Source organism: Bombus bifarius, unplaced genomic scaffold, assembly GCF_011952205.1.
Source record: "Bombus bifarius isolate JDL3187 unplaced genomic scaffold, Bbif_JDL3187 scf7180000009201, whole genome shotgun sequence".
Lineage (NCBI taxonomy): Eukaryota > Metazoa > Arthropoda > Insecta > Hymenoptera > Apidae > Bombus > Bombus bifarius.
The window spans coordinates 1,235,152-1,475,715 of NW_022884966.1; the positions used below are offsets into that span (position 1 = coordinate 1,235,152).

General features: G+C 32.4%; 19 protein-coding genes and 3 long non-coding RNA genes across 42 annotated transcripts; 7 read left to right on the forward strand and 15 right to left on the reverse strand.

Annotated features, from left to right (window-relative positions):
- Positions 1-29,360: 29,360 nt before the first annotated feature.
- On the reverse strand, positions 29,361-30,243 carry LOC117214552. Its single transcript, XR_004488896.1, has 2 exons — positions 30,121-30,243; positions 29,361-29,416 (listed from the first exon to the last, which is right to left on the reverse strand). It is a non-coding gene; the product is annotated as an uncharacterized LOC117214552 (long non-coding RNA).
- A 6,091-nt stretch (positions 30,244-36,334) lies between these two features.
- On the reverse strand, positions 36,335-38,010 carry LOC117214574. Its single transcript, XR_004488898.1, has 4 exons — positions 37,990-38,010; positions 37,692-37,831; positions 37,281-37,406; positions 36,335-36,660 (listed from the first exon to the last, which is right to left on the reverse strand). It is a non-coding gene; the product is annotated as an uncharacterized LOC117214574 (long non-coding RNA).
- A 3,347-nt stretch (positions 38,011-41,357) lies between these two features.
- On the forward strand, positions 41,358-43,001 carry LOC117214551 (mitochondrial import inner membrane translocase subunit Tim29). Its single transcript, XM_033460737.1, has 3 exons — positions 41,358-41,521; positions 42,300-42,401; positions 42,579-43,001. The coding sequence occupies exons 1-3, from the start codon at positions 41,461-41,463 to the stop codon at positions 42,968-42,970; spliced, it is 555 nt and encodes a 184-aa protein (XP_033316628.1). The 5' UTR covers positions 41,358-41,460; the 3' UTR covers positions 42,971-43,001.
- A 163-nt stretch (positions 43,002-43,164) lies between these two features.
- LOC117214550 (1,4-alpha-glucan-branching enzyme) lies at positions 43,165-47,378 on the reverse strand. The gene is made up of 10 exons (XM_033460736.1): positions 47,108-47,378; positions 46,814-46,983; positions 45,781-46,022; positions 45,455-45,664; positions 45,048-45,355; positions 44,760-44,960; positions 44,304-44,656; positions 44,039-44,223; positions 43,684-43,972; positions 43,165-43,620 (listed from the first exon to the last, which is right to left on the reverse strand). Exons 1-10 carry the CDS (start codon positions 47,218-47,220, stop codon positions 43,613-43,615), a joined length of 2,079 nt encoding a protein of 692 aa, XP_033316627.1. The 5' UTR covers positions 47,221-47,378; the 3' UTR covers positions 43,165-43,612.
- A 1,347-nt stretch (positions 47,379-48,725) lies between these two features.
- LOC117214553 (ceramide synthase 6) lies at positions 48,726-52,616 on the reverse strand. Of its 4 annotated transcripts, XM_033460740.1 has the most exons (9): positions 52,451-52,616; positions 52,006-52,136; positions 51,735-51,938; positions 51,317-51,434; positions 50,015-50,127; positions 49,522-49,852; positions 49,316-49,434; positions 49,109-49,253; positions 48,765-49,022 (listed from the first exon to the last, which is right to left on the reverse strand). In XM_033460740.1, the coding sequence occupies exons 3-9, from the start codon at positions 51,911-51,913 to the stop codon at positions 48,900-48,902; spliced, it is 1,128 nt and encodes a 375-aa protein (XP_033316631.1). In that variant the 5' UTR covers positions 51,914-51,938; positions 52,006-52,136; positions 52,451-52,616; the 3' UTR covers positions 48,765-48,899. The 4 variants fall into 4 exon arrangements, with proteins under 4 accessions (XP_033316629.1, XP_033316631.1, XP_033316630.1 ...); XM_033460738.1 differs by lacking the exon at positions 52,451-52,616 and having other exon boundaries at positions 48,726-49,022; positions 51,735-51,924; positions 52,039-52,055; XM_033460739.1 differs by lacking the exon at positions 52,451-52,616 and having other exon boundaries at positions 52,006-52,243.
- Positions 52,617-53,084: 468 nt separating this feature from the next.
- On the reverse strand, positions 53,085-65,915 carry LOC117214527 (beta-1,4-glucuronyltransferase 1-like). Of its 2 annotated transcripts, none has more exons than XM_033460696.1 (5): positions 65,786-65,915; positions 55,960-56,668; positions 54,820-55,208; positions 54,246-54,447; positions 53,085-53,578 (listed from the first exon to the last, which is right to left on the reverse strand). In XM_033460696.1, exons 2-5 carry the CDS (start codon positions 56,503-56,505, stop codon positions 53,366-53,368), a joined length of 1,350 nt encoding a protein of 449 aa, XP_033316587.1. In that variant the 5' UTR covers positions 56,506-56,668; positions 65,786-65,915; the 3' UTR covers positions 53,085-53,365. The 2 variants fall into 2 exon arrangements, with proteins under 2 accessions (XP_033316587.1, XP_033316588.1); XM_033460697.1 differs by lacking the exon at positions 65,786-65,915 and adding an exon at positions 56,935-56,951 and having other exon boundaries at positions 54,246-54,423.
- Positions 57,558-68,391, forward strand: LOC117214526 (open rectifier potassium channel protein 1-like). Of its 3 annotated transcripts, none has more exons than XM_033460692.1 (6): positions 57,558-58,517; positions 60,375-61,291; positions 63,794-64,033; positions 65,767-66,099; positions 66,632-66,862; positions 67,960-68,391. In XM_033460692.1, exons 2-6 carry the CDS (start codon positions 60,979-60,981, stop codon positions 68,214-68,216), a joined length of 1,374 nt encoding a protein of 457 aa, XP_033316583.1. In that variant the 5' UTR covers positions 57,558-58,517; positions 60,375-60,978; the 3' UTR covers positions 68,217-68,391. The 3 variants fall into 3 exon arrangements, with proteins under 3 accessions (XP_033316583.1, XP_033316584.1, XP_033316586.1); XM_033460693.1 differs by having other exon boundaries at positions 61,001-61,291; XM_033460695.1 differs by having other exon boundaries at positions 57,564-58,517; positions 61,167-61,291.
- A 1,024-nt stretch (positions 68,392-69,415) lies between these two features.
- On the reverse strand, positions 69,416-74,797 carry LOC117214525 (protein tumorous imaginal discs, mitochondrial-like). Of its 4 annotated transcripts, none has more exons than XM_033460688.1 (6): positions 74,738-74,797; positions 74,039-74,276; positions 72,416-72,897; positions 71,169-71,432; positions 70,625-71,069; positions 69,416-69,938 (listed from the first exon to the last, which is right to left on the reverse strand). In XM_033460688.1, exons 2-6 carry the CDS (start codon positions 74,232-74,234, stop codon positions 69,736-69,738), a joined length of 1,590 nt encoding a protein of 529 aa, XP_033316579.1. In that variant the 5' UTR covers positions 74,235-74,276; positions 74,738-74,797; the 3' UTR covers positions 69,416-69,735. The 4 variants fall into 4 exon arrangements, with proteins under 4 accessions (XP_033316579.1, XP_033316580.1, XP_033316582.1 ...); XM_033460689.1 differs by having other exon boundaries at positions 74,734-74,784; XM_033460690.1 differs by lacking the exon at positions 69,416-69,938 and adding an exon at positions 70,083-70,191.
- A 4,464-nt stretch (positions 74,798-79,261) lies between these two features.
- LOC117214578 lies at positions 79,262-90,151 on the reverse strand. The gene is made up of 5 exons (XM_033460768.1): positions 89,713-90,151; positions 89,231-89,298; positions 88,125-89,132; positions 87,559-87,888; positions 79,262-86,536 (listed from the first exon to the last, which is right to left on the reverse strand). The coding sequence occupies exons 1-5, from the start codon at positions 90,122-90,124 to the stop codon at positions 84,092-84,094; spliced, it is 4,263 nt and encodes a 1,420-aa protein (XP_033316659.1). The 5' UTR covers positions 90,125-90,151; the 3' UTR covers positions 79,262-84,091.
- A 3,706-nt stretch (positions 90,152-93,857) lies between these two features.
- Positions 93,858-109,026, reverse strand: LOC117214579 (transcription initiation factor TFIID subunit 3). Of its 7 annotated transcripts, none has more exons than XM_033460775.1 (11): positions 108,896-109,026; positions 108,037-108,208; positions 107,647-107,889; positions 105,530-106,707; positions 104,806-105,378; positions 102,883-103,062; positions 102,675-102,775; positions 102,128-102,473; positions 97,852-97,946; positions 94,870-94,970; positions 93,858-94,247 (listed from the first exon to the last, which is right to left on the reverse strand). In XM_033460775.1, exons 2-11 carry the CDS (start codon positions 108,200-108,202, stop codon positions 94,183-94,185), a joined length of 3,048 nt encoding a protein of 1,015 aa, XP_033316666.1. In that variant the 5' UTR covers positions 108,203-108,208; positions 108,896-109,026; the 3' UTR covers positions 93,858-94,182. The 7 variants fall into 7 exon arrangements, with proteins under 7 accessions (XP_033316666.1, XP_033316661.1, XP_033316660.1 ...); XM_033460770.1 differs by lacking the exon at positions 108,896-109,026 and adding an exon at positions 108,805-108,889 and having other exon boundaries at positions 102,128-102,458; XM_033460769.1 differs by lacking the exon at positions 108,896-109,026 and adding an exon at positions 108,805-108,889.
- An 821-nt stretch (positions 109,027-109,847) lies between these two features.
- Positions 109,848-124,432, reverse strand: LOC117214555. Its single transcript, XR_004488897.1, has 2 exons — positions 124,265-124,432; positions 109,848-110,100 (listed from the first exon to the last, which is right to left on the reverse strand). It is a non-coding gene; the product is annotated as an uncharacterized LOC117214555 (long non-coding RNA).
- LOC117214554 (chromatin modification-related protein eaf-1-like) lies at positions 114,273-133,726 on the forward strand. Its single transcript, XM_033460742.1, has 3 exons — positions 114,273-114,504; positions 128,563-128,765; positions 130,912-133,726. The coding sequence occupies exons 1-3, from the start codon at positions 114,483-114,485 to the stop codon at positions 132,859-132,861; spliced, it is 2,175 nt and encodes a 724-aa protein (XP_033316633.1). The 5' UTR covers positions 114,273-114,482; the 3' UTR covers positions 132,862-133,726.
- A 1,293-nt stretch (positions 133,727-135,019) lies between these two features.
- LOC117214549 lies at positions 135,020-138,923 on the forward strand. The gene is made up of 4 exons (XM_033460734.1): positions 135,020-135,296; positions 136,049-136,303; positions 138,114-138,256; positions 138,831-138,923. Exons 1-4 carry the CDS (start codon positions 135,219-135,221, stop codon positions 138,919-138,921), a joined length of 567 nt encoding a protein of 188 aa, XP_033316625.1. The 5' UTR covers positions 135,020-135,218; the 3' UTR covers positions 138,922-138,923.
- Positions 138,900-151,502, reverse strand: LOC117214546. Of its 2 annotated transcripts, XM_033460730.1 has the most exons (7): positions 151,124-151,502; positions 150,934-151,052; positions 145,735-145,873; positions 145,211-145,408; positions 143,507-143,893; positions 140,835-141,116; positions 138,900-140,220 (listed from the first exon to the last, which is right to left on the reverse strand). In XM_033460730.1, the coding sequence occupies exons 3-7, from the start codon at positions 145,816-145,818 to the stop codon at positions 140,107-140,109; spliced, it is 1,065 nt and encodes a 354-aa protein (XP_033316621.1). In that variant the 5' UTR covers positions 145,819-145,873; positions 150,934-151,052; positions 151,124-151,502; the 3' UTR covers positions 138,900-140,106. The 2 variants fall into 2 exon arrangements, with proteins under 2 accessions (XP_033316621.1, XP_033316622.1); XM_033460731.1 differs by lacking the exons at positions 150,934-151,052; positions 151,124-151,502 and adding an exon at positions 147,899-147,943.
- LOC117214545 (antifreeze protein Maxi-like) lies at positions 145,191-171,601 on the forward strand. 2 transcript variants are annotated; one of them, XM_033460728.1, is made up of 2 exons: positions 145,191-145,287; positions 170,233-171,601. In XM_033460728.1, the coding sequence occupies exon 2, from the start codon at positions 170,271-170,273 to the stop codon at positions 171,402-171,404; it is 1,134 nt and encodes a 377-aa protein (XP_033316619.1). In that variant the 5' UTR covers positions 145,191-145,287; positions 170,233-170,270; the 3' UTR covers positions 171,405-171,601. The 2 variants fall into 2 exon arrangements, with proteins under 2 accessions (XP_033316619.1, XP_033316620.1); XM_033460729.1 differs by lacking the exon at positions 145,191-145,287 and adding an exon at positions 165,497-165,564.
- Positions 158,624-164,347, reverse strand: LOC117214548 (uncharacterized protein CG45076-like). Its single transcript, XM_033460733.1, has 6 exons — positions 164,320-164,347; positions 164,199-164,257; positions 163,626-163,799; positions 162,285-162,488; positions 161,361-161,647; positions 158,624-158,686 (listed from the first exon to the last, which is right to left on the reverse strand). Exons 1-6 carry the CDS (start codon positions 164,345-164,347, stop codon positions 158,659-158,661), a joined length of 780 nt encoding a protein of 259 aa, XP_033316624.1. The 3' UTR covers positions 158,624-158,658.
- Positions 171,602-171,675: 74 nt separating the features above from the next.
- On the reverse strand, positions 171,676-175,979 carry LOC117214544 (cytochrome P450 6a2-like). Its single transcript, XM_033460726.1, has 7 exons — positions 175,459-175,979; positions 174,986-175,182; positions 173,655-174,024; positions 173,194-173,531; positions 172,866-173,093; positions 172,354-172,605; positions 171,676-172,151 (listed from the first exon to the last, which is right to left on the reverse strand). Exons 2-7 carry the CDS (start codon positions 175,167-175,169, stop codon positions 171,985-171,987), a joined length of 1,539 nt encoding a protein of 512 aa, XP_033316617.1. The 5' UTR covers positions 175,170-175,182; positions 175,459-175,979; the 3' UTR covers positions 171,676-171,984.
- A 552-nt stretch (positions 175,980-176,531) lies between these two features.
- On the reverse strand, positions 176,532-179,668 carry LOC117214547. Its single transcript, XM_033460732.1, has 2 exons — positions 179,395-179,668; positions 176,532-177,473 (listed from the first exon to the last, which is right to left on the reverse strand). The coding sequence occupies exons 1-2, from the start codon at positions 179,543-179,545 to the stop codon at positions 176,866-176,868; spliced, it is 759 nt and encodes a 252-aa protein (XP_033316623.1). The 5' UTR covers positions 179,546-179,668; the 3' UTR covers positions 176,532-176,865.
- Positions 179,669-182,518: 2,850 nt separating this feature from the next.
- Positions 182,519-193,447, forward strand: LOC117214528 (EH domain-binding protein 1). 4 transcript variants are annotated; one of them, XM_033460698.1, is made up of 18 exons: positions 182,520-183,083; positions 183,629-183,836; positions 183,915-184,096; positions 184,167-184,378; positions 185,667-185,802; positions 185,886-186,119; positions 186,334-186,523; positions 187,272-187,438; positions 187,521-187,743; positions 187,892-188,062; positions 189,397-189,480; positions 189,573-189,686; positions 189,834-190,034; positions 191,690-191,839; positions 191,909-192,126; positions 192,221-192,409; positions 192,563-192,684; positions 192,789-193,447. In XM_033460698.1, exons 1-17 carry the CDS (start codon positions 182,980-182,982, stop codon positions 192,642-192,644), a joined length of 2,865 nt encoding a protein of 954 aa, XP_033316589.1. In that variant the 5' UTR covers positions 182,520-182,979; the 3' UTR covers positions 192,645-192,684; positions 192,789-193,447. The 4 variants fall into 4 exon arrangements, with proteins under 4 accessions (XP_033316591.1, XP_033316592.1, XP_033316589.1 ...); XM_033460700.1 differs by lacking the exon at positions 187,892-188,062 and having other exon boundaries at positions 182,519-183,083; XM_033460699.1 differs by lacking the exon at positions 189,573-189,686.
- Positions 193,448-198,643: 5,196 nt separating this feature from the next.
- On the reverse strand, positions 198,644-200,571 carry LOC117214539. Its single transcript, XM_033460720.1, has 2 exons — positions 200,197-200,571; positions 198,644-198,932 (listed from the first exon to the last, which is right to left on the reverse strand). The coding sequence occupies exons 1-2, from the start codon at positions 200,521-200,523 to the stop codon at positions 198,792-198,794; spliced, it is 468 nt and encodes a 155-aa protein (XP_033316611.1). The 5' UTR covers positions 200,524-200,571; the 3' UTR covers positions 198,644-198,791.
- Positions 200,572-205,032: 4,461 nt separating this feature from the next.
- On the forward strand, positions 205,033-240,513 carry LOC117214537 (unconventional myosin-Ie-like). The gene is given in 18 exon segments (XM_033460718.1): positions 205,033-205,356; positions 206,268-206,393; positions 206,849-206,938; positions 207,052-207,146; positions 208,597-208,774; positions 208,938-209,100; positions 210,555-210,662; positions 212,231-212,359; positions 213,479-213,675; positions 214,512-214,679; positions 237,177-237,347; positions 238,547-238,713; positions 238,867-239,080; positions 239,460-239,691; positions 239,902-239,939; positions 239,941-240,186; positions 240,262-240,358; positions 240,361-240,513. Coding segments are annotated over 17 exon segments (2,496 nt in total). The 5' UTR covers positions 205,033-205,356; the 3' UTR covers positions 240,438-240,513.
- Positions 218,210-231,795, reverse strand: LOC117214538. The gene is made up of 3 exons (XM_033460719.1): positions 231,474-231,795; positions 222,462-222,686; positions 218,210-218,949 (listed from the first exon to the last, which is right to left on the reverse strand). The coding sequence occupies exons 2-3, from the start codon at positions 222,683-222,685 to the stop codon at positions 218,235-218,237; spliced, it is 939 nt and encodes a 312-aa protein (XP_033316610.1). The 5' UTR covers position 222,686; positions 231,474-231,795; the 3' UTR covers positions 218,210-218,234.
- Positions 240,514-240,564: the final 51 nt, after the last annotated feature.

Consider the following 240,564-nt stretch of genomic DNA (forward strand, 5'->3'; position numbering starts at 1 on the left):
AAGAGAGCGAAGATAGGCATAGAGGGATGGAGAAAAAGGGTCGAGTAGGATAACGTAGGATCCGTTGATTGTACAGCCATGTAGCGCAGTGTGTGTTGTAAGTTAAGGTATATTTTGTAGGATTAAATGTCGATCGTTTCTAACGTAAGTAATACGATAGCTTTGACAGGGGTGAGAATGAGCGCGCGCGTTATTATACGTGTTATACGCTAGTAGAGACAAAACGATCTCCAGTATTCCATGATGTGTGTAATTGTGATCGTTAATCACTCCCCGCCCCCCTCCCCCCTGACGATTTTTATTTTTATCAAACGAGACACGATAGAAGGAGGAGAGTCGAAAGGATTATCGAGCAACCGTTTGCCGGTATAATTAATCGCGCTGGTGTCGAACGTTATATAAGGGGTTTTAAAAAGTTTGTGATCGAGAAAGTAGGCTAGCGCGAACGTAGTAGAGATAAAGGTGGAGAGTAGAAGGAACATTGACAAAACTATACGTATTTACGATACATCCGCAGAGAACCGACTGTTGTTTCATTGGCCAATTTTTCTCGTGCCGCCCACCATCTTGTTATTTACTGTGTCGTAAGTCGCGAATGATAAACAATACGTCTTGTACGATTAAAATATCTAGTCATGGCCTCTCGATAATTTATTAGTTGACGTTGCATGCAATGGATATTATAGGTCGGACGAAATCGAAGCAGCTCGGTTTCGTCGGAACATCTAAGTCATCGAACGAAGACGTTCACAGGGAGACACGCAATAATACACGTACGAAATAAAAAAAGATTACGTACGACGTGGCAGATGGAGTAGAAGAAAAGAGAAAGACTGGCAGCAATTTCGTTGATGGTTAGGAGACTGTTTTGCTGTTTCGTGTGTCGTTGTGACGTCATCGCCCTCGCTAATTCCCACATTCTAATCGCTATTTATTTATTTATTTTTTTATTTATTTATACGTTATTGGACATTAACAAGGATCATTGTATCGCTTCTATCTATTCTCGTATTATTGTCGTTTTTCTCGATCAAATAATTTATTATTATTATCGATACTATTATCGCCAAAGTTCTATCGCTAGTATTGCTACTCTTATCGCTCTATACACTGTTGCTAACGATACCCTGGTATCCAGTATCGGCGATACTTTTCAGACGTCGTTTCATCATTGACATTTTATTACTCTACTTTTAACTTCTTTGTCTCAAACGTCTTTATTATTGCCATTATCGATATTGCTATTATTTTATTATTATCGCCGTGAATATTTATTTATTTGTGTTTACTTGGTATCGGTCCGCGATACCTCTTTTTATCGATATCTTTTTGTACTTATTACATATATATATATATACATAAATATATATGACGATGATTTACGCGTAACATTAACGATTCTTTCGACCATTATCGTCGTTATTAACGAAATCCATGTGGTCATTGTCATCATTATTGCCATTACTTTTCCTAGTCATCGCGGTCGACGTAATTGGATAACGATTATATACTAGCGTCTTCATTAAAATTTTCCATAAAGTCCTATTCATATCTATTTAACTAATGTCATACGAATGTCTAATGTACATATATATGTATATATATATTTATATATATAATACATAATATCGTATACATATATATATAAATATTATGTAAAATTATATATTTAATTAATATATATATATATATCAATATTATAGTATTGTATTACTATTATTACATTATTACTATTATTATTATTATTATTGCTACTATTATTGTCATTATCATTATCATTATTATTATTATTATCATTGATATTACCATTATTTTATTACTATTATTACTATTATTACGTCGCTATTATTATTATTATTATTATTATTATTATTATTATTATTATTACTATTATTATTATTATTATTATGACCATTGTCATTATCATCATCGTCGTCGTCGTCGTCGTCGTCGTCGTCGTCGTCGTCGTCGTCGTCGTCGTCGTCGTCGTCACCGACATTACGATTATCATTACGATTATCATGATTAATGTATAAATGATGGATGTAGCGGACGTTTATCGTGCAAGTTAAATTTGACTAGGGTGATGTGCACAGACGGGATGCGTTGTTTGATAAGTTACACAAAAAAGAGAAAAAAAAAGAAAATACGAAAAAATAAGGAGGGAGGAGCGAAGCGAAGTAAAAATAGTTAGGAGGCCGCGATCTGCGCGGTTATGGTTAACGCGGTTAACTCGGTTGAGGATATATATGTATTTTTTTAAATTTTAACGCTAATGAAAAAAAATAAAAAAAAAATAAAGAAAACAAAGTAGAAGATAAAAGAAACGAGAGCTGTGCGCAAATCGAGTGCGAGGTTGAAAGCACGGGGAGAAGGGGGGGTTGGGGGCGCGACGATTTATGAAATATTTAAAACCTGGGAACACACAACACACCGATGTCTATTCGTAAGTTGTACTTACTATTTATTACCATTAATCGACATCGTTATTTTTTGTACGATCGCCATTATCGTTCTTATCGTCATTACTAAACGAAACTTATTACGATACGTATCGATGACGTTGCGTACGAGGCAAAATACGATCCACGATACTTTTTACCCTTCGACGAGAACGCGGCCGTACATTTTGACGTCCTCCTGCCGCCTTCCGGATGTCCACCGATGATGCGTCGTCGCATGATTCTTTCCGCGGTTTAATAACCGACGGTCTGCATACGTTCGCCAAACGAATCGACCAAAGATACTTCTGTTACCAAATACGTATTTGCGAACATTTGCTCGATCGATTCCACGATCGATTTACATATAATATATTCTCTCTTCGTCTCGAGTGTACCAAAGCACCTATTACGCGCACACTACGGAGGATTCCGTCTCAAAAATCGTCTTTGTCCGGTCGCGAGCAAAGTTTTTGCTCGTGCCAGCTAAAAACTTTTTCTAATCTTCGAAACATCGATCATTCAGTGGATATTTCAGAGGAAACGCGCGAAACAGTGGAAAGCGTAGTTTCGTAAACGCGTAGCTTTCGTCCCATCGATCAATCCGTGCGAGATGCGACAATTTTTGGGCCGGTATTCCTTCCTTATTTTTCTGTAAAGTTAACGATAATAAAAGCATTTATTTTCGAAAAATTATCTCTGTTGACTGTTCTTATTGAAATGATATATATCGATACGAGTGCGAACGATCTAATCATCAGGTTCATTTTTCTTCGTTGACACGTTTCATCCGAAAAGCTTGAAATTAGCTGGAGAAAAATTATTAAGATGGACCAAAACAATTATATCGTAAGATTATTTGTTCTTTCGTTGCTATTACTATTACCGCTACTGTTACTACATACCACTACCACTACTATTGCTACTGTCCTGTCATTATCGCCATTATTATGATTTCTAGCGTAAAGTATCCATTACGATACGTGACGACGAGTTTTACAATTACGAAAGATTAGTCGCAGGAAACGAAGACTGTTAAAATATAAGTGACAAACAAATGGTACAAGAAATAACGAGAAAGGAAAATACTTGTCTTATCGCACACCCTTCGTTTTCTCTTTACGCTGGATAAGTTAACGTCGGTAGGTTACGGGTTTTGTTACGAAAGTTAGGAAAATCCGAGACAAGAAAGCAGCAGAAACTTCCAAAGAAGAAACGAATCGCTTAACGAGAAACAATTTTCTTTTACCAGAGCAATAACACCACGATAGCGTGTAATATACGTAGATGTAACAAATGGCAATGACAGCTCGTCGCAAACATTCCAAACAACACAACATTTGTATTGGATTGGCCAAAAAGTCTCCTCGTTTTTCTCTAAAGCAAATTCAAATTTTTATTCTATTCGTTTTCCAACTGAAACTGTATTATACGATTCGCCCCTATTTTCTACCAACCTCGTTTCATTTTCGAAAACTTGACAATTTTCAAATGTTCCCCTCTGCGAACTAAAATTGGCACCTGCAACTATTCCTGGCATCTTCACCGCACGCTGTATGTATCCGTGTTCATATTTGCACAGCGTATTTGCGCAATCTGCAGTCGGATCAACAGGATAGGAGCAAGATAAAATGCATTTTAACCCTTCGAAACTTGGTTCCGGAGTTTATTAACTTTAGTAATATTTTTCTTTCTCTCGCGTGTACATTTGCTAAAACAAAGAAAAGCGATTTCCGAGTTTGTTATCTCCCCTATCTTCGGATAAAGATACGAGCAAGAGGTGGCGTCTTTTAAGAGTTACCTTTCATATAGAAAATTCTTTTTCCTTTTTATCGTACAACAGCTTTAAGCCACGACGACACCTCGAAACTAATTGATAATGCTTAGTCTTATAAACCTAACGTACAGCCATAGTCGCAAACCTTAGAAAAGAAAACGTTCACGCCTAAAGAGACGTTAATGTCATCCACTGACGGAAACGAGAAAATTTTTTGGCCAAGCTAATAATCGACTAATACTGTTGGCAAGTGATTAGCAGACTGAATATTTCTGTTACGCGTTTGATTATTATCATTCGATCGTTATTCGAGTTGACTCTCCGATCTCGTCTATATTCAAGTTGTAAGACTGCGTTTAAAACTGAACACGCGTATTAACGTCCTGAATATCGTTGCTGTTAAATATATAATATATCATAGTGAACCTCTATTGCGCATGAAACACGCTAGATTCTGTTAACGATACTCGATCGAATTATTTGTAAAACGAACAATGGACACGATCGATCCTTGTGTTAACGAAATTTCGTACGGTTCACAAATGAAATTGTTCTTGTGCTAGTCAAGGGAAAGCGACGTCGGGGAGAAGCAAGCTGAGTACGTTATATTTCAGGGTGTAGAAATACGCTTATTAATGTACGATGGACTATACCATTTGCTCTAGAATTCGGTGAAAGTTTGTTATAGAATTGGAGTGTATGGGTTTGCGAAATGTACAAGGCAGTTACAGTTAATTGCTATCAGTGTACTTCTTGTAATCGACACTATTCTCTTTCTCATAAAATACTGATATTTTTATAATCGCTTTTATTATAGCCTAAGTGTGCAGAAATTAAATAAATATTGAAAATCAGGATTTTGTTTATTCATTTCTATTATATACGTTCATTCATCTCTTTCGTTTCATTTACGCGGCGGTCTTTGTCTTCTTACGTTCGAACGTACGATCTAGTTTCCGACGAACGTTCGCGAAATATCTAAACGACACGTGGCAAAAAGTTTCTCATAAGGCAGAGTACCGTGAAACTGGCTAAAAATATTTATTTCGTATACTATCGTTATTATACAGGGTGGTTGGTAACTGGTGGTACAGGCGGAAAGGGGGTGATTCTACGCGAAAGAAGAAGTCGAAAATATAGAATAACAATTTTTTTTTAATTTCTCCATCGAGACAACGATCTACAGTGAGATCCGTTATAACGAGACGCGATATAGTGCGCGCGTACCGAGCCAAAATTCAAAGCCGATTTTCTCGAAAACAAAGCCTCGAACAAAAAATGTTTATTCTATATTTTCGACTTCTTTTTTCGCGTAAAATCACCCCGTTTCCGCTTGTACCATCAGTTACCAACCACCCTGTATATGGTTGAAACTAATGGGATAATAGAAAAAAGAGAACTTGTATAAAGTAACAACGACGTGTCAGAAATTGTTATTCACGATCGGAAGGAAACGAGAGAACGACGAGCGTTACGTGGAAAAAGTATTTCGCTCGGTGTAAAAGTCTCGGGGAAAAACTGGTCGACCAAATTCGTTGATTTTAAATTTAGGAAGAAATAACGTTTTCTTAATACTCTGTCATGTTTTCTTGTGTGCGTACGATTGCTGTAATATGTTTTGTGACATTGAAGAAATCGTGGCTGATATTTCTTCGCACGAAAACCTTGTAGAGTTTCGCAGTTCGTGTAAACCAGCGCTTCCTAAACTTTTTTCCATTCGCGATTATCACGCGATCTTTACGGTAATATACGTAAAAGAAGTACATAAAATAAATGTACATACAAGTTGCACACAATTACATACGTACAAAGAAGTTTAATTCCAGACAATTCTTCGTTCTATTTATAATTTTTCTTACTCATTACCATTTACGAGGACAAACGAAAGCATAGCAATGGCTTTAAAGATGCCCAATGGTTTTTCGTAGTAAGATGGATCCGAGTTTTAACAACGTTTATCAACCTTCATTTAATTGGCCTAATCCCATATTGTCGTTTAGTCATCGCTCAGCCGTAGGGTGTAAAGCAAACTAAGCAAAATTTCTGCAAGTACGTGTTTCTCGCGTTAGCCTGGCGCGAGTTCGTACATGGTTCGTCGATATAATGTCAACCGTCACACGACAAAAATTGGTGCAACTTGGACGAAACGTTCTATCCCATCCACCATATTCTGCCGATCTTTCACGCTCAAACTGTCGCTTATTTCGCGCGTTAGAAAACTACCTCAACGATGAGAGCTTGCCTCGTTTGGAAGACTGGTGAAACGAATTCACACGTTTCTTTTGCAACAGAATGGCATGAAAACGCTAAAACGGTCATCGAACAGTCCCGATCTAAGTCCCATTGAGGATTTATCGACAGAATCGAAGAAACTGCTTCACGACCACGAAAGCGAGAAAGATATTTTTAGCCAATTTCGCATTAGTCTGATCGAAAGCTTTTTGCACTTCGATATTACCATGGATATTCCGTTACTACGAAAATGCCGGATCATTCCACTAGTCCATACTGCCGTACGAGTTAACGTTGCTGCCATGTCGGGTAGTTTCGATTTGGAGAAGCGAATCTGTTCGCGATTTATAAGAGAATTTGGTATTGCCGGGCGAACATAGCTGGATGTAGTTTTTGAAAGCTTATCGGTGGATGTTCAAGCGAGTAAATAGGAGGAGGGCATCAAATGTTCGAAAAGCTGTACGAAAACGCCAGAACTGATCAGACGATGAATCGTTAAGAGCACAATCGACGAAGCGAAGCTTCGTTCTTTTTTGAAGAGGATCGTTGTTAAAATTCGTTCTTCTCTTCTAATGCGAGATTTTTTTATATGTATCTCCTGTAAATCCAATTGTTATACGACCCCACCTCGGCTTCCTTCGTTTTCCTTTTTTCTTTGTTTCCTTTTCCAGCAAGTTCAATAAAGGGATGTCTTCGAAGCTTGTTACACGAAGAGAGGGAAAATGTAAAATATAAGTATCTTCATGTCAATTACTCTAGGGAACATCAAAGACGAGGGTCATACCAAAATACCCTTGCACTACTGAGAAAATCTTTTATTCCAGAAGTGTTTTTTCTACCACCTGACGTATTTTCTAATGTGCATCCACTTATAAAAATCATTCGTCCACTGCTTCTGCTTCTTCTTGACAGAGAGAAAGAGAGAGAGAGAGAGAGAGAGAGAGATCAAAGAAAAGAAGATTGAAAGAGTAAAGATAAAAGTATACGTGTATATTATACTTATACGCACGTATGTGTATAAAGAGAATGTGTGTGCGTATGTATGCGTATGTGTGTGCGCGCGCGTGTGTATGTGCGTCTGAGTATGCGTGTAAACGTATGTAACCGAGCGTGCGTGCGAATCGAAGAACGACGAAGGGATTCCTCAGTTTCAGGCATTGCTCACAATTTTTAGATTCACCTTTACAAAAAACCAATGTTTCGAACTTCAGTTCCCACTTGGCAAGATCGTAGAATGTTTAAGTTGGATTTGCATGAGTCCAGTCGCTGGATCGGTTTGACTGGATATCGGTCCATGTCATTATTCCAGTCTCTTTTGAATCATTGAAAATGGTCATGGCGATTACCCGTGACCCAGTGACTGTAATGACAATGGATACACTCTGTATTACACATCGGTGCTGAATATCGAACTGTCTAGATGATCGAGTAACGCCTTGAGCGTTGTATTCTCGATGATGGGATGAACACTGGGTTGAGAAAATAGACTTTCGATGCAGTCGTTTGGCTGCGTTATTTCCTGGAATGGCGGCATTGTACCCGAGTGTGAATGAAATGAAAAAACACCGTTCACGTTATTTCAGGTACAATTCAGTGTTGGATCGGATTCGATGCTACTGAACCAATGTAAATCCAGCTTTATAATTCAGTGATATCGCTAGACCTGCGGATTTTTATGCAATTATGGGATATTTCAAAGTGCAGCAACACACAGAGCGCACATTTAAAATATATCAAAAATATAGTAGCAACTCAAACATATTTCCGCTTGGTTTTCAGCTTTTCGGTTGCGATCACAGTAACTCGAACTTGCATAAATATTCGCAGTCTGGATATTACTGTCGTTTTCGTCACGAATACGCGTATTCAGACTACGTTTCGAAACGTACTTTGTTTTTCTAGTTGACGGTAGTGATGTGTGTGCGTTGTGAGATATAGCGTTTACGTCCCAACAATGTCATAAGAATATTTATGTGAACGTGGAAATTGATCATGGAATTATTAAACTATGCCTAGACAATGAAAAAGGAAACGGAAGTAATTAGAAGTCGTTTGAGTCAGATATAGTCTACAAATACCCGAACCGAAAGTATGTAACTGATTCTTTGACGAAAGGGTACAAACGTTGAGCGTAAAACGTTAAATATTCCTGTTAATGCATTCGAGACAAATTTTTACATACTTCCTGCTGCGGTTTTATAGTTTGTTTTTGCCTTCTTATCGACCTAACATCTGTTGAATATTCAACGTAAAAGATATAAATAGAGACGGAACTCTTAAGAAAACCTTCGTTTTCCTGTAAAACGTTATACGCATTCTTTACCATGCTGTCACCTTAATGTCATAAAAATGACTTTTTCTCAACCCAATAGTGGGCGTAAGCAAACAAGTAGTAACGAACAGAGAATGCAAATTTTAATTACAAAAGAGCGAATATCCTTCCTTCTGAGAATCAATTTTTTTTTTTTTTTTTTGAGGAAATTTACATAGATTCTAATCTATTAAAAATTGTTCTTCACGTAAACGAGTAAATGTACAAACATATTAATCCTTTTCTTAAAAGATTTTGTTTTTCATACTTGATGTTTTCATCTTGTGTGCAAATACACTTAACACACTTTTCAAACATATTAAACAAGTACTTTATAAAAAGAATACTAAACGAGAGTATATTCTTGATAGATTGCTAGAATTTGTATAAATATCAGGTATTCGAATTGTATAAATAAAACGTAGAAGTTCAACAATACGATTAGATTGCGGATATTTATGCCTTTTTTGGGAAACCGAAGATTCCACAAATCTATAGAATGCACAAAATATGCAAAAATATAGCAAACACGCAAAGTAGAGCGCCGTTATGATATCTTAGTAGATCAAACAAATTTTTGTTCAAGTTCCATTTCTTCAATTACGTTCGTAAAAATATAAAATTGTATAAACATCTGCAGTCTAAATACGACGTTTAAGTAAAGATACAGCGCCCACGACATGTGGTATTTATCTTATCTACCTAAAAATAAGATAAATCGTCGTTTCGAATGGTAAAACGAATATCATTGCCTTGAATCGTACGTGCTTTCTCCACTGATATCTTTTTTACGTTTTATTCGCCTTTCTCCATTTTTGTCTACGAAATGGGTCATATCGCTAAAACGAATGGAAATGCACGAAAAATTGGAAATTATTAGCCTTCTGTTTATTTTTCTATTTAATCACGGTTGCGATTTATATTCGTTGCATTTTACGTTATTGCTATTGCATTATTCTTTATTTATTCATCGAACTTGTAAACAAACTAATAAAACTTCTAATCGATGCAATTTCTGTCCGCGCGAGGATCAACTGAAGATTAATACGAGATACAAACGGAGTTTGATCAAAACATTCTGTTTCAAAGGAAAATCGATTAATAGATGGATTCGAAAGATCGATTAATAGAGTTCGAACAGAATGATCGATTAATATTTGCAATGTTGTGTTTGTTCTGTTGATATCACTTTACCTTTAAAAGAGCAATATTCATCGAGATGTGTCAACGTTCAAACTTTACTGCGCACTTTTTTATCAAAATTTCTTATTTGCCTCAAAGAATCCAGACCTTTCGAAAGTACATATCGTGTGAAAAATGTCAGTCTATTTCGCGATGATTAGTGAAGAAAATTAGTTTTCCAATTAGTAACAAACTGAATGAAATATAAAAATCCACCGAGATTCGAAACGATAGGAAAACCTATGGTATAGAGCGTTCAAATTATTGTATTATTATATAAAAAGACTAAATCACCTATCAAGTTATTTACTAATAATCAATTCACAATTTGTTAAAAATAATTATCCGGTCTTGGGTAATGGATATTTTTTTACTATATTGATTAACTTACTAATAACGTAGAAACTTTGTTCGTCTGTATAATTTCGATTAAAATATAAATAAATAAATAACGAAAGGCGCAGAGAGCTGAGGAAAGACTCTTTTTCTCTTTCCGAGAGAAGGATCTCTCAACTTTTAACTTTCTTATGCAATATAGATGTTACGCGATTAGGCTATTTTCACTTCCTATATAAACCTACATTCGTATCCGACATACGGTATATAATGTGCAAATAATGGTCATAATAACAACAGTATCAACAATAATAATAATAATGATAGCAGAAATGTATCGCGATATTAACGATAGCAACGTTAACAGCGAGCTATATTTAACTTTGCGTATAAATACAAGTACATACGAATATACGGCATGAATATCTGTTTTGTTAATTTCAACTAATTCACGCGTTATTTTATGCGGTATATATCTGTAAATAAAAAATTGTCCATGACTTACGCATCACTCATGATCGTTATGAATTAAATTAACAAATTAACAAAACAAATTAACATTTGTTAAGCTATCGATGTTTAAACTCGAACACTCGCGCATAAGAAGCATATATCGAACCACTATACTCGAACTCGTTCACCAAACTTCCACTTGTCCATTTGTTGCCAAGTTTTTCACTTCGGAGAACTAAGATTTTCTCCGAATTACTTGAAAATTATTTTCTTTGAGAAGAAAGTTTAACTTCTAAACCCTTTTCCCGATCGAATTTAGAATTTAAAAACTTTTGTCCTTTTGCTGTCGCGCGAAAGACGTCCCAGACGTAACGTTGAGACGAACGTTGGCATCGCAAAACTGCAATTTGAAATTTTCAACGTATATGTGTAACGTGTACCTTGCCCTTGAAAAATATTCATCAGATTCCACATACGATGTGACTACGATCGTCGAGAAATTCTCGTTATCGAATTTAGCTGCGACTGATGCCGTGCTCATCGTCGTTAACGAGGATTCACACTCTAACGTAATAGCATTACAGTGTAGTAGTATCGATGATATAAATGCATATCAATTGATTCGTCGTGCAACAATAAGGCAAAATTGGAAAATGTATGTCGTACGAAGGTTCGTTTGCGAGCTGATCATTTTCTATATTATCATATTTATTGTGTGATAAAAAAAATCATATAAAAACTCAACGTACAATTAATAGACCGCGAATATTCGTGCTACTTCATATTTTTACAAATATAATTTAGCAAATGGAGGACGTTATTTGGAGGACGTTTTTAGCTATTAACGAGTACTATATTTTCTGTACTTTAAATATCTTCGATATTTTATGTTACGTATTATGTTGAAGCTGCATTATACGCACTTTGTTGCTCCAAATGTTGCTCCAATCATGTATGAATAGTAAGAACAGCGAGTATTCGGGAAAGTTCAAGGTTTATGTTAAAAAAGTGAAACAATTTTTTTATTCGAGATAATCATCGTCGTTCTTTATATAAGTTTAAGCCATCTTTCGGGCAGTCGCTAAATTCCACTTCGCAAGAATTCCGTGTCTTTTGACGCGATCAAGTCGTCCAGTTATTTCTGTATTTTATCTAATCGAAAGTGCATATTCGACAAACGTGCTGCATCGACCGAAACAGGTGATAGACTAACGAAGCAATGTCAGGTAAATACGCCGAATGCTGTGTAGCTTATCATCCAAGACTCGTTACGATGTCTTTTGTATGAAAAGCGACGCGTTGCCTGGCGTTATCGCTTCGCAGCAATTTCACAGAACACCCATCTTTCTTCTTTCTGAATTTTTCCCATTCCGCGTAGACGTTCGAAATGCTTTGTCGTCTCTAACTGCCTCACAAGTTGCTCTTGCATTTGTACTGAATTCACAGCCAGCAGTTCCTCCGAATCATGTTGTCGCTTTTAAACTCTTCAAAACTAGTCGTTGTTGGAATTCATAAAGAATACAGTGACGAATATGCACTTTGTTTCTTAGGGTTATGTTGCAACTTGCGGTAAACAAAATGTTGCCGGTAGCAACAATACGTAAGAAAACACGAAAGGACGGCGAAAAATAGATTACATTGTTTCGATTGCATTTATAAAAATGTGAATTCGCGTAAGTGTCCGCACTCTATTAAAGAAATTGTATCAAAACGAGTTTCCAAAATTGATCGTATCAAACAATCGGAGTCTGCGATTTCAGTTTACATTTGTGAATCGACTCGTATACATTGCTACATCCTACACCTGTATATCCTGCACACTATGACTACATTTTATACTAAAAATATTACGTGTTTCTATGTACATTAAGTGTATAGCGTATTTTATTCGATATTAGACATGACGTTAGCATATAGCTAAATACACGATAAATTGAATTTAACGGTTAAGTAGTCTAGTTAGATCTAGTAGCGTTTATGGGACTAGTATCGGCCAGAATGAAAGTAGCAGAACACCGTGTTTACGATACGTGGATTTTCCCATTGATCGGATAGAAATTTTCCATGTTTGACAACATAAAATGTTACTAAAACACGAATGCTCGACGCGAGTCCAGTGTTTGTCATTTATCATAGTTTTTGACATCTCTTTCAACCAATTGTTGTCTCGGTACACTTCGATATCTAGCGAGCAAACGTTAAAAAACTTATTAAGAGTAAGGAATATGCCGTATTGATACGATAATAAGGTTAGCAATGTGTTTTAGCGTTAGTAGTAAGGGGCTGTTAATCCGTTAGTTTAATTGCACCTGATAGAAAAAAAAAATGTCAGATAGTCGAGAACGAACGAAAATAATTTAAACTGTAATTGAACACCAATATTGTAACGATACAAAGTCTTGTTGACTAAAATTGTAAGGCCATAGCTTTATCTCGCACAACTCGTAGACAAGTAAGACTCGATCGTTATGATCGCACGATGAGATAACTTGCACTGTTAATAACGCACGAACACCTGGTAATCGTGTCGTGAGAGTTGGGCGTTGTTCTCCTTTCTGAAACCTTTTTAACAAATAGCCGCTGACTAGTTAAAATACAGTTGCAACTAATCGATAATGGTAAATTAACGATGAATTCTAATTCTCAGGTGGTACATACGTGTGTACATTTATATTTCTAACAGACACGTTCGTTTCTCTACACGCTTTTTTATTCCCCGTTGCATCATGTTGCGTCTTCGCTGAATCGACAACGAGGAGCCTTCTTTTTCTTGTTGCTTATCGTTGCCGCGTGTTTCAAACAACGCGCGACAAATATCAATTTGTAGGAACATTTTGTCCACACCGAAGCAACGTAGATAGAGAAATATTTCAGCTTCGTTTCGATGTTAAAGCGACTCTTGTTCCTAGCAACAAGTATGCACTACGCTCGTTCTGTTCATTTACCATAACAACGACGTAACTCGAAAATCACGATTTTACTAGTTGTTTAGTAGTAGTAAACGCTGAACAACGACCAGCAACGCTTTCAAGAAGCACGGAAAATCAGCGGAGTCGTTTCCGTGTGGACGCAGCTTTATCGCACTTTGTCCTATTTTACGCAACACTACCACGCATTTACTTTCACGCTGAAATTAGTAAACCGTTAATCTAAATTATTTTCAACTTAGGCAGAGTCAGGACCAGTTGGCAAATACGGCAGAAACTGTTTCAGCACGCTAGAATGAGATATATTCGTATAAATATGTATATGAGCAATATGACCTCGTCTTCGAGCAACAGCTTGTCTCGTGTTGTAATAGTCGTCCGCCTACGTTCGGAGAAATTGCTCGAAGAGACCAGGTTCGATGGAAACGCGAATAGATCTCATCGTGCGTTGACCAACCTATTCGAACAACTCGCGCAGATTCGTCGGTAGCTTTGGTTGTCGCGTTAACGAAGAGTTTCAACATTGTCAACCGACGTTTTATAAACAAGATATTTTGAATGCTTCGTAACTAATAACAGAATGGATCCAGGTCCGAAGAACCAGTTGATCGAGAAATAAGACCAGCATCAGCTACGCATTTGCCAGAAAATGATCGATCTTAGTAATGTCTAGCATGACGAAGCAAGCTTTAACTCGAAAACAAAGTCATATCGAGCATACGTTTATTTTCTTATTATTTTAGTGTACCGAATCAGTCTCTGCCGTGCTTCTCACATGGTCTGGTTCAGCCTGATGCCAGAGCTAATTATCCCTTGCAAAATTTGTAATTTCCTCCCTTCTGGAGATACGACTGTATGCTTTCCTAATCGCGTTTAGAGCTCCTTGTTTACGATAGATTTCAATTCTAACTATACTATGATATAATTGACAATGCAAGTCTATTGTTCCATCAGTCAAAGACAAAGATCTAAGTGCAACGCGCAGCTTTCGGAAGATTTATATCTTCCATGTCTAGAGTGGCACTTGCCAGGCATCGACGATGTCTTGAAATTGTTTGTCTGCGTTGTCGATATTTCCGATTGTTATCGATTTGAAAGAAAACAGAAGGGTATCGACACGATAACGATATTTCACGACAGCCGTCACGTATGTTACATTACCGAATAAAATTGCACCCACGCTCCTGTTGAAAGAGGTTCGTGTTAATTTTTATATGCTCAGTGCGATTTTGACTTGCACATCAAAGGACTAAAAACGATTTTGTGTAACAACTGAAAAGTTTAATCGAACGTTGCCATTTGATATAATACGAGCCTCTCGGAAGACAACTCTACTTTTTACAAAATTAACATTTGTACGTTGTTCAAATTCATAATCAGCACTCAACAGTCTCAAGAGAGAAATCCTACTTTCACAAATCTATTTCTTATGATGTGATAGCAGTATACATAATTGTAAATTGCGAGGTGAATTTTGAAAGCAAAGTTTCTAATTGTCGTCCTTCTATGCATTTTAATTTGGGAAATTGATCGGTATGGCTTCTGAGCGACTCAACGTATGCGAACTCAAAGTCATTTTAGAAGATTAGACATTTTGTAATTCATATTGCGTCAACGAGAAATCGATAGAAACTTGTAAAGCATTCGATATGGTTTCCATTCGACGATCTAATATCGATGATAGTATTCGGGCGAGATTGATTTGAGATTAATCGACGCGTTTAACGGCAATGAAAGACAACGTTTTAAACAGTTTTCAGCCTTTTACCGAATCCAACAATAAATCTTATTACTTTGGTAATTTTCCTCTCGAGCCAGTTGAATCGTTATTAACGCGATTATTCGCAAGATTCTCTTTCGTAAATTATTCTAACAAATAAACGCAAACAATATTTCCACTCGATAATTTCAGTATCAGTGGTTATAATTCTATACGCGAGATAGCTGATATTACCATTAAATGATCTTGTACGAGAAATTGATGCAGCTTTCGCGTTGTAAATATCAATTCTTTTATATACCATGAACTAACACAAAGTGATACAAAAATGTTGAAACAAAATGTTTAACGTTGATTCATTCCAGACAACATTATTGAAAATAAAAGCGCAACGTTCAATGGAAAGTTGATGAAAGATGATATATTTGCTCTCATTTTAGTAAGCAAGGGGGATCTTTAACGTTTCAAGAAGATTTGACGAAAATTTAAACGAGCACTCGTGCACACCAATGAGAGCTTTCTCGTATCTTCTTGCAATTTGAAATATTCTTTAACAATAGAAAAATGCAAATAAATGAGTCTATATTGATGTTGAAAATGCAGCAAGATTGGCAATTTATTATTTATACAGGGTGGTTGGTAACTGGTGGTACAAGCGGAAAGAGGGTGCTTCTACGCGAAAAAAGAAGTCGAAAATATAGAATAAAAATTTTTCGTTCGAGGCTTTGTTCTCGAGAAAATCGATTTTGAATTTTGGCTCGGTACGCGTGCATTTTATCGCGTCTCGTTATAACCGATCTCACTGTAGATCGTCTCGATGGAAAAATTAAAAAAAAATTGTTATTCTATATTTTCGACTTCTTTTTTCACGTAGAATCACCCCCTTTTCGCCTGTACCAGCAGTTACCAACCACCCTGTATATCGTTTCTCTAAACGGTTAATTAAAAGCATTGGTGCATTTCAAAGGAAATGGCAACGAAATTGAAAAATTCATACTACGAAGAACCTCTTTTAAACGCGAGTCGTGTTTATTAAACGATCTTAATGAGCAAATCAAATAAACTGTAACCAGTTAGAAGTCCGAAAACTAATTAGATATTAGGTGGCTTCGTTCTTAGGACGACCACAGTCACGTGTGTAGATTAGCAATAGTGAATCGTAGAATTAGACTCTCGTATCGCAAATAATCTTCCCTTCGAGTTTAAAACGAATTCGTCGATTCCATTCATGCATATTTCAAACGAATTCGAATATGTTCGCAAAAAATTCGACTTGTGGACGAGAAGGATTAAAAAGGATCGGTGTATAAACTTGAAATACTATTTTGGATGCATTTAAACGTATAATATCGTCGATACTAGTAAACATATTTTCGAAAATTTAACGCGTCGATTTCGTTGTTGAATATATCGGCTGCCGTATTGTCGCCATTTACACAAATGAGGGAACGTAATTCCAGTAATTCGACGAAAGCTATAGGAGAAAATAAGCGAAGATGCGAAGAAAACGTCAGTAGACAGAATGATAATATTAGCGCAGTTGATGACTAGTGCGTTAATCAGTTCTAAACAGATATTCATTTAGAACACTGTTTCCTGTCATAACAAAAACCCATTATTCGCATATTCAGTAGTGGATAATAGTTTAACATTTCACCGTCTGGTCACGTGTCTTAGAATCGCACGGGGTTTGTCAAACCCTGTACGGAAAACGCCTACGATCTACATTGTTAATGCTAATTACAAATTATGATTAGTATGTACAAAGATCATATTCTCTAAATTAAAAACAAAACATTCATCGATCATCGATCAGTAGAGACATAAAAGATCGACATGTACAACTTATTTTCAGTGAACATACGCACCTGTTTACTAAAAACGATCGGTTCTCACAAGAATTTGGTGCACAACTCTGACAGCCCGCACACGATACAGAAACATTTTTGCACAACAACTCGCTGGAAGGAAACTGGGATTCGGTTACAAATAGCTAGAGTACACTGCATACATAGACTCATTGTCAGCTACACGAAAGTACAACATTCGCACGATTGAAGTAAGAACATTTGAAGTTGAGTCCAGTTAAAGCTTGAGACGATTACCTTTTTGATAAATTGTCGCGCTATATTCTAGTTACCAAATAACCAAGAGTTCCCAATAGTTGGCTATTGAGTTTCACCCTATCACATCCTATTTAATTTTACCAGAAAGTAACACTTTCTGCCAATCTTGTATTGTACGGTGCTTACACGCTTCTGTGAAAACAATCAAACAGCTTCTGATTTTTACGACTGAGTATAAATTGGCCTCTTCCGAGGCGAAAATCATGAAGACGTCATACAACGGTACTTGCGGTGACAGCGTTCGAGTCATTTGTAGCACAGGTTTTATTTTGAATATCGATTTCAATAGTCCAACAACGATTATTTTCGAATAAACAGTGGATGGTATATCTCTGCTAAAATTTTTCGAGGTCACTTTTTCGTTTGTAATAATAGCATCGGCTTTTTCTAAATTTAAGTTGTGCTCACAAGCTGTCTCACATTTTCCGATAATATTTGCTACTTTGACAAATATTTTCTCTCCTTGCGTATAATAATTTTTCTATCTTCTGTACGCACATTGCTGGCTTCGTTCGTGTCTTCGTTTAAATTTAGCGATTGTTGTTACAAATTTAATATGTTACATTGAATAGTCTTATTATCAAGTGTGGTTCAATTAATTTAAAGTCGCAAACCAATGTCACAACTGATACAGCATCGAAGGTTTCACACTCACCGTTCCAAGTATCGTTCGTGTTTCGTGTAATTGCGAAGACAACTACAAAAACTGTTAGTTATTTGGTATCAATGACGTAATACGATAAGCTGTCAACAAAATAGTCGTCTTACACTTTTGTCCGCTACTGTAATTACTAGACGTGCATTTTTATGCTATTTCATACATGAAGAGAACTGAAGAAAACGAAACTTACGCAGTAATTTGTTTCGCCTGCTAAACATTACGACGAGTACTTTGCTTCTTATACAGGGTGGTTGTTAACTGGTGGTACAAGCGGAAAAGGGATGATTCCAAAAAAAGAAGTCAAAAATATAGAATAAAAAAATTTTTTTTTTAATTTTTCCATCCAGACAACGATCTACAGTGAGATCCGTTATAACGAGGTGTGATGATAAAGTGCACGCGTACCGAGTCAAAATTCAAAGTCGATTTTCTCGAAAACAAAGCCTCGAACGAAAAATTGTTATTCTATATTTGCGACTTCTTTTTTCGCGTAGAATCACCCTCTTTCCGCTTGTACCACCAGTTACCAACCACCCTGTATATTCATATATTCAATCATATCTCATATATTTTTGTATATTATATGCAATCTGTGGCTTTCTGCACCTTTAAATTTGCCATAGATGCATAAAAATACCCGGTCTAGTAATTACACGTATCTAGTACATACACATACGTATACTTATCGTAGTTGTACTAGAAGAATTTCTGTACTTCAGCGCTTCTTTGCATCTCAGACCAATCGGGTATTTCATTTAAAGAGAATTTATAAAATCAAAATAATATTTCGATAGAAAAATTACACGACTCGAACGTACAATATCTGTACCGAGCACAAACATGTGAAAGCTGCGTTTCCGTCTTCCTCTTCGAATCTAACAGTCCTTTTTTTTTGACACACGCACACATATTCGTATTAACGTGAATGCACATTAATAAACGATACGGTAGAACTCCATTTATCCAAACTGATGTCATGGCAATGCCCAATTCGTGGAATATGTTCCTGGACTCTTTTATCAGACTCCAGACAACGTGACGTACTGACTATACGAATAAAGGTTTTTGCCTTGGCAGTTATAAATTCCAGCTTAGTAAAATCTAGTTACGTAAAAAGTCGTAAGTATTCTCTTACGCAAACAAATACAGGGTGGTTGGTAACTGGTGGTACAAGCGGAAAGGGGGTGATTCTACGCGAAAAAAGAAGTCGAAAATATAGAATAAAAATTTTTCGTTCGAGGCTTTGTTTTCGAGAAAATCGACTTTGAATTTTGGTTCGGTACGCGTGCACTTTATCGCGTCTCGTTATAACCGATCTCACTGTAGATCGTTGTCTCGATTGACGTTATTTTTTTAAATTTTAAAATTTTTATTCTATATTTTCGACTTCTTTTTTCGCGTAGAATCACCCCCTTTCCGCTTATACCACTAGTTACCAACCACCCTGTATTTTCCACTCTGCGTTATCGTATATCGATTGGAGGAAGTACATATAGTTCATAGTCGCAATTCCAAATCATAAATTTTTCAAAATTTCAATGTTCACGTTTATACAGGCTCTTTCAAAGATACGTGGCCAAACTTTAGGGGAAAGTTATATGAACGTGGATCCGAAAAACGCTTTCGATTATGTCAAATGAAAACATTCGGTTCGTAGTACGTACGAAACTCGTTCAATCTGATCATTCTCGAAGTACAGGTTTGTAGAACTTTTCTACAATGTTGTATTAACATTAGATTCACGTAACATTTTTAATTTTCATTCGAAACAATGAATTAATTACAATTTTGGTCTCGTTATCGGTTTTCGGATACAATTTATTTGTAGACTGCGGATTTTTCTCAACAGAATTCGACTTCTGCAGGGGTCTATTTCATCCGCTGAATATTACAACGAGTATTATACTTTAGACACGTTCAATACATCTTTGCGCTTTTAAATTTTACTGATTTGACAGATCAGAGTAACCACGCGAAACCATAAATACATCGTTTCGTAGTATTAGGTCATCCCATAAGTTCGTGCCGTTTTTCGAGCGGTTATATATGTTATTTTTTTTAAACACCTATGAATCGTTGTCTTAGGTATTTTCAGAACATTTGACATCTCTTGAACCGTCAAATTTCGTGATTTTTCAACAAGATCCCGAATTTTATCTTCGTCTGTCTGAGGAGGACGCCCGGAGCGTTCCTCGTCTTCTAAACAGAAATTCCCAGCTCTAAAACATTGGAACCACTTCCTACAGGTGCGAGATGAAAGCGCATTTTCTCCGTAAACAGCACATATGTTTTTCGTGGCAATTGTTACAGAACTTCCTTTCCGAAAATCATATAACACGAGATATCGAAAATGGATACGCATTTCACTCATGATTTTTTACTGTTAGAAGTCATTGTGTTCGCTATATTACGATCTTATACCCACGAAAATTTGCTCTAGCCTGTTCTCGATCAGCTAAGCTCAAGTGCATTGGTCCCTTATCGCCGTATGTTTATAAATCGACACATGAAATGTATACACAAAAGTCGGCACGAACTTATGGGATGACCTAATAGAAGAAGTACACCTATCTGTCCTACGTTTTCTGCCACTAACAGCTGATAGAATTCTCACAAGTCTCAAGTAGACTCGATCGACTGCTCTATAGCGAATATCTACAGTGACAGTTTGACGAAATGAAATTTTCGTCACCAAACGATATGGAAATCTTTGCGTAAAGATCAGACAACGGTAGTGTTAGAAGCTAAAGCCAAATATCCACGTTCCTCTAAACTGGAACAGTGTGAATTCGGCTTAAATCTCATTGACATTAACTTTGTACACCAAATAAATGGATAACTACCATCGTTACGCTAGTTTTGAAAAATACTACGACAAATTCGATATGGATTTATCTCTGAAAAATGTCGCCAAATTTTGTCCATTGCCTAATAGAGCAAATTTAACATTATATCAATGCTACTACCATGTATTTGTTTCAATTGTCTCTAATATTTTCGTTTCAGATATTCAGATATCTTGCGCATTGTTTCTGACTATTCTGAAATAGAACAAGACATCTATCTGGTTCATAAACGAAGTTGGATCTTCCTTCGTTTCCGTGAGAAGGATAAAGATACATAACTAACGTTTATGGATCAATTACAAGAAAACTATCGTGGTCTAAAACGCTACTCGCTGTGATTTTCTTTAAACTCATCCTCGGTGAAATTTCTCGTATTAATCCTCGCGTTGACGGAGTTTGCGACACGTCGCCATATAAAACAAAGGCAGAGATTATTTTTCGTAGAAAACAAGTCGACACAGTCTTTCGTTACCCTTATTTTCTTGCAGCTTTCAAACAAAACATTTGCTAAACGATTAAGCGATCGCTTTCATATCACGAGAACCTTGCAAATGTAAATCTACTTAATCGAAAATACGAAAGTAATTTGTCCAATATTGTCGCCAGGATCGCCGATTATTGTAACGAAAAATTTCGTTCATTAGTGAATGAAGTATTCCATAAATAATTATATTTGTTACATAAACAGGCTGAGACATAAATAATTATATTTGTGTACTATTTTTTTATGGTATTTAATTTTTTTAAACAACTGCATACTTGCGCACAAGAAAAGCAAATAACTCGTCCCATCTCTCGTATGAATTTTAGTAGATCGAAAAAATTTAATCAAATTGTATACGAAAACGTTGTTAACATTGAAGAAATAATAACACTCGTGTTTGAAAAATATATATTTTTTAACAAGTATTCTCTATTGAAAATCAATTCATTGTTTATACTTTATTCGCGCTTTATTAATACTACATAAAACGTAATTACGACCAAGCTTACACAAAGTATACATAAAACGAAAATATTTGATCAAGAAATTCATTTGCAAGAAAAGATTGCGTATTTCTATTTGATATGCAAAAGACAACCGGAACTATCGTTGTTCCGAATAACAAATTCAAATATTCACATTCGAAGACTTTGTTGAAAACTAGCCGGAAATAGTACGTAACGCGTAACGTAAGGGAAAAGACGATGATATGGAAAATGACGCTTAGAATGATCACAGAAATTTGAGCAACTTCAACGACTCTAAAGTGAAACACTTTATTCCGAGACATCTACGAGCCAAAACGGTTAACTCCATTTTTTGAAATTTTTGAAACTTTTGAAATTTTAGTGCCAAAGTAGTCGATCGATGCTTACCCTACATAATTTTACCAATTGTCTCTACTTTCTGTTTGCTGGTGTTAACCGACTTGGCAAATCAGCAGGTCAATTGTAAGTGAATTTTAGACTTTAAAACTAATCGATATGCTATCCAAGCCTTAGGTCCGCTGTTCGCGAAGCGTCGCTTCATAGAAGCGTAAAGGTGCTCTCGGATATTCAATGATATCGTCAATATTTGAAGCTTCTCAACGAAAATGCAGTTTGTCGATAAATATTGACAATATTGTATTGACAGTATATATTGATCCTTTCAGTTGAGAATCTCGAAATATTGACAATATAGGTTGATAATCTAAGGGCACCTCAGTCCAGTCTACGAAGCTCAATAAGATACATTTTGTCTGAGCGATGAGGAAAACGCTTCCATTCTATACCGCTATATTCGTTTATAACTACAGCGTATATCTTGCAATGTCAACGCCAGTCGTCGTGACGAAAACACGTGGCGACAAAAGCGGTTCGCTGCTGTTTCGTGGACATATGCACTTTACAGTGGCCACTGCACGGAAGCGTATTGTTATCGTCATTGCGCCTAAGGCGGAATTTACACTGCTACTGCAAAGTGAAACGGTATAAATTCGGCATGAGACCCATGCGAGCACTTGTCGTCCACGAAAAGGGCATCCGTCTGTACGGACATGTTCGCACTTGACGACGCGACTGCAGCGCGACTTTTTTCTTATTACAAGAAGAAGAGATTGAACTTTGATGGGCGCGAGCGAGGGCGGCAAACCTGTCCGGCGACGAATTGTCACTAGCGCGCGTACAACCGAAAGTTTAGTTTACGTTAGTTCAGTCGCTGAATCGACCGATTACATTCCAGTGGTTTCACTGGGAATCGCCGAATGTCTACGCAATCCCAGTCTTTTTAAACCGTTGAGAATGACAGGCTATAACGATCAGAGCTTCGGCCAGCACTGGATATCGAACCGCTTAACTCTGGAATGTTGCGTTCTCGATGGTGCTGGTAATCACTGCATTGAAAAAGCATACTTTCGATGCAGTCATTCGGCTGGGTTACTTGCTCGAATGACAACATCGAACTGGACCGAGAACACCGTTTACGTTATTTCAATCCCAATCGCACTGGACTGCTCTTGGACCAACGTAGACCCAGCTTAAAGCCCCCTGCGGACGAGCTAATTTCCCGCCACGTTTACGCGTCCAACTTTTAGCCCGGTGCAGTCGAGCGATTTGCGTTAATTCGCCGCCGCGTTTTGCGTTAATTTGCCGCCGTGTTTTGCATTCTCGTGTAAACTGCTTCGTATAAATCTATGCTATTCTCCGACGCAGCGGTTGTCGGTGACACTGCCCCGTACCGCTCGTCTGCACCAGACCTAATGCGCGCCTATGAACAGCATACGAGAGTACGCCTCGTGCACAGTGGACCTTACTCGCGAACGAAACCGTACTTCTCCCTCTCCCATGTATCATCTACTGTTTTAGCAGCAGTAAAATGGAAAAAGGAAGAAAGTCGTGTCAGATTGGATCGATCGACGTATTTTAGAATTGGGGAATGGCAAGGTCTGTTGTTTGTAACACGGAGGGGAAGAAAACCATCAGGAAATCATTCATGGACAGCGCTGATCTAAAATACAATGATATACGAGCAGATCATATGCAGCGGCTTACGGAGTATTCGAACACTGCTAGAAACTTGTTATGCGTGTGTTACACAAAACATTTTGAAGTTTCATTATCCTGACTATGAGACTGCGGACTTTTATGCAAATTCATATTTTTGAGAATATAACGTAACAAGTATGATAGACAGCGCTGTACTTTGGATATTTTATATATTTTTTTTATGCGCTTTGGGTATATTTGCATTTTCTAATTTTCCATAAACGCATAGAAATCCGTGGTCTAGAGATCATATTGGTAAAGTTTGAGACGTACCTGAAAGTGTACACGAAAGTTACGAGACATTTATTGGAAACATAACTTGATTCCAAAGATCAGCAAAATACTCGAACAGTCAATTATTCGCGATATTAATATATCATAATATTTAGTGAGACCAAATTCAGCGATAATTATACGTTTAAGACTGCTATTCATGCTGTGTACTAATTTTCCACTGTGTGCTTGCGATAAATGTCTCCCATCTATGTACACAATTTCGGATTGATTACAAATTTTATTATCGTAATGAACGAATCGACAGAACGATATTTAAAATAGTTTCGTATAATACGCACGATATGTTCATAAAAATTTTCCGCAAGTGTTCGAATAATTCCGTGAACCGTTGTAAGCAAACGAGAAACGGATAACTTTTAGTTACAAGAAATTTTGTATCCGTGTATATAGTACAAATATGTTCAATGAATACAGTATAAAGAAGAAACCATTGACACAGTACAAAAGCCGGCGTTCACTGTTGAAACAAAATCGATTTAACGTATTAACATTTTTCGTAAGTGTATATTAACACAATGAACAGCATCGCTTATTATATATTTTTATTATGCACGTGTCGCGTGAGAGCTTCAATAATTTTCGTTGTTATATTGCAATATCATCTTCCCTGTTTGTTGCTAAAATGGGAATGAGCAATATTGATATACGTATGAACAATCATGTTGAAATAATATTTGTCGCCTCGTAAAAATAACTGTTAATATTCATATCTGTTACTCTAGTAGTTAAAAAAAGAATCGCGCATTCGTAACGCGGTAAGGATATTATAGCCTGTTAAGCGGTTGAATTTCACAGCAAATTGAAGATTAATCTCCGTCGTTAAATTCGTGAAAATATAGAAAGTCGAGTGTATACTAAGTTTGAAATATTTCTTTCGCAATTGACAATGAGAATGACGTCGAAAAAGATTGGATAATTATACAGAAAAGGGCACGCCTCGCCAATTTCGACCACCTTCAAATTTGCTATAGGGAACGACATTCTGAGTAACTTTTATTATATTCCCTGTTACTATTACGTATTATAGTTTATTATATTATATTGGTAAAAAATAACATATTGGTAAAATACCGACGAAATAAAAATTCAGCAATGTAGCCGGCATAATTACGCTTTTTATTCATTCTGGAGTCGGTGGTCGCATTTTTAAATAGTCCAATCTAAACTCGATTCAATGACGAGGCAGGCGACCGGCCTTTCCAATATTGTGTAAATAGAAAAGAAAGATTTTAGTTTTCCAATTATACGTAAAAGTATGTGTCCATATGTGTTCTTTCCTTCCATATTTTATACGAAATTGTCCAAATTGTCCAGATCGGACTACGTAGTGTAAGAATGTGGCCACCTACATGTCAGAATGAAATGTGGTGGAAAGTAAATTTGATTGAAGTGTTTTACGAGTATCTCGGAAATTAGGGCCGAGCGGTGGTAAGAAGAAAAAGTTGTTCGGATTGTTGACCTTGGCAACATATTTCAAGGTCGTTGAAACCGACGAGGTACGTGTCCCTTTCCGTATACTTACCAAAAGTTACGAAAAACAGAGTGTATTCGTGCTTCGATTATTATCAGTTACAAACCGATCAATTTTCCAAATGACACTGTTAATTTTACACGCGATGTAACGTCGTAGATGGACAAGTTTACAATTTTTTTTTTTGTTTAATCCTCTGACACTAATTAGAAAAGTTAGCGTTCAAGCTGATTAGATTAGAAAATGCCCGTCATAGACCTAATAAGGTGAGAGAAGACACAAAGAAACTTGTCGAATGTTCGAGTAATATCAAAGTCAGTGAATTCCACAATCGTTCCACTTTCGACACGTATGTAAAATTTCTTTTCAAGACGAATAACGATTTGATTTTATCGTCGATCGTTCGCATTAAGATTGAATACTTGATCTTGCAAAATATGACGTGACACACGTTTAAAGGTTTTTGCGCCAACCTGACGAAACAAAAGAAGGACATGAGGTATAATAATTCCAGTTGCAACTTCCACCGTACAATGTACAATGATGGTAAAACGAAATTTTGGTTTTAAGATAAAGCATAGATAATATCACCGTTTCACTCGAAGAAAAGTTCAAATTCGACTCGATACACACCGTCGAGGCAACCGATGTCGACCGGAACAATGTTCGAGCAACACGATGAGAAGGTAACAAAGAAATTTTATCAACGCGTACCCTTTTAACTCTTCCGTACGTTAATTTTGATAGGCAAGTGGAATACAGTTCTGAAATGGATCAGAGGGCACATACATATATTTTTACGACATTTTAATACATACTGTTCCCTTCGGTGTGCAACTACACGTGAAAAACGATTTTTAATCGAGACGCGAAACTAAGAACCTTGAAATTCCATTGATCAATAAAATGAATAGCGACAAGTGAGATACCTTTCTAATCGTATTTTATCGTGGGCAACAAGAAGAAGATAAAGCTGTAGTGTGAAAAATAAGGGAAGAAAGAGAGAGAAAGGGAGAGAGAGAGAGAGAGAGAAAGAGAGAAAATGTGAAAACTGTGTTAGCGTGAGAGTTGGGAGACGCGTGAATGCCATAGATGTTACCATTTACGCATACTTATCAAATAGTTATGTAATTTTTTTAAAGCAAGACTTTGATGCTCCAGCGAATATGGGGGGAGGGAAGCAAATATTAACATTTAATCGATAACAAAAAAAAGAAAAAAAAAAGAAAAGAGAAAAAAAAGCCAATTGATTCTAACTCTATTCTATCTCTATATTCTTCTACCAATTATATTTTTCTAATTATATTTGTACGTTGAATTGTAAACTGCAATCGACCAAGCGCTCTTTCGTGCTTGTGAAAGACTAGAAAGAGACAAAGAAATAAAAAGACGAGGAAGGGCTTGCCGACAAGAAGACAGGCGAGGATGAGTGTATGGATTTTAAGATAAACGTGTATGCTTGAGACAAAAAAAAAAAAGAAGAATTACGTAACGCTGTAGGGAAAAACACGACAGAAAGCGACTCGTGTTATTTTTTTAACGTTGAAATTACGTTGCTCGTTTCTCCATGTGTATCTAGTCTATTTTTCTTATCGATCCTAATTTGTCGAGCGTTCGACGCGAACGCGTGTATTATTAAGAAGAAAAACGAAAAAGGAGAAAAAAAATGTAAAAAAAAAAAAGAAGATTGTGAAAAGTAAGCGAGTGGTAAAAATTAAAGATATCACGTTTGAATAAAATTAACTGTAACGTACGCGTATGATTAGAGCATAGGGTATTTAATGCCGAGTTATTAATTGATATCTCCGTACACGGCACGTATTAAATATCTTGTACTATGTTTGCACAAACTTCGATTAAAATCGAATTTATTCGGCTCGTATTAAAGTTTTTGGGCGTTGAGCTTTGTTTACGATGTCCGACGCGATTGACTTTATCCGATTTGTTTCTACATATCGTAACCAATCTTATTATAGTACTATGGTTCTCAGTGAATACATCGACGTCTTTTACGGTTTGGTGAAATCCTGTATGATTCTTTTTCCATCCGTAAGAGTGATACACGAAATTTAATTGAAAAGTAACTACTAAACTAAAACGCTAACGCTAACTTTTTAACAAATAACGTAATTCACAGTCTGTGAAAAGATATTTACACGAGTCAATGATACTTTCGAACGAATAAAAAGAATAAGATTTAAAGATGGCTGAAGACACGAGTCACAACTATCTTGTTTTATGCTTTTCACTTACAAGAATAAACTGTAAAACGCCTTTATGGAGCATTGATAATAAAACACCGTAAGAAGATAAACGTAAAAAATCTTGCACAATTAACACACCTAGGCCTACTAATATGATTCGTAAAACCCGTGAGCGTGCGTAATATCGTTACGATGAACTTTTTACGTTTATATACCATACACCGACAGAAGACCGTCTTATTTGTTAATATTAAACTTTGAGGTTTTTATTTTATCGACCCTAAAAACATATACATATTTAGAAACTTATCGAACAATATGTAGCAATAATAACATAAAACGAATAATAATATTGAAAAAAACTGAAAGGAATAATCAAACGTAATTATTTTGATGCCATTTGTTTTGTAAAAAGATTTTCTATTTTTCTATATGGATTCACTGTTCTCGCAAAAACGTTGTGCTTCGTAATCTGAAAAAAAAAAAATTACTGTTGATCGTTATCGAGAAGCTTATTGTTTTCTACTCGAAAAAGATGTTAAAAAGTAACTCTGAGAACCATCCTCTACGGGGTACCATTTTTTAATGGCACGTTAAAGCGAAATGAAGAAAAAAAATGGAGAAACAGGTTCTACGTCCATCCTCAAAATCTCAATCTCGCAGCTTTAGGCGGACCGCAGAATTGTTTTGAATAGTTTTCGAGAACTGCGATGCACTTGTTACGATTGACGTTGCACGAAGAAAGCCATTGCAAGTGAAACTTTGCCGATTAACGAACAGAAAGATGCACAGCTGTTGCTGGGCGCACTGAAACCAATTCATTATCAATCGAAAATAGTATACAACCGTATTAATTGGGACGAAGATATCCCGCGACATGGTAATCAACAGCACAGACAATTCTTTTTGTATCGTGTATATCTGACGTTGTTAAGTCTCTTAGCGTAAATTATCGGCCAAAAATGCACACACATCGCTACACGATCGCCATCAAGCGAATAAACCTATTTTGTATACACAGGAACAAGTAACCTAATTGCGAGCACACACGTACACACCAGGTACACGATACTTACACATACGTTATAAACATTTCTCGTGATCTCGTCGTTTCTTTGAGACTACCTAGTTTGTTAATCGATTATGAGCATTCCATGTATCGATCGAGTAACGGGAAATAATCAAAAACAAGCGAAACTTACAGTAGCGGACAGAAGAAAGTTGAAGTATGTTGCTGTATGCACGTATTAGGAGCCTTTGTGTTAGATATTTTCCACTACACTGTTTGCTGACAGTCGCGTCTTATATATTTATTCGTTTCTTTCGCCGAATCCAGTTCTCTTTTGTAAAATTATCCTATTTTTTTCTACCACTTGTATTTAAACTTGCTTTTGTCCGCTGTCGTACGCGGGAGCAGGTTACACTGAAAAATCATATATACAACATTAATACATACATGAAACTATATAAAGTATTTACACGATACTTATATACCTATATACATATGAAGAACACGCGCGTACACGCGTACATTTTCGTGCGTGCACACATATGCATATGTGTGTGTGCGTGCAGGTGTGCGTAGGTGTTTTTGTATATATATTACATTGTGCGCATACACACGCGTGCGCGTGCACATATATACACGTATACACGTACATGTAATACATATATGAAAATATATGTAACGTATATTCAATAGTATCAAAAACAAATGCAGGAGTAGAGTATAAGTTGATCGTGACTACTTCAAGGAATCAAATTTGAATTATGACTATAAACGGGAATAGGGGATTGAGACGGGTAAAGGGGATGAAGATAGAACACATAGAGAAAGGCGAAAACCAAGGCCCACTGTCCACGAAGCGTCGCTTCGTAGAAACCTAACCGTAGTTTATTAGACGCGACGATACGTCTACGCCTTGTTTAGTCTACGAAGCGAACAACAAGCAGGCAGATTACCCCTACTCCCATTGCCACTCTCGATACAATCGTAAAGGTTAGGTCGCGTATTGACCGAAAAATCACGTAAACAGTGACAGGTGGCAATGGCAGGTACGATTAAAAAAACCGTCTGGTAGCTCTGTCAGCAAGGTACATTTTCCATACACATGATAGCGTACTTACTGTTAAAGCGCCTGTATACGTTGAAACATGTTGCGATGCACGCATCCAGCGTTACCAGATTGAGAGAATTAAGGGAAAAGTTCCCGCTGTTAGTGGACTCGTGACGTTATGAGCCATACTATAGACAACGTCCCAGATGAAACTCATGTCATGTGGCACAAACGACGTACTGTAGAGTGGCAGTGGGAAGTAACGCGACGTCGTGTATTCCCTCAATTGAGGGAATCGTCTGGCATCGACGCTTAGGTTTCATGATATTAGGTTACAATGTATGTAGTTCGGTATCCCGTCTTAGTTGGTGAGCAAGGTCTGATGGGGAGGCAGGTTCCAACGCGTAGAGGATGGCACCGATACCGAATGTAGTTTACAGTAGAGTCTCCAATAGACGTTGAAAAGCAGAGCTGTCCGTAAGCAAATAATTTCTATAGTCGCTCGATTCATACGTTGCTAATGCTTTTAATAACGTGGACTCAGAATCTGTTTCTCTCGATTAACCATCTTTCTACCCATTTCTTTTTAGTCTTTAATTCTTTATCTTTTGCTGGCAAAACTGATGGAACAGTGATTAATCGAACTTGTACATCTGTAATCTTTGATCGCTTTATTTCTGTTGCGTTTCTTACAAGAATACTTTATTGGCTGACCGCTTAAAAGTAACTGTCTAACGAGTTCACTAGCGCGTAAGTGTACTGTTTATTGCTGGATGGCGTTATTGACTTTATCCCAACGTTTTTTATAATTAACATACCTCCTATTATCGATAATAATACCGGACGTTGAAAAACAATCAGGCATTTTGACTCGCTTGTTTCAACGTTACCATCACACCATAAATTCTGGAAAATCGGTAACGCGATGGTAAACTGAAACTGGTGCAAATTTCATGATACCTAGATGTCGCCAGTGTCGGTGCATGCGTCGCAACATGTTTCAACGTGTATAGAGGCCTTTAGCCTATGCAGCGACGTTTTGTGGACTGGAGGCCTAAGAAATCAGAGGAGGAAAAAGAGATAGATAGTGTAAGGTTGCGGAAACGCAAAGAGATGAGCAAGTTACGAGTAATATAATAATAACGACGATATTGTAAACGATTAAGAGAGAGTCAAAGTGGTATGGACGGATGCGCGATTTCAGCCGTTAAAACGAATCGACTTTTACAAAATTCTCAGAACAAACGAATAAGATTTGGGTAAATATGGGTAAGTGAAAAATACAAAACTTTTCTTCTACATCGTAGACGAGTGAAAATTTTCCAGTGATCTATGCACTTTACATTCGCGCATCCACGAAACGTTTACCCCTTTGAACGCAAATTCACGTTTGTTTGGTTTTTATTGTCAGAAGTTTCTATTTTTTCATACTATGGTAAGGAACGATAATATTTACTATTAAATATGTATGTACGTGTGAGTATGTGAGCAATATGCAGGAGCTGCACAAGAATGAGAAATGGCGAGAAAGAGTCGGAAAGGGGCAAGGATAAGAAAAGAAGGGAGATGGAAAGAGTGAATTAAGACGAAAAGGAGGAGGAAAAGTATTGGAGTTAATGATGAAGTTTAACGACTATTGAATGAATTGTTTGCTATCTTGTCCGCATGTTAAATGCTGTTGGTAATATCGATAGATATTAATTAATATTATCAATTAGTAGATTGCGGATTTTTATGCATTTGAAGATACAAAAGTACCCAGAATTCATATAAAACACAAATATTCAAAATATAGTATTCGTTATAATATTCAGTAGGTGAAATAGGTCTCTGTTTAGATTCCGTTCCTTTTATTTGTGTCTATAAAAATATGAATTTGCATAAAAATTCGCGGTCTGTTAATTAATAACACTCGATGGAACGAGGAAGAAACTCGAAGAAAGGGAGAACAGAATATGCACTAAATTGGCATTAAATTGCAAGCCTATAGAATGGGTTGCATATGTACGAAGGACAAACGAAATGTAAGAGGAAAGAATAGGAATGAATGGAAGAGTGAAAGAGAGAGAGAGAGAGAGAGAGAGAAGGAAAGGATGCAAGTGTGGAAAGAAAGAGGGAGAGAAAGAGAGAGAGAGAGAGAGCGAACGAAAGGGAAACAATTTTTTTCTTGTTATAAACTAAGTGTGCCTAGTCAATAGAATATATTCGGTCAATTTTAATATTATATATATTATATATATTATATATTATTACGATTATATTATTTAAACTTGATACCGTAATATAATGTGAAACCTATCGGACATGAAAAAATAATGATACGACAATGATTGTGCTGTGTTGTACTACGAAATGTTGGCCTGTGACTATATTTGTAGCTATTATACGTATGTACACGCATAAAAAAATAGATATCACGCGTACGTGCATATATATATATATAATATGTATATGTTTATATACATGTACGTAAGTTGTGCAACCTTTTTGTGCCGTCGCGAAATATTCCAATGAAAGACTGTCAAAAATCATGAAAACGCTAAACGTTTGTTTGAACTACAATTAACTTTGATATTGGGAAATTAATGAAATCAAAAGTTAAAATTACTATTCAGTAATTTTTTTAATTAAGAAATATATTTTCTTATTTCAGATTCCAGCTTACAGGTTATATTCTGTTTAACGACGATAAAATAACATAGGATAACTGTAAAAGTAAACGTTACAATTGAAATCTATTGGAAACAGATCAACGATTTGGCGATTTAATGATTTTCTGATTCCTGACCGGCAACTTCAGCTGCAACTATTTATATTTCACCGTGAATTCGCTTGTGAATAGAAATTTGGCATGACGAATTTTGGATACGAACGAGGAAACCAATTGTAAAGACTTCCTTTCGTTTCTACTGATACTTTTAAGGGTAATCGTTTAAAATCGGATCAAAAGTGGATTTTTACGCTTTTTGTTTCGATTATGGGAAATTCTAGTCTGTAATTTTGCTAATTTGTTTAGTTCGATAAGACTCGCAAATTCTTTATAATAATCTTGCTATCGGTAATAGTTTCTTTATGAAGAATAAAAAGGTTAAAAAAAAGATCACGTTGATAGGTTCATTTTTTATACTTACCATGATTCCAACGTTCTTATTCCAGTAACTTTCAATTCGTGGAATTGTTTTCGTCTCTTGTGCCAGAATCGTTAATAAAAATTGGAAAATAGCAAAATGTAAGAGCGAAACGTAAATAAAATGTTTCAACTTTCATTTTTGTTTTAAAGGGAAACTGGATATTTATGTAGAAAAGGGGATCTCAACTCCAATAACTTTGATCTTGAGATATACATACATTATGAAAGGGAAGATCCTGAGTGACGTGTATTTACTTCGTCCGAGGCGTGGGATGATCGTGGTTTAAAAGTTGTTTTGTAATGTTTTTAATTCCACCACAAAATTTCACGCGCATTTACATATATTTTGAGTATACTACATTCTTAAGGAAATGCGAAAACGTTCTTTGGACCCAGATTAAAATGAATACCCGTTTAATCTGCGCAGGAATCATACTGCAGCTTTGCGGACGACAGCAAGACGACACAATATCGAATAGAAGAGGCAATAAAAATTCGAAACGGTGCGTCACAAGAGAACGAATGGAAACGTGAATTTCGGGGAATAACCCTTGAAGACGAATCGTTTCATCAGACGTGTTCTCTTGAAAAATCTATTCGGTAATGCTTTCGTCCTACTTGCGAGAATAGCGACGGAACGAAAAACGCTACTGCGAATATTAAATAACAATATGAAAAAGGAATGTTGATAAAGAAAGTGATGGAAAGATAAAAGATAGCGAGCAAATAGAGAGCAAAGGAGAAGGAGAAAGAGAGAGAGAGAGAGAAGTTTTAAAAAAATAAAAACGGGAAGAAAAAAAGAGTACACGCTGAGCGAAAATTATTTTTTCTAATAAAAAGTCGTCTCACTCTCCCTCTACCCTGTTGCATGTGAAATTGATATTGTTAACAATTGGCTTTTAAACAATGTTACAGAAAGAAGAAAGATGGCAGATCAACAGAATGAAATGGGGATAAAAGCAGAAAGAACGGATGAACGAATGATGAATATGTATGCGTATGTGTGCAAGCATGTATAAGAATAGAAGAATGAAAGAATGCGAACGAAAGAAAGAAAGACTAATTGGGTCATATCAAGGTTGGTTATGGAGTAAGGAGGCTATTTATTTAAAATGTAACTAAATGGTCTGTTTTAATGTGTCACGGGCTACACGTACTGTACTATAATATCTAACAATAAAGTATTTTGTTTGCTTCAAAAACACCAACCTGTTCTTTTTCATTGGATCATTTCAAGCTTAGAATATCGTATCGTTTCATGCCTTGTTCCAGCGCCTCTTAAACATTTTCCATTCGTGAATCCATTTGGACAGCGAAAACATTATGCGGACCCAGTTATAATATTATACATTAAAAGGTACATTAAATAAATATACAAACAAAACATTAATTGGTAGTAAATCGAGGAGTTTTTATTTTAAACAATTTTTTATTATATTTATGATTTCGTTACTTATTACCATTTATTAGGAGAAACTCAAAACATATTGACGAGGTAAATGTGCTTGTTTATTTTTCCATAGAGAATTAAATCTCGACTAAATATTTAGTTATGTATAATATATAATAAGTGAAAGAATTATTGATAAAAAGTAAAGAAGGTGAGCATTTTAAAGATTTGACGCCCGTTATTATCTTTCTTTTTTAACAGCACTGCATTTATTTTGTTACATCTCTATTTTTTTAAACATAATTTTATATTTTTTTACACGATTTCTCTATTGCAGGTATTGTGACTATTGCAAAATACTGATTGTAAGTATGGTTGTATCAATAAGATACGTAACTCGTGCGATGTATTAGGAGTACATACATTTTCAATTTATGGAATTAAAATATAAAGAAGTCTAAGCAAATACATTGCGAGTATCAGGAAGACAAAATTATCCATAAAATTAAGTTTTTAATTAAATACTGAAACGAAAAATGAAAAAGTATTAGATATTAAAAGGAGAAAGAGACGAGAATAGAAGAGAAGGAATTAAATTAAAACGTAAGTATAGAATGAATTAATTCAATGAATATGTTATAATATTATGTACATTTTTAATGGGTTATTATAACATATACATATCCATACGTGTGCGTATTTGTGTTTTTGTTCTTTCATTTACGAATAATTTCAGTTTATGCATAATTTATCAATTTTTCATATAAAATTTTCCCAATATGCGGAAGATTATGACGATTAACGATCGAAGATTAATTATTGAAGACTATTGCAGATTCATAAAATTGAAGATTTGCTGAGGATTAAGCGACCAATTCTCTTCACAAATCAATATATAGTTTTATTGGGAAAGATATTTGTTAATCAGGATATATACAATCCATCGAATTAAGTACATTTTCACAACCATAAAATAGGATTTAATAGGTAAAAAAGCTTTAATATAAAATTTGTACATATTCATTCATATATCTAGAAAATGGTTAAAATGCACAAAGACACGATGGCAAAATATAAAAATAAATCTTTTTGGTTTCACATTTCATATAAGGAAAGAAATGCATAGGTCCAGTCAGTGTTGCTTTTGAATCTTATAGCGCATTTTTTTTTCTAAAGAACCTTTGTTCCCACAATTTAGTACAATATACAATAAGAAATTGTTTTTTTCTGCTACATGATATAATTTAATCTAGATCGGTGAAAAGAAAGTTCACAAGATTACGCGCAAATAATGGTATAGATAGACGATAAGAGATAACGCTTCCACAGCTTTCTTTAGCTTTTGAAGTATCTTCCCTTTCGTTTCGACGTTCGTATCATTATACACAAAATATTAACGTGTATAACAGTAGCTTTGTACTAAAGTAGTAGGAAAATAATATGTAAGTATAGAAAGGATAAAATATAATGGTAATGGGCGCACGCAAAAAGTTCGTATAGTAGAACATTTGGATAATAGATGTTGGAAGTGAATCTTGAAAGAAATGGTAATAATATTGTACGCGAAGTATATAATGACAAGTTAATCTCAATTAAATCGTACGTCAAGAAGTTAAGCTCGTATGAAAAGAGCGCTCGAGTTTGATTTTGATTTATGATTTGCTCTGAGAGATAATTGATAATAAAGCATCGATTTAATCTACTGTTATACACGTTCGGTTAGCTAGGCTTAAAACTTTTAATTAACGTATGATAATGCTTTAGGATCGGCATATTGAACCACTAAATTGTGAAAGATTTTGCGCGATTGTTTAATCGACCCTTTCATACCTCTGCAATTTGATAAACTCGTCATCTTCTCGCTTATACCACTACTAGTTTTATAATATCGATTATTATATAAATTAAATTTTTACTAAAAAAAAATGTGGTTAACGTGCAGATTATTTTCCTATCCTCAATTTCTATTACAGGTTCTTGCGATCTTAATTATATGTAGATATGGACTTGGGCTGCGTTACCTTCTACGTCGATGTTGTTCAAAATATTTCATACTTCTTACATCACGTGTGAAATTCTTCATTTTCGACCTGTGCAAAAATAATCTTGTACTATAATTTTCCGTATTTTTATTAGTATTCCGCTATTGTTTACTTTACTCGTGTTTCTCATATAATATGCGAGATTTTGTAAAATATACGAAACTACGATAACATTTCATTGCACAATAAAAGTATTTCAAACTCTACAATGTTTCCGCAAAATTATCGTTTAAAGTTTATCCACGAACAACTTTCTGTAGAAATATCTTTCAGTAGGAAAATGATTTCTCCTTTCTTTACGATTCAATTGTTATTGCTAGTTTATAAACTTGATAACAACTACTCTTAACTTTCTTTCTTTAAAAAAGGAAAATGAAAACTTTCTAAAGAGGTGATTTTTATTAATCTATACTTATACATACAACGAATAAAATGCCGCTGTACATGTTTACTTTTATATGAAATTATGCGTCTGTGTATGTTATATATCCAGTAAAGCATATTCCCTAATAAAAGTATCTACTAAAAATTCAAACAATCGATAACTCCTTTGTTGCTAACCAAAATCTATATCTGCGATCATATACAGGGTGTTTCATTTTTAGCCACTCACACAAATATCTCGCAATGTACACATTATTCGAAAAAGTGTTTCAAATAAAACTTACTTTTCTAATGTCACGAATCTTATCTTAGTTGACGTGCCTCTGAGATTTCAAGGTGAACTTCGTTTTCTTTTTTTAAATGGAACTATATATCTTTCCACACATCGTTCGATGCAATTTGTTAATTCTCTGCGAAAAAGTATTAACGTACTTGGTTCAAAATGTGATTAGTTAAAAAAAGATATTTTAACTTTGATTTTGTAAAACTCGATATGAGAAAGGAAAGTATAAAGAACGAGTAATCAGACACATTCGAGCTACTTAACTACTTCGTACATGGAAACAAGATGATTTTGAACAATTTGTGTAGACCAGTATGAATCAGTGTAGAAAATAATTTGAAATAAATGATTATCATCGAATAGCTTGAATGCATCTGATTACTTGTATTTCATACTACTTTCCCCTTTATACCTTGAAAAGGAAGACGAATCGACCCATGGAATATATAAGATCTTTTACTCAAAATGACCTCCCAAACATTTTGACAAGGTTCACCGGTTGAGATTTGGAACAGCCTGTACATGATACATCTGAACTCGAAAATATTGGTTCTGCAAATGCATATACATGTATTAGCATATATAACATGTAAAGTAAAGAGTTTGAAATTAATAAAAAATACATAACAAATAAATAAATATTTATATTCTTATTCTTATATTTCTTATATGTATTTCTGATAGATACAATTGTCCAATTAATTACATACGATCCATCGATGAAATACATATAAAATAACTTTTTAAATTCTCTCGTTTGATATTACAATTTCCTTCCTCCCACCATCTTACACTTCTTTCCTTTTTCAATCCTCTCATGGATATCTTATATCCTCGACCAGCGCTCATCCTCCTCTCTCATAGCTTTTATAATCTCTGGTTTCTCTCCCACCACATCGCTCTCTGTTACCCCCTATCTATTTTTTTCTATCTTGTCTCTCCCCTTCCCTACGCCTCTCCTTTCCGTTCTTTATGTCTACAACGCTCCGTTCCTTTTTACGTATAACCTGTCTTCGTCGCTCCTCATTTCCCCTATTTCACCATAAAATACACCCTCGAAGAGCCGACATTGCAGAGTTGAACGTCGACATAGGGGAGTCCCGGCTTCCCTACTGTTCCTCGTCTCTCGTCGTTTCTCCTCGTCTCCCCTTCCGCTCACCCTTTCTCCCTCTCTCCTGGCTGGCCTCTTCTCTCCTACTCTGATATTAATTTCTCTCTCGCTTCGACAATGTCTCTGGCCACGATTCCACCCCTCGCAAAGCGACGCGATCGATGGAGCGTCGCCCGCGGTGAGTAACCCGTCGACGGGTTCTCCTGCTTGCCGAGTAACACGCGCATGTATTCAGTCGAGGCAGACGTATACGTATACTATAACACAAGCAAAGGTATCAGGCTTCAAAGGGCGAGAAACGAGCGAAAGTAAAAAGAAAAAGAAGAAGGCGTTACCAATGGAATCACTTACCAATTTTATCAGTCAAATTGTGGAATATCGTAGTCGCGCGTTCGGCAATGTACAGTTACTCGCAGTAATGTTTGGACATAGTACTGTCGCTGTTATTTTGCGTAAGAAAACATGATTTGTATCGTGTTGTTTATTCTACGAGAATACGAACCATTTGTCGTAGCTTGAAAATATCCTAGATATGAAAATTTCTTCCTAAGGGTGCCCTCGGACAATCAATAATATCGCCAATATATCAAAGTTCTCAGTGAAAATAAGGTTTGTCAATAAATATTGACAATCCATATTGATCCTTTTAATTGAGAATCTTGAAATATTGACAATATACTTGGTGGTCTGGCGCTCTAAGGAGGGCACTGCAAGATCCACTGTCCACGAAGCTTCGTTCCATAAAAGCCTAAGCATAGTCTATTAGACATGACGATATTCAGTCTACGAAACGTACAGCAAGGTACATTTTACCTCGTTATTAGACTACGGATTTTTTATGCAATTGTGAGAAATTTGAAGATACAAAAATGCATGGGATGCACATAATACGTAAAAATATATAAGATATTCAATGTACAGTACTTCTTGTAGTACTTAATGGATAAAACAAATCTCTATCTAGATGCTGTATTTTATCGTATTCGTGAAAATGTGAATTTACATCAGAAATCCGTGGTCTGTTCGTTATTCGTTATTAAAACATCGAGCAACGAGTAAAACCTTTTTCACCCTGTATCGCTGCATTCGTTTATAGCTGTAACGTACGCCTCGCTACTGACAATGTTAGCGACAGCCATCGTGATGAAAACATGTAGCGACGAACACCGTTTGCTGCTGTTTCATGGACAGGTGCACATTACTTCACAATAAACACTGCATGGAAGCGTACTTAGTACTTGCTCTTAGCATCAACGCGTCTAGTACGTCTATGAAGCGACTCTTCGTGGACAGTGGGCCTAAAAATAACGTTTAAGTCGATTAAGGAATCTTTAAACATCGTGTTATTTATTCTACGACAATATATACCATTTATCGTGGCTCGAAAATACATAATTAGTTTCTTTACTAAACGATAATGGTTAATTATACAATAAATTCTTAACAAAAAGAAAAGTTGTCACCTTTGTTTCTTAAATTCGATGCAGTCTATTCCTTTATGCCTTCTAATAATATCTGCTGCATTTAATACTAATAATTGCGCAATTTCAGGATAACTTTTAATCTTTTCTCTATGATGAGATACAAGTTGTCTATTATCGACTAGTATGCATTCCTTTTCGTGATATGTTAAATCTCTTGATGTATTAAAAAAATATTGATGTTAGTTTCTTATGGCTTCGATTATACAAAAGAATTGCAGAAAATAAATCTGTTTCACGGTTCAAATGATTTCTAAGAATTTCTAGATTGCATAATGTAAACAGGTGTCAGAATATTAGCGTGACGTAAAAGTTAGATAAGTTTTTCGTTAAAAATCTACTGTACTGTTAAATGTCATTGTTAAGAAGAAATTGTTTACGTATTTTCAAGATACGATATTTAAGTCATCTTCTCTTATACAACGCAACAAATACATAGATAACACCGTACATATGTATATTGCAAGAAAATGATTCTCAAAATTTTGACGAGAAGAATTTATCTAACATTAGTTGCCTCACGTTTCATATTTGGCAGTTGTCTCATGTTTGTTTTAAAAATCTTTTGTCACGTTATATGTATATATAATCGTTACAGTTGAACTTTGTAACAGCTACATCAAACGAGACGTTGGATAAAAATTAGAATTACGTAAATCGTCGTAATTAATTGGTGCACGTAATTAGCATTACGTTTAATTATATTTATGAATTTAATGACATTACGTGGTAATGACAAAATCCGCAATCACTTAGTTGCCAGCCCAATAATACATTAAAATTTAGAAATATAAATGATTTAATAAATTTAAAACAATATTATCAATTATAAGATAATGACAAAGATCAATAAAGTTTCCTTAATTATTTCAAACCAATAGTTTCAATTTTATCCATCACTACCTTTATATTTACATAATGTTTAAAATTTACTTCATTTTATTTGAATGCATGAGAATGTTACTATTATTTTGAATGTAAATAATCGTATATAATGAATTCTTTGTACAAACACGGAATTTTCAAAAAATTGAAAGATAAGATATTAGTTCTCTAGATTTCTCAATTTCTATTTTAACCACGTGGATAACCCCAATTTTAATACAACATAAACATCGTACCTGGTTATAACTGAAAAAATATTATGAATGATTCTATATTCATTTCAACATTGATATTACAAGTTTAATAAATACGAATCATAATTATTTCATTCACTTAGGTATAAATTTCCTTTTTGGCGTAATCTTTGTATTAATTATTAATTCCGATTGGTTCAAACAAAATTTAATTCGTCACTTGATTTTAAAATAAACAAAATTTAATGTAAAGTCGTTCCAAAATGTTAAATACAACATTTTAAATCTTCTTCTTCATAATAAATCCTAATTATCAATTTTTCTTCATTTATAAAAGAAGTAACATTTCTTACTACAAAATCTAGAGAGATAATAAACAGATAACTTCAGGCGTAAAGTGACGTAAGTAACTAGAATAACTAGAATAGTATGTTACAAGCACAATAGTATGTTACAAGCATGCTACAAGTTTAAGACGAACAATTTATATTACCTGATATTACTAATGTAATGAGAAAGAAAATTTTCAAAATGTCAGCAACAATGAGAGCAGCGCTTCTCCAACGATGGAGTGAGTAGCTCTTTTATGCTACAATTACATTAATATTCGGATATTATCTCTTTATTTGTTACTTCGTATTAGAGAGGATGATCTAATGTTTTGTTGCTTATTCTACAAGAATATGTACCATTTATAGTAGCTTGAAAATACGTAAACCATTTCTTACTAAAAATAATATTGAATAGTACAGTAGGTCTTTAATGAAAAATTGTCTTACTTTCACATCATACTAACATTCTGACATTTATTTACATTCTGCAATCTGGTAATTCTTGGAAACAATTTGAATGCAAAATAGATTTATTTTGTATAATTGTTTTGTATAATGAACGCCAGGAAAAATTAATATCAATATTTTTTAATATATCAGAAGACTTAACATGTCATGAAAAGGAAAGAATAGTAAGTGATAAAAGATAACTTGTAACTTATTATAGAGAAATGAATAAAAGTTATGCAGAAGTTGCACAATTATTAGTATTAATTGCAGCAGATATTAGAAGACATAAAGACCAAGACTGCATTGAATTTAAGGAACAAAAAGGAGAACCTCTTTTTTGTCAAAAGTCTATTGTATAATTAAATGTTATTGTTTAGAAAGAATTGTGAATATATTTTGAAGATATAGTAACTGGTACATATTTTCATAGAATAAACAACATGATTTTTAAAAGAAACAAATGCTGAAATTAGTACTGTGTCTGAATATTACCACGAGTAATTGTTTATGAGAAAGAAATTTCAGGAAAACAAGATTGCTTTAATTGAAATAAACCTTTATTTGCAGAAAACTATTGGACGAGTATTTATATGGATTATAAAGAAACAGCATTGGATATTGCTAAAAGTTTAAAAGAACATCCTATTAAAGCATCTATTTATTTTTCTCGTGCGTACATTTATGTTTCATTAACGAACAATAATAATTTTAACAATATTGGCTAAGCACAAAAAGTTATTAGTGTATATTTTTGTTCTAGAGACTAGTAAAAGATTAAAGTATAAAATAAATATAAAGGATAAAAATTTTTAATATATGTTTATATTAAAAACTTTATTTAATTAGTTTTAGGATCCTATGTATATCTACGCAGGCATAATCCAGATGAGCGTTCCTTCAAAGAACATTTATTAGAAAATACTATAAAAGTAATGCAAGTGGGAGAAGCTATACGTAATCCAAAGTCTGAACAATATCTACAATGGTTAAGCCAATCTTACAATGAAGGAATTGTGCGGCGGCTGGATTTAGGTATAGTTAGTTTAATCTGGTTAGATAACTATGACAAAATGTGTTCCTTGTACAAAGTTGCTTGTCCTTATTTAAAAATACAATATCTAACCTTTTATCAAAGAGTGGTAGATATTGGATTTTTAGATAAATGGTGGATCTTAGAGAATAAAATGAAAGATTACGATGTAAATGAAGCACAATTTAGTGATGTAAAATATAAATAAACATAAAAATGAAAAAAAGTTATTTATTTTATGAAAAAATAAAAATACGAATTTACAATAACAAACAATCCAACAGTACAACAATATAGCATCTTACTATTATTTGTTTCTGCATTTAATAACATAAATTTAAGTAATTTATTTTTATCTTGCTCTCTTAAAACCAAAAAACAATTCTATATATTAATGATTAATACACAAATTGAAAAACACAATCCTTTATTAAAAATATTTATAAATACTAAAATTTGATATCAAAATATAAAACATCTTTTAACATATTGTACATAATTATTAGTGCAAACTTATTTAATTTGCGTTTTTTGACTACATTATTTTCAAATGTAAATATGCATACTTCAATGTGTATGTATATGTGTCAAATATATATGTAAACCTTTGTTTAATAAAATTATTCCTTTAAAAAATGGCATGAGTATTTTGGTTTGTACTTTTCTTTTTTTAATTGTTTTGTATTAATTGCACCTCCTGAACTCTTTGCAAAGCTTTAAATATATGTTATTTTGTTTTCTCTTACTTAACACTACATATTAATCTAAACTTTGGTAGGAAAAATAGTAACTTTTATTTATATATAACACTAAAATCAATTCTTCTTCTGGCTATGCCTCTGTAAAGCTCTTAAGTTTCTGAAATTAAGAAATTGATATATGTAAATTATCATTACTATAACTAATATTATAATGACTTACCTCGAACATAAATAATAGCTGTACGACAAGGAATGTAAATCATCATATTATTTGAATAATTAGAAAATGGTTCTGGTTTGGTAAAATGTTGTACATTAGTATCAACACGGTTTTCCCCACCAAAATCTTTATCATCACTACATAATAGAACCTTATAAGTTCCTGCATTTTTTACTCCAATAGTATAATCAGGAAATGATTTGATTGGATGAAAATTAAACACAAATACAAGTTCTGCTCGATCGAAAACAATTACTTTGTCCTCTTCATGTTTCCAACTTACATATGCCTATAAAAAGCATATAAGTTTTATCACTGGAGTTAATATACATAAATATTTTTATTTAAACCTTACAGGGTCTGCATGCAGCCATCCATATTTTTCTTCAAGAGTATTTATAGCACGATCCCAATTATTCATAAATTTGTATTTTAGTAACTCATCATCTACTAAATTCCACTGTCTCCTAGCATAATGGTAACTATCTGCATTACCAGCTCGTGGAAAATCCAACCATTCCGGATGTCCAAATTCATTACCTAACAGTTTATATATTAAGAAATATATAACTCTAAATTATTAGAAGTTACAATTACAAAAATATGTTTTTAAAACTAACCCATAAAATTTAAGTAACCTTCACCTCCCAATCCGTGTGTAATTAATGTGATAAGATTATGAAGAGCAATTCCACGACTTATGATTGGGTTAGGTGGACTCGTTATACTCATGTGCGTGTACATTTCTTTGTCCATAAGCCAAAATGCAATTGTTTTATCACCTACAAGAGCTTGATCATGAGATTCTGAATAAGCCACTGTTTTTTCCATCCATCTTCGATTACTTAGTGCCCAACAAATATCTCCAATACTCCAATCTTCATCTCTCACCTCTTTTAAAAGTTTGATCCATTTATCAGGAATCGCCATAGCTAATCTATAATCAAATCCTATGCCGCCTTCAGTAATTGGCCTTTAATATTTATAGAAAAAAGAAAAAATTAGTAATTAACTCACGAAAAATTTATGCTAAAAGAAAAACTTATTTAACATTGCAATCTTAAAACATTTTATACCTGCAAACCCCAGGCATTCCACTAACATCTTCAGCTATTGTAACAATTTCTGGATACAAACAATGCAGCATATGATTTGCAAGCATTAAATATACTACACCTTCAACATCAACATTAAGACCATAATATTCGTCATAGTGGCCACTAAAACCTTGTCCAAATCCTCTTGAATGATATAACATTGATGTAACTCCATCAAATCTATAAAATTTAATATTATAAGTATTTACAATGTAAATATTATATGATAAAATGACATTTTAGTGAATTTAAGGTATAAACAAATACCTAAATCCGTCAAAATTATATTCCTCAATGTACCAACGTAAGTTGGAAAGTAAAAATCGCAATACTTCGTATTCTCCATAATTAAAAAGTCTACTGTCCCAAAGCGGATGTTGACCACGATTACCAGCATGGAAGAAACAAGCGTCGGTGCCATCGAACATATTTAATCCATCTAATGTATTTTTTGATGCGTGTGACTGCACCATATCCAATAAAACATATAAACCATGTTGATGTGCTGTATCTATTAACTGCTTTAATTCTTCTGGTGTACCATAACGAGATGAAGCAGCATAAAATGAAGTCACCTTATTAAATTTAATTAAATATATTGTTATGAAATTTAACATTCACTTACATTAGTTTTATAAACAAACCTTTTAAGATTATCCATGATAGGTACACACCTGATATCCAAAACTTGCATAATAGGCATGCTCCATAATAGCCATCAGTTGAATAGCATTATAGCCTTGTTTTACAATGCGAGGAATTATTTTTTCAGCAAATTCTAAATATGTGCCAACTTTCAATTCTTCAGTGGCAATACCAACATGACATTCATATATTCTGAGACTTTCTGGCTTTTTTGGTTTGGAATATTTAAATTTATAAACCTGAATAAAAATATGTCACTTTGAGGTCTTAATATATACTATGAAATTAATTGAAAATAATGTAAACTTCTAGTTGTATAAAGTAATTATATACATATTTATGTACATATATATACATTTTCAGATGATGGGTGCCATATACGTTGTTTATATGTAACACTTTCTGCTCGATTTTGTGTAACATATGTAGCCCAAGGGCTTAATCGTTCCAATAATTCATTGTTATGATCTTTTACAATTATTTTGACTTCTGAAAGATGTTTTATAGGGCAACTACCATCAGCATTAGGAGGTAAATGTAATTCCCATTTACCATAATCCAATTTTTTGTATGAATTAGCTGTCTTATTCCAACCATCTGGAAATAAAAATATAAAAATATTATAATGTTTAAAATACTTTTATTTCATACATCTCTTATGCTATATATTATTACGTAAGAATTTATGTATTATATTGTGAATTGCCAAAGAAGACAAACTAATTCTCACATTATTTAATACCAAACAAAAATATTAGAACCTATAATAGATATAAACCATATCTGAAAATCTGTAAACAGAAAATTTGTAAACATATCTTAAGATTTTAAGACCAATGACCTCTAAATGAACCATACATTCAATTTTGAAATATGTATATATAATACATATAGTACAAAACTTTCTCTGATTTTTATAAAAATTAATATATTAACAAACATTTGCTTCCCAATCTCATTTTTTAATTAAAATTATGTTAGTATTATAAATAAATAAAAAATGCATTAATTCACTGGGTTATACATAAACAAATATATCATGCTATATCTTCTAAAATAAATACAATGACACAATTGAATACAGTGGTATTTAATAATTAACATGTTAAATGTTCAATTACTTTGACATGACTTTTCATCTAGGCTTCAGTATTATAATTGTATCATATATGATAATTATGCATCGATTGATTATATTCTAAAGCATTTCATAATCAAATTTCCTTTTATACAAAATAACTACAATCAGTGGACTGTTGGCGGCCTATACAATATTCAATGTGTTAATTATATTCTATATTGGACAATTGAATAAGCTGTTTCTGTTACATTTGTCTTTTTGCAATTTTATATTAGTTTTACATAATTTATAGTTTTAATCTACTTACTAAAATCTCCCATTAAAAATAATTCTTGTGCACCCGGTGCCCATTCTTTTGCAATAACACTATTGTCTTCTTTTATATGAATTCCAAAAGTTTTATAACCTTCTGAAAATTTATCCAAAGTGCCATCGCCGGTTTCCACTTTTTCTACATAGTCTTTAAATAAAGCATATCTGGTAAAAAAAATTATTGTACATATAAACACTTTTTGATGTCATTTAGATATTATTTTATCCTGAATTACCTTAATTGTATCTAAAACAGACATTTACATATGTTTAAAAATGTACATAATACCTTTTGCGAATCTCATTTTCATAAGGTTTTAGGTATGGATCTCTTTCCAATAAAGCATTTATTTCTGGAACTTCGACTTCAGAAGGATCCATACTTGACCATTTTCCTCCCATATTTATCTTTTTTAAATAAATTTATTAGAAAATAAATAGCGATCAACTTAAAGTATATCGAGACCTTATGCTTCACTCAAATTCAAGTAACACTTCAAGGTGACCCTCAGTACAATTCTATCGATCGAATCTCTACCGGCCAAAAAAAAATACGATTATACGAAAACACGATAAAGTATGTACTTGCAATGAAACGACTTTTAAGAGTGGAAGCTTTACTACTTAACGATGTCTATCAAATATGGCGAATAATTTACTATAATTGGCGCTAATTTCAAATTTTTATCATTCTTTATACAGTACATAATGTATGATATTAGAAATGATCCAAATCATTTCTTCTTACTTTAAATTTTCTAAGTATTTAATATAATTCGACTGCAAATTTGTATGTAAATTCATATTTTTGAGAATATAATTAAAACAGTAAAATCGCAGTGGAAAATTGTCTTATTTGCCAAGTGTTATAGGTTAATATACACCCCGCAAAGTAAATTAACGCTCCCGCCAAAAATTTAAATCTAAAATTGTTAACTTACTTTCCGAAGGGACTGTATGTAAGTACTATATACTTTGGATACTTTATACCTATATCTTTTTCATATTGTGTGCAGTCTATCCGCAGTCTATGTAATTATAATATTTATGAAGAATAACAACAAATAATAATACATAATTTATATATATGATAATTTTCATCATTATTGTAGTCATTATTATTGTATACTATTAACATTTACATCTATATTTGTAAATTAGATTATACAAATCACAATACTGATAAAGTAATTAAAACATGTAGAAACAAAACAGATTATACATTAAAGATGAATATTACAATCAATATTTATTTACAAATTTCTCCTCTTGCTTGTCATATATGTAAATAAATTAGTGCATATTATATATTTTCTAGATTTTTATTCATAGTGCTTTGATAACTTTTATAGTCTAGATATCAATGTACATTTTGGAGAGTAAAATGAACAATACATTTATTTTTATATAAGAAACACTAATATTACAATAATTAAATTAATTAAATATCCTCAGAGAACTATAATAAAGGAGGTTAATTAAAGAAAAAGTGGATTAAACTTATTTGATACATTATTATTAATTTCCTTAATTCAAAAATTTAGGACATCATTTGTAAAACATATAAGAATAAATAAGCGTTATTAAACATAATGAAGTACTAAACTTTAAGAAGATTTAGAAATTACAAATATTGAACGTTTTTAAACTTTGGTCCATCATTTGTTTGACTAAGTAATCAGAATTTACTTAAAAAGGAAGAAAAACACGATTTCTTAAATTATTAAATAAAATGTATATAAATAAATGGTATGAGTAATAATAAAAAGAATAATTCGTAGTTCTTAATATTCACTCTTTCACACGTAAAAACATTAAAATAATGAGTGATTGTTTCATGAAACAATTAAATGACTTCTTTGTAGTGCTAAATTATTTAAAAAAATAATAACTAAAGAAGGCGAATGTTTTAAAGGTCAATAACCTTTTTAATAACTTTATCGAAGTTAAGGTTTTTAATTATCATACTACGATAAATGCAAGGGTTTATTAAATTCGCTGAAATTAATTGGCGCCCGGCTAAATATTTGAAGTCTTGCCTTATTACTGTTGCAATAACCTTTTTTCTAAAAAGTTATTTGTTAGTGAACCTTCTGTCTGGAATTTTGCTTGGTAACATAATTTGTGGAATTATTTAGTGGTGCACTATCAATGGAGTTATCTGAAATATCTTCACTGCTGCTACTACGAATATCACCTTCCATCTGAAAAATTACAAGTATAAATTAAAATTCTGAAACATTTCACAATTATATTTAATTTATATAGTATCAAAAAGTGTAAAACTTACTTGGCCGGCATAGAAAGCGTTGTATGCGATTTTAAGAATTAAATATGTCCAGATCATGTGAAGGAATAACAATAAAATTAGCAAAGAATTGAAAATATAATATGCTGGGAACATAGGTACTATTTTAGGTGCCTTTATCGATGTGCTGCAACATTTAATGTAATATATTAATGAAATATATTAGAAATTAAAATTATCAGAACATACCTATAAATTATCCAAAATGGATAAACACCAATACGTGTGACAATCCATAGGACTGTAAAAATGACGAATATACAATCACATAATTTCTGGTAGTTAGCATATTTAGCCATTTTTGCAGCCTAAAAAAAATATATGTATTTTCCATGTACATATCAAATTTGTCATATCAATATTACATACCAGCAGTTCGAATAAGGCATACTTACTTCTAGAAAAATATCTGCACAATCATGCACTAATAACACCAATGAGCCAATTCTGGTTAGGTTTCCAACCCATGAAAAGCACATTAATACAATAGTAGCTATATGGTGAATGAACATTTGCCAAAAATCTTTTCTTTTTACATCAAAAAATTGAGAAAAACTTAGAGACCAGTAAAACGCCATTGATATCATATAGTACCACCATATATCATTTGAAACTGGATGATATGGATAATTATAATAACAGTGATTTATGTCCCACAACCATGGCTTGTCCCATAAAATAATTAGTCCGTAGAGAAATGAGTATATGTAATATAAGCAGCGCCAGCTGTAACAAAAGAATAGATTATACTAAATATTTAAAGATAAATATATATAGACATAGTATGAATTTCAATGCAAAATTTACTTTATCATATTATTAACTTTTATATAAACGAAAAATTGAGAAGTATATTTCGTTTTTTATATTTCACTCTAAAAATCTAACCTGTTTTCACAAAATTTTGTAAGTGTTGATGGCTTATCCTGAGTACGTCTTAATCGCAACCATCTTTCTACTTGTCGTTCAGACCAATCTAATTGTTTAGCCAGTGCCAGGATCTTAAAATATATCCACATATTACAAAAAACTCCATAACATTTAATTTCTCAGTTGCTTTGATTTAGATTACATGAATCTGTTTGAAGAAATTAATATTGAACACACAATTTAGAACTGAACAAATTTTTTATGCTCCCAATATAATTGTTGTTTAATATCATGGTGTATTGTAGTATTGAAGATCAACATTGATTTACTATAATTGCTATTTACCATAACTTTTTATTAAATATTTCTAAACTATTTTTCTCTTTATATATTAACTGAGTAAAATGGATAATAACAAAATATTCATTAATTATATTTTACTATTCAAATAGTTATCAATATTTCTATAATAAAATATGCAAATAAAATAGATTGAAATAACATGTTTACAATTAAATTTTTATTTGGATAAGAACCAGCACAAAAGATATTTGACACAGTAATAAAAGCAACATTATTACATAATGCATACTACATGACAAGAATAGAAACAGAAAGATTACACTTTGAATTAGGGGTAATGAAAAGTTGCTGGGACATGGTAGCACAGATGAACATAGATTTCAGAGAAAATGCTGTGAGAAACTGAAGATAATGGAGAAAGAGGTATCAGACAAAAAGGGGAAGCAGATCACCCAGTTATGGCGTAAACTATAGCAATTTGGACATGGAAATAACGACACATTATAGGAAACAGAGGAAAGCAACATACAACAAACAATAATAGAAAATACATCCAAAACACTATAGGAAGATGACGATGTATACAGAAATCAGACAAATCACGTTGAGAAGTAAGAATAATAAATAATAACAATGGGAACAAAAAAAGCAAATATGGGAATTAGCAAACTTCATAAAGAGAAGCACGAAGTTAGAAGGTTTCTGCTTAGATGAAGAGAAAGACCAAAGAAGAACAATCAAAACAAGAACAAAATATCAAAGACTGACACATAGAAGTTTTGTAGTAATCTGTACATTAAATTAAGATATAAATATATTTAAACAGATAGTGAATTAAGATTTCGCTTTAAGGAAAAAAACCAAGGTAAAAACAAACTGTATCAAGCATGCACATATATAGAAAGATTATAATAGGCATAAGCCTCAATACAATAAACAAATACAATACGATTCATTTTTATTTATTGAAATTTTATTAATGACATCAAGAAACCAGTTAATTTAATGCATGCTTACCTGTTTATGTTTAATTTTTCTGCTACGATAGGCTTTTTCTAGTATTTCATTTGGTGTAGCTTTTTTTGTTCTTGTATTTTTTATACCAAGGGACTTACCAATGGGTGCAAAACAGTACCTACAAAAAGATTAATAAAGCATGTAATTTCAATTAATTGAGTTGATGTAAGAGTTTAGAATGTCCTTGCATAGTATCATGTGATCTTTTTCTATGTAATACACATTATTATAACATGTCAAAGATTATGTGTGTACTATAATTTAGCTTACATTGAAAGTTTAATAAAATACTTAAAAAATGAAATTCCAATAATAAAGAATTTCAAAAGATATAAAATATAAATATTTACTTAAATACGCTATAACCTTAGTTCAATTACAAATTTGATATATTATTACAAAAGAATAGAGTGATTACCTTTCTAGGGCGTATCTAATTATCAAAAGAACAAATGCCATAGGCAGAGGATAAATTAAATGTTGATAGTCTGCATATTTATTATCTGAATTTGGTTTGATATCTTCCCACGTTATATTAGGCGGTAACCAAACATCAGTTGACCAAAAAGCCGACGATACATTCCTTAATATATCCATTATTAGAATTCCTGCAATTGATGATCTATATTTTAATTCCAATAAATATTCACTAAATGTTATAAAACCGAAATAATTAAAGGAATACATACTTAATCTGCTTTAATAAAGCAAACTTCAACTACCTTCCTGTGCTTGTACGCCACCGCTCGAAGATTGAGCCTGTAGCTTCAATCTCCAATACACGCGTAACTTAGTTTTCCTTTTGACTCATATTTCTGTTCTTATTTTCAAATAAACAGATAACTTATCATTATCTTTTTTCCACAAAATTCTTACTCAAAATCGATTATTCGAATTAATATCTATTTTCATTGCACAAATATCATTTATGAATACTAAATGTACATTAAACGTGTGTGTAATCATTCTGATAACAAACATTTTATGGATAACCTCGTTTTTAATCCCAGCAGAAAAGTAGTAGTAATGAATATAAGATTTTAATTTCTCTTAAGAAATATCAAAGTTTGTCACAAAAAATAAAAAAATTACTAAGATTATAATATATATTTTTATGAATTGTTTATGCCTTACCTTGTTATGGTCTTACATATATACATATGTACATATCACGATTGGCATACGAAGTATTGTTTACGAAATTTTATAATCTATTTGTATCGAATTATGTATTTTAATACTTAAAACAAACATTAAAAATTAATCTGTACTCATTGTTAGTTTCGCATTATCACAGTGCCGTATTGAGGAAAACTAATACCTTAAACTTAAACTTACAATTACCTAAGTTCTTGTATTAAATATACATTATTATATATTAATTGTCGTTTCAATAAAATTATGCATAAATTATTTATAATTGCAAAAAATTGAAAAATATTGTTTAAACTAACATGGTTACTTAATTTCGTAGATAAGTATAATATTTAAAGTAAATACTTACATTTAAGAAAAAATTCCGTTCGATAATTTAAAATTTTGAAACGTACGAAACATGCGTAGGTAAATACATTTTTTTATACAAAACCTTAACTTTTATATTTGTTTTATCAAACAAATGCAGTAACGCTTTAGCTGGGAGAATATATTTATATTCTTTACACGTATCTTTATATTTTTTATGTATAATAACAAAGTTCCTCAATGTCCAGTTGAACAAAAAAATGAAAATAATAATATATTATACTATTACTAAGTAATAATAAACTATTGTGATATATTCATTATTCAGGGAGTTACTGCTACGAGACTTTTTATGTTTTGTATTTTAAATAGGCACATATTTTCAGTTAATTTCTACTGGTTTATAAATATAAAAACACTCTTTTATAATGGATGGTAGTATAGATACAACGTATCATTTATATAGATAACACTATTAGAAAACAAACAGCATTTATATAGCTACTTCGTGTATCTTTCAAAGTTTATTTTATTCCTACAGTAAAAGCGATTACTCTGAATACTGATTTCCTTTATCGAAAAATATTATTGTGCGCATTTGCGATTAACAGGATATTGTTTCAATAAACGTCTAATTATACGTTGATAGATACGAGCGTTCTTTCTTTCGTGAGGCTTTAAAAATTCTCGTTTTGCTTTGTCAATCTTTATTGTTTTTCGTTTAATACCTGGTGTATGGACTAAAAAGGCACCATCAAGTATAATTAGTCGATAGTGTAAAAGACACATCTCGAACATCTATAAGAAAATGTTAAAAATTAATATAACACGTTTCTTACACAATTTATTATTATTTACAAAATTTATTATTCATATGATATTCTGTTTTAAAAATCTACCATTATGAAATTACTCATAATAACAATAATAGTAGTAATAATAATAACAACAACAACAACAATAACAACAATAACAATTTATTTGCACTTAAGGCCAACAGACTATTACAAGCAGGTTGTTGCATTCTTACTCCTAGTTTCTTACACTACATTGTATCCTTACATTGTGTTATATTGCTCATCTTTTTCTTAATAATTAGTATCTATCCTAGTATGTACAGTACAGTTAACGAGATTAATTGAAATTTAAAACGATTTTTTTTATGATTAATCGTTAATCTGTAGTTACTATGTATATTTTTATTATAAATAACCTGTAAATACTAAAATTTATATGCATGTAAAATTGTTATAAATTTATATAAATTAATTATAAATTCATTATAAATTTAATTAATTAAATTTAATAAATTTAATTTTAATATATCCTTCCATTATGGTAGATCTTCTAAAATAGAATGTTATACTAATTTTTATTAATACATATGTGCATAAAATTTTATAGAACAAGTATAATTCTATTAGTATTTTATTTCTGTTGTAAATCTGTCGAATATGCGCAATACCTGACTCATTTTATCTTGTCTGCCTTCCCAAGACATTTCTTCAGCATAAAAGGGATCATTTTGCGTTCCTATGAATACAGGCTCCCATCTATGATGTGGATATTCCCTTTTCGTAATAATAAGAGGTTTCACTTTACCCGGATCAGGTCTAATTAACCATCTACTAAGTCCAGGGAACCTTTGACAATGTGAACAGAGAAATCTATAAACCAGGAATTCTCTGTAAAATCTTTTGTATTTTCTCATTTATGGTTATACGCTGGCTGAAAGAAATATTCGTACACACTTTTATATTCTAATGAAACGTTCTTTTATTAAATTCTACGTTTCATTTACATAATATCAAACTTTGATGACAATCATATGAAAATATATATCATTAAGTGATACAAAATTTATTATAATTGGACCTAGTTAACTATAACAAACGCAGTAGTGTACAAATACTTTTTTCTTTTTTTCTTGTTGCCAGTGTATATAACGTAACACATGTTAATACATATAAAGTTAAAACAACCCTCCGATATGAATTTTGTAAAATCATTTTCGCACAGTTGGAATTATTTTTACAAACCTGTGAAAATAAACGGCTAGACCAGCCTTCGTTGCTGAAAGCAATTCCTTTTTTGTCAATGGTGGCACTTCATTTGATTCTATCTCAAATACTGGTACCACGAACACGATTCTGCCTTTTGGTGTTTTTTCCCGGACAATTTCCATAAAACCGGATGCTAATCTTTGGCTAGGTAATAATTCGATATCAGTTACTAGAACACGAGTCGTGTTTGCTTGAATTCTGGCTACATTTCTGGCTACGTTAATAGGATAAATCATGCTTCTTCGTTTCCTTTCTGTCCCTCTATCTCCTCTTTGAAGATCGGATGCCGCACAGTCACCATGAATTCGAGTAATCTGTCCTAAAGCTGGTGGGCGACTCGCCGGAAATACCAAATGAACAGAAACCTGTGAAAGGGCATATGTTAAAACTGTAGTTAGTACTTCCGTCTACTTACGTGTGTATTCATCTCTATATTTAACCCATATAATCTTATATAGATACGATGCGATGTATTTTAGTAATTAAAAAAACTACTTAAATGTACTTATGTTTACTCACGTGTTTTATAGAGATTATTTAGAAACAATGTAATTTACTTTATTCTTTTCATACAATTTTTAAGGTAGAGGAAATTTAAAATCTTGCATTTCACTTTAAAGAGTATAATTTTTATAAAACATGATTAGCAGTATTTCTGAGACCGTGACAGTAGAAAATTATAGCGTGCTGTTAATTACGTAGAGTAGGGGACAGAAATAAATGGACAGGCAGTGTAGATAGGTATCAATGAATTTTCCTTAAAGACAGTTTGTTTACACAAAAGTGTAAATGTTAATTTCAAATTAACTAAACTAACTAAATAATCCATATACCATAAGGATTTGTTATAACAAATAAAATCTAAGTAATACTGGCACTAGTTCGATGATACCTACTTTCTTTATCTATTCACGTATCTTTGTCCCAGATTGCATTTTTTAAGATACGGTTGCTTTCGTATCGCAAGCAAAGTAGTTGACGATGACCAAATTAAAATTGAACGAAAATTGAGATAGTCGCGATGGAGAATAGATTTAGACATGCGGTATGCATATAATGCCTGAAGTTTAATCATACTACTAGCGACCCGTTTTGAGAGCGAGTGCATAGGGAAACCTTGTACATTTCAGGTTCGCATCGACAGGCCCGATCGAGGAGAGCAACGGCGATACCAGCGTCGAGGCCAGGCGTGAAAACGGCCAGGCTTAATGGACCCTCCCATCTCCGAGCTAATTCCACGATTCCATAGACTTGATCTGCAGTGGCGTGCGTGCAGAGGGTCACCTGAGGCAGCTTGTTCCTCTCCTCGGTTCCGCGCAATACAAACGGTAGAATTCTGTAGGGGCTCTTCTCACCGATTTCGGGACTCCAGGTGACTTTGGATGCCGGATACGAGAGCATATTCGGCAGGCCATGATACCATCTGCAGAAACTTCTGTTCCTAGGTTGCAGACCTGCCATGTACATGCCGGCTACGAAAGCAAGTGCTCCAGTCTGTACATCTTGCTGAAAACTTGAATAAGTCTTTGGTATTAAGATATCGCTAGTACCGATCACCAGTATCGGTAAATCGAATCCACGATCGATCAAGAGACGACCAATCAGGAGAAAGAAGAACATTAAACTCAACCAAATTAGGAACTTTCGACCAGAGCAACGCATTGTTGTTAAAGAGACGATTTTCCATGTTCTAAACGCGGTAAATTCATTGAACTGAGATGTACTTGGGCACTGCTGTTGCCGTTCAGGCAAGACGAGGCCGTCAATTTTGGATCGATACAGCGCAGGCGTGCCTACCTTCGATACAATTCGCCAGAATTTAAACCTACGAAAACAAAAACTTCAGCTTAAATTCATAGAAAAACTCGGCTCAAATTTTTAGTAACCACTATAAAATAAATGACAGCTAAAACGACGACTGGACTGTACCATTTCATTCTTTATGGGTATTGCATTATATGTATTTGTATGGGTATAGGTATTGCAATAAAATTATTATATTAATTTATATACACACGTGTGATGTTGTACAATAGAAAAAACGTTTGTGTACATGCACGTATACATACGTATATTATGAGATGTACCTACCTATGTATTTATATTGTACTTCGTAATATCGTAGAATATAGCTAATAGGATTATATGTAAGCTATTTAAAGTTATTATTGCGTTTGTGCTATGGTATTATCGCGATGAAACATCTTTTTGCGGCTCATTAAAAATGGTCAACTTTCCAGTAAAACTCTATGTAGACGACCATGCCGTTGACTATAGACTTACCCACAAATATAGATTTAACAATTTATCCTGAATTAAATATCTGATATTTCATTGTGCACAAATTGAAACCTTATCTAGGTGGAAATTCCTTTTAAAGTATGATATAGATGGTTGGCTAGGTGATAATCGTTCACGTTTACCTTTGGAATTATCGTATTAGGAATGTAGTTTACTTTACGTTGCCACTAACGATCCAATGAGAAAATAAAACACAGTTTTACCAGCCTCGTACATAAACAAAAATATTCACTCGCTGCATGCCGTTGATCGCCAATAAGACGTGGGAAACCGATTTTAATATACGGGGTGTATCATTAATATACGGGGTAATATATGGGACATACTTCAAAAGTGAATAGGAATCACAAAAAACAATGGAAAAAATTCGTTCAATATGTGTCCTATCTGACCTTGTGTCAAAGTTAGTAGCCATTTTAGTAATCCACAACTGTTTGCCTTCATATTACAAAATGTTCTGTTTCAGAAGCATACTTTATGAATTTTCATTTTTCACACAGGTACTTTTGTGTTTTTGAATGACTGTAGTCGTTGAAATCGCCTTGAGAGTGGTTACAATGGCAGGTGTTCAAAAATATGTAGTTGCACTTAAACATATGACGGCGAACTTCAAATATTCTAAGCGCATTCACCGGATAAAACGTTTTGACAGCCATATGATGGCCCTCTTGGAACCAAACAATTTTTGTTTCAGACATTTTTCTTTATCTCAAAAATTAAAACAAGTATTCATGTGACTCACCCTGTAGAACTATTAAAGCGACAGTTCTGTCGCTAGTGACTCGTGGCCTAAATCTGTCTAAATGTCTCCGCTAAATTTTATCGTTTCAAATACCGCTCCAAATTTTATCAATATAATCACGATAGTTGTGTTTTATGGGAGTGCTAATGAAATATTAAAATGTTTTGTATAACGTACACATCAAAATTTTGTACAAGCGTTATGAATCGCTGTATCTACTGTAAATTATTCATATATCATTAGGTCAACATCCGACAATGACCTACCGTGATGTATCTTACTGGAGAAAACGAGAAGTGCGATGAAATTTGGCTAATATCTTCGTGATTTATTCCAAGGTTGTGTTCTAATTTTAGTGTATCGATAGGGAACCATTTACGTTACTACATCCTTCACCGTAGCATGCAATGCGCCAAATCTACGAAATGCTATTCGAAGCCAGTAGTCTGTAAATTGTTCGGAGGAGTATACGGATCGTCTCGTCTTGATTCCTAAACATCGTAATTTTCAAGTTCAACTTTATATTCCTTCCATTCCCTTTCATTTATGATGTACCAACCGCGTTTGTTATGTGTGGTCGTGCCTACATATTGATGCGTGGACTTTCATTCAATGGTCGTACGTGTATATAGTAAGTACATGAGTAAATTTAAAGAAGACATAATCACCGGTATGATAAATACGCACACATATATTATATGACCTTTAAGTGCAGCTTTATCAGCTTTGTTTTCCTGTTATCACACGGCTCCTCTTTTTAAACATTTACTTTGAGATTACATTTACATCACAAACGCGAAGGAAAAGGAGCATGCATTCGATATCTAGGAAAATAGAAACATAAGTATTGTTTATAATTTTTAAGCATCGAGCATCGTAGATATACTACGACTGACCTATAGTAGATTCGAGTGGTTTGGACTTAGTATTCTTTAAACAGAGATTAAACAAATAATTCTATACATTCGTTAACAATTCTATACATTATGTGAGAGTTAAAAAGTAAAAGAACATATAAATAATATAACTCTTATTTTTGTAAATTTGTTTCACATGATTACTCAACGATATATGTATGTGAAAAAATAATATCAACAATTACAGATAGAAAATATGCTGACATAAATCGTTTGTAACGGATAGTTAAATATCGAAAATTAATTTAATAAATCCTAAACTTTTCATTATATTATACTTACTATTAATACCTTATATAAGCTTTTATTACGATCATACAGGGTGACACAGAAATTAGGTTTTATTATCTTGCTCTTCCGAATGGTGAAAAAAGATTATAGTATAAATATCAATAAACTTGGCCAAGTTGCCGAATAGTTACCTCCTTACTGATTTTGATGCCCTTGAAATATGTTGTCAAGATTATACATATATAGGGTGGTTGGTTCTAGTTTCCGTACTATGCACAAAAGTATGTCATAGTGACATATTAGGAATGGAAAGAGTAACAAATATTTCAACCACTGAATTGAAGATGAAAGAGGGAGGCTAGTGGTAGTACAGGGTAGTAAAGAAGTAGGCTATCGAAGTAGTGGAGAGATTTTTTCATTCGACAACGGAAAATTCGCAACCTGCAAATTCTAAAAATTAAGAAACTTTGGGGATATGAGGAGAAAACACAGAAATGTATTAAGCAAATTTGATCTCCTGTTCAAATTCACTTTAAGGGGGTGAAATTGACCTCTGAAAATCCGGTAATTTTATAAATGACAACCCTATTCTCCTATCTCTTCCTCTCTTAGTACGCTGGAAACTTAGCAATATTTTAACAATTGTTATAGCACTATCTATAGTGCCTATCTTTAACCTACATAAAATACATTTTCTCTTTTCCTCTCCTGACCAGTAACGATTTGCCAGTCTACAGGCCTCTGGCTGCCTCCTTTTCCTTCATTCTCCAGATATTTCGCTTTGCCCACTACTTTTATGTACATATTTGTACCTACTATTACATTTGGCATTCCAAATTCTATTATATTGCATCTTGACCTTGCAACTCTTCGTCCCTTTCTGTCAGAACCTTAATTATATCAATCTTCTGTTGTCTTAGATTTTCTACACCTAGCTGGCTGCAATCACTTCTCTAAAACCATTCTTCTCTTGCTCTGATACTTTTTGTTCTTCTAACTTCCCTTTCTTTTTCTTTTACGCATTCTTTACCTAATAATCCACCTACACCTCTTCTTATACTCTCTTCATACCTCAAAGCTCTTGCCCCTGCTCTAACCCCAACCTTCTCTTTCTCTCTGAGCTTTGCCTGGTATTATATACTTAGGTGTGCAGTAATCTAGACCTAGCACCGCCTCAAGTAACTTTATCTAGCATGATTAAATAATTAAATTTTCGTAAGTGATCGACTAGAGGAGATAAATAGAATATATAGATAAAATATATAAAGAAAATAAGTAGAATCAAAATGGTTACTATTCATATTTTGAACTAACGCAGAAATTTGTTTTCATTATTTCAGATGTTGTTGCAATTGTAAATCATAAATGAATTAAACAATTTTCTAATATTACATGCATTAATAAGATGTTAAGAACAAATAATAATAATATTATATGAAATAAAAACATAAAATAAGCTATAACTTTTACGTAAATTTTACAAAGGCAATACATATAACGATGGCCATGAAATGGAACAAACATTCCTATCATTATCTCTTTTAAATACAACTAGAAATAAATAAAAAATAAAACTTGAAAATATAAAAAGTATCAAAAGATGCTCGAATTTAAATCCATTAAATATAAAATGCTACTACCAAACAGTTTCCTCTTGTACAAACATTTCTTACGAACCAGTTTCAACCCAAAACTTCTTTGTTCCTCGGTAAATATTCTTTATAAATTAAATTTGTGCATACTGAAAGGTCATGGATAAATAGTTATGAAATGGAAACGATTGCATCACCAGTGCACTAGTTATATGTGTAAAGAAAAAAGTTACACATGCCTCCGTTACCTTGATACATTGATGTAGAACCAACAAAGGACTAGGTTAAAGAAAGAAATCGCTATCGATGATAGCATTGCACTTCATAAGCAAAGGAACCTTGACCTTTGTCAATGGACGTGCCCCTTTTCCCAGCACCGCCAATCCTTGGGGGTGTTGCGACGCCCGTTAGTGATGTTATAGACGTTGCGAAGTTGACACCTGTTTCGCTGTCTGCTGTTACATGCGCTCGTAAACAACATGCCGGGAAGAAAATGCACAGGGCGATCAAGATCCACAAAATACGACATTCTGCCCATAGGAACGTAATACATCCGAAATCGAAGGACGAGATCGGACGTCGCGTTACCGAGTTTCACATAACGATGACCGAACAGCAGAGGCACAACCAGAATGAAGACGACAACGATGTAGTGTTTGCAATAGGTATGGCTAATTTTTGTCAAGTGTTTTGACATCGTATGATAACGTATTAAAGATATTTACATTTCTGTATCATCGATTAAATTTTAACAGTGTTTGTCAAGATTATTTGATCATACGAGCATATCGTGTACAGGGGTTGGACAAAATAATGGAAACACCTCTTACACGTCATATTGATATTATGCATGCATATATACATATATTTTATTTTCTCCAACTCCTGCATATTCAAGTAAACGTTATTGGAACTATACTATTTTCAAAATGAATTCTTCAGAATGTTTAGACGTAGAGACGTGTATCTTGTATAAATTATATAACAGTTTAACTCTTCACGGTCCTGTGATCTTCACATTTTTTTATGTTTTCTTCTTAGTTTCAATTTTAAATACACCTCATATAATAACTTATACAAGTCGATATATTAACTTAATTTGACAAAGATACGTCAATGTAAGTATGTTAAAACACAAAAAGATATTTAAATTACGAACCAGTTACAATATATGTGCGTATATGAAACGAGAAATAGTGATCATTCTACGTGTAAATCTAGTTCTAATCACATAGTTTTATATTATGTTGTGAAATATTCATTTGTTCTTTTGATATGTGTACGTTTAGGTTTACTACTATTACTACCTCTACACTTGGTTACTCGTTAATTGATTATTTAATAATAGATGGAAGCTAATTATACTTATATTTAATAGTGTCATTTATTAGAGACAAACCGAATTTAAACGACGATAGATAATAATAATAATAATTCCTAAGGTATAATCATTCTTTATGATAGCTTAAAATTTTACATTTTTTTACATAAGACATATAAAAATGTTTATATGAATATATAAAACACACAAACCATAAATTTGCAACGATACTGAATAAAATAATAAAAGCAAGAGAAAGTAAAATTAAAATAAAACAATATTTTGGCGATGGTTTTAAAATATTTCTAAGCTTCTCTAATTATTTTGTGACAAAATCTTTATCTTTATCTCTCTGCCTTCAAGCTCGTTTATATGTATACATATTCATGTATACTATACAATACTCTTAAATAATACTATATAATTTGCAGAATTGTACAGGAGTATAAGTTTGATGACTGTATCACCGGTTGGATGTATATGCTATTTCTGGTTTCATTAATAATAACGCGTTAAGAAGAACTAAATCAATACGTAAGGAAAAACCGAATGTAGGACAGCGGAACGCACTATAGAGTTTAAAATTGGAAGTTAAGCCTAAGAAAATTTAGATGAGTCTCAAGATGCGTATATACTGTACTGTACTATATAATTGTAATTCAAATTAAAGAAATATATTGACAATATACACAATAAATTCAACGAAGTAATAACATTTCATGCATTGCAGGAACATATCTATGTACATATACAGGATCGAATCGAATAACATGTATGTATAGGCTATAGACAAGCGGGCATATGATAATTCCTTATAAAAAATAAGGAGAAAATATCGAATAACATTTTTTCGTTCGAAGCTTAATTTCTGAGAAAATCGAGTTTGAAAATTTATCTAAGACGCTTGATCGTGACTAATTAGCGACTGGGTAAGAGTAAATAGTCAACAGGAGATTATTATACGTGCAAAAATAAGTAAAAATACTTTCCATTTAAGGTTTCATTTCCAAGAAAATAAAGTTTGAGTGTCGCTGCTTGGCACAACATTGATAGTGGCACGACCCGAAAAATATATATTTTAGAGAAGAGTTTTTTTCAAATTTACAAAGAAATCTTCGCGAGTCGTTTCAACGATATTATAAGGCTGACTTGATACAAGCTATGCGACTATTCGCGAAAGCAGTATAACTTCTACTTGTCGCAAAACGACTGAAGATGAGCCAGTGTTGTAAAACTAAGGCCAGGTTGATAACAGAATAAGTAATAATTTTTCCTTATGACGCAAAACCGATGGAAAATATTTACTGTTTTACACGATAAAGATAGAAACATAGTGTAGTTTAAAATTTGTTGAGTTATGCCACTATCAATGCCAAGCAACGATATGCTTAGTTAAGAACAGGCCTGGTACACGCGCATGATATATTTTCAAATTTATTTTTCTCGGAAACAAAGAATCTTGTGAAAAATTGTTTCCACTTATCGACTTATTTTCGTGTATAGGATAATTTCCTGTTGATTATTTCCTCACACTCGGTGATCAGCCAAGTTCAACTATACGCTAGTCAAATTTTCTTCTTATTTTTTCATAAGAAATCACCTCACGCCCACCTGTACATGTTATTGTGCCAGACCTTGTATTCTTAAAGATTTGCGAGGCTCGTCGTTATTAGAGACAATGTTATATTTAACTATAATGATCTTGAATAATGAAAATATATTTCCTTCTTATCATCATTTTTGATCATCTACGTGATACATTATAAAGCAAGAAAATCACTTTTAAAGGTTGCATTAAAATTATATACTTTGGAAGTATAGTAATAATTTAGTCTATTATTCTTAGATACACCTACAACAGTTTCGGAAGACATCTCTCCGCGATACAAAACGACCGCAAATTCCGAAAAACCGACGAAATCAATTGCTATTCAAACAACAGTTGGACTACCATTGCGACTCAGGGTTTTACCATCCGTTAAAGATATCGTCGAAGAAGAAGATGTAGCTTCGTCAAATGTAAAAGGATTTTCGAAAATATGGAAACATATTAGATTCCTAGGAAGATTATCACTCTCGTTGTTTGGTAAAAATACATTGATATCTCTTCTTTCGCTCATAATTTATGATTGCTATTAAAAAATAGTGTATTAAAGATACTTTCCATAAAGTATACATATAGTGGCTCGTGAAAGTATTCGAACACTTACCACACAATATTTTTATGAATATTGTTTTTGTCCCCACAAAACTAAGCTTATAATACTAAAATTTGAAATCAATCCGAAAATGGATATAGAAGTTACAAGACATTTATCACCAAACATACATTTAGAGCGAAATTAGTATACAGCACGACTAGTAGTCTTAAACATTCAGTTACAGTAGAACTCTACTTACCTGAAATCCAACTATTGGAACGAAACTTTAGTTAAGTTAGTAATTTAGTCGATTAACTGAACTCTTACTGGTTGAATTCACTTGTCTGAAGAGCTTCTATTATGTGAACAAAGAATAACAAGTACTGGGGAAAAGTGGTGAACTTCTATTATAGAAAGAGCAATTATAGAGGAGTTTTCAAACAAGAGCAATTGCAGAAACTAAAAGTCGAAGTTCTACTCGTACAAATGCTAAAGATGTTCTCGCTACATACCGTATTCTATGAATACAACGCACAATTGACTGTTGAAATACTTTGTTGATCTTTGCGAAACGTATGCTTCCAATAAATATCTTGTAACCTCTATTACATTTTCAGATCCAATTTTCAGACTCGAGGTAGGAGTAATAATCGAGGTCGAGTCTCGCTACAGTGCTAATGAGATTTTCAAATATTTCACATAGTATACAGGGTGTACCAGAACGTGTGAGACTCGCTTGAGGAGTTGGTTGTAAATCTAAAAACAATGAGAGAAGTTCATATAAACGTATGCTCTATCTTTGTCTATGAGATATAAGGAATTTTGCAAACAGTGAAAACTCTATTGATGATGTTAATATATTAAGGTTCAGAATGGAACAATCTTTTCGGCAAATTCAGGAATCATTCAGAATGTAATCGGATGCATGACAAGACGTTTACAGGATTGCCTCTAAATACAACGTGGTCCTTTTCTGTGAAGGTAATTAGTAGGAGTGTACAGGTACCCGAGGCTTGAATCTGGTCTGCTTTTTTTTAATTTTACAATCGGATTTTCTATCTTTAGATTTAGAATGATTTCCACATTTGACCATAAGAAATAATACGAAATATCGGGAGTACGCAAACGTTACAAACTTTAGGGATCACGACACAATCTCGAGTAGAATTCTCGACCCCATCCGAACTCGAAATATCGAGTGTCCGTGCACCTCTAATAACTAGATAACACAAAATAAAAACAGAAAATTCGTTATATCGCATAAACTAATACAGATAGAAGATATATATATATATATATGGATTTTTTCCATTGTCCTTAGATGTATAATGAGCTCTCGAAGCGAAGCTTTTCAAATCAAAGCTTTTAGGAGTGTTTGAATATTTTCATATGCCACCGTCCAGAGTGTCCAGCAACAGATGTTTCATAGTTTAAGGGGTGATTCTTGACGCCGAAATAAAAAATTGCGTTTTCGGCTTTGTCTTTATTGATAATTAAAAATAGACCAAAATATCCCTGCACGCGAGTAAACCTCCTGATACGAACGAAAGGAGGTGAACCTAAGCAGCGGGGCGTACAGTGATTTATTGAAAAAAATGATTCTCATATCGGCAAACAATTTTAACGTGTAATTCGCTTTTACTATTTTTAGTTAACAAACGTGGTTTACGTATTATAGGATTGACGTGGTTACTTACCATTTGGGCAATTGCTGGTGCAGTGGCTTTTTGCGTCATTGAGGGCCCTCGGGAACGTGAGCAAGTTGTAAAATTGAAGGATATGCAGAAAGATTTAGCGGTTGGCTTAGCGACGGAATTGAGACAGTTGCGTACAGAAAAAGAAGAAGACGTAGAACCGCTTTGGAGTAACAAAGTGCACCAATATGTAGAAAAACACGAGAAGTTGCTATTGATGGCAGTTAGTTCTGGATATGGCGAAAGTGGAAATAGTGGACAACTTTGGACGTTTCCGGGTTGTATCTTATTTGCGCTTTCACTTCTCACCACTCTTGGTAATTAAAATGTTGTTTCTGTAGCAAATAAATGCTTCTTAATTATTGCGATAAATATAAAAAAGAAGAAATACAAACGGTATTAGTTTCAAGTGCAAGATTTTAATATGCACATTGTATCGTTTTTTTAAATAATTAGTGTAAAATGTAACATTAGCAAACTTAGGAAACATAATGAATAGACTGCGGATTTTTATGAAAATTTATATTTTTGAGAGTATAATTGATAAAATTAAACCTCGGTACAAAATTGTTTTACCTGACAAATATTATGGAAAGCATTATACATTGAATAGTTTACATGTCTTTCATGCTATGTATATTTTGTATAATTTTGCACGGTTCATAAAAATACGCAGTCTGATAACGAATCTTTCGAAAAATATGATTGGGCGCTTACTTTTATCTATTCTATACTGTTTTTAGATGCTTAAGCAACATAGTTACGTATAGGCACATATATTTTTTTACTTTTGCCAATAATATATGCTTTTATAATATGCTTTATATAATATGCTTTTATTTCCCTTAGGTTTTGGTGCCCCGGTTCCACGAACGACAGCTGGTCGAACAGTAACTGTTATTTTTGCAGCAATTGGTATACCTGCACATTTTCTTTTAGTTATGAATCTTGGTCTTCTGTTAGCAGTACGATTACAAAGATATGCTATATCGAGGATACTTGAAGGATACGAGCAAACAGAGCTAAGTTATACACCGCCAGTACCAAAATGGGTTAAGGTAGTGCCCTTCGTTTGTGTAGGTAATTATAAAATCATAATACCCGTGTATATACACTTATAATATTCATATAATTTTTCTATGAGATTGGTTAATATAACGTTATCACGATTAGTGATCTGAAAAAGTAAAAACCTGGAGTAAATTTATATGTCTGCTAACTTTACGCGATTAATTACAAACAGGACAGTTTTAGGGGATCCCATTGAAAGCATTGACACAGATTTCGTCGATGACTATTCACTGACACCAAATTTGACCGACTCCAGATTTCATAGACCACAGCTTTTGCTGACGACAGCTTCGATTGACTGGCAATATTAGCACAAAAGTAAAAGGGAATAAGAGAGGACTTTTACTTAGATAGATTTTATGCTATAGATGATTGATAGCCTGCCACCTTACGGTGTACGGATTAAGGAACTAATCCAAACCAAATATCGAACACAATCTGCTTAGCAATTAAATAAGTTTTCGTTTGTAAATTTCAATTAATTTACGATAAGTTTGAATGTAATTTCAATACAAATCAATATCAAGTGGTTTGTGTTAAGTTTGGGTTAGCATTTTTAACCCGGCCGCTGTAAGGCGATCGGTCACCGATTTTATCTGCAGCAATAAACTGGTATGGATAAATAAAAATCCGCTCTTATTTATCTGTGCTGATACTGACAGTCATACTGCCAAACATAATAATTAAGTTGAAGCTGTTGCTGATATAGTCTGGTGTTGGTCAACTGCGATGTTGGGCAAGTCTGATGCTGATAAAATTTAGTGTCAGTAAATATGTCATCGGTAATTTCAATGAGACTTGTTTTAGGGGTCTTTGGAGTCATAAAATCTGATTCAAGTATTATTTTTTTATTAGGATAAAAATATGCCCTTATAAAAGGCATGTTTCATGTTAAAAAAGCAAAACTTTGCCAATTGATTTAGAATATGACTTTAAGTAAATAATGTCATGTACAGGGTGAAATAAAATTAAGGTCGATAAAAATTACCACTCAGAATAACTCGTTATTATCGCAGAGATAGTACTGTGTTCGAATATTAATGTTAATTTAATTATTAATTTTATTTAATGTTAAATTAAAAACTATACATTATTTTCAATTACAGCCACTTACTATCTGCTGGGAGTCTTGTGTTTTGGAGTAGCTAGATCCAGGCCAATTGCAGCAAGTGTTCTATTTCCTTTAGATTTTACTGCTGCTGGTGGTCTTTCAACAATAGTTGGCTATGTGCGAGTATTATACGGTCTTTACTTGGAAGGTGCAGTCACTATTGCTGCTATTGCGGTTGCGGTTTTGGGTGTATCAACTACTCAGAACTTGACCAATATTGGTCTCAAATATGGTTTATTAATCGAAGCTTAGTATTTTCAAGAAACGTTTTATATTTCGAATATATAACTATCTTAAAGATAATTTGTCATAAAGCTGTTTCGTTGTAATGCATATTTATTTCACTGAATTGCATTAAACTATACATATCAGTAAAATGTAATTTCAAGATCGATAATTTTCAGAATAAAATTTTATAAGAAATTATAAATATATAAAACACAATAGAATTCTATGTTCCACATTTACACCATATGTTTTAATTATAAAGTATATATTATAAATAACAATATTCTTCAGCTATGACATCATAATTTATTAGCATTCGTAAGATAATACGAAACACGATATCGGCATAAAATGAATAAAATAATTGAATATATACATACATATATACAATACTACATACGTCATAAACTCCAAAATCGATAAAATTATTTTATGAATATTTTATATAATATTTATATAAATACTTTTAAATTATGTAAATATTTAATATCTCTAGTTAGGAATATTCAATAAATTAACGTTCTTCGTAGGCAGCAGGTGTAATAAAACACATTCTGCATCAATTAGTAAGAATCTTTAATTACTACGAGTATTAACACACTCTATTTTCACATGCATAAAGATATCATTGTACATACATAGTAAATATTAATCTATGACAAGAATAATGAAAATTTTGATATGAAAACATAAAATGTGTTAGAAACCATTTTATTAAAAATGATTAACAAGAATATCTATCTATCTTTTTCAATCAATAAATTTTCTTCCATTCTGTTGTACTTACATTCAAAAAATTCAATATTGATATTTACAAAATCATATTTATCGTGTAACTTTCTAATGTGACTATACTACATTTGTCAAATTAAAAGATCATGTATATGTATATATATCTGTATTACTTGAACCTTAAACATTTGATTACTGAAGAAATTATTTAAAGTAAAATACTGATTTAAAGTCATAATATGGACACTATCTATGATCTATTATTATATATTGTTTATATTTTACACATACTTCTGCATTTGTAATCAATGTAGTTAAACTAATAAATTAAATTTATACTTTATAGTTTTGTTTCATTTGCGCTAGATTAATTTATACCAAACGTAGTGAAATGAAATTCAAGATATTAAAATTAATAATAAAATGTTAAACATATAAATTTGTTTTGGATAGTATGGTATGGAATGAAGGATATAGCGATAAAACATAAGTAGAAATATGACAGTTTGCATAGTTTATTACACAAGTAATATAACTATAATTATCTATTAATTCTGATACTTCGGTAACTATTAATCTTTGTATGAATACATTTGCACAAGTACATTAACAAACTATGTTAATCAAATAAACAATGTTCCCAATATATAATTACGTTTGAAAAAGTGGATTACAGTCAATTTGTTTGTAATTTAAGTAATATTTATAACATCGATGCATCAGAATCTTTTACGTGATAATAACTTTTACTTTTATATCTCTTGTTTAATTGCTTCTAGTGATACTGCAAATAATTTTTTAGTCATTGAATTTAAGATACTTTTCGTCTTCTCATTGTGTCAACATCTTCGTTTACCGAGCTACTGCTTTTCACTCCATTATTATCTTTAGATTTATCTTCTCGACCTTTGCAGTTAGAAGACCCAGAGTTTCTATGAGAAATATCCTTGTCACCTAATGCTATTCGTATGGATTCCAACAAATCCAAAGGACCAGCATAACTTTGTTTAGTTCCTGTGGATAAAACAAATGTAATAAAGTAGAATTTCTCAGCATAATCTATATTAAAAGATCACGCTTTATTATGAACTTATTAATCATACAGATAAATTATACAGAAAAAAATAATTTTTGCGTTTCCTCCTAAAGATTCACTCACCCAAGTTTTACCCAAATATTGCTTTCTTGATTTTGTTAAGGAGACCATCATTTTCATCATTTGGTTCACTTTGTCTATTCTGTCTCGCTTGAGTTTTTACCTTTGGACCTGCCAAAAAAGTATGTATACTCTCAAGATAAAAGAACTTATAAAGTAAAGAAATTACGGAGATATATAAAACTTGTTTGACAATTACGTTATTTGTTATGCAGTCTGTTAACATTCTTTCTTCAAAAACATATTTTATTAATATGAAACGCTAATGAAACGCATATATAAATTTTTACATCATTTATTGAATTAGCAAGGCCAGGTACACATGAGGAAACTCAAGCGACACACAAATCTAATCTTATACTTGATTTTACAAGGAACAAAAATTATTGAAAAAATTCTATTCGGAATATTCATAACTTCAAAATTGTTACTAAGTTTAATTTATTATATCAAGAAGAAAAAAGAAGACAAAAGTTTTGTTAACTTTTCTCTACTTTTGTAATGTACTGTTCTCAGTATCATGATTCATCATGTTTATCCTTACCATCTGTTTTATATGTTATGCTATATATAGTTCCAGGTGTATCATCTTCAAGTTCAGCATAAGCTTGGAGTAATGCCAATTGTTTATCAGTTAATTTTGTAGGTACAACAATTTTAATGTGTACATAATGGTCTCCATGTCCTGTGCCATTTACTTTTTTCATTCCTTTACTATTAAGTCGAATTTTAGTATGGGACGAAGTGCCAGGCCGAATTTGTATAGTATGATCTTCATAAACGCCTTCTATTCTTATTGTACCACCCAGTACTGCTTGTGATAACGAAATTTCAGCATCCGTATGTATGTCTGAACCATCTCTTCGAAAGTATTTCGATTTTTCCACACGGAATGTTATAAATATTTCTTTATTACCAACAGCCATCCGAATAGTTTGACCATCTTCAACACCAGCTGGTACAGGGACTGTTACTTTCTTGCGTTGCACCTATTACAATATTTTATTGTAAAACAATTATGACATACAGAAATATTTATTTAAAAAAAAATTTATTTAATTTTAATTAACACAAAAATGTATTTGTACCGTTTGTCCTTTTGCTTGACATTCCGTGCATGGATATTTAATGAACATTCTGCTACCATGACAATAACGACAAGTAGATCTCATTACAAAAGGGCCAGTACTAATCGTTTCCATTCCAGTTCCGTTACAATAGTGGCACTTAACTGCTTTCGTTCCTGGTTCACATCGTGACCCTGAACATTTTGGACACTTATCTACTATATTTAACTGAACCTCTTTATTCACTCCTCTGGCAGCTTGAGAAAATGTTAAATTCATAACAACCTAAAAATCAGAGAAATAAAACTTGCAAATAATTAATATACCAAAATGTATAACATAATAGTATCCCACAAAGAAACAACTTTATCAGGATATTTGACCACTCTGGTCATTCTGAATCAAAAAAGGTGATATATGCAATGAATCCGGTTCATTTGTTTTGAGATATTCATTGCTTATTTTACTTCAGCAACATTAAAAAATTAAACTTATAATTCTGAGACACTCTGTATATATGTACATATATACAGTAGAACACCCATAATCCGAATACCCCAATATCCAAATGTAATATTTTCCAGTAACGGATACCTCTTTTTGTTTCAAATATGTACATATTTTATTAGTCACTAGTTCATATATAATGAATTCTTTTTTTTATTCAGTCGAGTGAATTCTCATTACAAGAATTTAGTATGCAGCTAATAACATTCTAACTATCGAAACAAAATACGACATAATTAAATAACTCGAAAGTGGTGTAAGTGCAACAGATCTAGCAAAAATACATGTTGTTGGAAAAGCCACAGTCACAAACATTAAAAATAAAAAACATGATATTAAAAATTATTCAAAGAAAAATCTTAAATATACTAATGTAATGAAATGATTTCATCGCAATAAACACGATAATAATGACGATTTTACACAAATGATCACAGAAACAAAAGTGGTGATGAAGAGATGCCTTTTCATGCTGAAACATTTGTAATGTTTGGAAAGGGGCTTTAACGACTTGACATATAGGAAGAATGTAACTCTATGCAGTTATTTATGTTGAAAAAATTATGTGATTTAGCAGTCAGAAAGATATAGGATCTACAAATAGTTGAAGAAACTAAGAAATTAATCTCAGTCTGTATTTGAATAAATGAAATTTCATATTAGGAAAGTGATTGTTCTATTATCCAAAAATTTCATTATCTAAACGGTTTTGTGTCCCTATTAGTCCAAATAAGGTAGCTTTACTCTACATACAAAAGTACCTCTTGAGCTGCTCCAAAACCATACGTTGATTCTTGATAATCTTCAAAATCATTAAAGATATTACTTTGAAATCCACCTTCTCCAAATATCTTTCTAAATAATTCCTCCGGGTTGATGGATGATCTGAATTGCCAACCTTCAGTAAAATCTCCAGCATGGCCACCACCACCACCACCACCACCACGGCCCTGTCCCATCCCCATTTGTTCTGATGTGGCTCCCCACGTGTCATACTCTTTTCTTTTCTGATCATCGCTTAGTACTTCATATGCTTCTGAAACTTCTTGAAACTTTCTACTTGCATCTGGATCTCCTTTATTTGTATCAGGGTGATACTTTTTAGCAAGCTGATAGTAAGCCTTTTTAATATCCTTTGCAGCAGCGTTCTTAGATACACCCAATATTTCATAATAATTACGTTTTAATAGTTTGCTTGTTGTATGTATTCCTCTTTGAACTTTGGATAAATTTTCTATCATATCTGCAATTATATTTAATAAATAATATTTTATGTTAGAAAGAATTTTTCTAAATATAATAATAATAATAATAATAGTGAAAAAGATACACACACAAACATATTGTTAATGCATGTATACCTATTTTTCATTGAGATTATTTCTCTAAATAAAATATTAACGAACTAATTAAAAATTATAAAATATATTTTTAGTAAATTTATATAATTAATAAAATAAATCATATAATAAGCAAGTAATAGAATTGTCTTAGAATTCTATCAGTCTTAGAATCAAAGGTAGAAAGCTTAAAGAATGCAAAGGATTACAAATAGAATATGATTTATAATAAACAAGGTATATAAAAAAGTTGGGCAAAAAGTTTAGGAACGTGTAATGTACTCAAATTAATTAAAAAGATCTTAATAAAGATTGGTTCAAAATCCATTAGTGTTGGAATTATAAGATATTTAATGTATAGAAGTACAATATATAGTAAATCAGGTCCTGTATTAAATGAGTTGATACAATGAATCGTGAAATGTCAAATATCAAACTGTGCATGCTACTATGATAAAACATGCCATAGTGTGTGTTGAAATAAATGGAAGATATATTGAATATATGCTGTTGAGTTAATGTCTTATTGACAAAAACATTTTATAGCTCCAAAATTAATGGTTTTTGGACCAATAATTATTAAGATATTTTTGTTTGTTTTGACGAGTACTATATGCTTTTAAAGATTTACTCCAGCTTTTCTATACACCCTATATAAGATAATTTATTTACTTTAAAATTTTGTTAACATAGTTAATAATTTTGACACGTTAGCATAAAATTAACAGATATTTATATTAATATGTTAGAACAAAATTTAAAGAATAAAAGTCTATCTGAGATACTACTATAAACAATTGTTAGGAGTAAAAACGAAAAGCATGTGTTGTGAAGTTTCAGGTTATATTTTACTTTGAAAGTTTACTCATTAAAATTGTAAGTAAGAAGACAAGGCATTCATGATATTATATATAATTAAAAATAGAAAATTTTTTCAAAATACCAAGATATATCTAATATGTCAACAAATTCGAAATAAAATACGTATTATGAATAAAGTGTGATGTAATCTGCGTAATATTCGTGATCAGACGTATACATTACATTTTCCTGATTTTTTTGAGCTCCAACTACCGACACTCAATGCTATTGTTGTAACAGATCGGTGACACGTGCTACATCTTTGCACAATACCGCATGGAAATTTATTTAATTTACTGTTGCTGAATAAATTAATAGTTTTTGGTCGGAGAACGATTGCAAGTCCTTTGCCGGTCGCCATGTTGCATAAAAGACGCATGGCTGCATTATCACGTGACACATTGAGACTATAGCATGTTTTCTGGAAGTTATATTAATACTAAATTTAAGAAATTTAGCAACATGAGAGACCTGATAAATTATTTTTGGTTCCTTATTATTTGTTATTAAAATATTATATATTGACGAAATATTTGTTGTAAATTAATCCTTATTTATATCTTTTATCTTAAATTAAGTTTGCATTTTTAAAATTGCTGTATTTATTATAAATGAACAACAAGTAAGGATAATTCTATTAAAATCAACATCTAAAAAATCTAACACAAATTCGAGTTAGAAAGATTTTATTAGATCTAATGGCAAATCATAGGTCGCAAAAGTATCCGAACTATACGTTTAATATGAAATAATAGCAGCATTAATTGTAATATTAAAAGGTTCGGTACGAAGTTGAGGCTCCAGTGTAAATATTGAGCTAGAATAACACATTTTTAAAGCTGGGATCACACGAGTGTTGGTACGACGTCTGTTATTACCCACAACCAGACGAACACCGGTTCGTACACCAGCGCATGCACCAATCCGCACACGAACGTTGCGACTACACGAATGTCATTTCGTACAGCCTATGAAGCACAGTCGTATATATGTATTATTCACAGGTCTGATAACTTCTCCTGGGGGCGGGGGGGGGGGGGAAGGCTTAATAACCGAACGATATTGATCAATTTGTTTATAGTAAGCGCCTTGATCCACTTGTTAGGATTTGTAACGCAGCGCAATCTTGTGTCTACAACTTGCAATACTACTGTATTATGTCGATAAATCCATGTATACATATATGCTTAGTCGGTAAGCGGGCTGCAGCGTGGCTGTCTGGTAGAACTCTTCGCAATTGTGTATGTACATAAAACATTTTTAAAGATCTAAAACACATATCATATTTTTTTAAATTTAATTGCTTATACGTAACATTTTTACATAGAATGCATTTACCAATTAACGTTAAATTAAAGTTTACTGTAAAAATTAATTCAGACAAGTGTTCGCTCGCTTCCCGCTCGCATTCTCTCGTTTACATACGTTTCCACGCGTTTCAAATTGAAAATTGTCTTGCAATAATTTAGATTATTCGAATTTTTATTTTATTCGAGATTTTATTCGAATCTTTTCGTCAACTACGATCCTTAATATCTTGGATAAACTAAAGTACGCGACATTTAAACCAAATTGAAACCTATAGCTACCAGTCGATATCTTTTATTTTTCATTAAATTGCATGCGATCGAGGAGTACCTTGATTAACTGGTATAGGTGAATCTGTTAAATACTTTCAGCAGTCTTTATAGCGTCAAATGAATTTATTTTTAATTAATATTATCTAAAAATGATTATCGTATTCTTACATTTCGTTTTTTATACTGTAAGATAAATGAAATTAATATTTCTTTTGTGTGTTGCAAGTTTACTTTTGCTGTAATATCAGGAAACTACAACAGAAAGCACAGAACTTTTATCACGTCGATAAAAGTAGTTGTAGTTAATTCTAAATAGTTGTAATTAGTTATACTTCGTTACATTCCGTGTTTTGTAACTATATTTTGGATTTACAATTGTATTTATATTATAACAAGTGCTATAAATTATTAATTCCTGAAATATGACATGAAACGCAACTATTAATTTATAAGTATAAAGACATGCTTGCACAATAATTATATTGTAAAAATAAGTATAAATTATACGTGATTAAAACCAGAATTAAGCTGTATTTCTTAATATGTTCTACGTAATGCAGATAGTTAGGTACGTCAGTCACTATTGAATTAATAGTAATTGTCAAGATTATTGTATAATTTTTTAAATTCAATGAATAAACAGATTTTTTAAAGCGAATTCGAATGTCTTATCATTGATCCTTAACTTCGTTCATCCCGCTTCATTTTACTCTCTTATTATTTTCACAAGTAAAATAAGGGAAACGTCAAAAAATTAAAAAATTTCGAAAATGTAAATAAAAAAGCCAATGTATGTAAACACTCAAAAATTCTGAGAATTTGAGGACATTTCTTGAAATTTTGGCAGGTATAGCAATATGACGTCCTTTCTTGAAATTTTGGTGATACCTGGAATATGAGGTCATTTTCAAGAACCGCCGAAATTGTGCCACCTTTTGTGCTGATATGTTCTCCTGATACAAACTCGCAAAGTCGGTCGAAAAATATTTTGGACGGGCCAAGAATTTCACACTGAAATTGTGCCATCTCCTATGATATCATGTTTTCCTAACATAAAATCGTAGAAACTAAGAAAAAAAAGGTTAACTTCTTTTCATTAGTTCATTAATTGAAAGACAGAAATTATTATTATATTATTACTATACAGGGTGGTCGGCTACAAGTGTCAGGATATTTATGAGACGAAAATCAAGAATTAAAAATTGTGTTTTCAGTTTTATTTTTTAGTTATTAACAATTAAAAATCGTCCAAAATGGCCCTGCACACGAGCAAACCTCCTTACACGAGCAAGAGGAGGTCAACCTAAGCTGCGGGGCTTCTGTCTGGAACATTGTTTCGTATCATTCATATTTTTCGAGATATTTGAGCGTTTCCAGCTGAACAAGGCATACCGTATTTTTCAAATAATAAATCGCAGTATGGTTGACCAAAAGTAATTTATTTTTCTTCCTTAAAAACTCGATGTGAAATGAATTCTACATATATGATAAGTATAATATGTAAAACTACATACTACTATATTCATAATTTTGTACAGTTTTTACATGATTTACATAATATAATTATATTGTGTATAATAGCGTGTTTAGTTAACTATTGTGTATATCCCCTGTACCGATTTCTTTACAAGTGTGTATCTCTAACTCTTATATCGTTCTTTAACCATACATGCATTTATGTCACGTAAAAGTCATTAGATATTTACACATATACAGATTAATTCAATTCCGTATATTCTCAGACCTTTCGATCAATCCTTTCAGCTGCCATTATGTGCATCTTTATAATTTGTATAATAAGAGATATATGTATGTATGTGTGTTCGTTTCGCGAGAACGAGCCATCGTGTCTTAGTATATCTTTTAACAATTAAAGAATTTCCTAGTATATAATGTAGTAGAAATCATGCATCCAAGAAACTGAAACACGTTTATGAAAAGAAATGACTACAGATTTTAATATTCATTGATTTTAACGACCAATTGGTTTCCCGTAATAACTTACGGTTAAAAGGGAATTAATAATGCCTTTGTAACAGATAGGTAGATCAGACAAATGAAAATAGCAAATTTCAATTTCAAATGTACATTTTGGAAATTATAGGTAAATGAAATTGATCAAAAATAATGATACGATCCTAGATAATTATGTTTATACAATGTATATCGTACACGTATGTATTAAGAGGGCAATGAAATAGAACCTACATATTTACCTACATATACATACACTATACGCTGTATAATTACGTGTACATCATGAAATCTTTTGTTCCAGATAAATAGCGAATATAGATAATAGAGTATCAACTTATTCAATATTGTATTCAGAAGAGAAGTAATAACGTTAAAGAAGAAATATTTGAAAGAAGAATGATTAGAAACTTATAAATATTGAATTATAATTGAAATAACATTCGATTAAACTTTTTGACCATACTTGATAATCCCATAAGGGTGCCGTTAGTCTATCAATATGTATATGTCGGGTTTACATTAGAATTAGGGTTAGGGGCGTGAAACGAATCTTCGTTTGGGTTACACGTTGTCGTTATGCAATGGAGAAGACATTGACTAGTGCAAATACGATTATTATAGAACCGGACAAGTAACCGCGGTAGTTAGGTGCTCGAGAAACTAATGACAATGATCCTAGGTTCAATAACGAATCCGCGGTCGACGGGATGATAGATGAACGTACTCACAAAATCTAAGTCGGACGCGTAATATTCACTGGTTGTAAAGGGTTACTCCTTTCATCAATGAGATCGCGAGAAAGAATGTCTTTCCCGTCCCGATCATGCCACAGAGGAAAACTATAATGGGGTGTGTCTAAGGACACGAGATCATCGGATTCGTCGAGAAAAGCCTTCGTTCAGAAAGTAAGGGAAATTGGCGTTGCTGCTAATTGGTCAATCTCCATATCGGTGGTTAGAAAAGGATGTTAGCCGCCCTCGAGGGAAAGTTGCTAGTGGGAGACGCCGCTCGTTGAAAAATATGTCTCCCCTATCTTCCCGTAGTTGGGACAAAGACTGTTTGTCTGTTTGAAGGACTTTAGTTAACTAAACCTTAAGATTTATAACGGGCCCTCGGGCTAGCCGAACATGTACTGCGGAGACGCATCGACATCTGGCAATCATCTTACTCGAAGAATAGGGTTTGCGTGTGGCGAGCCACAGAACAGAAACCGTTGGAATGTTTACTGTCGCGTGTCGCCACGAATATTTCTTTTAAGGAGAGCTATAGAATTACTCCATACCTTTGTTAGACAAAGCGTTCATCCCGTGACCGCGGCTACGTTCGGCGACTGACTGTCGCCTCGAGCCCAAGCTCATTATCACAATTCTCGAATAATTACAATCGGGTTGAATAACTACAATTGTTTGATTACAGCTATAGTAGACTCTAGGTTACAATGTTGCGGGATTATCCAAAATTCCAAAGGCTCCGGTGTTCTTTTCATCTCCGACATATACGTATATGTATGTATACTGTCAATATTTCAAGGTTCTCGACTAAAAGGATCAGTATATATATATGTATATTGCCAATACAATATTGTCAATATTTATTAACAAACCGCATTTTCCTTGAGAACCTTCTAATGTTGACGATATTATTGATTGTCTGACGACACCCTAATAATCTCACAATCAGTACATTACATCTTAGATAAAATAAGAGATTGAACAATGTAGGCTATAATACCTCAGTGTATTCGATTTCTATTATTTTCTTCTTAAAAGAAATAACTAACATCCTATCGCATCTCAATTCAGTGTTTTATCGAACTAATTTTTAATAATATTTAAATATTAAAATAAACTATATTTCTCTCTGTTAAGTATCAACATTTATTTTACTTCGTACTTTTTCAACATTGTATCTGTATTATTGTAATGTAATACAAATTTATCGACAAATATACTATGGATAGCTTGATCTTACAAGCAACTCCTTCCGTATAAAACAAACTTGGATATCGTGTTTCTCTCTTACGTGTATTTACATCGATGATGATTGCTGTACATATATCGACATAAAGAGAATCATTTATACGTATGTATTTCCGGTTACCTTCTCCACCCACTCGTTCTCAAAATAAAGTCAATTCAGAAACAAAATTAAGTGCAATTAAATGGGATCAGAGCTGTGTATCCTATATTTATCCTCTACCTAGTGAAAATAATCGTAACGTCTATAAATTGATTAATCATAGTGATTTATGACGAATAGACTAAAGGCACCTCAAAGTCGACAATATTTTATGTTTAGCACCTGTGTCGTTTCATTTTATACGAAGCTTCTTCATTTGGACACAATCGTAAAAGTCTTCTCGCTTTTGCAAAACCAAATACATACATGTATATCGTTATTGTAAGTACATGCATCAATTCGACGCTATACGTATAAATCTTGTTATATATTTCACGAAACATGAAAATCTTTGCCCGAAACGAAATAAGACTTGATTATTAACGAGTGTTTATAAAATATAAACTAATAGGTATAAACTTTAAAGTGCTTTTTGTGAAAATAATTATTATTTATATATATGTATATCATATAGTAGTATATACATGATTATACATTATCTAAAACTATATATGAAAGTATTTAAATTTAACTGTTATTGATAAATCATGTTAATAATAATTCAATAATGAAATGTAACATACCTCTTAAACAAACATCGCATCTTCATCCTTTTGTAGTTACTCTGCACCAAAGTTTAAATTAATCTAAATTATAATTATCTCGACAATGTGCACTTTCTATATTTGTAAATATTTCGTTCTTATAAATGCAAAAATGTAGTCGTCGATACAATAAAGTACTTTCAGTGCAACGAAATCGCTATAATACATACAAGTGAGAAGACTTTTACAATTATTTACAAATATCTAATAATTTATGACAGAGTGAAGTAAATATTTTGTTGTTATTTCAATTTGGTCCAATTTGAAAGACGACTATAGATTAAGTACGCCTTTAACAAGTTTTCCTTTAGTACGTGTAATAACATAAAACATAGCAAAACGAACAATAATTTGTTTTCAGTTTCTTTTCGGTCCAATTATTATGTTGATAATATACAGAGTGGTACAGAACATGCAGGACCCACTTCAAGAACCGATTATACATGTAAAAACAATGAAAAACATTCATATATATGTATGCTCCGTCTGTCTTTGTTTATAAGATAGAACGAATTTTGTAACCAGAGTAAACTCTATTAAAAATGTTGAAATACTAGAGTTCAGCACTAAGCTTCTCAACAAATTGGAGAAAGCATCAGGAACCATTCAGAGTGCATCCAAATCCATGACAAGACGTCTACTGGCTTGCTTTGAAATGCAAGGTGCTGATTTTCAGCATCTTCTATAAAGGTAATTAGATAACACAAAATCAAAATAAAGTTCGTTCTAACTGATAAAGAAAGACAGATAGTTCGTATGTCCGCACGGGTTTCTTTTTCTTTTAGGTGTACGATCAGCTCCCAAAGTGGCTCCCACATGTTCTGTAATACCCTGTATAGAATACAGATTCTCAAAATTCTTCCATAAATTTTATTTATGGAAATTTAATTAGTGTGGGATCAATAGAATGTTTTGTAGTCATTCTTTTGATAATAATTACTATAAATTACTTTTTATATGCCTGTCAGTGGTATAGATACTTAGATACATTTACATAAATTAAAGCATGAAAAGAAATGAGAAGAAATATAATGTTAATCACAAGTTATTCTATATATCTGTAAATAAAATAATTTCATTTACGACTAATTGGAAAAGAACAAAATATTATAAAGTCGATGGAACTATTTACTTCTTCTGACTTGTGTCTTTTATGTTTGTTACGTCTTTCTTATCTATAATATTATTCTAATAAAATTATTTAAAGAAGTCATCAGTAAGTAGGGTTTGAAAAACATTATTGATGTATCTCTAAAGCATTAATAAAATACTGTTTGTAAAACGTAATATAAAAAACATGACTAAATGCTGCTGTAATTCAACACTAGAGAACTATTAGATGTTTTGTAACATCAAAATTTATTGTTATATATTATAATTGTGACTCGACATAGGTGCTTTGCAAAACAATAGAAATCGTTCAATATTAAACTTAAATAAGAATACAACAAAGAAATCACCACATGACACAAGCATGTAAAAAATATTTTTAATGTTAGAGTCTGAGGATCTTAAAATCTGAGATTTTTTGAAAACAAACTAGTACATTAATATTACGTGTATGAATTTAGCATATTATATAAATATATATATATATATATAACTTAATGTGATATTCTTAATAATAACCGATGTGTAAATGTTACTAATATTATTATTCATACTGCAATACATGTAAGATGATATCAAATAACTTAAAATTAAAGAAAATATTCGCAATATGTAGCTTTGAAATAATAACATAATCAGTACTGTACACACTGATATGTGAAAAATAAAAGAACGAGAAAGAATATAAAGGAATATTACAAAATAATATGTTTATCATAAACGGCAGACTCTTTATAGTGTAAAGTATCTTAAAGATAACATATACACAAACTACTCTAGATATTTCATAAAATATAATATATTTGAAATTTTAAGTTTTTACTCGATAGATTTTGTTTCATAAGTATTACAACCCAATTCCAGACAATGCATTTAAAATTATTTAAAGAAACACTGGTAAAATATATTGCATAATATTGTTCTTTTTTATGTTTTACTGGAAAATAAAGTTTGCAAATGAAAGTAGCGATCGAAAATTCTGCGAGTATTCAACGATTAAATAGAATATTTCTTTGAAACTTAGAGAAAATTCAAAATTAAATAAAACAAAAGGATGTGCAAACATGATCATTGAATGATGCAGATGTTATACTTGTAGCAATAATGATTGTAAAATTTGTTAAAGTAGAATGCTATTTTGTAGAAAATTTATTATTTTAATGAAAAGAATTTCTTTATCCGAGAACAATATACATATCATACGAACGTTCTTTTGTTTTCTACTGCTTTATCAGTACTAAGTGTAAACTGAAATTTTCCAAAAGTTAATATCTATATAAATAATTTTTAATTTTAGACATAAATAAAGTTAAATAGGCCAATTATAATTTTTGTAGAACAGAATATATTAACTTATACGAATATTGATTTCTTACAACAGTTTCTACTGTTAAATAATGTTCTGTATGCACAAATCTACACGGTCATTTACCGGCACTTTACCCAGAAAGGCAAGTTCTTTTTTGTATACATTTAACCGAATGCGGAAAGTATATTATGATTTGTTGTTGCAACAGTTCCCTGTATCAATTGTTAATCATTAAACTAAATATTATTTGTATGTATATGACACAGTAAGACTACTTTATACATACACATCGAGCATGTTATCCAAGCTCATCTTCGTCGAGTTTGTCGCATAAATAAAAATTCTTTAAATATAAAAAACTAGTTTCACAAACTAGTAGCACTTAACATAGTTTCGCCGGCAATATATTACGATAATTAGACTTATCGTGACAGAGACATAAAAATACGCGTGTAATTTTGTTAATGTACAGCTTTTGGTAGAACGTTATATTTTTTTCATTTAATAACCACTACATAAGATATAGTTTCTCTTTTTATCATTAAAATGAATTTTAAGTAATTTACAAGTTAGAACAATCCTTTCCTTAGACCGGTTATCAAGTTTCACTCTTTAGTATATCTGTTTAAACAAGGAAAGTAAAATTTTAAAGTAAATCAATATCTTCAACTTGTGGAGAATGTTCAATGTAACTATAAATAATTTACATTTCTATCTTCTTTTCCAACTATTCATATATATATATATATACACACGCACGTACGCGCCCGCACATATACATATACACGTATGCACGCATATAAGCGCATGCAACTGTACATGCAGTATGTGCATATAAACATGCACAAAATCATACACATACACACACCCACACACAAACATGCGCGTAGTCCTCACACGCGCATACGTACATACATTTATATGTACATATGTTTACAGTTCAGATAAGATTTGTTGCACAAATCTTCGAATAGAGCAATGTATTAATCTATGTACAATGTACGGCACTAACGTACCGATCGAATTTCTGATCACAAATTTGTACAAATTTCTTTTGTACATATATCATATTGGTCACCTATTCTATAAATATTTATTTAATCTTCTTTTCACTCTCAACAGTATATGAGACGCTCAAGGATTTTATAGTAAAATAATTTTTGCGATTCAATTTTGGAAAGTGCTTTTAGACGATAATACTACTTTTACAGTTTCAATTTTTTTGCTAGGGCTAAGGCGTGTAGAATTGCATGGAAATGATGACGTAGCAAATTTTCAATTAGTAATAGTTCTAACTGGTCTTTGCGTAAAATGTAGCAATTATTTCTACTTTGATGACGTCTGACATATTTTTATGATACTTCTTATTTTGGTAAGCGTCTCATATTTCTGTAAATCCGGTCGTACAATACAAATGTACTATACCCAAATCAGTTAGAATCCACACACATAATATTATCGGCATATGAGCTCGACCGTGCGGACTGTTATGTCTAGTAAGCAGATTGTACTATAGCTTAAGATAATTTTCACCTTTTCACGTCGATACGACGGTATTTGTCGTTGTTGTCTGAGCCACTGTTGTCACTGTTATCAGACTTAATGTTGTGCCTAGAGTACTGTCCTCTGTCGTTGCTGTTGTGACAACGTCTTTTTCTATACACGCTTTTTTTAGCTCCTTATGTTCTTCGGACGAACTCGACTTTCTTTTGTGATTTGAACTCGATGAATGAGAACGACTCGATGCTGCATCATCCTTCGATGAACGACTGCTGGATGATCTTTTCTGTCCATCCCTTCCATGACTGTGGTGCCCGTCCCTCCTTTTTTCCAGTTTCCTATCGTCGTCTTTACTATCCGTTCGGTCGGTACTTTTACTAGAAATGTTACAATCTTTGGGCAGTGAGATAATTTTCAATGAATCTTCTTTGCTAGTAGTTTCTGCTGCTTTATTCTCCGATTTATTACACGAAGGACTTCGATGATGATGTCTCTTGTGATCTCTGTCACGCCTATCTCGATCTCTTCTGTCTTTATGCCGCTGATTTCTAGAACTTTTATCATCTCTATGCTTTCTTCTAGATTCTGGGTATGCTGCATGCGCCTCGGGTGCTAATTTAGATGGATTTTCATCGCTGCTAACGTTCCTATTATTGTGCCTTTCGGTTTCTGTTAACGGAGACGTAGAGATTATTGAGGAAGAATTTGTTATTTTCGCCGTTGGTAATGAATTTTCTTCACACGTGTTACCACTAGTTAATATACAAACTTTTTCATTTTTTGATCTTTCCTTTGCTTCATCTTCAGCCGTTTCGATTAGCGCTTTTATTGCATTTTCAGTTGCACATTCCATTTTCGATGTGAATGCCAATGTAGTTTCCATCTCCAACAATTGACAATATAGTTCTATTTTTGTCTTATCATCTTTGTACTTCTGTTCAGCGATTTCAAAACTTTCCTTATGAATTTTTTCCAGAATTTCTTTGGAAGCTTCTGCAACACCAGTCCGTAAAGATTGACAGACTTCCTCTACGTCAGTCTTTGATTTATATATCGCAATTTCTAACGCTTTGTCAACAACTTCTGTTGCGTAAGTTGTCGCTATTAACTGTCGTTGCGTTAACACAGTTGGCTCGAGAATAACGGTGTTACAATCAGAATTTTCATGTTCCAAACAAACATCTGGCGGGCACAATCGTCTCTTACCTTCTTTCGACGAAGATCCCGAAATATTGAATTTATTCGCCGATTTAGATTCTGTGATATTTGAAATGCTTTCCTTATTCGATGTAGTATTAGTGCTGGATCGACTGTGATGACTTCGATTATGATCTAACTTATGACTACTACAATCATATTTTTTCTTCTCCCCACAATGACTACTGCTACTGCTGCTGCTACTGCTGCTACTGCCACTACTGTGTGAATGATGACTGGATTTTTCATTAGATCGACGACGATCTTCGTGTCTCCTTTCAGATCTCTTATCATCTCTCTTTCCATTGTTTTGTTTTTGTTCTACTGTACTAGTTTTTGCAGGCTTATTATTAAAAAGATTGGAACAATTATCATTATTCTCTATAGAATCTTTCCTCTTACTTGAAATGGAAGAATGTCTTGTATGGTCTCTGCTCTTACGATCTTCTTTACGTTTTCCATGATGATCTGATTTCTTTAAATTCCCTTGATATTCAGCAGCTCTTTCCTTTGCTTTTTTCTCTTCCAGCGAATCAACAGAATGTTTTTGTTCTACACGTTGACGATTTGTATTTTCTTTTTGTTCGTCTCCTATATTCACAGTTTCCAGTGGCTTCTTCTCCTTTATACGGTGCTCGTGTCCAACACGTCCATGCCTAACACTTGAATTGTGTTGTGATTCTTGATAATACTGTTTTAATCTAACGTGCCATGCTATACTTGAAACTGCGGAAACCGTTCTAAACTGATGAATTATATTACGCGGTAAAAAGTAAATATCATTATCATACAAATTTATTCTAGCATAACGAATACCCTGTCTACGTAATTGATTTAATTTGGCGTCTTCAACCCATTGTACACATTGTGATATTGGTGGTTCATGAAGATCTAATTGTAATTTTTCGACTAGTTCAGGAAAATCGCCAGCGTAGAAAGCTACAACATCTTTCGTAATTCTATTATATTCCGATGGTTGTCCACCATGAACAGCTTTCAATATACCAACTGCTGCTGTTGTCATCCTATCTAATCCATGACCAACATGATCAGCATGTGCCTTGGTGCGGTCTTCAAACATATATTCACGAGCTTCACTAAGGCGTGGCAAATACTGTAGATTTCGTAACTCATTAATGCCTGTTCTGCGCCGTTTATAAGGACTTTTATTTATATCGGCTGTTGGAACCAACTGTTCACCTGGTCTGATCCATAAAATTGGGCCATCATTTGATTCTTCAGGAGTATCCATCTTTACAATAGATAATGGACCCCAAGGCATAGTCTAAAATAAAAAGGTAAAGACTTAATAAGTTATGTATGTAAACATAAATTCATTTTTCGTGGAAATATGCATTTCTTGTCTTTTCTTTTCTAACAAAATATTCTTTTTTGGCTATTCTATAATTGAGTAATATCTATCAATGCTTCATTGAGAATTATTGTAAATAGTTCCTACTACATTTAATCTATAATGTAAGTTATTATATATTATAATTTTTCGGATTTCTAGCTTTTTTTAAATGAATATTTTATCTCTTGGCTTAATTGTATGTATATTTATATGATTTATTCTTTCTCCAATATAAGCTGAAATAAATAATTATTTTAATGTGTCCCTACAAATAAAGTATATTGGTACTCCATTATGTTGATACGTCAAAATTTTGAGGATATTTTTAAATTTATATTATAATGTACAATATAGAAAGAAACAAACTAATATTTCAGAATCAAATATCCCATGCTATGTATCTATAGCCTACATTTAATAAAAATATGTATCATTAAATCAATAAAAATTTGTGAGCATGTACTAATGTATATTGGGGATATTAGACACATTTAAAATTTTATACATTTATATTTTTACATACATCTAGTAAAGAATCAAAAATTGCTTTTTCTACTAGTTTATAAATTCACGGATAATGACCAATGCTTTTAAAGAAAAATTAAAATAATCAATAAATGTTTTCATCTTTGTATCATTGACTTATTTATAACTATCTATAACTATCTATAACAGATCACAGCTTCATACAGATCACAGATTACCAATATAATCATATATCAAAAATATATCAGTATACTCGTAATTGCTGTACAGATTATTGTAAAATAATTATAATATCAATGTTATACAACATAACTTTATATGGAATAACATAAGAATAAAGTTAGTAATTTTATATTTGAAACCATGTTTTCCAAAAACTACATATGTAAACAATAAAAAAATATATATTCTATTTCTTTAATAAATCTAATTATTTATTTCGTTTAAAATATGGAACCAATACTTACCAATTTTAAAAATGTATTCTCTTCTAATTTCTGTAGAAGATCTGGGAAATATCCGCCAACTTCTTCATGAACAGTTCCTACAAGACTTATTTGGTGGAGAGGTCCATATCTAACAGTACCATTACTATAAGCTTTACACACTTGTTCTTTGTACTGTACCATAGTTGTAGTTTCTATATCACTGCTTCTCCCTAATACACCATTTTTAACAGTCAATGTAGGATAATTATCTGCCATGTAATCCAAAAGATCAGGAAGATATGCTGCAGCATTGTGCACTATTCCCATAACATGATACGCATTACCATTTTCATCCTCTCCAAAAACTACCTATAATATTGAATTCTTTTATTTACATTTTGTTACATTATATAACGTACAACTTATATTAGTTCATATTCTCTGCATCATTTAAAATCAATTTTAATAGACCATATTAACCAATCATATGTTATTTTATTGAAGTAATATTAAAATGCAATTATTTTAGACAATTATATTAATTTATATTAGCAACTTTCAATTATTATTAATATAACTTTTTAACTTATATTTATATTACGTACTTTAAAATATTCTTGAGCTAATTCCTCTAGTTGTTCATGAGATAATGTATCAATTTCATCTTGATACATATGCACAACAGTTGCACCACCATTAGGATAAGTCTCTATGTGAATGAATTTCTTATACTTTAGGCCTTCTAATAACTCACTTTTAACTGGTGTATTGTGAAGCATTTTATAATTTTTTGTTTGCAAATTTAACCTGAGATTTTCATTTGTAGATTTTGAAAATGGATGAGACATTGGTTTACTGCTTAATGAAACTATACTACGATCTCGTTTACATTGTACCCCAATATTTGCTCGTTTTATTTTACTACGTTTATAACATCGTGAGCAATAACGTCGTTCACTATGTTCTTTACTTCGTTTCTCTCTTGAAGATGAGTATGATTTAGAATGGGAACTCGAAGAAGTAGTGCCAATACAATTTACTGATTTATCATGAGACAATGCAACATCTGTTCGACCAACTATTGTTGTAGCTATGCTATCACCAGTCCAATCTGATTTAATTATGCCTAATTGCTCTTGAGAATCTGTCAATTCTGTTTTTACTTCAATAAGCTCTAATTTTACATCCCTGTGAATTGTATCCATCTCATTATCTGTTTTCTCTTCTTTGATTGATTTTATTTGCGTAACAGGAACTTCTTCAACTTTCTCCAATTGTCCACAAAATGAGTAAGAAAGATTTTTACAAACTTTAGCAGTTAAATTACTTCTGTTCTCCGAGTCATACTTTGCTGTATCCATTACAACAGTCGAGGTCATAATTGGCGATGTCATACTACTAGGAAGTGTTGTATTTGGACTATTTGGGCTATCAGAAACTCTTGGAGGATAGTCTGGACTTCTTGGGCTACTGATCACTTCACCATTACTTTGAGGGCTTTCCCCTAACTGAGGTGTATTACCATGTTCAAAATTTACACATCCTTCTAATTTTGTTGACAATGTGTGTAGTCCACCAGATACTGTTGTATCTTTACTACATGCTAAGTCAACCTAATAAATAATTATAAATTCTGATTAATAACAACTCAAAAAGCTTTGTTATTTATTACTTCCGTACAAATTTCATAAATATAAACAAATACACATACATGAATAGCATGCTGAACTGGTTCAATTAAAGTTTTCACTAATTCATTGTTGCAATGATCTGGATTCCCTATAATACACACATACGCATAATATTTATTTTATAATATAAACTTAGTCTTCTAATTTGATTAACAATTTAATACATTTATGTTTATCTTTCATGTAGAAAAATAAACGTTTTGTTTTCATAAAGTATAATAAAAATATATTTTATGTCATACGACAAAAATGTATCTTTAGTATCTAATACTTATTAATAAATATTATTAAATCAATTACAGTTATATATAAATATTTACTCTTTTTTTTATACTGTCGTAATAACCTATTAAAATAACTATAAACAATAGTTTCACTGATATAAATATCAACACGATTTTTACATCACACGACCCTTTTTAGTATATCAATTTTTTAAATAAAATCAATATATCAGTTCATGTATTTGTATAACATCAAATAAAGTTAAATATGATATTACCGTCTGGTTGTTCAGAAATACAGGTAACAGTATCCAGATCATTCCTTTGATTGGACATGCTGTGCGATTCCAAGGAAGGCGTACGTAATTCAGTATTAATGGGAATTTTAAAACTAATACGTTCCTCCACATCACCAGAAGAGCTCATGAAATTCACGTTTCTTCGTAATTCGTTCCCTTCCGTGTTTGTATTAAACGATGACGCTGTAGAGAAAATCGTGGGCGTCCTAATTGAATGTAGAGCGAAATCGTCCGAAAATTCGTTTGTCTCTTTGATAACACTATTCCACGTTGTTCTTGACACTTTCACACTGTTTGTTTCCGCTTGTAATGGGTCAAATACTTGCTGAATCGTATTATTTACATCACATCGTTCGTTTGACACGATACTTGCACCAGTTTCGGATGCCATCTTGGTTCTGTGAGCGACGTCCTGAACATAACGATACTACGCAACATTTGATTGGATACTTCTTAGCCGCCTTTTGAATAGACCTTATTCTATTCGTCTGAAATCGGATAAAGAGTAGGGGTAAGACCAGTAGATATAGAGGTACTATGAACATTTTTATTCATTGGAATCTTCGATCCCCAATCTTATTTTCTCTGTAATTTTTTGATTATAAAGAACTATATATTGCCCATAATTCTCACTTACATTGTATAATAATCAGCATCTGAATATAAAATACTGCCTGCATTTTGAAATAATTCACGTTTGTTATGAATATATGGTCTTACCGGCAAATTAAAAATCATTTTTATATTTAAATAATTTGAATTTTATCAAGTTATAATTTTGTTGTTTTTAATCTAAACCGATAATTATTTCCTCTAAAGATTGGTATAAATTTTGAAATAAGACGTAGGAATGTCGATAATATGTTGTATTATATGATATAGAAGTTTAAATTAAAAAAAAGAAGAAAAACTATAATAAAATATAATTACACAACGAATTGTACAATATTTTCTTTTGAAATAAAAAATATTGGGAAGAAATAACTTGGAATAAGAAATATTCTCTTCTAAACTTTTTTGTCGCAAAAGATTATAAATATTATATACATTTATATTTCAGTAAAATAAACGTTCATCAAAATAATTAATTAATTACTATTAAACATTTCACTCCTCTAAATGTGAATAAAGAAAAAGATGTGTACATATCTTGCCATTTCTACTTCAGACTAAAATTTAAAATTAAACTAGTTGCCACTAGTAATAAGTACATCTGGTAAGTATATATTTAGGTAAGTCACCATTTTCCTGTTAATCGACAGCTATCCTTAGAATTACATGTTCGATGGCGATGCTGATATGTTTTATATATCCTCTCTAGTTTTATAAGTTAGTGAATATTGATTTAATATAATCATAAATAGCAATATAGCTGCTAAAAATATAATTAATTATCAATATCTAATGATATTCTCTTTATCTTTGTATATGGTTGTATGCTTAATCTAATTAAGGATATAGCAATTACTAATTGTTTTTAATTAAACTAAAATTTATATAAGTTACTCTATTTAGATTTAATTATTTTAACAAAAAAACATTCAATCCGTAACGTTAAGAAACATAATTTTAAATGTAAACATAATTTTATTTTATAATGTATGTAAAAGATAACAAACAACTTAATAGTAAAACATATATATATAAAAATATATAGAATATTTGTAAGATTGCAAAAATTATATATGTATGTATAACACAGAGGATTTTAATACAAGTAAACTAATTATGAATAAATCAAAACTAATTTGGTAATTTTTCAACTTTGTATTTACTGTTCTTACCTACTTGTTTACAGTAACAAGATTAATATAGAGGACTGTCAAATTTAAATCTTGGTTAATATTCATTCTATAGACTTTTAAGTATATAACATACTTTATTCAATTTTTGATAAGCATTGCTTCTATAATACAGTAAAAATGATTTGCATGAATTATATAATTATCATGTACAAAAATTTATATACATTGATTTTTTGCAAGATGAATTTTAATTTTTTGTAACTTTAAAAAATGTTTTAATACAGTATAATTTTATGTTTTTCTCAATTACAGTTCATTTACTTGGAAATCTGTTCATTGTATTACAAATACATTATTATTATTATTACATCATTACTCGTTTCTTAATTAAATATTAATATAAAACTATAAAGTACAATATATTATGTAATTACTTTTGTAATTGATCCTAATCTTGACTTCAAAGTCCATTTCTATCATATCTATAATGTTCAATCTAATAACAAAAGAAAAAATATATTTGAATTATGAATAACAATGTTCAATATATTATTTTTTATATTTTTTTTCATATGATATTAAAATTAACCCTAACAACTTCTAAAGTTTTCTGTTACTCACCTATAAAAACTTCTGAATTTATCATTTAATATTTGAATAAAAAGAGAATTAGATAGCAATGAGATAGAATTTAACTTAGTCATATACGTTTGGAACAATAAATAATGAATATAATACTTAAATCGTAATATTTTATTTGACTAAGTTTTTGTTCTTATCACATTGAGACCCAACCATGCAATTATATTTTGTAATACCATCTTTATGTATAATTAAATTCTAATGCAAATAATTGTTATAGGTGATAGAAATTAAATTGTATGATACATATATATTTATCAATATTTTTATTGTCAACTGAACAGATAGATTTACTCACTTTAATGATTTTTATCAGTCTATAAAATGAGTAAATCTATCCATGTAGGTATCAATGTGGTAAGCAATGCCATTTATTTCTATAAAAAATATATTTTATATTGTACATCATGCATCATAAGTTGTACAATTATTTAGAAACAATAAACACATAAAATTTCTTATTTACAAAGCAAAAGACAAGTTGTAAAAATAGTCAGAGTTGTAAGGGTTAATATTATAAGTGCAAAACAATTAGCAAATTCTTTTACAATTACAGTTATTGTGGTTCATAGTTATGGGATGATCTGAATTCAGTAAATATGTATAGATGAAAAAATGTACACAATATATTATGCAGACTTTTCTGCTTTAATAAAAGAGAATAGAATCTTCGTGACTGATTTTTAAATGTTACATTATCAGTTTTAACACGTTGATTGCTATACATAAAATATATTATCTATTATTTGTATTTTTGTAATATGTTATTTGTATTTTTACTGTTTTCATATTAATTTTTCATGCTATTAAGTTTATAATTTTAGTGCTTGAGAAGAAACATATTCTTTTTTCTAAATTTTCAGGAAATTTGTAAACATGATATAAATATATAAATAATTCTTGTAAAGAGCTATAATTAAGCATCTTATTGATATAATATGATTTAATTAACTCATTCTGCACATAACGATTTTTTATATTGTACATAAAAATATACGAAATTCAAAAAGTGGAAACGTCATTTATCTAATTATCTAAATAACAGATGGACTACTATGAAAACCATAATCAATATCAAACTATATAAGATCAAAGATATCTTTATGAATATTTTTGCTAAAAATTATGAATGAATATATGAAGAAAAAGAAAATGTAAAATGAAATCCGTGTAACATATTTTGCTTAGACATTTATTAAGTTCAGTTGTTTTTTTTTAATAATTAATTAAATTAATATAAATATAAATGAATTATAATAAATATTTGTAATAATATCTAAATTTTGTATCCTTTCCTAAAATAAAAAGATCAAAAAAAATCTGAACAAACTTGGACATATTGATCGCAAGAAAATATATTTAACATAATTTCAATTGTTTATATGAAACGTATTGAAAATATCACTTATTAATTATTTTAGAATACAACAGATAGGTTCAGAAATAAATTGAATGAAAATTTATTTTACTACAAGTTTCAACTTGTTCAAAAATTGAATTATTATTCTATAATTTGTATCGTTTTGAAATTGTATCAAATTAATTGTAGCTGTACATGTATTACATTGTATATTCCACTAGTGTAATATACATATTGTATATTTCTTTCATCATAAAAAGAATATAATTGTTGCAAACAATTAATATTATACGATCTTGTCACTTTTTCAATTAGCTATCAACGTGTTAAGATTAAACCATAAATTTATATTGATGATCACAAAAGATAACATTTTCTAAGTCAACTGGATTGCACTATCTTTCATCTTTTTGCTCTGTTTCTTTACAGTCTTAACCTTCATAATAGTCTTCCCAGACTTTCCCTTGATTGGTAGAGATTTTTCTTTTAATGATTTCATTTGTAACTTCACTTCTGCTTTTGATAATTTTTTGCTTTTTATACTCTTTACACCAAGCTTGCTGTCTTTTTTAACTTTGGTAGTAGTTTGAATCCCTATACCGGATCTTATACAAGACCCGGGTAGCTTGTACTAGGCAGCAACTTTCACTTTTTTCTTCCTCTTTTTCTTCTTTTTATCATGATGAAGTTCTTGTTTTTTGGCTATACAGGTGCGACAGTACCAATCCTCATTGTCAGCTGGTGGTACTTGCATACCAACACACACCCTATATGATTGAGAATATGTAAATTAAACATACACACAGAAAACATAAATCAACTAAATCTCGAGGCAAAAAAGAATTCTTAAGTTTTAATTATGTCATTTCATCATCGTCTATATTGTAAAGGTAATTGTACTTTGTTATGTTTTTTAAAAAGCAAAGGATAAAGAAAGAAAATAACAAAGTATTAACAAGATAAAATGTGAGGAAAAAAGCGGAATTTATTGGAGGAACAAAAGGTAAAAAAAGTAATAAAAAAAAGAAGTTAAAATAATATAGTGTAAATATAGTGATATTAAAAACTCATATTTAAGTTGTAGTTAAGAAAATAATTTAATAATTAAAATTTTTTATTTCTAGTGGATATGTAATTTTTCTATTTTTAATATGTTCTCTAAAAAAGTAATCTGCTATGGTTTTTTGTATTTCAATTTACATAACATTTTTATAATATAAGAAGAAGTGTTAAAAGATACATAATATTAGAATTGTTTATATTTTTAAGTGTTTTAGTCAATTTGTAAAAAGAAAGGTAAAGATATGTTCATTTATATTAGAAAACAGCCTTTCTTAAAAATTTATGGTATAGCTCCAAATAATTATTGTTTTATCAACATTTACTTACCAATGATACCATGCATCACAATCATCACAACCAACCATAGGTGATCCATCATCTTGGTTACCACATGCAGGACAGAACCAAACTTTATGACCACCTTGATCCTGAAAAACTCATATGACGATAAAAATACAACATACTTCTCTTTTATGATATGTTTGGATAAACCAACCCATCTTTTGTATTTTGTTAACATGTTAACAATATGTTACTAAAAAGATATGTAATGTACATTAAACTCTTAACATATTTAAGAATTGTATCTTATTGTTTATACTGTAATTAGAAAATTGAAGAACTGATAAAAAATATGTGACCAAAGGTACTCAGTAGATGATAAAATTGTTATAGTCCAAAATTAATGAACACTTTTTATATAATTTATATATATATATAAAATAAAAAATATAATATAACAATTGTATATAATACTTATTATAATCTGAATAACAATATTGATGTTATGTATGTATACATATATACGCATTTATATATAATTTTATAATGTTATATATGTAAATACATAATATCTTTAGTAAGCTGAGATATAAATGAAAAGAGATCAAAGTTGAATGAAACTGAAATATTTCTGAATTAAAGTAGATACATAATTATGATTATTAACATTAAACATTATTATCATTAAACTAATGAAATATCTGTTACAAAAATTAATTAAAATTTTTCATAACAAAACCAATACCTTGAAAATAATACAGAATTTATGTAATTACCATACCACATACATATATTTATATCTATCATTAAATGCAACTTATGATTTAAAAGAATAATGTATGCTGATGAATTATGATGAATTATGAATAATGTATGCATGTAATGAACATGAATATAAGTAGGGAAGGAATAACACATTTACACAAAAGTTAAGGTGCTGGTCTGCGGTAATTAAACAAATTTTCACTTGGCCCACAAATATGTTTTATAATAAATGCTCATTTGCAATTTATATTTCAATTATCCAAGAACCAAGTTATCATTAATTTAGAAAAAAATTATTTAATATTTCAGGTGTATATATTTTATTAGAATTAGATATTTATCATATTTAGTACTGAAAGTTTAATTATATTCAAAATGCTTATTGTCAGATACAATATTTGCATGTCTACCCTTATTTGAATCTAATCTATTTAATAATAATTTTTTGTTTCTATATTTAAAAGTAGTACCTATAATAGACAATAAATAAGAAGTCAAATATGAACAATGCACATACAAAGTGAATCACCTAACTTCAGGACCAAAAATTTCTCTATTGTCTTTAATGATATGAAAATATTTAAGTAAGGAAATATTTGTTACAGAAGACTAAATATTATGATAGAAATTTTTTTTAAAGCTATGGTTTTTAAGATTTTAAAGCCACTAACAATGTTTTAAATGATATGATATATTTTTGTTTCTACAACATTGAAGTTGATAGAAAGAAAAATTCATTCATATATAATTTTTAATTTTTATAAAAGATAATTTATAATGTAGAAACATAATGTATGTTTCTTCTAAGATAATTTTCATATCTTAAAAATTGGACTTACTGAAATAGATGAATAAATATTAAACATAGAACACCATAAAATTGTATGAGCTAAATATGATTTTCAATAATATTTCAGTTATTAATATGAAAAATTTCTTAATATCTACACACACTGTTTCTACTTTAGATTGTATTTTTTAAAAATTATTCTCTAATAACCCAAACATTCCCCATAACCCATTCTCTAAATGACCCAAACATCGACATTATGATTTTTTATGATAATATTTGTTTTTTCATAACAAACTCTTCTATCTGAAACATTTTCTTTCTAACACTAAAAATATAGGAGAAATTTTAAATTTTTATGTTAGATAACTCATCTTGTATAAGACGATGCAATGTATAAACATCAAGATATATGTTGTATGTTATAATTATTTAACCTTATTAGCATATAATATAATTATATATAAAAATAATATTTTCATGTTTATTATATGTTATTAATATATTGGTTGCATCAGACTCTTATTACATAAATTAATCTAAGTAAAAGATAATGAAGACTCATTTAAAATATTCTAAACTGATAATTTTAATAAGTAAAGTTACTGTATATATTGGTTTCCATACAAATAGAAATCTTGTGTGTATTATTGTTTTATATAATTTAATTTGTAATAGTTACATATTTCTATCTTCCTTCATATAGTTTTACGTAAAGTTATCTAAATGTATAAATATCCATATATATTAATATCAGCTGTAATATTTATTTGTTTATAAATATTAAAAAGCTTTCTTTTATAGAGGCACAGATAAATATATAAATAAATAGATAGATATAGAGAGAGAATGAGAAAAGAAGAAAAACAATATTTTATTATTATATAAGTTTGATTAGCATATATAATCCGTAATGTAAGAGAAAAATTATTCTATTTTCAATATAAAATAATTTTACATAAAATAATTTTTAATAAACTTTCATTTATCCAGTTAAAGCTTTATTTATCAAGTTTTTAAATTTAATTCAAATGCTTTTTTCACACTCAATTGTCATTATATTTAAACATGAAAATTATAAATTAAATATGTGTATATAAATAAAATTATGAATTATATATATATATTAATATGTTTAAATCACATATATTATTGTTATAAAATATATACGAAGTTTTTTATATTATAAATATATGTTCTTTTTATGTTCATTTATCTATGTATATAGTTACATAAGTTGTAATTGTTATTAAAGGCAGTTTCAAGAAATTTTATAATAGGAATTTAAGAACAGTAAATGTTTTCACATTAAAAGTTGAAAACTTTTCTAATATCATAACCATGATAGATTCAGGCAGAAGCTAAAGACAACGCACAAACCCATATTTCGATAAAATTGACACAGATAGAAAATAGATGATACTTTACAAGGAGTATCTAATGACTTTTGTTTAGAATGGGAATGTACTCACCACAGTAGTGGTTGGTGTTGGGGGCAGCGCAATCCTGCCATTTTCTTTGTCTTCCTTAGCATCATCCTTTTTAAGAGCTGCATCTGCTTTCGTCTCTGTGCCGTTAAAACCGTTCGTTATATTCCTAATTGTTCTGCATGCTATGCTTAATAACGACATGCAAGTTGCATGCAATCAACCAATCCTTTGCTATTTTGTAAACTATTTCATATTTCCCCCTTTCTGTATTATAATAGTTATTCATTCAGTTTTAAGAAACTATAAAGTATATTGTTTATTAGTGTACTTATTCCCTTCTAAAATTAAATTTCTTATAATAGAAACTTTTTATTATCTATTTAAAGATTGTTATCTTTAAGTAAATGCTTCAATTAAATTTGTTCATAAAAAGGTATTTATATATTTTTTAAAATTTTAGCAAATTAAATTAAAATCATGAGTATATTATCTATTTTTTAAAAATTCTAGAGTTATATATAGTTAAGTTATACATTATTATTTCTCTAATGAAAGAAAAGGAATAAATAAGAATAAAAAATAACAGTAAATATATTAAATACTGGGCTTTTTGTAATTTTAAATTACATTTTACTTTTGTGCAAATAATAAATTCATTTATAATTTACTGGCCCCTGTATTTCTTTAAAAATAGGGGATTAATATAATATTGTCAATTATTTACTCATTTTATTCATTATTATATATTGCATCAAGTGTATTGTCTCCATATCACTTATTTTATCGACTTTTATGCAAGGAAGTATAATACTACTTTTACATCTTTAGATGTTTTAACATTGCATGTCATATAAAAACTGTAACTGAATTATATTACAATATTTCTGTTAATTTAGTGTATTTTAAATGTTCTAATGTAGGATAACATATATTATAATATAATGCATACATAGATATGAACTACCAAAAAATTAAATTAAAAGTATTTTTTTTCTTTTTTGCCTGTAATTATTTAAAGAAAACAAAAAAAGAAAAGAAAAGAATAAATTTGGCCAATTGTATCTAATATCAATTCTTTCAAATGCAATATAAAATATCTACTTTATATTGAAAGAGCAAAAGAATTACTGAATTAAAAATGTTTAGTTATATATAATATATGTCGGAGTCAGGTTGGCATTTTGGAGCGTTCTATGAACCTTTACTTATTTTACCGTCGCGAATGTAGCTAATATTTATCAGTACGAATGTGGGCACCACAAGAGGCTATGAGTAATGGCAATAGGATGTTCGAGATGATGGTGACAACGAATTCAGGTTCGATAACGAATCCACGGTCCACGGGGAAATCCTGCTGTCCTTCCATCTCCGACATATATAACATATTATATATATTAATATATATATCAATGCGTGTGTGTGTGTGTGTGTGTGTGTATTGATTTAATATTTTATAATAATCTTTTTTTTTAAATTGATTATATTTTTAATGCCCTGTATATAAATTTATAAAAAATTTCAAAAAAATTCATAAGCACCTATGTTAACTTTCTTCAGTAATCAATATCTTAAAATTATCCCTGTACATTATGTATATAAATAAGATATTAAAATTTAAAAAGTAAAGCATAATGTATTTTATTATTACTGGTCATATATAGAATGCTCCTAGACACTCACCTTAAAAAAACCTAGAATACTATGTTTAATATTTTCTTTTTCTTATAGAAAATGCTGAGCAAAAAGATTACTGGAAATATATATTTGTAAATATATTAAATCTTCCATCTTAAAAGATTAAGAAGGAAGGTTGAAAAACTTTGTATATTATACTTTTTGAATGTTACACATAAGGTCTGAAATTATTATATTTGATAACATGTAATAACATATAAATTTAATAAAACATAATAAATCAACTTCTTATGGAAAATATTGTATAAAGCTTTTAAACAATTATGTTTCACTAAATATAAAATAACTAATATTTTATTCAAATTTACTTTTTATAAAAATAAGCTATGTGCTTATTTATAAAATATTCATAAAAAGTAATAACATTTTATCAATAAAAATTTTTACGTTATTTACAAATTACTTTTAGCAAAAAACTTTTTTGAAAAAAGTTAAAAGACAGGTATCTATATGCTTATTATTAATATGATATAATTGTTCAATAAAATTACTTGTACCAATAAAAATGCCATGCACTTATTTTTTGGTAGTTTATGGAAAATATTAATACACTTACTCAAAAAAGCTTTTAGAATCTGTACTATCCTAAAAAAAGATACATTTGCAATATATTTTATATTTTATTTTCCCTAATATATCACCCAATATTTGTTAAAATAATTTCTCAAACTCTTAATTGTAAATAAAGTTTAATAGAATGTTCAAACCTAATCTATAGATTATTGCATTTGAAACAAAATTGAATATTCCATTTAGAACAATCTAACGATTTTTTTAAAATTTAATTTTCCATGTTTTTAGATAGAAACTTTTGAATCCATCTTTATGAAGTTATACAAGAATATTCCTTTCTCCATTAAGATCAATCTATTTAAGCTACATGAAATATACCATATGTGCATTTGCATTACAGAAGAAAATACTAAAAGAAAAAAAAAAAGAAAGTTTAAAAATCCATTTCAATAGCAGTGTAAGATCAGAAAGGTCTTAGAACTTAGTTTTCTTTAAATTAGTCATTTATAAAATTTGTGGCTATTTAATAATACTTATTATTAAAATATTTTATCATTGAAAAAATGAAAATGGATATTCTCAAAATATCTAATGGAATTAAGTTCTGAGACTTCTTTCAATACAAAAGATTCCACCTAATTGAATGTGATAGAAGTGCTAAAATTTGAAATAATCAAGTATATTGGTAATCACAACATGAAATACGTAACAATTCTAATTTAGGCTATAAAGTTGTTCTACATACACACTTTAGAGACAAATGAATCTATACAACAAAGCAGGCCAAATGAAAATTATACCGTCACCGCAAGTCATGAATGCATAGAAAGTAAAAAATGAAATATTGGGAAGCAGGGTTGTTGGATGGAGTGAAAATGGTATCAATGAATTGAGTTAATCTTTGCATAAAAAATAATCAGCTATATACGTAAAAAATGATTGAGACATTTTATATCTACATGAAATGTTTGATTGAAATTTAAATAAATTATCTGATATATTCTCATTTGAAGTATGTATAAAAACGCAAGAATGTTTAAATATTATAGCAATATTAATCTAAACAAAACTATGAATGATTATAATTAATAAATAATCAATTTAATGAAGGAGGGCTGTCATCTCAGCTTACTATACGAGATTTATTATAAAATAAAATTTTTTTCTCATCTGTGCCACTGTTTATCATTAATTCAAATCGTTTTTCTGTGTATGTACATATACTATTTTATAGTATGCTACATCCTTATGTAACACATATATTTTATATTTTAATATATGCCATAACAAATATCTTAACCCCTTGCGGACTACCACTGCATATGTGCGTTCTGCGTAAACCATCAATTTGGACGAGTAACTCATGTATGCGTTTGACGAAAACAACTGATAGAGCCGAACGACTCATATATATGTCCCGCGTAAACGCGTTCGGCGAAAACAATTGATAGAACTAAAAGACTCATATGTGTGTCATTTTATTTATCCTGTGGAGAATTTGTATATGTACATATGTCTAGAATTTGACATTTATGAACGAAAAGCGTGTCTAAGCAGAAATGAGCACTGACAATTTTAAATGACTATCGCGGCAGCAGCTCGGCCCCACGGTACGGTTGACTTCGAACCGTACCGTCCGCAAAGGATTAATTTGTATGTATATAAGAAGCAATGAATTTAATAAAAAATATAACTATTTTTATTGACACATTTAATAAAATTATATTATATTATTTAATAAATTATATTATATTATTTAATATATATATATATAAAATTATATTATTTAATAAAATTTATATTAATAAAAAGGAGGAAAACACGACTTATATCTCAACTATTTCAACTATAAACGAGAAAAGATATGTTAAAATCGATCATAAAAATTTAAGAAAATAATGATTAAAAATGATTATAATATTATTTCTTTTGAATGTGTAAGTTATGACAGCCCTATTATGATTCAATTGTAATTTTATAAAAAGGTATCTGATTCTTAACATATTTGAAATATTCTGAAATATTTGAAAACCTAATTAAATGTTATACTTAAAAATATAACATTTTTATATATTTGAAGTATATGATTATCATATAAAAATGTACTTACAAAATAATACGGTGGTGGTTGTTGTTGCGTCAGAGGAGGTGGGAGCTTAGGAGCAGGATCAAATTGAGATGGAGGAGTCTCTCTTTGAGGTAAGGCTTTGAAGAGAGATTTCTTTGCTCGAGGAACTGTTGCAAGTGGCACACTAGTAAGATTGGCAGAGAAAGTATCTGTAGGAAGAGCAGGGCTTCCATCTAATGTTCCCTCCTCTGTTTTCTTACTTGCCGACTTTTGCTTTGGCGGCCGCGTTACTAATGCTGATATTTTCGCCAACTCGGGACTTGGTTCTCGTTTCGTCTCATCCTCGGGCTTCTTCAGCAATGTCTTTATAGTTCTATAACACATTTCCCTAATAATAATGTATGCGTTATTAAATACAATGCGTGTGTTTAACATTAACGCATAATACGATTCTTCATACAACAAGAAAACAAACACAACGGAAATCCTTATAATAGCACAATAAGAAAACAAAACACATGAATTGAAATCATCACAAAAAAACTTATTGAAACTAAAAGAAGAAAATTAAAATTATCTGTGAACTTACATTTTCTTCATCGGAGCAGCATCAGGCGTTGGAGGTCTTGGAGAAGCTGTACCTAATTTTAGTGTTATTTTTGGTACAGCTTCTGAAATTTTATCTTCTTTCTATAATAAAAAGAAATTAAAACATTAGTCTCTTAATTTCAAATAATCTCACAAAAAATAATAGAAAAGAAGGCAGTAGAAATATTTATAAAAAGTGACTCTTCTACCTCTTTCTCTTTTCGCTTATCTTTCTTTTCTTTCTTTTCTTTAATTTTATCCACCTTTTCCTTTTTATCCATTTTATCCTTTTTTTCTTTTATTTTCTCCCCTTTCTCTTTGTGCTTTTCTTTCTTATCTTTCTTCTTTTTTAATTTATCTTTCTTTTCTTTCTTATGTTCCTTTGATTTCTGAAAATAAAATTTATATGTAATAATTATTTAATAATAAAACTGATATACATATACTTTTTTATAAATTATTTGGGGAAAATGTTATTTTAAGTTTTAATATTTCACATTATCAGTTTACTTCCAATAAAATTTTGATTTTGATTATCTAAATAAGTCTGTTAAATCGATATTCAAAACTTTGTACTAAATTTTGATTTTTGGAATTTCCTGAATTTAACCGTTTGAAACCAAAAAAACAAAATTATCATTTCAAACATTAAATCGAACATCTTATTTCTATTCGAATTATTTTTAATAGAAATTATTATACAATAAAGTGTATAATTGGTGAAATTCCATCAATTGAAATGAATTCATACCTGATCATATTATATTTGAGTAATTTTAAAAATGTTCATTAGACCTCAAATGACTTCGAGTATCATTTATTTTAACTTATGTATTTGTTTTTTGAATCGAAAGTTCGACTATTCAATAATTAGAAGTTATTTTGAAAAATCTTTCCTTTAAATCTTAATCGCACATATCATTGTTCTTTATTCTATTCAGAGAGTTTGATTCTAAATATAATTTAGTTTTACCGCTATAAGAATTTATTTTTTTCATTCGAAAATTTCAAATAAATCTTGCAATTCTCTTCCTTTATCTTTAGTCTAGAGAAATTATTATATTCTTTGACATTTTTTTACAACATACATATTTTATGCATAAAGTTAATTTGGAAATTAACATCTCAATAAAGTATTAAAAATTTTTAACTCAAATAAAATAAGCAAGTTTATATCTTCATTCTGTAAACTCATTTACAAATATAACAATATGATATAAAAATTACTTAGTAGCTTTAAACTCTTCTGAATAAAATAAAAAAGAATTATCCATAAAATTAGTAAAATAGGAGATGGAATTGTATACAATACAAATACATCAAAATTAGTAAAAATTACAACTTTTATAAACAATATATCCTTAATTATTAAGTTTTGATAATAATTTATGTTTAAAATCATGCTTTAAATCGAGTATTAATTTTGCATGTGTCATAAACATAATGTGTTATAAAATAACTTATACTTTGTTCTTCCCCTTTCTTGGTTGAATCAATGATTTTAATATAACTCATAATTATACATACAGATATGTGATTCACATAACTAAAAACGGCTTAATATACTGAAATCTGTTTGATAAATTTGAATTATTCTTGTTTTAGCTCTTTGTAATCTGCGTATCTAGGCATATCTTTTATTTCTTTACTTGTTTTCTCGTACAATGTGAAGACTGAACTTCAAAAAAACACATATTTTTAGAAAATTTGGAATTTGTGTAATGTACTGCTATATAAATCACCTATAATCTCTTTGTGTCCTCTTAGAGCGGACATCTGAACTTGTTAAACTTACGATGTTCCTTCAAACGGGGACAGCCGAGTGGAAAGGGTCAAATATGTGTTAGATTTGATTTATTCCACTAGGAGTTAAACTGGTTGGAAAATATCTTGTTAACATCTTTTTTCCATGTAAATTTTTGAGCTAATGCATTAAAAAACCCCCGCGATTTATCAAATTTGAAATCAAAATGATTAAAAAATCAACCTCCTAATTTTCCAAATGTCATTTATATGAATATTTATATATATTACAAATGTATAAATAGTAAAGACATTAACTTTTATATGTTAACATTGCGATAATTGTTAAAGCTGAAAAAATTTAAGTAACTAGTAAAATAAAAAATTACCTTATCATTTTTATCCTGTTTTTCAATTTTGGGACTTTTTGAAGATAATAACGGCACAATAGGTACTGGTTTAGGGTACATATTTGGTGCTGCAAGTGCAGATGATAAAGGCGGTGCAACGGTACTCGTAGGAACTGGTGGAGGTATCTCTTTGTCCTGTTTAACCGCCTTTGATTTATCTCCTTTTTCTCTCTCCGTTTTTTCGTATTTTGTCATTGAAGGCGTTGCTTCAGTAGAGGAAGGTGTTGAAGGAAGCTTTTCCCGATCGAGAGATTTGGTTCTTTGTAAAGTGGAGAAATCTTCAGATTTTGGTGGTAAATTTAAAAAGCGAGGTGGTAATGGTAAATTTGACATTGCTGGATGAGCGCCACTACTACCTCTTCCTATAGGTAATGGAAATCTAGGAAACATTGGATGCGGTATTAAACCAGGTGCTGGAGGAAATGTGGGGAAAAAAGGAAATGGAAGTGTCGGTGGAAAACTTGGTTCTTTGGAAATCTGAGGTTCAGGTGCCTGTGGTGTTTTCGGTCGATCTAGTATATCCTGTTCTGGCGCATCGTTGATAATCTTTGTCTGAAAAACGGTAATCGCATATCGGCGATGTCTTTCAGCGTCTTCTTCAAGCAATTAATAGTGCTCGCATACACGTACACGCACGCGTGCACTTGTGTTAATGCTCACTTAATTGTCACATAATGCTATTTCTAAATAAAAGTCAACCTACCTTTTTTGGACTAACGCAATGTTTTGGGCTTCTTGATTTTAATTCCTTTTTTTTATTAATCTTTTCTTTTCTCTTCTTTTTATGATCTGTAGGTGTTGTGGGCATGTTCAATTCCGGAGTTCTTGGTGTACTGGGAGTTCCTGGTGGTGACATATCATCAAACATGTAAACATCTGATCCTGGACTTTGTAAACCAATTAATTCTCCTCCATCTGGTTGAAGGTGGACGTCTGGCGTATGTGGAGTCTTTTTTTCTTCTCGTTTCACATCACTATCATTACGCAATGCTTGTTTATCAATATTTTCATCAATAACTAAACCAGGTGAACTTTCTCTTGAATCAAGTTCTTTGTATTTATGTTGTATGTCTGATATGTCTTTTTCTTTATCCTCTCGTGGTTTTGAAATCTTTTTAAAAATGTTCAATTTTTGCTTATCTGGCTCTGATGGAAGTTTATCAATAGTGTCTTCTTTTTTTTCATTAGATGGTGGAGATCTACCAGTAACGTCGACTAATTTTTCTGGTTTTGTCTTTGGTTGTGTACTTTTTTGTAATTTTGGGCTAATAGCTGTTTTAGGTGATACTAATTTAGGAGTAGATGGTCTGCTTGATGAGCTTGGCATAGTACTTTGTAATTTCCCACCTACTGACTTTAAAGGTTTTAATTTAGCTAATTCTTTCATACCAGCCAACTTTTTAATTTTATTATCGTCTATCTTATCTGGTTTAAATAATTCCTTAGCACGATTCTTTTTCTTATTTTCTTTATCAAGTTTACAATCTTCTAATCCTTTCTTTACAATCTTTTTGGGTTTTTTATCATACTTTAGTTCGGGGGGTACCATAGGATAAGAACTAGGTTGTGACGAATCTGAACAAGTTTGATGGGGGGTTCTTGCTTCAGGTAGTTTTCCTTCTCGAGCAGGCGATAAAAAACCTGAAGTAGTCATCATGACACTATGAATTTCACGTAATGGTCTACCTTCTTCCAGTACTTTTACACGCTTTGTTATAGGGCTTTCAAATGAGACAGGATCTCCTGGTCGCTTAAATACTACTTGTGGTGACATCCTATGAGGAGATACATTTATAGAACTGTTACTTGATGTACCACTATTCAATGTTAAGTCGGATGTTCCATTTAATAAATTTTCTGTTTTCTCTGCTATATATTCTTCTGTAAAATAATGTGAACAATATGTAAATTAATAAAATTTCACTCTAATTGTATAATTTCCTGTTTATTAAAATTATTTGAGATCATTAATTAAATTGATATTTATTTTTCTACAAGAAGTTGAGATACTAAATATTCAATATTTTTATTAGCAATAGTTTGCATGTTAGGTGTAAGCATATCTTAATATACATACAAATTTGACAAAATCTCTTTTTACATGAACAATTACTTCATAGATTATTGATCACGACAATTGTTTATAGATATACTAACTTTTCTAATAAAGCAATGTAGACTAAAATAATATTTTATCCTTATATTTCCATTACATTATGATGATCTCAAATAAAAATAAAATTTTATGTAATAAGAAAAAAGTCTGTCATATTATATATATAAGAATCTAAATATTTCTTATATTGCTTAAGTTATTCATCATTGTAACAGCAAAATAAGATATATTTTATCAAGATAGATTGTACGAAGAATTACAATCTACATTTATGCAAAATTTGACAGTTTTGATGAAATTCTTTCCAATTTTCATATCTAAAAAGCAAAACATTTGAAACATTGGGTTGTAAATAGTATAGTAAATAATAGTAATAGTAATAAATAACATAAATAATTTTGATCAAATAAAGAAAAATATTGAGTTTAACCAAACTTACTTATGTTACAACCCAATATATAAGCAAAATAAATTTCTTTATGTTCATTTCAATGCTTTATCTTTACTTAAAAGCTTTCTTTGGTACAATCAATACATGTGGTTGAAATAACTTGTTGTGTTTTTAAAAGGTTATCCTGCATTTCAGAAATACTTTATTAGGAGCTTTATCTGGGGTTAAACAATGACATTAATATGAATATAAAATATTTTGTTATTCAGTTTTAAAACATTATATGTGTATTTATATGCGAGTAATAATTTACCTTCAGTATCAGGAAACATGGCTGGTAAATGTTCATGTACATGTACTGGCCTTGTTACAACTTCCCGGCTTCCAGGTTTCAAAAAATTTAGATGATTTTCTCGTTGAACCGGAAATTTTGGTACTGTTACAGGACATGGGACAGAATCTACATTTTTTATATATTCTGTTAACTCTTGTATATCAATATTCATATGTCGAAATGCTAAACCTAAATCATCAAGATTTGCTTCTGTTCTTCCCACTGAAAAAACATTTAATATTATATTTAAAATGAAACTACTATGATTTAACTTTTATATACTGCGTAATTATTTATAAAGCCAATAGAACTATCTTGATATTGTTTAAAACTTCAATTAAATCTCTGTAATATTTTAAAAATACTTACAGATTTCTGCATATTGATGAGCAAGTCTTGAAATTTGTAAAATATATTCTTGCATAAGATCAACCATAAATTCTAATGGTGTAGAATTGATTGAATGCCATCCAATCGTTTGACAAATTTGAGCAACCACCATTTTTAAAACACTCCTACTATATTCTATTGACATCTTCAACTGAAAAAAATAATACAAAATTATTAATTATAATGGAAAGTAGCAAAAATCGATAACTGAAAGAACATTACTAGAACTTTATAGTTTAATACAGATATGTGTCATCTTTTAGTAAAATAGTGAGATTCAATAAATTATTTTCATTAGATGTAAAAATGATTTAATATGAAATTTTGCTTTCACTCACCAATGTAAAAGAAATTATATAAGTTCTAATTCTTTCGTTTATTAATATAAAATATCTACATACATTTCTATTCTACTACTCAGCTTCATTTAGCACTTCGATGTTAAGTCATGCAATTCATTTTGATAATAATACACGTTTCATTTATAATGTACGTAACACAATGAATGTAGAACGAAATCCGTTTTTATTGCTTTCACATTTTTTAAATGTATTTTTGCTTCTTTATAACCATTGATGCACATTATACACCATATACGATAATGGCGGATAATTTCTTTAGTCATAGAAGTAAAAAAGATAGCGTCGTCTTAGTTGTATTTGACTCATTTCTGTTAAAGTATGAAATCTAGCCAGACTCGAGTATTAAAAATGTTCTATCATTATTATTACATTACTTGTTACATACATTTACATCGATTTTATTACACGAATATAATTTTATGTAACCACAAATTAATTCCATAACAAATTTGACAAAAAAAAGATATGATTTTTACTAAAAGTTATTTTCTTTATTACAAAAGAAATATCAAGATGTTATATTCCATATTTATTCACTTTTATTCAAATCACAAGATAATATCATCAATCACAATACATATGCATTACGATATTTATTAAATCCACAGACTAATAAATGGAGAGATGATTCTATTGTAAGTGTAACTAAGTACAGAGATAGGTATCTTACATACTCTAATATCACGACGAATAGATATATCTAGTACAGTTTCAGTCCTTTTTACAAAGTAATATATGTAAATGTAAACAAAATTTTTACTCGGTAATATAGCATAATATATTTATCTATATCTTTTGTATAATGGAAAAATAAAATTGAATCGTTAGTTCCGTCGTTTTATTAAACAATACATTTTTAGTAATAATTATTAGAAATATGAAAAAATTACTTGTTAAATAATAATTTGTGTAGCATTCAATAAATAGAAACGAATAATTGCTGCAATAATAATCTCAATCCAGAAAGAAAATTTTAAGGTAATACCTATATGTATGTAAGAAATATATATTACTTATGTAAGTAATATATGATTCCTAATATCAGATACCTAATATAAATATTACGCAAATAAAAGTTGCTCATATATCGAAAGTATAAAAGAAGCCGTCCGAAAATTGAGTCGCGAACAATCAACATGGAAGACAAGAAGTTCACATTCTGCGCATGCGTGATATGCTATGAATGTTTTAAACAGAGACAGGATTCTCTACCCACCTCTATCTGTCTCGCAAAAACGAGAATTTTGTTGTGTTTTCCCTAGCGAGTGTCACAACCCATTTATATGATGAACATAGGGATATCGTATGAACCGACCATAAACTTCACGGACAGTTGCGAAGTATGAAGCTACTTACGAGAGCGGAAAACAAGGTCATGTGGTACTTTGGGGCCGCATTGCTTATTGGTTCGAGCATAAACGCGCAAAATAACGTTCATGACAAAATTTTTTCATCAACTTTATTATTTATTACATGTACATCTATTGGTCCTTAAATAAGATTCGTTTATTAAATACAATTCGCATACTTGTTGATGAGATTATAAATTTCAATATGGCGGATTAATATTGTGTTTACATGTGGCGACACTGTATCGTTGAATATAATTCCTATGTCCGCCGCAACAAATTGCGGAAGGCGCAAGAAACACTAATTTTTTTCCAGATCGGTATGTCAGGACCTGAAACACAAAGCTGCATAAAGTCCCATCTAATGTCATGTCTACCCCGTCCTTATTCAATGAAAGTACATCCATGTTGCGATAATGCCAGGGAATGAATATTATATATAAGCACATATATTTATAAAAAGTAAAAATCCAAATATTGTCGGAAATCACAATAAAGGACTTATTTAGCGACAAATCAAAGTAAATCCGAAGAAAAATGTGGGAATTGGAAGGAAATTGATGTCAGAAAGTTATTTGCCCTCAGAAAGAAATTTCGAACGGAACAGTTTGCAAGACACTAAGAAAAGAAGAATATAATGGTAGAGTTGCACGAAAGAAATCGACCTTTAAGGTAAATGGACAGAAACGTATAGAATTTGCAAAAGCGTTTATAAATCGTGATCATAGTTTTTGGAAATGAATCTGCGATCATTTCCGATGAAACTGAAATTAACTTATTTGAACGAGATAGGAAGAAACAAGTTGTATGCCCAATAATCAACCACGGAGAAGGATCTTTTATGTTACGGGGATGCATTATATGGAGGAGGATCATTCGTTAACATATACGAATAAAGTATATATATCTGTTATTGAATATATATGTTTGTATTCAATTTCCCGCCAATTTTCATTACCAACATAGGTGTGCGCTCAGTTTTGTAAGTAACTGTAAACCATACGAAATTTTGTGTTTAAATAATTAACATCGTTGTTGTTTCATACGTTCAAAATAGCGATGAGAATTGAAAATCTCGCCGATAGTAGAGCGCGATCTATCATACGCTTTTTAAATACTGAAAACGTTCGTCAACCTTTCCAACATTTTAAATGGAAGGTATTGAAGGATCGTGCCTACACTTGGCTTATAACAGGTAGGTACACCCTAGACTTGGCTCCGAACGAATATCATATTTTTTTAAAAGATTTATTATTAGTTTTTAATACGTTGACGCTTCACAGGGAACGATCATTTAATCCTACTGCGTTCTTTGAATCATTTTAGATCCAACAACCTTCGTAACATAATATTCTGTGGATAGATGAATATGAGTTTTTAAACAATGGTGTAGACTAGCGATTTTTTGTGTGTCATATAGAAATTTCAGTATGACCTTGATATTTTATCGAAGGAAAAATTTTTTGGAAATTTTGTATATTGCAATTTGCAAGCACTGTGATGGGATATAATTATCGTGATAATAATAATAAAATTTGAAATCCGAAATGCACAAGTTGCAAGACACTTTTTGTAAACATACACTTAGTGGAACTTAGTATACAACACGAATAGCAGTCTTAAGCATAGAATTAGTTGTAAAAATGGTCTCATGGTAAATATTGCTTATTAATATAGTGAACAATTGACTGTTCATTTACTTTGATGATTCTTGTTATAGTGCTAGTTTAGTTTTGTTATAATGCTAATCAGATATCAAAATAGTTTGTACGATTTACGCGTAAAGGGTCTAAATGTGTTTGAATACTTTTTTGATCTATTGTTATATTCTAAATCATTAGAAGAATCGATCAAATCATCATTATAGGAAAATTTTAAGGTAAAGTTCTCACTGCTCGTTACAAAATTATTTAGATCGTATAACAGGACATTGAAAGCGAGTGCCGCCCTGTACACATGTATACGCCTAGTCTGCTTTTCTTCTGACCGATTACCTTTCCCACGGCGGCTTACAGGAACATAACCGCGTTTATATTACAGTCTGTCGTGCGCATTTAGTCACAGGCGAGCGTGCACATACACGGGCAAACTTTAACATACGGTTCACTATGAGAAATTCTCATTGCGAGGGCGATTGTCTGTTGCAATCATGAAACATCGCCACTGATCCAGTTTGAAAATCAAACCTGTAGAATCTCTATACACGATTAAATCGATGAAATAATGTTTATTAGGATGCGCGCACGCGTTTCTTTCCATTCGAATCAACGAGTTTCGTTTAATTTGTGCAGATCTATTTATGTAATTAAATATATTCACATATCTGCCAACTTAGCAATTCTGATAGCGAGTACATGCCTTTTCAATGTTTTACACACGTACCCTTGTAATATGATATATTGTGGGAACAAAAATGATACAAGTTCATTATTAGATTAGCTTTATAATGTACTTGAATTTGTGATATTGTACCTGATTACAATATTACCCTTGACTTTGATAACATTCACTGTTAGTCTTCGAATACTCGTAGAACCAATGACCACAATTGCCTATACATTTTTTAATGTTACTTAATAATATGCGTAACATAAAAGTACAATTGAAAATAATTGTCATGATCTGTTTTAATTTTATAAATCTATTTTTCTATTTACTATATGGATATAGATATATGCTGATATGATATATATATGGATATAAACATTGAAATGTGCGAAAATGTATAAAATATCTGTAATGTGCAAGAATATATGAAATATGCAAAGTAAGGTACTTTTTATAGCAGTTAGGGGATGAAGAGAATTTTTATTTAGGTCCCATTTCTTTAATGGCGTACACGAAAATTTAAATTTGCATAATATCCTCTAGGAAGTTATTTTATCTTCTTATGTAATTATTTGTAATAATAGTAACTAATAATAGCAAAGTAATATTAACTATTTTATTGGCAATATTTATTTATTGGGACATTTATACATTTTTAAATTCTCAAATGTGTCAGTCAGAATAATAGTAGCGGTGTATCTCCAATTTTATTAAAATCAAAATCATACCACATACATGTTCAAGACAATTAAAAAGTATCGGTATAACAATTAAGTATCTCCATATATATTATTTTTACCATATTAAACAAGATGATATACTTGTACATTAAATATATGCAACATTAGTGGGAGTTACACCGCCATTATTTTGGACCACTCAAATAATACTTACGATTATATTTACGTGGATATATATTAATGTAATAAGTGGGCTTATTAAAATCAAATTAAATACGTACGTACATCTAAATAGGGATATATAAAATAATCTAATATATCTTACATGTCTGGTCCAGTCGCTTCTGCGGTTAATCTTGGTTGTTTATTCACGTTTATTCAAGTTTACTTATATTTTTAAACAGTGTCCCAAGTTTAGTAGATTTTAGTACCCGGTGATTTGCTCTCGAATTTCTTACATTCACCGTATTGCGCTCACCTAAGCGTACGGAACGTCGTGCTTTCCTTTCGATCAACTTCTTTGCTATATACCATGTATCTTATATTACTAATTTATGTTTACATTAATTTTACAATCAATTTTCAAAAAGGATCCCCTTAGAGAACCACGATATAATTAATTGCAGTTGTAAAAATAATAATTCTATATTTCCAATCAATTGAACTGTTTGCTCATATAACTGTTGTTTGAGACAGTCACACAGATTAATTTTGTATTATATTTTACTATGATTTGATTTGTTAACTTTATCCTGTATTAAGAGCCTATTTGTTACTCGTAGTAAATAATTCAGATAAGAACTTATTTTGTTTGTTGGATGAAATGAACAAATCATTATCAGTCAGTACAACTAATTATTAGTGCGCAATGTCTTTCTGCATACTAATTTCTGGATATAACATTTTTGAATAAATCCATCTTGAAAGTGCTTAAAATTATTTATGCAGATGTAATTTCTATTTGTTTCTAATTATTATGGTAAATTCTTAAGAGCGTCTTATATAATCCATCATTGTCCTGTCGTATCGTGCAAACGATATTAAACTTACTCGATATGATTATGAATAGTAGAAATTATATGAAATTGTAGAGATATAAAGAGATGAATGGAAAAATAGAAAAGGAAAAACACGCTATAAAAGGATACAAATTAAATTGAAGTTTATAACGTCGGTTAAACAGCTGTTAATGATCTTGACTATTATAAGACTCATATATATATATACGCAAAGTAAGAAAGTAAAATACTTCTTATAATTTATAATACCCAGTAGCCGAACAAATTTCCATTTCTTTAGTGTCGATAAAAGTAAATATCCGTGGGCTATTTATACTGTGGAATATCGCACTGTTAAAATTCCTTTGAATTCTGATCTGTATTCAATAATTTTATCGCAGTTTCGTTTTCACACTGTAACTTTCAAATGCTATGAATGTGAAGTAGCTGCATCTGCAAGTCAGTATGCAGAATTCATTGTTAGCAGTAAAATAAGTAACAATGTCTATAAAATCGACGTGCATTAATGTCTTTGTTTCCTGAGGTTCGTGTACCGGCGATGTGCACCTAGAAACAGTTCGTCGCAGAAAAGTGGTAACAACCCCACCTGGTTTGCTCGGGTGCGGCCTTTCCCCTTCGTCTATAAAGCCACTAGGAATCTACTTCTGCCGAACATTCACTCGGCGCTTCGTCACTCATTTGTTCACCATGTGGCTGCTTATCCTCGCAGGTGAGTATGCTACGTCATGCATTTCATGGGACAAGGACGAGTATTTTGGTGCTCATTCTAACTTGTGACTATTAGTACGTTATTTGTGCAGACTATTTAAAAGATCGGTCGAAAGAAAAGAAACAAAAGTAAGGGAGAACAGTGCGTGCTACGAGATTGATATATTTAATCATGTGTGATTTTATGAATATTAAATTTCTTGGGTACATGTAAGTGCGTTTGACGTTTCAACGCGTGGTAAATACTTTTATTTCGAACACGTTCGACAAATTTGTTATCTTCGAAAATTACTTTCTCAATATTTTCATTGCACAAATTTTAAATCAAATCTTGCGATAAGATATCGATATAGAATATACAAGTAATTCTACACGAAAATTTAACAAGGCAGGTTTATTTATGAGGATTTTGTGACAGTGTCTCACTTTTCTCACTCTTTAGATCACATAGTTCTCGTTATGTACAAAATTTGATATCATTAATGAAGCATAGATGATCGTGATTCAAGTATATATTTCTCTTTAATGATGCCCTTTTTACTCGTATAATTTGTATCTTGAGCAAAAGTTGCATCAAGTTATATCAGTTGGGACTGTTCGTTAAAATTTGGAGCAGGCAGCAACACTTTCCTTGATTCTCCGGATAAACTGCGCACGTACGGTAGTGCATTCGTATTAGAAACTTGCTTCCCGAACAACTCGGTTACTTTCGCGTTTCAACTTATACAAATGTGTAGAATGTTGACCGCATAGAGAGATCAAAAATTTTATTTCCTGCATACTAGTCTTTGGACATAACGTTTCTAAATAAATTCATCTAGAAAATTAACAATTTGTTTTTAATGATTGTCGTAAATTCCTAACAGCGTCTTATAAAATCTAACATTGTATCATACGAATGATATTAAATTTATTTGATATGATCACGAATGGTTTATTATGGTTTATTACGGAAAAGCAAAAACATTATAATGTCGTTTAAACAACTGTTAATAGTCTTGGTTGTTATGAGACTAATATATAACCATTATTATAATTAATTTAATTAATTAATCAGAGATTTGTCGCAGGTCTAATTTTGAACCTTAATCCTCTTTTTCTACAAAAATCTTTTATTTCGTTATTATAATTGTGAATATTTTAAATGATATATATGTGTAACAATTGTATCATTTTGGTATGAAAATTTGATCGTGTATGAATATAGGTATTTGTATACTTTCTCTACGTGTGCATGCACGCGTTTACCGTGACATACCTACATAGTAATTATATTCGACACAGACCTGAACGAGATTCATTTGAAATATTTCTTTTAAAATAAATTATTTTTTTTACAATAAATACAAATTTTAAGCAATGCTACTCGATTGTTTCACGATTAATGTATTTTAATCAATGTCGCGTCTTTTTTGTTATGTGTCTTAATTAGAAGAATTAAAAATTAGTCGAACGTTTGTGACAGTAATAAATTAGGAAATTGTTTGGTTTCAAGAAATGGCATGATGTTGTTTCTTAACGGGAAATTAAAAAATTGTTTTCGAAATAACATTCGATACGATTTTTGGATAATAAGTCAAAATCGTTAAGTTGAGTGGAAAGCAATTAATTTAACACTAGACTACGAGCATTTGCGTAAATTTATATTCTTATGAATATAATAATAAAGAAAAAAGAAAATAGGAACTCGGCTAGATCTTATCCATTAAATATCCTAAAGAGTACTATACTTTGAGTGTTTCACGTACTTTTACATATTATGAGCTTTCTAGACATTTTTGTATTTTTAAATCTCCCATAAATGCATATAACTCCGCGGATTAATAATTACTATCCAACCGTAGTGAAACTTTTACCGTACGTATTTACCAAACTTTTGTTGTTCGAGACTTCCGGGTGTAAGCTGGATCTACTAGGTACTATATTACATCGGGGTTAAATGATACGATGTCGTTTGACTCTTCTAATCTTTAAATGCAAATTACTGGTACACTGTGTGCTGCGCAAAATGGTAATTTAAATAAGAAGCGAATGGCTCCGAGGAAGCCACAGTTTGGTGTAAGTACCTTTTCCGTACACGGACGCGTAGAGGTCATATGAACATAAAATACTTTCTTTTTAAATGGTATTATATATTTTTTAATGCAATAATCGATACAGCTCGTTGTTCTCCTTAGAAAAAGTACTCGGCCTATAATTAATCGCAAATATTTTAGCTTTGATTCGTCAAATTTAACGCTTGAATATTGCATCGTATTTTTCTTTCTCTTTCGTGCGTTAAATTTGACGAATTAAAGTTAAATTATATATCTTTTTATAGAGAGTACCGAGCTTTAAAGAAACGTATATCACCTCCATATAATTTCTACGTGTTCGTCTATAAAAAAGTTATTTACACTAGATTGTCACTTTGAAACCATTCACTACTTATCTGAACAATTTTTTTATACAACACATAGTGTACGAGTAATTTGCGTTTACAGATTAAGACCGGTCAACCTGTACATATGTGTAATTTCCAGTGAATGTGGACACAGTCTACATTCGAGTCTCGATCAGCGACGATTTGCCATTTATGCCATTCAATTTATCTTTATTTCACGTAGCTCTTTCATTACTTGCTATTAAATAAATTTGGAAAAAAAGAAAGTATTGGGAAACGATTATTTCGATCGAAACCAACTAATAAATAATTCATCCTATGAAGCGACGTTATGATTAATCGACCGATTGTTACGCGGTGCAAAATCCGACAGTCTACCAGTGATAATTGTGTTATACGTCTTAAAATAACAGTGTCAATTTTTATTCAAGAGGGTTGAAAAATATTTCACACCTATATCGCTATACTTTTATATTCTACTTCAAATAAATAAATGTAATTTTTGTACGCAACACTTCATAGCATACTTAAACTGTTTCCAAAAATAGATTATTTGTTACGTAACTGTAAAAAATAAGATATTACTTTCAATTTTCTGAAAATGTTCAGATCAGATTCGAAGTTAGTGAAATAACGTACGCCGTGGGAATAATTTAGGCAAGATGACATTATTGTTATGCGTGTGAATCTAATTAACGAGTTACGGCTCGTGTGAAAAGCTTTAAAACGTGCATACGCTTAATCCAAATTTTTAATTAATCCCTTATTCTTGTTAGTTAATATATAGAAATTCTGACTGATAAACTAATGGAAAACAGTTTTTATTTTTGTACAAACATAATAATCAGTTGCTTGATTTGTATTATACATAGAATTGGTGTACATTAATTGAACAATTAATGCAAAAGTAGAAATAATTTTTTGCTTTCCGTGATATATTTTTTAATAAAATCACTTAGTTGGAGAAGAGGTCATAGAAATATAAAAAAAACATATTTATTATACATACAAATTAGTGCGTCTGACATTATTTTGCGCAATTCTATTGAAAATTCCATTGGTCTTTTACTTTCACATTGAGATTCGAACTTAAGTCTTATGAAAACATATAATAAATATCTTTTAAATCGCATTCACTCGTAAATGTCCACCACCTTGCGTCTGAAGCAATCAATCATAATGACACTTTCTATTTCGATCATTTCGTGAGAAAACTAGTTGAAAATCTAATAAGGAATACAGCGAATTATCTTGGTATAAATAAAATAATGCAGCATATTAAATTATCCTATTTTATTCCGCGATATATCGCATTTCTTGTTACTAATTACCTTCTCTAAATTATTCTGATATAAATATTCAATATCAATGTACTATATGCTTTGTAACAAACAAATTTTAATTATAGTAATACAGTAAATTTAGTATAAATTGTCTAATAAATGCAGTATAGTGAATTTTAAATATAGTAACAATGTAATTAAAATTGGACACAAACATTCCACATTCTATATTTTACATTTTACATTCTATATTTGGACAAAAGTCGTAATTTTGTAGAATTTATCACCATCGATTCATATATCTCAGAACTAAGGCCAAATAAGTGTTTACTTCTGTGTTTGTGTGCGATACGATATGAAGTAATTATAGAACGGAAGGGTAAAAATATCTAATATTAAATTATTTAAAAGCATCGAGTGTGAAAGATTTGTTAATTTAAAAACTGATAACAGTCATTTTATGATTATTGTATTGGACAAGAAATATAGATTTCTCTATAAAGATGAATACGTGTTTATTCGTTATGAGATGATAGAACAAAAAATTACAGATTACTGTTAAAAATTAATTATAACACACATATTATGTACATTGTATTATTATAATATTAGAGTAAATTATAAACATTTAAAAAGCCACGAAGAGACAGATATGTTTTTGTAGAGTGAAAATTTAATTAAACAACATTATATGATCATTGGTATTTGTTTATCGTTCACAAAGAAGAAACTGCAATTAATATACATATAATTATAATAAAATATAGGATATTTGAAAACTATTTTTCGCAGAAAACAATCCGTAGAACATAATTTTGTCATTTCTTTTGCAGACGAAAGAACAAAAATATAAATGTCTTATTAGAAGAAATTATGGAAAGATTGTAATATTATATCTCGCAGTTTGCAATTTCATTTTGAGGTTTCTAAATGATGAATGAGTATAGAGTCAATTAGTCATCATAATGAGACGCAAGGATGTACGAACTATCTTGGATCGACAGGTTTCATTGACTTTCTAAGTCATCATTTGATTGCATTGACTTCCGGTAAAGGCTTTGCAAGATTTATGTAAGATTACTATGCTCCTTGGTTATTTTTATATCTATGTAAATTTAATTTCCAGCTTAAAGAGAATTTTTAAGGACGATGAATATCTGTTCATAATTAATCGAATACTATTATTATTATTTATTCTATTTAAGGTCAGGTCAATCATTTTTTATGGTCACTAGCTACCGCGATTAAGAAAATGCATAACAAGAATATACAAAAATAAGACGTGTAAAATACGATAAGGCAATACAAGTTGCAAACATTGTTAAATAATAGCATTCGTACATTTTGAACATATGTACGTATGTATCATATGCAGTATAATTACAATACGATACAGTATGGTTAACAGTAATATGATACAGTATATGTTAGAATTAAATCGATAGATTGACAACATGGTAATTGGCGATATAAATTAATATCTTTAAGAAAATAAATTTTGCAATACCCTTTACGATACAGACATATCTGAATTTCATTTGAAAGAGAGAATTTAATTTTCTGTTGGAGAACGTTACTACGATTAAGACGATGATCTACAGATAGAATAAAGTTATAGCGATTGCACATTTTTGGCTCATTTTTAGTTATAAGACGAAAACATGTCAGTTTATCGTGTCCAATTCTAAGTTTGCTGAGAATAACTTGCCCTTTTCTATTAAAAACAAGTGATCGTGTCATACGAAGCAAAGCAAATTACAGAGAAGAAAAAGTAAATAATCTTTTCATAAGTCCGCTTGTGTTTCTTCTTCACTGTATAGTACAAAAAATGTACACTTTTGAAAGTGACCACAACAGTTGCAAATGCTCCTTCTACGGAAAAACCGAGAGTTCCTTTCGTTTATCCAACGGTGCAAAAATCTTACAAGCAACTCTTTGTTCGAGCAAGGTCATGTCCCAGAAATATTTGAAATGTTTCTGATTTCGTTGAAGTTATCGCTCGCAGGGAGGACAGTATAGTGTCTTCTTCAATGATTTGTTTAAAGACGCGTAGATGCGGACAGTTCAATTTGTAAGGATGTTTCCTCAAAATATACAGGGTGTTTAAGAAAGGACTGCAAGACTTTAGACGTAAGATGGATTTTTATCATCTGTCAACAATTGTCGTCGTGAGCATGTTTCTTCATTGAACTTAAAGAAAGAAATCTTCATCAAGTCACTTCTTACAACATTTTTATTAGGCAGATTTACGTCAGTCATATATATGCTTGAAATTTCTTTACATCGGGTATATCTTGATACAGTTCGGATAATAGAATTTTCGGATAACAGAGCGATCACTTGCCTGACATAAAACTTCAGATTGAGGTTAAGTTTAGGTAGCTTTAAAGTAGAATTAAAAGTATTTATAACTATTCGCGACATCCTGTCGCAATAATTTGCTTATTTAAATGATCCTTTCCAATAGATCGAGTTTGTACTTAAACTTAGGCTGCTCGTACTTAAATATTGCATATTGAACGCAAACAGTCAGCGTGTTCGTTGAAATTTGCAGGGCTGTGGAAATACAAGGCGTTAATTAAATAAGATTTGTTAACCGGAGGTTGTTACTTAACTGTCTTTCAGTTGAAGACACTCGGCTCATTACTCAACGCGAACAAATTGCTCGCATCCGCGTAATTTCTTGCGTAATAACAAAAGAAAACAAGAGTCAATGCTCAGGTTTCCTTTTTCATTCTTAGTTACTTCAAACAAAGATTTTCCAGAGAGAAAAACGTTAAGATCGATCTCGGCTGTAGACAAACTATGGAAACAGTTTAGCAATCTTTTCCCAGCCTGGATGACTAGGTTCACAGTCCTCTATCTCTAACTATGTTCACAACTTTGTGCGAAATAATTAGCGAATAAGACAAAAGCAAGATTAGACTTTGTAGTTTAACTTTTTATTATCCATCCTTATATCAAAATGAAATTGTTGAGAATTGTGGATCTTTGAAGCCGAAATAATGTTATAGGAACGCTAAATTTATACTGAGGATTAATATTAAAATAGTAATATATTTATTTCATGGACGATTTCTTATATATTCATCGATACACTTTTGCACGCGTCTCGGCACTTTCTTCTATACTCGACTGTTAACCGACTGAATAGTTTACATTCATCTGTTTTCGAGACGCCGCACACACACATAGCTCCACACACTTTTACCCTGGTACCCACATACAAGTACCTGTACCAGTGCATTTAACCCAGTCCAGCACAGAAAATTATACATATCTCAACAGAAATAATGAAATTTATTTTTCCGAACGCCATTTTATCTACTGTAAAATGTATTCCCCTTTATTCCTTATTGTTCACGCTTTTCGACTTTACACGACTTCCTGTTGTCCATTACTTCTTACACTTGGACTTAACTTAACTTGAAACTTTCCTATTCTTCATAAAAACCAGTCTAAACCAAAGTCTTCTAAAAACCAGAGTAAAATCAGTCTTCAAGTGTTTCTAAAATAAAATGCATTTGTAGAGATAGTATTTTAATCAATAATTCTTTGTTTTGTTTTAAAAGCATTTTATTTTAGAAGAACACCACTCAATAGGAATCTCAAAGTTGATTTTACTATTAAACGATAATGAAAGCGCATTCTAACGTTACCATTCCATATGTCTGGTCAATCTTTTGATTTTGTCTATTATCGTAGATGCTTCCTACGTACGAACTATATTTACCAACAGGAATGAAATGTAATTTTCAACGCACGTGCCAGTTAATGATATTCGCTTCTGTTCTATACATGTATCGGTCAATTATATATGTATATATATATATGTACGATTAAGTGCAATAGTATACTTTCCAGTTTTAAATTCGTATCGTACATCGTCCTTGTGATTCGATACGCAGAGAAAGTTGATTGTAAAAACTGATATTTCTAGAAGTGAAAAGACGTGTATTACCCATTCTTTTGCGCTTTTTCGACTAAGAATTAATACGTGTGATTTAAAGAGGGAAATTATTTATTATTAAGTGAAAAGTTTAGATAAGGCGCATAGCGTTATTTGCGTAATAAAAATAATAAAAATTAGACTCTTACAATTAGCATAGTCGAACAGTTTCTAAAGCTTTGCGTTCTATGCGCACGAACTATGCAAAATAAAATTCTTAAGTCCATTATGGGACTAAATAGCAGGTATCCTACTCTCCTCCTTGGCACGCGGAGGATCGATAATTTTGCCAAGTCAACTATAGCAAATATAGCAGATACAGTAAAATAATATAGCAGTTCCAAATAACAAAAATTGTTTGATTAGAATACAGGACTTTATCACATTAATCGCGTTTCCTACAGAATTGAAGATCCTTTTCCTTTGAATGTCGGCTGAGGTATGTTCCCAAATATCTTATCTCTTACTCGTGTTATTTACTTATCATTTTTATCTAACGATTCTTTTATTTTTAATTATTCTCAATTTTCATGTTTAGCATAGTTAAACAGTTTCTAAACCTTTGCGTTTTACGCACACTGCCAATCTACCGATGGCGGTGATTTTACGATATTTAGAAATTTCTTGAAACTTTTGGAACTACAATTCCTGAGTATAGATCTTTTATCTTATCTTTTTATTTTTTATAATTTTTTGAGATAACACCTCATTTCGTTTCTACAATTTCATTTCTCTGCTTTTGTCTTTTAATCGCATGTTTGTAACAACAACATATATACAGCGTGTTTCGCATAACACGGTCAACCGACTGGGAGACGCTTCTACGTGAAGAAATAAGTCGAAAATGTAAGATAAAATTTTGTTGTCCGAGGCATTGTTCTCGAGAAAATTGATTTCGAAAATTCATCAAGTAAATTTGAATACGGCCAATTCCAGATGACCAAACAACAGTCAATAACCGACAGGAGGAACCTGTCAATAACCGAAAATGAGTGGAACATGTGCAATAGAATTTTTTTATAAGATGCTTTGTACATGAGAAGGATAAATTTGAAAATTCACTGCAGTCGATCAATTTTTAACTAGACTCGCTTAAACTCGATTTTCTCGAAAACGAAGCCATGGACAAAAAAATTCTGCTCTACATTTTCGATTCATTTTCCCACGCAGAATCTCTATCATACTTGATCACCTCGTGTGGGCCACCCTGTATACTGTATAGCTGCAATTACTCTATGCTGTAATCGATATAATTGTTTCTAATTTTTCATAGTATGTATTTAGAAAAATAAAGACCGGTTTATAGGTGTATCATAAGATTATTATCATTACATACTTCGACAAAGAAAAAGGATCTAAGAGAAACTTCCTGCAAATTCACTTTCACGGTAACGATTGTTTGACACTGGTCGTCAGAAGCAAGGTCATTGTTTTTCATGTAATGACTATTCAAACGTAACAACTATTTTACTTGCTCCGAAATAATTCGAGACATGTTTGGCTATATCTTCAATCATGATATTATATATTTGTTTTTCTTACTGACATATTATGTATTTTTGTAAATTTGTTCATTATGTGTGTCATTTGTATTTGTAAAATATTTTGTCTATAATTAGATTATTTTATTAAGAAGCATTTTATACATTTGACTAATCTAACGATAGAAGTTTTTCATTAGCAAGGTCGTTAGACGCGAATGAGAAAGTAAAGAAACTGTAAAAAATAATAAACTTATAAAATCAAATTAACGAATTCTCTTACAAACAGCCATAAATTCTATTATTTCATATTCAGTAGTTGGTAAATTTTTCGAAGCCTTCGCGCAAAAATATTAGCTATTTTACAACCCAGAAATGGAAGAGGAAATTGATGTTGGATAGCGAATTCAGCGAAACAAATGTGTAACTGAAACGTATTGAGTAGGAAGCATATGAGTCGTTCGTTTGTGAAATTGGTCAGCTCGGCAAAACAAACAGAAGAGAAAATTGAGAACTTATATAAGATAAGCATCAGTCAAGTGCATTGGCACTAAAATTTTAAAAAGCGGACTCAACCTCTTCGTGCACGACCTATATTATGTTTAAGTGACAGTAACGTTCGAGTTACCTTTCAAAGGAAGTAAAAGATCGTGAGATACGTATACCTACGTGGAAACGACTGGATTTGTAGATTGCGTTGCGTTGGAAAGCTTGGATGACTGAAGACTGAATGTTAAGAATGTGAATGCTTGAAGAATTAATAGAGCATACCTAGTACAGGAATGGTGAAGAAAATTTTGACCTGATATTTAGAACCTGAACCTTGGACAGACAAAAAACGCCTGTACAGTTTGTAGCGCGTGTTTTAAAATTATTACAGACAGACTAAATACGGTTCAACAGGAAGATTTATTAAATAGTTTTAAATCAACTTGGTTCGAAAGTCTGGAACATGACCAGATAATTACAATCTTCGTAAAATCCTATTCTCTTTTCAAAAATTATACGCTTTGTGACATCTGCGTACTATTTTTGATGGAATTTTATCTGGAACAGGCAGGTATAAGATAATCGATGCGAGGATGTTGTAGATTGTTGTTCTAATATATTTATATACAGGGTGGTTGGTAACTGGTGGTACAAGGGAAAAGGGGGTGATTCTACGCGAAAAAAGAAGTCGAAAATATAGAATAAAATTTTTTTTTTAATTTTTCCATCGAGACAACGATCTACAGTGAGATCCGTTATAACGAGACGCGATAAAGCGCACGCGTACCGAGCCAAAATTCAAAGTCGATTTTTTCGAGAACAAAGCCTCGAACGAAAAATTTTTATTCTACATTTTCGACTTCTTTTTTCGCGTAGAATCACCCCCTTTCCGCTTACACCACCAGTTACCAACCACCCTGTATATATATTGTCTTTTTAGAAATTCAATTCAAGATAGAACTTTCTACCTTGTGTGAAAAAGATGTAAGATTAATGTTCGTACGAATTTTATTAGAAAATTACTTCATTTATTAAAAATGATAAAATTCAATCTTCTTTCGTTTGATTGGAGAAAATGTTCAAGAACAATGAATTTCGATTATCGCTTCATGGATATATTTTCCAATGTATTATTAGGATTACTTTAATCCTATATAATATTATAACAGCAGATGTACGTACGTCGGAAGCAATTTGTTATTCGAAGGAAAAAGCAACGATATCCGGATTGTGAAAGTTTGAAGGATCTCAAGATCGCTGATTGGAAGATATTTTCGATCGTATTTTTTTACTAAAAGTCCATCAGTGTTTCAATTATTCGAAATAATTTGATATTTCTCTTTACTACACATGTATTATGTTTATACTATATTTTATTACATTATGCTATACATATACAATGTATTATATTGAATATTTGTTTCGTAAGCACTAAATAATTGAACGATTACTGTACTACGTACAATTAAGAAAAGTGTTTGTTGATTGTTACATTTTGTTATGAATTCAATTAGCGGAAATTGAACTAAAAATGTACATTTTCTTGTGTCATAAATTACAACGTTGATATAGAATTTATTTAATTTACAGAATAAGTAACGTGCAAGTTCATCATAAATAATTGAAATATTTTTACACCATTAAATTGTTCCGGACTTTCTGTTGAAATATTTTAATATATCAATATTATATTAACGTACATTATATTGATTTATAAATTTATCATTGTATGCATGATACAATGAGAATATCTTTAATATTATATTTTTAGATCGATCGATGATATGCACAGAATATAAAGCACAAAAAAATAATTCGTAGAGTCGAAACAAAACACTGGGATGCTCGGCTTGTTAATATTTTAATTAGCCTAGAGTTTTTGATTAAATTAACAATGATGAAAGGTTTTATTAAAGACGTCGAAAGTGAATCTCGTGGGAAAAGTTTCTCAAGACCGCGTAACTTTCTCTGCGTTAGACTGCTTTCCCAACTCCTTTCCGCCTTCAGACTATACATTCTCAGTCAAGCGGAACGACATAAAAGTCACCTGCGAATTCGTCTTCCGCAATTCTATTGAATCGCATTACAAGTAGGTCAAATAATTTTTACCTACTTTGTATATAACTTTACAAAATATTATGTTTAACAGCTTATCATTATTATCTAATAATTCTTTAGTACCTTATTCTCAACGTGTCCTTGTTGCGTTATTATTATATTGACCTTTTTGAGATGTAAATAGATAGCCTTAGAGGACAAATGTATGTTATTGTTTATTGTATATCGTAAAAGTCTTGCGATCGTCTTTGACAATGTAGTTATCGTTGTAGGCAAAAGTTGAGAAGCTTTTTAAAAGTAGGATTGTACCTATTTTTGAGGAAAGAAAGACATGAAAAATTAGAAAGTTCTAAGGTTTTAAAGAAAAATCTATTTTTCTCGGCAGATAAATTGGGTCTATATCGTTTGGAAGAATATTATAAACAAATAATCAAACGAAGATTTGATTTTATTGTTGTTACACGAAAATCCCCTTTTAATTAAATTAATGTATTTTTATTTACGCAGTTACACTAAATCTCTGTTATGTGCCACAAGGAAATTATAATTATACATTATAATTAAGGTACTGAATTCAAATGTTCGAGCTTCTACAATCGAACATTTACGAATACAAAATATATATTAGAAAGTAAAGGTGGAATTACGCTGGCAGAAAACCAAGTTATTTCCATTAATTTACATATTACAATTTTTTAGCAATAAACGTTCTTGTCCCACTGTTCGTTCTTCGTTATTTAATGTGGCAAAGGCAAATAATTTGAAGCAATATTTGTTGAACCAAGGCGTAAATGAGGTCACGGAAAGGCGCACATAGTAAACGAACTTTCAATATCGATTTCTTCTAAAACGCAGTTTTCTGAGGGAAAAGAATATTATCGTATACCGCTGTTCTACTTTTCCAATCAAAACCACATTATTTCGGACTATAATACTAATTCAATGATTCCACTTATCCACAGCACCGTGTGAAAATCTTAGATCGTGTTATTACCTATAATTATACAGGGTGGTTGGTAACTGGTGGTACAAGCGGAAAGGGGGTGATTCTACGCGGAAAAAGAAGCCGAAAATATAGAATAAAAATTTTTCGTTCGAGGCTTTGTTTTCGAGAAAACCGACTTTGAATTTTCGCTCGGTACGCGTGCACTTTATCGCGTCTCGTTATAACGGATCTCACTGTAGATCGTTGTCTCGATGGAAAAATTTAAAAAAAAAAATGTTTATTCTATATTTTCTACTTCTTTTTTCGCGTACCACCAGTTACCAACCACCCTGTATAATACTGCATATTTTATTTTTCCCGATGCTTGTTCGTTGTTCTACCTCGTTCACGGATTTGTGCATTCTATGATAAATACAGCTGTGACCTAAATGTTAGAACCTAGTGCACCACAAGTCTATATATAGATATAAGAAAAGTATCGAGAAAAAGAATGAAAGTTAGAAGAGAAGTCAGCTTTTTAATTTGTTGAGAATAAAGTGGTACAAAATATAAAACGAGTTTGATAATTTCTTCAAAATAGCCTATCGAGATATTAAAATAAGACCGTACGAGACATCGACTATTCCAAATTGATCTCAATATCTGTCTTAAAAATTCTTTTTACTTAAAATATTTTTTACTTAAAATATGATATATTTTACTTAAAATATTAGATGTACAAGCGAATAACTCGCATTCTTCGGAATTTATTTAATGAAAAATACAGCAAGTTATTCGGTCGAAATGTTCGCCCTGCTTTTCTAAAACGTTATGCCGTTTATCAAGCAAGTAATAAATTCCATCGTGGAAAAATACTGTGTTCTTAGACAAGATCCACTCGTCGAGTCATTTTTGTACCTCGCTCGCTAATTAGAAGTGGGTATAGGATAAGGCGTGTTACAAGTGTTGCATCGATCGGAACAGGTAGTAATCCACCGTAGTAATGTCTAGAGTAAGTTACCTGCTGCAAGACGTCCCACACAGGACTCATTATGATGTCTTTTGTCACAGAAGCAGTGCGTGGTCTAACGTTGTCACGCGGCAATTTCACAGAACGTTCTCATTTGTCAGTGTCCTGACGATTGGATCTTGTCCAAAGTCACGCCATTTGTCCGTGATGGAATTCGTCGCTCGCCTAAATCACCTGAAACTTAAAAATTGTAGACTTAAAATCATAGAAATCAACGACAAATACTTTGATCGATCAGCTTAATTTCTTAAAACAAATCTAGGAAGTTATTGAAGAAACAACGATTAGATCGTGTAGGAGATAAAAGCATGTAGCGTTATGTTAATTAATTAAACAATAAAGTAACAAAACAGTTTCTTTTGGTCGAATGTGTGGTCCAAGAATTTTGTACAGTACTGTACCTGCTAAAACAACATTCTTATTTCGTTATTTAGAAACTGCAATTCATTGCTTTTTGATAGGTCTTTTAACGGTTTCCGGGGCCGAGGAGGCGATTTCAAACACAGCTGAAAAAGCGAAAACCTCCTCTGACAATGCAGGCGACATTGTCATGTTGGAAATCGATGTCAAGGAGCCTGTGAAGAGATCGCCGATTACAGCCACTGCCGAATATGGTGCTCCAGCCAATCAGTACATTCTTCAATCAGCCGATGATACGCAAGAGGTAACGATTGACCATTTCATAATCCATGCTTTAAGTAGTGTTTCGCGAAGTATTGTGAATAGTTCCAATGTTTCATGCCTACTTATCTAATTATGCCAGATACATCGATGCATAGTACGCCAGTTAAGGACACTGGTCAAGTGTTACGCGAAAGATTATCCTTGATATTTTGCTAACTCTTTTTACGGACAAGCGTCAAAATATAGCGAGTGTTTCGTCCAAGATCTGCTAGTATGGACTCTTCGGTAAGGCTCTCACCTAACAGACTTATACCTCAGACACAATGAGAGAAGAGAGAAGACAAGCGTCAAAATATATTAAGAAGAAGTAGAAAGGAAATGGAAGCACCTATAGCGTGCGAATGTTGAAATATAGTAAACCCATTCAAGAATTTCACCTCGTGAACAATCACATTAAATAATACCGACGTGTCTGTCTTTGTTATCCTAAAAGAATAAATGTTCCTGGAAACGGGCAACATCATTGCTCTCGGTCAACCGTGACTATTGGCCGCCAATCACCGACGAACGTGGTGAGCGGCTACACAGTGCATAGGCACGGACAGTACACATTTTTCTTTTCCATTAGAACGGTGGGTCCGCCTTCACGAACTAGATATATTGTGTTGCAACCAACAATTGCGATCGATCTAATTCCATTAATGTCGTCACTGGCGACTGTCCTTTTCGTCTTTTGTTGAATCAGCCGCGTATCCTAGACGCGTAGAATCATCCACTTCTTAGAAAGATTATTACAGATATGGTAACTTTATGTATAACTTTTGCAACCATATGTTTCCACGGACTCGTAAATCCGTGTAGCCATTAATCGAGGACTATTGCCAAGGTTTTCTACATTGTGGTACGTTTCTAAGTTAATTGAATGAAATCGATTCTGACGTAACGTTAATGTATCACGTATACTTCGATTCACTACGTAGTTAAATAAATTACACGTAAAGTATATACTTCATAGTTGCTAATTCTACCCATCTTCTCGATAGGGACGATATCAAGTGCTAACTGGAACGTTAAGCAGGTTTCGCGCAAGTAGGAAAATTTCCAAATATTTGATATGAAAGAATAAGCGAAAAGTATAATCACGGATGCACCAGAATGATTCACAGTACATTTTCTTAATGGAAAGATAAAAGAGAAGCACGAGGAAGTGGGAACGAAGAAAATGAATCATCGACGTATAACGTCTTAGTTGAGAAGGGAATTTTAAATCTCCTCGACACCTACACTCGTTCGCGATCGTTTCGTCGTGCTAAACGCGATCATGCTCTCTTGCATAACTTTTACCTTCTAATCGGTCCGACCAGACAAAACCGGTAATACCACACCCAACGATCGAGAGTATATCCGTCTATAAGTCTTGCAGCCGGTAGACACGCTCTATGTACGTTGCATGGCCTTGTATGCCATTGCCGCTATAAGTTACGTTGAATGAATCTTCACGCTCCTACAGGTTATCGACTCATCTACGATCATCATCTGTTTCATTCATAGAAATATTTTCAGCGATATGTCAGTGTCGATTTTCAATTTAAAATGAGATTCATTGATTATGGTACTTGCTTGCGAATACATAGAGATCATCTGTGTATCAAATCTTTTTTGTAACTGTTATCCTAACTCTTTTAACAGATTATACATAGATTGTAAATATTATAAAATTATTCTGTTGCTTGACAAACTCGTTATCTTCAGATTTTTTAATTTTTTAAATTAGGTATCAGATTGAGTAGTAGTCAGTGATGTTTAAGTAGCAAATATAATAGTTTTTATGTATCTTTACTTTGATAGAATTCATATACTGTTACTACAAATCGGTCAAGGTATCCTGATATTTAAAATTTTCAAGTTATTCATATCTGTCTCTTTTATTGTTCTTATTTTAATTAATTAATTTTATTTTCGTATCAAAAATTGAATGACTCGGTAAATACCCATGATCGTTTGATTCGTTTAACCCGGAATATGATTTTTTAATTGTTAGATAATTATAATTATAAAGTAGCATTTTAATGTAGAAGATATACGTATTTTGTTTTTATAAAGCATTTTAAATTTCAATAAAGTGCAATTGAACTATCGAATCTTCTATTAACGACGATTACATGAGAAAATGTGTGAATTTTTAGCTACCACCGGAGTATTTATCTGTACTACAACAATACGCGCAGGAAGGGCCGCAACACCAAGCGCCACCACCTCCACGGAGAGTGCAGCCAGCATACGCGAAACAACAGCAAGCATTGCAACAAGCTTATTACAACTACCGAAAGCCAACAGTAGTGCCGCCTCGTCCTCGTCCTCAACTTCACCCTCAGGCTCTGGCTCAAGCCGAATTAACTGCTGACATCCAAGCTCAAGTCGAAGCTCAAACTCGCACAGACGCCATTCGCACAGCCCGTTTGGGATCGAAAGCTTCCGAGGTTCCGGTATATCAAACATCCTATGCCCAACCAAAATTGGGAACGTTCGAGCAAGAATTACTGCAACTAGTCTCGGCTAATCAAGCCCAAGAATTTAAACTTCTTCCAACGCAACCTAAAGGAAGCACATCCGCATATTCCCAGCAATTAGTAAGCTATCCGGCTCAATACGCGAAACCAACCGTGGCAGCAGCTCAATTGCCCGAGCAGTACCATATTGAAACTTCTCCACCGCGTTATCATCAACCACGGCCACAACCACAACCACAACCACAGCCACAACCGGCACCTGCTTATCAATCGGTCGAAGAGCCTGTTCACTATCAAGCAGCTCAGCCTGCCGAAGCTTACAATCAGTCGCCACAATACGATTATATCGATGACGATTCATATCGGAAAGCCCTTGAACAGGCCCAAGCTCAGGCTCAAGCTCAGGCGGAAGCACAAGCGTTGTCTTTCCAGAAAATCGCGCAGGCTGCTTACAAAAAGCATCACCAAGATGCGTTGGCGCATATGAGGCTCACTAACGAACGTTACAGGCAACAGTCTGCTCTAGAACAGATCCAACAAGGTGCCCAAGTGAGCGATGCTGGACGTAGTCACTTGCAAGAACAATTGCATCCAAAAGGTGCAGAGGCTGCTTATAGGGCGAAGTTGAAAGCGCAGATAGCTGCGGAGGCAGCCGAGGCAAGGAAATTGCAGCAAGCGCAGGAATTTAAGGCACACGCTGACGCTATTCGCAAACTCGAAGCTCAGCAGCAAGCTCATCTGAAGGTGCAGGAAGAGGTTCATAATTATGCTCTGAATTTCGAGAAGAATCAAGCGCGCGCTCAGGCTATAGCGCAAGCCCAAGCTGAAGCTCTTTACAAATCCCAGCTTCAAGCTCGGAATCAGGTTAAAGGCGAAATTTTGGCGATCTCCAAGGGCCAAGTGCAAGGAAAGAAAGTTGATCCAGACTCATCCGTGTATCATTATACTCTTTCAACCACTACCGCCCTTCCTTTCCTTCACAACAGTTATTTCACCAATGATCAATTGCAAAAATACCAAACATCTGGTTCTTCTTACGTTCCTAGATCAGTTCCAAAATCCGATGACGCGAATCCCGTTATCGAAGCAGCGTCAGCCCACGTGCAACCTGTTATTACGCAACCACGGCAAACCCATAAGTTGAAGCTCCCTTCGTCTTCCCAGTCGGTTTACGTATCCGAATCGGGTTTGCTAAAAAAGTCACCAATTAAGTCGGTAACCATCGAAGAAGTAACCGCCCAGCCGGATCAAATCGGTGCTCAACCGTCACCCGCAGCCAAGGCACACGCTTTGACGGAAGAAGACTTGTCAGCATTGATTAACGCAGGATACACCGTTACTCCTGTGACGCAACCTGCCAAAACTATTCAACAAATTTACGCAACCGACAATACATCTGCGGGTAATAACCCGTATTATACGAAGAAACAAAAGGCTCCTCTTACAAGGTCTGAATACGTCACCTATGAAGAGGTGATTCAACGTCCACGCAAGCTCGTTAGAAAAAATAGGCCGATTCTGAAGCATAGTGAGAAGGAAGGTGATTTAGGCGAGAAAGTTACTTACTTGGTACCTCTCGAACCGGCTTTCGGCACGAGACAACCTGCGCTCAAACACGAAGAATAATTTCGTTGAAACGTGGCTTTTCCTTGTCGTTGCGTTGTAAGTCCAGGATAATGCGGCATGTAGTTTAAATACTGTTCTTACAGTTTATCTTTCGTCTTTGATTTTATAACGTAGTAAAAGTTATAAACTTGAGTCGTAATTGGATAGTACTGAAATTATTCATCGAATTTACTTTTATCAAGAAACAATACTTTCTTTTATAGGACATATTAATATGTAAGCTTTTAAGTTATGTATGCATTTGCTAAAACACAACTAGGTCTTGATACTTAAAGCAACGTTAATGTCACCTACTGACAAAAGCGAGGAAACTTTTTCGCCAACCCAATGAAATATATTAACTGATAAACAGTTCGAAGTAAGAACTGTAAAATTAAATTTAAAACCTAGCGATAATTTCATTTCTAGATGCAGCGTGAACAGTTCTTCGTGTTTCTCAATCTACATTCTGTTTTCGGTGTCTTTTCCAGTCTTATGCATATGCAATTGCTTCGAGCATGACTAAAACGAATGAAATGTATCTTGAATTTTTCCTAACACATCATTCACAGTTTAAAATTCGTTAACAATCAAGTTGAACTCTTGAAATGTAAATTTTATACGTAGCGTTGATCAAGACGAACGGTCAAATTGTATCAAAGCTCTCGAAAAGTAAATACACACACACATACACATATATATATCGTTGATACATTTTTATGGCTCAAACGAGTACACCCTAGAATATCCTTGTACGCGATGTCATTTGCAGGCGGTATGTGCGACGGTGCTGAGTCGAATCATTTTAATTTATACTTATATTACTTGTATATATTAGATTTTTACTGAATAAAATAATTCAGAAATTTTGCTCTGCCATGTATGACATATCTTCTATCCTTCTATTACCCTGTTGTTATTACATCAAATGTTCCTATTCTTCCTATAATAATAATTTTTAAGCAGAAAATTGATAAGTAGTGAAATTATTTATTCATTGAAAGATTTAAAGATAAAATCATTGTAAACTTAGTTTTCAAGCTGTAGATATTGATATCTTCGTCATTTGTAGAGATGAACACTCGTAGGAAACACTTTGAAGGAAGTGCATCTTCTCTTCTTCTTCGTAATATTTATTTCCTCTCCATTCATTACAACATACGAAATTTGTTATAATTTTTAATTTCCTTCCTCCACTTGTAATCAGCTGCTGATTTTCATTTCTCTATTTTACGCCTCTTTTCCCTTATTAAAAAATCAGGGTAGTTTCATTTAACAAATGTACAGCATGTAACATTAGGAGTTGAATTGGTTTAATCTGAAGCCTTGAGTATCCATTTAAACGTCATCTAGAAGATATTTATTACGGATCACGTAGGATTAGATTGCTCGAATATTTTTATGAATATATTACGTACATTATACGAACGACTATCGTGATTATCATAGAAAACTTGGGACCAATCCGTAAATGTATGTAGAAGTTACGAGACATTTGTTGCGAATATACGCTTAATGAAAAATTAGTATACAGCATGGATAGCAGTCTTAAACGTACGGTTAATGTTCAAGATGGTTCGACTATAAATTGTAGCTTATTACTGATCGTTTTTGACAATCTTCGCAAAGTATCTCCTTTCAATAAATATTTGCAACTAGCATATACATTTTCAGAGCCATTCCAAATTTTACTAATACAAATTTACTAACAATTTTTTTTTAATTTTTTTTTTTAATTTTTCCATCGAGACAACGATCTACAGTGAGATCCGTTATAACGAGACGCGATAAAGTGCACGCGTACCGAGCCAAAATTCAAAGTCGATTTTCTCGAAAACAAAGCCTCGAACGAAAAATTGTTATTCTATATTTTCGACTTATTTTTTCGCGTAGAATCACCCCCTTTCCGCTTGTACCACCAGTTACCAACCACCCTGTATAACTCGATAGTCGTGTTTTGCTACAGTGCCGCTGAAGTTTCAAAATATTTTGTATCGTACATAGAAAACTTTTAGAAACGTTCGAATACTTTCATAAAACACTATACATTTGCTTTTATACTGGTCATATTGAAGCGTTTGACAACTGTTTCTTGGTCTCTTGTTTGATTTGGCTAACGTTATTCATACTTCATTCAAGATGGAAAGTCAAAATAGAACAGCACAGTGGATTTGTGAAAGTGTACATAAAACAGCATTTCGTATAGCAATTAAACGCTATGTGTACATGTAAAATCAGAATAGTCCTTGCTCGAGTTATGTGCTGCAGGACTTTCTCTCTCTACCTGTGACATAATCTTTTGAGCAGTTGGAGAGTCGGAACTGAACCGCACATTGAAAACTGGAGTAGTTTCGTTTATTATTACGTACAGTACAGACATGTCAAGAATCTGTTGCAACTTTACTACACTGCTGTTGGCCATTCTTTTGGTAACAACGTACACCACTTCTCTACAGGTAAAAATTATTCTTTTATCTCTTACTTGTTTACACTACTAGCGAATTGAGATGTTTTTAGTCAAATTATTCGACACAGATTCGGACGATTATTTTTTTGTTTGACACAGATGTACGTAGCATTAAGAAATAACTATAAAGATTTTCAATTGTACATAAAAAGTGGTGCATTATAGTATTTATGTGTTAAAGCAATAATATCTGTTTAAAAGCATAGCAAGTTAATTTACTTAGTAACTTTTATCAGTGGAAAATTTGAATCTTATACAAAAATATTCGTATTTGTCTATTTTTCGTATATTGTATAAAGTGAGTGAACCAAATTTGGTAAACCAAATTTAAAAGTAAAAAGTTGTGAATAAAGATATAGTTGTATGTTTGGGCCATTATCGAAAAATGCATAAAGCAATCAGTGATTCGTTTTCGATTAATTTTATGACGGGAAACAAGTCCTGAATTCGTGTACGAACGTTTAGCACGTAACGTAACTACATTTTATCGAAGAAATTTAATTTATTTTAATTCTATTTACTAATTGTGCCAAAACATTACCATGTGTTTTGTTAAATAGAAAAAAGATATTCTACATATTTATAAAAATATCATTACAATATACATATATTAAATGATTTTTTAATACATAGTTTTATCGATATCATGTCGTATATATTATTGTATATTTTTATTACATAAATGAGGAAAAAGCAAGCACGACGAATTATTTTTATAACAATTCTGTTATATCTGTTTAGCATCGGATAGTGGTTGAAGATCTCGATTACAATCATTATAATGAACACCAAAATTTCCAACCAACGGTAAAGTTTGACAGACCAATTGTCGTGAAGGCTTTTGAAAAGCCAAAGAACCAACAAGATTTTAGCAAAATTCCTGGTATTCCGGGCGTAGACTTTCCTTTGTACCATACCGTACCTCAGACAAGTTTTTCCTGCGCACACGTTCCATTCGTACCAGGAATGTACGCGAACGTGGAAACCGGTTGTCAGGTAATTTATTTAATTTCATCAATCGTTTTACAATTGATCATTGAAATATTTATATACACTCATATATGTGTAACACATTATGTATACTGTAGTATCGTAAATATAATAATTAATTTATTAATAATAAATGGATTAAACAGAAAACAATGGTTATTTAACATGAACTAATCGTAACAACGTATTATAATTAATTAACAACTCTCGTCAACGTAGATTCAACTCTCTCTCAACAACGCTAACAACACTATCTCAACAACGCAATCCGCACTCTCATTTAAGCCCCATCATGCACATGCTCAGCAACCGTTTGTTTGTAATTCGCGCGACTCCCCTCCAGGCCCCTCGTTCACGATACTACGATACAGTGCCCGCGCAACGCGAGGGTCAGTAGGCTTTCCATAACAAAGCCAGGCTCACCTTGGGTAACATAAGTAGGACCATATATTGTTTTTTTTCGTTAGATCGTAGACGGCTATGAAAACAGAGCATTTTCGGATCTTTTCTCATCGTCGAACGTATACTCGACACGCTTAAAGTACAAAACATTTCTTGTCACATGCCGGCAGATAGCAGAAAAGTGACTCGCGTTACGTAACACACTCTGTATACTGTGTATATATGTATAGTGACTTTAAGTAAGACAGAGGAATTACTGTTGCAAAAAGCATATCTAAGGAATAAAGTAACTTTCTTTGGCGAAGAGATCGTAGAAGAGATGGTTTTATCGATATTTTAGCCAAATTTGATATAGTTGTAAGTCGTGGTACTGTGATCAATGAACCGCGGATATTTATGCAATTTCACATTTTTATCAACTTATTAACAAAGTGGAATTCAAATACACATTTATTTCACACACTAATATTATGACAAATATTTTACGTTCAATATATTTTTTACACTTTTTGCGCTCTTATGTTTCGCCCAAGTGCACATAAACGATCAATCGTACAAAGTATAAATCTTGCGAATAATAAAATCGATTCGAATCAGTTCAAGAATTTAAAATGACCTACTATCCACATATACATACGTACATACATATGAATAGGTTTTTTCAGTATATCATAATTGATAATATAAAAGGTTTTATACGTACGAACGTTTTCAATGAATAAAAAAGTGATTTGTATAATATATTAGCTGGATTGGATAATTGTGCAGTGTGCCTCAAGAGTTTTTATGTGTAAAATTGATGATTAAAGTCATCTAACAAATTGTTCAATTATCTATTTGTTCTTTTTTCTTTGTACTTCTTATTCGCTAATGTATCTTGTTAAAAGTCACTTTTGACCGCAATATGTAGTTCCTGCAACAGTTACCCTCAAGGCAATTCTATCGTTTCTATCTAGCTATGCATTCACTTTTTAGCCTTGCCTTATATGTAATCAACTAAAATTTCTTTCTTGTGCAAGAAAGAAACATGTCTTTTAGTTTAGCCCTAAAAACGGAACGAATATTGTAATATTTCCGTTGAACCCAATATTTTATTTTATCTCGATCGTACGTGACATTATCCTTTTGTTCGTTCAAACTGAAGTTACTATTACCAGTGCATAGGTTGAAAAATGCATGAAATATTAGTAGATATTAGAAAGGAAATATAATTGGATAGTTAGATTTAAAAAAAGAATTATGAAATTTTACGTGTAAAACTCTTAGGCATATCTTGCCTGTGGTAGAACTTCGCTTATTCCAACTAATAGGTTATAATATTTTATCTTTGTAACATGATAACTCAAATGATACGTTTGTATTATATACTACACTATAATACGAGAAACGCTAAGAAACTTTATTTACGTTTTAGGCATATCACATTTGTCACGATGGTCGCGAAGGTCATCAAGGTGCATCTTTCCTCTGTACTAATGGAACTCTTTTCAATCAACGGGAGTTTGCTTGTGATTGGTGGTATAACGTGAATTGTGCTGATGCGCCAGCTTTGTATAGGTATAATCTTATATTTATTCTAATAAATATATATGTGACGGTAAACATTATAGATATTTACCTTAATGTGAAACGAGCAGAGATCGAAATATTGACCATTCTTGAGCATTCAGCGAAGGAAAATGCAGCTTAAAGCGAGGCTTAGTCAAACTGACTGACTGCTTATAATTTATTCTGATTTGAAAAAGTATGAAAAGTATAATGCCGTATTCTTCGGAGGATTGTCATTTTCACTTCTTTCGTATCTTCGATGCGTTATCTTTGTAAAAAAGAGCAGTCGAAGCATCCTCTGTTCCTGTCCTCTGAAACGGAATTGATGTTAACTGGAATTCCGCGAAATTTTGTATTTTCCAAAAATCTATGATCCTGACAAATGCCAATCAACGCCAAATAAATCGTAGGAATCTCTCGTCGTACCAAAAATGCGGAAAAAATGTCGAAATTAAATGTTTCACAGTCTCGATGTTTAATAATTCATTTTATCATTTTGTCAATAATTCTTATATAATATTACATTTATCGTTTGTAATATTTTAATTTTTATTATTCACATTTTTAATTTTATTTGTTTTAGATTAAATTTAGACCCTTTGAAGAACCCTTATATACCGGAAGAAAGAAAGGAGATAATTCGGAAGCAGAATATGAGAATCGTTGTGTATTAAAATTTCTAATCTATATTCTAAATATAATTTAAAGCGTGCCAGTTGTACAAAGAATTACTAAATCTCTGCTGCATGATTTACAGCTTTCAGTAGAAAAATGTTTCTCATAAATGTAATTAGTATGGCTATGCGACGTTTTCTTGTATTTTACTATAGAGATTTTTCTAATGCAAACGAGAAAACGGTGAAGTACGAGACATCTTCCAAAATTTGTCACGAATAATTATCGCTTTAGGTCCTTTACGAGTAATTATCGGTTTAGTGTTCTTTGTTACGCCATACATACGTTTCCAAGATTTTTAGTAGACTGTAAATTATTTTCCTATAATTATGTGAAACGCGTAAAATTTTTTAAAAGAAACACTTTCCTATCTTTAATATTACAATTGTTTTTATTTCACTCTCGGTTAACGTTTCGTCACATTCGATATTAAAGTTTTCGAAAAATAATACAAAATATAAACGAAAAGACAAGTACAGAATATGATACGAATGACTGCTCTGAGCAGTATGATGATTCAGCTTGAATTGATCTTGCTGTGTTCTAAACTATACATATCTTTTTGCACATCTTACACTATTATTTCCATATCGTGATATCATAGGTTGTAGATCATTAAACTCGTTTTGACGTCGATCAGGACACTGTATTTTAAAAGAGTGAATGGTAATATACATGTAAAAAACTGTCGGTAACATCGAGAAGACTTTGAAGATGATTTTAAAAGAACTTTTCGTTTACCGTAACATGTACATTCTTAAAATGTTTTTATATTTCCTCATTCTATGTAACAGTGAACATAATTTGGACGTTCGTAATAGAGATGGTATATCTACATTTTCTTCATCGTATTAGTTTCGCATATTAATCATAACCGGACTGCGGATATTTATGCAAATATATATTTTTATGAAAGCCGTTAAAGAAATGGGACCTGGAAAGCCGAAATTTGTTTCAGCTACTAGGTATTATAGTAAGTGCTATATTTTGGACGTTTCACATATTTTTGCGTATTACGCGCATTCTATGCATTCCGGCGCCCCTTAAATTTCTCATAAATGCGTAAAAATCCACAGTCTAATTATAACGATTTATAATGGATATCTAAGTTATCATTACTTTTAATTCATTTATATCTATATTACTATTCTAATATTATTGAAATTTCGATAGAATTAAATGAATTATTTACACTCTACTGTATTCCACCATTCACAACGTTTCTTTACGTTACTAAATGCTGTTCCCGATGGACAAAGCGAGGAAGTTTTCGACCAACCAGAGCAGTTGTGGAAAACCTAGAAACAAAGAATCATACGAATAATGTACGGTAATCCGAGTAATGAAAAGATACATACGAGTACCAGATGACTCTTTATAAAGAAATAAGGGACAGATATAGAACAACATTTTCTTTTCTGAAGCTTATTTTTGAGAACGAGATATTCTTGCAGGACATTTAAGAGCATCTCACAAGGAATAAAAAATGTTTTTTAATAAAGATTAAATGTAACGAAAGGATAAATGTTCAAATTAATTTTGCAAGAAAATGTATTATCTTCTTATGCTTTCATAACAGCGAAATCTATTGACCCTTTCCCGTACCATTTAGTTCGACGAAACTCGGGCCCAAGCGGTAGACATCGACGCGCGCTAAACAGACCAGACTGATGCTTGTAAACAGAAACTAACATTCAGTGACGATCGTAACGGGCAAAAAAAACAGTCCGCGAGCTCGGCTTGTTATGTTTACGTTTGGCCCAAGTATCTGGTCGCGAGTCAGACTGGCGATATTCATGTTTGGGCCAAAAATTTCATCGCGAGTCTGACTCGATAAAGTACGGGAAGGGGTTAAACCTTAACCTGGAAAGGAAATTTTCGAAACGAAAAGCGTAATAAGCTATGTACTCACTTGACACTTAGTTTCAACATCGGCAAACATGCCTCTCCTACCATTGCACGTGAAACCAGTTTCTGGAATTTTGGTAAGATTCGTGTAGCGAGAAACTGTATCGTCAGTGTTCAGTTTGACATTTTGGTACGATGTCGCTTTCGAATTTATTTCGATGTTTTGCAATTCCTGCTTTCGAATACGAGGAGAAAAGTTTTGGTTTCTATTTGCAGCATGAGATCCGGCGTGTCTCGAAGATCGCTCATGAAACTTATTCAAAAATCCCTGATAATCAGCAATGATCTGAAAATAAAGAGACCGTTTTTTGTACATTTTCGCAGTTGAAACGTTGTCTGATATCCATCTGGGAAGAAATTACGAGTTTATGAATATGAGATATGACAGACACTTTGAACAGTTTCTTTAGTCAACAATCGTTGCGTTGAGTCGAGCCCTATAAGTGAGCTATCAAAACTTGTCACATAAGAAGACTTGTGTTGCTATTGAGTTTTTACATTTGCTCCTATTGTTTTGGTTTCAAAAAGAGTGTCGCATCTTATACTGTCACGATATTGTTGTGAAGATAAGGAGGGCTTCTTTCTTCTCTTTTATCGTTAATAACGTGCTATTTCAATTTATAACCTTATCGATGAAACAATACTCGTATCTACTGTTAAAATTATTTTAAACAATAACGACATAACGTTAAATAAATCTTGATCATTGAGAGTCATAGCTCAGAATGGAGGTAGCTTTAAGGATACATGTGAATTTATTGAACTGAACAAGTGAACTTTCAATGTGACGTTTTGACAAAATTATAACAATTCTAAACGTCCAAACTCATTTTCCCTAAAATCATGATTTTTTAATTTACCTCGTTCTTGCGCTAAACGAGCAATACGTTGATATAACGTTTCTTAGTTCTTTTAATGTGTACATTCATCTCGTGATATATGAACATGCGTTTATTAGCCACCCTGTACGTTTAACTCTATTACGAGTAGAAGAGGAAATTACGTAAGAGAGAGCGTTTTAGACATATCGATATATACAACGCGAGTGAGAGTAAGGTGACTTAACTGCTGTTACTGTGAAAGATGCTCATGAGATTCTTGCTTGAAATCTGTTAAGAAAGGAAGAGGTGTAATAGTATGTTATTGGTGCTTCGCTCGTAATTTGCATACCGCGAGTGCAGGTGAGCGTGCACCAGCGAATGTACCTCCCGACTACAGTTTCATTCGCGTTTCAAATCCAAGATAACTAGATGATCTATCTTCTCGTAGCAGGTAATCCTAGAAAATTGTGGTTGATTTCAACGAAGTAGGCAAACTAGAATCTCGTGTGTCAATATGCGTTCTTCTTTCACAGATTGTGGTTTTGCACTCGAGTTGGTCAAAAAAGATATATCACACACGCACACATATACGTCTTATACAGCCTATAGGTGACCATTATGAATTTTACGATCTCTCATTTTATTCCATGTTAGAACGCATAAACGCTGACTAACTTCAATTTGCCATTTTTAATATGAATTCAATCGTTTATCAAATTATGCAGGGAAATCATGTAAGACATTTAAAAGTTTGGGCTTTTTGAAAACCTGTGCAATTAATTTTACGATCACCTTTACCTCTTTTCTTTACGTAATATGTTGGATATTTTAACGTATCGTCGAAATATTGGTATTACGGTAGAACTGGATTTATATGAACCGCGTCTATCTGAACGAAATTTTAGTCAATGACCGATCGAGGGACGATTCGCATAACAGAAGCTCGTCTATTGTCCTCACTACCTATTACTTTTCGTTCACACAATAGGAGTTCACGTTCAGATAAATGATTTGAACCAGCAAAAGTTTAGTTTAGCACCGATGAAAATCGCTTACACGTATGCCAATGAGAATATCCACAGTAGGTTCAGTCAAGTGAAGTGAAAATCTCTTAACCCGTACCTGACTTGACGTGATCTGACTAAACTATTGCTAGTTGAATTCATTTATCTGAACGCGAGCTCCTATTATGTGAACAATAACAGATACTTAGTGGGGACAATCGCTGAGCTCCTATTAATAAACTATTTGTTCCCCGACAAATCCAGGCAAACGAAGTTCCATCGTAATTTCTCTCCTGGTATTAATTATACAAAATAAATCTCTTTCGCAGTACGAACTACCTCTAACAATTGGTAGATGGCAGAACGTACACAAATGTCTAAATTTTAATAGATGTCTCGTATTTTCGTCGAATAGATAATTATGCACAAAAGAGGGCCTCAACTCCGATTTTGTTAAATTTGGAATACGTTGTAGAGGAGAGGGTTCCGAGTAACATGCATTTTGTTCGAGATGCAGGGTGATCATGGTTAAAAAATTATGACACATTACAGGAAAAAAATGATACTTGTTAGATCACATTTAGTTTAATATAAACTGTTAAAAATGAAATTGCATACGCATTTGCACAGGATTGCGATAGTAATAGTGTAAGATACGGTTAAGTTAATCCAAATTAGATTCCATGGGTGGCTGGAAATTGAGATCTCTTTTTCTGCATAATTACCGTAGAATAAGCAATATAATATTTCAATCGTGCTCGCTTATACGAAGCAACAGGTACAGAGATAGCGCTGTGTTAGAATAATGGTATGACCAACTATACGTAGAAGTAGACGCATAGAATATATACCTGGTGAGAGTTGAAAAGCGCTATGTTGTTGAGAATATAATCGTCGAATGGTTGGTAAATAGAATCCCACTCGTAGCGAATATTCCAAGTTGGTGTAAAAGTTTCTTCTAATAAATTGGCATCAGCAGGAAGTACCAAAGGTGTTACGATAGGTTTATAAATTCCAGGTTTCAATGGTGGTACTATAGGTACAAATTGTCTGAAGCTCGTATAAGTTTGTGATTTAGAAAAATCCCGATGCTTGTTAAAGCGATTGTTCGTGTACTCGTGACCATTAAATCGCGAGTATGGCGTACGAATAACGTAAGTTGTGTCAATCGCTTTCGCACGGTTGTAATGAAATCTGCCTTCGGGTGGAACGTATCGTCCATCCGGTGTCAGGTACACCTGCAAAGACAGAACGACGCGCTTCAATTAATTTCCATTTAATTAGCGAGGAGAATATTAAACGTGTTGGTTGGTTTATTAAAGAGACGAGTGATAAAATTGTAATAGTCAATTATATTAATCACTTTAAGCACAAGTACAGAGATAATGTATGCCGGTCGTAATCGACGCTCGCTCAATATTACTGTTCAACTGTACGTTCGCTCGTATATACTCTACTATCTGACTCGCTATAATGACTTTCCTAGAGAGCGCGTTCGTCTATTTGTATCGACCAGTGTCATTATAAGAAGTTCGAACGTGACTCTGATTGACGATTACAAGTAACGACGATAATATTTTGTCCGGAGTTCGTTTACCTCCGAATCTGGCAAACCAAAACAATGTTGATATTCCAACGTACAATAATACGAGTCTCTCCCGATTCATTCTTCAAAATTTTTCAAACTTTCTTAACCTTTTCGCTTCGGCAGTCCAGTCCACCGAAATACTATCACAGAACAGAAGCGCGTACCAGAAATGCACACAGTGTGCATGGTTGCTGTATATACGTTTTCCTAAGTCTTAAATAACAATAATTTTTGCAAAAACCGTATATGAAATATCGTTTCACTGTCAATGGGTTTAACATATTTTTTAGCACGAAACAGTATACGACTGTAACAGTATACGAAACAGTATAATTTTGTTATTGTTGTTTCAACAATGAGTAACTTTTAAGAAGTGATTAATCCAATACATCAATAAAATCAACAGAAAATGTTCTGCCGATAACGAAAAAATATATTATTGGATACAGATGGCATTGGTGTATAACCGATATATGGGGTGCCGAACTCAGGATTCGTCGCGTGGTCGCCGCCTACATGCGGCGCTCGTACCCACAGGTCATCTCGCGCGCGTCGCCTGTAAGTGGCACCCGAAGCGAAGGGGTTAAACTAAGCATTTTTAAACTAAACTCCAAGTATTATAATACTTGTTTTATAAAGAATTAAAAAGTGCATCAAACAGTATATAAAAAAGTGTACAGTTTCATTTAGAAAAACGAAGATCTCGAAACGTCTCTACCTAGACAAATCTGGTAGTCATCGTAAGACATTTCCCTCGAAACAGAACATGTTTTGTTTGAAACATTTTTCCGATTACTGTATAATTTAGAAGATATTTGCGTCGATTATCTCGATTAAAATAAAGCAGTGTGTATAATATTTAGCATATAGTAGAGTGTAAAGGCTATTCAAATTTATTTAAAACGTCAAAAATACCATTGACTTGGAAAGTGCTTAACCTACATTGTGTTTATTAACTTGTACATACCTTTATTACTTCTGGCATCGCTTGAACATGCTGAGTATGTTTATGCACACCTCGGGCATCCAAGACCACTCCATCAGGTACTGTAATACCTTCTTTGTTTAATCGATTTAACGCTAAACGATCAGTCCTAAAAGCTTCTTCTGGAATTTTACCTCCTAATGCTGGTAAGACTTGTTCTCTAAATATTTGTCTTTTCCGCTGTAATCATAAAAATTTGTTTGCATATTAATATTACAAAAATATCGTTTCTAAGATATTTTACTTCAAAATTACGCCGTGAAATATACAATTTAAATATAAACGATGTTACTATAAGGTTAGTTTGTGATCGTCTTTAGAGCAATATATTTATACATTAAACAAGTATTCGACTGATACAACATTTTTATAAAAGAAAGTTTTATGTGCGTTTGTAATATTTTCTAATATTTGTAGTATAAATACCAAGAGTAATATACGATTACCGATAGACTAGTTATATTACCATTTGTAATTAAAACTAATATCGTGTCTGTGTATCTTACCTTTTCTGCAACAACGCATATCATTAGAAACGTGGCAGTAAGTATTAAACGAAACCAATTTTCTTTCTCGATTATTGTCTTCATTCTAATGGAAAATTGGTTGATTTTTTACATAATCAGAAACATTCGATTCAATTTCCTAAAATATTAAAAAAAAACATTTTTTTTATCGATACATAATTATGAAACTCTACTTGTTACTTAATTATAGTCGAGTACACGGCCATTTCAGATATTGGTATGTATTACTTTGATAACAGAATTGTATCACTTTATGAAAGTCATCAAAAATTACATCACACATGCAGTAGAAGTAAATGTATTAGTAGGTATAGAGGATGCCTAAGCTAAAAAGGATTATCCAACTATCTACCTTGTGTAATGTTGCGTGTAAAAACTTCTCAAGACAAAGCTACGCTACTTTGAGGGACACGTAAATCGATGAAAAGAATGTTTCCTCAAGTTCGTTTCTTTTAGAAGATTTCAAGGTCATCGGTTTTATTTCTAAAATAGAGATCTACGTATTTGCTTGTTTGGTAGATGTGATTTTCTGTTCTCTATACAAAAGTAGCAAGGTACTTACGCTGGAAAGTGCGTAGTTTAAAAGATATTTCGATCTTAATTTCATGAAATGTAGCGGGTGAAAGGCAGACAAGACATAAACGCAAAAGCATCACTTTGCATTTCTCTTTGTCTATGGTACGCCAAGTTACAAAATTAAAGTTAAGATATCCTTTAAACCAAGCATAAACTAAGCGTCTTCAGACACAAGTGCCTTGATACTGTTGTATGGAAAATAGAAAATCGCGTTAATTGATAATTAGAAAAACATAGAATTAAACGACCTTGAGGGAAAAGATTCTTTCCACTGTTTCCAATGTCCGTAGATCAAAATACAATGATTCTATAAAATTTAAACTACGTATAAAATCGTGCACGCGATAGTACTTTACGATTATGCTACACGATGCTCTATATTCGTGCTAAAGTCTGTAAATATATCTTGAATATCCTGTAGTATTAATCAACCTGTAGTAAACCCGATAGTAAACAGCAAGTATTATTTTATTAAAATACATAATAAATAAATAATAATAAAATATATTATTTTATATTAACAGAAATTGAAATATTTCGATATGAGTTTTCGATATGATTACCATCCGCTTCAATACATTTCTACGAACGATTGACGTCCCACTTGCTACACACAAGTACGAGTCATATATTCATTGTTGAGAAATTTTCAATTTAACCCCTTCCCGTACTTTAGCGAGTCAGACTCGCGATGAAGATTTTTGCCCAAACATGAATATCGCCAGTCTGACTCGCGACCAGGTACTTGGGCCAAACGTAAACATAACAAGCCGAGCTCGCGGACTGTTTTTTTGCCCGTTACGATCGTCACTGAATGTTTACGAGCATCGGTCTGGTCTGTTTCGTCGAACTAAATGGTACGGGAATTTAGCGCATAATGTTTGTTTCAAAGAGCATCGTAAGATACCCTTACACGTACGTTTAACAGAATTTAAATTTAGTTAGGTGTGGTTGTTATTAAACGTGGTTGTTATTAAACTTGAATTTTAGAGAAAACTTAAACTTTCAATGAAGAAACATTACGAAATGCGTGCTTATGGAAGAAGAAAGTTTTACATAAGAGATAACCGATTGCTCGGAACGATATTCGTGGTTAGAGAATGACTTTCACTCTAATGGCATAGATAATCGACAATGCTGACGAAGATTAAATTTTCTATTTGCTAGATTGTTGCAAATATCCAAGATCGATCGTGCGCAAATTTTATATTATTCTTTCTCATAGAAAACATAATAAACTATAATTTACTATCATATATTGGGTTGACAACTAAGTGATTGTCATTACCACCTAACGACAAAATCAGCTCTCACTTAGTTGCCAAACTAATAGGATAAACGCGACACTAAAATGATAGAAGACTGAAAAATTTGTTAAATTAAACGAAATTGAGCCTCGAACAATGCACGAGGTAATTACGCGAAAGAAGCCTCGATTCTAACGGCCTTGAGCTTGAAATATACATGGTAGAGGGGAAGGGCACGAGTGACATATTTCATTGTTCGAAGCGTGGGATAATCATGGTTCAAAAGTTACGACAAACGGGAAATGGTACTTGTTACGTACATTTACTTCGATTTAAAATTAAATCTGCATTTGCATAGGATTGCGATTCCCAACTTCTGCACCATAATCGTCTTACGCGCACGTCTCGGACAAAGCGCACGTTACTCAGGACCCTCTTGTCTACAACATATCGGAAAGCCAACAAAATTAGAATTGAATTAAGCATAGACGAGTAGCGGATTAACCCCTGCCCGTGCCATTTACTTCGACGAAACTCGGGCCCAAGCGGTAGACATCGACGCGCGCTAAACAGACCAGACTGATGCTTGTAAACAGAAACTAACATTCAGTGACGATCGTAACGGGCAAAAAAACAGTCCGCGAGCTCGGCTTGTTATGTTTACGTTTGGCCCAAGTATCTGGTTTCGAGTCAGACTGGCGATATTCATGTTTGGGCCAAAATCTTCATCGCGAGTCTGACTCGTTAAAGTACGGGAAGAGGTTAAGGAGTTTTTATTGGTGAGAACGAGGGCAGAGCGAAATGGGTACAACGTGCACTTGTCATTTCTTCGCACAATTTGTAGTAACATGGTTTCTTTCTAGACGTTTTCTGACTATATTCTGGAGACGTTCTAGAGTTTCCTATACACTAGCTACCACGCTCGCTAAGTGTGCAAGTCGTAAATAGCTTAGCCAATGTACATTAACTACGCATTAAGTATATAATCAACAAGTTTTTCAGAATGCGACGTAATTTCTTTATATTTCATTACTCGTGTAATAGAAATTCGATTATCCAAACAGTTTGTCCTCCTATTATTATTAGTTCGAATATGGGAGGTTCTACTGTAATTATTCTGGCTACCGAAGATAGTAATTCGATGCAAAGTGAAGGAATTGAATATTGCTCTGGTACATTGTAGTGGATTTCTTGCTACAGAGTTGAAGAATAATTGAATTACTTTTGCACTTGGGAACTGGATCAGCTGCAGGAAGCAAAAAAAAGGTGAAAGTTTCGTTCACAACGTAGTATTCTTATTTTTTATCAATTGCACCTTGAACGAAGTTGACACAAAGAAATTTGAAGACCAATCAAAAATAGAACGAGGAACAGCAAAATCGAAAAACTACATACATATAATCCTTATACATTTTGCTTTATTATGTTTTCCAATATGTGCAATGTATGGTTATTTAATGTAGGCACTCTAGGCGTATAGACGCGTATATGTTCGATTTGCGCAACGAAATGACCAAATGCAAAGTTTGTTAAAAGAAATAAATTCAGTTTTCTTCTTTTAAATATCGAGAGGTCAACTATCGAACTTTCGATAATAATCTTTAGCAAATTTTGGAATCTTGAGATTCAACGATTATTGGTACCTGTAATTAGACGAACATTGTTCGATTTAATTTATTTTTCAATGATACGATATTATTCTATGCAATTTTTATAAAATTTAACGATGGCATTATAAAAAATAGAACTCTTTTCCTTTATGCATAATTAACTTTTACAGTTTTTAAAATTTCAAAATTTCGCATACGCCATGCGATAGAGGATAAACTTATAAATAAATACGACCGATTTTTAACATCTGGCCACTGCTTTGTACAAATCATCATATTCTTCATAGATCGCACTGTGATATCACCTAAACGTCATTTTCTTCGTTTATATTGTTCATAATTTATCAAGGAATATTGTATGCTAGAGAAAGTCTTCATTTCAATTGAACGGATGATTTTGTATTTTTGGTCGAGTTAGTGAAAGTAGCTTCGTCTTTAACGCTATTAAGGTCGCGTATTGCTTTAATTAATTATGAAATACCATCGCTTCTCAATGTTCGAAAGTGAATGAAATAGCAAATTGTTAAACATTGCAATAAGCAATATGTACATCGTATGATGTTGTACTATATGTATTTTTCATAAAGATCCAAGTTTATCCTATCATATTAATAGTTTTATGTTTTCGTTATTCATCGTACGCGCGAATCAATTGATGATCAATTTAAAATTAAGCCAATCGTGTTAGGAGAAGATACAAAGAGAAGGATAAAAAACGCTAGAAATGTAAAAGGAACGAATAAATGCTTGGGAATGAATGATTAATTTCGACCCATAAATACTGTTTCTTTTTTATCTCCCTCCGCTCCCCTCTACTCTTTAAAGTTACTTTTTAGAAAATATTCTTCACAACTTTTTAGTTGCACAGAATAGGGGAAAAATGTTTCGAGTAATGAAAGTTAATATGCAGTTTCATTTGACAAAATAGGGATGGCATCGTTTCCATTCATAGAAAACTCAATTCAAAAATTTCTTTTACTCGAGAAGGCTACACACTGTGATCCATTTGACACGTGAAAAACTTTTCGCTGTCAACTGAAAACTGTCACGCTTTATCGCGAACATTCTATATATCTGATGTTATTCGGTGGATACTTTGTTTTCTGAATTTTTTAATGTCGAAATATCGGTACTTTACAGAACAGTCATAATTACAGCAAATATACTTATATTTTGCTTTAGAACGTTCTTCATTGTCTCGTTACCTAATCTAAGTCATTGTATCCCAGTTGAACGGAACTAGGAAACAGCATAATGTTACGTAGGAATCTCATCAAGTATATAACACGGTATAGAGCCAACATCCGGGCTCTGCGTGTTTCTTTATACTTTTCTTCCGAGCTTATGGTAATACGCATAGTATACGAGTAGTTTATACATATTATTTTTTTTATTTATTTATTAAAATTACAATCAATTCTCGCGTTGAGAATACATATTATTTAAAAAAAAAAAGAAAAAAAAACTACACTTCAAATTTTTATTTGACTCGTAATCGAGTCTCTTCAGAAGACAAATTGATTAACTCTATTTTTCGTTAATTTTTTAATCTCACTAGATAAGTAGTGCGATTGACATTCGATTCTCGAGAAACAAATGACTTATTTCTATAGGTACATCGATCGTGACAAGATAGCATAAGTAAAAATTATAGAGTTGGTCAATATGGCTGCTGAACCGCTTAACTATAACTTATTTATTTATTTATTTATTTGTAAACATGAAAAAGAAGAGTCAGTACAAACCAAATATAGAAAGTGTCGGTAAAATCTTGGAAGTGCATTTACCAGTTATTTAGTTTGATCTTTGGAAACTTCACCATGAAGAACAACATGTAGTAATACACAAAACAGTTTGTCGAAAACTAAAAACGATATCGTGATTATGTGATCAAGTGCAATACTTTGTGAATTAAATTGTCGAACCGATGTATACACCACAACTTTCATATGTACACTGCAGCAATCGACGAAGAGACGAAGAGGCTGAACGAAGAATTCGAAGGGTTGTGAAGATGATACTGAACTCGCTTGTAAGAGTTCACCTGATGATATACCTGAGAGAACTGAAGCACGTGATTCGAGTTCAAAGTACTTTCACTGCTAGACTATAATAGTTCTGCAGCTTGTTCCTCTTCTTTCTCTTCTTCCTAATTCGCTTCTTTCTCACACTCACGGGCTCAACAGCCTGAAACGGAGATGATCGACGCTGCGGTGATCGATATCCTGGGTCAATGACGATCGACTAGCTGGTTGTCCTCGTAAATAGATAGTTTCTCGTTGGAATTTATTTTACTAAAGGAAAGAGGAGGAATAACGTAATAACGATAACGCAATAATAATATAATGTATTAATTCGTGTAAATTATTAATGTAACCTTAGATTAAAGTAAATTTTTTTTTTATTTATTTATTAAAATTACAATCAATTCTCGCGTTGAGAATTTTCTGTAATAAAGTAAATATGAAACAATATATTATAGTTGTTGAGATATGTATAATTTTCTGTGCTGGATTAGGTTAAATGCGTAGTAGAGATACTTGTATGTGATTATCAGTGTGGAAGTATGTGTGTCCGAAGCGTTTCGAAAACAAAGAAATGTAAACTGTTCAGTCGGTTAAGAGTCGGTTAAGAGTCGGGTATAGAAGAAAGTGCTGAGACGCGTGCAAGTGTGTATCGATGAATATATAAGGAATCGTTCATGAAATAAATATTTCATTATTTTAATATTAATCCTCAATATAAATTTAGTGTTCCTATAACATTATTTCGGCTTCAAAGATCCACAATTTTCAACAATAGTAACGGTATGATATTATTATGCAATAGTAAACAACATTATAATGATAGCTTTCATAGCAGAATAATAGCTTAAAATAAGATACTAATTAATTTTCAAGACGATACATTACAAGTACATATTATACGTACACATTATTCTTCTATGTTCTATGTAATTAGCAATAGAAATATTATATAGAATATTATATAGAAATATTATATATAACAGAAGATGTAGATATGTAATTAGCAATACAAATTTACGTAAATACTACTTATATAATGATATAAATGTTATACACGCACATCTAACCGTATTTTAACGAAATACAAACTTAATAAAATTTGTGGCTTGGTGCAAAAGGTACCAACGTCAATATTAATAAAGTTATAGATGTGTTAAAAAATTCATGGTCGAATAACTTCTAACACAGAAGTTCCTGCTGTTTCAAATTTCTTTTCTAATACGAAAAGAAAGAATTATTGGCCTGTTTTACGTTGACTTTGGTACTTTTTCAAAATATAGACATTTTTATATAGAATACGAAATTGTCATTTTTTATATAGGGTATTTGCACCTGTTGCACCAAGGTACAGAAATATAATTAAGTTTTACTCGAAGCAAGCATCTGTTATAGTTAATTGTCCCATAAACTATCGTTGCGATAACTTCATCGTTAATTCGTTATCGATAAAAGCATCAAGCGGAGGCGTACTAATATGAATCATCCTTTCGCATCGTGCACAATCCATACCTTCACAATGTCGAAGAAAGATGTATATCGCTCTGCATTGCTGTTCTCCTCTTACTTTGCTATTTCCCACGGTGTGACGATTTTTCCGTGAAAGGTATTCGTGGAAACTGATACGCAAATTCGATTTCATAATGTTCCGTAACTGTAAAGTAAGAAACCAATTATTCAAGTAGTCTGATCCAACCATTGGTAATTTTATATAATGGTCAAACGAGCTATGATAGTCAAGTAGCGCAGCGCGTAAAGAGTCTTCAGGCTCTTTGATTTATTGCAAGTTCTTATTTTAAATTTCTTTTCCTTTTTCCGTATATTATCCTTGAGTCTTATAAGTTCTGTTCATACGTGACCGTTCGATAAATTGATTTAACGATGTTGCAACTGTAGCACGTATACGTTTATTCCACCGAAGAAACGTTGGTAATAATTGCATAAATGCAATTGTGTTATTTACGTTTCATGGAAATTGCGATAAATTCATAGATAATCAGAGTAGGAGATCGATCGAACGTTTTCTTCGTAGTGAGGTGTATAGGTCGTGATAGGTGCGAAAGCCTATTTTGCTGGTGTGTGGAAGCCGAGATAGGTTCTGCTGCGGGTGTAGATGTCGTTGCAAGGGTACTGCTGTATTTTTTTCTTATTTAGACGTGGAAGAAAAATCGGAACTACGGGCGTCGGGATTTGAACCCGGGTCCCGAACGTTCGCAACTTAAGGCGCTAACAACTGCGCTGCCGTTGTCCGGTACTAGTTAGTGTCGAGTGCCGCCACAGTAGTCTTCTAGTTTGATCAGATGAATAATATTATATATATCGATAATAAGCGAACAGGGTTCGGGGCGAAGGTAACGCGCGGACGGAGAGCTCTGGAGAAAAGGGGAAGTGCGAAGAGAAAAAGGAGAAGGAAATACAAAGTGACACGAAGAAGGGAAAATAAAGGGTGGGAATACGAGGAGAAAGTGAAAGAAAAGCGAAAAGAAGTCTGGAACGAGAGAGAGGTACGAATTAGAAAACTAGAGGAGAAGAGGTTAGAAAGACAAAAGCGCGGCAAATAAAGTAAGGCAGGGAAACAAAAGATGGCGTTAAACAGAGGAAGACCAAGGAATAAGCGAACAACTTTATCGATAGCATCATTGACATACTAGAAAATTAATAGTTATCCTGAGTTCGTGACTACACATATCTCATGCGAGTCGTGATCTCTTAACCGTGAGATAAAACGTAATGTAGCACATAGACTGTTACGAAACTCGAGCATCTGCAGTTTTGTTCTTTCAACAATTATTATACCCTATCATATTTTTAAACTGTTTTCCCATACTCTATAAAAATGAATTTTTTCATTATCCTTACCGATGACAACAAGTGGTGGAAAAGATCGAAATTAACTCGAAGAAAAGAATTAAGTTAAGAAGAAATGAAATTAATAATTATACGCAAGTTTTGCTTTTGAAATAATTTCTCCGACTAACGATTGCAATCTTAAAGTGTAATTTATTGTAAATTTTACTAAATAGAAATAAGAAAGCAATTTCGTTTGAGATAAAGAGTCGTAATAATTATTCAAATGTATGGAGCATGTCGCTAAATAAAAAGATGCTGACGAGAACTGTTCATTGTACCAGATTCGGAAAGAATTACCGCATTCTAGTGAAACTAGGAAGTAAACGAACAGACGCAGTATTGTCAGGAGTAAGATAGCCTTGTTGTAAAAAGATGTTTCTATTCGAGTTTTCATTGTTGTTTATACATACAGCGGCTCGCGAAAGTAGAGATGGTGTACACTATTTTTCATAACTGATTTTCGTAGCTGATATCCAGACGAGCTCAAATCCAGATCTATGATACTATAACCTTCAAACGATTTTGAGTTCAAGAATCTTCAGTTCATTGATTCATCGGAGCATTAACGTCTGAATTTTGATTTAAGAATTTTAAAGTTCGACACGAGTTCGTAGCGTTTTGAAAATTTCCAAGTATCAGCTAGAAGAATATATAATAGAAAAATGGAGGTACCTGTTTAAAAATTTTAATTAATTTAAATCTTTCGTAGGAATCGCTTCGAACGTTTCAATGTCACGGAAAGGTCAAATACCTTGATCTTTTTCTATATCATTCAGGTTCTTTCAAATATTTCAGCGGTTCTAGATAAACCAGACTCACTGTATATGTATCGCATTGAATTTTCCATAAGAATCTAATAGATATCTAATTAAATACTTGCATAACTATGGAAATAGAAATAATTAGTCCTATCGTAAATGGAAATTGCTAAAGTTTCCATAATTTACACGCCAATTAAACGTTCATGTTGTGTTTCTAGCTTCACGTTATAATAGTTGTAACGTGTTACAACAGTTGCACAATTATGCAATCTTAGTGTAAGCTTAATGCAAAAAGATAAGGTTCGTATTTATATGGACTTTAAATATCACTTTGAATATCAGTGTATTTGTTTATTGTTGCCTATTACTTATGTTTTATTCTTTGTAATATAAACATGGTATAAAAAATGTGTAGCGGAAACAGTGAAAGTAGAAGAAAACACTTAAAAAGACGTTAATTATGTCTTTGTTAAATGAATAAAATATATGCTAGATGTATATGTCTGTATTTTAACTAATATAGTAAGTACAGTTATATTTTCTCCAGTCAACTTTGCAATATTTACAATTAATGGAATTTCTAAAATTTTATTCCAAGACCACATTTATAATTTTAGTTTATTCGCGTGCAATCATTTTGATTATATATTTAAAAACATGTCTTACGCAAATGACGAAGACAAGCTATAGTCTAATTTCTCATTCCTAGATTTCTCTTCCCTTCTCTAAGACATCAAGTTCGTTCACCTATGTACGATCTCATTTTAGACCTACACAGACTTAACATCAGCTTGCTATGGACACAAACACGTTTTCAAATCCTGATACATGACGAATAATTTATGGAATATTAAATTTGACCTTTCTCCTCGTTATTATTAACTGTATCAGTTAACTGTATATATTTTCAATTAAATATTCTTAAAACTATTATCGATGATCTTTTGAGCTTTTTCTGATAAAAGGGAGCCGATTCAAGATAAAACGAAAATAAAGAAATTTGAGGCTTTGATATTATATTTACAAATTGATCAGAATATTCCTCCAGTTAGACTAATTTCTATACACGTGTAGATTTAGGGCAATCTAAGCGGCGGGGTGTACAGTGATTGTCAAATTCAATGAAACAGTCCATCATCTAACGTAGAAGTAGTTCATGCTCTTACATATTGAATGTTAATATTTTTACTAAAATATTTTATTGATTATAAAATTAAATTGTATTCTTATAATATTTTATATTCTAATTTAAATCTAAAACAGTGGACCAAACAATACAAAAAATATTATAAAATTTGTACGTACATACATGTAGTGAAAACAAATATTTTGAAATTGAGTAATTGTTCAGGTAGTGAACTGTAGTTAGCTGGTACTAGCCTGGCAAGGGTACAGGGGGTTTGTACGAGTGGGGGTAGAATTTGATCACGACCTTGTTTTAAGTTTTAACATGTAGAATTTTTATTGCACACGAACACGGGATAACATGTGATGGAAGAATGCGTACATTTACAGATGACGAATATAGATGATGTTGTTGGATAAAAATATAAAATACAACGATAATGTGCGACGAGACGAGAAGTCCCTTCAACGCGGAACGGAAGAGTCGATCGCGGACCGATACAACACGGAAAATCCAACGGAATTGCTCGTGATGCGAAATTATTCGCGGAACATTTTGTCTTTGTTACGTTTTAGATTTCGTTTTCGGGTTTTTCAAGAAAAACGTACGTGGCTACCTCGATACTTTTCCGTAGACAATTAAAAATACATCGAATGGTATATAAAAAGATTTATATTTCCAGTTAAAGGAACGAAGGTCTCCTTGAATCTCGAAATAGCGTCCGTTAAATAACGTCTGTGACCATCGCAAGATGCGTCCTTCTCGAAACAAGGTAATTTTTATATGAAATACTTTCTCGAATAATGTATAATTTAGGAGATATTTACGTGGATCGATTGAAACGAGGCACCCGGTATGTCTTAATTTCCAAAGAGTATATTTCTAGGATATTGCAAATCATGTAAAAAGCATTCGTTTCATTACAAAGTTTAGTGTAATCACCATACAAATACGTCATTGCGCTTTGCGCTAGAAAGGATTTAGTTCGCTGATGCGTGACGGTACGTTTGTATAAGTAAATCACGATTTCAATGTAAATGTCAGCGATCGGAACTAAAAAGTATTCGTGATAAAAGATTATTGACGTAATAGACCGCTGTGAGGCAACAAAAAGTAGAAGCAGTTTGGGGGAAGCTTCGGGCAATGAATTATAATATTCGTATTCTAAAAGTTATCCGACAGTAAAAGATCAAAAAGTAATAGGAAAAGTTTGTATTCTTCAGTTACTCGTGTTTATCTTGAAATATTCGGCGAAACTCAAAATTTTAATAATTAATCTTCAAAATAATGAAAAATGTTACACAATCGATACATTTCATTTTTACATGTACTTTTACAATATACAGGGTGGTTGGTAACTGGTGGTACGAGCGGAAAGGGGGTGATTCTTTGCGAAAAAGAAGTCGAAAATATAGAATAAACATTTTTTTTTTTAATTTTTCCATCGAGACAACGATCTACAGTGAGATCCGTTATAACGAGACGCGATAAAGTGCACGCGTACCGAGCCAAAATTTAAAGTCGATTTTCTCGAGAACAAAGCCTCGAACGAAAAATTTGTATTCTATATTTTCGACTTCTTTTTTCGCGTAGAATCATCCCCTTTCCGCTTGTACCACCAGTTACCAACCACCCTGTATATATAATTTTTTCAAATAAAAATGTACATCAAACGAGAGAAAGTAGCCAAATGATTTTCAGATAGCTGAGTTTATTAACGTATGATATTTTACAATCTTTGCGTCAGCGTGATAAGTTTGGTAAAACTTATTGGTTTGGAATCAAATTATCTGCCAGCGAAATACCATTTGTCTTATATTATATTAATTAATTAATTGTTTGTCTTAATATTATATTCAGTAGCAACATTAGAGAATCGTTAAATTTTCACTGAACTGAAAATTTTCGCTTCGATCTTTGAATTGCTTTGACTTTTTGAACAAAGTCTCGTGCATTTTCTTCTCCATAGTATAGAAAGAGCGAAGATGGATCTTTCGTTGGACATTTTATAAAATCTGAAAAACTCTCGAGGATTTAATCTTTGCATTCACGATGTTTCCAATTTTAAAAACAATTTTATCGTATTTCTTGGACACGTTTGATTTTGTAGAATTTTCCAGGAAAGATCCATCTTCCTCCATCCTCCTACTACGTTTTTTTTGGTACGAAAGCATCCTCGAAAAAAATGAACTCGGAGAGGTGAGAGCAGGAGCTTCGTCTTTGCTGCCAAGTGTCTGTAAACGATAAACTATCATAAGATGGAAATAATTTTTAAAAATATCTAGAGCGGCGCCACTTTTACTCATTCGTATTTATTTCGATATTCGCATTATAAATTTTTAATGTAAATGTAACGTAAAGTAAACGTGGATAATGTAAATATAAAGTAAATGTTCTGTGAGAGATAAAGCTATTGAGAATCACAAATCGGCATCAATTTTGAATAATTTAAAAAAGAAGGCTCGCGTAATTGTAATTAGCATTGCTTTCATTTGTAAAACAGCCTTATAAAAATAAGTTGTAGTAAAATAAGTTAATTATTTCCCCTACTTTGTTGATACATTGTTTTACGTATGTCGATGTTAAAAGATATTAATTCTATGCTCGCTATTTGACTCAAAACATTATAGTTCAGCATAAACTCACTTATATCTAATTAATCGATATAATATTTATATGTTTATAAATTTCTCCGAAGTTGTTATTCCGTTAGCTTCCTCTTGAACCATGCGAGCATCTACAAACAAAGAAAAATATAACGTTATTGTATGATTTTTGAAAGAATGCAAAGAATACAAAGAACGCAGTTAGAACGCACGTACGTATAACGTAAACAGAATACTACGACTAATTCTTACATTACGTTACAAGAAGTCTATAAATTTCTCATATTTACAAACATATACTCCTGGTTTATATGTCTTTAACACGTTCGTCACCACGTCGCACTTATCTATGTGACGGGTATACTTCCGTGGGGGCCCCGTCACAAAGTATGGGTGACGCTCTTCTTGTTCGAGTTAATTAAATATACGATATTATATATAGGATATACAACATAAAAATATAAAAAACACATTATACCATACTTTGTATTAATTTATATTCTGCATAATATATTACATTATTCTATATCGCGTGGTATTTGTTAAAACGTTCCAAACACATTTGGGCTGATTTTCGGCACTTCGAACGATAGTCGTAGACTCCGTCATCGCTACTCTCCTCGCTTTCAAATATATTTTCTCGCTGTTTACTGAACATTTTGAGGATGAAAAAATCACCGATGTACGTCTCACAAGTATGCTTCTCGACTAAATGGAAGATCCGAGATATCTGCCATGAGATCCCTCGGAATACTCTAGCTGGCAAGCCTATCGCTTTCTCCATTTCAGAACTAAATAATCTTTTCTTTGCGATGAATCGAAGGCGATAAACAATGAATGCCCGCTTGTCTCTCTATTTACGTTCTGCGTACCGGCGGTCGGATTTGGGCCCCGCAGGAAACTTAGCCGAATCACGCTGAGCGACGAACGTGTAACAGAGGACATATGGGTGATCTCCACCAATTTCCTGGAACTCGTGGAGCTCGGGGAATGTCTCTGCGTCTACCATCCGCATCGATGCAATTCAACCCGATATCGAATCGTCGAAATAAGAAAAATGTAATTCTTTTTAGTTTTTATTATTCAGTTAGGAGATGGGTTTGGTCGGAATAACGAAACTCGTACGATCAAGATGATACGAAAGCTGCGACTATACTCGACCAACAATGTTTAGCCAGACGAAAGAAATATGTATTATATCTAGGAGTAAGAAATTGCCTGACTCTACTACTCTGTACCTATCCTGTCTCGCTCGACTACCTACTTTTCACTCTTACCCTTGATGCACGCAAGGCAGAGCGAGCAGGAGTCGGATAATGTGGGTCAGTTCTCGGAAAGTCACCTCTCCGGACACATGGCCAAGCACTTTCCCGATTGGCGGCCATTCATCCGGACATTACTGTACAGCATACGTATATACGCTCGTTTACGAAAGTATTTGAACACTTACCATAGAAAACAGAAACGTGTACATTATGCGTGTTACATGAAACGTTTTAAAGTTTCATGAGCACTGTAATAAGAGACACGACTCGTCGTTGTCGTGATTATATTGGTAAACTTTGGGAACAGGCTGCAAATGTATATAAAAATTGCGAGATATTTATCGCAAACATACGTTTAGCAAGAAAAGTAGTATACAGAATGCATGGCCACCTTAAACATATAGTAAATGTTAAAGATGACCCTACTGAATATCCAGGCTTATTAGCACAATGGATAGTTCAAGTTTTCATTCTTTTGACGATCTCTGGGAGATATACAGGGTGGTTGGTAACTGGTGGTACAAGCGGAAAAAGAAGTCGAAAATGTAGAATAAGAAATATAGAATCAAAATTTATAGAATAAAAAAAACGTCAATCGAGACAACGATCTACAGTGAGATCCGTTATAACGAGACGCGATAAAGTGCACGCGTACCGAGCCAAAATTCAAAATCGATTTTCTCGAAAACAAAGCCTCGAACGAAAAATGTTTATTCTATATTTTCGACTTCTTTTTTCGCGTAGAATCACCCCCTTTCCGCTTGTACCACCAGTTACCAACCACCCTGTATACTTGCCCCAAATATCTTGTAACATCCACATATATTTTCAGATTTATTTCTAATCGATTCAGATTTGTGCATTAATACAATCACGATAATCGGCTCTCATAACGGTGTTAATGAAATTTCAAAATCTACTACGCCGTAAATACGCGGATATACAGAGCATTGTATCATAGAGCATGTTGCCCTTCGTGAACCCGCTTCAAAAATGATGCGAAAGATTCGTACGAGCATTCGATATTCGAAAAGTCTGTGAAATTCTTTGACACGACTACTGCAAGCTCGCATACAGACCATTTTGAACACCTTTTACGAATAGATATGAAACAACTGCGACCATCGAAACACAGAACTGGCTATAACTTCGATAGAAGGTCAGATAGTTCGCGCGAACTTTTTTCATCGTTTTCGTGCCTCCTGTCCTTTGCTGAATTACGATCGGGATTGCCACTGTCACTGCCATATAGCGATATAATGTTATTTGTATTTGTGTGACGTGACGCGAGCTTACTTTACGATCGCATCGAGAGTGACGGCGAGTAGGAGCGAGAGTGCGGGTTACCTCTCCTCGCGTAAAGGACCCTCCAGCGACTCTTATGATACACCCTATATAAGTGCTGTACTTTCGAATATTTTCTCTGTATATACGTACGCGATAGTAGTTTAGGATTTCTTATTACGAGCTAGAATTAAACGTAAATCGCGCAATATCTGGAGACCAGTATCGTGCCTAGGAAGAAGACGCCTTCAGTTACCTTTTCATGATCCTCATCCTGCGAATGTTTTCCAGTCGCCTTTTGTTCCTACTGGCGTTGGCTTTCGCCTCGTTAGCGGCGGCATTTGCTTTAGCAGCTGCTCGATTCGTGTTGGCGAGTTCCTGTTTAGCGGCTCTCAGCTGATTCGACAGTTCCTCGACCCGTCGTTTCGCCGCGTCCACCAATTCTTCCTTGTCTCGTAAAGTTTTTTGAGCTCCATTCGCAGCAGCCTGGGCATTGGCCGCGTTCGCCTTAGCCGTTTGTACTGCGTGCGTCAGCGTCTTTAACTGCGTCGGATCAAAGTAAGCTAGCTTCTTTAATCAGGCTGCCCCGTTCTCATTTTTACGGCACGTTGAAAGTATTTCTTAGTCATCCCGGATAGAGAAGTCGGAGGATCGTAAGACTGTGCGCCATTTGCAATAAGGATACAACGACTGGTGTACGCACGTAGGTAGAAAACTAAGTTACTTCGGAGAAGAGAGAGGCTGGGCGTAAGTACACGCGTATATACATACGTTTACGCGTGTACGTAGAACATGTTGCTAAATACGTTGCATTCGCGTTATAAAATACATACGTCGCGCTCTTTACGATCCTTTTCAAATATTCAACAGCATTTTCGAGAAAATGATCCAGTCGAATAAATTACCGTAAATAAATCGAATTAAAATTATACGAAAGGATCTTTCTCCGTGAATGTACCTTCTATGATTTACTGCGTTTCAACGTAACGTAAATAGACTTGCGTTCTATACGACCTGTGTATACCTATTCCGTTTCGCTTAAGGTTTTTTCCGATTTAATCGTACTTTTTTCATATCGTTCTGGCATTGTAAATAAGAATATAGAAAGTAAAACTATCTATTTGCTCGGATTCCAATTTACCAAGATATTTCTCAAGCGTATTAAATTCAAGTATATCACCTGATCTTGCGACTGACGCGCTGCTTGTAAAGCTGCGTTAACATTAGCCTGTTCCTGTTCCAAGGATGAGGATTCCTCTTGAACAACCGATTGCGCTTCTCTCACTTCTTCTTGTAACTGATCCACTACGACTTTCTTGCCTGTGAGCGCTTCCTCCGCTGCTTTTGCAGCCTGTACCGCTTTTTCAGCGAGTTGTGTCTTTACCTGTGTATTACAATACGTTTGTATACATGTTCTAATTCCGATTCTAGCAAATAACGAAACGACGACAGAATCAAACTCGCGCTATTTTTCCATTGGTTCCCGGTGCCGCAGTAATGCACGCCTAGGAAACGTTACAGACTACGTGTAACACAATTACTTTCACAGATGTTATTTTTAGTTGTTATGTGGGAATTATAGTTGAGCGATTTCGTAGAAAACGCGAGTTCACTCACACGGCCAGTATGTTTTCGCAAGAGAGAATAATGCGAACGTTCATAGAATATGCGCATCCCACGTGTGAGAAACAAATCTGACGTAATTGGATTCGTTAGAGACGAGATTCGATTCGAGGCTTGGCGCAATATAGATCTTCATTTTACGTCTAACGAGATGCTGTTTCAAGAAACACGGAAAAAGGTAATGAAAACTTGACAAATGGATCGCGCTTGTTCTCTGAAATAAAACAAATTATCGCATATTCGGTTGTCGCACACTTCGAACACTTACCGCGGAATTCTTTTATGAATATACTATGTATTTTTACATTTTTATTAATACAGCTAAAAAAACCAAAGCTACATTGGAATTCGTTTCATCTACCGAATATCACAATGAACATTTTAATTTGAATGTTTCATATGTTCTTGCGCGTTACGTGCGATGCTCTTCGCATTTTGTTTGCAAATCCGCAGTCTGCCAATAAAAGACACGACTATCGCGATTATAATAATAAAATGAATCTAAAAACGCACATCGAAGTTCCATACACATCATAAATAGTCTGAAACATAGGATTGGCGCTAAAGATACTCTCTCGCTTAAATATCGTGGTTCGTTAATTTAACGAATATACCAAGTTCTTTAGTCATTTTAGCGAATCATTTTGTGATCATTTTTTTCTCGCGTATGCTTCCAAAAATTTGTTTCAAGTTGCACCGATACAATCAAGACTGTCGTGTCTCGTTGCATCGTTTACGAGATTTCCGAATGTTTCGTATCGAATACATACGAAAGAGGTCTTTGGCAGAGTTCGAGTATCCGAGCGCTGTAAGCTTTTCAGAAGCTTCGGATATTAAACGACGAATCATCTGCTCGACTAAATGAAATGTAAACGCGTATTTGAAGAAAAGTAAGTACTTGACGAGCGGCTTGCTGACCAGCGATATTCTGCGCTTCCGAAGCAGCCTTAGCTTCCTGTGCAGCTTTCTGCGCGATGTTACTACTTTTCTCCGGAGTTTTCTTCGAATTGTTTGGATTGTTCGGATTGCGTGAACAAGTTGGGTCATCCGCGTAACGAATTTCTCTTTGGTTCTATCGGAGAAATGCGACTGCCATTAATCACCAGCGGTTGCGTTAATTACATGCGAGTGCCGTTAAAAGTCAATCCATCTTTCAGAATAATTTGGAAACGTAATAACGTGCCACGCGTTACTCGTTTGTCGCAAGTTACACACATAACGTTACTTCTATGTACCGTAATATTTCTTGTAAAAAGAGATTTTTCTTATGAATTCCACGTTATTCGTAAATTACACTGTGGCGTATGTAGCGAATAAAAATTACGCGAAATAAATTTATCGGAATATGCGACGCGAAGGTTTTCACCGAAGGTTATTAAATGAATTTTCATTAGAATACAACTGCGCAAAGGAATGGCTGAACCGAGTGTAAGTGTAGTAAGTGACTAATAAAAAGTATCATTAGGCTTACTAAGGCAACTGGAATCTTATGCACCCTTCCACAGTCAAAATATTCGAACGTCAGCAGTACTAAAATATTGCGTTTACTTGGTTAGAAAATAACAGCCAGACGTTCTCGTAACAGTACTCACCGATGTAAAGAACGTAAAAGATGTACATTCTGGAAAGAAAAAATTTAGGCAAATGCCGGATTGTAATTCGTACAAATCATCATATATCAGAGTATAAAATTATTTATTTCGAATTAGTACGACGTGTGAAAGCACATTGACGAGAGAAACGAATGAAACGCGATTGTATCGAAGTATCGGATTTGCATATCGAAGAAGGATGAATAGTTGCAGTAGTAGATGTAGCGTACCTGCGATATATCATCGGATATTCTTCGTTTCACTTTTTAATTATTAAAAGAAACACAGTTATTATCTTCTTTGTAAAAATTACGTAGGCAGAAACTTGAAATGAACCACTTTGGACATTGTAAATTCAATTTGTATAATTCAATAAATACAATTCATTGTATTTCAAATTGAAATAAATGTTCGTTACCAAGGTCGAATATCTTTTACACCTGTGTATACTGGTATAGTGGTTTTCGACTGGTAATTTCAAGCAATTTTTCATCCCTCGCATACTTTTTTTTAAACTCTGTCTTGTTCAAGAAATAAAAAAGTGCCAAAAGAATTTGTTTCAAATCAAGGTAACATGAAAACAACATGATGTAGATGATATTCCAAAAACTTGGACAAAGTACAATTATCGAGCGTATATCGAGTACGGTTAGCCCACCTAATTTTTGATAACGATATCATAAATAGACCGCCCGATATTCATGCAAATTCATATTTGTATGATCGGAATTAGACACATGGAACCTAATCAGCGACCCTTTTCGTCGTAGACACTATATTTTTGTATAAACGTATTTCGTGTATCTCTGTGCTTGTCAATCTCTCGCGAGTGCATAAATATCCACAGCTTAATTATTAATGTACGATGCTATTTCTTTCTTCCTTTTCGAGTTGTTGTATGTTATATATCTGCTACATATTTGGAATTTAGATTACAACGACTTAAAACGTACCAGTGATATATAGATACGTTACTTATTTTGTAACAAGCTGATTTCAAAATAAAAAGAAAACGCGGTTTACTACAAATTTGAGCTACGTTATTTCTTTAAAGAAAAGTCATTGTGCGCCGTTATTCTCGATATCCTGAACCCCTTCCGTAACTACCGTATTACCATTAGCTCATGGTACAGGCCTATAAGAGCTACGATAACCAAGTAAGTGGTATCAGTTTATAGTTGTTTCTTCGAGCTGCAACAGCAAGGATTCTGTAAACGTTTGACCGTTTGACCAGTCTTGAATTTTGTGAGTACTAAAAGTTTGTTGACAATTTATCATTTATTTACGTTTGTAGTTGTCCAGGTAACGAGAGAAAGTTTCTAATAATTTCACTTTTTCAACATTTCGTTCCTCAGCAAGCATTTCACTCGAACATAAATAGCTTGGGATTAGAATTGATCGAAAAGCTTCCTTTTTCAAACATTTCCTTCAATTATTAACTTGTAGCTATTGCGTGTGCTATTATCCTGCAAATTTAATATATTTTTGAATAATAGTCTTCGACAAGATTTGTATTCGATATGTGATTGTAAAATGATATTACGGTGGATGAAATAATGGGGAAAAATTAGAAAATCGAAAAGTTATTCAAAATTAGTAATTAATTAATTTCGTAGATAAAATGCATTCGACGTACAGATATTCTGTACTCGTCCTCATTTTCTGTAATTCATAAAATATTCTATATATTTTTATACGTATCTTGTGAATAATTTGTAATCTTTGTCCTCGTATTAATCAGCTTTACCACAAATTTTAAAACTATTTTAAAATTTCTTTTACACGGTGTACCTTCGTTTATTCATATGCAGAACTATGTCGCATATCTTCTGAGATTTAGGTCCAATGTAAATTACATTTTGTATACCTCACTATGTATATGCATCCAGAATTTATGTGAAAATAATACTTGATTTAACTGTTTTTAAATATAAACAGTTGGAATAAATGTAAAATAAAGGTAAATATTAAAATATTAAAATACCAAGATTTTACAAAAATTTATTCGAGAAATTTTGTAAATGATGCAAATATCAATTCTCAGAAGTAGACTGCGGCTGTGTATGCTCTTATGGGAAACTTAAAGGTACAACAGCGTACAAATCTCTATTTAGGTTTAATTTTTTTTTCTTTTTTTTTTTTTGTCATTTTGTCGAAAGCACGAATTTGCATAAACTCATCGCATAAGTGACGAAGATAAAAGTGAGGGATACTGTGCGTAGAAAATTATAATTAAGCTTCATTTCAAATGCAGCAGAATCGATTAATTGATATCATTGTTGCGTTGTGTTTCAAACTTGTACCACCGGTATCCATTCCTTGACACATTTTCGCAATTTTTAAACATTCTTGGTAGAATTATTCTCACGGCCACGGATGAGTTGTATAATAACTTAACATTAAGTACACCTTCGATTCTATCTCAAATCTAATACAAATATTTCCATTTAATTAACATAACTATTTAATTATCGTTATATAAATATTTTCCTATGTATTAAAAACCTTTGTTTCTAAAGCTATTACGTTCATTAACGTTTAGTAATCTTCTCTTTCGATTTATTAACAAAACTTTTCCAAAATATTCGTCCTGATATTATTCGCAGTAACTTATTATACCATCTTATCACATCGCTATTGAAAATTTGTAATTTTACTCGTCGAATACATATTTATCAACGATGATAACGTACGGTTAAAAATCTTTTTCCTAATTCGTTAAAAAATAATTTTAACCGCATAAATCTTATCTCTTTTTTCTTACATTTGATGCGGGCGTTTAATAAATATCGCTGCTTTCTTACTATTTACGAGCATCTAGAATGTAAAATTTGAGTATTTTCTCATATCTCATAGAATGTACAACCTGAGTATTTGTAAATATCTAAATGTACTCATAGTACATTTTTTCAGCTTGAACGAACGTCATTCAAAGTTCTTACGATCACATACAGATAAGGTCTGCTTCTCATTGATTTAATTATGCACTTATGCGCATACATACGTACACGCAGTGCTTTTTAGAGCGTAACGGAACTAGACATTCAATTTTGAACCGCCGTGACTTGCAACAGAGTTGCACAAAAAAAAAATGGGACGCACGTCATGAATAAAATTAACGTTAATCCGAAATATCGTAAAAGGATTTCATTGATACATGGTAAAGATTGAATTTACATTGATCATAATTAAAATATAGCGGAGATAAGTTGTCCTTTAAATACATTCTACTGTCGAATGAAATTTTACCATTAGTATACTTACGTCTTATAAAATTAAATAAAATAAAAACTATTAGATAATAAATAGCAAATTAAAATAATACTTTAGTCGTTAGAATTAGGAATTAACGAAGATGTGTAAATAAATTTTACAACTTTTTTTTTACAAAGGAGTTTATTGAGTCCAGAAAATACAGATTTTAAGTACATTATTCACAATAAACATGAATTTTTGTAATGGTATGTTAGGCAAAGGTACCGATACGCGGCGGTACGACGTAGCCATGCTGTATTATGTGTCGGCGCTTTACATTTTTTTGTTGTATGATGCGGTTTTTGGGTTTAAGCCTTTTTTTTTATTTTTTTTCTGTCCTGAAAAACTTGGTCGCAAAACAGGACGTATGTGTAAATAAATCGTGGAGCTAATATGATTACTTGTCGATAAACAGAGCGCAGTTCGTGCTTGCTTCCAAAATTACTCGCTTCTGGAACAAATTGTCCGAAAATTGATGTGATTTTGGCGTATTCGTCATAGCTAACGTTAATTAACACGTGGTTAACGCTATTAAAAATTACAAATTGCAATTTACAGCAATCTCTCTGAGAAAGTTGTTATGTCTGCTTCTGTGGAAACAAATTTGTCCAAATAAGAAATAATTTATTTCTATGTTTTATTTGAACTCTCAGATAACGATTGCTTAAATAATTATTTAAATGAAAATTTATTCAATAACGCCCTCTACATCAAAGGCTAGTCGTTATCGAAACAAACTTTTTAAAATATGTATTCTATTTATTTACTCTATTATTTTATACTAAATGATGTTACTTAAGTAAAGATGTATTTGGAACATAAGTTAAGTTAAGTGGTATTTGTTATTTTATTTGAAATTCAGATATTTGTTATTTGACTTTGTCAGGAAAATAATTTTCCTCCCATCGATGGTATTTACTTCTACTGTAATCTTCATATTCGGATGCTCTATATTTTATTTGTATTATTCTTCGTATTTTCAGTTTTATTCGATTTGTGTCCAATAGATGACTAGCATAGTGCAACAAACGCTCTTAACAAACGCTCCTCTTCCATCATCGAGTGCGTTTAAATCATTGTTTTCTCTTACTACTCCTATCAGTGACTATGCAAGTCAATTATTCGACGAGATGTTTGAATTTCAAGTTGTACTAAGAGCGAATAATTTATAATAATTATATTATTACCATTATTATACAGGGTGGTTGGTAACTGGTGGTACAAGCGGAAAGGGGACGATTCTACGCGAAAAAAGAAGTCGAAAATGTAGAATAAAAATCTTTCGTTCGAGGCTTTGTTTTCGAGAAAATCGACTTTGAATTTTGGCTCGGTACGCGTGCATTTTATCGCGCCTCGTTATAACGGATCTCACTGTAGATCGTTGTCTCGATGGAAGAATTAAAAAAAAAATTTTCATTCTATATTTTCGACTTCTTTTTTCGCGTAGAATCACCCCCTTTATACCACCCTGTATATTATTATATATATATTGTAATAATCTACTTATTGTAATTTATTCGCTCTTAGTACATAGTTATATTCTTACTCTTTACTGATTCTGGCTTTATTGCATAGCAATGGAATAATTATCAATGAAAGTATCAAGCATATATTTACGATGCAGAATATTTGTATGAAACTCGATTTATAAGACCCATGGAAATATATTGATCTAGCAAAAAAGTTACCCTGCATTATGCACTATCGCCGCGGCAAAGCCGTGCTACCAATCTTCTATGACTAATACACGCTAAAATGTGAAAGGCACAAAGGTTTCCAGTGGGAGTGTCCAAAAAAAGGTACATACGCAAGTGTAGCAGCTTTGAACCCGAGACAAATGCACTAGTTTAACCAGCGAAACTCAGTGGCATAGTAGCAGTATTTTTTAAGGGGAAATTAGTTATATTTGTTGTTATTCCCGCGAATAATTTCAACTACACATCGATGAAATTGTAAGAATTATTTTTCGATTAAATATATCTCCTGCCGTGTTTCGTTCTCTGATATGTAGATTGCTTTTTTAATTTTACAAAATCTCCCGGCTATGTCGCATAAAGAAACTAATTAAAAGTACGAAATTGACACGGTAAATGTAAAACATAAATCTTTCTAAATATCGTTAACACGTCGATTGCCACAGTGATCATCGATGAACCAGTTTGCTACATTTTTTTAAACGATTAAAACAAAATACTTCTGTGTCAAAGTTTGAGAGGGTAAATAATTTTCTACGAAGGAGTATTTAAGTTTTATAGGCAGTGTCGTTAATCGAATAGTTACTTTTATAGTACTTCGTATTTTGTAGTATCGTTGACGCTTCGACGTGTTTTCTATCGTCATCTCTACGCAATATTCTGCTGTTGTCAAATTCAGAGATCGGAGAATTGTCACGAGAATTTCCCACCGCTATATTCAATTAATCATACTTTTATATCTAAATCAATGTACGTGGTATAAACGTAACGAATAAATGAGAAAAATAATAGAATAAAATATTTATCTTTTATTATGCAAAATTGTCGAATAATATTCATCGCTTTCACCATAATCTTTTATCATTGTCGATTTGTCATTTTCGGAATTATACACTTTGATTTTATCATACATATAGCAATATGTATTATGTTTATGTATGGAAATAAAATTGTCTTCTTACAGATTAGACCTACGAGAAAACAGATAATTTGAAACCAAGAATGAAGACACTCCTGCTGCTATTCGCGTGCATTTGTTTGGCAGAATGTGGTGCAGGAAGAAAGCACACTCGCGAGCAACAAGCTCAAGGTTACGAATACGAATACGCTCAGGAATCTGCGCTATCTGGCCCCCTAGTAGCTGCAGGTCCACTCGCTCATGGCCGTGGACTGCCTCATCCCGGGTTCAGCGTTGGTGGTCCTTTAGCTAATATCGCGAAAGGCGCGGCAGAACAAGCCCACACGCAGTTAAATAATCAACATTCCGCGGCCGGACAAGCCGCGTTCGTCGCGAAGAACACCTTAGCGCAAGCTGCTTCGCAGTCAGCGGCTACCGCGGCTGCGGCACTCGCTGGCAAACAGATCGTGGTTCAAGGGCTGGAGCAACAATCGAGAGATGCCCACGTAGCGGTAGACGGGGAGAACCTGCAACTGCAACAAGCGGAACGTGCCGCAAACGCAGCGAGGACCACCGCCAAACAAGCGATGCAGCAGTTGCAAGTGGTTACAGCGGCCTTAAACGCGGCACAGGCGACGGCTGACCGCGCAGCGCAAGCTGCCGCGGAATCGGCGGCCGAGTTGGCGGCGCAAACCACCATGCTTGGTCAGGCGAAGGCAAGAGCGGAGTCGGTGGACGAGCAACTCACTGCTGCTCGCCTCGATTACGAAACCACTCAAGCGGCCGCTGAGAAAGCTGCGAGCGCAGCCGCAGCCGCGCAGAATAACGCTGCCGCTGCCGCTGCACACGTTGCCGATGCTGCCGCTGATTCTGCGCTTTTGGCTCACCAGCCGATCAATCCCTCTCCGCTGCCGAAACTTCCTCCACCTCGGCACGGTGCTCCTGCCGTTCTCGATGCAGGTCTTCACGAACCCAGTGCCCTTCTCGCACCTGGCGCGCTCCACCAAGCTGACGCTCTCCGTTCACCTGCTGCGCTTCACCAAGCGGAAGCTCTCCGTCTTTCCTCCGGACTTCATGAAGCTGCCGCGCTCCAGGAAGCCGCTCTTCGCGCGTCCAACCTGCTTCACGAAGCTGGCCCAGCACTTCAATCTCCAAGCGGTCTTCATCGCTCGGAGTTGCTTAGCCTAGCCAATGCTTTACCTACCGATAGTTACGATATTAAAGGTTATCGATACTAGATTCCTTCGGATTGGACATTTTAGACGAATCTAGTACTTGTTACCGTCTTCATTCAGGAATAACGAAATATTATGTTCCATGTGTCAGACTGTGAAATAAAATATTGTTGAAACGTCAGATATCTTCTGCCTGACCTCTTCATCTTTGTCCTTTTAAATCTCTAACTAATTGATTTCCTTTCGTCTGCTTCTCCGCCCCTCCCCCCGAAATAGTACGAAAATATAAATGTTATCAAGTTTTTCGAAATAAAACACGACATAGATTTAAGAATATTGGGCAATAACAATCTCCGTTACTTTATTTCCAAATCTAGAGATGTATAAAACAAGAAATAAAGAATTAACGTAAACTAAAATTTTACTTTCCATACTTTTCCTCCTTCGTGTCTTTTTTGATTTATTATTATAATTTATCTTAAAAACCATAAAAATAGACATTTTTCTCATATTTCGTATAATTTTATTTTTCGACAACTGCAGAATTTCTTCTATAAAAAATAATCTGTAGAAAGTGTGTAAAAATTACTTGTAAACGTGTAACATAAATACGTCGTTATTGTTAATATTCTTAACGATGCAGTCACTTTAATGGCTCGATGGTCAAGTGTACACCACCCTTTGGTATTAATATAAGAGATCCCGGTTCATAATCCAAAGTAGTTGGTGTGTCTGGTGCGAATGTCATTTTATTTTTTAACAAAGCATTTATTACAGCAACCTTTGTTTGTATAAGGCCAAATCTTAATCCTAAAATGTAGAAACAACCTGTTTAGTACCATGATTCGTCAAAAACAAAGTGATTTATTACGATCAAAATTTTTTGATTTATTACTAATTGAAAATATCATTGTCGAGTTACGTTTTAATTTGACGAGATAGAATTTTCTATCGTTATCATAAATTGAGTAGGTATATTTACGTGAGAAAATACTTTGAAAAATATATTTACCAATACATATTCTTGGTCCTTCGCCAAATGGTAAATACGCATAGGGATGTCTAGTTTTTATATTTTCTTCGGAGAATCGTTCTGGATCAAATTTATCCGGGTTTGGGTATATGTTGGCATCTCGGTGAATACCAAAAACGGGTATTGTCACAGCAATTCCTTTAGGTATGACAAATTTTGTTCCCTCCATCGTCGTTTCGTTTGTGCAGATACGGTTTAGGACAGTAACCGGAGGATATTTCCGTAATGTTTCTGAAACGAATCGATAAAAATATAAAATTAATTCAAAATAATCAAATATTCGACAGATTTTCAAAATATGATGCTTTCTATAATTAGTTGATAGATAAAGGTTTTCAATCAATTTTCTATCGAGATTCTACGTTTTTTGTTATATTCTCAATAACAGAGATTTGCATAAAAGTTCACAGTTCAGTTATACAACACCTTAGAAACGTTTTAATGTTTTAAATTTAACGTTGCTTGTCGTTATAGTGCAGTCACATACATACCAGAGATCACTTTATGGAGATAAGTCATTTCGTTCACAGCATCGTATGTCAGATCACCACCGTGCTTCTCCAGCTGTGTTTGAATTTCTTCGCGTACTTTGTTCTGTATATCTTGATGCATCGCTAATTCATACAGGCAGAATGTAACTGTAGTCGAAGATGTTTCAAAACCAGCCAAGTAGAAGACGTAAGCTTGCGCAGCAGCCTCCGTCATTGTCAATTTATTTTCTATTTGTACCACGACAAAATAATAATTTTGTATTATCGTTGTCCTTAATATCGAAATATTTATCAATACGAAAAGTTATTTAAACGAAAGGATAACTACTTGCAAGAGTTGCTGCTTCCGAGTTATCGTCTGCTTCCACGTATCCATTTCTCATTAACTGCATCAATAAATTCAAAAAATCTTTTCGTTCGATGTTATTCGATTCTCTGTATTCCACAGTTTCTTTAAACACGTTTATAAAAAAGTTTGTGACATCTTTGTCGGTATATGGTATGGAAAAGAAATCAAAAACCTGCGGGGCCCATACGATAAGAGCGTTCCAAAGAGGCTTCGGATCAAATATCTTCTTTCCCCAATAGCGAAATTCGTTGTCTGGATTCTCCAAGCTATCGCACGTTATTCCAAATGCTGCTGACATGATAATGTCGACGGCATATCTGAAAAAGCAAGTATTGATTTACAAGCATGCGTTTATGTTCACGAATACAAGTGATCTACTATCTACAAGTCTATTTGTTGTCAAACCATCGGTCGATATATGATACGCGAGAAACACATACCTCGAAAATACGTCTTTTACGTCGATCGTCGATCTTGTCTGTGCCTTTTCTTCCAAATATGTTGCTAAGGTATTTCCAATGTCTTTCATAATCGGAAACATCTGTTTAAGTTTCCCCGCAGTAAAAGTTGGTGTCAATTTTACTCTCAAATTCCTCCACTTTTTTCCAGGTAATTGAAATAAATGTCCGGACAGCGGATCCGTTTTTTCGTTACAAAAAAACCCACGATCGTGGAAATTTGTAAACTGTTTCGCCAGTACGTCTCGAATTAAATCAAGATCGTTTATAATCAAAAATGGTTTGTGAAGCATATATATACCAACAAGAGGATGCTGTTTATATCGATGATAAATATCTCCGAAAAACTCGGCTACGAAATAAAACCTTAATGATAGACACATATACGTAGCTACTCGTAAATTATAAATAATGCGCGTGTTTTTAACGTCTTTTCACATCTCCTTCAAAATGAGACCAACAAATCGTATTAACTGTACAAACTGGGAAACAATCACTGAAAACATCGTGTTCCAGTCGATTGTTACCAAACTGCAATCGATTATATTAAAGTTTACAGACATTGGCTATCCAGAGTCGTTAAATATACTCTTGATACTCTGCTGGGTCAACAACGACTTTTCTTTACCAACAATCTTATTACGTCTATGTGAAAGACGAAGATGAGATGCCGCCACGGTGCATTTCTCAAAAGCCGATAATTTTTAGAAGGTGCAGGCATTGGAGTCGTGTTAACGCTTCGAGCACCGTATGCTCTGATAAACACATAGCCTGAATTGCCGCGTGTAGCAATGGATATTATATCTAACATATTGATAATGGTTTCGTATTATTCGAGCACGTAATGTGAAAACACTTTCATAACATTTCGTTTATAGCATACATTGCCTTTTTTAACTGTTTCATTTAACAGTAGTTGACATTTTTATAGGATACCGCATGAGATATGTCTGTGATATGTATATGATCTCGTTCGATTATTGACCGATCCAAGTTAACTAATATGCAGCTTTTGTACAATTTAATTGTACGAAATCGAAAGAATTAATTGTAAAATACGACTACGATACTAATACGAAACAATTTTCACAGTGATTGTCTTGTCAATTTTCACACTTCTTTAACGATTTGTATTCCAATACGATTTGATATTAATAAAATTCCAGTAAACAACTGTATGCAACTAATAACAACTTTCAAATAAAATGACCTTTTAATTTAAAGGTTAATACCAGCATTTTCTCGATTTGCTGAGTCGAATTTTAGAGTAAAATGATCGACATTAGCTTTATATTTATTCACAGTGATCTTACCTTGTGATCGTTTGCCAATTACAATTGGCATTATATTACCAGTAGGGAAGGTAGGTTCGACATAAAATACTCCTCTTTTCTGCCAAAATTTAAAGATATGTAGTTTGTAATAGATGTACCATCCGGCAATTATAACGCTTGAAATAGCCAAAATATCTGATATTAACCACGTAGCTAATAACATTATGCTTGATTGTCTGTAACGCAAATGCAAACATTAAGTTCAACAAAATCCGAATTTCTTTCATCAGTGTATTATTTATATTCTATCGTGTTTAGAAGATTTAACAAATTCTTTCGATTGCTTCAATATGTTGAAATATATTTATTATATATACAATATTATAACGCGATTTAATTCTAATTAAACAATCTTTTATACAAAGTTATAAATAGATAAATTATTATCTTACAAATAACAATATATACTAAAAACAATACTCAAAAAAAATTCCTAATAAATTCGTTCCAACCTTGTACGTTACTTTCAAGGAAGAATCACACTTTATGACGAATAATGATATAAAACAATTTCTACGTTCGTATCGTTGAACGCCTTACTTTACTCTACCTAGGTGTACGAACTTGTATTAAAAAGGAAGCTGTGTTTCATGTTATATAGAACTTCTAAAGTAATAGTTAACATAAATACATGTTGTACGTATTATATAAGAAATAGAATGTAATGTATCATACATATGATTCAACAATTCTCATCAATTTCTGGTAATTATCTCGATGATGTCACAAACCTAATGCCCCTAATCATATTTTCTAAAATTACGCTTTCCTTTAACAATTTTCACAATCGATATTCATATAGTAGCAATAATGGTAATTTTGTATGAATTTCTAATAGAACTTTACATTTCGTTTCATAGACAATTACACTTACGGGAGTTAGTTAGACATAGACCTAGTTAGCTATTTCCATTGATTGCTATATATACTCACTAAAATATAGTACGGCAATTTTCTAATTTGAACGAAGAATCACAGGCAACACTCATAAAATAAATACCCGTTAAAGAGATGTTTCAACTGAAACCTGGCATCGTGACATCCATGACAATAAGTTAGTAGTAAGACATGCTTTAAAGTTGTCCAGTTACAATTGCATAGAGTCATTATTTACATATTAGTTATACATCAGCTGATTTATTTATAATATACGCGTGTATATCGCATGTATGTACATATATAATTAAATTGAAATGCAGATATATCTAATGTAGAATAAAATTAGTCTTTTATATGAAACAGTTGTAATTATCAACGTTATAAATATTTAACAAAACGCTCGATAATTTATCAACAATATGATACGAATCTCTTGTAAATGCAACGAAAAATGATGTGTCATGACTAAGACGTACGTAAATAATTATAAGTTGGACACATGGTCTGAAAAAAACACTTTCATAAAAAATTAGAATCGTCCGGAAACGATTGCAACAGGTAAACAAGAGAGCCGTAAAATTGCAATTCACTGTATCATATCATAAAATCAGTTTAGGAACGATAATAAAGCGTTGTGTTACATATATTTTTGGAAAATTATTTACGTGAAATTATTTACGCTTAATGTATTATACCGAACCCGTACGCGAAACGTTTCATTATTACTTAAATCCTATTAATATATTATTACTGCTACATTCACTCAAAATTGTGTACGTACATGCGTACGTACGGACAAAAGAAATTTGATAAGTTTAGAAAAGCAGCATGAATTTACAAAATCGATTTTTCTATACATAATATAGATAATGTATGTAATGATATGATGTATGATAATGATACTGTATGTATATAAATAATAATCCTTGCCCTAATTCTTACACTAAAGTTTGAATTTTCGGATATTACCAGTATACCATCTAGACTTGTTGCCTAAATCGTAGTTTATTAATAATAACATTCTGTATCTCTCCTCTTACTTCCAATTTTTCGATTGGAGATAACAATTCCATAAAAGGAAGTAAACTTTTAAAAAACTGAAGATCTGAGTTTTCTTCGCTTTTGTTGCTTATGTCTTTTTTTAATAACTCTAGCCGCTGTTCCTCTAGCTTTAAAAATTCGATATCTACATCCCTCCGCTGCTTTTTGTATTTGTATTTAGATTTTTGTGAACATTTTGAATTTGAGTGAAATCCTGGATCTAAAAATTGGATAGGCGCGGAAGTGGAATGTTCCTGCGTACAATTCAAAGTACTTGCAAAATCATATGTATCTTTGACGTTATCATTAGAAACTTCATCAGGTTGTTCCTCGATATTATCATCGCTAATGAACGAATTATCTGGCAAATTACTTCCACCGCGAGTATGAGCTACATACTCCTTGATGAATCCCATCATTTCGAAATAAGGCCATTTGACCTTACATGGGGTCGTTGCTTTCGAGTCAGATTTCAAAGGGGGAAGCTTCTGTATGTTTTTCCTATAGCTATCTTTTAAATTCTTCCATTTCAGTTTTGCAACAGCTCCTGAAAGCACAAAAATTTGCATTTACTTTTCGAACATCGTATTACATATTTATTATTTTTGCCAATAACAGGTATTTAGCAATTGTGATCAGTCTTTCGTTATTTGGCATTCGTTTTTCGAATAAATCAACCAACTGTATGCACGATCGTATTGAAAACATACAATGTTATATGAGACAAATTTATGTATTTGACCTTGCAGTGACTTTGAAATCTTCTGTGTTAGATATTACCTAAAAGTGACTATTTTGTAAACTATTTTGAAAACGGATTGACTATTTTCAAAACATCAAAAAACTGCGATCTTGTGTTTCGGCAATGCCATACTAGTAGTAGTGTTTATGGAAAATGTCTTTTTGTGTCCTTGTGATGTACGTCGGGTAACGCTAATGCGTATTCTCTATAGTATATCCTGTCTTTTGGCTAAAGATATAGAAACTTCACTGCATAAAGCAATCATTTTCATCAAATGTGTTTGTATATTACAAAAATTTTATCCGAGAAAGAGACAGAGATAGTGATTTAGACTACATTCGAGTAACAACAAAGTTAAATGTAGGAAATGGTAATGATAATCCTGTACCGGATGATGGTAGATGCAGTCTATTTGAATAGAACCGATAGATACTAGTAACTATCGAAATGTTGTAGTATAAGATACAATTTTCAATCTTTTGCTCCTTCGTCTTCTCCACTTCATATTTCTTTACATTTGATTTAAAAATATATACATGTATATTATATGTATTAATTAAGATATCTTATAGGAATTCTTATGTGAGTTTCACAATTATTTGTCTTCAGTGGAACACTTAATTTAGAAGATATCCCTGTCCACTTTATATATCCAATTCGATATATGTATACGAATGAAAGAAAAACTATAAATATTACAATTTATGTCAGTACAGTTGATATCTTTGTACGTGCCTTTTTTCAAAGCTACTCAAAAAAGCTCACGCCTTTTGTACGCCACCATCAATTGTTTATTACCTAGAAAACGAGTCCAGTAAACGCCATCTGCATTTAGACTCGATTACTGTTAGAACCCTTGACCTCGATCGTACAGAAAGTGGCGAGTGGCAGGAACGGTCAAAGGAGTGACGACAAGACGGCAGAAAATAAATCAAACTCATAGACAGACATAGGTTTAATCGCACTGAAATAATTCGTTATATGAAATAAGTCATACACGGCTTAACGCGGCGACGCACTGCCGCTCATTCGCTGTATTGCTTATTTCATATGGCTCGGTGTAGACGAGTAACATTTTATCGTACGACACCGTTGCGCTGCGTTAAAAGAACAGAGAAATAAAGTTCTTCTGTCTCACAAAAGAAGAATACATACACAGGTATTTTCTTGTTGTTCCAACCTGTCCTGCCGCTGCGGCGATTTGCCGCAAACGGCTCGTCTGAAGTCGGCCTTAGTAGTAGTAGCAGTAACAAATGTATAAAACAATTAAAAATGTATATTCTGCATTATTCGCTTTGCATTGAATAGCAAGTCAGAAGACTCGTATATGCAGTCGTAAACGAGATTTTCATAGAAATCATTTATTTAGGTTCGTAAAGTATGATATAAAGATAAACAGATCAGATACAGGCTAGTAGATGTAAACAGATCGCCAAGCGGCAAACGGAACGGTGAACGTTTGGTTATATTTGTAAATGTGTCACAGATTCACACATATGGACAGAATTCAATTCGCTAGTATTGGCAGTTTTTTACGAATATCTAGAAAACTAAATGAGTGCGACATTTTCCTACGAAGAAAAAGTTATTCAAAATGTCGATTTTCACAATATACTTAAGAATCGTCGAAATCGGTTAAGAAATTATTAATCTACAAGTGTATCCATTAATAATTATGTTGCTAATTTAATTACGTAACAATATAAGAATAGAATAAACATTTTACCTGAACAATTACACTGCTTTCCTACATCTTCCCATACCAGGTCTGTGATAGACTTATTTTTATAATCTTTATGATTATCTTGCCATAAAATCGGCCTACATTGCACTTCAGTTATTAAACATTCGATATCAAAATAATTCTTCGTACTCATTATTACTACTTATTTGCTGTTTGGATAGCTACTAAAATAACAAACATAATAGTAGAAGACAGAACGACAAACATTGGTCCCCTCTCTGCCGCTCACTGTTACCGCGTTGTCGCTCATCGTTAGTTGCTGCGTATGGCCTATGTCACATAAATCTGTGGCAGCCTCTCAACCAGCTTCGCAGATTGCCCGCAACGACGCCACTTCACGGTACAGTGCACGGGATTATAGCGACAGTCGATATCTAAAATCTAATACTCTCTCACTACGCGAAACAGCAGAAATCTACCTTAATTTTGCCTGGTCTGCTAAATTACCACCATAAGAAACACTGCATACCTCCAAATTGTCATGTTTAATTTTAATTTAATCGGAAAAATCTCATCGATATGATACAAAAATTCTCACACAAAAAATGTTGCAATTTAAGAAATTATACTATTGTATTGCGAACTATCAAGCTGCCAAATCTCATCGAAAAGAAATTTCAATAGAGATGACCATTCACGTGCTACAAATCTCAACAACTACAATAATCTGCCAAATGTATTCCCAGAAAAATTGTGAAGGAAAGATATGGACCTAATTGGCTCTCTCCCCCTTTTCTTATTTCTTTTTGCTCTTGACATTTCTCCTCCCTTTTCTTCTTTATCATAATATTAGGTCATCCCATAAATTCGTGCCGACTTTTGTGTATACATTCCATGTGTCGATTTATAAACGTACGGCGATAAGGGACCAATGCACTTGAGCTTAGCTGATCGAGAACAGGCTAGAGCAGATTTCCGTGGGTATAAGATCGTAATATAGCGAACACAGTGACTTCTAACAGTAAAAAATCATGAGTGAAATGCGTATCCATTTTCGGCATCTCGTGTTATATGAATTTTGGAAAGGAAGTTCTGTAACAATTGCCACGAAAAACATATGTGCTGTTTACGGAGAAAATGCGCTTTCATCTCGCACCTGTAGGAAGTGGTTCCAACGTTTTAGAGCTGGGAATTTCTGTTTAGAAGACGAGGAACGCTCCGGGCGTCCTCCTCAGACAGACGAAGATAAAATTGGGGATCTTGTTGAAAAATCACGAAGTGATACCATTAATTCAGATAAATATTGTTAGAAAAATTAAGGGAAGCACTAGCTGAAAAACGACCAGGTTTAGTGAATAGGAACAAGGTTATCTTCCATCACGACAACGCTAGACCGCATGTTGCGAAAAGTTACAAAAAAATTCTCTGAATTTAATTGGGAAATTTTACCACATCCCCCATATTCCCCAGACATTGCCCCATCTGATTACCACCTGTTCAGAGCATTACAACACTTTTTAGTAGGTAAAAAATTTGAAAATATTGACATTCTCAAAAATAGCTTAGAAAATTATTTTAAAGAAAAACAAGAGAACTTTTATCGAGACGGAATAATGGCCCCACCAGAAAAATGGGAAGAAGTTGTACAACGAGAGGGGGATTACATTTTTTCATGAAACTGATAGGTATGTAAACAATCTTAACATATATAACCGCTCGAAAAACGGCACGAACTTATGGGATGACCTAATATAATTAAAATTTTCCGAGCAAAAATATTATTTTATTTCAATCTAAAATTGTATCACCATTAGGTGCCCTATATATTGATATATTTTCTTTAATCAAATAAAACTACTAAACGCAGGTATCTACGTTTTCAATTCATACATTTTGTTCGTCGTAATTTATCGAAATATATTGAATCAGATGACGCGTGTTACATTCTATTCGCATCTCCCCGGTCAGTCTGATATTATTTCTTTATTTGAAAGACAATAAGGTCACTATTGAAAACATCTTTTCCAGAAATTTGTCGACTTGTAACAGTACACGCTCGACGTTACCGACGAGTTTTTTTTGTTTAACGCTAAGGGTAAGAAAATATGTTCCAACGAAAAATAGAATTGTTTTTCTTCTCCTCTCTAATTTATAATTTTTATAGACGTTCATTTAACTGTTACCTTATTAATAAACATCTATTCGTACTTAATACCAACGGGGTTCCCAAATTCTGTCGACTAATTGGAAGTATTAAATTATAGTCTACGATCATATAGATTTATGTGATCGTGCTATAGTCGAACACACATGTAGATATTTCATTCGAAACCGCATAATTTCAAATACGTCGGTAACAATGGTTGATTCGAATCAACTGTTGTTCAAAACAATTCAAACTAAGTTGGTTTAGTATGTTCATCCATCATTATAGAAAAGTAATTTTTTATCCTTGTTTGTTAAAAATGTTTTAAATATATAATAAACAGTTATAGAATATTAAACTTCGAATGGAAAAAATAGCAAATTTTCAACTCTAGAGATGTTTTTGCTTTGTTTATGCAATGTTTGTGCTTTGATAGTAAACAGTAGCAACTATCGAATTGCTATTAAGATGAAAAAATTTCGTGGACTCTCCCGAATAAAATGTCACGTATCTTAAGCATTATCAAAACAATACTGTCTTTTCTACTAACTAGGGAGTCAATATTTAAAGTACAGAATTGTAATTTTTAAATTTGATTTTAAGCGAACAAGCATGCGCAAATTCATAGAATAAATAAAGGTTAGAGAGGATGTTTCGGTCGAATTATGACACGAAGTTAGTAACAACCTCTAGGTTCTACAATTACAACGACATTAATGTATGAATTATTTAGATTAATGTGTTATTTATATATTAGATTATTTATTTATAATGCATGTCGTTATTATATATAGTTAATATTAATTTTACTTAATATTAATAGAAAGATTAATATTAATAAAATAAAATTAGTCTCTTATATAAAACAGTTCTAATTGTTAACTTTATATATATTTAATAAAATTTATTAAGATTACGATTCGATCCTCTTGAAACTATGCGAATTTAAAAATTATTATTAAACAAAATCTATTCAGTTTATTATAACCAAGTTTCTTATCATAGAGTCGTATAGTATGAGATCAATAAGTTGGAAGGTTTCGTGACGAAACTTTCGTCAGAGTATGAGATCGAGTTGATTCAGAAAGTTTTTAATCTCGTGGTTGTAGGTGTTGTTAATCAGTGTGCTATCAAAATATATTGTTTTGTGCGTAGGTAACGCTGCGTCTATAACACAATAATGAAATGCGTAATATCTTGAAAAATTCATGAATTAATGAATAAGGAAATATATGCTCCTATTCATATTACATTAGTGAAAATGTCACATATATATGAATGATTAGAGTATCTTACTAATTTAATACTTTAATAACTTCAAAGAAATAAAAATTGATTCGTATATTTTGCAAGAGAGAGAGTGACTGATTTCTCAATTTTCATAATTTCGACGAAAGATGATGTGTCATAGCCGAATCGTTCGTAAATCATTATAAGTTGGAAATACTGTAAAGATCATTGAAAAAATAGTTCAATAAAAAATGAGTTCCGTCTGGAAACGATTACAACGGGTAAACAAGAGAGCCGCGAAATTTCAATTCACCGTGTCGTATCATGAAGTCAGTTTAGAAACGACAACAAAATGGTGAGTGATATATATGTATTTTTTCAACATTATTAACGCGAATCAATATTTATCGTCAGTGATTCTTTTTGTACTTAATATATCGTAAGGAACACGTACACGAAACATTTCATTATTACATAAAATGCTATTAATATATTATTATTCAAAACTTTGTATATACATGTATTTACAAATCAATTTGAAAAGGAATTATTATACTAAATTAGAACATTGCAGAAAAAGAGTAACATTCTGTCATTTCACACAAGCATAGGTACTTACACAATATAACTGGTTTAAGATATTAAATATCTATTACAAATAAATAAATACTTATGACTCTGTGACAATATTTATAGTAAACAACAATGTGAAAGAATAATTGATAAAATGTAACTCTTATCATTAATTATAGCTTTACCTCTATAGCATATTTATGTATATAACATATTTTAGCTGTTTTGTATATAAGATATGTGATGCATACAAATATTATTAGAAACTATTTTATATTACATAAACATACATAAATACACCAGAAACTATATTGTAACATTATATAGGAAGCCAAACAAACTAAGTGTTGTATGGACAAGACGTAGTAGAAGAGTTAGTTCAGAACCACTAGATTGGGAACCTAGCTTAAGTGATCCACTAAAAGGTGTTATTAGTTGGGCAGTTCCTGATAATCATACAGTTTCTGTAACTTTGTTTAAAGATCCAAGGACCCATGAATTGGAAGATAAAGATTGGACATTTGTCATCGAAGATGTAAGAAAGAATAGATACAGACATTTGCAAATATTATTATGTTAAATATGGATTAATACATTAATATAATACAACTAGGTTTCTTCTACTGGTAAAAGACGACATGTAGCTGCGACAAATATAAATATGAAAAAATATGCGACATTAGAATCTAGTCAACAACAGCTTAAATTGGATTTAAAGCCAACATCAAAAAAAATTGTTAGTGCTGCACTAGAATGTACTTTATCTTGTGTTTTCTTAAGAGAAGGAAAAGCAACGTAAGAAAATGTTTTTTAACCTTTAATTTATAGTTAATTAAATTTAATATTCATTATAATTTTCAATCAGGGATGAAGATATGCAGAGTATGGCTAGTTTGATGTCAGTTAATAACAATAGCGATATTGCACCTTTAGATGATTTTGATAATGAAGATATACCGGAAGATGTTGAAGAAGTATCAGGAAAAAACATTGATGAAATTTTAGATATCTCTGCTCAGCTTGACTTAATGACAAGTAGTCTTACTGAAAGTGAATTACCTAGTACTCCAATAAGTGGTATGAATTAAATATTAATTACTTGTTTTGTACAGAGAAAAGATGACTAGTCAAAGGAATGCGAGTCTGATTGGTTGTTTCTGATAGACCCAATTATATGTGTCGGAGATGAAAGAACACCGGAGCCTTTGGAATTTTGGATAATCCCGCAACATTGTAATCTAGAGTCTACTATAGCTGTAATTAAACAATTGTAGTTATTCAATCCAATTGTAATTGTTCGCGAGTTGTAATGATGAGCTTGGGCTCGAAGCGACAGCCAGTCGCCGAACGTAGCCGCGGTCATGGGATGAACGTTTTGTCTAACAAAGGTATAGAGTAATTCTATAGCTTTCCTTAAGAGAAATATTTGTGGCGGCACGCGACAGTAAACATTCCAACGGTTTCTGTCCTGTGGCTCGCCACACGCAGACCCTATTCTTCGAGCAAGATGATTGCCAGATGTCGATGCGTCTCCGGAGTACATGTTCAGCTAGCCTGAGGGCCCGTCATAAATCTTAGGATTTAGTTGACTAAAGTCCTTCAAATAAACAGTCTTTGTCCCAGCTACGGGAAGATAGAAGAGACCTATTTTTCAACGAACGGCGTCTCCCACTAGCAACTTTCCCTCGAGGGCGGCTAGCATCTTTTTCTAACCACCGATATGGAGATTGACCAATTAGCAGTAATGCCAAATTCCCTCACCTTCTGAACGAAGGCTATCCTCGACGAATCCGATGATCTCGTGTCCTCAGACACACCCCATCATAGTTTTCCTCTGCAGCATCATCGCGACGTAGAGTCATTCTCTTGTGAGGTCGTATTAGCGAGTTACTTAGTGTCTGTACGCTCGGTGCATATTCCACGTTTTCGCAAAGAGTCCGACTTAGATTTTTGTGAGCACGTACATCTATCATCCCGTTGACCGCGGATTCGTTATTGAACCTAAGACCAACATCACTAGTATCGCGAGTGTCCAACCGCCGCGGTTGATTGTCGAGTCGGTAGCATCCATACTCGTATTAACAGACCGTACCTTCGTTATAACACGACGATGGCCGATTCCAATGAAGATTTATCAAACACCCACAACCTTATTCTTGACGCTTCTCCGACATATGAATAAGCTCTTATATTGGCTGAAAATGTCACTTATACAAATAAAACAATATATCAATGCTTGACAGTGAATGATAGAGAGCAGTATCTCCTTTATTCTTGTAGCATTCTCCTAGTAATCTTTTCAACTTTGCACAATGTACGCAATGTATCATTAATTCATATCTTAATCATAATGCACATTTTGCAGTGGCAAGTTTATCAAAAGATGATACTACTCCTGTAAATGATGGCGATCACATCATGCGTGATGTTAGTCTTTCAGGTATTGGCGATTCTTTCAAAGAAAAATCACCCTTAAAGGATACCATAACTGTTGAAAACAAGTATGTTAATAATTGATCAGGAAAATTAAGATTCATTGTTCCACAATTTAATATTTTTAATAAATGTTTCATTACTATTGCAGTAAAAATATCGAACATAGTGCACTAGTAAGATTACCATTACAACCACTAGAACTAAAAAAGAATGATGCCAATATTCCTAGATTAAAAGAAATTACTCCGGGTCAGGATTTATTGGAATGGTGCAAAGAAGTAACTAAAGATTATACTGGCGTAAAAGTTACCAATCTTACAACATCTTGGAGGAATGGAATGGCATTTTGTTCAATAATACACCATTTCAGACCAGATCTTATGTATGTATTAGAAAACGCATCTCGAAATATCTTAATAATATTAAATATAATAATACAAAAATATAAAATGGCTTAATAATATTAAAGATCAATAGAATGATTTTTTACAAATGTATAGCTTAAAATTACATTTTATTGTAAATTATTTATTTTTAATTTTAATAAAAATAATACTACACTGTTTTGTAATAAGTATTTTAATAATAATTTTCAGAGACATAGATTCACTATTACCACATGATGTAAAGGGTAACTGTAAGAAAGCATTTGATGCTGGAGAAGCTCTTGGTATACCTAGAGTAATAGAACCAGCAGATATGGATATACTAACTGTACCTGATAAATTAGCTGTAATGACTTACTTGTACCAATTGAGAGCACATTTTACTGGTCATGAATTAGAGGTATTTAACAAATTTCATTGATGTCTTACTTTTCTGTATCTAGAATTAACTTTTTTAATTATATTATCCATAAATCCAAAGGAGTAGTTGTTTATATATATCTAATTTGATTTTAATATGAAACAATCTGTCAAAAAAAGATATGATCAGTTCAATTGTACTAAACAGAAATTTAAATCCCTTTCTACAGGGATTTAATTTGAGCCTTTTACTGTCTTTTTAAGAATGTCCATTTGAATTTAATTCTGCACTCGATATCTCTTATAGTATTTTTTCTTTCTTCTTTTTTTACAGAATTAAATTACCATCTTTACTATTATTTGTTTTTTTATTTGTTTTGTTGTCCATTTTATAGAAAAATTACATAAAATCAAATTTATTCATTCTGAATAAAATAACAACATTGAATTCTGTAAATACTCTTTAATGTACTGAATGACAAGGAGCTCTCTTCAATTCTGTCTCCAATACATACATTAATCTTGATCTCTCATTTTGTATTTAAAATTACTTTTTTATTGAGCAAATATAAAGCTAGCAAATGTAATTCATAAAATAAAAAACATTTTCACACACACACACACATATGTATGCATTTATTTATTATATTAATTTCCTGTACACAAAGTATACTATGCATTTGTGATCAAGTTACACATATAATTTATTAAATATCTAGAAAGTGATATGTACAATATAAAAACTATTGTACACTTTTTCAGAAAAAAAAGTTATTTCATATTTTCAGGTACATCAGATAGGTAAAACTACAGATGAATCATCTTACATGATTGGAAGATTTAATACAGACAATAATTCAGATGTAAGCGTGCAACTGTTTGGTCAGGAAATAATTAATTTACGTAAAAAAGATCAAATGGAACATAAAAATAATAAAACTGATAGCAACAGACGGTATGTTTTTATTATATTATTAATATTTTTAATTTTTTTGAAATATTAGAAAGGACAATAAAGATACAACATTTTTCTCTAGATCAAATCCATTTGATAATAAGAAAGAGGACATTAATATTGATTCCTTAAAAAATAAGTTGCATCTAAGTTTGAATATGGAAAATCAAGATCATGATCAATGCAATAAGGATAAATCACCATCAAGTGTTAAGGATGTTAAAGATATTATACTAGCTAGTTCAAAAAGTATTCTGGAGAAAGTATTGTCACCAACTAAAGAAAAGTACTCATCTAGAGAAAAGGTATATAAGTAAATTTATAATGGATAAATAACTTCTATGTATTGTTATGTTACATTTATAGTGTCACAGTTATAAATAACTATTTTTAAATGAGTGATAAGGAGGTATTTTGTGACTGACATTATTTCATTATTAATTATATACACAGAGTAAATCTCCGCCAAGAATATCACAAGCACAGCAACGCCCTATATTAATGACTCGTCGACAATTAACAGATCCTTTCGGATCTGATGAAGAAGAGGAAAATATTCAAATAATTGATGAAAAGTGGTCTCAATCAATCTCAATTAACAAATCAGAAACGCCAATGTATAATGTTAGTATTTTTGAATTGTTTAAATATTTGAATTTTATATAGCTATGTAATTGAGTTTATATTATCTCCTTATACACTACATTAGCAATTCATCTCTGTTTATTTTTTTTATGTAATCTCAAAGTATTAGGACTTCCCAACAACTTCTTATAACGTATATCAAATGCAAAAACTGTTTCGAAATTTTTAGTTTGATCTTAAAAATAAAAGCTTTGTGTGTAATACTGTCGTATTTTTATACATAAGAGGAGAGATATTTAGGTGTAATATATCAGGTTTTCTGTATGGCGGGATAGAGTTACAGCTTTGAAATAGTTGGAAGTAATAGAATTGATGACTTTCAGTAATAAATCATAGTTCAATACGTCGTATAGCACAAAAGTCTGTTTTGAAATTGGAGATGTTTCAAAGATTTTATGAGTAACTTTATTTTTTAATGGAATCGTCAATCTTTTCATACACTGATTGGTGTACAAAATTTTTAATGAAAAAGTATGAAACTACTTTTCTTTGGAAATAGTTTCAAAGATATCTTATCTATAATTTTAAAGCAGTCCACACTTGTACTGCTTTTTTTTTAAATTAGTATAAATGTGAATATAGTGAGTATAGAAAATGGTATAGATGTAGTATAAATTCTTGTTTTGAGATGTTTATTCATTTCAAAATATTTTAATTATAATACTTTAATAAAACGATTAACAACTGCCAAAAACTAACAACCGCTTTAAATAATATAAAATACTAGTGGCTCTGGTTAATGACATTTTATGCTTTGATATAAATGTGTAAATTTCGCTTATGCAATATGGCGAGGATATTTTTCGACGGTATTATGTCCACTCGTTTAAGAATCACAATACCTGCGTAATCACATATTATGCTAAAGATTTACAAAGATCACAATAAGTTATAAAGTTAATTATTGTTAGACAGAAGTTCATGAAAGATGGTCATATTTCCATCTGCTCATTTGCATTTCCAGTAAATTGCACTTAATATTCATACCAAAGTACGAAAAATGTCCACACATCAAAATGTATTTATTTATGCTATGCATTTACTATTTGCACAACATATTTTATGTTCACATATGTTTATATATATATTTTGCATGTATATTTTGCATTCAAATACACGGGTATGAAAAATTTACATATTTAGTATTTATAATAAATTACATATATATATGTATATATGTATATATACATGCATATTGTATGTGAATGTTGATTATGCAGATTATATTCTTAATGTAAATCGTAACATTTAATATAGGATAAATTTTCGATAGTTTAGTAATTGAACTAACTTTATTTATCTTCTTTTTATAGGATTCAGTCAATGTTTGTGAAAGGGGTAATCGTACTGAATATCAGAGTGTATCATCACCGCAAGGAGAACAACGTTCTCAACATGTAATTACTTTCTTCATACTTACCAACTTTTTTTGTAGTGTCATAACTAATTTACTATTTTTCTTTCTTTTTTTTTTTTTTTTTTATATTAGCCATTAGTCAGTCGACATGACGAATTAAGAGAACGTGCCAGGCAACTATTAGAACAGGCTAGGAATCATACAAAGTCAACTGGCCTTATTTCCACTGCTGCTTATCCTATTGAGGTTTTGTTTTTTTTCAGTGTTATTATTTTGTGTAGAATAGTTGTGTACATTCATTTAGTTTCATACTTTTTACACTAACTTTGTCGTTTCTAATCAGATTGTCCTTTGCATTAAGAAATATTTTATTTTATAACATTTAATTTATAGAGCCAAAATGATGATGAAAGACAGCAACAATTACGTGAAAGAGCAAGACGTTTAATAGCGGAAGTAAAAATGGGTGTTAATGTTACTTCAAATCAAATTAATGATGACAATAATAGTGAGAGACGATCCATAGATGATCAGAATAATAGTCCAAGACGTAGTATCACACCGTCTACTCCAGGTGACAAATTTAGTACAAAGGTAGGTAATTATTTTGTTCAAAATTGAATATTTCTATATTTAAATATGTATGTATAGAGTAAAAACTTCTGTACTCGAACCTCTAATATCCAAATACTAGTCTGTTAGTACCAACAGATGCTTTTTTTTTTTGTTACAAATGCTATTATTACATCTATTAAAGCAATGATTCCCAAGGTGTGCACCCTGGAGAAAACTATGTCTGCCACTGTGAAAGAGCATGGCTTCTTTCTCTTTTTTTTTTTTTAATCGCGCAATTGTATCTGCTGTTATAAATTTTAGATCCCGAACATTTGAGTACCCCCAAATCCCTAATATATACATCTAGCCCTACATAACTTCCCTTACTCTGGAATATTATAGCTTCTCAGTCCTAAATGCAGTTAAGCAATGATTCGCGGAACACTGTAAAATTAATATTATAACAAAATATCATTACAAAATTACTATTATATTTGTCGGAGATGAAAGAATACCGGAGCCTTTGGAATTTTGGATAATCCCGCAACATTGTAACCTAGAGTCTACTATAGCTGTAATTGAACAATTGTAGTTATTCAACCCGATTGTAATTGTTCGAGAGTCGTGATAATGAGCTTGGGCTCGAGGCGACAGTCAGTCGCCGAACGTAGCCGCGGTCACGGGATGAACGCTTTGTCTAACAAAGGTATGGAGTAATTCTATAGCTCTCCTTAAAAGAAATATTCGTGGCGACACGCGACAGTAAACATTCCAACGGTTTCTGTCCTGTGGCTCGCCACACGCAGACCCTATTCTTCGAGTAAGATGATTGCCAGATGTCGATGCGTCTCCGCAGTACATGTTCGGCTAGCTCGAGGGCCCGTTATAAATCTTAAGGTTTAGTTAACTAAAGTCCTTCAAACAGACAAACAGTCTTTGTCCCAACTACGGGAAGATAGGGGAGACATATTTTTCAACGAGCGGCGTCTTCCACTAGCAACTTTCCCTCGAGGGCGGCTAGCATCTTTTTCTAACCACCGATATGGAGATTGACCAATTAGCAACGCCAATTTCCCTTACTTTCTGAACGAAGGCTTTTCTCGACGAATCCGATGATCTCGTGTCCTTAGACACACCCCATTATAGTTTTCCTCTGTGGCATGATCGGGACGGGAAAGACATTCTTTCTCGCGATCTCATTGATGAAAGGAGTAACTCTTTACGACCAGTGAATATTACGCGTCCGACTTAGATTTTGTGAGTACGTTCATCTATCATCCCGTCGACCGCGGATTCGTTATTGAACCTAGGATCATTGTCATTAGTTTCTCGAGCACCTAACTATCGCGGTTACTTGTCCGGTTCTATAATAATCGTATTTGCACTAGTCAATGTCTTCTCCATTGCATAACGACAACGTGTAACCCAAACGAAGATTCGTTTCACGCCCCTAACCCTAATTCTAATGTAAACCCGACATATTTATACCATCTTAGTAGTTTCTTAGAGTAGCTTAACTCTACATTAATAAAAAAAAAGGTGTGTTTTTTATTTCTGATATTAAATGATTTGAATGTTAATGCTCTTACTCCATCAATGAATAGAAATTTATGTTCTTTACATCACTTATGACAAAGCACAATTTTTAATATTCATTATAAGAGATATAAATTTATATACAATAAATATTTCAGTCTGAGTATAATGGAAACACTCTAGGAACTTCGAATGTAATAGATGCAGAGAAAAAAACTGGTTCTCCTCTATTCTCGTTCTCTAAGATAATAGAGAGAATTTCACCAGATAAAACTAGCCCTGATGGTACTTCATATACACTCAGAGGGGTATGGTTTAAATTAATTTATTTGGAATTAAGTTAGAATCAAATATCTTATGAATCATTTCATATGTAGCTGGGAAAAGATATGACATCATATATTCAAAATGAATTAGAAGCATTAGAAAGAGAACAAACTCAAATAGATATTCAAGCTGGTAAACTTGAGAAACAACTTCGAGCTGCAATGGAAAGCGATAATGAGGATGAAACAGAAAGACTAATGTCTCTTTGGTTTACGCTTGTCAATAAAAAAAATGCATTATTGAGAAGGCAAATGCAATTGAATATATTGTAAGTAACTATGTGTTTGGTATTTTATTAATCATCTTGAATACTGTTTAGATATTTGTTGTATTGTTCTTTTATCATTTGTAATATACTTTAGAGAAAAAGAAGATGATCTAGAACGACGTTTTGAATTGTTAAACCGTGAATTGAGAAGCATATTAGCAGTAGAAGAGTGGAGAAAAACTCCTGAACAAAAAATGAGAGAAAATTTACTTTTAGAAGAATTAGTTTCAATAGTAAATAAAAGAGATGAATTAGTTCATCATCTTGATACACAAGAAAGAGCGTAAGTATAGAAGGTTAATTTATATTTAAATTTTATTGAAATTACATAATATAATAAGTATAATATAATTAATAGACATTAAAAGCTGATTTTATGGATTGTTCTTTCTGTGAATGTTATGTTACATTTTGTTTTATTATTATTATATTTTAGTATTGAAGATGATGACGAAATAGAGCGAAACTTATCTAGAGCTGGATTAGCTCAAAGAAATAAAAATTGTATGATACAATGAAACAGTAATTTTACTCCTGTCAATACGACGAAAGTGACAAGTGAGTATTCTTAAATATTACAGACATTTTTTAATTAAAAAATGAATAATACAAAATCTTTCCCAAACAAAAGTTAAATGATCTTTAACTAAAAATAATTTTAGGTACGATTCGTTTTGCTGTGGGGTTGCCAAAGAAAACACATAATAAAATTTTTCTCAAAGATAAAATCGAGAATTTTATAATCTGTAAAACATTAATATTTAAAAACTTATTTTATACTATGAACTGTATACAAGTTGTACACAATCCGTGTTTTATATTTATACAAATTCATTAAGTACTGCATAAACAAAATGCTACATTTTGTAGTAGTTTTAAGTTCAAAATAAAAACTGGTCCGTCGAAGAAATACATAAGATCAATGAAGCCTATTACGAGGTTGCAAAGATTATATGTAAAAAGAATATGTTGCTAGAAAAAATGAATTTTGGTTATAGTTCGATTCATTTATGATTCTAATGTCTTATAAAGGCAATAGTAGAAAAATACGGTACGTAGGAAACTGCTAAAAGAAGGTGCTTGAATCTCGATAAGTGACGAAAGAATATAAAAAGAAATGCTGCAACATATAATGTCATATCTGCAATTAAGCAGTATTAAACATTACATAAGTTACTTAAAAAGTTACATATAAAGATACATATGTCACTTGAGGAAGAAGAAAGAAATTAGTTATTACAAAATAGTATGGAAAATTTTGTGAAAGATTTTAATGGATTATGTCTATTTTGTGCCATATAAAAATATCCTAATTTTTTTATTCAAGTAATCGTTTATTTGCCTATAAAATATTTGTCATTTTAGCATTGTGTAATATGCAATTATGCATAGAGAGTATCATATTCATTATTAATTCCTGGGTTCCATATTAATGATATATGAGGCCTAATTAATTTTGTACATTCATGCATGTATAAAATATTATCGTATATTTCTTTTTCTCAAAAGTAATGAAATGAATTATACAATAATTATTATTTCAAAATTTTATTTCTATTAAATATGCTTTTCCAGATTCATTGATATTTTAATTAATGTTAAATAAAATAACCAAAAATTAAATTGCCAAAAATTCATAATTCATTCACAAACTTAAGGACAAACATAGGACAATTAATATACATATTCCATTTATCTATAGCTTTGATTACGTAACGTGTAATTTTAGCAATGTATTTTATGTGTATATACAGGGTATCTTACACAACTGGGACAAGCTGTATTCTTAAAACAGAGGAACATGAAAGAGTATGTTATAAACGAAAATTAAATACTCTGTTAGATGCTGCAAATATTTCTATATTGCCTTAATAAGTTAGTCTACTTGAAAAGTGCTTTTCAAGATGGAATTCTGTTGTCTTGTAATGCAATTGTCTTGTACATTATAATAAATTATGTTTTTTAGGAACATATTATGATAGCAAAAGTTGGTTATATTGAATATGCATTGGAAAAAGGATTTATTAATGAGCGTCCAAAAAATTGAAGAAATAATATTATATAGAGGTAATAATGGGTAAATTGACATTGATTTAAAGATAAAAACCACGTAACTTATAGACTGGGTCAATAGTGTTTCAAAATGTGCTGGAGGGATCCGAAGATTTTGAGGATCATTTTATAATAAGATCCTGATCTCAAATGAACGAAAGTATTTATGTCCTAAATCTATTAGTTTAAATATTATTTCAATTTTATGTTTATTGAATATTTTTGTGTATCATAACACTGCTATTATAGAAAACAGCTCAACTATCTCATTGATTACTTTGTGAAAAAATATTTTATAATGTTCAATATGAACAATTGGTTCATGTTTATTGATACATAATAATGGCATATTACTACATCTGATATATACAGAAAATATAATAAAGAAAATTGAAAATTGAAATAATTTTTAAACTAAACCCTTGGAACATAATTAACTGAATATTTTTTTATAAAGATAAATTAGATTGATATCCATAAGGTATAAAATACTATATAAAAGGGCATAATTGCACTTTTCAAGTGTACAAATGTATAAAAGTACATATAAATAATGTAGAAATATATGATATTTTTTAGTATCATTCTATTTTCTTTTTTAATATGAGTTTTTATTTTCAATTGTTCTAAGGTTCTTAATCATAGATTAAACAGCTCTTCTTAATCATAGAGGAGACAGCTTATCTCAATTGTATATTCGTTTATGTTTCAAAACTAGATACGAAATTTTATGTTTATACTTAGTAATCTGCTACATATACACAAAGTGTGACCGAAAGCATTGCATCAACTGGTAGAAAGTCATTCTTTATATAAAAATAAATCGAAAGTGTTGAATAGAACCTTTTTATTCAAGATTTAATTTCTATCTTGAATCTAATAATATGTGCAAAATCACGCAGACAGTTTATATAGAAACAATAGGAACTATAGTATCAAAATGAATTTTCTTGACAATTAATGTAATTTTATTCTACATTTTTGATTTATTTTTACATAAAAAATCACCTTCTATCTACTTAATAGTTCCTCCAGCCCTGCCCTGTATACATATATATACACACACACATGTAATAAAACGGATTTATTTAATTAATTTTCTAAAAGAATTTCTATAATTAATTTTTCATTAATGTTATTAATATGGCTACTAAGAAACTGTAACATCAGAGAATAAGTAAAGAATAAGTATGCAATGTGCATATAATATAATTCTTTTGCCTTGCAATGTAAAATTTATTTTTATTTAACAATTTTATGATATACATATAAAAATAATACTCAAAAAGTACTAAGCAACTGTTACTTTACAAAGTAAAGAAATCTAAGCTAATAAAACTTAGTTAACATAATATAATGGGATTGGTGCAGGCATATCATACTCAATGTAACTGCCATAATCGATCATCAAATACATAGAAAGCAATGCTTTCATGAAATATGCACATATAAAATAGATTGTACTTCATGTTCCATAAATTCAGTTTGGTGGTAAAAAAGTACTGAATTTTACTTTTAATGTTAATATGTGTGCAAAGCAGACACATTTGATTTCAGTAATAACATATAAAAGATAATGAAAAAATTTTAAATAAGCTAAGAATCGTTTTTGTTATCTTTCATGCGTTTCTAATCCTTATATAGTGAATGTTATTGTACATAATAAAGCTTTACAATATTTTAAAATAATGAAAATTTTTCAATATTCTTGGTAATTGTTAGGACATATATATATATATATATATATATATATATATATATATATATATAACACAAAACGTACCGAAAAATATCGAACTGCAATATTGAAAAGTGACTGTTAAATTTTCTTTACTTCGCTGTATCTATTTTAGTATTAATTTATCGAATATCGTAACAGAAAATGTCCGATTTCTATGACTAATGTAGCAATAATTTATTATTTCAATGTCTGCAAATATTTATATCTGTACGTGAGAGCAGTAAATTGTGTATATACAAGATTAATAATTATAAGACATGTGTATGTACCACATAGAGTTGTGAATATGCAGCGTATCTCGTAATAATTATTTAATCAATATTGAATTAATAGTTTAATCAATAACATATTCTTAAGGCGATTGATATAATTAAATTAGTACAGTGTATATGTTTATTTTAAAATATAAAATTGGAACAGTGAAATATCTAAATTAAGTTAACACATTGCGTACGGCGCTCTGCGTGCTTAACGCGCTCTCAGGCTCCCTTAGCGCACACATTTTTTATCGGCACAGATCTACCGATGTACTGGCTATACTGACTGATTGTTTTTACATGCTTAGAATGTTAACATTCAGTTTTTTTGCTAATTATTTGTCACAAGAACGCAAGGCTTCGTTATACTGGTAACATAACAAAAACATTTACCTCTGGTTGCTAAGTCATCGATTCAGTCGAAAAACATGAAAACATGAAAACATTGAGATATCTCGTAACCCGTACGCAATGTGTTAAGAAATGAAGTTTCAATGTTATGAAATTCTCTCTCTCTTTCTTTCTCTTTTTGTACTTATATTAAATTAAGTGCAATATACCTTTAATCAAATTATTATAATTATATTCGTTGCTTAATTTCGAGATACTTTGTATATATGTTCCAACATAAAAACGTTTTCATATTTGTATTGTTATGTAATGTTGTACTAAAGTAAATTTAATTTATTTTATTCGTTACTATTAAAAAATACTGACTACAATATATTAAAGTTATAAAAGCAATGACAATTCTTGCCAATATGGAAAAAAATTAATTAACTTGTAAATTATTTTATGTGAAAAGTCAAATGTATAGCATGTCAAAACACAGTAGTACTCGATAAATAAAAAGAAATAAAGCACTAAGACAAAACATAAAACATTTTTATAATATTTATTATACAGCCTTTCCATACAACTGGAATTATGTAATATGTGAATTGATATGGTACTTGGAATGATAATAAGCAAAGCTTACATGTTTAGGTTTAATTTTTACCTTTATTTTTAATTTTTATGGATAATTTTATAGAACATAGTATAATTAAAGTAAGAAAGTAAAGATATCGTTTTTAAAACCGAATTTGGCAGTAAAGGCAGCTTTTAAGAGCGAAATATACATTTGAAATGGTGGAAATCTGCAATAGTAATATTTCTTATTTTAGAAAATAAATATCAACTTGTTTACAATTTTTATACGTACTGTTTGATGCGCAAAAAAAAAGTAAAAATTTTCGTTTTAGAAACACGTCTATACTTCCCAAATCGCAGTGTCACCTGTGTAAGATCGTTATGAGATCATGATCCTCGTATGCAAGGGACTAACTCTATATTCTGAAACAAATCCTTAATATGTAATTCGATAATAAATAATTAATACGTAATAACGTATAATTACTGGAATACTAGTTCCATCGTACGTGTCCATTTTTGTTTATGCAGATTTGAACGATAACATGATATTAGATCTTTAGAATTATTTTCATTTCAACTACTTATCACCTATGAGACGCAGCCTTCGATACAAACATGAAAAAACGCGGGAAGATTATCCAAGAAACAGGTATTTCCACGGTGAAGATGGAAATAAGCGATTACAAACAATTTGGCCACAGTCTTTCTATGTATCTTCAGGAGGAGTGGTCTCCCCTAACGGTCTGTGGCGGATTGGTACCAACAGGACGCTGACAGGTCGAGGCATCAACGCGGTCGTAACACCTCCCGGGCGATCCGCGGGTACCAACCGCCAACACCAGAGGACTACTACGACGACAACGAGTCTGTCTGTCTCGCTAGCGGTCGAATATACGATGTCACGATACAAATACCGCACCTAGCGAAACTCCCTCTACGTCTAAGGCAGGGACTACCGGGTATAGCCTTACTGACGAGTCCACCGGTAGTCCCGGGACGAAACACGAATTCTCTTTTCACCTAGCTCCAACTACACTTCCTACAGGTCCAATCAACAGGAGGATGACTCCCTGATTACACCATCAGGGAGAAAACGAAGGAGTACTACGAATAAGATGGCCTCTGGATTGTCCTACCAATCGTCAGGACGATCACCATGGAGGGTTTTAGCCGGTACGAATCCGACCTACCCGGCGTCCTCTCCCGGGAAGTGACGACTCCCCTTGTCCTCAAGGTCCCGGCGTGACTCTTTTAGTTTTGCAGCACATGTTTTTCAAGACTCTCTTGAAACAAATCTCCGTGTCTACTCCTACCTACTCGTCTAGTCAATTACTTTCTCAAATTATTCGTTAAATTTAAGGATAAAATTATCTGGGCCAATGCCCTTCATAGAATATTTAAAGTAATAGCTTTTTCTTCCGGTCATACTGGTGGTCGTAGTACTCGAACCCAAACCCAACCCGAATCTTGCGAAATAATATACCAAATGGATATTGTAAATTCGTAAACACTAAAAATAACGTAGATATAATAAATAAGATGCAATTTTTAACGTTGTTTGCGAGAAGTGTAACGAATGAAATGGAACTTGTATTCTGTAATACGATAAAGGAGTTTATTATATTTCATTATCCTCATAAATTAGCTATCTGTTTGACATTATATTTATGTTAGAACACGTATGATGATGATGATGATTATCATTTCTTGAGTTCACACCGGCATAGATCTTTGTTGAGTTTAAAATAGGGCAGGCAGTTATCTTCGCCATAGACATCGTTCTTTGTGCTGTCGAGGAAGCAGAAAGGCATCTCGTTCCAGCAATCTGGCCGCATTGAAAACTATAGACACAGAAAAACAAGTAATTAGAATCGTAAAGGTAAATTAAATACATCTTATAAATATAAAATTTATATGGTAATTTTGCAATAAATGAACCGTATCTCAAAACAGTTTAGAATAATATTTTTAACCTCCAAGTAAAAGGTTAGAACGACACTCTTAATGTCTAAATAAATGCTCGAATTGTGAATATTATATCGTACAACCATTAAAATACGAAGAGTTATTTTAGCATAAAATACGAATTAACAATTTATATTACATCTTACAACTTTACCTTAAAATTTTCTATTATTTAGGCTAATTTTTTGCACGTGAATGAACTTGTGGAAGTAAGTCGTTCATTTCTTAAGAAGTGAAAATATTAATTGCGTACGAGCATAATGAAATTAAGAAATTAGTAAAAAGAAGACTCGATTAGCTTGATTTCCGAGAGATTTCCTCAAATGAAACACTGCAAACACGATTATGTGTGTAAACGGAATACTTTATTAGTTTAATCGTAAGTTTGATGTTTTGAAATAGAGAAGATTAGATATGCTATGAAAGGTATATATCTTTTCACACTCGGTACAAATAATTATTAAACGTTACAAAAATATGATTAGTTGTAGAGGTAATTGAAAGAAGACGTATTCTCAATAACAAATATATAGTAGATTAAATGGAAATTAATAAAATATTTTATATTAATAGTTTCTATCGTTGTAACATCTTATCTATTATCCTACACTGTATATTAAATCTATTCCGATTATTCGTTTTTTCGTTTTTTTAGGGAAATGTTATTTTTCGCGAACACAGACAGTATAAAATCTTGAAAGGTGTTTCAAGAACATAAAAAAATCTAGCAAAGAATCGTAAGTAGCGATATGGGTATTTAAAACACGAACAAAAATACAATTTACCGCACATTTTCGAAATATATCTACGTATAGCGAAATTTATAATATTCCCATTTACCGTACTTCTAATTAATTCTACTACTATTGAAAACAGTCTATTTATTGCTCGACCTACTAAAATTCAAAGAGGAAAAATGTTAAAATTCGATTTAGCGATCGGAGATGGTTTAATTGATATCGTTGGAAACTGGGTACAAGGATAATACATATAATTATAGCGCTTTATAAACTTTGCTTCTCTAAATTAAGACACTAGAAATGAACGATATTGAAAACGATACATTTCATATTCATGTAATACGTAATTTAACGCCTTTGTGAAGTATAAAGCATTAAAAAATATAGAAAACAATATTACCTGGCAATGATCGTAAATTATCACCATTTTGGACGTCGACACACAAGTGTTGACATTTTTATAATAATGGCGGCCAAAATCGCATGGAAGTTGGATATGCAAGTCGTTGGCAAATCTAATCGAGAAACTCGAATGATCGAGTGTCTCACTGACTTGTGTCACAGGTCCATTGCTGTGTACCAATGCTGCAATAGTTGCGTTCAACTGGGTCTGATCATAGTAAGGAAATCCATCTCTGGCAAGGGTTCCTGGCACAGCAATGCCCATGACTAACAGCATCGAGACCAAGAACACCATGATCAAGCGTGCACTTAACTTTCCAAACATCGTGTCACTCAGTGTGTCACTCAATAACTTATTTCTAGTTTCTCCGTGTTATATATGTTTATTGTAGTTACCACTTATCGCCATGATAATCTACTTATCTTTGTTCATTTAGCCCTGATATCATTTTTTAGATTTTCTTTCTGCTTCCTTAACGACAGCAATGTAAAAACTATCAAACGCTAAGTTCCGTCTGTTATCATATTTTATTAGTCGATGAAAATTCTCTCTCAATTGCAGAAATGACGGATAGATGTCGTAAGCAAAGATGAAAATAAATCTTTTCGGCAAAATAACAGTATAATAGTTTAATCTGTTTCACCACCTGTCTATCGTTTGAGTCCGAGCATGTGACTTTTACTATTTAGCCGTATTTTCTCTGTAATGTACATACTCTGATTTCAGTAACTCTAAGTCACGCCGATATTTGCTGAACGTCTCGATTAACTTCATCTTATGATCTAACTATTGCTTGTAAGTGATTCATTCGATGCTACGAAAAGAATAGATTCGAAAATTTCAGTGCAAGTATTCTTCGAACCGTAAAACAAAAGCCGCATAGAAACAAACGATACTTACGTCTGATTTGTATGGGATTTCGACGCAAACGCAACATAGTCGAGTTAAATTGTATTTCCTTCGTCACTGAAATTATTTATGTACAAGATTATTCAAATTCTACTTGTAAATAGATGAAACAATTTGTAAGAATAAAAACGATTAATTAATTGCAATCATATCGGTATATCGCTATTTTTCAGAAACGAACAACACTAGACTGCAGATTTTGATACAATTTCATATTTTTGGTACAGTTACTAAAGAAACGGAACACCTGCATAAAGATTTCCCATTAATATATAAACATCCGCTGTCTAGTTATCACAAATGTATTTTCAATCTTATGAATTAATTTTCAACATTTGATTTAATTGAAAAAGTAATTCTGATTTGTTAAAGCAAAGTACAATTAAACATTTTTATGAATTATGGATAAATACTGATTAATTTTGTTAAATGAAATTTTTCAAGATTCACGTTTTATATTATGTATATGTGTTTTTAGCACAGTTCTTGTAATTATTGGAAATATTTGAAATATCTACGAATGAAAGTTTACGACTCTCTACTTTCTACTACTACAAATGAGCGTCTAAGTTGATGTAGGTATGTATTTACTTTGCAGATGAAAAATCTCACAATTGCTGCATCGTTTTCAGCGCGTTAAGTGTAACAGAGTGTAAAAATGCCACCTGTTACTGACTTTATCGGCGTGACACCGTTAGAAACGATGACATTGGTTACGAGCTCACGTGCCTACATCTTTACTGTTAAAACTTTTCATTCATCGATTCCTTCAGATACCTACTCTTACAGTCAAACGGTGTATTCATGTCAAAAGTATCTCAATTAATATTATAAGTATCTAAATAAACGAGGCATACGAATTAAAGATATAATAGAAAAGCTGTAGCATTCGTATAAAATACGCAATGAGAAGCATTCTTGAACGATTACAAACGAAGAGCGTGGTTCTGAGTAAGTCTGACGTATCATGCTATCATAGCAGTTCTGTGACAGGCGCACTGACTCACCGGCTAACCAACTAGTATTTGTCAGACCGTGATACGATCGGGTCTGTTTCGCGATTGTAAACTTTAAATGTTGAAATTTATGTCTCGTGATGATATATTGTGATATTTGTGCCTGTATTTGTATAATATGATGCTAGTGAAATTATTTATTGTATTTATGTGAGTGCTTCTTTTGTATATTTTCTTATATCCAAATAGTTGTAAAGAAGAAACAAGCAGGTGTTTATCATTTACCAAGCGCGGTAAGTGTCGAAAACAATTCATGTTTACTTTTTCAACCTTGATAATCGTGTACATTGTATAATCAAATGCATTATAATTGTTTATTCATTTCGTCTAAACATTTTGTTAATAATCAAATAAATATGGACACAGGATTTTCCTGAGTGAAGGTAAAATTATGTAGACATTTTTAATCACTATTGGTGTTTATATTAGTATTAATAATAAATAAAATGTTATTAATGAAAATAAACTTTCCTATTATCTAAGGTTATAATAGGATAATAAACCAAATATAAAATAGATTTATGTATTTCTACAGAAAAGGATTAATTGTTTGTTATAATGTAAAAAGAAGATTAAGCATAAATGGTAAAAAACAACGATTGAATAGTTAATTTTATTTCCTTGATATTCTAAATTATCACCGATAAACTTTCTCCATTTTTATATCATATACAAGTCTAAGCACGTATGCTAGGCCTATAAGCTCTCTAATAGTAAATGATTGAAATAATACCACAAGTAGAAATACTATTTTTAAGGTACTATTATATTTATCTATTTAGTTTATCCCTGAGTTTAGAAGTTAGATCATTTCTCTTTCTTATTTTAAAGAAGCGATAGGGAGTTACAAAGAAGAGAATTTAAAAAGAATAAGAGTACGATCCATTAAAACATACAATTGCAGTGAAACATTCTATTATGCTCTTGTAAGTTATAAGTTATTGTTTTAATGATCAGTACTGATGATTTTTAACTAACAGTTGCAATATAGTGGCATTTCAAATATAAAATGATTATGGACATTTATGTTACTTTTTTGCAAACAAAGTTAAAATCAATTTGTCTAAATAACTTTATTTCAGGCTACCTATTTTATCACAAATATTAAATACTTAAAATGATATTATGCATATATGTATATACAGTTGAAAATGATATAAATAATATGAATGAATTGTGAATAAGATAATTGGAACTCTGGGGCAATATATTAATAGAATTGTAAGACTCATACAAACTCATACATAAGTACCTTTATTATGTTATAAATGATTTATGTTGTTCAAACAAGAGTTTAGTAAATATATACTTCAAAATGATTTCGCTTATTCATTGTCAGAGGAATAAATAGAGCAAGATTTTAGTTTCTTGTTAACTAATCAGTTAGTAGATTCTATACAAAAATTATAGCATAAACTTTTTCAGTTATTAAAGTTTATAAGATATCTATTTGTACGATAAGATAACTTTGCCTTGATAAGATTATACCCCATTTGTATTGTGATTGCCTTTACCATAGTTTGGTAGAAACTATGCATTTACTACATAAGGAAGTAATTTCTTACATATTTATAAGTATGTATAAATTATATATAGTATCCATTATATTTCCAGTTTTGAATGAGTTTTAAGTTTAATGTATTGAAACATTAATAAAGGAAATCTCTTAATTATTAAAATAGTTTGTTTTATGTATAATGATTGTTATTTACTTTTTAGATTTCAATTCTAACAATTATTGGATTAAAATATTTAATTCATAATTATATCATATTTGATCAAGTCCAAATTAATTCAAATTTATTTTGTATGGTTAGGACTGGATCTTATACAAGACATTGTACTTTTATTCGTTATATCAATATATTATATATAACAGTTATATAAAAAGGTATATTTATATCATTAGAACTGATTATATTATATCATTGAAAAGTCAAATAGATTGTAAATAAACAATTACACGTAATCTGTATAGTATATTTTTTGCCAATTGTTTTTTCTCATTGCATACCTCATGACGGATAGGGAAATAAATAAACAAGATTTGTAATAAAATATTTAATGAAAAAAATCTATAATATACATAAAGGTAGGGTAAACACACTGCTTGTATGCTCCTAGAACTTTCATGGAGATAATTATTTATAAATTATAATTTATTACTCGGTTGTTTTTTTTACGGTTTTTTGTTGTCTTCTTACAGATAATCCTATTGAATTTCATTCGATTAAATATAGACTAGATTAATATTTCTATAATGCAATCATTATATAAACAATATATATTGCACCTATAGAATACACGATACGTACATATTTCTTAATTTTCTTACCGTATAACTACAATGAGATACAAAGATATGATTACGAAATACTTTATATGCATATTATTGCATGTATGATCCAGATGTTATAATTGTTCGGGAAAATTTAAAGTAAACAGTACAAGAGACTTTTTCCCTAAGGGAATAAAATAGTATGCAAAAGATTTTAGTTAATAGAAGAATATAAAGTATATCTGCTTATTTTGAATAAAAATATCGGCTTTTATTCGAGGCATATTATTTAAAAAAAAGTAGTAATAAACGATACCCGTAATTTAATTTAAATTCATTAAATTTCATTAAAAATAAGTTATATAAAAGCGAAGTTTAATAAGACTTTGCAGTCATGATTAAATCGTTTAAGTTTCCTAATATAGATAAATGCTTTTTTACTTTCTATATCAAAACAGGATCTTATTTTGATTATTCTAATGAAAAATTATTAAAATTTTTATTCTTATTAGATTAAAATAAATAAGAATTTTATATTTGAATATATGAATTTATATATATATGCATATTTTTTTAGCTTCACATGCAATGTTTAAAACGATGACGAACATAACTCTTGAAGAAATATTGACAACATTGAAAAGCCGGTTATCTGTGTTTAGCACGGTATAATTTGTTACCTTGAACTCAATAAATTGGACGAGGTGGAATATGCCTTGAAAGAAATAATTGTCGCTGTTAACGTTACTTTGCTATGTAAGAATATATGGAGTCCGTTCGTTCTTTATTATACGCGGTTACTGGAATATTCTCCCGAAAGATATCTTCGATAAAAACACTTTTCATAAATTTTGTTCTGACAGAAAGAAAAGGAGAACAATTGCGTATATATATATAGAAAAGGCAGGTCTCATCGATTCCAACGACTTTGATATACATACATATGTTATCAAGGTCAGTATCCTAATAATAATCATAATCTCACGTATGCATATGTTGCAATAAAAACGTCAACTCGGTAAATGTATACAGATACTGGCTATATAAATTATAGATATAAACAAAAGACAAAGATTAAGTCTGGGTTGGGCAAATTGCCGTAAATGCAGATGTATGTAATTTTGAGCGAATAGAAGCAACGCTGAAACGACGTCCGAAGGGAATCCTGATTTCTGCGTCGATACAAGTTGATCCTGATATTCATTCGTCGATACAGATTTGTATACATTGTAACACGTATCGTGAAATGTAGATGTCGATGGCTGCTATGCATAGGTGAGCCGTCATCGATGCGTCGCGTTATGTTTACGTTAGGTTTTCACGTATCGTGCTCGTTATGTACAGTGGAACTTTGCTTATCCGCACCTCGTTTATACTTTATGCAAACCAGTCTTTGTTTAGCTATACTGTTCAGTTATATGAACTCATAACTAAGCCTATTATTCGAACGATTTGTCCCTTCACATGTTCGGATAAACGAAGTTCAACTGTATTTCTCCTTTGATTATTTGAATTATTGAAACAAGCCTACTCAAATATACTTACGAACTGCAAATGCTTCTGTGGATAGTATTGTATTTATGCGTATATAGAACATTAAAAATATTTCATATAACGTTCTTAAAACTAAAGTTAAAGAACGGTTACATACATATATGCAGGATGTCTCCGAATTATTCATCTTTTCTACATTGTAGCAATCTTTTTGCTCAAAATAAGCAAGTATCAGACGACTTATAGATTGATGATGATACAGAGCGCGATTTCCACTGATCGTTTAATAAATTTTACAAGGAGTAGCATAAATAAGACACAACAAATTTTCAGACATATGGCCAATGCAGAAAATTTTATTTTTGTTTCAGATGTATCATTGGCAGAGTCAAAATGTTAAAGTTTCCGGAGTGGATGATATGGTTTTGCTCCCGAAAATTACCGAGGATGCTATTACCGAAAATCTTCGAAAGAGATACATGGATGACTATATATTCGTATCCTTAAATAATTGTTACAACAGCAATAATTCTTTATTCTAAGGAATATATCGTTATACGTATTATATGTATAATTGAAATATCTAATATAATGTAATGTTTAATATATATGTATTAAAGAATATTATATTAAGATATATTAAGATTACGGTAAGAAATTTAATAATGTATACGTGTATAATACACCGAAGCTCCTGGATATTTGCGGAATAAGATTAATAATGCGGAATAAGAAGGTAAAGGATTAAAATGTTAAAGGAAGAGATACTATTTTTAAGCGATGATACTTTCAACGGCAAATCTGTATAAGAAAGATTTGTATAATAAACTAGAAAATAGTAAATTAACCTTTTCGTTGCTGAAAACGTCATAAAACGATCTATGTTATTATGTTACGCTTCTGATTTTGATGTTGCAAATAAGATCATATTAATTTCCTTAATAGCTATTAGACATGTATTGGTCCTGTATTAGTATCGATTAATCCTTTTAAGCAAATGCCATATTTTGGAGATAGGGAAATAGAAATTTACCAGGGTGCGGTAAGTACCAAGCGTACGTAATTTATGTAGTATCTAAATTATAAACGTCATAGTCGTATGAAAAGATTTTAATTTACGATACTTGCGATTAAATCAATTTTCATCTGTTTCAGGTACCATATGAAAATCCTCCACATATTTATGGATTAGCAGACAATATGTACAGAAATATGTTAATCGATAAGGAAAATCAATGTGTTATCATCAGGTAAAATATATGTCCTTGCATGAAAATAGTACTTCTAAAATAATTATTTTGCTCTATGAGGTTTAAAATATGCCAAGTGCTTAAATTTCCTTAGCTGCTTAATAATTAAAAATAACTACAATTTGAGAAGAAAGATGTTGTATAAAATGAAAAAGACAATGGACGTATTATTACTTTAGACGGAGATATCGTTTTTATTGTTTTATGTATGTATTTATATGTCCTGTTAAAGTGTAATGGTTTATGTATATATACGAAGGATCTATTAGTGCGTTATTGATCGTAGGGAGATCTGCTGTCCGAAAATGCTTGGAGCGCACCAGCTTGTATATGCTACGACTTACTGTTGCAATCTGCTATTGTAATTGATATGGAAATCTCTTTCGCTTAAACGAAATATCAGTAGCATACAGGTGTATAGTAGGTAGCAGGTAGTAGGTAGTAGTTGTACATGAGACTATATTTAATTTATAAATTCTTTGCGCCAAACGCGATATAAAAAACCTTGGCCAATATCTATAAAGGCATATCTTGCTTTCTTCAAGATTATTTCCTATTTGCTCCATCACAGAATGTTGTTATCGAAATGTAAACTGATACTGTGGAATGAGATTATTGTTGTGAATCATAGGTTTTAGCTATTTCACGATAGAAGTACCTTTGATAATATTGCGAGTAGACAAATTGGTCCTACAAGAATACGAATCATTTATCGCAGCTTGGAAATACATAAATAATTCGTTAATAAGAATAACGTTTAATCGCACGTAGAATAGATTTTTGGCAAAAAAGTGGTTGTCTTCTTTGTTTCTTAAATTCAATACGGCCTTTATATCTGCTACGATTAATATTAATAATTTTGTAATTTCACTATATAATTTTTGACTTTTTCTTCCTGACAAATTGTAAGTTGTCTTTTATAAAAACTAGTATACTTTCCGATTTGTGACACGTTAAAATAAAATTTCTTAGTATATTATAAAAGTATCGGTGTTAATTGCTTCTAGAGTTTAGAGAGTAAGTATACAAAATAATTATACATAGAAAGTCAATCTGTTTCGTAGGTCGTAAGGATTGCTAGATTTGCTGAACGTAACGAGAAATAAGACAACTTCTTGTTAAAAATCTGTCGTACGATTAGAAATTATCGTTAAGAAGAGATAGCTTAGGTATTTTCAAGCTTTATAAATGGTTCGTATTTTCACAGAATAAATCACCATGATATTCAAATCATCCTCGCTGATACAAAGCAGCAGATACAGAGATAGTGCTATGTACGTATAATAATGTATGTAACTGTGCACTGTACTCGTGTACATACATTATGTACTTCGACGTATTCTTCGAAAGTCTGGCAATTTTACCCTCGCAATACTAAATAAACAATAATGTTTGTAGTCGGCAGAAAATAATGCGTAATCAAATTATTTTATTTATTTCGATTTTACAGTGGAGAATCAGGTGCTGGTAAAACAGTTTCAGCAAAATACATTATGTCATACATCGCGAAGATTAGTGGTGGTGGTACACACGTGCAAAAAGTAAAAAACGTCATTTTGGAATCTAATCCTCTTTTAGAAGCTTTTGGCAATGCGAAAACTATGCGGAACAATAACAGTAGCAGATTTGTACGTTTCATTCTAGATTCCTTTTATTTTATTAAGATTATTTATTTTCGTTACTTATTTATTTTATTTTAGCCATTAGTTTTGTCACTAATTTAAATGAAAGTAGAAAATAAATATCCTTAGGAAAATAAGCAAGCATTTTTTAAAAATATATTTCTTTCAGGGGAAATATGTAGAAATGCAATTCGGTCCTAGTGGCCAACCAAGCGGGGGAAAGATTTCGAACTTTTTGTTAGAAAAATCGAGAGTCACTTGTCATAATATCGATGAAAGAAATTTTCATGTATTTTATCAACTTGTAACAGGTGCAAACCGGCAAATGAAATGTAAATATCAAATAATCTTTCTTATTATCGTTGGTGGGATAATTACAAATTTATTTGTTATATTTTATTTTAGTCATACCTCATTAGTCATGTCTCATACAAGGTATTCACTCTAATGATCTGCAAAGTCTTTTTCGTTACGAACCGCAAAAACTTGAATACTTTCCTTTTCTGTTACCGTTTACGGCTTGTGAAATTGTACAGTTTCCGTTTTGTGATAAGTTATCATTAATTTTGCATCGTATAAAGTACGAATGACTCATCAACGTCTTACGAGAAATAACGAACAAGCTATACACGTAGCGTTTGCAACATATTGCACTAAAAAATTGTTCATTTATTTGTAACATTATTTTAAGTTGTACGTGTTGATATTTATTTGTATACCTTTTTTACATCGTATGATAAATTTCCTACGAAGAAAAGATTGGGCAATCGTATATTTTACTCATAAACCGCATTTCGAAGAAAACTTACAGGAAAGTTACAGGAAACTTTTTGAATTATACATTTCTTTCCTCGTATTGTTCGTTAAGCGCAATTAAGAGAGAGATATAACTTGTCTGAGCTATATGGAGCATTATTTTCACTGCTACAAATTTTTAGTATTACGTGACAAAAATTGTTAGGCTTTTAGCAATGTAATATTTAGAAAGAATCGTGTAACTTTACTTTAGAAAATTTTACGTAATCTTGAATGTTGTCATGAGAAAGCAGTATTTCAAGAATGTTTGCTTCCTGTTATTCGTTTTAATAGAGATCTATTTTTATTAACTACCTTTTTATCGGAGTTTTTTATCTTATATTGGACTTTTATATCGGATTACATGACAAAAAACATCATGCAGACCGATACAGTGAACACCACATTGTATAGCATGAACCTTGACGCGATACAGGCGGAGACAAAAATAAGTGGACAGAGTGCGAAAATAGGTATGAATGAAGTTTCCTTGAATACGTCTGTATAGAAAGATATCTAAATATAAATTTCAATTATCTATTAAATAAACTATATACTGTAAGGATGCATAATAAATAAAGCTTAATTATACAGGGTGGTTGGTAACTGGCGGTACAAGCGGAAAAGGGGTGATTCTACGCGAATTTTTTTTTTTTTTTTAAATTTTTCCATCGAGACAACGATCTACAGTGAGATCCGTTATAACGAGACGCGATAAAGTGCACGCGTACCGAGCCAAAATTCAAAGTCGATTTTCTCGAAAACAAAGCCTCGAACGAAAAATTTTTATTCTACATTTTCGACTTCTTTTTTCGCGTAGAATCATCCCCTTTCCGCTTGTACCACCAGTTACCAACCACTCTGTATAACAGTAGTACTAGTTCCATTAATTTTCATTCATACCTACTTCCACCACTTATCTATTTATTTTTGTCCGCGACTGAATAGTTGTTGTTTCTATGCTTTATGTATGTAAACCTTTATTTTTCAGCTGAACTTGGATTGATGGATGTTGATTATTATCACTACCTCAATTATGGCGAAGGGCATAAAGTCGATGACGTAAACGACGTTCACGATTTTGAAGCAACTTTAAAAGGTAAAAATTTGCGTTCCCGATTGTGTATATGTCCTGAAGATACCACAATGTATCAAGTCTGTAAGTATGAAACCGGAATTTGTCTATAGATGGCCCTAGCTGATAATGTAGTTATCACGAAACTGCGTCATTGATACCAAAAGTCTTTGTTGACATCTCGCAAACATTTTCGACTCGGAACAATACAAGTTTCATACAACAGCGTAGTTTGTAATAGCGTCGAACATGACAAATTTTGTGTCTGGAAACTACGATTTGCGGACAGCATCGATTTTCTGTTACCATTCGAAGAAAACTGCTGCAGAATCGCATCGAATGCTCGTCGAAGCTTACGGTGAGCATGCTCTTGGTAAATCACAGTACTTTGAGTGGTTTAAAAAATTCAGAAGTGGCAATTTTGACGCGAGGAACGAAGAACGTGGAAGACCACCGAAAAAGTTTCGAGACAGCGAATTGCAAGCATCGTTGGACGAGGATGACGCTCAAACGCAACAACAACTCGCTGATCGATTAAACGTGACACGAGAAGCCGTCTCCATACGTTTGAAAGCCATGGGAAAGATGCAGAAGGTGGGAAAATGGGTTCCACACGAACCGAATGAAAGACAGCAGGAAAACCGAAAAACCACTTGCGAAATGCTGCTCGCCAGATACAAAAGAAAGTCGTTTCTCCACCGAATTGTGACTGGCGATGAAAAGTGGATATATTTTGAGAATCCTAAGCGTAAAAGATCATGGGTAGCTCCAGGCGAACCACCGACGTCGACTACAAGACCAAATCGCTATGAACGCAAGACATTGCTCTGTGTTTGGTGGGATCAGAAGAGTGTGATCTATTACGAGCTGTTAAAACCTGGCGAAACCGTTAATACCGAGCGCTACCGACGACAAACGATCGATTTGAATCGAGCTTTGCGTGAAAAACGACCAGAATATCAAAAAAGGCGACACAAAGTAATTTTGCTTCGTGATAATGCACCATCGCATACAGCAAAAGTTTCCGGTGAAGGAAACGATCGAAGCGTTCAGTTGGGAAATACTTTCGCACGCGACTTACTCACCAGACTTGGCTCCGTCCGATTACTATTTATTTGCATCGATAGGACACGCAATTTTTGACCAGCACTTCGCTTCTTACGAAAATGTACGAAAATGGCTCGATGACTGGTTTGCCTCAAAAGAGCGACAGTTTTTTTGGCGTGGCATCCACCAATTGCCAGACAGGTGGGAAAAATGTATAGCTAGCGATGGGCAATACTTCGAATAAAATATTTTTAATCATTTTCATACAATAAACGTGTATATACAAAAATTCCGGTTTCACATTTACATGCCTGGTAGTCTACCGTAGGTCTTATTTTTGGTCGTTAAAGGAATCGTCGCTAGAAGAATTGTATCGCTAGAAGTGCTACTCCTAAAATAAAATGAAAATTAAAAACTTACAGTTCTCATAATAATACGATAATATCTCGTCCATTGATAACAGTTGCTGGTGTTTAGAAATTTATTCTTATATTCTTACGTTTCCCCTTATCTTAAATTATCGATCGTTATTTTATTCGTTTCAGCATTGAACATAATGGCGATGGGCGATTCCGAAGTAACTGATATTTTCAGACTCGTTGCGGGAATACTTCACATAGGAAATATTCAATTTGTCGAGAACGGAAATTATTCACAAATCGCTGATAAACGATGTAAGTACGGATTAATGAAGAAAGTTATAGCTAAAGATGGAAACCTTGAAAGTTATGACTTTGTTGAAAACAAATTGCTTATAGAATAATTAAGAATATAGCCCTCTTTTCTTCGTGTATACATAGTGGCCGAACTAATGATAATAGTACAGTTGAATAAACATCTTTTCGCATATTTTTACTTGCTATCATTAAACCACGGGTGAACCTAATATTATTTCGGTCACTGCACATATGTATACTATTTATATTCTAAATATGTGCACGAATACGCGAAATACAAGTAAAACAGCAATCTTTAAGTCATTAAAAAGGTAGATATTGCGTTAAATATACAGTTATGCATGTATATTTACATGTATGTATACATTATACATGTTCGGTTATCAAAGGTAAATTTCAAGCTACTTAAAATGTATCTTTCTTTCCCAATCAGTGTTATAACTTATATTGTTATTTGTAAAATGTAGTTAACGCGTTGATGTTTATTTTGGATGCCTGAATTCGTGCGATATACGTGTACGGGGCTTGTAAATTTTTTTTCCTTAATTATATTTCCTCTACTTGGAACTTGGAACCGAAAGAATGATAAACGTTGTTGATATAATAGTAATATGCAGTCACGATTGTTATGAAATAGTGGCAAATCATTTTATTATAAGAAATGAATCGGAAGAAACAAAGTTTCAAGCTAAGCTTTATATTATAACGTGATACAAATAAGGTTGTATTTGTCTGTCTGTTTTTCGACAACTTGCAATTTTCTTATATTGCATGTGCCTATGTAGAAAATAGACCTTTTTGTTGGAGGTTTTGTTTTCGAGAAGACCGAGTTTCGAGAAAAATTTATCAAATGTATTTGAATATGGCTACTTCCGGATCGCACGTGAGAATAAGTAAAAAATGTAGAATAACATTTTTGTACAAGATGCTTCGTTTCTGAGACAAATAAATTCGAAGATTTGTCATACGCGTGTACTAGGTCGATCATTAATTAAAATGTGTGTAGACTTTTGTGACTCACTGCATACGATACAATGGGTTAGTTGCTTGGCTGAACAGATTAGATTACTAATACACGAAACGAAGCATTTATTACATATCGTTTATATATTTCAGATCTTGATTTTCCATCCCATTTGCTCGAGATTTCAGTAAAGCAGCTATCTCAAAAATTAATATCACGTCAGTTTGAATCGAAATGGGGAAGTCAATCTGAGAGCGTTGATGTTACATTAAACGTAGAACAAGCTGCCTATACTCGGGATGCATTGGCAAAGGATATCTATGCTAGACTCTTTGATTATCTGGTTAAAGTAAGTACATATATTTCTATGTTAACAATTAATCAACGGTACATGTCTTAAAAATATTTTATCCAGTTGAAATCTAAATTTCATATAGTAGTTGTCATATGCGTTTGATTTGTTATAACGTTCATATTTAGATTTTATACTATATTTTTTATAGTATTTAGATTTTATACTATAAACTTGGTAATTTTTATAAAAAAAAGCGGCAAGTATTTATATCAAAGAATATTTGATATTTAAAGAAATCCTTAGAGCCTCCATTATCAGAATATCTTCCTTGCTCTCTGAACATTCATTTGAACAAACAAAATTTAATATCAGAAAAGTGATAGTTCTATTATTCGAACATTCTAGTTCTTTTGTTAGTAATACAAATAGTTTTTCACTTTGTAAAGAAACAATGAATTTTATTACTTTGTTATTATATACTATATACTATCTACTATATATTAGACTATAAATTTATTTTTGTAAGAGGAAGATTTTAATTTTCAACTTAAGATATTATTTTTTAAGTTTATAACTTTAGTGGAAAATAATTTCCGTAATAACTTTACTCTGATCAATTCCGAGCTTAATAAAGGATAACAGTTTGCTACGAATTCATTGCCATTTACCTTGCAAATCTGAATATTTTGATGTTACTTGGCATTTCCGTATGTATATGTATTAATTAATTGAAGATTTCTGTTTCTAAAAACAAATACAGTTCTCTAATTTTATGTATATATATTCTACCACAATCTTAGAAAACTTTAATGTCAGAATTTATAATTTTACAAGTAAATTAAAATATTAACTTCTGTATGAGTATTAACCTTGTATATTAATGTTTGCAGAAAATTAATTCAGCTATGGGAACCAATACCGAGGGTCTTGAAATTGGAATTTTGGATATTTACGGATTTGAGATTTTTGAAAAAAATGGTTTCGAACAATTTTGTATAAATTTTGTGAATGAGAAACTACAACAGATCTTCATAGAGCTCACTCTAAAGGCAGAACAAGTAAGTACGAATTTTGTTTCAGATTCTTGGTATAGTTTAATAATTTTTTATACTAAACTACATAACTATAACTATAAGTTTAGATAAACTGATTTTTATTGTTCGTGAATGATTTTATAATTTTGTTGAAACTATATTATAATTTTATTATGATTTATAATTAAAATAATTTCAATGTTCATTGATTTTCGCTTATTCGTAGATACTTAAATATCACAATTCATTTGTTAACATTGTATACGATACATAAGATCTAGAAAAATATATCTTAATGTCCACAAATTTTCAATTTTCACTAATATTGTACTAAAAATTCTGAAAGTAACTTCAACAAGTAAAATTGGCTCGGTATAAAATTGAGTGGTTTCAAGAATCGAGAATTTTAAACTTGCATATTCATTCATGCAAAAGTATAAAAATATATAAGATCGAACGTTCGTAAATTAAATCTGTTGGTTAATTTTCATGAAGAGACTTCTCCGTTAGTCCATAAAACATCGAAACGATTTTAAAGATTGAATAATGATATTTTGTAGAATATTTTATTAAAACGCATACTTCGTTATACAAATAAAATTGAGATTCGGTGAAAATTGAATATTCTATAAATAATCGAAGTAAGAGATACGTTAAAGTTCTATTGCAGCTTTATTTTTTAATTTTTACTTTATATGATATAATATAATAGTATTTCAATCTATAAATACTGCAATTTTCTTATATAAACTTTTATTTATAAATATACAAATAGTACATATTGTACATTATTGTTCACAAGAATATGGATATTTAGTCAATGTGTTCTACGACTATATAACTGAACATAATGTGCTTCGATCGAAAGGTTATCATTTTTTTTACGGAATCAATAAATTGTAGATATAATTTATCAAAAAAGGACATACCAGGTATGTAAATGTGAAACCGGAATTTTTGTATATACACGTTTATTGTATGAAAATGATTAAAAATATTTTATTCGAAGTATTGCCCATCGCTAGCTATACATTTTTCCCACCTGTCTGGCAATTGGTGGATGCCACGCCAAAAAAACTGTCGCTCTTTTGAGGCAAACCAGTCATCGAGCCATTTTCGTACATTTTCGTAAGAAGCGAAGTGCTGGTCAGAAAGTGCGCGTCCCATCGATGCAAATAAATAGTAATCGGACGGAGCCAAGTCTGGTGAGTAAGCCGCGTGCGAAAGTATTTCCCAACTGAACGCTTCGATCGTTTCCTTCACCGGTTTTGCTGTATGGTGCATTATCAAGAAGCAAAATTACTTTGTGTCGCCTTTTTTGATATTCTGGTCGTTTTTCACGCAAAGCTCGATTCAAATCGATCGTTTGTCGTCGGTAGCGCTCGGTATTAACGGTTTCGCCAGGTTTTAACAGCTCGTAATAGATCACATCCTTCTGATCCCACCAAACACAGAGCAATGTCTTGCGTCCATAGCGATTTGGTCTTGTAGTCGACGTCGGTGGTTGGCCTGGAGCTACCCATGATCTTTCACGCTTAGGATTCTCAAAATATATCCACTTTTCATCGCCAGTCACAATTCGGTGGAGAAACGACTTTCTTTTGTATCTGGCGAGCAGCATTTCGCAAGTGGTTTTTCGGTTTTCCTGCTGTCTTTCATTCGGTTCGTGGGAACCCATTTTCCCACCTTCTGGATCTTTCCCATGGCTTTCAAACGTATGGAGACGGCTTCTCGTGTCACGTTTAATCGATCAGCGAGTTGTTGTTGCGTTTGAGCGTCATCCTCGTCCAACGATGCTTGCAATTCGCTGTCTCGAAACTTTTTCGGTGGTCTTCCACGTTCTTCGTTCCTCGCGTCAAAATTGCCACTTCTGAATTTTTTAAACCACTCAAAGCACTGTGATTTACCAAGAGCATGCTCACCGTAAGCTTCGCCGAGCATTCGATGCGATTCTGCAGCAGTTTTCTTCGAATGGTAACAGAAAATCAATGCTGTCCGCAAATCGTAGTTTCCAGGCACAAAATTTGACATGTTCAACGCTATTACAAACTACGCTGTTGTATGAAACTTGTATTGTTCTGAGTCGAAAATGTTTGCGAGATGTCAACAAAGACTTTTGGCATCAATGACGCAGTTTCGTGATAACTACATTATCAGCTAGGGCCATCTATAGACAAATTCCGGTTTCATACTTACAGACCTGATAATATTAAGGGACTTAAAAACTTGACCTAAAATTAAATAGACAAAATTAAATTAAGATTAAATACATAATCATCGGTGCTTGTACATATATTACAAAATAATTTTTTCATACAATCCATAACTTGGAAGGAAAGATCGATGGCAGATTAGGAGCCGCTTATTTGCCAAACTAGTTAACTCGACAAAATTAAGACAGAGCAAATTGAAACTATATAAAATAAGCACGAATCAAGTGCTCTGATACTGACATTTCAAAAATTTCGAGAAACTGAGTTAAACAATTTGTTCTGTGACCGGTTCATACGTACGTCAGTATTAACGAAACGTTGCACAGTTGCACATTGTATACATATATATTTATGTCATTGTTGCAGCAGATAAGAGATAGTATATTTTGAAATATGAAATTTTTAGAGTACGAATATAGTTTTACGTGATGTACGTAGTATACATAGTTACAAAAATAGATCAAAATAGATCAGAAATAGATTAATTCAGAGATCTATAGTGATTACACTTTTCAGTTGATTTATTTAGCGTTTCGAGTCTGTTCTTGATTAAAAACTAGATTTTTTGATATTTTATATAAAGTGTACATCCGATTGTAATGTATAAATAAAATCATCCATAAACTTATGTTAAGGAAAGTATGCTTGTAATGTTTCTAAAGAAATTATATAATGTACAACTTAAGATTAAAGGTAAGAAATTCTTTAAATAGGTATACAAACTTTAGTGTATATTTATAAATTTTGAAACGAAATTATAGATATCTCTATCTGGCAACATACTTTCAACAATTTTATTTAGATATGTTATTTTGTAAGTTGTAACATTTTCTTCGACATTTTCTATAGAAATTATTTTCTTCAGTTTCACTCTACGCAGCAAGTTTATATATTTACAAATTAAATTCTGTCACTTTCTACAAGCGAAGATGCGAGTTATTAAATCTCCTGAAAACGTTATCTTTCACAATGATCCTATAAAACATGCACGTAAGATCTTCCTGTATTCCTATTTGGTATAGAAAAATGATCATTGTTCGCAAACTTTCAAAGTATCGCCGAGTATTATTCGGTGGTTTCGAATGAGATACAGACGGGGACAAAAATAAGTGAACATAGTGGAAACAGTTATCGATGAAGTTATCGAACAAGTACCAATACTCTATAAGTTTTATTTATTACATATCCTTACAGTATGTAGATTATCGAGTAAGTAATTGAAATTAATATTTACACTTTTGTATAAACAAACCGTATTTATCGAGACTTTATCCATATCTATTTCCACTATCTGTCCACTTTTCCGCAAACTGATTTTTCTTTTGTTTACCTTGTAAAAGAATTTGTTTGCGTATTTGAAATAGCATCAAACGTTTGAGAAACTATATTCTGGCAATATATTCGTTCTTTTCAAAGCATATCTTTGAACAGGCGTGGTCTGTGCCATTAATATTCTACTTGGAAATCTGGACGGTGGTGCTGGTATCTGTTTCGGTAACTCGCTGGAAGTCACCATAGAACTCTCAGTAGTGGAGAGATTATCTAAACCGTAAACTATAGTTAGTCTATTTAATTTTTTAGCTTTCTTTTTCGAAACATTTTTACCATATTCACGTTTCGTATTAGCTTGATGGTCAATTTTTTTTAACGGTCGAATTATTTTATTGCGATGAGATGTCCAGTCAGTTTGCCTTTGCAGAGGAGGTGTCACTCTAAGAAATTCTATAGGATCGTGAACAGTAGTCGTTCTAGATGTTACGCCTTTGCGAAAAGAACCGCTATGGCCTCGTACGTTTACATAAACCTTTGGTCTGCTATTCTTTAAGTAATAGAGCTTTTCATCGAAACTTTGAAATTTCGACGGATCTGCTAAGACGTGTCTGCCCTCGTTAACCGCGTTTGCTTTGAAGTTCGCACTTAGGCCAACATCTCTCACGCCAAAAATTGAGCGAGGTACCACTTCTGGATTTGGATAACTCTCGTTGCGAGCTTCTTCAGATTGTTTCAGCATCGCGTGTATGATATTTTGAAGGCTGGACGCGTCCATTTCGTCTGGACTTTGAAGTTCGATTTCCACGAGACTGAAAAAGAAAAATAGCCTTTTTTTTAACTCGGTTCGTGATTTTCTAATATTTGTGAACGCGGATATGAAAGATAGTATTAAGCATCGGTTTTCGTAAAATGAATTTCCAAAGGTGAAACAAAATGCTGCTACGCGCGTCATTAACAAATGGAATCAAGAATATAAATATTTCGAGGCAATGTTCACGAAATATCGGTACAAAGCGTAACGCACTATCAAAACACGATCGAAATCTCCTGTCTACGAATAGTGATATACATCTAATATGCCTAATTTCTTTCCTTTGTCATTAATTAATTTCCTTTGTCACAAATTCGTTAACACGGTTCAAATAAATTGTAAATGTATTAACCATGATCGATTTTTATAATATTTCGTATGACTTATATGACAATCTTCATTTACTTTCAATGGTTTTTAATTTTCGCGTTACGAGGGCGTAAAATCGTCACGATCCTTTTTACTTTAATCCATAATTCTTTCTGTTTCATCATTTTTCACCATTTTCCCTCCGTATCAAAGTTTGCCAAGGATATGGCTAATTTTAAAATTGACAACACGATGAAGATCGGAATACAGCATACTAAAAATCAAGTACAAATTGCACAAACAAAATTGTATAAATTGACGAGCATTAAAATAACAAAATCCACAATTCACAACGACAAAGTAGAGAAGGAATCGGATGGGAAGAGAATAAATCAGGATAAAACATAATTAATTAAGCAGTGTTTTATTCTGCTTTCTCTTTTATTAGGTCTACACGTATGAAAGAAACGATCTAGAAAAGTGTATTCAGCATGGGCATATGGATGCCATTGAAATCACCGACTCTGTCTTCACCGTCTTCGCTGAAGATAGCTTTAACTGACAACAGCGTTACCTGACTGGCGGTATTAGCACGGGCAAATAAAAGAGAAATTGTACCTATGTTGTTGCTGCAGATAACCGACGAATTAAGAGAACTAACCCGTACAAGCTGGATAGCAATTAAATAAATTTTGGTTTGATTTCAATTAATTTATCTTTAGTTTGAGCGTAATTTCAACACAAATCAATATCAAATCCACAGCTTGCGTTAGGTTCGAGGTAGTACCTTTACCTTTACCTGCATAAGTAAAAATCCTCTCTTATTTCCTTGTACTACCGGGTCGAAGCTGGTATCGGTGAAGTCTACGTCGATGATTTCAATGGAAACCACCAATGGTACATAGTCCACATACATATTGTATAATATTAGGTCATCCCATAAGTTCGTGCCGTTTTTCGAGCGGTTATATATGTTATTTTTTTTAAGCACCTATGAATCGTTGTCTTGGGTATTTTCAGAACATTTGACGTCTCTTGAACCGTCAAACTTCGTGATTTTTCAACAAGATCCCGAATTTTATCTTCGTCTGTCCGAGGAGGACGCCTGGAGCGTTCCTCGTCTTCTAAACAGAAATTCCCAGCTCTAAAACGTTGGAACCGCTTCCTACAGGTGCGAGATGAAAGCGCATTTTCTCCGTAAACAGCACATATGTTTTTCGTGGCAATTGTTACAGAACTTCCTTTCCGAAATTCATATAACACGAGATGTCGAAAATGGATACGCATTTCACTCATGATTTTTTACTGTTAGAAGTCACTGTGTTCGCTATATTACGATCTTATACCCACGAAAATCTGCTCTAGCCTGTTCTCGATCAGCTAAGCTCAAGTGCATTGGTCCCATATCGCCGTACGTTTGTAAATCGACACATGAAATGTATACGCAAAAGTCGACACGAACTTATGGGATGACCTAATATGTATCTTCCTCTTATGAGACACGTCCGAAGAATCGGAAGCACTCTTTTTCTGAAATTAGCAAACATAATGACAAAATTTCTTTCGTTTTACTTCAAGGCCCGCTATCCAGAAAGCGTCACGTCGTTTCGTACTAAACGCGACGATGCGTTTACATCGACGCTCAGTCTGCGAAGCGTACGGATAAGATACATTTCGTCCCGTTATTAAAATGTCGAGGGACGAGCAAGTCGCTCTCATCCTGTATCGCTACATTCGTTTATGGCTGCAACGTATGGCTCACGATGTTAACGTCAGTCGTTATGACGAAAACGGTGCACATTACTTCACATTACTTCACAATGGTCGCTGCATGGAAGTGTACCGTTAGCATCAACGCGTCTACAGAGTGACATTTCATGGACAGTGGGCCTTACTTTGAACCCGAGCTAACATCAGATAATATATATACAGTTATAAAGATACATACAGTTTCAGCAGACCTAAACGAGGCAAAATTGGTGAAAGAGAAGAACGTGTAGACCATGTTGATAGTACATTGATTATTAAAGTACTTGGTAAACACTGGTTTAATTACACAGCGTGTAAAAGATCCAGAATCTTAAGTATACAATTTTCATACAACTTCTCCTATCTTTAGATTTACTTCTTACGCAGTCTTGGACCCTCTATGGAGTCTACATTGGACCCTCTTAAGTCGGTCCTACTTTAGCCACAGATCATACTAACATTTTACTAATAATATGGATATGTATAATGACGTATACGATAATTGAATGAATAGGATTAAACGAACACACGATACATCACATGCTATAATCAAATACCGTGCATTCAACTGCCACGCCAGAAGCAGACCATATCTAAGGCTGGTGTATATATAGACTTATAGAATTATGGGTTTATACTATCTGTTTTGTACTAAGATGAAATGGGATATTATTTAAAACTAGATCTATCGATGTCTAAAGTGTAAAACTTATATTAAAGAACTTGTATCAAGATGGAAGATATATGTATGGAAAAGTATATAACGTAAGGAGGAAAATAATCTTTCGTCCATTTAGATATTATATTTTATAAGAAATTATAGAGATCCCTCAAAATGCATCGTTATCTATCTACAAAATTTCTATAAAAAATTACAAATTGCTCACTTTCGCCACACCGGTGAAAATTCTAGCGTTAAAAAGGAGATAATTCTGGATTCTTTAGATGAAGTTGTGCAGTAAAATTGTAATTGAATAGAAGATAGAGATATTTAATGTGGCCTCCCTTTTTCTTCCTAAGAGATATTTCTTTCTAATAGGTAAAAAAGCAAAGAACAATCTCTTCGATTATCTTTATCTGATGATTCAACGGTGCCCATTTCCTCTGCACAGCATCCCCCATCTGTACTTCTTATGTCTGTGATTATTATAACGTCTAAATCGTTATCGCTATCGAAAACACAGTCGAAATTCGAAGAATGGCAAATACGTCAACTGTACTTTTGTTAAAAAAAATTTATCCGATTCCTAATTCTTATTATTTGAAATATGCTTTTATAAGCGGAAGTTGTTTTATCCGAAACTCTTACTATAACGACTTTATTATCACTTGACATGGAGATGTGACTCTGGGAGAAAGGAAGGAAGAGAAAGCGAGAGTATTTATGCAGAACAGAAGAAAAGTAAAAATTATAGGAAGTTATAATAGAAATGGTAAATACATAATTAATACCTGTAATCGTTGGTATTAGGATTATTAGCTCTTTCCATCTCAGAACTGTGTGGGAAACTTGGTAAAGATTTTCCCCCGTAGAATCTTTGGTCATTTCCTTTCCGATCAAAGTGTTGGATATAATTTGGTGAAGAAGGTGGCCTTGGAAGAACCATTGCCGAGAATGATCGCTGTATAAGTGCAAAGAGCACCGTTGCCGTGTAGTAATTTACCGCTGCTAACATTCTGGAATGCCATTTTATATTTTAAAATGCTTCGTCAATCTTAGAAAAGGAAAGCATAAAGTCATTTTTCTCTGAATAGTTTACTTCTTAATTACTTTGTTGTACAAGTATGTTACTATGTTCAAGTTAACTATGTGTATACATTTATTGAAAGTAATTAACGAGAAAAGAACTTTTATGTATAATATATTATTTATCGTAGCGAGGGTTAAAAGTCAGTACATCTTCTTTGGTTACATAAACACACGTTCAGTAGAATTTCGTTCGCTCTTTAACATGTTACCTATATACATGTATGATATAAATATACATTGCAGCGTTTGCAGCATAATTTTAGTAACCTACATACTAAGTCTTACATTGCCATGTTATGATATATCTGTACCTCGAGATACCATAACTCATTATGTATATTATCATATCTAAGCTATAACATATTTCCATATATACAGTATACTTCATGGCAAAACATGCCCAATATTATAATGTATCTAGATATTCTATAGATACATAGATATATGGCGATTTCCATATATACAGTATACTTCATGGCAAGGCATGCCCAATATTATAATATACCTAGATATTCTATAGATACATAGATATATGGCCATTTCCATATATACAGTATTCTTAATGGCAAAACATGCCCAATATTATAATATACTTAGATATTCTATAGATACATAGATATATGGCCATTTCCATATATACAGTATACTTCATGGCAAAACATGCCCAATATTATAATATACCTAGATATTCTATATATATATGGCCATTTCCATATATACAGTATACTTCATGGCAAAACATGCCCAATATTATAATATACCTAGATATTCTATAGATATATGGCGATTTCCATATATACAGTATACTTCATGGCAAGACATGCCCAATATTATAATATACCTAGATATTCTATAGATGTTTCCATATATACAGGGCGATGCCCAATATCCATATATACAGTATACTTCATGGCAAGACATGCCCAATATTATAATATACCTAGATATTCTATAGATATATGGCGATTTCCATATATACAGTATACTTCATGGCAAGACATGCCCAATATTATAATATACCAAGATATTCTATAGATATATGGCGATTTCCATATATACAGTATACTTCATGGCAAGACATGCCCAATATTATAATATACCTAGATATTCTATAGATATATGGCGATTTCCATATATACAGTATACTTAATGGCAAAACATGCCCAATATTATAATGTACCTAGATATTCTATAGATATATGGCAATTTCTGTTTATTACAAATATTGTCCACTTTCGCTACAATTATAAGAAACGAAAAAGAGGAGAACGTTAATGCACCTGGTCACTCACACGAGACAGTATGTACGAGCGTGTTACAATAAACGCGCAGTGAAAGTTTTACCTGTTCGCAAGAGCAACCTTAAGGAACAGAATGATACAATTTCTCTTGTTTCACTTACGTAAGCCATACGTATACCGAAGTAATATAATATAGTTGTCATAATCGAACAAGGGAGCTCAAAACTATATTTAACAGGAGAATCGATTTAAGTAGATCAGAGTTGAAATTTTATATTTTACATCGATTTTTCTTCCAAAATACTCGCTACTTATAATCCTTTTAAATCTCTTTAATATATCTTATCTTTCGTAATTCAACCTGAAACGTGAACTATTTAAAATATCGAACTGTTATGTTAAATTTTTGTTCGAAGAATATGCAAAGTCGCGCAGTCGGTTTCTTGCATTGATCGTATTATTTCTAAGAATATAAGAAGAAACAAATGCTAGAGTCAGTTAATCGTTTTCTTCGAATGAAAAGAGAGTATGAACATTTTTATTTTTATCGTTAAACACGCGTAATATTCGTAAGAAGTAAGCAAACTTGAAAAAATGATTTATAATTTTTCTCGATCTTGAATCTTCATCTCAAGACTTTAAGACAAGAAATTGATCAGAACCAGAATTTACGAAATTAGATAAATATATTTTTCAAAATATATTTTTCAAATTCAACTATATTTTTCAAATAGGATCGACCTAGCCTTCTCTTTTTCCCAAGTACGAACGTTCAGCTAAGTAAAATAGCGTCTTATAGAACTCGTCTTGTTTCTGTAAGTCGCATGTTATGCGAATATGGAATTACAATCTCCCTTAGATGCGATGATTCGTTCTAATAAACATCGAGTTCTTAGGTTTTATCATGCGGCTGTGGAAGGTAGTGGTTCGATTCTTTTAAACAATCCATTTACCTCGAAGCAGGAATAGAGCAGAAGGTTGATAATCTACTGTTACTTCGTGTTTGTTGTATTATAATATTTTTACACATATCTTTGTTTCGTTTTTATATTATAATTAGACCGAGGATTTAAACAAATTCATATTTTTGATTTCTTTAAATTGTTTTATCTCACAAGTATTATAGAAAGCACTATATATATGTTGTATATCTTATACAGGGTGGTTGGTAACTGGTGGTACAAGCGGGAAGAAAAAAAAAAAAGAAGTCGAAAATGTAGAATAAACATTTTTTAAAATTTTTTTTTAATTTTTCCATCGAGACAACGATCTACAGTGAGATCAGTTGTAACGAGACGCGATAAAGTGCACGCGTACCGACCGAAAATTCAAAGTCGATTTTCTCGAAAACAAAGCCTCCAACGAAAAATTGTTATTCTACATTTTCGACTTCTTTTTTCGCGTAGAATCACCCCCTTTCCGCTTGTACCACCAGTTACCAACCACCCTGTATATTCTTCTCATGTTACGTACATTCTGTGTAATTTTTCACTTTCAAACTCTCTGTAAAAAATCTGCAATCCAACTGTGATATAATTATTAGAAAAGATATTCTAAATAATAACTATAGCACATAATTCGAATACGTTTTTCATTCGTTTATATTATTTCATTTATTTATATCTCCATGTCGTCCATAGTTGACAAATTTTCTCTCCAATGCGTATCAAAAAAGAGTTGCTTTTTGCTTGGAATAAAAATGTGTATAATTTTGTATAAAAGATGAAGATTCTCCATGTATTACTTTCAACGATTCTGAGAAACATTCGATGTACAAGTCAGCGTTAGAGCTGCTAACGCTAATATCAAAACTATAATAATTCAAGTAAATAATATTCCCAATCATAAATTGGTATATTATAACCGTTTTAATTGTTAATTTTATTTACATCTCCATTTCGTCCATAGTTGACAAATTTTCTCTCCAATTCGTATCAAAAAAGAGTTGCTTTTTGCTTGGAACAAAAATTTGTATAATTTTGTATAAAAGGTGAAGATTCTTCATGTATTACTTTTAACGATTCTTAGAAACATTCGATGTACAAGCTAGCGTTGGAGCTGCTAACGCTAATATCAAAACTATAATAATTCAAGTAAATAATATCCCCAATCATAAATTGGTATATTACAACCATTTTTTATGGTTTATGCTATTAAAATTTCTAATTGTTAATTTTATAGGACATAAATGAACTTTTAAGTAGACTTTTATTCAGAACTTATTAAGATCGTACAAGAAGTATACGATAGATTAATTAAACGCTCAATTAACAAATAATAAATGGGTCTGTCCTGAAAAGGCGAACTGGAATCACTGAATGATAAAAAGATCGGAACAAAACGCAGCATACGAAGACGAAAACACGAAATCCAAAGAATCACAAATATATCATCTAATCATCGTGAAAGTTTCCAGTCTAAAAAAACTAATAGGTTTGTGCATGGAATAAATCTTCCTTTTTTTTTTAACTCTTTGTTACAAAGTGCCGTTTAACATCGAGGAAAATATCGCGCAATAATCTCGCGGTAATCGTGTCTTACTGTTCGCCTAGCAGAGTAACGGAAAGGTCCTCCTTTCCAAAGAGATCTATGGTCCGACTTGTCAGTGGGTGTGGTTCTTTCGATGTAGGTTCGCGTTAAAGTGGAAACAGGTTCTCTTAAAAAGTGCAAGTGCATTCGTTGCCCTGGTGAACGTACTCGGTTATACTCGGTGAACGTAAGAGTCCACGTGGAGTCGGTCTGTCAAACGATTCAAGTTTCTATCGCCAGTTATACCCGCATTCGTCCGCCTGCAAGTTTCATTTTCGGTATACCGTACTTTGTACTACTTTTAACTTTCATTTTAATCGATTGTCGCTATTAGTCCGCGCTTGCAACGCTTATTGTCGCTGCGTACTTTAAGAAATTACGTTTCTTTCGAACGATTCGGATTCTAACTTTCTGATTCGATAGGTTGATTTTATGTCCAGGTATATGCGTGTTGCGTACACTGCGTATCAAAAGTATACTTTCTTACTTTTCACAGAATGTGAATTATTTAGAAAATGACGAATAGAAAGACGCAAGGTGGTGTCGATCTTCGTTAGAATCATCATGGCACGCAAAAAGATCGGTGCCTGCGTGTGTCGAACACCATGGGTAGGTTTTATTATTTAATTTCATCATCCTCGGTTTGTTCGATCGTTTAGCTATGAACAAGATAGGGAAGGTTCTTCCAAACGGATAGACGATTCTCGTGATCAAATCTGGCAATGATTAAAACCGATTAACACCGCGATGAATGCGGAAAATGTTTAATTTCACCATGTTATGGATAAGTTGATAAGCTAAGATAAGATAATGGATAAGTTTTCTTCGTTATTTTCTCATTAATTCGTCCGGTTGTCACATATTTTAATTACATGTACTGTTAATGCAAACCGATAAAATTTTTTTTTTTATTTATTTATTTAAATTTTATAATTTGTCCAGTAGGACATTTGGTAAAATATTATAGCTTAGTGGTATAATAATATAACGTGTGGATGGTTACCCCCAGCGGGGTTCCATCTTCCAAGTTGTTTATTTTATTTCTATTGCGAGGTTTGCGAGATGCTTCTTCTTCAGTCTTCTTTCTATTATGGTTTTATTCGTTTCAGCAACCAGCTGGTTTGGGTGTGTTACAAGTCTTTCTTTATACTTTTTTGCATATCTAGCGATTTCCTCTTCGACTGTTGGAATTTTTAAATCTTTTCGTAAGTCTTCGTTTCTGGCGTACCATGGAGCGTTAACTATTGTCCTTAAAACTTTTGCTTGCTCTGTTTCTATTTTATTTATGTGACTCATTGCTGCCGTCCCCCATAGTGGGACTCCGTATGTCCAGATTGGTTTGATTATTGTTTTGTATATATTTAGTTTATTCGTTATGCTTAATTTAGATTTTCTATTGGTTAACAAGTACATGTGCTTCTTTTTTTCACGTATTCTGTTTGTTATTGATTTTATGTGAACCGATTAAAATGTCCACACGTTTATGAGCGGAAATCTATGTTAATTTGAAATGTATATGAGGTAGATTTATTATAATTGAACGCACAAAGATATTGCAACGCTACATCACGAGGTATGTTTATTTCTGTGCACTGTTACTTTGCATTAAACTGTGATACCGTGACTTTCTATCAAAAAAAAAAAAAAAAGGAAGAAAAAGAAAAGGAAACGATATTTTGGAAATCTCTTACATCGCGATTTAAAAACGCGACGACACGCTGCATAATTATTTTGATATAATCTGTGCGAAAACAATTTATTATTTCTACAGACTTCTTTAATCTTCCATTTCCAATTTTCTAGTTTTTCACATTCGTTGTATATCTTTTTATACAGCTCTTTTCGGAAATCCACCTTGTATTTTTGTTTTATTGTATAATTTTAGATCGTTTTATCGAAGTTAAGTGACGCACACTTAAATAATTACAGTTTGCTATTACGTGCTATTTCGTATACAGGGTGGTTGGTAACTGGTGGTACAAGCGGAAAGGGGGTGATTCTACGCGAAAAAAGAAGCCGAAAATATAGAATAAACATTTTTCGTTCGAGGCTTTGTTTTCGAGAAAATCGACTTTGAATTTTGGCTCGGTACGCGTGCACTTTATCGCGTCTCGTTATAACGGATCTCGCTGTAGATCGTTGTCTCGATGGAAAAATTAAAAAAAAAAAATGTTTATTCTATATTTTCGACTTCTTTTTTCGCGTAGAATCACCCCCTTTCCCCTTGTACCACCAGTTACCAACCACCCTGTATATTGGGAAATGCAATCTGTCTCGTATGATTTTTCCAAAGTCAGAAAAATGATAAAGTTGGTATTGATGAAATAGGAAGCGCAAACGACTTTAGATGGTAGCGTGCTGAAATTAATTTTTACATATTGTCTTTGTTCTTGTTTATAGTTTTGCAGTAATTTATGCATTGTAATATCGTTAAGGATAAAGCGAATAATATCAAAACTCGCGTAAAAGAACAAGAAACGAAACGTACAACGTTCCAAGTCCTAATCTGGCGCCAGTACGAAATACAAAGAAATACGATCCGATGGATTTTTGTGAAATTTAACGATGATATTTTAATTAGTTTTACGATTAATCTTCTTCTTTAATCAATTTTTCACGAGATCGGAGAACACATAGGACAAATGTATCAGCAATTATCTTTCTTTTACGATTCAAATATTTTATTTAGCGTGCAATAGAAAAATACATTTATCAAAAATAAGATTTCAGACGTCAAATTGTATTCTATATTTTCCTCTTACTTTCACATTTAGAACATCGACTATCGATTATCTATCCCTATGTAGACGTCAACTATGGAAGTTCACTTATTTGAAACTTGATTTTCTCGAAAATGACATGTCCAATGCAACTTCATTATCTTCGATTTTCCTCTTATTTCGAGAGGTACTATTTTTGAGATTTCTCTGACCCCCACTTTTGTCACGAATTACGGACTACCCTGTGTATATTCTATTAAAAATTGCGCAAGTTTGTATTTTGCAATGAACAATGTTTCGTAATATTTCGAGATAATACTTCGGATTTTTCGATCGGTGCAACTGTTCGCGACTCTCATTGTCATCGACTGCGTTAGATTCTAGAATTCATTCGTCATTTCCTTTACGCAAATACACGAGATTTATATTTAAGAATAAATTTCTTAGTGTCGATTATTTGTAGCGTCTAACTTTCCATGGGAAAGTCTCCAGTAAGCTCTTCCGTGTTTCATCTTTCAATTCGTAGCATCTTCAATTTATTTTTTAACGTAGCAATCGTTTTAACGCGATCATCTGACAGAATAATTTATACCAAATGTATTCCATGATATTTACCTCTCCGTCGACTATCTGAGTCGAGCCCAAGGTGTTATGTAAGAACATTAGGAAAATTGTATACAGGGTGGTTGGTAACTGGTGGTACAAGCGGAAAGGGGGTGATTCTACGCGAAAAAAGAAGTCGAAAATATAGAATAAAAATTTTTTTTTTAATTTTTCTATCGAGACAACGATCTACAGTGAGATCTGTTACAACGAGACGCGATAAAGTGCACGCGTGCCGAGCCAAAATTCAAAGTCGATTTTCTCAAAAACAAAGCCTCGAACGAAAAATTTTTATTCTATATTTTCGACTTCTTTTTTCGCGTAGAACCACCCCCTTTCCTCTTGTACCACCAGTTACCAACCACCCTGTAGAAGTTAACGATCGAAGGTAAAGAAATTGGATCGGTGGTTTCGCGTAACAAGTGCTAATGTCATATTTTTGCAAAAGTCAGTTGGACCCGGCTGTAAGCGATTGTATATTTTGTATAAAAAACTACAAATTGAAATTCTATGTTCAAGCGACGATAATGGGATTTGTACATGCTAATGTCAATATTTTTCATAAAATAAACTTTCTGCGGAAAATACCAAAGTCGATATAAATTTTATCTTCTTGTATTAGAAAAGAAAGTAGAAACGGCAGGAACGCTTGTGTAATTCAGAAATTATTTAAACACGAATTTTTTAACATATCTTGAAGCGTTAATATCTCAATTTTATGAGTACTACAATATCATCGATACATTCTGCACCAAACCACAGAGATAATTCCGAAAAATAACGAATCAGATGTAAAGCACAATCGTTACGTTATTATACTATGTTTGTTACAACACGCATCTTTTTAATTTACCTAGCAAATCTATGAATCTATATATTAGGTCATCCCATAAGTTCGTGCCGTTTTTCCAGCGGTTATATATGTTATTTTTTTTAAACACCTATGAATCGTTGTCTTAGGTATTTTCAGAACATTTGACGTCTCTTGAACTGTCAAACTTCGTGATTTTTCAACAAGATCCCGAATTTTATCTTCGTCTGTCCGAGGAGGACGCCCGGAGCGTTCCTCGTCTTCTAAACAGAAATTCCCAGCTCTAAAACGTTGGAACCTCTTCCTACAGGTGCGAGATGAAAGCGCATTTTCTCCGTAAACAGCACATATGTTTTTCGTGGCAATTGTTACAGAACTTCCTTTCCGAAATTCATATAACACGAGATGTCGGAAATGGATACGCATTTCACTCATGATTTTTTACTGTTAGAAGTCACTGTGTTCGCTATATTACGATCTTATACCCACGAAAATCTGCTCTAGCCTGTTCTCGAACAGCTAAGCTCAAGTGCATTGGTCCCTTATCGTCGTACGTTTATAAATCGACACATGAAATGTATACGCAAAAATCGGCACGAACTTATGGGATGACCTAATAGTAAATATAACGTTAGCCTTCGTTAGAAAGAAGAAAATTTACACGCCCGTGGTTTATGCACAAAAGGGATGATATATTATTTAGTGAGTAGAAAGTGTCAATAAAATTGGCAATAAACACGGACGTATCTAACGGTAATCATTGATGAAATTGATAAGAGATTTCGCTTGGTAAAAGTGCTTTGCGCGTACCTGAAGTAGAATGTTGAAATAGGTCAACGCGAATACGATCTATTTGGATCAGTCAATGTTGCGGGTGTAGTAGCTGCGGTTGTTCGCAGCTATCTAAAAACTGGTGCACTTTACACCAATAAGAGATGACCGACATCAAGCGTTATTTCGTTACAAACAAATTAAAACTACAAACTTGTATAAACTTGAAAATAATGAATCACTTGTGATAACTAAATGTCACTGGATTTCGCATTTTCTAGCATTCTGTATTCATCGGACAATTTATCGGTCATGATTTGCACGTGAATCTTAACGATGGAAATTCGAAACGGTCCTGTACGATCGAATACGCGTTACACAGATGATGGCTCTGTTTGCACTGCGGCCACGGATCGAGCGAAGGTAATGAAATAGCTAAGTGAAACGTCGCCCTCTCTCTTTTTCTCTTTCCCTCTTTCTCTCTTTCTCCTCCCTATCTCTTTTTCATTCTGTTCGTTACTTTCTCCTTCGTCCTTTCTTTGATTTTCAATTTCTTTTTATTAATTTCGACTACGATCGTCCCTACAACAATTAGCGTACTATATACCTCATATTGCCGCAAAATGGCAAAGTTTTAATATATCATAACGTTGATTCGATCCAGGATCACGGAATAGTGTTATTTTTTAAATATTTTATAATCTTCTAATTCTTATACCGCAACTTTTTCCATTTTCGGTTACAATTTTCACGTGAATTTTCAAATAGAAAATTATCTGTATTAATAATATTATTACAAAAAATTACTATTAACAGGTGGTTAATTTATGCTTATTCTTTCCGTTTAATCAACTACATAACTTTTCAATTGATCGGCAACGAAATATTTCGATATTCGCAAATATCTCTCTCTCGCAAAGTTCTCTTCTCTTTGTATCCCTAATTTGATGATCTCATAGAGCACGGTCAAGTTGTTAGTCTTTTTTCATGTCCAAGAAAGTTTCCTTTACGAAGATCGATTTATCGTTCAAACTTATAGTCGCTAATCTATAAGTATAATGATGATTTTTGTTCAATATAATTGCTTTTTCAAACGAATAAATTCTGTTTATTATTAATTGTACTTTTCTTACTTAACTGCACCATGCTTATTAACAATACTATTTATTATCATATAATATTACATTGATAATAAAATAATAAATATTAGGTCATCCCATAAGTTCGTGCCGATTTTTGCGTATACATTTCATGTGTCGATTTACAAACATACGACGATAAGGGACCAATGCACTTGAGCTTAGCTGATCGAGAACAGGCTAGAGCAGATTTTCGTGGCTATAAGATCGTAATATAGCGAACACAGTGACTTCTAACAGTAAAAAATCATGAGTGAAACGCGTATCCATTTTCGACATCTCGTGTTATATGAATTTCGGAAAGGAAATTCTGTAACAATTGCCACGAAAAACATATGTGCTGTTTACGGAGAAAATGCGCTTTCATCTCGCACCTGTAGGAAGTGGTTCCAACGTTTTAGAGCTGGGAATTTCTGTTTAGAAGACGAGGAACGCTCCGGGCGTCCTCCTCGGACAGACGAAGATAAAATTCGGTATCTTGTTGAAAAATCACGAAGTTTGACGGTTCAAGGGACGTCAAATGTTCTGAAAATACCCAAGACAACGATTCATAGGTGTTTAAAAAAAATAACATATATAACCGCTGGAAAAACGGCACGAACTTATGGGATGACCTAATATGTATAAACATACATAATATAAATGTTTAGAAATATGTAACAGTGATGTATGTAATTATTCATTTAATCGCCTGTGCCAGGGTTCTTTTGCACGAAACGATTACATTTAAAGGAGTTCATTAGATTTCATCAGTTTTAAAACGAGGTGGCTAACGGTTTCCTTATCCATGGAAATCTCTTGGTAGAAGTATACAGTTGCACTGTAACGACAGAACGGTTTTATTTTTGACGGTGCAGAAGATGTCACAGGAAATCCTGCCATTCAAAGTTAAGAAATTGATTAAAATGATTCGTTGAGGATTCAACTTTGAGTATCCTTTCATAGATCGTCTTGAAATAACGTTATTTTATTTCCAGTCTTCATCTGTTTCGTACAATGTCCTCCACACGATATAGCGAATATTTGTGAACAAATTTTTGACTATGCTATCGTGCATATACAGAGTGTCTTGTTTTAATCCGCTCAAGTTTATTTAAAACACTTTTCGAATAACCTACTGTCTTTTACTGCGCCAATTAAACTTGTTCCATCTCGAGGAGGACGTCTTACGATCATCACCAGATTTGTCTAAGTGGAAGAGTTCTCGAAATCTAAGTCTCAACATGATTTTTGCTCTTTTAAATGGAACCGTGTACTTTCTTATACGCCATTCGATACAGTTTCTCATACAAAAAGGTATTGAGGTACTTGTATCTAAAAATATACAGTTTAAAAGATATTCCAATGTTAATTGAATAATTCGATGCATGAAAGATAGAATAAACTTTACGAGATTAAAGTTAGAATATCTTTCAAAATAATCATTTTATCACGCGTGTACTTTGATACCTTTTCGTGTACATTTCGTTAGAGAAGAAAAGTCAACTTGCAATCTCGATGGCCACCTGGATAACATCCGTAACCATCAGCCAACGTTCTCCTCATTGTTGTTGGTTATTACCTTATTACCACATAAAACTACTACGATAAATTTATGAAATTAATACAAATTATAAATTGTCTGGCAATTTCTATGAAAAATGTAAAAGCGCAAAAATACACAGAGCGCGTGTTCCATGCAAAAATGTATAAAATATCGAAAATACAGTGCTCTCCATAGTACGAAGGTCGTGCAAAAAATAATACTCCTTTTAACGTAATATACTTGGGTATTTTACGATACAACCATTACCCTATTTAACACCTATGGTAATGGTGAAACGAATAATTGTATTACTTATTATTATTTATTTATTATTGCTTAGTCCGTGCCTTTCGGCTTTGGGCGAGCTTTCGGTTTTACAACTCGTTTACCTATTACGCTTTTACGTTCTATCAATCTTATATATCTTTATCTCTTTATATATCTTATATATCTCTTTTCTTATATATCTACCTCCACTCTATTATATTGCACTCCATTATATGATTTGTCTCTAAAAACTATGGCAACTTTTGGGATTTTGCCTCCTTACTGTGCTTCCTTATTGTCGTTCCTCCCCGTCTTGTATTGCCCTTCTCTTCTCAATTATTGTTTGTAGTTCTGTTAGTCCTTCTCCAGTCTCATTTAGTATTTTTTCTGTGCCCTTTGGTCCTCCTGTTATTTCGCATTCTTCTATTACGTGTCTTGGGTCTTCTTCTTTCCTTTTACATAGCCTGCATCTTTTTTCTCCCCCTTCTTTCCAGTATTTCCCCTGCTCCGAATACGGGTGGTGCTTATTTGACTACTTGCGAAGGATCGTCGTAGGTATTTGAAAAGATATTCTAGAGGAAATAATAAAATTATTGAATTGTTATAAAAGTAATACGAAAATGGTTTATTAAAAAAATTATTTACTTGCATAAAATATCGATCGAAGTACCTAACCTGTACGTGGCCTGACGGAGATTTCAGTGAAAACACGCGTAGCAGTCAACGTGTTAAAAAATTGAGAAGATCGTTTTTAGGTATATTTGCGTGCTATAAGTTCGCGTCCTTATTCATCTTGAGCCACTTGAAACCATCGCTGCATAAATAGCGGCACCATAGCAAGGATATCGATAACAGGTTCTACATTTTAGACATTTAATGGCATTGTTTATTCATATTGCTCGTTTCATTATTTACTCGAATATTTCGGTTTGCTGTCTCGAATTGCAGACGCGTTTCTTGAGATCCTCTGTAACGAGAGACGGCCGGCCACCACGTTTACGATCACAGACAGTTTCTCTACTCGTATTGAATTCCCGTACCCATCGTCTCACGAATGATTCGATCATAATCTTGTTACCGTAAATTGTCGAGATTCGATGGTAAATTCCTTTCGAACGAAAGTTTTCAGCATTCGTAAAGCGTAGACGTGCGAGAGATCGCGTGGCAATTTTGTCGCTCTCGCTCGCGTCGATGGAAACTTCAATTTCCTCTTCTTCCAATAATGTTATAACGCGTATAACGCAATGATATTGTTAGAACTACTAAAGCGATAATTCTGCATGGCCTAAACGTTGTAAAGCTGCCTGTCCCCTCTTCGGGGCAAGTCCCAAATCAAAGTGAAAGTGTTCGAAAGGTTTCTGATGATTGAATATCGACGATTCAACGCGATCCATGATCCATGATCCAACCATTCAATCTTGTACGCTCGTTAATTGGTAACGCAGACCCCCAATCCCGTCCAGGAATCGTATTTATGTAATTTATTACATAAACTATAGTTTCCTCAATCGCCATCCAACGACATAACAGAAAAATAGGTATAAGGAGAAATTATCGTCAATTGCGAGCACGGAAAGGTTTTAATACGTAATAAGAGAAAAGCATTTTGACTTATTTAATTCCTAATTACAACCGCCCAATATATTGTCACGTAAAAAATAACAGGAAACCTTTACCTTTATTCTATAATAAGAGTACAAGTTTACGACTAGACCGTTACCGAAAGACTGAAGCCTCGATCAAGACCTAGCCCTTCTAGATGTTTGTTTATCTTCTGCCTACGTGCCGAATTCATATTCCTTTGTTTGGAAGTTGGTGTCGTGTGCAAGGCGGTTCAGGTTTCGGTTGTAGATGTTTGTTGACGTTACACATCAATGTTATTTGTGTTGAGATGATCGTCGGTGAAGGTGCCCACAAGAAACACTCTTGATTTTCAACAATAACGTTTATTAAACTCTTAACAATTAACAACAAATAACGATTAACCACGATTAACGATTAACAACGATCAACGATTAACAACGATTAATAACAAATAACGATTAACACTGAATTATCAAGAGTCAATAACCCGTTTCTCTAATTGTGTTTGACGCTATGCCGCTTAACCTTTCGCAGTTCGGAGCAGAATGAATCTTTTGGTTCGAAAGCAAACCGATTCTTTTCTTTGTTGTCACTACGCGCGCGTTTATTAGAAATCCGCGACGGTTGCCGCGTATGCATTCTTCCGAATATTCGGCGAAAGAACCGTAGGGATATCGATGGTATTAGCGCTTTGTGTCGCGAAGCCGTTGGAAATTTCCGTGATCGGGTGCCGCCACAGTATCTTTAAAATGGCGTATAAAATTCTCTTTAACCTCCTTAATCTCATTAAATTTTCTAATTTCTGTGCTACATGATAAGAGATTTGTATTTTGGACGTTAAATGAAATCTAATGAACATTTTAAGCCCGTGATACGCGTTTCACTCGATTACATACAATCGTTGATGCATTTTCTGCAATATTAGCAAATTTATATTCTTCGCTATCTGTATGTGTCTCATCGAATAATAATATACCGCCATTTGTAAAAAGTAGCTACTCGCCAATTCTAAGTGTGAATTAGTAAGTGAGCTGAAACACCGATGAAAGCTATCCGAAGCCATGTAATATGTAAGAGAGTTTACTCGATAGAATTTAATGGGAGAACTGTATGAAAGCGGTACGAGACCGCTGTTACAACTAACAGGCGCAAAAATAACACTGTTCGACGAATTTGAACTTTTGAAGAGTTGCTTTTGAAAATAGTTAAATCAGTGATAAATTTCAGGAGGAATACGTATCGGAAAATATACAGTGGACTCCGATAGAGTATTTTAATAATGCGGTTGTCGTCGAGCTTTTGGAAGGTAAACGTCCACCAGGTCTCTTCCTAGTACTTGACGATGTATGCGCTACTCTTCACGGTGGTAGCGCTGGCGCCGATGCAGACTTGCAAAAGGTAAAATCCAAACAGGTTATACATGCATGTATACTAATTTTATATAAAACAGTCTTTGCGATAATACTGCTAATTGAAAAATTAGTAACAGTTTTATCGTAATACGAATGAGTCATTACTCGTCGTTACATATTCGGATATTAAGAATCAATACTCGTTGTATATTGTTTGAATAGTCTGGCATTAATGTAAATTCTAATTCCCTTTGTAGGAGATTAACCCATTCGCAAGCGCAAGAGTGTCGCGTGGACTGGCTCAAACCGTGTGTAATTAATAAACGTAACGAGTCAAGTCGCTGGATCAACACACGGAGTTATTATTGCATCCGCCTCGAACGTTTTATCGTTTCTTCGCGTATCTTTATTCGTCGTTATTTATCGTTTAGCGATGTATATTAATCTCTCTCGATCCCTCCGTTTCTTTAGTATTTATTGTATTTACAGTTCCTTCTTAAAGTCCTTCAAATTTATAAATTTTCAGTCGTACGTTACACGGTGTCCAATTGCTGTATCCACGTTCCTCATGCTACAACGTTCATTACTACTCTCTTCGCTTGTTTCAATAATTCTACGTTTTGGGTCGAAGTTGAGAAATGTCATTTAAAACACAACCAACAAATCACACACACATCCTCCACATTGGTGACCCCGACGTGATCACTTGATATGGGAAACCGTCAAGTGTATATAAAATAATTAATAAATAAATAAGTACAGACTATGTTCGCTAAGACGCTGGTACTAGCGGATTCGCTAAAGACAGTGTGTAAATCGCTAATAAGATCGCTGAGATGACTGACTGATCAAAACTCATATTGATTCGCACGACTGACAAGTGATTGATAACTGAACTGTTACGGTCGCGTTCGTTTATTTATACTGGTCGGGGGAGAGCCGGAAAATTTGAATTCGAGTTTGCTTGCACGTAGCAGCGATGTTGTTTTGCCCGGAGTTTACTTATTATTACCTTATTTGTATCCTAACGATATTGATACTCCGAGGCAAAACAACAACATGATCTGAATTGTCCTCTAGCTCATGTGCCTCTACAAGTACATAAGAAATGACATTAACACGATGCGTTTCATAATTCAGTGATACATAATTAATATTATAAAGGGTCGGATAATTTATTTTCTCAGTTCTCATTAAATTAATGAATTTTTGTACTAACAGAAACTTTATTACATTTATTTACAGAAACTTGCAATTGCATCTAACGAACACGAACATTTTCAAAGCACGCAAGACGGATTTACTATTATGCATTATGCCGGTATAGTTTCGTATTCGGTTGATGGATTTTGCGATAAAAATCGCGATGTACTTTTCTTAGACCTTGTGGAACTAATGCAAACAAGTACGAAGTAAGTCATTGCTATTGTCTTTTTACCTGTTTACTTATTAAATTTCTGTCAAGTAAACTTGGAGATTCCTACGCTCCTATATTTAATTTTATTTTAGCTTAATCTACTGGTAGGTGTATGTAAAACATCTATATATATGTTGTGAATTTGCAGTTCTTTGATCCAGAAATTGTATCCGCCAGAAAGTCAAACAAATAAAATAAAAACGCTTAGATCCAGACCCACCACTGCAGGTAACAAGATTAGAAACCAAGCAAGCCGATTGGTCAATCAATTGATGAAATGTACACCACATTATATCAGATGCATTAAACCAAACGAGACAAAAAGACCACGAGATTGGGATTCGGTTAGAATAAAGCACCAAGTATGTCTTTTTCTCTCATGAAGTTAACGAGACTCTTGTTTTTATTTGTTTGTGCATGTTCAATTTAATAATATCAAGACATACCATTTTTACATATCCTATTTAAGAAAAGAAAAGGAAATATTTATATATATTTATATACTGTATATTTATACAGTAACTTGTTTTGATATAAGTTAATTTAACAATATGTAGAAACCTCGAATCTGGGATCCAGCAACTATAAACTTTTTATTCACGCTTAAATATATATTTTAAGTATGGTATATATATATACGTATATATATGTGCAGTAGATTTAAGCATTTTCAAACAACACAAAGCACGACTATTACATATTTCTCTGATTAATGTTCTGTTTTCATGTTCTTTCATTTAGGTGGAATATTTAGGTCTAAAAGAAAATATTAGAGTACGTAGGGCTGGTTTTGCATATAGAAGACCGTTCGCCAAATTTTTACAAAGATATGGAATTCTCACGAAAGAAACCTGGCCACGTTGGTCTGGTAATGAAAAACAGGGAGTCGAATGGATATTAAAAAGCCTCGATATTAATCGATCGCAGTATCAACTTGGAAAAACAAAACTATTTATAAAAAGCTCCCGAAAGTGTAAGTTTCTGATTTTATTCTAAAATACAATGATTACATTGTAATAGTTTAATTAGTGGTGTTCATAAAGAATGATAAGAATCTTAGATAAGACGAAATATCGGTTGGTCGGTACAAAAGCACAGCCTTTGCCGTAGAAATCTAAATACTCAAAAAATTGTTTCATATAAATCTACAATATAAATGATCAATGTTACTATTGTTTAATAGCTTTTACGCTAGAAGAAGCAAGAGATCGGAAATATAACAGTGTACGCTAGAGTAATTCAAAAAGCATTCAAAAAGTACTTTGCTCGAAAGAGGCAAGAACAAGAAAGACAAGAAGCAGCTGATTTGTTGTTTGGTCGGAAAGAACGTAGACGAGCTAGCTTAAACAGACATTTCATGGGCGATTACATCGGATTGGACGACAAACCTCAAATATTAAATTTAATTGGAAGAAGGGAGAAAATTTTTTTTGCTGAAGTTGTGAAAAAGTATGACAGGAGATTCAAGGTACTTATCTAAATCTACGAAAACTAGCTATTAACAAATATACGCTACGTGTAACGATCTAATAACGGTTCGCAGACGAGTAGAATAAATTTTATTCTCACCAACAAATACTTATACCTTATCGGTCAAGAGCAAATCAAGAAGGGCCCAGAGAAAGGCAAATTAGTAGAAATTATAAACGGAAATTACCATTCAATCAGATTAGTTATGTATCATTAAGTAAACTTCAAGTAAGTAATTATGCAGAGTGAGTCAATAAGAAGTACCATATAAAATAACTATTGCTTATATAAAGTAGCTGTTAATTGGTTTTATTTCCAAACGTCTTAGATGAATTGTTATATTTTAAGATACTCGCCGGATGGATGCAATTACATT

Bases quoted from the DNA above. Each gene is read 5' to 3' on its own strand.
- LOC117214538 (XM_033460719.1), bottom strand. From the start codon at position 222,685: ATGTTAGCAGCGGTAAATTACTACACGGCAACGGTGCTCTTTGCACTT. The intron at 218,950-222,461 runs GTATTAATTATG...TTTCTTTTTCAG, and splicing joins CCTAATACCAACGATTACAG to TCTCGTGGAAATCGAACTTC.
- LOC117214545 (XM_033460728.1), top strand. From the start codon at position 170,271: ATGAAGACACTCCTGCTGCTATTCGCGTGCATTTGTTTGGCAGAATGT.
- LOC117214546 (XM_033460730.1), bottom strand. From the start codon at position 145,818: ATGAAGACAATAATCGAGAAAGAAAATTGGTTTCGTTTAATACTTACT. The intron at 143,894-145,210 runs GTATGTACAAGT...CTGTCTTTGCAG, and splicing joins CGATGCCAGAAGTAATAAAG to GTGTACCTGACACCGGATGG. The intron at 141,117-143,506 runs GTATATATTCTA...CTTTATTTTCAG, and splicing joins CGCTTTTCAACTCTCACCAG to ATCATTGCTGATTATCAGGG.
- LOC117214527 (XM_033460696.1), bottom strand. From the start codon at position 56,505: ATGCGTTGCTCTGGTCGAAAGTTCCTAATTTGGTTGAGTTTAATGTTC. The intron at 54,448-54,819 runs GTTTGTAAAAAT...CCTGGTTTATAG, and splicing joins CTAGCCGTTTATTTTCACAG to ATTTCTCTGTTCACATTGTC. The intron at 53,579-54,245 runs GTATTGCGCATA...ATTTTCTTATAG, and splicing joins GACAAGATAAAATGAGTCAG to ATGTTCGAGATGTGTCTTTT.
- LOC117214553 (XM_033460738.1), bottom strand. From the start codon at position 51,913: ATGGATATATTAAGGAATGTATCGTCGGCTTTTTGGTCAACTGATGTT. The intron at 50,128-51,316 runs GTAAGCATGCAT...ATATATTTTAAG, and splicing joins GAAAAATTAAACATAAACAG to ATCCTGGCACTGGCTAAACA. The intron at 49,023-49,108 runs GTAAGTTTTACA...GTAATTTTTCAG, and splicing joins ACGCTTTCTATGCCGGCCAA to ATGGAAGGTGATATTCGTAG.
- LOC117214528 (XM_033460698.1), top strand. From the start codon at position 182,980: ATGAGTTCCGTCTGGAAACGATTACAACGGGTAAACAAGAGAGCCGCG. The intron at 184,379-185,666 runs GTATGAATTAAA...CACATTTTGCAG, and splicing joins ACCTAGTACTCCAATAAGTG to TGGCAAGTTTATCAAAAGAT. The intron at 192,127-192,220 runs GTAAGTAACTAT...AATATACTTTAG, and splicing joins CAAATGCAATTGAATATATT to AGAAAAAGAAGATGATCTAG.
- LOC117214525 (XM_033460688.1), bottom strand. From the start codon at position 74,234: ATGCGTCTTTTATGCAACATGGCGACCGGCAAAGGACTTGCAATCGTT. The intron at 72,898-74,038 runs GTAATGTATACG...ATATAATTGCAG, and splicing joins CTCAAAAAAATCAGGAAAAT to ATATGATAGAAAATTTATCC. The intron at 71,433-72,415 runs GTACTTTTGTAT...TCTGATTTTTAG, and splicing joins GTTTTGGAGCAGCTCAAGAG to GTTGTTATGAATTTAACATT.
- LOC117214549 (XM_033460734.1), top strand. From the start codon at position 135,219: ATGTCAAGAATCTGTTGCAACTTTACTACACTGCTGTTGGCCATTCTT. The intron at 135,297-136,048 runs GTAAAAATTATT...ATATCTGTTTAG, and splicing joins CGTACACCACTTCTCTACAG to CATCGGATAGTGGTTGAAGA. The intron at 138,257-138,830 runs GTATAATCTTAT...TATTTGTTTTAG, and splicing joins GATGCGCCAGCTTTGTATAG to ATTAAATTTAGACCCTTTGA.
- LOC117214548 (XM_033460733.1), bottom strand. From the start codon at position 164,347: ATGTACATCTTTTACGTTCTTTACATCG. The intron at 162,489-163,625 runs GTACTTACTTTT...TGTAATACACAG, and splicing joins GTCAGCAAGCCGCTCGTCAA to GTAAAGACACAACTCGCTGA. The intron at 158,687-161,360 runs GTAACTGAAGGC...CTTTGTTTGTAG, and splicing joins AGGATGAGGATCATGAAAAG to ATGCTCGCATGGTTCAAGAG.
- LOC117214550 (XM_033460736.1), bottom strand. From the start codon at position 47,220: ATGGGAGGAAAATGGTCAAGTATGGATCCTTCTGAAGTCGAAGTTCCA. The intron at 44,961-45,047 runs GTATTTGTTTAT...TAAATTTTATAG, and splicing joins TATAATTTTGACGGATTTAG to ATTTGATGGAGTTACATCAA. The intron at 44,224-44,303 runs GTTAGTTTTAAA...ATAAACTGTTAG, and splicing joins AGGTTACTTAAATTTTATGG to GTAATGAATTTGGACATCCG.
- LOC117214547 (XM_033460732.1), bottom strand. From the start codon at position 179,545: ATGAGTACGAAGAATTATTTTGATATCGAATGTTTAATAACTGAAGTG. The intron at 177,474-179,394 runs GTAAAATGTTTA...TTGTGCTTTCAG, and splicing joins AAAGCAGTGTAATTGTTCAG to GAGCTGTTGCAAAACTGAAA.
- LOC117214554 (XM_033460742.1), top strand. From the start codon at position 114,483: ATGTGGCTGCTTATCCTCGCAG. The intron at 114,505-128,562 runs GTGAGTATGCTA...GCTTTTTGATAG, and splicing joins GTGGCTGCTTATCCTCGCAG to GTCTTTTAACGGTTTCCGGG. The intron at 128,766-130,911 runs GTAACGATTGAC...GTGAATTTTTAG, and splicing joins CAGCCGATGATACGCAAGAG to CTACCACCGGAGTATTTATC.
- LOC117214539 (XM_033460720.1), bottom strand. From the start codon at position 200,523: ATGTTTGGAAAGTTAAGTGCACGCTTGATCATGGTGTTCTTGGTCTCG. The intron at 198,933-200,196 runs GTAATATTGTTT...CTGTGTCTATAG, and splicing joins TAATTTACGATCATTGCCAG to TTTTCAATGCGGCCAGATTG.
- LOC117214578 (XM_033460768.1), bottom strand. From the start codon at position 90,124: ATGGCATCCGAAACTGGTGCAAGTATCGTGTCAAACGAACGATGTGAT. The intron at 89,299-89,712 runs GTAATATCATAT...TGTGTATTATAG, and splicing joins TATTTCTGAACAACCAGACG to GGAATCCAGATCATTGCAAC. The intron at 87,889-88,124 runs GTACGTAATATA...TCAATATTATAG, and splicing joins TAGCTCAAGAATATTTTAAA to GTAGTTTTTGGAGAGGATGA.
- LOC117214551 (XM_033460737.1), top strand. From the start codon at position 41,461: ATGAGAAAGAAAATTTTCAAAATGTCAGCAACAATGAGAGCAGCGCTT. The intron at 41,522-42,299 runs GTGAGTAGCTCT...CTTTATTTGCAG, and splicing joins AGCGCTTCTCCAACGATGGA to AAAACTATTGGACGAGTATT. The intron at 42,402-42,578 runs GTGCGTACATTT...TTATTTAATTAG, and splicing joins AGCATCTATTTATTTTTCTC to TTTTAGGATCCTATGTATAT.
- LOC117214526 (XM_033460692.1), top strand. From the start codon at position 60,979: ATGGACGTGCCCCTTTTCCCAGCACCGCCAATCCTTGGGGGTGTTGCG. The intron at 61,292-63,793 runs GTATGGCTAATT...TATTATTCTTAG, and splicing joins CGATGTAGTGTTTGCAATAG to ATACACCTACAACAGTTTCG. The intron at 66,100-66,631 runs GTAATTAAAATG...TATTTCCCTTAG, and splicing joins TTCACTTCTCACCACTCTTG to GTTTTGGTGCCCCGGTTCCA.
- LOC117214544 (XM_033460726.1), bottom strand. From the start codon at position 175,169: ATGTTATTAGCTACGTGGTTAATATCAGATATTTTGGCTATTTCAAGC. The intron at 173,094-173,193 runs GTAGTTATCCTT...TGGTACAAATAG, and splicing joins GGAAGCAGCAACTCTTGCAA to AAAATAAATTGACAATGACG. The intron at 172,606-172,865 runs GTATGTATGTGA...GATTCGTTTCAG, and splicing joins TCTCCATAAAGTGATCTCTG to AAACATTACGGAAATATCCT.
- LOC117214579 (XM_033460769.1), bottom strand. From the start codon at position 108,861: ATGGAATTAATTTGTGGTTACATAAAATTATATTCGTGTAATAAAATC. The intron at 102,474-102,674 runs GTAAGTTCACAG...CATTATTATTAG, and splicing joins GCTGCTCCGATGAAGAAAAT to GGAAATGTGTTATAGAACTA. The intron at 94,971-97,851 runs GTGAGTACATTC...TGAGTTTTTCAG, and splicing joins CAACACCAACCACTACTGTG to GATCAAGGTGGTCATAAAGT.